The 288,358-nt window shown below is 37.4% G+C and overlaps 1 long non-coding RNA gene across 2 annotated transcripts; it reads right to left on the reverse strand.

Annotated features, from left to right (window-relative positions):
* Window positions 1–95,302: 95,302 nt before the first annotated feature.
* Window positions 95,303–223,671, reverse strand: LOC129051550 (uncharacterized). 2 transcript variants are annotated; one of them, XR_008515911.2, is made up of 7 exons: window positions 223,491–223,671; window positions 218,796–218,949; window positions 112,500–112,690; window positions 109,444–109,629; window positions 107,121–107,164; window positions 98,317–98,366; window positions 95,303–95,477 (listed from the first exon to the last, which is right to left on the reverse strand). It is a non-coding gene; the product is annotated as an uncharacterized LOC129051550 (long non-coding RNA). The 2 variants fall into 2 exon arrangements; XR_010137578.1 differs by lacking the exons at window positions 95,303–95,477; window positions 98,317–98,366; window positions 107,121–107,164; window positions 218,796–218,949 and adding an exon at window positions 108,670–108,977.
* Window positions 223,672–288,358: the final 64,687 nt, after the last annotated feature.

Raw genomic sequence — 288,358 nt, forward strand, 5'->3', positions numbered from 1 at the left:
ATTTGTGATAAGACCTGGTTCTTGCAGCTCTGGGGTGGAAATGCCCCATGGGTGTGAGAGTGAAGATTGAGAGGGACCACTTCACAAATGCACTCCCACAGCTACACTCTGAAGCACCCTTAAGAGCCCGGTGTCCGAGATCTTACAGCACAATGTGCAAGTCCTTCTTACAACCCCCAACTTTCCCTTTTTCACTTTAAAGCATTTCACCTGAATAAACTCAACAGTCTCTCATCCTCCATTTCCCATATACCTCATGGTTTCATTTTTCATTTCCTTGCCTGCTGAGCCCAGAACTAATGATGAGTAACTTTAACCAATTTATTGCCAGAGCCTCAAGCATTTCCTCTTTCTTCTGCAAATTCCAAATCTTGGATCAATCCACCATCTGCCTACACCCTGGCTATTGTGGGATGCTGGAAGAAAGCACATTATTGTACAAAAATTACAAGATTGCATAAAATGAGCATTTAGAAGAGTGGGAGAGGACCATAAGTAAGTTAAGTACAGGTTACTTAAAGCATTTTCTATGTCAAGGATCCAAGTTATTCTTTCTGTAAATAATTACAGTGGAATCTGGAAGGCAGGAGGCAGGACCTGGAGAGTGGGAGGGGAGAGTTAAGAGTCAACAATCAACCACTCTGAGTCATAAAATCAGAAAGGCATTGAACATTTAGAAAGAGAACTGGCCCCATAAAGAAAACAATGCCTCTTAGTAAGCAAATTATCTGCAACAAAGCAAAACAAATTTGCAAGCATCTTATTGAAACTGCTGGGGAGGGAAATCATGAATAGTTTCTGTGGAGCAAGGGATACAGAATGAAAATTAATAATACAGTGCCTGTTATTACTAATTTAAGATGTGTAAAATGCCATTTATATGACCTTTATTTATTGCATTGTTGCATTTTTCTTGGTTTTGGTCAACATATCCTGATTGAGAAGGAGAAGAACATGGCAGTTGAAGGCCTGGGCTTTGCAGCAAGATAGCCAGGGTTTAATTCTCAGCTCTGTCACTCATTATCTGCCTGGGCTCTGGCAAGATTCTGGATCACCGTTTACCTCAATTTTCTCATTTCAGAGTAAAGACTTCTATTATTATCTCTCAGAGCTTTATATAGAGCTTACTATATGGTTCATGTATGTTCTAAGGCTTTTACAAATTTTAACACATTTCATCTTCACAGCAGTCCTAGGAGATGGGTACTATTTCCCAGAAAATTGAGGCACAAGAGGTGAATAACTTACACAAGGTCACCCAGCTAGAGGATGGCAGTGTCAGGTTTCCAACCCTGGCAGTGTGACTCCACTGCTTTTATACAGGATGCCCTCCCTCCACCTCTTTTCCTACAGAGTATTGGAGGTAAGGGATGATAGATGAGCTCACAATATTGGCTCATTGCAATCAGGTGTCACCACCCCACACCACACCTCCCCCTCCCCACTGCCCCTTGTCATTTTAAGGTCTTCAGGGAAGCTAGGCAGTGACAGTGAGGTCAGCAGCCTTGTCTTGTAATGCTCTTTTTAGAAGTGTATTGGGGAATGAAGGGGATGAAAAGAGGCAGGTGTGGTGTAAGTCATGGTATTATTTCTTATGCAGTAAATCATAAACATAGTTTTCATAGAGAATAAGGAGCAAGAGGAAATTAAAGGACTTCACAGCCAAAAGACTAAGAGAGTAATTAATGGAGAAAGGTCCCAGAGGAAGCAAACAAAAAAAAAAACTCAACAACATAGATTTAAGAATATACAAAATATAAGATTCACCCTGCAAAGGTCTGAGAACACCAGGGATGTGAAAAAATATACATAAGTTTGGAGAACAATGGAAGGTAAATTGAATTATTTCAGTCTTATTGACCTTTCATTACTCAGTAAATATTTGTTGAGCCAATGAATAATGTGTGTATGATCCTGTATGGAAAAACTATGCCTTTTTAACTTCTGAAGTATCCTTAACATAGTTCTCTAGAATTTGACACTTAATTAGTACCTTTGGATAAGTCTGCTACTGCTTCTATAAATGATCTCAGCCTAAACAATTAATTCAGTTGATTCCCTTCAAAAACATACTGATCTACAATCTTTAAATACAAAATGATAGAACCAGAAGGATCCTTGGAGACCTTCTAATAAAATAGGCACAAATAAGCAGTCCACAAGAGGCGTTTTGTCTGCAGACTGCTTTGTTCTATAGCCACTAGTTTTACAAGGCTTTTAAATAGTTTCTGTATTTAAAAGATAGAAGATTCCTTATGAAAATCTGTACTTGGAGCCTCTGTTGAGAAATTTGCATTTTCTGGGAAGGCTGGGTAGCAAGGAGCTGGAGCTGTGGGACCACCACCCTTCCATACAGAGTCATTTGCCAGTTGCCAGGACCTCTCCCAAATCCTATCCCTCTGTTACTTGATCATTTCCATGATCTTTCCCAACCCTGTAGGCATTTCAGCTTGCGGTACCCACTGGAGCTTTTACATACACGGAAACTGAGCCACAGTGTACTGCTACTCTGTGAAATGGAGCTGGGGTTCACATTTTTCTGTTTCTCATTGTTGTCACTCTCCTGTAGTCACCCCATTCCCTGATTTCCTTTTGAGAAAATACACTAGCATGGCTATTCCAGTGGGCCTGACTGTGATATGAGACAAGCTAGGGAATGTAAACGAATCATCATCTAAAAGAAAATCTTTGATTATACAATGCATTAGTCAGATCCACACTTAGATTACCACGATCAGTTCTGGTCATCATATTATAAAATAAAATATTGAAACACTTGACAATGCAAAGAGAAAAAGATGAGCTTGATCTTCTGCTGTGATTATATTGTATTAATGACTTCCTATCATATTACTGGTTTCTGCAGCCTATTAGAGGAAACAAAATGTACTAATATAATGGGAAAGGAGCTAAGAGAAGAGCCATGTTACTTTTCCAAAGATATTGAAAGGCAATAGAAGGCTCATTTTTTTTCCTTGAAAGTAGATACTGCTTTCCTAATCAGGGTAAAATGATTTATTAATCAATAAGATTATAAATTTGGGAACTATTTATTCAACAGACCAGAGAAAATTACATCAATCAAAAATTAAGATGAAGAGGGAAACGAAAAAGGATTAAAACAGGACCTTGCATGCTTTTCCAATTGTGCAATGTGCCCAGGATATAATTTCACATGATGACATAGTAAAGGGAGAAACATAGTTAACAAAGACACTAATTCTCTTCAGAAAGAAGTAAATTACTAAAGTATTACAAGCATTCTTGGTAGCACTCAAGATTTGCTGCTATTCCCAGCTCTCTGACTGTCAATTGGGATGGTGAAGTTAAAGTGGGATTTAGTTCTTAAATCTTAGGTCTTTTGGCACAAAATGAAGGAGTTTAAGCACTGGCTACAGCTATAATTTGAATATGTCCGGTTTATATGTTACTTCAAGCAACATATTTGAATTCAGGCCTTCCAGAGACACCAACTATAAATACTATTAATGCCTCCCAAAGGAAAATGGATTTCATTTACTTGTGTGTTTCATACCTGTCCCATCTCCTCTCTAGATGTAAGGATTATATCATTTTTGTCCTTACATTAAGTGGTAGGTTCATAAATGTTTATATTTAATACTTAACTCATACAAAATTTGCATATATATTTTTATATACCTAATAATAATATATAATGAAACTTGGGCACTTCAGTTTCAGGTTAGAGATGTAGAGAATGGGAAAGAACATCACTCCCAAATACAGAAAAAGTAGAGAGGTGGACAAATCACAAATGAATGGCTTTTCCTAAAACTGTCAAATGTGAGTTCACAGGTCACCCAACTGTCCCAAATCATGGGGATAGACAGGAACCTGCATGAAGAAATAGGACACAAGTATTTGCTTACTTGGAATGGAAGTCACCAAATGCCTAATATAAACTGGAAAAAAGATTCAACTAGAAAATGTTAAAGACTTGTTAAAGGTTGCGTATAGGTGAGCTAAGAGAGTAAAATTCCTGGGAATGAACACATAGTAGGGTTTTCACTCTCCTCTAGGAATCCCACCTGTCATTTATAGGGAGCATGGGGAGAATCCAGAAAGAGCTTCCCTTTTGGCACATGATGGTGGAGGGGAACAGCAACTACCAAAACACCACCTCGTCCAATTCCTCTGACTACCCAAGTGCCTTAATCGTCAGTGGAAGGATCAAAAAAACTGCTTGAGAGTGTAGGTGAAAGTAGGAAAAGCAACTACGTTGAAAATACAATGAGAATCATCTTCCCCAGTGGGAGGGAGCCTTAAACAGAAGGGGTGGGAAAGAGCAACAAAAACTGAAGCCTGAGGAAAACCCACAGTAATTGGGAAGGCAGAATAAGAAAAAGAGATCTACCTCAGGGAAGAGACAAATGCATGCTAGGCACAGCATTAAAATATAGTGAAGAAAACAAAGAAAAACAAACACACACAAAACTAGGAACTCAGAATTCTCCATTCAGTGCAACAATTCTTCAAAAGAGAAAGAAGGCCAGGAATAATGGCTCACTCCTGTAACCTCAGCACTGTGGGAGGCCGAGGCAGGAGGATATCATAAGCCCATGACTTCAAGACTAGCCTGGGCAACATAGTGAGATCCTATAGCTACAAAGAAATAAAAAGCCATGTGTGGCGATGTGTGCTTCTGGTCCCAGCTACTTGAGAGGCCGAGGTGGGAGGATTGCTCGAGCCTGGGAGGTTGAGGATGCAATAAGCCATGATAAGCATTCAATACTTTGTTGGTAATTTTTGCCTTAATTTGTCCTTTATCTTTGGAGTAATAAAAATAAGGAAAAACTGATTTTATTTTACCTTCATTTAATTCATTTCTGATACTTCTTATCTCTTTACAGAGATCCAATTTCTGACCTATATTATTTCCTTTTGCCTATCAGACACTCCCTTTAACATTTCTTATAGATTAAGTCTGCTAACAATTCATTCCCTACATTTTTGTTCATTAAAATATCCTCTTGGCCAGGTGTGGTGGCTTACGCCTATAATCTCAGCAATTTGGGAGGCCAAGGCAGGCAGATCACGAGGTCAAGAGATCGAGATCATCCTGGCCAACATGGTGAAACCCCATCTCTACTAAAAATACAAAAATTAGCTGGGTGTGGTGGTGCGTGTCTGTAGTCCAAGCTACTTGGGAGGCTGAGGTAGAACTGCTTGAACCCGGGAGGCAGAGGTTGCAGTGAGCAGAGATCGCGCCACTGCACTACAGCCTGGCAATAGAGCGAGACTCCCTCTAAAAAAATAAATAAATAAATAAATATCTCTCTCTCTCAACAAGGTTTCACTTTGTGACCCAGGCTGGAGTGCAGTGGCATGAAGTATTGAATGTCTATAGCATATGTAATAGTAAAATATGTGATAGTAATAACAGGAGGATGGAGGAAGAATTAGAAATAGTTTTAAGATCCTTTTACTAGAAGTGAAGCCATATTATATTATTTGAAATAGATTCAGTTTATTTTAAAATCTATACTGCTAACTCTTGGACAACTAAAAAAAATTTTCTAAAAATAATTATGTCAATTGAGAATCTTTAAAAAGCTCAGTTAATCTCAGAGAAAACAAAAAAAGAAAAAAGGAAACAAAGAAGAAAAGAAGAAACACCTATACCTAGCAAGATGGTATATTTTAATATAGCAATATCAATAACTACTTAAAATGTAAATGGTCTAACCCCCAGTTAAAAAACATATTGACAGATTAAATTTAAAAGGACAACTTAGCTATATGCTTCTACAAGAAAACCGCTTAAAATAAAGACATATATAGGATAAAAATAAAGGATGGAAATAGATATATAATGAAAACATTAGTGAAAAGAGAGACATTACATACTGATAAAGGGTAAATTCCCCACTAAGACATGGATATTTTAAATGTGTATCCACATTTAGCTTTAAAATGCATGAAGCAAAAATTGTTAAATCTGTAAGGAGAAAATTTGCAATTAAGGTTGGAGCCTTCAATACTCATCTCTCAGTAACTGACGGAACAAGTATGCAGAAAATCAGTCAGGTTACAGATGACATAAACAACACTAGCTACCAACTTGATCTAATTAATATTTGTAGTATACTTCACACAAGCAGAATCCACATTCTTTTCAAGTGCACATGGAACATTTAACAAGATAGAGCATACTCTGGATCATAAAACATACCATAAGAAATTTGAAAGGATAGAAATGATACAAGGCACATGTTTAAACCATAATAAAAATAATCTAGAAGTCAACATCAGAAGGAAATTTGTAAAACCTCCAAAAATTTGGAAAACAAACAACACCCGTCTAAATAACTTGTAGATGAAGAGAAAGTCTCAAGAGAAAATTTTTAAAAAATATTTTGAATTAAATGAAATTTTAACTGCAACATCAAAATTTGTGGGATTCAGCTAAAGCAGTACTTAGGGAAAAAGTATAGCATGAATTGCTTGTATTAGAAAAGAAGAAAGATCTAAAATCAGTAACCTAAACTTCCACTTGAAGAGATTAGCGAAAGTAGAGCAAATTAAACACACAACAATCAGAAGCTTGGAAATAATAACGTCAGAGCAAAAATCAATAACATTTAAACAGAAAAAACAATAAAATCAATAAAACCAAAAGCAATTTATTAGAAAATGTCTAGAATTGATGAACCTCTGTTCAGGCTGAAAAGGGAGGAAAAAAGACAAAAAGACACAAATTATCAGTACAGGCATCACTGCTCTCCAGAGATATTAACCAAGATATTAATAAGATATTAAATAACTACTATGAGCAAATCTAACCTGGCAATTAGATGGAAAAAAAACTTTTTTTTTTTTTTTGAGACGGAGTCTCGCTTTGTCACCCAGACTGGAGTGCAGTGGCGCGATCTCGGCTCACTGCAAGCTCTGCCTCCTGGGTTCACGCCATTCTCCTGCCTCAGTCTCCTGAGTAGCTGGGACTACAGGCGCTCGCCACCACGCCTGGCTAATTTTTTTGTATTTTCAGTAGAGACGGGGTTTCACCGTGTTAGCCAGCATGTTCTCGATCTCCTGACCTCATGATCCGCCTGCCTCGGCCTCCCAAAGTGCTGGGATTACAGGCGTGAGCCACGGCGCCTGGCCAAAAACCTTTTTAAAAGAGATTATCCACAACAACTCACTCAAGAGGAATTAGATAACATAATAGTCTTAAAATTCTATTTTATAAATCGAATTAGTAGTTACAAACCTTCCAAAAAATAAAACTGCCGATCCAGATGACTTTCCTAGTGAATTCCAACAAACATGTCAGGAAGAAATAATGACAATTCTACAGTCTCTTCCTGAAAAAGAAAAAGGAGTACTCTCCAACTCATTTTATGAGGTCAACATTACACTGCAAGATAAATATGTTACAAGAAAAGAAAATTACAGGCCAATAGTCTTCATGTACATGTACATTAAAATCTTTGACATTAGCACACAAAATCCAGCAATACAAAAAGATGATGAATCATGACCAAGTACAGTTTGTCCCTGTCATGCAAGGTTGGTTTAACGTGTAAAAACCAGTGTATCACAATTCACTCATATTAACATACTAAAAGAGAAAAAAATATGATTATCTTAGTTTATACAGAAAAAAATTGTCAAAAGCCCATGTTCATTTCTATTAGATAATCTTGACAGATAAAGTATATAAAGTACTCTTGACCAATAATTTATATAAAAAACTGGCATCTAACATTATACTTAATGTGGCAACTGTATACTTTTAAGATGAGAAATAACGCAAGTATATCTGTCTTCTAGTCACCTAATTTTTTTTTTTTTTTTTGCTGAGGTCCTTACCAATTGACATAAAGCAACACAAAGAAAACATATCCAAATTGGAAAGGAAGAAGTAAATAGATATTATCTATACAAATTACATTGCATATAAAATAAAGCTAATAGAACTAATATGTGAGTTTAGCAAAGTAAGAGAATACAAGGATGGCATTCATAGGTGAGTTATAATTTTACATAGTAGCAATAAACAATCAGAAATTAAAATGTATAGCATTATTTACAATAGCATCAAAGAATACAGAATACTTAGGGATAAATCTTACAAGATATGTGAGATCTTTATATTAAAAATTAAACATGTATGTATATATTTGTTGAAATAAATTGAAGAAGAAATTGCTGAAGAAATTAAAGTAAGCCTAAATAAATGGAGATATACACCATCTTTTTAGTCAGAAGACTCAATAATATTAAGGTATCAATTATCTCTAAACTGCTCTATTGATTCAATGCAATCCCAGTAAAACTATCAGTGGGATTGTCAATTGAAGTTAACAAGCTGATTCAGAAGCTCATATGGAAGTGCAAAGACCTAGAAAATTAGGCAAAAAATATTTTTGAAAAGGAAGAGTGCTTGAGAATTAACACTACCTGACTTCAAAATTTATTCAAAACTCTGGTAATCAAGGGAGCATGGTATTTTTGTAATGATAGAAAAATAGATCAATGGAGTAGAATATGGAGTTCAGAAATAGTCCAGCATATGTGTGTATATATATATATGTGTGTGTGTGTGTGTGTGTATACTATATATGTGCATATATGTATATATAACTGATTTTCAGTAAAAATGCAAGGGACATTCATAGAGAAAAAAATCCTTTTATAAGACAATCTGGAACAATTGGATATCCATATGCAAAGCAAAATGAAGTTTGATTCATACCCCCAAGGAGATAAAAAATTTTAACTAAAAATAGATCATTGATCTCAATGTAGAACTTAAAACTGCAATGTCTAGAAGCAAACTTAGGACAAAATCTTTATGACCTTTACTTAAGCAAAGATTTCTTTGTTATCCCACCTAAAGCATGATTCATTGGGGGAAAAAAGGATAAACAGCGGTTTGTAATTTTAAAAAATATTTTCTTTGAAAGACACTGGGAAGAAAAGAGATAAGCCCCAGACTGGAAGAAAATATTAATTTATATAATAAATGATTGATATCTAAGATATGTAAATACAAAAGTTCCAATGAAATATATAAAAGTCCTCAAAGGATTTGAACAGACATTTTTCCATAGAAGACATATAGATGGATGATATTTGACATCACTGAAAATTAAAACTACCAGATGATACCCCTATGTACCTCTTAGAATAACTAACATTAAAAAGACTGACCATTCCAAATGTTGCAAGAATATGGAGAAATTAGAATTCACATACACTGCTCATGGGAATGAAAATTGGTACAACCACTTTGGAAAGGAAGTATGGTAATTTCTTAAAATTATCATACACTTACCATATCATCCAGCCATTCTAGTCCTAGGTATTTAGTAAAGGTAAATGAATGTTTATGGTCATACAAAAACTTAGACAAGAATGTTCAAAATGCTGTATTTGTAATAGCCTCCAACTAGAAAGAAACACTAACACTTGAATGTAAAAACAAAATGTTACTCAACAATAAAAAAAGTGAACTGTTATGTGCAGCAACACTGATGATTTTAAAAAGAATGATGCAGAGTGAAAGAGACCAAACCAAAAAAGAGAATACACTGTATCATTCAATTTATATAAATTATGTAAAATTCAAAGTTATCTATAGCAATAAAAAGCAGATCAGTGTTTGCCTGAGGATGGAGGTTGGGAGCAGGGAGGAGAGGGAGAGACAGACTATAAACGGGCATGAGAGAATTGGGGGATAATGGATATGCTCATTATCTTGATTGTGACAATGGTTTCATAAGTGCATACATATCTCAATTCTTATTAAATACTATACTTTTATATATGCAATTACTTCCATATCAATTATAACTTTAATGATTTCTTTTAAAGATCTCTTTATAAGCTCCTGGTAGGCACCACCTCTGTGCCTCTCCTGGGCTATGGTTGGAGAAAGAAAATATACAAAAGACAGTGTGCTCCCCTGTTAGCTCAGAGATAGTTTTCAACATACTCAGTGAGTTGGAGAGGATAGTTATGAGGTCCATAAAGGCAGTTTATGTAAGATCATTCGAAGGTTTTTTTTTTTCTTGTTTTTATCTCAGTTCCACCCTAATGGACCATAGCTTGTATACTCATTTTCTTGGACAGAATAGACTCAGATTATTCTGCTTTAGTTAGCATTTTGTTTTTACATTCAAGTGTTGATATTTCTTTCCAGTTTTTTTCCATTGGACAGTAGATGATACTGAAAGTTCTTTAAAATATCAGAACTTTTTTGAAAAAAAAAAACACCTTCAAAAGGTTAACAATAAATACATGCTGGATTCTGAGCAGAAATATAGAGAAAATTAAACATTAGGCTGTACTTTGGCTTACTTCTTTGTAACCAAAAGTCAAGTAGCACTAGATAATGACCATTTGCACCTCCACTGTTCCTATACATAGGATCACTGTTGTTAGAATCATTAAGCTTTTTTAAAAGAATTGCTTAAGATGTTCCTCACATCCTGAATTCTAGCAGAATAATTGATGCCGACTAGTTGGAAGACCCCCACAGAGAAATGGAATCAGCATGAAAATGCAATTTCTTCTTGTCCCAGTCCCAGACTTCCCCTGCACTCTTCCACTAATCAATGGTCCCCACATTTTGGCCCTCTCCAAACTCCTTAAAATTTCTATCCTCAAACTCCTCAAGGAGGCAAATTTGAGGTTTCCTCTAGTTTCCTCATCTGGCTGCCCTGTGATTATTAAATTCATTCTCTGCTATAATCCTTGGTGTCTCAGTATATTGACTTACTGCACATTGGTAAAATTAACCTCTTACAAAAATGCCTGGTAACAATGTCAATCTAGAGGATTATTTTTCTCAGAAATGCTAATGAAAAATTCTAACCAATAACACTAATCACTGATAATAAAGCTGATGATAACATTAATTATGGTAATAAGGAGAATAATAATAGTAATTTATCAGAAAGCCAGATAATATTTGTAAGCACTTCTGATTTTTTATCCTCAATACAGGTTTATGAGGTAATTAATATCCCCATATTCGGGTAAGAAACCGTGGTATCGTGAGCTTAACGTCTTTTTGAGGGGTACATGGAGAGTTTTTTGTCTTCTTGATATCTGGTAGGTAATAATTGTCAGCCAGCATAGTGACGGGAAAGAAATAACATATCCAATACATTCTATTGTGGAGGAACTATTTATATAGCATTGTGGTAAGGGTTAAAGAAATCAGCTAAGGATGGTGAAATGCCCAGAGACTACAAAGTATGGGAAACTCTAAGCCATCACAAACCCTGAATGGTCAAGGGGAGAAATCGTCTTATCAAAATATAGAGAAAGTTTGGTGTCAGCAGAGATAAAATAACCACTAGGAGATAACATAGATAGCAGTTGTAGTTAGAACCACAGTGAGGCAGGTAAAGAGGGAGCCCAGGAGGAGGTGGTGAAATCAGTATTCAGATCATTTTTTCTCTTTGCTTATGATCTCTTATTATGTTCCTATTGTCAAAATCAACTAGACACCAGAGAATAAAGTATCCCAGGGGATAAAGTTCTTAGATATCTCAGGCATAAGACAGGATAAAGAAGAATGCATCTGGCAGTGTCTTCTTCACTTGGAAGAAGAAACTTGCCTCCTTATACAGGTGAAACGGTATTGTCACCATTGTGTCAATAAAGTTATTCTCACATATGAAACCCAAATTATAATGTATACTTCATGAAATGTCACACGCATTGGGGGTGGGCATTAATTGACCTAAAATATAGCTGCTCCAGTCACCTTTTCTGCATATGGTCAAAGGCCAAGGCGGATAATTACAGCTTTTTTCATCCTTTCCATGTCCCTTTACTCTCAAACAACACTTAAGCTTCTTGAAAACTTTTACCTGGTAGAGTAACCCAAAAGTGTCCACATGATCCTTAGTGTTCCTGTTGTTATGGATTTGCTAGTGCTTCCTCTAACTCAGAAATGCTCTCAGAGTACTATGAGATATCCTGGATACAAATAGTAAATATCCTGGATTCTGGTAGTAGTTCTCCTTGCCCAAATTGTGCAATATCAAAATAATAAACAGGATCAGCCATGCTCACCACTAAAATGACCCCATATCTACTTGTTTAATAGTATAAAAATCCAAAAATGTCATTCGTTCCCTTAGCTTCCAATTTAACAGAAACATGAAGGGTTTCGTTTCCTGGGGAAAGGGGTCTTTCCTTGGCAAGAGGACTTCCAAACACACAAGACATAAGTACTTGCAGATGGGGAAGCAACAAAATACCATAGACTGGTTGGCTTATAAACAATAGAAATTTATTTCTCAGAATTCTGAAGGCTGGAAGTCCAAGATCAAGGCACTAATAGATTCAATATTGGTGAAGACCACTTTCTGTTCATAGGTGGTGTCTTCTTCCTGTGTTTTCAAATGGTGGAAGGGACTAGCTAGCTTTCTGCAGTTTCTTTTATATAATGGATATAACAAGTGAGCCACTTCCCTGCCAAACCTGTATTCGCAGAGATGCATAATATAGTTATAGAGGAAAACACATTATATATTTCCTTTTAAGTCATCCATTGGATTCTTTGGACAGCCCTTCAACCTTACAAAGTGTTCTGCCCCAGACGGTGTAATAAGGGAGGCTTCAGAAGTTCATTTCACCATTCTGTTAAGCCAGATACGTCTGGCAAATGGAGCACTGTGGTAAGAAAAATGAATTTCATGGAATGAGTCAACTGCCACATTTTCTTCACCATACAATTAGTTCTTTGGTCTGATGTGATGTTATATGAGATAGCATGCTAAAGAATAAGATAAAGTCCAAAAATAGTCTTTCCCACATAAGCATTGCAGGCAAGAAAGGCAAATCCATATCCAGAAAATGAATCTATTCTCAAGATGATAAATTGCTACTTGCTCCATGATTAACAGAGGTCCAGTGTAATCTATCTGCCACTGAGTGGTTGGCTCACCCTTCAGGGGAAATGGTACTATGTCAGGAACTCAGTGTCAGTTATTATCATTGGGTAGTTAACAGTCAGCAGTGGTGGCATTCAGATCACTCTAGATGACAGAATATGCATATTTTTGAGCCCATGCATAGTCTCCATCTGTGGCAATGAGCTCTTTCCACTTTGACTTATTGAACAAATGAGATAGTTGTGGAAATCAACTGATTGACATCCACAGGATGAATCATTATATTCATAACTATTGAGACATCCGTGTGTAATTGATGCTCTAAGGAAGGCATTTACTTACATGAGATAGAAGTATCTTTATCTTTTCTTTCAAGTTTGCTGCATATGTCCACACATCTCTGATGAACTTTCTCATCACTAATCTTTCCATCTTATTCTTTCCAAATCTCTAAGGAGCTGGCCAGCTGCCTAATCACTGCCCATTAATGAATGAGTAATGAATGTAGATTATACCTCTAACCACCTCTCCTTTCATAAAAAGTGGACAATCTGATGCACTGTCTAAAGATCTACCTGGAGAGAGAATTTTTCTCATCACTCTCTTTCTGAGCCACTCCTTGATTGGACCTGAAATGCAGTAGTCACTCACTTCTGCTGTTGATGTTGTACCATCTGTATACTCAAGATGCATCTTTAAACTAGGCCTGTGGTTTTTCCTTCTCTGTTAAATGGTCCTAAGGGAACTCTCCCAAGTGGCCATAGGTGTGGTTAAATAAGAGTAAGTAAAGCAAGAGGAGCTCTTGTTGTCTGTCTTTCATGATAATAGCTCTGACCTTTTATTATGAGGTTGTTTGGTGACTAAAAGAATTGGAACTCATAGGAAACTATAGGAGACATTTTAATATTAAAGAGAACTTATCTATGAAAATCTTTACAAATGTGTTTTCATGCTTCAGAAGGGCAAAAAGGCTTGAAATAAATAGTAAGCCTCTAGAAACATAACACAGACAATATATTTGAATGTTCCAATATTTTATTTTTACCAAAATATGAAAAGATAAAACAGCAAAGGATGACTGCACTGAGAGGATAGTAAGTACAATGTGGTATTTTCTTTTTCCCCCAATTAGGAGATTGGAGGAAATACAATATTCTTAAAACAGAGTTTATGCTTCCATTGGAGGTGTGGGCTAAGTAAACCTAATACTGGTTAGATTGTCATTGTCCTGGAATTCTGACGATTCCTTAGAAATGTTTACGATATTTCAATGGAGACTGAACAGGTCATTTTTATAACTGATAATTAAAATTTTTTGTGATCTCTAATAAAGCACTTAATTTAAATAAGGTTATTTTAACATAGATTTCAAGACCTGAACACAGAATCAGGCTTCTTCTATGTATTGCAAAATGTAGATGAGATATAGGCAATTCATTGCATCTTTAGGGAATTTTCAAAAACCTGTTTAAATGCCTGTGTGAAAAATGTAATGTCAAGAGTATACTACAACCACTTTCCTCTCAGACTTTTTCTCGACTAGCTGGAAATGTAGTAATTAAAACTTTACCCATCATGGAAATAATATAACTATACGTGAAAATAACACTAAGTTATTGTAATACCATAGGGAATATTTTTTCAACTGTAAAATATTTTTAGTAAGCTTCATGTCTACTTGGCTAAAATACCTAAATTTCATTTATGGCAATATTTCCATCAGCAGTGATGAGTTTCCAGAGACCCAAGATTATATTGTTTCTCAAAATATACACTGCTTTTCTGGGCATAGACAACCAGACTGCAGCTTGGATCGTAGTAATTGTCCTTCATAACCTTACTCCATCAGTGAGGCCAAACTGCTAATGAGACCCAGTTCAGGGTTTTACAATCATCACATCTGCCCTCTGGCCTTTGGTCAAGAGTTCAGCCAAAGAGAACTCTTAGTAACAAGGAAGGCAAAGTGTGACTATGTGTGTACTATTCATCAAATAATTTGTTCCACAAGCATTTTCTGAGTGCCTCCTAATTTCAAGAAGATTTATGACACATTATGTTCACAATGGTGACCATGACATTTCATTTTGGAGGAAATTAGGGGTACAATATGGTTGGGGCAATGTTGCACACCTTTGTGTAGGCTGATTTCTTATGGGGAAAATACAAATTATCTTAATCTCTGACATAACCATGTCCTATTTATAATGAGCAACACAGCAGTTAAAAGTAACAATACACTGTAGCATTGTCAGTTATGTGGTCTGTATTTTAGACAGTCCACACTTCCCTGAAAGTTCAGCTATGTAAATCATCAATTTAAGCAGTACTTGAACATTCTGTAAAATGTACTGTAGGATTACAGTTACCTTTAAATATCCCCTCTGTGAAAAATTCCTCAGCATATGAATTCAGTTTATAGTGTGATATACAAGACAAAACTTTTCTTCATGCAAATTTTGTTTACAATCTTTCTTGATTCAATTGTATATTGAAACAAAATTAACCATGTCTGGGTACCTCAGAGTCATCATCACGAACATCAGTTATCCTACTGCACTCCAATAGAATAATGCTCCCAGTAACTATGTGCTTCCCAAGAAAAAGCTCTAGGGTTAGGAATCTCCTGCTTTCTGTTGTGCTCCATTACCATTATTTATACTTTTTTTGATATTTCTTTATGTTCATTCTGCTTGCAAACTGTAGCTCCTAATACACTCAGAGTTTTTGTTATAGTAGCAAAACCATTAGTTTTGATATTGTGCAGCATTGAGGATGGCCTTGAACCATTTGCGCAGGTTCCTTAAACCTCATTTTTCTCATTTTCTTTCAGATTTCTTAACCTCTTTTACAATCAGGTTTTTTATCTGTTAAATGGGGAACATAATAAAACAAAAACTTATATCATAGGAAACCCACAAGGATAAAATGAAGTAATAAATATAAAGTATTTTGGAGACCCCTGTACATGGTGAACACTCTTACCATTAGCTAATATTGATATTATCATCATTAAGTGAGACAATGGATACAGATATAAACTTCCCAGTATGTAGTAAGTGCTCAATGACTATTATTTTATTTGCTTTTAGGCAAAGAATAGATTAAGAATGATTTACCTCAGAGTGGTTCCACATCTGTGTATGTGGAATAAAGTACATGGGGTTTGTGATTCTCTTTTCCTACTACCGTGGTGCCATCCTCACTTATTTCTGGATTCAGTGTTACACTTCTCCAGTTTAGATGGCTATAAGTCTTTCTGTAAGGAAATGTTGGTACTACATTTTATACCTAGGGAAACCAAAGAGTATAATTATCTGCCTCACTTTCCACTGCAGGTCAAGATTTAGTTAATTGACTCCAGTTCATTTTGCCCAGGGCATCTCCTCTGAGACAGATACCATGGTGGCTAGCATTAGATGATAGGAGCTGTGGTCCTGTAGAGAGAAAAGAGGGATGAGGCTCTCCCAGTCATAGAATTCCCAGTGACCAGGAAACAGCCACTGGCTGGTAATAACTTCCTCTCCCTTCTGACTTGGAATGGATTGCAGGCACTGACCTAGAGGGGAAAGGCTTCATCTCCCAACATCAGCCAATCTCATCTCATTGCAAGGGAAAGGCCCCTGGAGACATGGTCCTATCCATCATGTGGACAGCTTTGGCCAAAGTGCCCACTACATCACTGGCTTTAATAAAAAGTTGCTGGAGGCTGCAGTACTAGTGACAGATGCAAACTGCCGCATGGCCAGAGCCTACGAATTCTCCCAAGGTGGAAGTACACTTGAGGAGAAAGAGGAAGAAAAGGAAAGAGAAGACAAAAAGAGAAGTGAAAAATGATAAGGTAACCACTTCAGAATTTCCATTAAAAGTGAATTTAATAAACTGAAATATACTCCAAAGGGAAAGACATTTGTCTGAAAAGATCAAATCCGAGAATAGAAATGACAAGAGTACTAAAAACACAATAAAGGAAGTAAACCAAGATACTACGAAACTTTTCTATTAAATCCAAGAATGCCAGAATTAAGAAAGCAATTGGGTACCCTACAGATTTGAACAAAAATAAACCAGAAAATAAATAATAACCTGATGCCAATTGTTATTACACAATTTGGTAAATTTAAAAATTTAAGTATTCCTTAATGCATTTGCAGAATTTCAGTGTTATGAACATAGTAGGTTTTAAATAAAGTTTTGTTAAGTGAAGGAGCCACCAATTAATCTAGTGTCCATAAAAATGACATAATTATGATTTAAATAATTGGTCATGTCTCAAGGGATCAGTTTATGTCCTATACCTGAATAATTTTCTAATTTGTCTTCTAATTGATTTAATGTCACTATTTTCAGTAGCTTTTGTAACCCAGCAGTTTTCTCAAAAAGTATACAAACTTGAAAACTAAGAATTCCTAAGACAAACTAGGCACGTGCATTTAGATATATCACATAATTTTGATATATTCTATACATGCATTTAGATATACCCAATATATCAGATAATTATGATATATCCAAACTAAATACAAGTGATCATTGGATGTTATTATACATGGGTCAGAGTAGGACCCAGGTTGCCAGATGCTAAAAATTCTTTCTTTCCTGGCACATCCTACAGTGGGGTGGATCAGCATAGGTGTCAGAGAAAACATGGAAGACCTTAGACTCTGGAACCATGGAGGACCTATATAAATTGTTCTTGTTGACTGATGGTGGAGGGACCCCAAAATACTTTGTTGCCTTCTACAAAAACTGGTATAGTCAGTAGGGCAAAAATCATTACCTCTGCTGTTTATTTTTTTCCAAATATGGAGTGTGTATCATGTGTTAAGTAAAAGAGATACAAATATGGAATTGTCTACTGCTGTATCTTCTGCGTGAGAATAATGCTTGGCCCATCATAGATACTTTAGAACTCTGTATAATAAATAGTTAAATAAATGAATAAAACAATCCTGTTTCCTTCAAATAACTATACAATATGAACTCTGGTATAATTATAGTGGATAAAACGCTGCAACAAAAAGTGCAAAAATACATGGTTTATTTTCTCTAACCCATCTAAATTTCCTGCCAAAACTCTACCTGCCACATAGCCCAAGGAATAACTAACACATACCAATCATCTTAGTCATTTCTGGCCTAATCAGTGTCTCTCAGATTAGGAAGGTTCATGAGAGGGTGGATTTTTCTTGTTCTCTAGTGCCTAGAATGATGTCTATTATGCTGTAGCCACTTGATAACATCTTTCTTGAATGAATAAATGCAACAATGAAAGAATCAATAAATGAATATATAGAATTCAGTTTCCTTGGAAACTATGCTCAGTTTTTATATATTTTCAAACCTTTTCTCCCGGTTCTCCCCTAGATGACATCCAGGTGTATGAAATATGGGCCCAAACTTGTATCACAAGCTGTGAAGTCTGTGGCCCAAACCTGAGATCTATTCTTTCAGATACAGCCTCCTGTTCTTATCTCATTGCCTTGTGGCAGCCTCAGCTTTGTCGTTAGTTGAAAGTCACTCTGATTCTTGAAAAGAACCCTCATTCATATCCTAGTGCTGACTACCTTCCTATCAATTCTATGGTGGGTCCACCTTGCTTCTTGCCATACTGGTATCATCACCCTCCTTTCATGTCTTCTATAAGATATGCCAGAAATTGTGGATCCCTTCTATATTACACAGAAGCAAAGAGAATCGCAAGATATTAGGTACTCCTTTCTCAACCATATTCTTCAGCTAGTTTTTGCTTCTTGGAGCAGTCCTGTACTGGCAAGAATTATGGAACCAGATTTTCTATCCTGAATTCCAAATGAGGAGTGAGGAACAACTCATTCACCTTCTCCTTTCAGCTTTTCCTGTAGATGCAAAATAACTGACAAAAAACAACAACCCTAAAAGCCTAGCCAATTAAAGCCAAATTACCAAAAAATAAATTTGCCAAATATACCAGATGGAAAAATTATTTTACAATTATTACACACACAGTTAATTTTCTTTCACAAAGTTTTTGAATGACACAGTATTTTTTCAATCTTTAACATTCTGTCATTAATCCATAAAAGTTTTAATTGAGTTATGTTCAATTCTGAATTTTGATTAGATTAGGTTTAAGTTAAATTAGATATTTGGTTTAAATATGATTTCATATTAACATTTAAATTCAAAGTAATAAAAATTATTCAGAATGTTAAAATTAAATCAAATTTAAAGTGACTTTTTATTCTAATTAAAAATGGAGGTTTGAATATATTTTTTGTTATCAAGAAAAATGAAAAGCTGGGCATGGTAGCTCACACCTGTAATTCCAGCACTTTGGGAGGCCAAGACAAGAAGATAGCTTGAGCTCAGGAGTTGCAGATCCACTGGGCAACATAGCAAGACCTTGACTGTACAAGAAGTAAAAAATAAACTAGCTGGGCATGATATGTGCCTGTAGTCCTAGCTACTTGGGAGGCTAAGGCAGGAGGATCACTTGAGCCCAGGAGATCCAGGCTGTAGTGACCTATGATTGTGTCATTGCACTCAAATCTGGGTGACAGAGTGAGACCTGGTCTCAGGAAAAAAAAAAAAAAAAAGGAAGAGAAACAAGAGAAATTAAAAATGATATAAACTCATATAAGAAAAGATGACATGAGAGGAGATAACAAATGAGAGATGTCAGTATGAATTAGAATCTGGAATTTGGAGGTTGGGTTGCTAACCAAGCAAGGGGCATTAAGTGAAAATCTGTTTTTTAAATGGTTTAATCTCCTTGTTTTATTCTTTCACTTGGGTCTCAGAACACTGGCAACCATCAATAATTTCTTACCCAACTGCAGGTAACTGAAGATTTCTTCAATGGACGAATATATATAGATACTACCTTTTGTGGATTCTCCAATGAAATGGACAAATCCATTGCCAAAAGCCTTAGGGTAAGGCTCTTAGTAAAGGAATCCTGCCATCAACCTCTAGTCAGGGCTTCCAAACAATTTTTTGTTATCTTGCTCTTATATATAAATATTCATTTAAAGATAACTAGATATTTGAAAAAAACTCTCCAATAGAAAAGGAACCAAAAAATAGTAAAATAAAGAGCGGTCAAGAAAAATCAGAGTAGAAAAGAAAAAAACAACCAAAATTTATAAAATGAAAAACAGTCAAAAGTAATTAGAGTGGAAGATAACTTTAAAATATAAAATAATGTCCTCTGTATCCAAGTAGATATCAAACATGTATGACAAAAGAAAAGATAATTTTTGGTGAACCTGCAAGTTTTTAAAAAAATAGTTTCTAGAAAAAGGCTACTGGAGGATTCCCTCTGTCATAATGAATGAGTAAAGGAAGAAAGAGACTGAAATGTAATCCATGGAAAAGTGTACCTTAGAAAAAGGTAAAAAAAAAAAAAAAAAGTTTTTATGGAGCAGAACACTCCAGGAGATATGCCTGCCAAAAAACTAAAAACTTAAAAATGAGATATTTAAAATTAAGCTAATTTAACTATTTGTGTTAGCAGAGCAGTTTACATTTGGCTCAAACTTCTGAAGGCACAGAAGAGAGAGCAGAAAACAAGCAGAAACTATAGTGGTGTCAAGTCTTGAAAGCCATAAATTGTCTCAGCTGAGATCTATAAGATATGAAGTTTCAACTGAGGGCACTCTCCAGTCCGTGGAATATGAGGATGCTTGAAGAGACAAAGGATAAAGTTTAAAACAAAAAGTTCATCTGGAAAATGAGAGGAAAATAGAAAAGTGAGTCATAGAGAGGAGCATTATATCCTTAGACAACTCCTTAACTGCTTGTAAAGTGGAGGGTTCCAGGAAGCCCAGCCAAAACCGATACCTGGAAGTCTGAAAGATAAAGACTAAACTTTGGCTGTTGAGTGCCACAGGGAACATAACTGTTTAGAGTTTGAGTCTAGCTGAATTAATTCTCTGAGAGCACAAGAAACAACCCTCTTAAAAGGAGGATTTCAGAATCCAAAGTCACTAGATGTAGCATGTACAATGTCCAGTATTTAAAAAAAATAAACTGAATATTCAAAGAAAAGTCAAGAAATAAAAAGAAAAGGAAAGCAAAAAAAATGTAACCCAGAGTCAGGGAAAAAAGTAATTGACAGTAATTAACCCCAATATAGTTCAAAAAATGACTTTATAACACCTGAAAATGGGGTCTTAGAGAATAAACATAAAAACTATGAAAACTGTAGGTTTAAAAGAATAAGTGAAATAAAAAATCCAATTGAGGAATGTAACAACAGATTATGGCGACAAAAGATATGGTCAGTGAAATTACAGTTGGAAAAAAGAAACTATCCAAACAAAAGAACATAAAGAATAATTTTTAAAAACATACAAAATGAGAACAAGAATGGAAGTTCATGTCACCATTCCTATTTAACATAGTACTAGAAAGTTCTAGTTAGTGCAATGAGGCAGAGAGAGGGAAAAAATGAGTGAGAGAGTACATACAATTTAAAAAGGAGGAAAATTCCTAATTGCAGGATGAATGATTATCCACAGACAATCCTGAGAAATCTACCAAAAATAAAACCTTATAGAACCATTAAGTGAGCACATCAAGGTTACAGGATACAAGAAAATTACAGTATACAAAAATCAATTGTATTTCTATATATAGCAATGAACATTTGAACATCAGAACTAACAATATAATAACATTTACAGTCTCAAAAAATAAAATACTTAGATATAAATTTACAAAAAAAACCAGAGCCTGAATACTTAAAATTACAAAATGTTTATTAAGAACCCCAAAAATCAAGGTCTAAATATAGAGACATACCATGTTCATGAATTGGAAGATTCAGCATAGTAAAAATGTCAATTATTCTCAAATTGATGTACAAATTTAATGCAATTTATATCAAAATCCAAGCAAGACTTTTATAGATATATACCAGATAATTCTAAAATGTATATGGGAAAACTAAGGAACTAGAAAAGTTGAATCAATTTTGTGGAAAAAAAAGATAGAAGCAATCTGTCTACTCATTTTCAATACTTATTATATGGCTATGTTAATCAAGATTGTGTAGTATTGATGGATGAGTTGACACAATTAATGGAACAGAGACCCCAGATCAATGGAGCAGAATAGAGAACCCAAAAATAAATGCTCAAAATGTGCCTAACTGAATTTTGACAAAGTTGTGCACTCAATTCCATGGAATACAGAGCCTTTTAAGCAAATGTTGCTTGGAGCAATTAGATCTAATACTGAAAAAAAAAAGAAGAAGAAGAAGAAAAATACCAAACAATAACATAAAACTGTGACATAAGTATTATGTTATATACAAAACTTAACTCAAAATAAGTCACAGAAAATGTAAAGCATAAAACAAAAATATATATTTAGGAAATATATAGGAGAAAATTTTCAGAATTTAAGGTTAAGTTAAAGACTTATTTAACTTGATACCAAAAGCACCTATCAGGAAAATATCATAAATTTGATCTAATTAAGATATTTTGTGCTACACATACCCTGTTAAAAGGATAAAAAAGGGATCTGGCAAGATGGCCAAATACAAAGAGCTCTGGTCTGCAGCACCCAGCGAGACAAATGCAGAAGGCAGGTGATTTCTGCATTTCCAACTGAAGTACCCAGTTCATCTCATTGGGACTAGGTATGCAGTGGGAGCAGCCAATGGAGGGCAAGCAGAAGCTGGGTGGTGCATCCCCTCACCCAGGAAGTGCAAGGAGTCCTGAGGGCCTCCCTCCCCCGGACAAGGGAAGCCATGAGGGACTGCACTACCCCCCTGGATACTACACTTTTCCCATGGTTTTTGCAATCTGCAGATCAGGAGATTCCCTCATGCGCCTATACCACCAGGGCCGTGAGTTTCAAGCATAAAACTAGGCTGCTGTTTGGGCAGACACCGAGCTAGCTGCAGGAACATTTTTCATACTCCAGTTGCGCCTGGAACCCCAGCGAGACAGAATCATTCATTCCCCTGGAAAGGGGGTTTAAGCCAGGGAGCCAAGTGGTCTCGCTCAGCAGGTCCCACTCCCACGGAGCCCAGCAAGCTAAGAACCACTGGCTTGAAATTCTCACTGCCAGCACAGCAATCTGAAGTCGACCTGGGATGATCGAGCTTGGTGAGGGGAGGGGCGTCCACCATTACTGAGGTTTAGTGGCCAGTTTTCCCGTGACAGTGCTAAGAAGGCTGGAAGGTTTGGACTGGGTGGAATTCACCACAGCATGGCAAAGTGGCAGTGGTCAGACTATCTTGCTAGATTCCTCCTCACTGACCAAGGCATCTCTGAAAGAAAGTCAGCAGCTCCAGTCAGAGGCTTACAGATAAAACTCCCATCTCCCTGGGACAGAGCACCTGGGGGAAGGGGCAGCTGTGGGCACAGATTCAGCAGACTTTAATTGTCCTGTCTGCTGGCTCTGAAGAGAGCAGTTGATCCTGACAAGGAGGATTCTCCTAGCACAGTGCGCTCAAGCTCTGCTAAGGGACAGACTGCCTCAAGTGGATCCCTGACACCCATGCTTCTTGACTGGGAGAGACCTCCCAGCAGGGGTCGACAGACACCTTTTACAGGAGAGCTATGAATGGCATCAGGCCAGTGCCCCTCTGGGATGAAGTTTCCAGAGGTAGGAGCAGACAGCAATCTTTGCTATTCTGCAGCCTCCCCTGGTGATACCCAGGCAAACAGGGTCTGGAGTGGACCTCCAGCAAACTCCAGCAGACCTGCAGCAGAGGGGCCTGATTGTAAGTAGAAAAACTAACAAACGGAAAGCAACAACATCAACATCAGCAAAAAGAATTCCACCCAAAAACCTCACGCATAGATCATCAGCCTCAAAGATCAAAAGTAGATAAATTCATGACAATGAAGAAAAACCAGTGCAAAAATGCTGAAAATTCCGAAAACCAGAATGCCTCTTCTTCTGCAAATGATCACAACTCCTCTCCAGCAAGGACACAAAACTGGATGGAGAATGAGATTGACGAATTGAGAGAAGTAGGCTTCAGAAAGTGAGTAATAACAAACTCCTCTAAACTAAGGGAGCATGTTCTAACCCAGTACAAGGAAGGTGAAAACCTAGATAAAAGGTTATAGGAACTGCTAACTAGAATAACCACTTTAGATAGGAACATAAATGACCTGATGGAGCTGAAAAACACAGCATGAGAACTTCTTGAAGTATACACAAGTATCAATAGCTGAATTGATCAAGTGGAAGAAAGGATATCAGAGATTGAATATCAACTTACTGAAATAAGGCGTGAAGACAAGATTAGAGAAAAAAGAGTGAAAAGGAATGAACAAAACCTCCAAGAAATATGGGACTATATGAAAAGACCAAACCTACTATTGATTGGTGTACGTGAAAGTGATGGGGAGAATGGAACCAAGTTGGAAAACACATTTCAGGATATTATCCAGGAGAATTTCCCCAACCTAGCAAGACAGGCCAACATTCAAATTCAGGAAGTACAGAGAACACCATTAAGGTACTCCTTGAGAAGAGCAACCCCAAGAGACATAATCATCAGATTCTCCAAGGTTGAAACAAAGGAAAAAATGTTAATGGCAGCCAGACAGAAAGGTCAGGTTACCTGCAAAAGGAAGCCCATCAGACTAACAGTGGATCTCTCTGCAGAAACCCTACAAGCCAGAAGCGAGTGGGGGCCAATATTCAACATTCTTAAAGAAAAGAATTTTCAAGCCAGCGTTTCATATCCAACCAAACTAAGCTTCATTAGTGAAGGAGAAACAAAATCCTTTCCAGACAAGCAAATGCTGAAGGATTTTGTCACCACCAGGCCTGCCTTACAAGAGCTCCTAAAGGAAGCACTAAATATGGAAAGGCAAAACCAGTACCAGCCACTGCAAAACTACACCAGAATATAAAGACCAATGACACTATCAAGAAACTGCATCAACTAATGTGCAAAATAACCAGCTAGCATCATGATGACAGGATCAAATTCACACATATCAATATTAACCTTAAATGTAAATGGGCTAAATGTCACAATTAAAAGACACAGACTGGCAAATATGATAAAGAGTCAGGCCCCATTGGTGTGCTGTGTTCAGGAGACCCATCTCACGTGCAAAGACACACATAGGCTCAAAATAAAGGGGTGGATTAAAGACTTAAGTGTAAAACCTAAAACCATAAAAACCCTAGAAGAAAACCTAGGCAATACCATTCAGGACATAGGCATGGGCAAAGACTTCATGACTCAAACACCAAAAGCAACTGCAACAGAAGCCAAAATTGGCAAATGGGATCTAATTAAACTAAAGAGTTTCTGCACAGCAAAAGAAATGATCATCGGAGTGAACAGGCAACCTATAGAATGGGAGAAAATTTTTGCAATCTATCCATCTGACAAAGGTCTAGTATCCAGAATCTACAGGAACTTAAATAAATTTACAAGAAAAAAAAAAAACCTCATCAAAAAAGTGGGCAAAGGATATGAGCAGACACTTCTCAAAAGAAGACATTTATGTGGCCAACAAACATGAAAAAAAGTTCGTCACTGGTCATTAGAGAAATGCAAATCAAAACCACAGTGAGATACCATCTCATGCCAGTTAAAATGGCAATCATTAAAAAGTCAGGAAACAACAGATGCTGGAGAGGCTGTGGAGAAATAGGAATGCTTTCACACTGTTGGTGGGAGTGTAAATTAGCTCAACCATTGTAGAAGACAGTTTGGTAATTCCTCAAGGACCTACAACTAGAAATACCATTTGACCTAGCTATTCCATTATTGGATATATACCCAAAGGATTATAAATAATTCTGGTATAAAGACATATGCACACGTATGTTTATTGCACTAATACTTACAATAGCAAAGACTTGAAACCAACCCAAATGCCCATCAATGATAGACTGGATAAAGAAAATATGGCACGGATACACCATGGAATATTATGCAGCCATAAAAAAGAATGAGTTCATGTTCTTTGCAGGGACATGGATGAAGCTGGAAACCATCATTCTCAGAAAACTAACAGAGGAACAGAATACCAAATACCATATATTCTCACTCATAAGTGGGAGTTGAACAATGAGAACACTTGGACACTTGGAGGGGAACATCACACACCAAGGCCTGTTGGAGGGTGGGGGGAAAGCGGAGGGAAAGCATTAGGACAAATACCTAACGCATGCAAGGCTTAAAACCTAGATGAGTTGGTAGGTGCAGCAAACCACCATGGCACATGTATACCTATGTAACAAACCTGCACATTCTGCACATGTGTCCCAGAACTTAAAGTAAAATTTTTTAAAAAAGGATTTAAAAAAATCAAGCTAGAAAATGGGAGAAAATATTTGCTAACCACACATTTGACAGAGGACTAGTACCCAGAATACATAAAGAACTGTCAAAATGTAACTGTTAAAAAAGTTCAATTATAAAAATAGCCAAATAGCATGAAGAGACATTTTACTAAATATAGTATAAAGATAACAAACAGGCCAGGTGCAGTGGCTCAGGCCTGTAAACCCAGCAGTTTGGGAAGATGAGGCAAGAGAATTGCTTGAGCCCAGGAGTTCAAGACCAGACTGGGTGACATAGTGACACTCTGTCTCTACAAAAAAATTTAAAAAATTATGCCCAGTAGTTTCATGTGCCTGTGGTCCATGCTTCTCAGGAGGCTGACTTTGAAGAATTGCTTGTGCCTGGGACGTTGAAGCTGTGGTGAGCCATGATTGCACCACTGCACTCCAGCCTGGGTGACAGAGCAAGACTCTGCTTCAACAACAACAACAACAAAAACAACAACAACAACAAACAGAAAGATGTGCAAGATCATTAACCATTAGGAAAGTGTAAATTAAAACTACAATGAGATACCACCAGAGACCTTTCCTAATGGTTAAATAAAAAATAATGAGAATACCAAATGCTGGTAAAGGTATGGAGGAATTGTCTTACTAATGTTTTGGTAATGTAAAACTATATAGACACTCTGGAAGAGTTGGCATTTCTTAAAATATTAACATGCAATAACTATACAAAACCCAACAATTGCACTCCTAAATATTTATCTAGAGAAATAAAACTTTCTGTTCACACAAACACACCCATAAATATAAAATGTACATGAATTTCTAAAGTTGCTGTATTTTTAATTGCCAAGAAGTATAAACAATCCATAAGTCTTTCAACAGGTGAATGTTTAAACAAACTGTATTACCTCCCTACCACAGAAAATTACTCAGCAATGAAAAAGAATGAACTCTTACTACACTCAATAACCTAGATGAATCTCCAAAAAAATTATACAAACTGAAAAAAGTCAATCTCAAAATGAGAAATATTGTGTAATTTCATTTATATAAAATTCCTAAAATTACATAAAGAAATGAGAATAGATTAATGGTTGTCACAGGTAAAAGTAGGAGGGGTAGTGGATGTGGCTATGAAAAGCCATCATGAAGGTTCCTAGTGGTAATGAAAACATTCTGTATCTTGGCTATATCAATGTTACTTTCCTGGTTGTGACTTTGTGTTATAGTTTTACAAGACATTACCACTGGGGGGACCTGGATAAAACGTAAATAGGATTTCTCTGTAATGTTTCTTAAAAATACATGTAGATCTATAATTATGCCAAAATAAACTTCTTAATTAAAAAAATAAACTGAATCATATCTTATTGTCAATATTGCAATCTAAATTATATGATGAGAGCCCCAGTAAAAGAAGAGAAAAAATTGGCAGAAATTGTTTAATAAAAAATTTGATAAAGCAGACTCACAGAACCAACAGTTTCATCAAACCCCAAGCAGATTTAATACAAAACATGTATTCCCCAACATCCCTGACTCACACACTTAGGCACATCAGTTAAACTGATTTAAGCCAAACATGAGGATATATTCTTGAAAGTAGCCAGAGAAAAATGGCATATTACATACAGGAGAATACTAGTAGATATGACTTGTACATACACACCAGTACATATGACTAGAATACTGATACATATGAGGATTTCTCAAAAAATGATGGAAGATAGAGGACAACACAATGACATATTTAAGGTACTGAAATGGGGGAGAAAATCTGTCAATTCAGAATTATATGCAGGAAAAAATTGTTTAAAAATAAAAGAAAAATTAGAAGTTTTTATATAAATGAAAATAGCATGTATTGCCAACAGACTAAGTAAAACAAACAGTAAAATAAAGTTGATCAGGCTGAAGAGAATACCATCAGATGGAAACTCATATCTGGAGAAATGAATGAGGAATAGTAAATAAGCATATGATTCAAAAAAATATATTTTATTCTCTTAATTTCCTTCATAAACATATAAGTATATGAACAATGTCACACAATACTTAGTAAGCATATTTTGCATATTTGCTTATTTAAATATGGGACAAAATATGCTTACAAAATATGCTTATTAAGTGTTGCGTGACATTGTTTATATACTTATATGTTTATTAAGGAAATTAAGAGAATAAAAATATATTATTTTGAATCATATGCTTATTTACTATCCCTCATTTATGTATATGAGTACACAAATATGGGACAAAATAACTATAGGCCAACAAAAATGATGAGTGATATGACATCAAGATTATAAAGGGCTATATATAAAGAAGGAGCAGGTAATTGGAAACTTAGTAGAACATTATTACATTTGTAAAATCAGGTGTGCTGAATAAAAAGCGTGAAGTAAAAAATGTTAAGAATAAAGTAGTACAATATTGACTATAAACAGGTTTCATAAATTAAAGATGCTTATTTTTATCACATGAGTTTAAGTCAACAAATTATTGCTTGTGGGCCAAATCTGGCCTCCTACTAGCTTTTGTATGGCCCATGAACTAAGAATGATGTTTTAAAATTTTTAAATGGATGAAATATAAGTATGCAAACAAAAAGAATATGCAAAGAAACCATATGCAGCCCCCCCAACCTAAAATATATTGAAAGAAAAGTCAATTAACCCAGAACAAGGTCAGTAGATGAGTAACATAAACAAATGAAAAAGTGAGAAGGGGCAAGTCGACATAAAATCAAACATATTAGTAAGCATATTAAATGTAAATGAATTAAACACTCTAAAACTAAAAGGAAGAGATTGTTGTATTGACTAAAAATGCAAGATCCAACTATGCAGTATATGTAAAGATCGAAAGAAGGTAAAGTAAGGCACATATACGTGAAAAGAGAAAGGATGAAAAAAATACCATACAAATAGTGATCATAATAAAATTGACATGGTTAAATTAATACCAGACTAAGTAGATTACAGGAAAGACAGGAGAGACTATTTACTAGAGATCAAGAGGGGTGTTTCATAAAGATAAGTAGGACAATTCATGATAAAGAGATAGCAATCATGAAGGTATGTGTACCTATTAAAACAGGGCTTCAAATGCAAGAAATAAACACAGAACTAATAGGAGACAGAGACAAAATAATTAAAGACTTCAACACTCTTTTGCAGAAATTGGTAAAGAAAAATAGACAAAATATCAGGAAGGATGCAGAAAATCTTAACACTATCAAACAAATTGAACTAATTGACATTTACAAAATATCACCATAACAACTGCAACATATACATTATTTTCAAATATACAGGGAATACTCCCCAAGATAAGCCATAGATTTGGCTATAAAGTTAGTATAATTTCATAAAATTGAAACCTTACAGTGTATGTTCTCTGACCATAAAATAATTAAATTTTAAAAAGAAGATTTAATAACCATAAACTAGAAAATTTAAAATATTTTGAAATCAAACACTTCCAAATAACATAATAATTCTAAAAAATCACAAGAGAAATTAGAAGAATGAAATCAAGACACAAAAGATCTTATAATGTTTTATTTTATTTTATTATTATTTTTTAAGACAGAGTCTGTCTTCCTGTGTCACCCAGGCGAGAGTGCAGTGGTGCAATCTTGGCTCACTGCAACCTCTGCCTCCCAGGTATTATTTTATTTACACAAATTTTTCAAAAAGGTAAAAACTAATTTATAATATAAAAATGAGATTAGAATTTACCTGGGTCATAGGATGGAATGAGGATTAAGTGCAAATTGGAACAGGAGAGTTTATGGAATGATGGAAATGTTCTCTCTCTTGACTGGGGAGGTGGTCATAAGGAATTAATATGTATTTGTCAAATCTCACTGAACTGTACATTAAAGTTTGTAAATTTTATTGTATATATTTGGACTTTTTAATAGGCTAAATGTGGAGTTATACTGACATTATCGTGGTTTCTCCAAGTGACAATTTACATTACAGTTTAGGCCCTTTTGCAGTTTTTGAATGAGGCTTCCCACTTTGTTCATTTGATTTCTACTCACTCTTCAAATTCCAGACAATTGTCTAACTCCTCTCTCAGCCTTCTCTTGTTAAAGCAGACCCAAAAGATCATCACTTTCTGAATTACTAGAAATCTTATTGTCTGTTTATTTTTTAGTTTGAAATACATTTTGGCAATGTAGTTGTAACTGGTCTTTTTTTTCTTTATACCTCTCTGAAAAGCTAGGTTTTGTTGTTGTTGTTGTTGTTTGTATCTTTCTGGAGTAGCTAAAGTATCATTTGCATTAAGCTGGTGTGGTGCCAGTAAACATTTTCAAGATGTCATAGGGAATAAATGATTCAGGTATGTGATTTTTTTTGTTAAATATTTTTGAGTTGTATACACACACATATGTGTATATTATAATGACATACACTTCCTAACACTCTGCCAATAAATACTTCAGAAACCATCTCAAAAAAATAGATATGCTTTCTAACTAATAACAATGGCACAATCGCCTAAGGAAATATCCTTCTATCTACAGTCAAATAGTTCATATTTAATTTCTCTTATTATCTCAAAAATGTCTTTTTACAACTGTCTTTTTTCCCAAGCCTGAGCCCATCAAGGACCACTTGATCAACTGGAGTTTTATAATAGATCACAACTTACGTTCATTTAAACCATCTAACACAACCATTTCATGTGATTTATCACAATATAAAATAGAGTCAAAAATGTTTGGGGACATTTATAATTTTGAGATTAACATCAGAAACCAAAATGATGGTATATATATATGTATATATATATATAGAATGATATATATATCATCATTTTGATGGTATATATATAGAGAATAATATATATGTGTTTGTGTGTGTATATATATATATACACACACACACACACACCATTTTGGTTGTTGAAATATATATATTTCATTAGTTCTGTCCCTCTAGAGAACCCTAATACAGATTTTGGTATCAGAAGTGGTTCTAGAGGAACAGAATATTAAGAATGGAGTTCTTCCACTGGCTTGGGGTTTCCAGAGTTGGCTGCTTAATATGATTAGACCCAAAAATTGTGAAGAGTTTACTTCTAATAGTATGGAACACTGATAGTCCTTGGTGTGAACAATTTAGAGAGTTATACAAAATAAATGCATTTAACACTCTTGATTCACTGCTCATCAGAGGCAAGTTGTTTAGTCTATACATAATACCTTTGCCCCTGTGTGGAGAACCAAGGAACATAATGAAGCTGGTTGGTTGCTCCTAAGTTCAGTGAAAAAAGTGATAAAAGAAAATTTTAACTCAGGGATTCTATCTCCCGGCTTCAGAAGCAGATACTGAGCCTCAAATCTGGTAAGATTGGCCTGAGTGAGAGTCTTACTGGCTTTAGAGAAAGAGCTGAAATTGTGGAATAAGAGACAGAAGCTCTTATAATGTGAGTGGCTGACCTGCAACAAAAGCTGCATGCCCAGCCTCACCAGGTGTCTACTGTTAAAGTGAGGGTATTGATCGGAAAAGAATGAGACCCAGCAACTTGGAATGGAGACATGTGGGAGGACCCTGATGAAGCTGGGGACACAGAGTTTGTAAACGCTGATGAACCTTTTTTGCCAGAAGAAACAGCTTTTCCATCCCTGGTAGTGGTAACATCCCCTCCCTGGACCCATACTGCCATCAGCCTTTTCACCTTTCTCTAAGGAGATGAACCCTACACTACCTGAGGCAACAATGATGGCCTCCCCTGAGTTCAGCTGCCAGGAAAGATATTGTTGATTCTCCTCAGGAGCTAACCCCAATACCCCTGTTTGCTTCTAGAACTATAACTAGACTAAAGTCCTGGCAGGTCCCTAGAGGTGAGGTTGAAAGTGTGACCCATGAGAAGGTGCACTACACTCGAAAAAAACTGTTTGAGTTTTCTAATTTATATAAGCAGAAATCTGGAGAACAGGCATGGGAATGGATATTAAGGGTGTGGAATAATGATGGAAGGAACACAGAGTTAGATTTATTTATTTAGACTGAATTTATTGATTTGGGCCCAACAAGTAGGGACTCTGCATTTAATGTTGCAGCTTGGGGAGTTAAAAAAGCTTCTAATAGTTTATTTGCTTGTTTAGCTGAAATATGGATTAAATGATGGCGCACTGTGAGTGAGCTGGAAATGCCTGATCTTCCTTGGTTTAGTGTAGAGGAAGGGATACAAAGGCTTAGGGAGATTGGGATGGTGGAGTGGATTAGTCACTTTAAACCTACTCATCTCAGCTGGGAGAGTCCAGAAGATATATACCCTTGACCAATGCCTTGTTAAATAGATTTGTGAGGGCAGCACCTGCATCTATGTAATTTCTCTTCTCCGTATGTCAGATCTAACAGTGGGAACCACAGTCACTCAACTAAAAAATTTAAACACAGTGGGGATAATTGGATTCTGAGGTGGCAGAGGCCAAGTGGTAGCACTCAACCATCAAAGCCAAGATGGGTGTAGCTACTGTAATGGACAGCAGAGGCAAAGTGGCAATCAGAATAGGCTGACTCATGTAGAGCTCTGGTGTTGGCTAATCACTGTGTTCCTAGAAGTGAAATTGATAGGAAGCCTACCACATTCCTACTTAATTTATAAAGCAGAAAACTTCTAGGTCAAAAGGACAAAAGACTAATTTGAATTATAAAAATGAAGAATCACATACTTCAATGAATTTCCAGACTTGAGCCAGTTTACAGACCCAGAACCCCTTGACCAAAGGGAGGCCAAGTCCCCTTGAGGAAGGACCCCCGCTACATTACCGATAATTTATGCAGTGAATCTTTCCCCCATCCTTCCCCAAGTAGACCTCTGGCCTTTTACCAGGGTAATTGTGCACTGGGGAAAGGGAAATGATTAGATATTTTGGGGACTACTGAACACTGACTCTGAGCTGACATTGATTCCAGGGGACCTAAAATGTATTGCAGTCTTTCAGTTAAAGTAGGGGCTTATGGAGGTCAGGTAATTAATGGAGTTTTAGCTCAGGTCTGATTTACAGTGGGTCCAGTGTGTCCCTGGAATCATCCTGTGGTCATTTCCCCAGTGCCAAAATGCATAATTGACATAGACGTACTTAGCAGCTGGCAGAACCTCCACATTGGCTCCCTGACTGGTAAGGTGAGGGCTATTATGGTGGGAAAGGCCAAATGTAAGTGATTAGAGCTGCCTCTACCTAGAAAAATAGTAAATCAAAAACAATATTGCATCCCTGGAGGGATTACAGAGATTAGTGCCACCATCAAGGACTTGAAAGACACAGGAGTGGTGATTCCCACCACATCTTCATTTAACTCTCCCATTTAGCCAGTGAAAAAGACAGATCTTGGAGAATGACAGTGGATTATTGTTAGCTTAACCAAGTGGTGACTCCAGTTGCAGCTACTCTACCAGATGTGGTTTTATTGCTTTAGCAAATTAACGTATCTCCTGGTACCTGGTATGCAGCCATTGACTTAGCAAATGACTTTTTCTCCATTCCTGTCAATAAGGGCCACCAGAAGCAATTTGCCTTCAGCTGGCAAGGCTAGCAATATACCTTTACTGTCCTATCTCATGGGTATATCAACACTCAGGCTTTGTGTCATAATCTTATTAAGAGAGAACTTGATTGCTTTTCACTTCTGCACGATATTACACTGGTCCACAACATTGATGATATTATGCTGATTGGATCCACTGAGCAAGAAATAGCAAACACACTAGACTTATTGGTGAGATGTGTGTGTTCCTGAGGATAGGAAATAAATCTGATTGAAATTCAGGGAACTTCTGCCTCAGTAAAATTTCTAGGGGTCCAGTGGTATGGGGTCTGTTGAGATATTCCTTCTAAGGTAAAAGACAGGTTGCTGCATTTGGCCCCACCTACAACCAAGAAAGAGGCACAATGCCTAGTGGGCCTATTTGGATTTTGGAGACAACACATTCCTTATTTGGGTGTGTTACTCTGGCCCATTTATCAAGTGACCTGAAAGGCTGCCAGTTTTGAGTACAGTCCCGAACAGGAGAAGGCTTTGCAACAGGTCCAGGCAGCTGTGCAAGTTGCTCTGCCACTTGGGCCATTTGACCCAGCAGATCAACTGGTGCTTGAGGTGTCAGTGGCAGATAGAGATGCTGTTTGGAGCCTTTGGCAGGCCTTCATAGGTGAATCACAGTGGAGGCCTCTAGGATTTTGGAGAAAGGCCCTGCCATCTTCTGCAGATAACTACTCTCTTTTTGAGAGACAGTTCTTAGCCTATTACTGGGCTTTGGTGGAAACTGAACGTTTGACTATGGGTCATCATGCCACCATGCTACCTGAACTGCCTATCATGAACTGGGTGATTTTGGACCCATCTAGCCATAAAGTGGGTTGTGCACAGCAGCATTTCATCATCAAATGGAAGCGGTATATATGTGATTGGGCTCGAGCAGTTCCTGAAGGCACAAGCACATTACATGAAGAAGTGGCTCAAATGCCCACTGTCTCCATTCCTGCCACCCTACCTTTTCTCCCCCAGCCTGCACTGATGGCCTCATGGAACGTTCCTTATGATCAGTTGACAGAGAAAGAGAAGACTAGGGCCTGGTTTACAGAGGCTTCTGCATGATATGCAGGCACTACTGGAAAGTAACAGCTGCAGCACTGCAGCCCCTTTCTAGGATATCCCTGAAGGACAGAGGTGAATGGAAATCTTCCTAGTGGGCAGGGGTGAAGGGAAATCTTCCCAGTGTTGGCTGGGGTGATTGACCCAGACTGTCAAGATAAAATCAGTCTACTACTCCACAAAGGAGGTAAGGAAGAGTATACATGGAATACAGGAGACCCATTAGGGCATCTCTTAGTATTACCATGCCCTGTGATTAAGGTCAGTGGGAAACTACAACAGACCAATCCAGGCAGGAGTACAAATGGCCCAGGCCCTTCAGGAATGAAGGTTTGGGTCACTCCACCAGGAAAATAAATATGACCTGCTGAGGTGCTTGCTGAAGGCAAAGGGGGTACAAAATGGGTAGTAGAAGAAGGTAGTCATTAATAGCAGCTATGACCACATGACCAGCTGCAGAAATGAGGACTGTAATTGTCATGAGTATTTCCTCCTTCTGTTAAAAACATGTTTGTTCATGTATAAACTTGTACTGAGAAAATATCTTCATTTTATTTCCTTTTTCCTTTATCATGTGACATAAGATTTATTGACTTCACATGGGCATTTAAGTATTGTTAACTTTATGTAATAGTATTTGGGTTGGGGATTGCTGCTTTTACGGTTGTATGAAGGATAGTTGCATTATGTTAGGCATAATTGTGACCTTACGTTGTCTTTATTTGAAGATTATGTCTGATCTCAGGAGATGTGTATGGGTCCAAGTTGACAAGGGGTAGACTTGTGATGGTTAATACTGAGTGTCACCTTGATTGGATTGAAGGATACAAAGTATTGATCCTGGGTGTGTCTATGAGAGTGGTGCCAAAGGAGATTCACATTTGAGTCAGTGGGCTGGGAAAGGCAGACCCACTTTTAATGTGGGTGGACACAATCTAAATAGCTGCCAGTACGGCTAGAATATAAGCAGGCAGAAAAATGTAAAAAGAGAGCATGGCCTAGCCTCCCAGCTTACGTCTTTCTCCCATGCTGGATGCTTCCTGCTCTTGAACATCGGACTGAAGTTCTTCAGTTTTGGAACTCAGACTGGCTCTCCTTCCTCCTCAGCCTACAAACAACCTATTGTGGGACCTTGTGATCATTTGAGTTAATACTTAATAAACTCCCCTCTCTATATATGTTTCTATTTAATTACTTCTGTCCCTCTAGAGAACCTTAATATAATGTCTCACCTTCATGGCCACTGCTGTCTATATGGTGTGATACACATATTCTCTTTTCTCTTTCCTCCAGGAAGAGAAAAAGTTATCTGACTGAAGAAATAGAGTAATAATATGTGTAATTGAGGTTATACTTAAGTAAGGCCTTGAAAAATAAACTTTTTAGTAGACAAGGGTAAGGTTTAAAAGGCGGGAATCATTTTAGGTATAAAATATAACAGTATGAGTAAAAAAGGTAAAGTATAAATATTAATTGATAACTGTTAAGCTGATGAACTTAGATAGTTTTGCGTTCATGTAGTGGTGACCCTAGCTAGAGAAGGAAGTTGAAAATTAAAATAAGCACTTTGGACTTTATTCAAAGAGTCCTGATTAGCTGTTGAAGGCTTATGAGCAAAATTTGAAAGCTTGGTCAGTCCCTCTGGTAGCTGTATGCAAATGCACAATAGTAACAAGAGGCACATTCAGGGAGAGACTCCAGTGTGGACAATTAGGAAAGAAGATGGCAGCATGGAATCTCAATATGGTTTGGAAAGGATGACTAGTTTCTTCCTCTTCTGTGACATTCTTTGCCTCCTTCACTTTCTCTTTTCTTTTTTTTTTAAATCTAATTATTATATGTTATTGAAATGGGAGCCAAAGAACTTGTGTTGCAGCCTGCGACTCTATTTCTAATCACTGGAATTTCCCGCATATCCTCCTGTGACTGAGGTTTTTGTCTCCGACCACTTCTTAAAATAACTTGAACCAAAGAGAAATTAGGATGGAGATAGATGGAAGGAAAGATAGGACCTAAAAAGAGCTAAGAAAATATCAGTGCCTACAGGAAGATGTGGCTACCAGAGTCCAAGAGTTCACGATTGAAAATAATACAACCACAAAACTGGGCTACAATAGAATCTTTGATGAATCAATATTCCATGAAAGTGGAACCAAGGTTACATGTGTAGCCATTTCTCACAGTACTGTCAGGTATTTGAATCTTTCCAAGTGAGGACAGACATTTTTATAGCACTTTCTGTTTAGCACTGGACATCTGAAGTAGCACATAATACAGAAAAGGAGATTTTTGGCTATAAATTTTGTTTGCAAAGTGAAAGCTGCATAATAGTCAAGGGTTTTTAATTTTTCTATTTTCATTTTTCTTCTTTGCTCAAGGAAAAAAGAAAAACCCAAATCATTCTGGGAATGCATTAGAAGTCAATGACAAAGTAATAGAAAATGCTGACATGTAAAAATGCCTTCACAGCAAATGAATCTAATTTATAGTATTCAGAACTAGGTCTAACATCAACCCAGGTCTAGACAGGAAAGCCTTGTAAGTGCCATTCCACCTTCAAAAATTTGGTAGGTGAACAAGGTACGTGGTTGTGAAATAAGTTACCATACCAATAGTTTCCTTATTTGGAAATCTTGTTTCAGAATGGTAAAATAGCAAGGTCACATCAGCACTTGGGACAGTATAAACTGAATAAAAATAACTCACAGACTTTTCATGCAGGGGAGTTTTTGGTCTCCTTTCCCAAAAACAAGAATTGGACTCCAGGGTTGCAGAAACTAGTTGGTAAGGCAAGTTCAAACCCAGAGCCATTTACATAAATAAACCCCCCAAACAAAGAACAAATAAAAACAAACTAGCAAGCCGACAACACAAACAGTACCAATCTACATTGTAAAACCATTATACACAATGTCACCTTGGCACTAGAAAGTGAAGAAATCAATACAAAACAAAAGAAAGAAAATGTTTTAATCTTCTCTGTAACCACAGAGACAGCAACGCAAACACCTCTTTAAGAGGTGTTTGCTTCTTAGGTGCAAATAGAACTGCTTAAGTTCCTAAGAAAGAAAATAACAACTGTTCAGTTATATCTGATGGGAACTTCAGGATGAAGCATAACAATTTCCCCTACTGAATTCAGGAGAATTGGAAATTGAGTCACAAACATTATTGATTTGAAAGAGATTAGAAAAATTGTTGAAATTATCAAACAGATTAGAAACCAAATCTTTCAGTCCAGCAGATGTTTTCAAACGATTTTAGACACATGATATTCAGCCTTCTTTTGCTTTTTTTTTTGTTTGTTTTTGTTAAACAAAACATATTTCATATGGGCATATTGGGAAAGGTATAGCAACTCACTTCTTTGTTAGGTAACCAGGTAACCATATGCCCTGGATCACAATAAAGTATCTACATATTAGCAAGTGAGAACTGTAATTTACTGAATACATACCAAAAAATATTTATTTACTAACATCTACTAATAACATAACTACTAATTTTACCTATGATACACATTTAGAGACTGACTCTCATTTACCTACATTTCCATACTTAGTCTCCTGTTACCCACTCCATCATAGACAAAGGATAACAAATTAAAATACATGGCAGTGCATTAATATCAACAAAAAGTTGTAAGTGTGAGCACATAGCATCATAAACCTGGGTAACTCCTATGTGCTCACGTTAACATGCATAATACATAATTCATGTTTTTTAAAATAATATTTTTATTGAGGTAAAATTTTAACTATATTGCCAGGCACTCACTGACTTTAAGTGTGTAATTCAATAAGTTTGGACTAATGTTTAAAATCATGCAACCACCTCCAAAATAAAAATAATAAAACATTTCCATTATGGGCAACCATTGTTTTGATTTTGATTTTGATTCATGATACCATTAATTAGTAAACTTGTTTTTAAGCTCATATGAATAAAATGGCACATAGCTATTCTGTTTTTATCTAGTTTCTCTTATTCAACATAATTTTTCTAAGATTCATCCATGCTGTTTCTAATATCAGTAGTTTATTTTATTTCAGTCTGAGCCGTAGTCCATTGCGTTACTATACCAGGATATGCTTATTCAATGTCCTATTTGTGAGCATTTGCATTGTTTCCAGTTTTTGTTGGTTACTATGAGTAAAGCCTTAAATCTGCACACAGAAAGACAAAAAATATTATATCTTAGTGAACTAAGAATCCATTTCAGGAAGTTAGAGAACAGCAAAGTAATCTAAGTGAATTAAAAAAAAAACCTGAGAGCAGATTTAAATAGAAAGCCATCATAATAAGACTGATTTTACAAAAGTTGATTCTTTGAAAAGACATAATTGATAAGCCTTAAGGGAACAAAAAGAAGGAGTAAAAATCAATATAGGAATGAAGAGTCACCACAGATTAATGCTATTAAACAGATAATTAGGAGATATCAAGAATAAATATTTATGCAAACATTTTTAAAAATCCAGTTAAATGGACATATTTCTAGAAAAATAAGTAGAATATCTGAACAAAGAATAGTTGTATGAGTAGTCCTATGATCATTAAAAAAATTGACTGTAATTAAAAACATTATCACGAAGAAAACTGTATAAATGGCTTCACAAGTGGCTTCTAATGAACATTTAAGAGAGAAGTAATTCCAATCTTACACACATTCTTCAGAATATAGAAAAAGATGGGATATTTCCCACCCAATTATATAAGTCTAACATAAGCTTGATAACAAAACCGGAAAAGGGCAGTACAAAGGAGGAAAATTAGGGGAAAATGATGTGAACATGCATGTAAAAATTCTAGGTACATTCCTTGAACCCAGGAGGTGGATGCTGCAGTGAGTCGAGATTGTGCCACTGCACTCCAGCCTGGGCAACAGAGCGAGACTCTGTCTCAAAAAATAAATAAATAAATAAATAAATAAAATAATAATTATTATTATAGGTGCATTCAGCACACTAAGTGTGGCAAGACAAAAATATATAATTACCAAAATGACCATAGTTTAACGTTAGATAAATAACCAGTGTTATTCACTACATTGATAGATTATGGGAGAAAAATAAAACAGCTACCTCGAAAGATGAAGAAGTTTTTGATAAAATTTACCATCCAGTCGGCTGGTTGCGGTGGCTCACGCCTGTAATCCCAGCACTTTGGGAGGCCGAGGCAGGTGGATCATGAGGTCAGGAGATAGAGACCATCTTGGCTAACACGGTGAAACCCCATCTCTATTAAAAATACAAAAAATTAGCCTGGCGTGGTGGTGGGCACCTGTAGTCCCAGCTACTCCAGAGGCTGAGGCAGGAGAATGTTGTAAACCTGGGAGGAGGAGCTTGCAGTTAGCCAAGATCGTGCCATTGCACTCCAGTCTGTGCAACACAGTGAGACTCCGTCTCAAAAAAAAAAAAAAAAAAAAAAAAAAATTTACCATCCAGTCAAGCTAAAGAGGCTTAGAAATCCAGGAACAGAAGGAAAAGATGGAAGCTACCTACTAATCCTAATAAGGAATACCTAAAGAGGAAAAGTCAGCCCTGTAGTTCCTGGTGAAATGTAGCTTTATCCTTGTGATCAAGGTTAATAAAAGTAAGCATATTTCTATGACTTTTATTCAACACATGCCTAAGGAGACCCTAGCCAGTGCGTCAGGCAGCAAAAGATAGACAGACTGATAGACAGATGGGTGGATAGATGTATAGATAGATAGATAATAGGTAGATGTTATAAAATTTTGATTTTGGGGGAATGAAAAATTATTCACAAATGATATTCATAGCTCATATGGTATCATATATAGAAAATCCAAAAGAATCTAAACTAGTGGAATTAATATAATAACATGGTATGGTTGCTGATACAAACTCAAAATAGAAAAAATCAACTTTGTGTCTAAATATAAAAAATTAAAAATTAAATAAATATCATCTATTTACACATATATATGTCATTTTTATAGATCTAAACATTTTGAATATCTAGGAATAAGTAAAAAATATGCTCATTACTACTAAGGAAAATATTCAAGTGAGAGAAATTAAAAAATATAGAAATATGGTGTCATCATGAATTGGAAGCATAATGCTGTCTAGATGCTAGTTTTTTTCAAAACAAATGAAATCTCCAAAGTTCCAATATGACATTTTATTTTCAGAACTTAAGAGATTGATTTTAAAATTTATATGACAAATGAAAAACGCCAAGATATGCCAGGAAAAGAGTATGAAAAGACGTGGTGTATGGTAATAAAGACAGTGTGGTATTAGTGTAGGAACAGGCCATACAATATGCCCAGAAAGAAAAGACCCATGAGCATGCAAAGTTTTGTTTTTTGACAGAGTAACATGATAGAGCAAGATGAAAAATAGTAATTTCAATAAACATCACTAGAAAAATTACGTATCCACACATAAAAAAACCCTCAAAAATTAAAATAAATACCATTAACATAAATCACTTCCTTGTGGGCTGTAGGTCTAAATATGCAAGATGGAACAATGATGCTTTTGGAAAACATCATAAGAAATATCATAAGACATAACATAAGAAAATCTGTTCAAAGATATTTTAGAAAAAAAAATAAGAGCTCTGCATGACCTCAGGATGCCAAATTTCTGAACAAGATACAAAAAGCTCTAAACATACAGAAAATTATTAATAAAGTCACCTACATTAAAGCTAAGAACTTTACCTTACCAAGATACCCTTAAGAAGTGGAAATGTCAAGCTACATAATGTGAATAAATATTTGCAATACATATAACTTACAAAGGGCTCACCCAAAATATAATAATGTACATAGATAAAAAAGAGATAGTTAAACCAATAGAAAAATAGGCAAAAGACTTGAACAGACACTCAACAAAAGATACAAATGATGAATAAATATATTAAAGGTTATTCCAACTTAATAGTAATCTGGGCAGTGTAATTTAAATCACAATGACACTCCTATTTATCCTTCTGGTTGGCTAAAATTAGGAAATGTGAAAATACCAAATGTTGACTAAAATATGTTGCAGTCAGAAACTAATACACTGCTATAACCTCTTTGGAAAACCATTTGTCAGTAGCTAGCCTGTAAGCCAATTTCACGAACAGGAATATATACTAGAATAACATGTATACATGCACATCAAGGAACACAAACAAAAATGTTCATAAGAGTAGTGTTTGTAATAGAATTTGAAAACAATAAAAATGCTTATCAATGATATTACAAATAAATTGTATATATTTGAATAATGAAGTTTTACAGCAATGAAAAAATGTAGTACAATTATATAAAAATGAGAATGAATTCTAAAATCATATTTACTGAAAAAACTTAGACACAGAGAAATATGTAATCTTTGATTACTTTAACAAAATATCAAGGAAATTGATAAACTTAACATGTTATTTTTCTTTTTTTCCTTTTGAAATGCATAATTAGGTTGAAAAATGCACACACAAAGGGTAAAAAACAGAAGTGATTACTTTCAAAGTCAGAGTAGTGATTATTTTCACGAGCTTTGCTGGCATTGTTCTATGTCTTGACATTGCAGGGAAGGGAGCTTGTTAGATGAGAATATGCTTATAATATTTTATTGAATTGTGCATTCATATTTTATACATTTTATATGTGTTATTTTACAATAACAATAAATAAAGATACAGGAAACATATAGTATGTTATAATATGAGATATTCTCATTCAAATAATTAACTGAAAAAAACGGCTTCCTTTTGCTAACCATTTATCTTATCACATTATCTTTCCTAATGACAGGAGATAAATGAGGCTCTTCTTTATTCCATTTTCAGATATGCCATATAGTCTTATAGATGTTGGGGAAGGAGAGGAATTTTCATTATTTCTTGGGTTTTATTTGCAAGTTAACTTGTACACAAAACAGCCAAGAGACATTTGCAAACTGATCTCAAAAGGTAGGTCATGATTCAGACCCTTGCTGCCTTGATGGCGTCTCTTTAATTAACAAAGCAGAGGCTCTAATGGAGAGGCCTCTCAGTGCCACAGCAGTTAATGGTCTGTTAGCATTTCACTTTAAAGGCCTGGGGATAGAGGGCTTAACCCAGGAAAGGGGCCTTGAAAAACAAATTAGAAACCACCAAATGAGTAGGCTCCTTAAAAATAGTTCCATGTAAAGCAAAAAATACAAGAAAAGCTAAAGGTCTTAATTTACTTTGTTTGCACTTAGAAATACAGCATTGTCTGTAATATTATACTTTCACTTTCTCTAATATGGTCGGTTCTTAAAAAGAAAATGTTTAAAACAAATCGGTTTTGGTAGCATATAGCCATTTCAATACCTGATAATAACTCTTTCATGTGAATGATATTTAATTTCTTTTAGAGTCTTGTAATCTTTTTGATCAAATAACATTTTATTATATCTGTGCTACAGTTTGCCCTTCCCTTGCAATTTTATTTTATTTTTCAACTTTTATTTTAGATTCAGTGGGTGTATGCTCAGGTTTGTTACCCATGTTAAGTGCATGATACTGCAGTTTGGGGTATGAATGATCCTGACGTCCAGTTACTGAGCTTAGTACCCAACAGTTAGTTTTTCAACCCTTGCCTCTCTCCCTCCCCATTCGAGTAGTCCTCAGTGTCTGTTGTTCCCATCTTTATGTCCATGAGTTCCCAATGTTTAGCTCCCACTTATAAGTGAGAACATGAAGTATTTGGTTTTCGGTTATTGCATTATTTCACTTAGGATAATGGCTTCTAGCTGCATCCACGCTGCTGGAAAAGACAGAATTTCATTCTTTTTTATGGCTACATGATATTCCTTGGTGTATTTGTGCCACATTTTCTTCATCCAATCCATGGTTGATGAGCACCTAGGTTGATTCTTGCCTTTGCTATTGTGACTAGTGCTGTGATTAAGATATAAGTGCTTATGCTTTTGGTAGAATGATTTTTTCTTTTGGATATATACCCAGTAATGGGATTGCTGGATCAAATGTAGCTGTGTTTAAGTTATCTGACAAATCTCTAAACAATGTGCAGTACTTTCCACAGTGGCTGAACTAATTTACATTCCCACCAGCAGTGTATGAGTGTTTCCTTTTCTCTGCAGCCTCACTGACATCTGTTGTTTTTTGACTTCTTAATAGCCATTCTGACTGGTGTGAGATGATATCTTGTTGTGGTCTTGATTTGCATTTCTCTGATGATTAGTGATGCAGGAGCATTTTTTCATATGTTTCTTGGCCATTGTATGTCTTCTTTTGAGAAGTGTCTGTTCATGTCTTTTGCCCATTTTTAAATGGGGTTATTTCCCTTTTGTGTGTTCAGCTGTCTAAGTTCCCTTGCAATTTTGGAGAATTATTTTAGTGGGGACAAAAAATTAAAGACCAAGACAACATGATTCTATTATGGAAAAGCCAACACCTAAGCAACTTTCTCCAGTGAAATGTTATCAATCAAGGAAGAAGAAAGTCTGCCCCCCTGCCCCCCAAAACATACATTATTAAAAAAGATTATTTTGTTTCCCAAATAGTGCTGACCTAAATAAACACATATGTATTTGTCTTAAGAAGAAGTAAAAACTCCACCAATAAGCCATTTCTTTACTTAAGAGAGAAGTGGGAGGGTAGTTTCCTAGGGGAAAAAAAATTTGCCTATTAATCTCTTAGCTAGCAAAAGAGATACCCTGTAGCTACTACATACACTGGAATGTTTCTTTAAAGACAATAACATAAATGCCTTGGACCTATTTCACCTCTTATCACTTGAGATCTAGCCCAGCTTTCAACCCTGAAAAGACTCCCTGGCAAGTCATCTTGACTCCAGTGGTAGTGCAAACACTTAGGCAGTGTGTGTAATGGGTAGGGCCTGCAACTGTTGGGAGTAACCCCTCTATGAGAAGGTCTGAATTCCTGCCTCAAATCTCTTGGTTTAGGCCATTGAACGTCCCAAGATTATATCCTTTATGGTGTTCTTTAGTAGTTGGTATAGTCTTTTTTGTGTGGTATATGCCTCATTAGGCAAGGATGATTCAAGATAAATTTTGCTTTTTAACTATCCCTTCCATAGTTTGGACTGATAATCACAGTGAAAATGTAGGATGATACTCAGTGTGAACACCGCTTTATCTTGTTGCCTTTCTTGCATGAACATTTTCTCTGGAGCACAAACAACAGGTTTTATGTTTGGTCTGATAAGAGAAAATCCTTTTTATTTTATTGTAATTTTTTTTTTAGAGATGGAGTCTTATACTGTCACTGAGGCTAGCATGCAGCCTGTACAGCTGGAATAAAGTGATCCTCCCACCTCAGCCTCTCAGGTAGCTGGGAGTATGGGCCCGCACCACCATGCCTGGATAATTTATATATATATATATATATATATATATATATATATATATATATATACAAATTTGTGTTATTAAATAGTGTTCCCAAGTAGTTCTGACCTAAATAAACACATATGTATTTGTCTTAAGAGGAAGTAAAAACACCACCAATAATATATATATTTGGTAGAGACGGGCTTGCTGTGTTGCCCAGTCTGGTCTTGACCTCAAGCAATCCTTCTGTCTCAGCCTCCCAAAGTGCCAGGATTGTAAATATAAGCCACCACATTCAGTCGAGAAAAAAATTTCTTTAAAGGGACTTCTTCTAGTTTTATGTTTCATGCCTCAGAACTGCATGCACAGTGCTTTGCACATAGAAGACATCTAATGTCTATTAGTTTTGTTGCATTCGATCCTTTATTTTTTATTTTTTAAAATCCAATCTTATTTAATGACATAAAATGCAAACTGTGTTTTGTTTTCTCTCCCTCCTCCCACCCCCAGCTCTCCACTGGGTTGCTTCTTTGGATTTCCTTGAATTTAATGCCTTATCAATAACATCACAAGCAAAACCGGGGCCTCAAAACTAAAGACTGCAGGAGACAGAGGCAGGAAGCAGCAGCAAATCCTTAACCTTTGAGGGTGCTCTGAAATATGACTGTGGGTGGCTGAGGCAGGGGAGGCTGTGTTGTGGGAAATAAGTTCTCTCTCAGGCTGAGGAATAAAGGAGGATCTAGGCTGAGATTTGAAGCCTGTGGTGGAACCCTTTATCATGAATCATCATCACAACAGTGGGTGAGAAAACAACACTGAGAAATTTTTTTAAAAAGCCAGCAAAGGATGCATATTTACATATTTTAATGAAAACAAATTATCTCTCCTGAAAGTAATTAATTGTGAAATTATTTAATTATGTTGCAGTAGTAAGGAGGAAACAGTGTTTGAGGTTTTTCAGTAAATTCCAGTATTAAGTAAACAATTATTTGAGTCTAGATTCTTTATTATGTAATTCTTTGCTGAAATCTCAGGATGTCAAACCATTTTTCCCCAATAGTGTTAAGCCAAAACGCAGCAATTATGCAATTAGAAAGAAATTGCTCTTGTGGATTTCTTTCAATTTTGAAATAAGCATTTGGAAAGTGGTGGAGAAAGGAGATACAATAGAATTCCTGAGTAACATGGGCTTGACTTTAAAATATTTATTCAAGCAAAAACTCTCATTGATTGCCATGTCAATTTCTCAGCATGCCTGCAGAAAAATAAACATAGAAATATAGAATATAATATTTGGAAGAAAACCTACAAATAATCTAATCCAGCTTCCTACGCAATGCAGAAAAATTTCCCACCACAGTGCCATCAGAAGGTCACCAGTTTTTACTAACGCAAAATATGTGGCTCAGAATTCACTGCCTTGTAGTAGTTGTGGGAAAGCTTTACTGGTCATATTGTTTCGAATATTTTGACCATCAGTTAATCCATGCTTTCTCACAGTGCAGGGTATGTCTAATCACTTTACACCCTTAGTCCGTCAAATATTGGCACATATTGATTATTTTTACCTTCACATATCTTCTCTGACTCAGACTCAACATTCCTGTTACCCTCAAGCACCCTGGATATAGCATGATTTACCTATCAGCTGCTGTTCAGGCTGCTCTTATTTGAGAAAGCTTCAGTATATAAATGTCTCCCCTGATGTTTCCTTTCACAAACTTGACACCATGTTCCAGAGTGGAAGTGGCATTATCATCAGCACAGATCTGTTCATCAGGTGCTATAAAGCCAAGTCTTCTCTTTCCTGTGCTCCTAAAATAGTTGAAGAGTCAGTAAAGGATACTCTGTAACCACAAGGACACCACAGCCAGACTACTGAAGTCATTGTATCGTAGTGCGATCATAGACAAAGGACCTTTTGCGTCTGTTCTCTCATCAATACAATGAGAATAATAACACCTACCTTGTAGGATTGCCATGAATATTTTAAAAGTTTCTATTTGTAAAGTGCTTAGAAAAATGCCTGGCACATAGTGAGGGTTTTCTAAGTGTTCATTAAATAAAATGGCTGGATCAAGGACTTTGTAATTAATATTATATACCATAAGTTTGCCTTGGTTGTTCTAGGCATATTTGTTTAGAAGAGCTAGCCTTTTTGATAGAAGAAATACCATGCAGGACTCAATATAGGAAATAAGGAAAGTGCTGCTTTGTGTCTGTCAAGGAAGAAGGATCTACCTGTAGCAGGGGCAAACCTCACCCTATACAAACCACAGCAGCCCAAGAAGCAGCTCCAGAGATGTTGGGTCCTGAAAAATCCAATAGAGATATACTCTTCTAGCCTATTAATATATTTTCCTCCTAAAATGTTTTCTAGTATGTATGGTAAGAGTTTTCATTCTTCATAAAGTTCATAAACTGAAAAAACAATCTTTAATTTCCAAAATATGGTTGAAAGGAAAAGTATAGATTGGTGGCATCTTTGAAGTTTTTCTGCTTGTCATTGATCCATCAATTAACATTTTCATTTTTTTGTGAGTCGCATAATGCTGCTATCATCCAGTTCTCATTCCTGCATTTTTGCCCACATGATATTGTGACTTTGCCAAATACCTGGCTAAAATCAAGTTATATCCTGTCAATACCATATCCCTAACCTGAATGCCTTGTCACCCTCTCAAGAAAATTTGTTATTTGCACTTATGCTGCTTCTTAAGAATCCTTTCTTTTCTTTGTGTTGAGACTCTTTCTAGTCTTTCACCTTTTTAAGAAATTTATCAATGATCTATATTCAGAATAAAGATTAATAAATTTGACATTACCAGGTAATAGTTCTATATTCCAAATATTAGGACCTTTTTTCGTCCCTTGGTTTAAAATTATACATGGCTTGATCATTACAACTTCTCAGAGAAAATCAAAAGTCATTATGTAATAATGTCTTCTAGTTATTTATATCCCCTAAGTTTTAGATAATAAAGCCCGTATAGGGTTTCTAGTGCTGCTGTAACAAATGATCACAAATCTGATGGCATAAAATGACAGATATTTGTTTTCTCACAGTTCTGAAGCCCAGAAGTCCACAGTCTCTAGTGAAGCATTTGTTACTTGACTTTTTGAGCTTCTGATGGCTCCAGGTCACCCTTGGCTTGCTGCTACCTCACTCTAATCTCCGCCCTCACCTTTACAAGAACTTCTCCTCTTCTGCATCTCTTATCATGACACATGTCATTGGATTTAGGACCCACCTAGATAATCCAGGATGATCTTCTCATCTCAAGATCCCTAACTAAATTACATCTACAAAGATCCTTTTTCCAAATAAGGTAACATTGACAGGTTCCAGGGACTAAGATATGGGCTTATCTTGTTGGGGGCTGATATGGTTTGGCTGTGTCCCCACCCAAATCTAATCTATAATTCACACCTGTTGTGGGAGGGACCTGAAGGGAGGTAGTTGAATCATAGGGGCAGACCTTTCCTGTTCTGTTCTCATGATAGTGAGTAAATTTCATGAGATCTGATGGTTATTATAAAGGGGGGTTTTCCTGTACAATCTCTTTTTGCTTGCTGCCATCCATGTAAAATGTTACTTGCTCCTCCTTACTTTCTGCCATGATTGTGAGGCCTCCCCAGCCACATGGAACTGTAAGTCCGTTAAATTATTTGTCCTGTATAAATTACCCAGTCTTGGGTATGTTTTTATCAGCAGCATGAAAACAGACTAACACAGTAAATTTGTACCAGAAGTGGGGTGCTGATGAAAAGATACCTGAAAATGTGGAAGGGACTTTGGAACTGGATAACAGGCAGAAGCTGGAACAGTTTGGAGGGATCAGAAGAAGACAGGAAAGCGTGGGAAAGTTTAGAGCCTCCTAGAGACTTGTTGAACGGCTTTGACGAAAAGCCTGATAGTGATATGAATGATAAAGTCCAGGCTGAGGTGGCCTCAGATGGAGATGAGGAATTTGTTTGGAATTGTAGCAAAGCTGACCCTTTATGTTTTAGAAAAGAGACTGGAGACATTTTGCCCCTCCCCTAGAGATCTGTGGAACTTTGAACTTGATAGAGATGATTTAGGGTACCTGGTAGAAGAAATTTCTAAGCAGCAAAAAATTCAAGAGGTGACTTGGGTGCTGTTAAAGTCATTCAGTTTTATAAGGGAAGCAGAGCATAAAAGTTTGGAAAATTTGCAGACTGACAATGTGACAGAAAAGGAAAAATTCATTTGCTGAGGAGAAATTCAAGCTGGCTGCAGAAATTTGCATAAGTAACCAGGAGCCAAATGTTAAGTCCCGAGACATGGGGAAAATGTCTCCAGGGCATATCAGAGGTCTTCACTGCAGCCCCTCCCATCACAGGCCCACAGGCCTAGGAAAAAATGGTTTCATAGGCTGGACCTAGTGTCCCTGTGCTGTGTGCAGTCTAGGGACTTGGTGTCCTATATCTCAGCCACTCCAGCTGTAACTAAAAGTGGTCAAGATACAGCTTGGGCTGTTGCTTCAGAGGGTGGAAGCCCCAAGTCTTGGCAGCTTCCAAGTGGTGTTGAACCTGCGGGTGCACAGAAGTCAAGAATTGAGGTTTGGGAACCTCTACCTAGACTTCAGAACATCTGGCTGCCCAGGCAAAAGATTGCTTCAGGGGCATGGCCCTCATGGAGAACCTCTGCTAGGGCAGTGCAGAAGGGAAAGGTGAAGTTGGAGCCCCCACACAGAGTCCCTACTGGGGCACCACCTAGTGGAACTGTAAGAAGAGGGCCACCATCCTCCAGATCCCAGAATGGTAGATCCACTGACACCTTGCACTGTACACCTGGAAAAGCCGCAGACACTCAAAGCCAGCCCATGAAAGCAGCCAGGAGGGGGACTATACCCTACAAAGCCACAGAGGTGGAGGTGCCCAAGACCATGGGAACTCACCTCTTGCATCAGTGTGACCTGGATGTGAGACATGGAGTCACAGGAGATCATTTTGGAGCTTTAAGATTTGACTGCTGGATTTTGGACTGGCATGAGGCCTATAGCCTCTTTGTTTTGGCCATGTCTCCCATTTGCAATGGCTGTATTTATCCAACGCCTATACCCCCATTGTATCTAGGAAGTAACTAACTTGCTTTTGATTTTACAGGCTCATAGGCAGAAGGGACTTGCCTTGGATGGGACCTTAGACTGTGGGCTTTTGAGTTAATGCTGAAATGAGTTAAGACTTTGGGGGACTGTTGGGAAGGCATGATTGGTTTTGAAATGTGAGGACATGAGGTTTGGGAGGCGCCAGGGAAAAATGATATGGCTTGGTTGTGTCCCCACCCAAATCTCATCTTGAATTTCCATGTGTTGTGGGAAGGACCCAGTGGGAGGTAATTGAATCATGGGTGCAGGTCTTCCCCAGGCTGTTTTCATGATAGTAAGTCTTAACAGGTCTGATGGTTATAATGAGGAGGAGTTTTCCTGCACAAGCTCTCTTTGCCTGATGCCATCCATGTAAGATGTGACTTGCTCCTCCTTACCTTCTGCTACAATCTGTGAGGCCTCCCTAGTCACATGGAACTGTAAATCCATGAAACCTTTTTTTCCTGTAAAAATTACCCATTCTTGGGTATGTCTTTATATCAGCAGCATGAAAACAAACTAATACAGAAGCACCGTTCAATTCACTGTAAGACAAAGATTTAAATGTATGTATAAGTGCTAGCCTCTTTTATTATTTTTCTCTACTATCTAATAAGGGTTACTGATGTGGAAAAGGCATCAGAAGTTTTCTTGACACAGAGAAGAGTGACAGGGAGAATACTTAAAACCATAATGTAAATGATGAAGAAAATGAGTTTGTTCACCTTGGAGAGAAAAAAAAAAAATCAAGGCGGGTGGGTGGTTACAACAGACCTCTTTATATATTTTAAAGGATGGCCTCTGAAAGGCAAAACTAATTTCTATGTAATTCCTGAGGGGTAGATTTAAAATTGATGATCAGAAGTTACCACAAGATAGCTTGTAGGTTCAATTAAAGACAAATTTTCCTAAAATAACTGTCCATAGCTAGAGAGGATTATCTCAAAAGGCAGTAACTTGCCTGTTACTGAAGGTATCCATACATAGTTAGGTATAGACATTGTGAAGCTAATTAGAACCTCTAAATAATTTGTAAACTGATTCATCAAGGATTTTAAAATCTGAGTGCAATTTAGAGTCACTTGGAAATATTTTTAAACTGCTACATGTTTTCTAGGTACAGGTCTGAGCATGCGTAGTTAATAAGCTCCCCCTGGTGATTCCCTTTAGTATCTATTTGTTTTGATTGGTGGATTCCAAAGTGTGATTACAAACCAGCAGTATCAGCATTACCTGACAACTTGCTAGAAATGTACATTCTTCATTCCCACCTCAGACCTACTGAATCAGAATCTCAGGGGTGGTGGTCCACTGAAGCTTTGTTTCAATCACCCCTTCCAGCAACTGTGACGCACACTAAGGTTTGAGGATCACTGGTTTAGATCACTATTCGAGTTCCTTTCAACCCTAAGATTTTGATTCTAAGAGATGGAAGAAAAGGACAAAGTATTCAATCAACAAGAAATCTAAAATACAATCGAAAATGTGAACGGAGTTGTGGCAGGATTGCCAGCAAATTCCGCAGAGGCCATATTGTTCTGTGCATTGTTCCTCTAAGCCTGGATAATCATGCTCAATGATGTATATTTGCTTTAAGAGGATTCTTCATGTGGAAAAGTTTCCTGAAAGGTTTAAAGACCGTGAATGATTCCAAACTTATCATTGTGTCATGGGAGCAGGGGCCACTAAGAATGCAACTAAAGAAGGAAAATAAGAAGCAAATCTTTGGCAATTTGATGTAGATAAGATGTGGTTGTTCAAGTCAAAACTAACTACCCAGTTTTAAGGAAAGAATATTTAGTTATAGGCCAATGTATGTTATTATCACTGGAGCAATGAATTCTTAAAATTGAACTTAAGTATATTGATAAAGAAGAGAAAAGCAAGAACACAGATTTAGGAACTCAGATCCCAGAAAAACAGCAGGTGCAATCATAGTTCTCTCTTAAGAAAATATTCTGAGATAGATGCAGTATGTATATCATGTAGAAGAATATGCTTGCTATTATTGTAATATAGCAATATTTTTTGTAGAATATATAGAATAATATATGTGCTTTGAATGTAGGAAGTGTTGCAACTGGTAAACCAGCTCATATTTATTAAATAGATTTCAGTTGGGCCACATATTTCTTAAAGATATTTTGTTTGCAAGGGATGAGAACATCAAAATCTCAAACCAATTTTTTTCAAAAAGAAAACAAAACTATTCATTGAGTGGCACATTGAGCAATACAGAGTTCTTTGAATTTCAAGAAAAGCTTAATCTAGCAGCTAATTGATGATATATCCTAAAAACAATTTTCCTTTTGTTTTCTCCGCTGTGATATTCAAGGTCCTGACTTCAGGTCAGAGCTGGCTCTCCTTGTGGTTTCATCAGAGCTCTTTTTAGCAAACCTAGCTACATTTTTCTCTTGTTTGTGTTAAGGAAAAAAGGACTTTTCTTTTCCTTACCCATCTTGGACTTCTTTCCAATTGGATCGTCTTAGGTCAAGTGTCCATCCTTGAACTGATTACTATGGCAAGGAGCTTAGGATTGGCTTAGGTCAGTTAAGGCCAATGCTTGGAGCAGGGAACTACTCCAACCAGAGTCAAATACCTCTTTGGAAGGAGAAGGAAGGTGTGGATGCTGGGGATGCCCTGAGTAATGGAAAAAAAATAGGTCAGGTGAGAACTTGATAAATGTTTGTTTGGAATTTTCCCTGGAGATATACTAATAAAAAGTATTTAATTCATATAAATGCAAAGTTGTACATGATACTTCTACCTATAACATCTTTTGTTATTCATTCTTATTTTTATTTTTTATCTTCAAAATAAAAATTCAAGAAACAAGCAGAGAAATGCATAGGTAAAAGAAAAGAATAGGAAAGCCATATTATAATTTATCAAAAAGTATATTCTCAGGACGTATCTTTTAAACACAGACATCACAGTGTATGTATATGTGTAAATGGTCCCAAGATAATATAGTTTCTTTACATTAAAAAAAAGGATGGCAAGTTCAGAGAATGCTGAGTAAAAGGGCAGGGGATGAACCAGCATGTTCAGACTCCATGCCTGTGCAAACCTGAGCCAAACACACAATCTTTCTGAGTCCTTAATTCACCTGTTTATTTAAAATAAGAATTTATGAAAGTACAACCATCCTCTCTTCTTCCTCACCAACTGAGCTTGTATGTTCCTTGTTTCAAGTGTACCTAAAGAAAACTTGTTAGGCCACTTTAGGAACTGAAACCTACTGGTCAGCACTTGACAACCAGAAAGCATATGTTGAGGGCCAGAGAGTTTTGAATAACAAAGGATAATTATTGGATCAGCCTCAGGGTAATGACATTCAGTACAAGAAATTTTTTAGGAATCCACTTTTTTAGCCCTGGTAGATAGGTTCTCCAGAAAGACTATCACCCATCATGTATTACCAACCATGTAATTAGCCAGGCAAGCAAATAAATTGAACTTCTTTAGAGAGGTAGTCTTTACATATGTGTTTACCTTTTATTTGTAGCAGAAGTTGACTGGTGCACAAGACAGGGCAGAACAGGGGACTCCCAGCACGGGCCTGAACTCTGGCCTCCATCAGCCGAATGAGCTCCTGCAGTTAGCTACAGCCACACACTTTGGAAGGCAGTCTAGCCACCTGTTAAGTTTGGGCACATACTCCGCAAGGGCTTCCCTTTTGTCCGTACACTCTTAGGATGCCTATCAAAATATCTTTTGAAATCCCATTCAGTCTTCTTCTTGGTAAATATAATTTTCCCCTTTGGTTACATTTATAGTGGTGATTTAGGGCCCTGTAGATAGACCCCTGGGGCAAATAGCCCAAAGACTGACTCCATCATCTTCTGCAGTTGGCAGTTTACACTGTGCCTGCCTTGGCTTCTTGCCTTGGCTCTGAAGCATAATCCTACTAACATAAGCATGATTTATAGGGGATCTCTCCTTAATAGGAGGGAGAATGCAATGTAATTGAGAGGACCCTGGACTGAGGGTCAGAGGATGTCAATTTGCTCCCAACCCTGCGGCAAATTAGCTTTGTGGCTGTTAAATCAGCTATGGCAACTACTCTTAGCCTCAGTTTCCTTATTTTTAAGGCGGGGGCTGGATGAGGGTTTAAGTCATCCATGAGCTCTAGTTTACATCTTCCCATTGATGCAGCCTTTGCATATGCACCATGACTCCCACTGCACCTCTTGGTTACTACTTACCTATCCAAAGAAATAGAGAAGGAGAGGCTATGAATGCTTCTCACTCCCTAACTCACAGATAGTTTAGAAAAATAAATGGTATACTGTTAAAAGCATATATGCTGTGAGTTAAGAGAATGTGTGTTTAGTGTGTATGTGTATATATAGTACATTATATATGTTTATATATAAATGTATATATTTTTATAACATATATATCTGTTATATTATATATTTATATATGTATATGTTATATAATATGTAATTCTCATGTATAAATCTTCCTGATTATCTTTGTGATTTCTATTTGTGGATATAAGCCTAAAACAGCACTTTCATATTTGCAGCTGTGGTAAGTCCTTTGGCAGCAGAGGCCGAATATTTTGGGTTCAGTATCTAGAGCAAGAACACTGATAGGATAGCAACAACTACCAGTCAATCTTGGTTTCTAAGGGAAAGCGTTTATATACAAATGATTTTTAAACCATCCATTGTTTCTAGAGAGAATTTTGAGGCGTTATGAATTTACCTTTATATGCGCTATAATGAATACTCCATAAAGGCAGGAATTGTTATCTGTTCTATTGCCTATTCTGTCCTCATCCCCTAAAACAGTGCTTGGCACTTAGAAGAAGTTCCATGAATATTGCTGAATGAAGAATATAATTCAGATTAGAGAAGAGGGAAGTAAGTAGTGTAGGCATATGAATAAACCTCAACCCCACACTCCCCGTTTAGCTCAAGAGTAACCAGGTTGAAGCTTCCCTAACATGCCAGTTTCTACCATCTTCAATCATGGGAACTCTGTTCTCCAGGGTCTGACATTTGTCTCCTGATCATCCACTTCCTCCCTAATGGGCTGCTGTGTGCTGTCCTCCCCTTCTGCTGAATGATGTCCTTTCTCTTAATGCGGATGTAGCAGAGATTTTCTCCATCACAAGGTGTCTACTTAGCTGAGTGAGGTATTGCAAGCTCAATCTGATGATCAAAATTTGAGAGCTCCATCCTCTTCGTACTGCACAGATACTGTTGAAAGGAGAAATTAGAATACTGGCCAAGTTCTTCATTCTTTACAAAATCAATCCAGTTTTTTGTTTGGGTATTTTAATTTTTGGTATAGTTTTTCAGAACCATAATGAATTCTATTAAAGATATTTAGGGATACTTTAACTGTATGTTTTCCTCCTAAGTTGAATTTCAAGTTTCTAATTATGAACATGGCTTATAATAACCTGCATCTACATCATATACATTTTTTTCAGCACCTGATTGTGTGCCAGCCCTTATAGTGTATGCCTCCCTCTGTTTTGTCTGTTTGGGTAATGCTGATGGGCTATGTCTATCTTAGAGGGATAGGAAAGAGGATAGAAACTTCTGATCGACTTTTGGATATGAAAAGTCAGACAATCTCCACAGCCCCAGCAGCTTGGGGTGTACCCAGGTATGTGGGGCTCCTACATGATTTCTATCCCCGAGACCCCTTCACAGGCAGGCAGCTCCAGGACCTCCTGTGACTCCTACCCCAAGTCACATGTGCTGCCCACCAGGCTCTGCTGGTGGGTCTTAGGAGCAGTGGGATTCATCAGGACTGGATTCTGGTGGAATTTCAGCTCTGTGGTTTCTCTACCTAATGTCCCAGGCTTCCTGTGATATTAGAGTCCTCTTCTGAATCATAGCCGAAGGCTGGATTCTTCAGAATGTCTCCCTGTGCCATCCAGCACTTCTTCCTTCAAGTGGGTTCTGGAGTCAGGTGCTGTAGTATGAGTCAGAGCCTTGAAGCCACATCCACAGGGACTGAACCCTGCTTAGCTGTTTTCTCCTGAGGGATTTGGTGAGTTACTCAGGGTCTCTGTGCCTTAGTTTCTTCTTTTGTAAAATGGTGTGCTCATAGTACCTCCCTCATGAGTGTGTTATGAGGGCAAAATAAAAATATAAGGCACATGTAGGTCGTTTATAAATGTTATTAATAAACTAGTTCAAAAAGAAAGAAAGGCCACCTTGCCCAATGCTTACAGTAGAAGGAATGTACACCTGATCCTTGAGGAACGTGAGCTTGTTAAAGGATAATAAATGGTATACTATTTGCTGGAGAGAAAGGCCCCCAAACTGCACCTGCTCATCTACTATTTACTGAGATTGGAATTAACATTCTGCTTAATAGAGAATCTCTGGAAGTTCATGGGAGAACAATTTTTTAAATGAAATATAATAAAATAAATTTGAACAATTAAAAACTCCTGAACATGATTTAAATCTCTGATGGCTCTGCAGTCACTAGATGATGCCCAAGTTACTTCAGGGTCATTATTATGAACATTCTTACCACACACTTTTTTACATGACATATGCTCAATAAGTGTTTGTTGGTAGGATGGATAGATGTGAATGGACATCAATAATCGTTGTATTATTGGAGATGGATAAAGTGCTAGTAAAGAGAATGTCAGATATTTCACTGTTTGGAATATTATCATGAAAAGTTCTTTGATTTCAAAGAACATCTTTTCTTTAGATATGGCGAAGTTGTTTGCTTGGCATCACACAGCTAAGGCATAGCAGGGCAAGGATATGTGCCTAACATGTGAAGCTGCAAAGTAGGGCTATCAGATAAAATACAGATGCCCAGTTAAATTTAGATTTCAGGTGAAAGTGAGTATTTCTTAGGACATGTATCAAATATTAAATATTTTTAGAATAAGTATGTCCAAAATAATGAGTATTTTTATTTTTTATTTAAAAAAAATTTCTTGAGATGGAGTCTCACTCTGTCACCCAGGCTGGAGTGCACTGGTGCAATCTCCTCTCACTGCAACCTCTGCCTCCTGAGTTTGAGAGAGTCTTCTTCCTCAGCCTCCCAAGTAGCTGAGACTAAAGGCGCCTGCCACCATGCTGGGATAATTTTTGTATTTTTAATAGAGACAGGTTTTCCCCATGTTGGCCAAGCTAGTCTTGAACTCCTGACCTCAGGTGATCTGTCCACCTCAGCTTTCCAAAGTGCTGGAATTACAGGTGTGAGCCACTGCACCCGGCCTATGAGTCTTTCTAATATAAATGTGTTCCACATATTGAATGGGACATACTTATCCTAAAATATTGATTATTTTAAATTCAAATTTAATCGAACATCCTGTATTTTTACTTGTCAAATCCAGAGACTTTACTGCAAAGCCCATTTGCCCTCCCACACACCATGTCTGTTCAGCCTCCCTCAGTGACCCAATATGGTCTAAGATGTTTTCAGGTAAAATGAACAGCTAATTCTCTGGTATTCCATGCGTCCTTCACTCCCCATGACTGGGCAAAATACAATCTTTGCTGCATTCTTCTCTTGTCTCACTCTTCTTATACAACTCTTCAATATTCTTAAAATTATTTGATCCTTCTCTCAATTTCTAGTCCTACATGTTTAATTGTCATCAGAATAACTCACTGTCACCTCAAACTCATCTCATTTGTAAACCAAATTCATCTTTTCTACAACTCTTGTACCTTCCTGCTCTGAATTCCCTATTTTTAAAATGCAATAACCTATTTCCCAAACATCAGACTTGCCAAACCACAAAATGACTGCAATCTTTCCCCACTCCCTCTCACTACAGCCACATCCAATCAATTGCTTGGTGGTGGTGGTTTGTTTTTCAGAACGTTTCCAAGCCCTTCCTTTAAATTGCCTAGGATCCAAGTCTTGAGGCTCACATCACCTCATTTTCAGACCAATGTGATTGTTTCCTGTTGGTTCCAACTCTTCCTCCTCCAGGCAATTCCGTCAAGCACATGCCCAGGTTAATGTCTATAAAATACAACATTTTCTAACAAGATAAAGACAAATAGCCCAACAGAAAATGAAAACATTTATGAACAAGTAATTGGCATTAGAGAAATTACAAATGACTGAAAAACACATGAAAACTGCTCAAATTCACTAATGGCTTAGGGAAATGCAAATTAATAATGAAATATCACTTTATGATCAGAACATTGAAAAAGAAATGAACAATAATAGCTAATGCTGAGAAGGATGGAGGAAAAAGAGTACTGTCACATTTCTATATCACACAGAAATGTGAATTGATAGTCTTTGAAAACAATGTAGCATAAGCTATCAAAATTAAAAATGCACACATTTTGACACATAGGAACAATACCACTCCTAGGCATCTATGTCATAAAAAGAAATCCACTAACACTTAAACACATACACACACAGTCATTTGCTGAAGAGGGCTTTAAATAGAAAACAAAACAAAACAAAAAAATCCTTGAGGAAAGAATAAGTTCTAAGAAATAAGAAAATGATTGAATAATCACCATAGAATATTACAGAGTCATTGGAAGAATACATTAGTGCTTTAGCAGTATAGGAGTTAATTAAGAGAAGAGGGATTTCTATGAGTGAGAAAAGATGCAGGAATATTTGTATACATGATTCCATTTTATAATAGTGACCCAACTCATTTATTAGAAATGAGGAGGTTTGTTGCCATACAGTGTATAAATATCTATGTGACACACACACACACACACACACACACACTTTCATGAAAATGAAAAACACAGAAGGGTGCATCTTATGAAGTGGTTAACATGAATCTCCTTGGGGGTAAGTGATGAGAGGTCCCATAAGAATTAATATGGGCAAGAGCAGTGGCAAAACACTAGTTTTATATCTTCTGCTGTGACTTTTAACAGTCACCCTCTGCCTATAAAATAATAATACATATTTAACTCCCACTTGCTGGCCTCGGTCTATTTTCCTGGGCTTGTATAGCACTGTATCTTATTACAACTTTCCATCCCAATAAAAATGATCTTTCTACCAATCTCTGTCTTGGATTCCCTTCTGCTTACCCCCTGCACCTAACCCTCATACTCACTCAGATAATTGATCCCCCTCTTTTTAGCTATTCCTTTAAGGAATCTCTCACATTTTATTTGCCTTATGATGAGTTTCCTGTTCGCTCTGGCCTTCCTTTTTATATTTTCTCTGTAATAGTGGTAAATCAGTTTTCACAGTGACCATTCATTCAATGTCTGCCTAATCATTCCACCAGCTCACCTGTGCAGAGTATTCCTTTGACCATTGAGACTAATGGACTGGCCCCAGATACATCAGAGTGTGGTGGGTGAAATAGTTTGCTCTGTTGTTCCTACTCAGATTTAAATCCAGTTTTCTGAGCCCTAATTCTGTGTTATTTTCATTAAACAATGCTTGCTGCATCTTATTCTTTTGTATGTGAAATACCTGAAAGAATGCCCTATGCTGCCTGTCTGAGACTAGTATCACCTTTTCTCAAGACCTCACTTCCAATCTGGTTTCCTGGACTCCTAGCCTTTCTTTTCCTCATCTGTGTAATTGGGAGTGTTACTATAGCTCCTTTGAATTATGATATAGAAGGGGTTAGATATGCATTAATGTATAACTTAACAACCAAGATATACTTTGAGAAATGCATCAATAGGTGACTTCATAGTTGTGTGAACATCATAGAGTGTACTGACACAAACCTAGATGGTATAGCTTATTATACACCTAGGCTATATGATATTGCTCCGAGGCTACAAATCTACACTGTATGTCACTGTACTGAATACTGTATACAGTGGTAAATAGTTGTGTATCTAAACATTTTAAACATAGAGAAGGTATGGTAAAAAATGGTATTATAATCTAATGGGGCCAATTTGCAGTGTATGACTGTATGTCATCATCATAAGTGACAGCCTGCTGCCTGCTAGGTACCATGCTCAGCACATTATACACAAAAACCATGCAAGCAGTGTTTTATGATTATCTCTTTACAGATGGTGTTGACAAGTTAGGCAAATTTCTCTGAGTCAGGAGGAGGTTAGTGGCTGCAATGGAGTGACACTTGTATTCCCCAAAATTCATATGTTGAAACCTCATCCCAGTGTGATGGTATTTAGAAGTGCGACTGGTGGGAGGTAATTATGAGGGTTGTGAGGGTGGAGCCCCCATGAATAGTTTAGTGTCCTTCTAAGAATAGGCCATAAAGCTAGCTAGCTTTCCTTATGCATCATGTAAGGATGCAAGAAGTTGGTAGTCTGCAATCCAGAAGAGGACTCTTGCCAGAACTCAATCATGCTAGCTTCAGACTGTTCCTGCTCATGAACTTCCAGCCTCCAGCACTGTGAGAAATACATTTCTGTTGTTTATAAAAGAAGCCCAAACCAACTAAGACAGTGGCAAAGCCAGGACTCTCAGCTTCCAAAACCTCCATTTCTTTTTATGACCCTCTGCAGGGCAAAGCTAGCTTCAGCCTTAAAGTTAGGGTCTAGAATAGGGTACCACAGCAGGCTACCATGTGAGGAAGAGCCAAATCCAAGCAGAAGGAGCACAGGACTCTTGGCAAACATAGTCAAGGTTGGCAGGAGTCCATGCAAGGGCAAGGATGAGAACCAGGAGCCAGAGAATTATTATAAGAGGTCTCCCTTTTGACCTACAGGTAGTGTCTCCTGCAGTCAGCTCAAGGCTCTTTTGAAAATCCTTGTGTGTATTTACCTTGTATGTATTTACCCCCTGTCTCTAACCTGCCTTTATGCCCGAGTCTTGACACAATCAAATCTCCAATGCCTTTCTGGATGTTCCTTATCCGGTCGCTCCCCAAGTCTAGTTGCTGCTCAGAGTTAGAGCAAATGCATCCTGGAGACTATTTATCAGTTCATGTCTCTGGTGCTTCCAGCATATGCATACTGTTTGCTCATTTTTCAGGCAAATACGCATAAAATAAGGCCCCCATTCAAAAGGGGTACATTTTAACCTATCTGGAGTGCATGCCTGATGTTGACTTTCCTGGGAATTTCCGAGAGAAAAACCTGCAGCTGATTGGCCCCAGTTTTGTTTCAGTTTCCCAGTAGGTACAGTCTCTCTGAGCTGTGGTATTCACACATGCCCAGCGTGTTGCCAGCAGGGATCAAAGACAGAGTCAAAAGAGGCAGAAATAGCAAAAATCCTGTTCCGATGCCTTTACAGCTTGCAGACATTTAGCATTTCATCTCCATGAATTTCCCAGAGTGCATTCAGGAGTTGTGTGCATTTAAGTTTTGACCCCTAGCTGCCCATCATCTCATTCCCTTTTGGAGTATTTAGAAATTCACACTATTAGCCAAAGGGGACACATGGGGTAAAAGGAAGGAAGACAACCAACTCTCTAACCTGGCCAAATTGTTTTAAATAATTTCTGACTCAAAATTTCCTTATCTTTGCCCTTTTGCTCTTCCCCATCTTCCCCAATCCCTTTAGCAATTCCTGCTTCCATTCTGGCCTGATGGGGTCAAAATATCACAAAATCAATGATTCTAACTTGAGTCTTATTTATTTTTTTCTTGATATATTAAAGAAGTTGGCATATCAGGAAAGCAGATTGTGTGGTCCTCATTTGAACTTCCCGAGGTCCCTGCAACCCTAACTTAAGGTTCTCCCAACTGGATGTTAATACTTTGAGTTTGTTGTTTAAGGCACTATACAATAAATATCAATACAATTCTGGCTCTTGTTTCATTTGAACTATTTAGCCTTCTAGGGCAGACTCTAGCAAATATAAAAATCTGAGCATCACCGATTACTGAACTTTAAAGAAGAAATGAAGTTATGGATTAAGGGAGTCTGAGTTTCAAAAACTGCTTCTAACTTAAACAGTAAGGCTTCTCATCAGCATTTCCTGAGCTATCCTGGTTAGAAGTTGGCCCCATTGGAAGTCAGTCTACAGCCTGTCTCTATTCTTCCAGAATTACAGGTTGCCATGGTTACAGTGGCTTCTGGAAATGAACTTCATAATTGCTGCATATTGCATATAAACAGCTGGATTCCCTCTTTCAATTTCACTCTGAAACAATGAAGGCCCAAGAAAATGGCCTTGTATTTGAATCATTGACATGCTAAAGACCATTATCCTAGGAGTGAAGCATCACGGCATAGGGAAACTTGAAGAAATGATAAAGTCAGATTCCCGAGGCTCTCTATATGTAGATGAATGTAAAATGCATGTGTGATTCCACATACACAGAATCAGAATATTTGAACAGCAGAAAGAGTCCTTCCTTTCAGAGACTCATTAATCTCACTACTGTTTTACAGGACATGAAACAGAAACCCAGAGATTGAGAGTTTTCTGTGCAAGGCCACACAGCAAAGCAGGTGCAGAATTGGATCTACAGAACATTTTGGTGCTGTAGCTACTCCTCCAGTCTGAAATTCAGAACCTAGGCTTGAGTTCTGGCTCTGCTATAAATCACCTGTGTTGCCTCTAAGTGTCATTTAATCTGGGGATGTCTACCATCTATAAATTAAGGAAGTTGACCAGAAAAGTTATTGGAGCATATACTCACCACTATTGTTTTTCTGTATTAATAGTGGCCGCTCAGAAACCATGATTAGTGGTTGTCTCTACCTCAAATATCTGCCAAACTGGCCTTCTGTGGGCTTCTAAGATCCCGCACTGTATTCCCCTGTAAGGAAACACATTGAATGTGATTGTTAAAATAAAATCGCTATGAGGAAGATGAGATATAAATGGCTGTTAATGCCCTAGTACAGAGTAGTTGATCAAGTTAGTTGTATAGTTCAGTGTTGACGCACCTATGGGTAGGAATGAAAAAATATGTTCCTCTTAGAGAAGATTGTTTGAAGGGGCAAATGTTGGGGGTTTGTGGGGAACCCAGCTTAACAGTAGGACTTCACCTGCTTGATAGAATAGAAGGAGAAGGGTATGGAGGGAGAAGCAAAATGAGATGAGGAAACCCATTTCACAGAATGAGGTTTTTTCTGTGTCTTTCCATTCACTTATGTAGCTACCTCTCTTTGTGAGAAAGCCTCAAAATACTCCCAATGAAATTTATACAGAGAGTAACAATGCTGCTAAAATAATAATTAAACAACAATCAGAGCAATTGACCACACACGGCTCTTAATAGAGAACTATTTCTCTGTCCTCCCTCGGCTGACACTGGTGACATTTCCGTTCTGCATGTAAAATCTCAGAGGCCAGCCTGGGTGCTCTTCTGAGCTGAACAGCCTTCCCTATCCCTCTGTTGTGTTTAGGTTTGGTCTTCCACAAAACGAGCCTGCTATAAAATATAATATGTAACAAGGACAGGGTTTCATCCTCTTCCTTGGAACTATACTTTCTTTCCAGGAAGAAACTGCTTTCTAAAAGTTCGTGTTTGTTTGTTTGTTTGTTTGTTTGTTTAAAAGAGAGATGTTCTTGCTCTGTCACCTAGGCTGCTGAAGTGCAATGGTGTGATCATGAATCACTGCAGCCTTGAACTCCTGGGCTCAAGCAATCCTCCCAGCTCAGCCTACTGAGTAGGTGGGATTATAGGCATGTACCACCATGCCCAGCTGATTTTTTGGACAAGGTCTCACTATGTTCCCCAGGTTGGTCTTAAACTCATGGCCTTAATCCATCCTTCCATCTTGGCTTCCCAAAGTGCTAGAAATATAGGCATGAGCCACCACACCTAATCTAGAAGTCTTGAAGAGAGGAATATGCAATGCAGCATATCGACCCCTCTGGGGGTCTCCGCCCCCCATTATGGAGCACAGAGTATGCTTATTTTAAGAAACAACAATAAAATACAATAAGAAAAACAAACCTACAAATGAACAAAAAACTCTTTAACTCTAAGGGCCACAATTGGGGCTATGAAAGCCTGTCATGGACTCTTCTCTCTCTCTTCAGCTGGCAGCAAACCTCTGGTAATCTGTAGACACTTAGGTGTAGCCTGGTCCATCTTTGCTCCCCTTACAAATTTTACCCAGTTGCTTGTACACAGAGAGGCCCTTTTTACATCTTTACTTGCTGTAGGTCTTGTCTCCTACTTTTTTTCATGACTTCTTATCTATTTCCTTCTGTCCCTGTCACTGATATATTTTTACCATCCAACTCTCTCCTAAAAAACAAAACAAAACAAAACAAACACAGCTCTCATTTTGTGTGAATGCTCACTTATGCTTCCAGATTCCACCCTTCTCCATCTCTTTCTTGAATCTTGTCTTCCCCCAAACACATTCTTCTCTGAAGAGAGCAACTGGGTCCTTCACATGTTGAGTTTCTTTCAAAGGGCCCCGCAATCAATAGCTATTTGTTGATTTTTTAATATTTTGATATGCCTTAGAATTTTGATATGCAAGCTTTATACTAATCACTCAATTTTTTAAATTTATTTAATTTTTTTTTTTTTTTTAATTTTTGAGACGGAGTCTCACTCTGTCGCCCAGGCTGCAAGCTCCACCTCCCGGGTTCATACCTTTCTCCTGCCTCGGCCTCCCAAGTAGCTGGGACTATAGGCACCCACCACCACGCCCAGCTAACTTTTTGTATTTTTAGTAGAGATGGGGTTTCACCGTGTTAGCAAGGATGGTCTCAATCTCTTTGACCTTGTGATCTGCCTACCTCGGCCTCCAAAGTGCTGGGATTACAGGTGTGAGCCACCGTACCTGGCCCATTAATCAATTTTTAATTGAGTATCTATGTGTTAAACATTTTCATAAACAATACATAATTTCCTCAAAAGTCATTGATTCAGGAATAAACATAAATTAAACTAAAAACTAAACATATAAATAAGATGGAATATTTTGCTAACAATGGGAGTTTGAATTTTTACCACTGTAATCTGAGACCCCAGGATTTTTATCTCTGTTCACATGTGGAAAAAGCTAGAGGAACATTTCTGGTTTGTCGTGAGAGAAAAGAAGGAGTTTTGGAGATGTTAAAATAAGTTTCTCCAGCCTCTACTTCCAAGGGTATGCTAAGGAACAGTAAGATCTATGGGTGTAGAGCCTCTGGCTAAAACTGTTTCGTACAGTTCATTTTAGGAAAATAAACTTGCCTCTGTCCAGAGACAACTGAGAAGATGCTGGATGGGGATAATGATGGAGAGAAGTAGTATTGCAGGACAGAACTTTTCATGACAGAACTCTCTATTTCCATGTCTTATGTAATCCTTATTCACTCACCCGGGGCTGTCATTCCTGCCTCTGTGCCCTCAAGAGCAAAGGCAGCCAGCACAGTGATATTTTAATAATAATACTTTGTACTTATACAGCACCTGTCAGCCAATGATCTCAAAGTACTTTCCCTGAGATTAACTCATTAATCCTCACAAGGATAAGTGACTTCCCCAAGGTCACAGAAAAGTGAATGTCAGGGGCAGGCGAGAGCTGTGAGTTTCCTGGCTCTCATCAAACTCTCAAGGTTGTCTACCTGCCTGCCTACCACAAGGCTACTTCTGACATAACCCAGACTCACAAAGCCACCATGAGTTTGTAAATCCACACTTCTGTGTTCCATGTAAGTCCTTTTGCTTCATCAGTCTAGTGGTCAGACATCTCTGTTTAGAAAGTACCCAGTCCACAGCTGGAAACATAAGTTTCTGGGAGGGGCAGGGATGGCTGAAATATATCACCTTATAGAATGTACAACCTTGCTCACTTTGCACAAACCAGCCTGAATGCGTGATGCTGGGTTTTCCTGTTGAGGATATCTGAGAAGTTAGACCCCCTGCCTTCCTCAGTTGTCCTCCCCTGACCCAATCCCCACTTCTGGTCAGGGATATCTGGCTTTTTCCAACAATAAGCTTTACCTACTTTTATTTATGCATTTTTCCCTCTAGTTAAATGTTGGTTAGTTGGGGAGCTTTAACGTTTTTGTTTTTTTTTTTTTTGATACGGAGTCTCGTTCTGTTGCCCAGGCTGGAGTGCAGTGGCATGATCTTGGCTCACTGCAAGCTCCGCCTTCCAGGCTCACACCATTCTCCTGCCTCAGCCTCCCAAGTAGCTGGGACTACAGGTGCCCGCCACCATGACCGGCTATTTTTTTTGTATTTTTAGTAGAGACAGGGTTTCACCGTGTGTTAGCCAGGATGGTCTGGATCTCCTGACCTTGTGATCCACCCACCTCGGCCTCCCAAAGTGTTGGGATTACAGGCGTGAGCCACCGCGCCCTGCCTAACATCATATTAAATAGTGATTTGTCATCCAGCAGTCAGTGACTTCTCAGAAAGAGGCTCTAAGACTACATGGCCTCAAGGAATCTGCATGTGTTGGGGGAAGATGGATTCAGGTCTGAACTGACCATGGGAGTGAAGGCAGATTGTAAACGGAACTTGGGGTAGGACATGGCTATTTGCTATTTTATCAAAAGAAGGCCTGCAGATCAATTATACTAATTTTATCTGGAGTTCACAGCTCGCTCCCTTTTCATGAGCTGCTAATCTGCTTATTTCTCTCCATTCCCTCTCTGAACAGAAAATGAGGGTAATATCTTAAGGAAAGGAACTGGATGTTGCACACACCTCTGCTCTATTTTCTCTGGGTTCTTACATTAGAGAAGCAACAAGAAGTGAAATGCCTAGGCTGCCTATGTGCTGGGCTCAGTTCACCCCTATCTACACACTCCTCTGTCACAAGTTTAAACAAAGAAGCAGTTGACCACCATTTGCCAGGATGGTAGCTATGGCTACCCCAGGATAAGGAAGGCTTGAATGAAGGATCAAAGACAGCATTTAGATGTGGTGGCAGTGAAGGGCCTTGGTGTTGATGGAAGGGTCCTACCTGATTCCATGGTGAAGGCAGAGTTCATGTTTCTGTCGCTGCAGGGGTTTGAAAGGAACCTGAAATCCTATCTGGTTGTTGAAGGCTTGGGGTCTTCAAAGAATGCCAGCAAGCAATGCGTTATAGTATTGTATAGAAGAAGTGTCTCATGGCCACAAGGAAGAACCCTACTTTTCATTTCCTATAACCCCTGTCCTCACATCTTCTCATATAGGATTGGCAGGTAGGTGGAGCACTGTAAATGTCTAATTAACTGCCCTGTTTACTTTAAAGGAGAAGGTCTAGAAACAATGCACCCCGCAACAAAAACTGTCTAACTCATTATGGACACAAAACATGAACTTCAGGCAGTCCTTAGGCCGGTGGAAGAGAGATTGAAGAGGCTAGTGAAACCAGGAAGCCCATATCAGATCTCAGGATGCACCATGCAGACATTTTCTCTCCTGTTCTCCCACTAAGACTGCAGCTTCCATTGAGGCCACGAAGCTGTCACCAAAGTGTACAATTGCCTCATTACCAGAGAGAGGAGCTGCACACTGGGAAACTCTTTGGCCCCCTGGGGCATAGAGACCCAGGATCACAGTGTGGCAATGCACACCCTGCTGGCTTTTATTGTATGCTAATGTAATGGGCCATCAGTCTGAAGGCTGTCTGTGCATAGAAACAGGATTTCTTTTTGTCTAGTTGGAACAGTCATTTGAAATTCTAGCGAGCAGAAATGAGTGTGAGTGTTACAGGAGGGAAGGAAGGAAGGAGGAAGACATAAAGTAGAAAGGGAAGATGAATGAAAATGGGTGAAATAAAAGATTTTATGAGGGAAAATGAGAGAAATTCAGAGAGCTGTCTGCTTTAATGAAGTGTAACTTAAACAAAAATGCGGGGTAACAGACCAGCGTATGCTTCTCATTGCAGAACACCAAAAAATAGCCATGAGGCCAAGGCTGCACACAGCAGGGAAGCCCAAGGTCATCCAGCTTCTAAAGAATGAGAAATCCAGCACCGGCACATCTCTTGAGTGTGTTTCCTTGGGGAAGAGTTGCCACTTACTGTGCTCTTTTCCTTCTTTACAGAAATGACATAATTCTCCTAATATAATGCAAAAGGTTTCCATGCTGCCTTTGAAATGCCTTTCTCTCACACAGGCATCTATTTCCTGGAGTGACTTTGCAGACACTATTATCAAGTAGGTGGAAAGAAAGGAAATAGAAAGTGAGGGAAAAGGAGAAGGAGGAAGCAAAGAAGGTTAGAAAAAAGGGAAGAGAAGAAGGGAAAAAAGTGAGGAAGAAAGTGTCCACGAAAAGAGTCAAACTCTAAAATATTTGAAGAGTTTTATTCTGAGCCAAATATGAGTGACCATGGCCCGTGACACAGCACTCAGGAAGCCCTGAGAACATGTGCCCAAGATGGTCAGGGTACAGTTTGGTTTTATATATTTTACAGAGGCATGAGACATGCCTCCTAAATACATTTAATAAATAACATTGGTTTTTTTCAGGAAGGTGGGACAAATCAAAGGAGGTAGGGGGAGCTTCCAGGCTATAGGTAAATTTAAACATTTTCTGATTGACAATTGGTCAAGTTTGTCTAAAGACCTGGGATGGAGAGAAAGGAAATGTTCAGGCTAAGATAAAAGACTGTGGAGACCAAGGTTCTTTTGAAGTCTTATAGTGGCTGCTCTTAGAGATAATAGATAACAAGTGTTTCTGATTCAGACCTTTAAAAGGTGCTAGACTCTTACTTAATCTCTTCAGGATTGGGAGGGCCTGGAAGAAAAAACTAGCTATGTTAAGAGATTCTTTACAGATGTACGTGTCCCCCCCAATAAAGGACAGCTTTGCAGGACCATTTCAAAATATGGCAAAGAAACATGCTTTTGGGGTAAAATAATTTGACTTTCTTCTTTGTCACGTAATGTTATGCCAGAGTCAGACTGGAAAGTAAGTGATGATATATAGGGTTAAACAAAACCCATCTGATGAGAATTTATGGTTTGTAGGGTATGACTCTAAAGACCCCTTACATAGGAATTTGGGCAAGATTTAAAAAAAAAATCAGAGCTTAGTCCTCAAAAGGGAGGAGGAAAGCGTTCAGCCTAACTAATCGTGAACCACATGCTAGATGTGGTGCCCATTTTACTTGTGGCAATTTTACTTAGACTTCTACCTCATGCTCAGATTGTTCCCAAGCAGGGGCCTACAGAGAGAGTTACATAAACTCACCCAGGGAAGAAGCTCTACAGCCTCAGTTCATCATTTCTTTCTCTCTGGTCTTCCCCAAGCTTCCAGTCTGTGAGGTGCACAGCCGGGTGCACCTGCACCCCAATCATTAGGATCCTTTTCCTCTTTCAGCTGAGTATGGGACCATTAAAATAGAAAGCAAGGCTGCATGACCTCCTGCTTTTGCATATTTCATATGCGACATGCTGCAGACTTGAGCACATATCAGCTTTTCAATACACATCTGGATTAGTCATTTCCTTTGATAATACAGATTTTTTTAACAAATAAAATTATTCCATAGAATATGTAAGTTTTAGACGTATCAAAAAGTGTCCCATGGCATCCTCTTTGTTGTGATAGAAAAGTATACATCACCACTGGGTCTTTTTCCATGCTGACACTCCCCTCTGTGATGTATTGAAGCCATTTGGTATTAAACTAAATTGAAAAACTAGTGAGTCTGCCTTTCCGGGCCCAATCCAGCATGCTGTCCATGTGAGGCTTAGATGGAACAATACTGTAAAAAGACTTATTTGAATTTGGTATCAGGAACAGAGCCAAAAGATGGCCTGGCACAGCACAGCAGGCAGGAGGACCTATCATCAGGACCCCCTCTCTCTTGATCAAAAACTCCAGCACATTCTTTGACTTTACATTGTCATTTGCTGTATTAAAGATTCAACTCTTTTTAAGCACTCACCGGGACCATCCTCCATGGGGCGTGGTTACAGGAAGGCAGTATTTAAAGGAGTTAGTGAGGCTGATTGAGAACAGCTCTGGGGCCTAAGTTCTGCCACCAGTTTGGCTATATGATAGTGGACGAATATCAGACTGTCACCCCTTATCTGTGCCTTGGTTTCTATCTGTGAAGCAAGGAGTTGAACTAGGTGAAATCTAGTAACTTCCAGCCTTCACCTCCCTGCTTAATCTACTAGCTCCACACCAAAAATTCAGCAGAAACTTCAAACCCTGAAAACTTCTATGGGCTTTCTGCATTAGCACCCATGGTTCCTCTGACTTTCTTAAAGATACCTGGTCTTACACAAGATTTTAATCCTAATGTCCAACAAGGTCAAAAAGAGTTAGCTTCTGAAATGAAAAGATTAATGTTTCCATGGATGGGAGAGAAACCAGAGGGAGATTGTTGCTGGAACATGAGAATTCTATCTTGTAGGGTTTTTTTTTTTTTTTTTTTCCCACAGCAAATAAGGTTTATGGATTGCAATGAAGAGTCTCTCGCATTAAAATAAGTCTTTTTACAGTATTTTCCCATTTAAGCCTCACATGGACAGCATGCTGGATTGGGACTGGAAAGGCAGACTCACTAGTTTTTCAATTTAGTTTGTTAATAGCCTGCCTTTCATAAAAGCATCAGGCACAATCACACCAATCCCTAAATCAATAGGATGATGCAGCAATGCCTCACAGAAATGATATTTTTGAAATAAATTTATACCATTCAGCCAGGCCCGTTTGACATCAAATTTATATACTCAATAAGAAAGCACAATTAATGGTCCCGAACTGTATTTTCTTTCACCTATTTCACATTTCAAGAAGCACAGGATTTCTTAAGAAAAAATAATAATAAAAGAAGGGAAGAAAAAGAGCAAAAAATCATTCCATTCATAAATGGGATGAAGGTATTAAAAAGCAATGCTAGCTTGTTGGTGCCTCCCCAGAACCTGTTTATCTTGCCTCCAATCTCATTTCTCTCTTCATCCTGGTCTTTGCTCTGATGTTACTCTTTACAGAGGAATTCCCTGACATTCCATGCAAAACAGCACCCCATTTCCTCCATGTCCATTTGCCCTGATCCTCATAGCACTGCATTATATTATCTTTGTTTATGTCACCCCCTTCTGAACAAATGTAAGCTCCATGGGAACAAGGTCTGTGCTATTGTGTTCAACACTATATCCCCAGCACCCAGAAAAGTGTCTAATTTCTGAGAAGTGTCCAAAATAATTTCTTGAAAGGATGAGTGAATTGATAAATGAATATCTACTCCACTTCCTCTGCAAGATATATTGATCATGAAGCTGTGTGATCATGTTCATATAATAAAACAGTAATAGAGGACATACATGTCTTCTACTCACTCACTAAATCAATCATTCAATCAATCAATAAATACTTAGTTTTAAAAATGGGTCCCCCTACTGTGTGTGTGTGTGTGAGAGAGAGAGAGAGACAGAGACAGAGACAGACAGAAAGAGCGTGAGCTAGGGTATATTGGAAGAGTACTCTATGTTACTATAAATAATGTAAGATAAAAATAAAACTATGGTAATTGGGGAATATTACCAGGCTAACCTCTACCCTTCCTGTGTCTCCACCTGCTAGGGCAAATTTATTGTTGCCTTTATAGGTTTTCTATTTTTCTGCCTTCTAACTGAGTCATCCATCTATGCCAGTCTAGTGTATAGTGAAAGTGAAGAAAATTTTTTTTAATGATCCTATGAGTTATTAGTGGAAAACCCTATTACAGTCTTTGATAAATATATCTAAACACAGGAATTACATGTTAATTACTCTTGTTTGCTGAGTTGTGTTTCACTGAATCCAACACATGCTAAGGCTGGAACTTGTGGGACCACAGGTTATAGTTGGGCTTTGTTTGGTGACCTCCATATGTAGACTTTTCAAGGTGCAAACTCCAAACTTTCCTTAGGTAGGATCCTCTCCCTAGACTAACACCTAGAGTGCATTTTTGCCATGAGCGCCTGGGGCCATTGCGCCTGCATCATCAAGATGTTTGAGTTGATCCAACAAAAGCCATCATTGTTGTTGAACAGCAACAACTAGGACACATTGCAAAAAAATTCTGACTGTAATGATGACAGAATTCCAAGTTTGGGGAAAAATAAAACATGGTACAGGAATAAAAAGAATCAGACTTAAGTGATTCAACCACCTGAGGAAGTAAAAAAGTTCCCTTAGCAGTATTTAATCTGGATATTAGATATTTTGTTCTAACTTCTGCAGACATCAATTTTTTCAAGAAATTTGTCATTTGAGAGAAGGGAGGAGAGACCACCGTCAAGACTGATCAGATCCATGAGGAGTTTGTTGGTGCAAGCACAGACTCTGGGGACGAAGCTCTGTCCTGAGACTAATGCCAACTTTGGAACTTTGAGTTCAGGCTATTTGATAGAAAATAAAATTCTTGAAGTATCTGATACTTCAAGCATTTTTGTTTTTATTAAGTTCTGGGCTGAAGGAGCCCATATGCCTTTTCCATGTACAACCAAGAAGTTACTGTGCTCGTAACTAAAAGAAAAGGACGGTTTATCATGTTTAGATCATGCCACTGAAACAGTAGCAGAATAAACAGCTCTGGAGGAAGAAAACTGATGGCATCTAGGAGAGAATTTAAAGGGCCAGTATCTATCTACTTTGTTGATAGGGCATTCTGCCAAACTGTGGAGTGGAAAGGATGTATATGTGATGGTACCTTCATTCCAGAGAAGATAAACTATATGCAAACAAGTGCACTATAGGTCAACGTGAAACATTTGCAACCCAGGCTGGGGTTGTTTGGTCAAGCAGGCTACAGAAAAGGATGCAACTGAGCTAGACTTTTAAATGTGCCATTGTCACAGGTCTTTATGGACAGAAACCACATAGGTGGAATAATGCCGATTCTCCTAGACACTGGGTTCACCATGGAGCATCAGTCTAATTATTTAATAATTAGTAGAGGCACTGTACTAAACAATATAGAGTAATTATTTAATTTTCCCAATTTCCCTATAGCATTATTACTGCTTTTTTACAGATAAGGAAACTGAAGTATAAGAAGGTTAATATCTTGCTTAGGGTCCCATAGGTGAAGGAGTCAAGGCCTAAACCTTAGTGTATGTGATGCCAAAACCAATGAACCCAAATTTCATTAATAATAAAAGCTACATCTAACTGAATATTTATAATGAGCCAGGTGATTGAGCACGGTGTAAGTACAGCTTATTAAATAGTTACAACGACACTGTCAGGAGAGTGCAGCCATTTCCATTTTACATATAAAGAAATAGTAGCAAAGAGAGATCAAGCAACTTGCCCAAGGTCACACAGCTAGCAAGTAGCAGGGCTGAGACTACCACCCTGGTAGTGGATTCCACAGCCAGGCCCCTAAGCCCGCCACTCTAATGCCTTTCAAATGTCATATTCTGCAAAATGTTCTCCACACATCTACTGTCCATTCTACCCCATGCTGTAGTTTTAAGGTGAAAACATGATGTGGACATTTAAACCCTGATTGTTTTTCACTTATCTGACTAGCTATTTTCACTTATGGCCAGAACCATGCAGAGAATGATCAAAGAGCTAAAAAAGGTCCCATGCATTGAAAAACTTCTTTACAGAACCCAGTCAAGGTGGCAAAATTCTAGTCTTTGAATTCAGATCTTTCTAAAGGAGAGAATGAAAGAAATGAGTTGATGGTGAGAAGACAGACCTCTATCAGGGATAAAACCCGGAGTTGTAGTTAGCATGAATGATTGTCCTTGAAGAAATGGGCCAGAGGACGGATTAGTTAGGATGGGTGAGGAGAAAGGAGGTGCCTGAAGGGGCAAACATGAAGATGGCCATGTAGGCTCTCTGCAGGCAGCCACCTGGGCACTGAGGAGGAAAAGGGAATCTGCTCAAAGAGGAGAGAGAATTCCAGATGGGGGATAGATGAACACCAACAAAAATTCTCCTTGGCCTCTACATCATTTTCCCTGGCCTGAACTTGTTCTCAGGAATCATAGCCCAGTAGGGTGCAGCTGTTCCACAGGGCAATGGGAAAACATCAGCCTCCATGCAGCCACACCCTCATATCTGCAGTGGGTACAGAGACATAGAGAGAAACTAGCATTGTGCAAAACATGAGGGCTATAAAAGTCAATGACGTTGGCCAGGATCAACCACTTCCATTTCAGTGTGAAGACAAATCCCTGCCCTCCCTCTGCGTAGGGTTTATCTGTTGCAACCACCTCTCCTCCTCATGCCCTGGCCTGGTCAGGAGATCTGGTTTGAAGACTTCACTTTGTAAACGATAAGTTGAGAGGTTACGACAAGGCGCTTCACCTCCTGGGTCATCATATCTTCAGGCATGTGCTGTTGTTGTAGCTTCCATTTGTTCAACATGTAAATTAAGTGTGCTGCATACGCAAAGTGCTTTCCCTACTCTGGCTCGGATAACATCTTAAATTACACTGTGAGGTCAATGTTTTCAACTCCATTCCACAGGTGAGGAAGTCGACATTTAGGCACTGTAAAAGTTTGTGGGGGTGCCAAGCCAAGATTTGAACCCATTTCTGTTTAATTCCCAGAGTGATGTTTTTAACCACTGCTTTCATCCTGTTTTCTATTATGCCTCATCTTTAGTAGCAGAATAAAAAAGCAAAATAAATAAACAAACATTGTTCCTTTTCAAAGGTATGTTTCAGGCATCAGTATGCTGGGGACTGGAGGCTTTGATGCAAATGGGGTTAAAGCTATGTCCCTGGCATTGTATCTAGCTAGCCAGCTAGATCACTTTTCAGACCATGGTCCCATAAGCCTGACTTTTCCATGCCTGAAGTTTTCATTATGTCTCTGATTTTATTTGCTGCTATTTCAAGTGTGACTGCTTGCTAGCCTACAGATGTGAGTGCTGAGATGGTGGGGTGGGAATGGGGAGGAATGTAATTTAATTTAAATTGCATTTTTGAGCAACACAGACACTTGGATATCATTCTTTATGTACTGAAATATGCCACTCAGCATATTCTTCTGGGCATAGTTAAACCTAAAATCCCCCACGTCCCAAGGCTGCACTTGCAGTAAATAGCATTAGAATTTGGATGGAGGATGCAAATCTGAGATTTGTAAGTCCTGGGTGCTTTACTGGAAAGCAACAGAGGCCACAGATCAACCTAGTATGGATGGCCTGTCCTCCATCCTGGTGATGCTTGTGAGATAGGGAAATCAAGAAACAGGTCAGTGCATCCTCTGACCATGCAAGTTTCCCTGCCAACCTATTGCAGCAGATCCTGTCACAAGGAAATGGAGAAAAGTCTAAACAAAAAGATATAAAGTGGTGCTAGCTTTAATTCTAAAAACGAGTTCAAAAAGCATGAGTTAATATTGTACATCATGTAATTATACAAGAGATTGGTTGCAAGTCCATTTTGTGGACAAGATACTGTAAGCTAGGATCATAAAGAGCTGCTTTTCAGCTCAATCCCTTTCTTCTGTGGACACAGACTCCAGTGTGTCACAGGTCTTCACTTAAAATCAGCATATAAAATAGATAGGCTAGATCTCTCTACCTTTTCACCTAATCAAGTCAAATTAACCCTTCAGTTTTAGTGGAAGAGTCTTCTCAGGTGACCCACGCTTCTCTGACCATTTTCTCCATGTCATTTATTCCAAAGAGCAGTTCTTTTAAGCTGAGGTTCAATGCAGTCACATCAGTGACTAAGGTTGTTTTTCTAAAAAAAACAAAAAACACCAAGCACACAGGCCATGGAGGCTGCAGTGCCTCTAGATGTTGAAGCTCATGCTTCCATGAACCTGTGCAGATTTTCTGCATGCCACTGACCTGTGATTTGTGTTAGTTTACACTAGTATGGAAAAGTTAATCTACAGACTATCCAGCATCAGATTTCTCAGTGTTACCAGTTTAGGAAGCTGCTACTTGCCTCATTAAGACTAAGACTTTGTAAAGTCTCTCAACTTTGCCAGAATCTGGGACCTTTTGCTTGTCCTCACTATGCAACAATTCTTACCAACAACTGTTTAGTATTTTACACTCTTAAAATTCCCAAACACACTATCTGATTTTAATCATACAATTATTTCCCCGTGAAAGTTATTATCTTTCTTCCCCACTTTAGATGTGAGAAAACAGATTCAGAGATTCAGAAAGTGGCCCAGACAGAGGATATAGAAGAGCTGGGACTTAAACCGAGGCTTCAGCAGTTGGCTCTGTGTCTGTCCTTCCTTACACCTGCAGCTGCCCCTGACATAGGCCTGACTTCCCAGAACTTTCTTCATTCCCATCACTTCTCACCTTGCCACCACTTCCAGAATTCGGCCTTTAAGCCACTGCAGTCCTGTAAGCTGGTCCTCTGTGGCTCTGTTTAAAGATCCTGATCAACCACTTTTATTTGTTTTCTACTCCTCAGTGGAGAAGTCTTTTTAACTAATTTTCAGAACTGATCAACAATACGCTTATTCACACCACAGTGGAACTGATAATATCTAATGAGTATGTGACCTTCAAAAATATTTGGATTTTGAGATAAAATTAATAGGGAAGTCCAAGAAATTAATTTCTAATAATGGAATTTGAGACACTATGATAACGGAATTGGGATGGTTTGACTCTGTGCATTTCGTGCCTTTACAAGAATTTTTATTGACCAAACCTCCTCGTCAGATCTGCCTTTGCTTTAGGGTCACTTTAGCTAAAATTGGGGTCGGGAAACCAACTATAGCATGATTTGGTAGAAGGTGGAAAAATGAACAATCTTTAAGAGCATTTTTGACCCATAAAGTTTCCTTGCACTGCCTGTTACAAAGCCTAACATTTAATAATTAGTAATTTTTCTCTTTTAGGTTATTCATTTCTTTCCCCATGTCTCTTAAAGTGAAAAAGGTTCTTACAGCAAGGCTTCATTAAGTTATTTTCAATATCTAGTCTTGATGGTGGATGAAATGATCATGGTTTTCTCAATCAGAAGAAAAGCTATAGCTCATACCTGACAGATAATCAGCACTCAGTGAACAGAACTATTGTCATTTTACTAAATGAGGACCAAGTAAAGCACCTGCAGTTTGGGCCATTATCACTGCAGAGGTATCTGTGTGTGTCTCCTTAATGATTTGTGCTTTATTTTTGACTGTGTGATCAATAACAAAAATATTTAATAACTCCGAACCTCAATTTCCCTTATTTAAAAGTGGTATTAATACTCTATCTCAGTGGTGATTTTGAAGGTTAAATAAAATAAAAATTAATGGATGTAATGAGATGTACACTGATCTAAATTATAAGGTATTCATTAAAAATAAAGGCATTCTCTGTGGGTCCAGCTGTTTTGTATACTCAGGTGCCAGGAATACTACCAATCCAACTGCTAGGCTGTGGCTGCTCCCTGGGCCCCTGATTAGTAGAGGTAAGAGGCTTCTAGCTGTGGCTCAGGCCAGGAGCTCACAGCATGAGCATCTTGCCTTTCCACTTGGCCTGGAAGGAGACACTCACCAAACTATCCCCTGGGTTCTGTCAGGAACTGCTACCTTATAACCTTATAGGGTTCTAGCCCTTTGATAACCAAGGTTGAAAAAACACAGCTCTTTGGAAATCACTGTAGAACAGTCTCTGAAAATTCTATAGGTTGAAGTGGCTGAGACCTTGGAGTTTTACAGAATTTGTACATCATGCCCCACATCTTGGATGGTTCATCTCAGCGTGGTTCTGTCATCAGGCTAGTTGTTCCAAGAAAATATGCCTCATGAGCTGTGTTGTCCATAGACTGGATGAATGAATAGCTATGACCCCCAAAGCCATCTGTGTGAGACTGCTACATAGACCAGTGCCTGGATCTCAATTAACTCCGCCTGGAATTTCTGGATAAGCCTTCCACAAACATGCAAACCCCACCAGGCGGAGGGAGCCCTCAGAACCTCTCTCTTCCCCTGTGACACTTCATAGCAGGGTACAGACCCTTACATGCCAAAGCTTCAGCATGTTCAGTACTGTCACTATTAGAGACCTACCTGTTTCTGGCTATTTCTACTCTCCCCAACTTAATGAACTAAATCTGTGGGACATCCATGGAATTAGATCATAAAACACCAAGAATCCCATCTCTCTCTGTGGTGGCAAAGAGTGATAAGCAGCCTCCCAGGCATCCTTGGGCATTATAAATAGCCAGTGATACAATCATTTAGCACTTCTTTGACTGGTGATCTGATCTGGGCTTGGCATCTCCAGGTTATCCCATGACCTGACTTCCCAAAATCTCCTGAGCCAGAATATTTTAAACTATTTACTTGCTACCACATTAGCATCTCTTCAGCAATTATGGAAAACACATGTTTAAGAGGACTGGGGTGAAGTTTCTGACTCACGTATTTTCCAACAATGGGGTCCACATCATGTTGAATGTGATGTCAGTTGTCCTATAGTGGGAAACCCCTTATGTATCAAATTATTCTATAATTTGGGGGTTGATTCCTAGTTACTCTGGGCATTATCAAATCATGATTTCATTCTTACTTTCCTAATAACATGTCTTCTGAACAGTACAACACAACAACAACAACAATAAATAAAAATTGGAGTGCATTTGTTTGCACCTCAGAGACCTATGTAGTGTTCCCCAAACCATATTCTTTAGGTACAATCTTAGCCCTGTGTGTCCAAACTGAGGCCTCAGTTACTATTCTGGGAGATATGTCTGGAAAAAGACCAACTGCAGAGACTTTTCAAAATTGGTCCCAGTGAAAGCCTACTGTTTCATTCCTCATTTAGACTGTTTTTGAGGCTTACAAGTATACAAGCAAGAGTGAGAGTATCTGGCAGTAATGTGTCCAAACCTACGTCCCTCTTGAGAATGTGCTCAGATGCTTTGGCAAATGTGGGGAACCCTGGCCTCTCTACTCCATGCATAGATCCCACAGGGCAGCGTTCAGGATGTTCTTGCTTCTAATGATGGCTTCCCCATTGGCAAGATCAGAGGTGTCCGAGACAAGTGCTTGAGGCTACATTCTTTGTGCTCAAGCCCTCTTTCGTTTCTCAGAGTTCCAAACTCTCTTGCTCTCATATGACATCCCCAATCTCCATTCATGTTTTTCATACCTTGATTCTGCCTCTTTCTGTCACCTTTTGAATTGACATTCCTTCTAGACTCCTTGGTAGGCTTTAGCAGTCATTGTCACCCCTGCCTGCCATCGCATGGATTGTTCTCAGTACCACATTCTCTGGACAGAGGCCCAACATCCAGCCATCCTACCAGAATCTCAACCTGGACCAGCTCCCAAGCCGTGGTGTTTGTATAATTTAAGGTAATTGCATAACTCCATCTCAAAATAGCCAGCTCTTCTGACCAACCATTTTCTTACGTTTCTGCTTTTATATGCCCATGTCTTTGACTGAAGTTTCCAGTTGCTTTTAAAATACACACATCTCTGGAGAAAGGTGAATTACATATATTATCAAACATGTACACCTGTATATAAATATGAGTTTTACATAATTTTAAATGTATGATAGGAACATAGGGGTAGGGTAAAATAACAATGATTCTAAACTCCAGGCAACAGTTGAGGTAGAAAAAAGCTCCTCTGAAAAGGCAATGAAGCCTTAGTTCCTGAAGATGAAACTCGACACTTCCCAATGTTGAGGAGAGCTAGTCCTTAGGTAGCTCTTTTCTCCATGAACTATAACTGCCTGTCACAAAATATTTTGATAGGCACTCACCCCTGTTTGGATCTTGGCTATAAATATTTGCCCAGACCCTAAAACTGATGTCCTAACTTTACAATGCACATATTGCCTAAATATATGTTGATAAATAAACTTGCTAGCTGGTGTATGCATTGCATGTAAAGTCTCTTTTTTTAAGCAAAGATTTGAATTTTATAGACTGTAAAATATGGATATTGCTCTATTTATCTTGATGTACCTCTATGAAAAGGTGACTGCTGTGATTGGAAAGTCATACCATATAACTAAAATAAGGTACTTTATTTAGAATTTTTAGGATATCCCCTGCCCAATATGTATAACCATAACTATCTTGAAAAATTAGTTGTTTATTGCATAAATATTTTCAAGAGCTCTGGCTGAAATCCTGAAGAGGTTTATAAACATTGTGAGAGAGGAGGAGCTGGTCGCTGCTATAAACACAGAGTTCAAGGTTTCTAGTTGGCTCATGCAGGGAAAGAAGGCTAGTGGTAAGAGACATGTATCATTCTAGGTGGCATGAAGGAGCAATGCCATCAAATAGCAACAACAATCTCTGTCTAGGATATTAGGGAAAAAAGTCTTTATTATAAAAGTACTTACACTGGGAAAACATTCTTAAAAGACCAGATTATAAATAGTGTAGGCTTCCTGAGCCAGGTCTTGCCTTTGTTGTATAACTCTAACTTCTTTTTGTTTTTAAACAACTCTTTAAAAAGGTAAATGTCCTTAGGTATTGGCCGTGGATTGCTTACCCCATCTCTAGAGCAAATGTTTCAAGACATTTGAAAGCAGTAGAAAGCTTCTATTCAGGAGCGATCTTATGCTAAACTGCAGTTATCAAGATCACTCTAAGTGGGCTGGCTGGGCAGATGCTGGAGGTCCCACAACCCTGCCTATTCTTTCTTTCTGTGGTCCCAGGTAGCCCTGAGGCAACTGCACTGAGCATGAGAACTCATATGAACACAGCTTACTTATCTGAATATCTGTGCCTCGGAGAATGCAAAAACTTTCAGCAAAGTAACAAAAATGTGCAATTATTAAAAAAAAAAAAAAAACAAAAAAAAAACCTCAGACCTTGTATCAACAAGGAGGCACCTAACAGGTTGACAGTTTCTGTCCACATATTTGGTCTATGGTACCAACATGTTCAGTCTCCCAAGCAAAAACCGTCATTTTTATCTCCTGCATGCACCATGTCTTGGATAGAAATGTCTTTCCAATTTGCTTGCTCCCTTCCTGTCTCAGTTCTACCAGACAGAGTGTGCTTTTATCTCCTTATACCAGGATAACTGTGCAAGTCCCTTAACTGGTTCCCCTGCAGGCTCGTTTTAGACTTTCCACATTCTGCCCCTGCCAGCCTACCCCAGATAGGCTAAGTTTTGTAATTACATTGCTTTGATTGGTCTCCCTCTTCTCTCAATGACTTGAATTCAATTCAGTTCATTTAGCCATTGATCAGATATTTATAATGCTCAGCATTCAATATGCTGGAAACTGCAGGATCCCAGATGTACATTAGAATCTCTGCTTTCTATTAGGAGAGATAAGACAGTGACAAAATACCTGTGATAGAAGGTGGGATGTGACAAGAGCCATTTGAATAGAGTAAACAAAGTTCAATAAAGTAGCTAGAGAATATTTCTGGTGAGATTGAGAAAGACTTGAAAAAACATTAAAGGATTAGAAGAAAGTCACTACATGAGGATGGTACTGGTCAGTCGCTGTGTTTGAGAGCAAGGCATGGGCAGGGGCATGGAAGGAGAAAAGCACAGAGATTATTCTGGAAATGATGGCCATATAGTTTTACCAGGTGGGTGACAGAATAAACTTGAATGTGCTTCATTTTAAGTTTGTGGAAGGCCTGAAAGGTCAGGCCAAGGCGTTTGAACTTTATCCAGTAGACTTTGTGGAAAAGCCAGTATTTTGTGATTTTTTGTTTGTTTGTTTTGTTTTGTTTTTTTGGCGTTTGGATTCACACAGACATGACGTAATGAAATAACTTTTTGATGACAGTTAGGGAATTCATATATTAAAATTTCTGTTAAACCTCTGCTTCATCTTTCTGAATTACCAATATAACAAAAGAAGATGAATAAAATTATCATTTAGCATTTATATTTCTAAATGTGTATATATATATAGAGAGAGAGAGAGAGAGAGAGACTGAAATGCTGATCTAATGTGATAAATGCTATATGCAAAGTAAGGAAAAGGTTTTGGAAAATGGCAAGAAAGATTGGCTGTAGAATTTCCATGAATAAATGAGATACAGTGGATTTGTGTTTGGTAAAATTGGGAAATAAGAAAATCTATGTCTTTAACTTTTTCAACCTAATATCGCACATCAAAGCTCCCTGACACCCTCACATTATACCATACAATCCTTCTGGAAAGAAGGGTATTTGCTTCTTTTTTTTCCTAATACATAGCAGAGAACCTGTTTTTATTTTCTAATACATAGCAGAGAGCCTAGCTTATAACAACCACTCAGTAAAAGTTGTTTGAATGAATGATCTCTTGAACTCCATCAATGCTTATGCTCTAGAGAAAAATGTGTAACTAAACGCATGCTAAAGAATAAATGGTTACCCATTTGCCAATGGGAATTTTCCTATAAGTAATGGATATGGGATAGTCCATTGGCAAATAAGTACAAATTTAATGGTAGCGTACATAGGAGAGGGAGAGTATTTGGAAGAGTAACAGTGGTCCATGCAGGTAGGTTCCCAATTGACTTTCTCCCTCTTTTCTGCCTCTGGGACCCCTTGACTCACATCTGAAGGCTAAGCCTATAGGGATTAGCTTTATCAAGTACTCCCCTTAACTGAGCTTATTCTGTTTTACCCTGGCATATGACAAGAACAGGGATTATGGGAAGCCCCTGAATCAGACCCTGTAGATAATCCCAAATTCTCCTGGTTTCTGACATATCAACCTCCTGTGCATGTTGCCAGGATCTGCATCCAGAGTACTGATTGCCTTGCCTCCCTGTCTAAAATAAAATAAAGCCACAGTCACTTACCCTTTCATATGGAAGTCCTCCTACAGTTGAACACCTTCACTCTGCCATATTAGACTGTATGTGTGTTAAATCTCCTTGTTTCAACACTTCGTAGAGTTGCTGTGTTCATGGTTTTCAACTTGTCTTTTCCAATTACAAGACTACTACATGCAGCTGAGACAGATGGATGTCATTGAAGGAGGTGGCCACATAGCTACTAAGAGGAGGCAGATGCTATAATGGTGCAATTTCAGGCATCTGAAGTGTTTATACCCCAATATATATTTATCCATTGATGTTAAATTGTCATGATTACATTCATTTGAGCATGGTATACAATCTCCATCCTACATTCTGAAATAGAGCCATTTTGGAAAGAAGACTGCAAGAATACAAAAACTGCAAAAAATGCAAATACCACTTGGCAATTTAATACAACAGTATCAAACTGTATATGACAACAAAATTTTACCATAACATTATAAACTGATCTACTGAAAAATCCCTGTTTATCTTGCATATTTTGCTACTATTATAATATTAAGGGAGTATACTAACCAGAATACTTTCCAGTGACAAATGTATAATTAAAACTAGTATAAACCAAAGATTTTATAAAGGATGTACTGCCTCATAGAACTGAGAAGAACAGTCAGGTACGGTTTTAGGCCAAGCTGACCAAGAGATTCAAATAGCATCATCAAGGATCCCTGCCTATTTCTGCAGTTCTTTAATAGCTTCTTTCCATGCAACAGACATGATGGTTTTCAGATCATCAAGCTGTCAGCTGAGCAATAACATCTTCCCCCACAAATATGTAAGTTTTCTATTGGTGCTGTACAAATTACAGTGAATATAGTGACTTAAAGTAGCACACATTCATTATCTTACAATTCTGGTGGTCAGAAGTCTGAAAAGGGTCTTAGGGGCTGAAATCAAATGTCAGCAGGGCTGCCTTCATTTCTGCAGACTCTAGGGAAATATTTACTTCCTTGCCTTTTCCTGCTTGCAGAGGCTGCCTGCATTTGTTGACTTGTTGCCTCTTCCTCTGTCTTCAAAGCAATTGCATCACTCTGACCATGCTTTTACTGTCATATCTCTTTCTCTAACTCTCTTGATTCTCTCATTCACTTATAAGGACTCTTATGATTAGATGAGAGTCCTTATAAGTGAATATAATCCAAGATAATCTCCCATTTCAAGATTTTCATCTGAATCACATCCACAAAGTACCTTTTGCTTCGTAAGGTAACATATCCACAGGTTCTAGGGATTAGGATATAGACATATTTCAGGAGCAGGTGGGGGCACTATTCTGTTTACCATGACAGGCTTGGCAAAAATGTCCTAGGGAGGACCTTGAGTGGTCTAGTTTCTGCAAGGTGCTTGCCTCAACCAGTCTCTGTGCCTAGGAAGGCTGTGTACTCTGACTGGCTGGCCGGAGTCACATGAGGTCAGGGCCTGTGGTGAGAGGGCAAAGGATGACAGTTTTTGCTTCAATTGTATCACATGGAATAGTTTCTGTGTAGTCAAAAGGGGAGTTTCTTACCAGAGTGGGGCAAAGGGATGCTATTAAAGAAAAACAACCACCAATATCCATTGCATGAGAGAAGCAGATAAATGGGCATATTTGTCTAGCTAGCTTTTAACTCTTGTAAAAAGAGCACCATGAGTTAAGCATTGCTCACTTGAGAATCTTTTTTTGAAATATAAGTATTAAAGATTCATGTTCAGTTTTATATCAGTGTGAAAGTGTTTATCAAGATCTTATTCTTTATCTGGGACTGGCTGCAGCAATAGGTTGATTTGGGGGAGAAGGCAAGAGGAACTTCAAATGATAGGTCCCAAAGAGGGCATAAAGGGATGGTCACCAATAGGAGTGCACCTGCTCCCTCACAACCTGATCCTGGGCTGGCTCTGACTCTTCTCATGCCATCATATCAGTGGGCCCTCAGTGAATGGACATGTCTCAAAAATGAGGTTCTTCCATTCCCCATTCAGCTACTTCCCTTTCCCTTTCCCAGCACCTTCCCATCCTAGGAACTATTCATGACTTTTTCCTCAAAACTCCTATCCCTTAGGCCTGCAACATGGCCAGATCTACACTTTCCCTAGGGCCCAAAGGATAGGCAATTGTTCATGAGCAGAGCGATCCCTCCAAGGGCAGCAGCTCTTCTACATTTGGGCATTAATTCATAATCAAACATTGATGAATCATGCTATTTTACTGAAAAGCACAGTCCTTAAGTCAACCACCTAATCTAAGGGAAGAAATTAAACTCTAAACCAACATAAACACATTACAAGTCATTAGTGTAATTAAAAAGGAATGTATAATTAAAACATTTGTGTATTTTAGCTCAAATTCATCTGCGGTCGGAAATTTTAATGAACTGTTCATCAAAGAAGTCTCGGGAGTCTGGGGATAAGTTTAGCATAACAAGAAACTGAATGTTTTCTTCCCCTCTGCTTCAGGAACCCCATTCCCTCTGGTTTCTAAAAAGCAACCTGTCATTGGTTCCACCAAACTAATAATGATTCCAAGTGGTTATGATTGCTTCCGTGTTTTAAACTGATGTTATCTTTTTATCCCTTAAGAATCATGTTTTCATAATTACTTCTCTTTTGTCCTTTCCTTAAGACAAATGATTTTGTAATTAGCGATGAAGGAAGGAGTCGTCACTCTAAGACATCTGTCAAGTTGTCAGGAAGTATGTCTCCCTGTAGCTATATTTAAACTTTCTGTTTAATAGCCTCTTGCTTTATTTCACAAGAACATCTCTGCGGAATCATGCCCAGGATCCCCTAATGATCGGGTTCTATAAAACACAGAGCAATTAGACTGTAAGAAATATTGCTCCCCAGAACGTCCTTCCTATTCATAATGTGCACCTCTTCCTCCTAGCATTCCCTTCACTCAGGCTTCCCACCCACATGGATGTGCCTGCTCCAGAGGCTTTGGTTTTTAGTCTCTAGCCCATGAGATGGCTGAGTGTGTCAACAATTAGGCTGACATTTTCCCTAACTTCAGCATTCAGTTGTAACAATGCTCTCTTTCTGCAAATGAATGGCAAGCTACAGTGATAAACAGAATATTTCTCCCTTGGAGGGAGCAAACCATCACTAAGGGTGTGTATTTTCTGTGCACCCTACAGAGAAATGACATGCTTGCTCACATGTCTGCTGTTCAGTGTCATCTGCCGCATGAAACAGCCTCCCAGTGACTCCTACACCCTCATTCTTTAGGCACTGAATCCAAACTGACAGAAACATTCTGTGAAGGGTGGAGGGAATATGGACAGCTCAGCTTAGGAGAGTATTCCAGATTATTGCTGATCTCCAATTCTGCTGCCATTCTGTCAGTAGCCAAAATCCTGAATCATAGAAATCTCAAACTGCTCTGATCACTCACTCTCTTTATTCTTCCATAGCCTGTCCAACCCATGACTCTTGTTCTTCATGAGAGAAAGGTAGGTATACAAAATTCTGTGGTTTCCAAGCGTCACATAACAGGTATCAGACAAGCCCAGGAAAAGAGAAACTTGCTGAACTGAAGTCTGATTCTGCCCTTCCACTTGGCTATGGAGGAGACAGAGATGGGACTGGCCACGTTGAATGAATGAACACATTAAATTCCCTCCATACCTTTGAAAAAGTTGGCATTTGGTACATCTTCCCCTTCCAGCTTACTCATCCTTCAAAACACCCATATTACTGGCCTGCGTCTCAGAGACCTGCTGTGCCTTGAAATTCACCTGAAAATTATCAGGATAAAATGGGAAAACTATTGCTTAACATATTTTTCCCTCACAGGTGTATTTGCATTTAAGAGCAGACTCTTAAAAATCAAAAAGCCTCTAGGAGACCAAAACAAAAATTATTATAAGATAAAATTCAGGCTTCAGATAACTGAAAGAATCAAGACTTCTGTTTTCTGATGGGGCTGGCAGACTAGTCCTGGGTCTCCTTTCATTGCATCATGTGGTGGCTGCTAATTCATTCTTCCCGCCTGAGCGCAGTTCATGAGCACGTAACAAGATAGGGGAAGAGATGCAACAAATCTGGTGGCTAAAATGATAAGGAAAATAATTAAATCATTTTGCTTACTTTCCTAGTTTCCCAGCTTATCCCTTCATGGAGCTCATGGATAATGATTATATTTAAAATTAAATGAAATCACAAATGTCTTTAAGCTGCACTTATCTTTGTCTATTCCAAATGCCACTACTCCCTTGTGGCTATTTCCATGTTCCTTAAATTATTTTTACTGCAATTTCATCTTTTTTTTAAAAAAGCCATTCTTCACGTCAGTGTCAGACGGATCATTTTAAGACACTAGTTACATCACTACCTTGTCTTTCTGCTGTCAGTATGCTGAAAAGCCTTCCTGACACCTGTGGGTTACAGCACGGCTTCATGTCACCTTCCCTCAGTGCATCCATCCCCATTGCTTACCATTATTCAGCAATGGACTGCCTGAGCTCATTAAAGTGGGCACCATCCTTTGTTCCCACCATTCCATTCTAACTCGTATTGGCTCAAGCTTATTGGCATAATTACAGGAAGTGAAAATATTGAGAAGGTCTAAGATGCTGAAAATCCTACTTAGCTGCCATGCTGACCTTGATTTCTCCACCTCTTAACTTCTTTCCAATATGAAAAATAAACCTTAATCTTGTTTAAGCCACTGTTGTGTCCATTGTTGATTACTAGCAACTAAATGCAATTCGTAACTGACTGCAAACGGATGGAAAAAACTATTTCCACCTGTTTTACCTATATTACCTGTTGCTCATATTTAAAGATAGGTGACTTTCCCTTCCACTCCCTTTATGTTTTCTGTTCTTTGGATTGTTTCCTTATGCTTTTGTTTGTTTGAAATATTGTGTAGGCCTTTACCTATGTAACGAAACTGCACATCCCGCACACATACCCTGGAACTTAAAAGTTGAAAAAAAAAGAAATATTGTATAGTATGATTTGGAGTTCAAAAAATATTTAATTCAAAGCTGAAACCACCCCTCAAGTCCTCACTTGAAAGATGCTACCCAAACGGCACTTCCAATATTCATCCCTGGGCTCTCCTTCCTCTTCTCCAGCAATGCCCTGCCTGACAAGAACTCAAAGGAGAAAAAATAGTATAAACAAAGGTATTTTTCTCATAATTCCACTTCCCTTGGTCAAAAATTAATATGGTCTTCGTGGTTTTCAACCCTCTATATGAACTTATAACTATATAGAAGCACATCTTGAGTGCAGAGAGGTAACCCAAATTTTATAAATCATTTTAGACTATAGAAATTTAATAGTTGTGTGTTGAACAAATGGATAAATAATGGCATCACAAACAGGGAAGAGTGTATACTTTAAAAAAGAATAAGGCACTATAATAGTATGAGTAATTGAAAAGGTTTGACGTGAGGAAATTCCAAAGCTTCACATACACTTACATCATGGGAACTGAGTAAAAATTTTTTATTCTTATACAACTTTTTGGAAGGTGATCTACTGTCACCTTTGATCCTTGCCACCTCCACACCTTTCTGCCATATTTATTTGGATATGGGGGAGTTAGAGTATTTTAAAAATTGATGTTTTTAGGGAAAATGAGGAGACACAAAGCATAGAAGGAATTTTGGGGGAAATACCACAAAATAGAACAATAATGTTAGTCTTCAAGGGACAAAGGAAAATGGTGATAACAGACATTGTAGTTACAGGGGTAGGAACATGGAAGCTGCACCCTAGGTGGATAGCTGGAAAGTCAGAAAAATGCCAGATAAGTTTGTGAAATGTAAGGAATCCATGCTTCATTTCCCTGGTAGACACTCAGGCTGTGTTTAAATAAGAAAATCCTGGAGAGGAATAGCTATAGTTAGCCTCGCTGTGACAAAGAAACCAAGGAAAATTTTTCATGACCCAGAGCTGTGAAATGGATGTTGTCAATGTGTAGTGTGTATATAACAGAATCATGAACTAAAGGGAGAGAAAGGCCAGTGGAGGGAAAGGTCATCTCAATGGTAACCTATATTCACCACTGACCAAGTTCTAGATATACTCTTACTCCTAACACCTCGGAACTGCCTAAACACTTTTGAACTGAGACCAAACCCTTTGGAGAAAAGTGTAAGGAAAACTGATTAAACTAAGATTATAATTCTGAAGACTGAGAACTTTAAATTGAAATTAAGTTTAATTATAGAAGCAGGAACTGATGTGCCTTGCACATCTGAGTTTGTACCCTGAAATCTCTAACCACTTCACATCCTCTCCAAGTAATAAAGGCTTTGACATCTTGGTAGTTAGCTCCAAACATCTGTAAGTTGGGAAAGATTGCCACAAGATCATCCTCATCTCTATCTATCGTTATCATTCTCATCATCATCATTATTGTCTAAAAAAGAAAGAGGTTCAACTAAGTGGCTAAATAGGGCCAACCTTACATGCAGAAAAATAAAGCCCACCAAGCACAGGAGTATGGAGGTGTCCTTTAATAGGTGTTCCAGGACAGAATGGTCCTCATAATGCTTCTCTCCTAAATATGAACTCCTATGAGAGAAATGATATGTTGTGTTCAGGATTTCACTGTGAAGACATGTAAGAGGCTGCTACTTGGAGAGGCTGGGAGAATTTTAGAACAATAACATTTTGAGGCGGTCAAGAAAAGCTAAATAAGGAAAGAGGCTTGCTTGCTGTAAGATGATGTTGGAGTCAGTTCCAAATAATGCTTTTCATTTACAAGTCCAGAAACAATGTTAGAGCTGCTTTTGAACATAGTTTGCTAACATCCTTCTCCAGGAGTTCTATTTATACTTTGACTTTCCCTAATTTGTCCCATGTATTCTCTCTCACACACATATTCATGCACACACACACACACACATATTCACACATACACATGTATGCACACACCAAACTTGCGGTCTTTAGTGAAACAATTGAATGTTGAAGGAAGCATCAGTAAAACAAGAATCCTAGAATTTAGATGTTAGATCCATAGGCATTTCTTGATAAATCTGTCAGATTTCACTGAAAATGCCATTGTGGCTTTACCTGTGATGTTTGTTTTTGTTCATGGCCAGATTAGAGGCTTTATTTAATGTTACCACTAAGAGGGAAAAGAAGGAAAAGAAAGAAGAAATAAAAGGAATCCAAAAGTAATCAATGAGATAGATGTTAAACACAAGGAAGACCTCTCTAACCATTTCAGCTGTTTAATAGAGGAAGGTTTACCTCTCATATGGATAAAAGTCTGATCTCTTTACAAACATTGGTGACATCAGGAATGCTATAAAAAGAAATTGTCTTCAATATCTTCAGTTGGATTCAAGAACTATGAATTTCTTGGACTTCTTTCTAACTCCATCATTCTAATCTTCTATCATGCCATATTAAGAACATATCCTGATGAAAAGCTCTTGCACGTATCACTAGCTCTGCAGCCTCCAGGAAAATTCATGTCTTTCCTGGACATGCACGTTTCCAAGCACATTTTTACTGATACTTTCAAAAACAGCTGATGTTAACATTGTGGGTATTTATGGTAATCTAGATCTGTCAGAGTAAATATTGAAGATTTCTCTAGTGGCAATGCTGTTCATCATAATTTCTAGTTGTACCTGGTATAATTAATCCTAAGGTTGTAGTTTTACTCAAAACAATGAAATATCAGAAGATGCTAAGAAATAAATCCCTTTGCTATCAAGATTCCACGCCAGAGACCAGGAAGCAAACATCATAGCTGCTATTGTCTTTCCAATGACTCTCAAAAATATGTTAATAAATACTGTACTGGGTTTCACAGTCCCCAGATAAATAATTGTAATAATGCGTATTTATTTTAAAACCTTGGGCTCAATCTCATGTATTTTTACTTGAAAAATTACACGTATCATGTTTTACCTCTAAATAGTTCAGACAATGCATTGTCTTAAGGCCTGGAATGCAACTATTAAAATTCTATCTTGATTTTTAGGAAAGGTCTCTCAATCCCTCTTGAAACCCAACTGTAATAGGGCATCAAAAGAGCTAACAAAATAGTCACAAAGAGATACAAGAACTTATGGAAGAGGTCAAGAAAACTTGAGGAACTGTAATGAGACAAATAGAGGGTCACCAGCAGAGCATATCAAAGAAAGCTGAAATCAAAGTGCTTACAAGAAGATAGCCAAATATTGCTAAGATGATTGAAGACAGAGATGGAGAGTTTTTAAGCTTGAGAGACACCAGAACCTTGGAGGATGGAAGTGTCAATTAGGACTTAAAACTGTAGGATAGATTGAAAGTCTATTTAGGAGTAATTAAACACCCAGGTGCCATTCCTTACTTTGTGCATCCAGGGGACTTAACCTGCCAATGGTTTCAGAAGACTGGAGGTTTGTGTACTGCAGCAGTGGGACTACAAAAGCTTGGTTTTATAAACAACAACTATGGCTGATGGTGGAGGTGAAAGTGCTGCATCTAAAACAGATTATTACTGAACGTTTACATAACAAAATTACCAGGTCCTGGCCTGTTCCTCCTTATCATCTTCCAGAATGCTGGAAGTCAGGCTTTCACCTCTCAAGTCTGTGTCTGAATGACTCAGGAAATACCGTGGCTTAAATGAAAAAGCTGTTACTCCCTGATTAACCTTAGAGTAACAGCCACCCACTGACAGCTTTGCTCATGAATACAGAAATCCAGATAAGTTTTTGATACCTCACTCTTAATTATAAATGGATCACAAGTAATCACCTGATGTTTGTAGAAGGCTTGCAAAATAAGAATGAGAAATCAAAGCAAATGGATCAAAAGAGACCAGAAGAAACAGAATTTCAAAAGTCTAAAATGGCTTTTCCAAAAGAGAAAAATAAAGATAATACATCTGTAAAGTGAGAATTGGTTGTTTCACAAAAGAAACCTTTAGTAAAATAGAGAAGGATTTTAGAAATTTGAAAATTTAGAGTAGAAATTTAAAAGTTCAACTCAATGAATAGAAGATAAATCTAAAAGCAGAACAGGAAAACAAATAGAAAATAAAAGAACAGAGACAGGAAAACTAGAATATCTGTTCAGGATTACAGTACAAGAGTGATAGGAGTTTGAGAAAAGGAGAGCATATAAAACTGAAATGATGCTATATTCAAAGAACTAATGTAAGAAAACTTCCCAGATTTAAGGGGTAAGTTTCCAGGTTTTTTTTTTTTTAAAAAAAGAAAAAAAAATAAAAGAATTCACCTAATACCATGTACAATGAGTAAAAACAGACTTCTCCAAAGGATAACATCATAGAATTCCAGAATTGTGGGGCTAAAGAGGTAATCCAAAATATCCATAGACCAATGAAACAAAACAAAAACAAACAAGAGATGATGAGAAGGTTGGCTTGGATCAGAATCACATTTTATTTCTAAAAAGGAGATACTTGAAGCAAAAAGAGAATGGAGAAAAGCCTTCAAATTTATTGAGAAGACAATCTTTGACTTAGAATGTAATACCTAGCCCAAACTCAATCACCTATGATGGGAAAATAAAGTCATGTTCAGACACACTGAGTTTCAAAAAATGTATTCCTTCTGCATTCTTTCTGAGAAAGCTACTATAAAAGATTGTCTACTGAAACAGGAAAGATGGAGACATGTGATCAAGGATGTAGGACTTTAACAGAAAGAGAAGCAACTGAAAAGTTATAGGCCGAGTGTGGTGGCTCACGCCTGTAATCCCAGCATTTTGGGAGGCTGAGGCAGGTGGATCACCTGAGGTCAGGAGTTCAAGACCAGCCTGGGCAACCTGTTGAAACCCCCATCTCTAATAAAATACAAAAATTAGCCGGATGTGGTGGCCTGCGGCTATAATCCCAGCTACTCCAGAGTCTGAGGCAGGAGAATCGCTTGAGCCTGGGAGATGGAAGTTGCAGTGAGCCAAGATAGCACCACTGATAGCATAGGTGACAGAGCTAGACTCCCTCTCAAAAAATAAAAAATAAAATAAAATAAATTAAAATAAGTCTTGATGATAGTGAAGCGAAATCCCAGCATTATAAATGTGTCTGGAGTGTAACCATCCTAGACTGAAGCAGAATGAAACAGGGCTTTAGCAGAGACGCCTCAAAAAAAAAAAAAAAAAAAAGAAAATGTGCAATGATGATTGCTATATGACCTTGTACTATATTTAGAGATTATCTGCGTTATCAGAAAATTTTGGGGTGAATTTGAAAACTAAACCAAAGAGAGGAAGAGCGAGAGAGAATGACAATTATTACTTCAGAGTAAAGAAAAAGTTGGGCAAGAATTACATTTTAATTGTAGTTCATTACATGGCTCAACTGTGAACAATATTTACATAGTCCATTATAATGTTAATAGCAAATGTCAATTTAACTCCCAAATTGACAGAATGATAGGAAGGGAAATCTGTGAACGGCATTATAGAAAAAGATTGTGCGTGCGTGTGTGTGTTTGTGTGTGTGTGTGTGTGTATCATTGTATATTAGCAACAAATGCAATGAAAAGTGACCCTATATAGAATGACAGTATTTTTAGAGAGGAAAGAGAAGTTGCATGCCCTCTGGTATAATTGCCTTCTTTAATAGAAATTGAAAACCCTGTAAGGTTACCTGGTTTGCTTCTGGAAGTGGCAGAGCAGAAATAAGGACCACAATTTTGTGTTTGCTTCTTTTATTTCCCTGTCTAGTACTCTTCCCCAATAGCTTTAACCTGGTCAAGTATTTCAGATGCACACTGGAGATTTGGAACGGGATTTAAGGAAGGTCACTCTTGGTATGCATGCCAATGATGTTCCCTCATTATCACTTTCAAGTTGCTGATAACCACTGCAACTGCCTAGTCCCAAAGACCCTCATTTTCTCTAAATATTAGGAGCAGATAGTAGGGCTATTAGGGTTTCTATCATTGTGCCATATGGGATTGAAACCACTCTATCCATTGTGTGTATATTGTGTTCTGTCATTACAATTTGTGTGTGTGTGTATCTGTGTGTGTGTGTGCGCATGTGTGTGTATCTTGTCTTTCCGCCCAAAACTGGAGGTCCTTGGGAAAGAAGAAGCATATTTTGCTTTTCTATATCCCCACAACAGTGGCCAAAGTCCCAGTAAGAAAGCAAAGCTGTGAGGAAACTTTTTACGTAACTAAGCCTAGGTCTGAGGGGAAACAAAAGAAAACAAAACACATGGCCCGAGGAGAGTCAGCATATAAGGGGACCAAATTACAATCCTAACAAATAAGATACTTGCAATGAGCATGTGAAGTAGGATAACCGGTTGTTTCCAACTAACTTGGTGCTAAAAATGTGCCCGGTGCTGTTCTGAGGGCTTTATGTGCCTTAACTCATTAAAACAGCAAAAGAAAACCACAAATTGAGTACCATTATGATTTTCATTTGCCAGGTGAGAAAACTGAGGTGCAATGAGATTCAGCATGACAGAGACAATGAGACAGGACGTCTGCTCCTCTTTCTCTATGAGACCATGTGTCTGGAACCTCACTGGGGACTCTGTCCAGAATATTCTTCATTTGCATGTCTGATCCCCTTCCAGAATCTATACCTGAATAGAGGCACATTATCTCACACATCTCTTTAACTCTTGCAATTATAAGTAGAGTACCTCACATGCAGTGAGCACTCAGCACTTATGTGTGAGCTGAACAAACAAGGAAGCTGTGATGGATGAGGAATCCTGCTGTGCAATTGCCAACACAACACAGACTGATGGAGTCATGAAAGACTGGGTAGATGTGGTGCCAGTATACCACTGACCATTAAATGATCCTAAATAACTTCAAAAATGTAAGCGCTATTCAAAAACATTTTATGTGATGTAGGTAAAAAACTATTTTGTATAATTTAAAAACTTTTTAAAACAATCAAATCACAACAGTATTTATAGTTTTTTGTGTTAATTTGTGTTACTGATGGTTTATCTTTTGAGGTTTTGAAGTGTAACTCTGGAGAGTTTTTCATAACAGGTACAACAAATAAAATGGCTTTGGCTGAGTTTCAAAAAAGAGAAAGAAAATATTGAATTAAAAAATGGTTTTACTCAAACATTTTATGTAATTTTGTTAATTTCCCACTTTGTCACATATATAAAAAGTTAAGAAAAGAGATTTTCTTAAAGAGATAGATCAGATATTGGATTTCTTTACTCAAAGCAACAAAACAATGCTGCATAGCTAAAAGCTTTGGTTTGTTAAATTCTGATTAAATGGAATTTGTTTTTGTTTTGTTTTTCTGTATAAGGCATACAATCAATACATGCTTTTGTTTTTGTCTTTACCAAGCTGAGGGACTTTCAAATTATTGTCTGACTTTTAGTCCCTCAGGTGTGAGGCATTTCAGTCTGAAAGGACTTCTGAGTCCTTTGCTCTGTGTGTGTTAATTAGAGTTGGTTTCATGATATTTGCTGTCAGTTTCCTCTGCTCCACAATTTGAGAGACAGTGATGCTAAACCAATCCCCAAAGGTCTCTGGAGACCATTTCCAGTTGCATTACTGATTTATTTTTGTCTTGACCAGATGGCTCCAGGTTCCTGTGACTGTATGGGAGTCCTTTTGATTACCATGTTTATCTCTCCCAGTGCTCAATTTAAGGGTCAAATCTCATGTAACACATTTGCCAGCAAGATAAACCATTCAAGCCCACTTCTGTTTGGACACCACACTTCTGACATATGCTCTGTGCCTCATTACACACCAAAGTTATTAGATTTAATATATGTTTTTATAAACTCCATAACAAAAGCAGGCAGGGTTTTTGTTGGTTTGTCTGCAGATTCTTCAGAACTTGCAGCCAATGGAAGGGCAGCATTCAGGAGGACTCAGATGAGAGGAGAGGACTCTGCAGGTCCCTCAAGGCTCCCTGACTGAGGCTTTCCTTGCCTTTATGGAGGTGGCCATGAAAAAGATGAGCAGAACATTTTTAATGAAACCAATAAAAATGCAAAGGAAGATTTAATGTTTAAAGAAACAATAAATCAAAAGTGACAACTGAAATGCAATATTTCACCATGAGATTGAGGAAATCAATTCATCCAAAGGGCACACTTGGCTTCTGTTAAAAAAAAAAAATTCCCCACACATACTCACACAATAAAAGCTATCATATCAGCTGAAGCTAAATAAGCTCTAGTTAATGGATTTTGAAACCTTGAAAAACACGCATGAAACCAGACAATACAGAATCTCATAGCATTTGGATACACATACACACACACAAACATACACACACCCCACAATGTCTGCAATCCAAGAAGCATAAATTGCTATGATTAGGAAACTCTCTAAGTAAGGGTTAGGTAATAACAAAAAATAAATCCATTGTTAAAGATGCTCTCTGAACTCAGGACTAATTATCAGATTATTTATTTTAATTCCTAAATCATTTCCTCCTAAGAATTCTCATGCAACAAAAAATATTAATTGAATTCTAAAAGTAGAAGGAGTAACTTGGGTTCCATCTTCAGGAAACACATACACACACACACACACACACACACACACACACACACACACACGAGAATCAGACGCTTTGGGCCTATCTCATCAAGTGCATGTAAAGTAACCCTAAAGAAAATTAAATTTAACAATTATTCTTGCCTTATAAGGGCTCACAAGTCAATGAGACCTTGTCACCTGCTTTAAAAATTATAATATAATTCAGCTTATGGCAAGGGCTACAACAAGGTTAAAAAGTGCAATAAAAATGGGCCTAGGAGTCTTGGAATGGATTGCAAAAGTGGTATGATTTGATATAGATCTTGAGGGATGAGATAGAAGATAGCAACTTGATAGATATAATCTGGAGAACAGAAGGAATAGAAGTTAAGGGTAGAGAACAATTTTTATGCTGCAATTAGATAAAGGTTAGAGGTGAGGTAGTTCAAAGAATACGTGAGAGACAAGGAACATGTATGCAGGCGGCAATGTGACAGAGTAGACAATAGAAGGGTGATGTCAACAATAGATAATAATGGAACTAATAAAAATGGCTAGAGATGGGATGCTCAGTCTTGGCACTGTGCCAGGTGATCATCATGCATTTTCACATGTCATTCTTTTTACAACTCTTCAAGGTAGGTATTAACTTCAGTTTACAGCTGAGGAAACCTAGGCCCTGTGGTGTTATTTCAGTTGCCCCTTGCCCCAGAGCTTGGAAGTGGCAGCAGTGAGATTCTAAACCCTCTGTGTGACTCTAGTGTGGGGTTGCTACAGAAATAGCCACTGAGATGGAGGCTTCTGACTGTCCAGTCAGCCCATCCATTGCTGACCCTGCTCCTTACCACACTCATGCCTTTTTCATTCATCACCCCTGCCAAGCCCCTCCCCCACCTTTGCCCTTTCTTCAACTGTCCAGTCCCAGTATCACCACAAAACTTCTCAGGACATGTCCAATCCACATCAACTCAATTTTGTTAACTATAGCAATTAATCTTCCAGGCAATACTCAGTCATCTCCTTGGATTACTCTGGAAGTGTTGGTTCATCTGTGTATCTTTATCTTCTATGGGCTGAATATTTGTGTTCTTCCAAAATTCACATCCTGTAATTGAATCCTCAGTGCAATAGCTTTAAGAGCTAAGACCTTTGGGAGGTAATTAGGTTATGAAGGCAGAGTTCTTATGAACGGAATTAGTGTCCACACAAAAGAGAACCCAGAGATCTCACTTGCCCCTCTGCCACATGAGGACACAAGTAAAAGATGTCTATCTACAAGCCAGGACAACAAATCTGTTGGTGTCTTGATCTTGTACTCTCCAGCCTCTAGAACTATAAGAAATACCTTTCAAGTATAAGTCACACAGTCCATGATATTTTGTTATAATAGCCCAGATGGACTAAGGCATCTTCTTAAATAAACTTACATTTCTTTAAGGGAACAAATATTTTTTCAGCCCTTCTTTTGTATTTTCCTCACGGAAGAGTTAAGTTCTTAAGAACTTAAGCCACCTATGATGATTTATTGATTCTTGTTTTCCTAAAGATTATACTCAGCCCCACCTCATACATATGCTTGTGAAATGCCTTATTGAATGGCTCCCTCAACAACCAAGTCCTTCAATGCAGGTTTTCTACATATGAGCCTGCTATAGGCCTGCTATAGACTCTGAAACATACACAGTCTCACTTAGTTCTCACTAGGTGTTGCCAAGTAGAATTCAGAGATATTGGGGAATATGACCAGAACCACCTAATGCCAATGCAGAGAGTAAAGGGCTAAGATTTGAACGTGGATTCATCCTTTTCTGGAGCCAAGATCTCTTCCTGAACAGCCCTGTTTCCTCTTAGTTTATACTTTCACTGGTCACTACACTAGTAGGTTTTTCTTGTGACTAGTGAACGTTTCTTAATATCACTAGGATTGTATAGTTAAACAAGAATTTTCATGGTCTTCAAATAAGGGCATAAACAAGAACTGATTCATGATCATATAAAGTAAACATTTATGTGGATGACACACAATTTTATCTGAAATACTTAAAATAGGAAGCACATATAAAAATGTTTTAAACACCTGATATTCTCTCCTTCTTAAAAAAATTTCAGCCATTTTTGTAGCACATCTTTTAAGAATATGTGCATTTTGTATTTTAACGGCAGTTATTGAATGCACTTCAAAATCTGTTTCTGTAGACATCAAATTTTGTACCAAGAAGCAATATGGTTGTTCATTGTTTACATTTTTGTTTTTTCCACTAATTACATGTCAGCTGTCACTTACCCTGCTGTCATCAGGGTAAGAATCCACTTCTAGGTCACTGCTTTTAATTCCTGTGGGAAGACAATAGTTAATAAAATCACAACGCCTGAATTAGAGCCCAGGGGAGTAAAGAGTGTAGGTTTAGTGCATGTTGTCACAGCTGTTTTAGGAACTTAAAGGCCTTCTGTGACATCTTCCTTGTCTATATTGAGGTTGTGGTGACTGAAGTCTGCAGATACCTTGGACAGATGCTATGAAAAATATATATTGTGCAGAGTCTTGAACAACGTCTTTGTTTTCAGATAGCAAAACAAAGGAACAATTCTTGGATTCTTAAAATCATAATCTAATTTTGGAGAAAACACCATATCATAGATACATTACCCATGGAGAAGGTAAGCATCAAAGCACTTTATGACTAGGGAAGTGTGGAGCCAATGTTCCTTTGAAGAGGTGAAAAAAACAGTCTGGAAGAGGCACTCAAGGTTGGGAAATGGAGGGGCTACACCATGGAGTGGAAATAAGGAGGTCACACACAGGGTCTTAATAACTTGGGTGGACTTGATGTCTAACCAGCAGGAGATTACAATGATTTTTTTTTTCTTCAGAAAAAGAGAGAAGGTTAGATTTAAGATTCACTACATCTTTAATGCACAGAGTTCCTTTGCCTTCATGTGTACTCAGAATGACTTTGGGATTCTTATCAGCTGCTTCTAATTTAGACCTGTGACTGTCGGCTTTTTCACAGAGCCAGTGCCTCTCTGAAGTCGCTCCTTATGAGGCTTTGTGAAAAATCTGGACAGCTTAGGACACACACATCCATATAGGGGAGAAAAAAAAAGAGAGATGAGAAAGTGGGTACATTTTATTTTTCTGCAGTTGGCCTTTATTTTTTAAATAACCTTGTACTCCTTTTCAATTTCCCCTCAAACCATTTTTCCTCTGCCTGCTCCCTTTCTCTTCATTATTTTAATGGCTACATCTTTGCTCTGATGTGTCAATGGAAGTGGAAAATCCTATGAAGCCAGGGCTTAATGAAACACCAGCTGGAACAGAGGGATAAAGTTTCTTTGGAGCGGCTTCAAAGGGATGCGGGCTGGGTGAGCTCAGGGACAATGATGCCCAGGCCTGAGGACATGGACAGCCTGGCCAGCTGGCCCAGCCTGGCCCTAACGAGGCGTGAAGGGATGGGGACCCACGTCACTGTTCAGTCGAGGGTGTGGAATGGGGGATTTACAAACACACACACACAGGCTGAATTCTTCTATTTCACAACAAATGGTTTTCTCATGAAATGAGGGGCCAAAATGTGACTTCTGCCAGAAGCAGCATGAGCTAATTTTACTCAAAAGCCCTGGCTTCCAGAATTCAGGCAAGCATCTCCCTCCCCACCCCCGTTTGGAATAAATTTTACATTTCTTTTTATAGGAAAATTACCACGGAAACCTTAGTTTTGATAGGACTTGAGAGAGATTTATGAACACTCATTGGTCATTTTTGGTCAGGTGGCATTTCTCTTTTCTTTTTTGTGAATAGAGTAGGAAAAGCGACTTGGAAATAGGCTATAAATCTAGAAGGCTCAAATGCCACGTCTGGTTGTCAGCCCCATTTAAGCCTTGGCTTCGGAGGCTCTTGTACTTTGAATGACATCAAACATAATCAGATGCGGTTTGTGGCCAGAAGGGATTTTTAGAAAACTACAATGTATCTTGCCTGTACCTGGTCGATTCATATATATTAATGTGCTTTGTATAATATTTACTGTCTCATTCCTTTTGTTTTGCTAATGAGGGCATTTGATTAATTGCATTGACTAGCTCATTTTATTAAGTTACCTTTCAGAATTGCTACAACTGTTTTACTTCTTGTTTTTGTTTTTTATGCTTTTTCAAACTGAGTCTTCTGAAAACTAAGATACTTCAAATCCAAAACAAGCACAGAAAAAATTTTCCCCCCTTTCCCTTGCTTGTGAGAACTGACAAACAAGAGGTTAAGATATGTTTTATGTTCCAAGCAACAAATATTTACTGAGAAATCAAGATTAATAAGTTCTCTTCTCCTCATGATCTAAAAAAATAAAATATGGACTTTTATTCAATTCAGTTCCATAAGCAGGTATAAATCACCTACCATTTGCAGGTATTGTTCTACCTGCTAAGAAATAAACCCAAAGAAGACACTTTCCCACCTTCAGGAGACTTCCCTGTGGGAAAGACAGACAGGATTCTACATAAGAAATTCCATTTTCATTGGTCAAAAGCATCAGAACATGATACATCTTATACAATTCAGTCTAATTTAGGGGCAAGTTTTTTTTTTTTTAATATTTATAGGATTATGTAACTTTCAGCCAAGGCTTCCTACAGGAGGTGGTATTTGAGTTCCATTGGTTGAAAGAGGGAAGGATATGCCAGAGGAAATTCCTTAAACAAATGCCTAAAAGAAAGGAGTGATGTGGTATATGGAGGAAATTACTAAAACTCCAATATAATTCTTTAAAATAATTACACGAGGCAGAGGGTCTGGGGATAATGCCAGAAGCATCAGTAGGACAAAGACATGGAAGACTTTGTATGTCAGGCATGGGCTTTCTTCTGTAGATTACAGGGAGGCCAGGGAAAATTTTAAATTACTGGAGTGACTGGGTCAAGCGTCCCATGTTGGATGAATCATTCTGGCTCTGCTGTCACACACATACACTGTCCTCTGCCAGGGAACCCCTTCAGTCTGTACTTTCCAGGCCTCTTGCCATCTTCACCTGTGGCTGGGTCTTGACAATGGAAGGCATTGATAAGAGGTTGAGTTATTCAGATGAAGGAATAGTTAGTGAATTTAGCCCTTAGTCTCTCCATGCTTGCCCACACATTATCAATGATTGTTCCTCTGTGGTCATAGCATCTATTGCACTTTCTCCAGCACCTGCTATCACCAGAATCCTTTAGGGCTGGTACTGGCTTCCTGAAGTTCCTAATTTGGCTCCATCATAATGCATTTTTTATTTTCTTAGCTCTCCGCTCACCTCTGAGAATGATCTTTTTATTAAACTCTCTTCAGCGAAACCCTTTGAGCCTAGAATCTTGTTTATTGCCAGAACTTTGACAGAGAGTCAGAGATGAAGACAGTTTAATTGTAAGAATTCCATGATATTTCAAGTACGATAGGCGACTGGAGTGTAACAGATGTATTCTAGAAGAATGTAAAAGTTAGTGACTAATTAGACTAAGTAATATGAGACCAATCAATAAGAGGCCAATGTTAGAGAAGAACAATCAGAACACCAGGAAAGAGGTCCCAAAGGGCAGAAGTCAGCATTCAGAGGGTCACAGTGTAGGAAGAGATATGGAGATGAGTACAGATCCTAAAACAGGGATAGTTTGAGTCCTGCTGACTTCATCGTCTTAGGATGTTCTCAGTATGATAAAGCACTATATCCCCAAGAAAGTATAATATAAAATTGTAATGATTATTGTCTTTCCTTTACGTGGTTTTATTCCTAGATTAATATGTCTTTATCATACACAGAAGGAACTTCAAGGTCTGCAAATGGCCAAAAGATGGTATATTTCCTAACTCTTTAAAGCTATTATTGCATTTAAGATCTTACCACTTCTGAGAATACTCAGCCTTGTGTCTCTTTCTATGCATTATTGGCACTTATGGTTATTTGCACTTAAAGAAGGGCAAATAACATTAACTATGCACACTATCATGGCACTGTCTCTAAAGCAGCTTTGGCTTTTAATGGCACTCTATGGGGTGGATGTTTCTTCTGAGTAATGATAAGGCCATTTGGAAATATACTCAGGAGGAGGCACACGGTGGTCCAAGATAAAAAAATCAAACCAAGATAAAATAGTCCAGTATAGATCTCCCCCAGCCTAACCTAGCACATAACAATTTACACAGCAAATAATTAATATTTGAACAATTAGCCAAGCATTGAGTTGGCTTCACTACTCTTAGTGAAGCTACCAGCACCCTGGTGAAGCAACATATGCAAATTAATAAGATGCCTAAAATACCTTTATTTATAAAGGTTATTTCTTCCTTGTAATAAAATTCTTCCTTTAGCTATGGGTGTCGTGTGGGAGTCTCTGACCCAATGATGTGTGCTGAGGCCCTCCCCTGCCTTCTTCCAGGCCCAGATGCCTCTGCTTAAGGACAGAGCAGCCCGAGAGAAGTTCGGGTCAAGTTGCTGTCCTGTACAGCCCTGCCCCTAGAGTAACAGCCATTCATCCATGGTGAAAGATGCCTACGTTGTAGTCTCCTGCCAAGATCAAAATACCTCCTGGCCCACAAAAAGCCTTACACTATGACCAAAGTAGTTAAAAGCCAATTTCACAATTCAAAATCCCACCTGGCCTGTCATAAGCCCTTTCAAACCAAGATCAAAATGCCCCGCCCACCCATTCACAGTTGAGGCCCAAAGCTATACTCCTGGCCTCCCCAGAAGTCTCAGCCACTACATGGTTATTTTGCTCTTCCAGATTCCAGTCTTTTATTTCTTAAGATCCTCAGATAATGCACAAAGATATTGAGATCCTTAACTTACTTCATCCAAAGTACAGCTTTCCGTGTGCCATTGCTGCCTTAACTAATAAGTACAAAATGTCAGAAATTTTGTGCTTTCTTTTGTGGATATTCCCGCCACTGTTATTTGTACCATTGATTCGATTGTGTTGCTATAGAGAGTTTCATTCCTGCAACAAAACATGTTGACCACAGCTACAATGTTGGAAAGACCTAAGTTTATGGGTGTGAAGAAAAGGCCTGTGTGGAATTCCATTCATTGGGACACCAGTTAGAAAACTTGGCTGGTAAAATTATTGGGGACAGGATAAGCTCCATTTCTCAGAGGAGTGAAAGGTTCATCAGAAATCTCTAATATTGCTGCTTGCATCTTGCTGAGAGGTATTTATCTAAAGGCATTTTTATAATTGCTAGAATTAAAACTGATTACATTTCAGAACCAGTTTTCAGCCTTTATTTCTGGGTTAACTTTTATAGACAGCGGTGTTTGTGACCATGTTCTCACCATGCTTGATGGCCTTTCATTCCTTCCTCACTGGGGTGACTGCCACCTAAAGTTCTCAGAGGACATTGCCAAACTATAATCCCACTGCTTCCTTTAATTTTAATGGTAAGCATGGCTTCTTACCTGAAAAATTCATACTGAATATTTTATTTTTAGAACTTCTGGTTGTAGGGAAGGGACACCCAATTCAAGTGTTCAAGCTAGGAGCCTTATATTTCTGCCTAGATGAAAAAGCAGGTATGAAGATATTTCCTAAGATTGTCATCTTAGTAGCATTGACAATTTTGGGACATCCTTAAGAAGGGCTTATTGAAACTGAATTCAGCACAGACAACATCTCAAAGGCATTTGAAGATGTATTTGAATACCAAAGATATTTAGCCACATAGCAGAAGAAAATATCTTTATGAAATAATAAGCATTGTGCTTTCATGAGTTGGGGGAAAAAACTATATCATTTGGGTATATTATTTGTTGGATTCAGATATATTTATATTCTCAAAGTTGCTCAAGCATTTACAACCTGGCTCAGACTAGCCCACACAGGCAAGAAAGAGCCACCGTCCATATTCTCACATTCTCACAATATGGGAAACACACACTCACACAGAAAGAGAGAAAGAGAGAGAGAGACTTAAAATAAATACATTGTAATTAGATATATTTAATCATGAAGGTTCCTCAAAATGCAATCATATGTGATAAAATGATTCCTGGTATAACAAATCAGCTACATATTACATATAAAGGCCTTTTATAACCTCAGTCAGAAATACTTAGACCATTTTATGGCATATACCATTTTAAGCAACTGACAGAAAGCTAAGCTCAACCATGAGAAATGCACACACATACACAATTGTGCAAAACCATTTTAGGCAAGAGTCTAATGAATTCCCCAGAAGACATCTACAAACCACCTGTCTAGGAGTCTGTAACACCCAGTTCAAGAAATTTCAGTTTGTTAGAACTCTTCATGGCTGCGATCTAGAAGGCTTTGGGTCTTCCATTCAGTATCACTTTCAGTTTGACTGAAACTGATTGTTCATACTTATCTTTCACTAAGCCCCATCATGAGACTTCTCTTGTCAGGAAGACAGCTAAGTTTGTCCTGGCACACTGGCTCATTTTCACATGTATACCTTGTTCACACTGTCCCTCACTGATGGAATCCCATGTATTTATGGTGACTCAAGGTAGCTAGCCTTGGGATACATCAATGAATGAGATAGAATGAAAGCCCTGTCCTCATAGAGATTACACTCTTCTCTACAGGAATAATCTCTTCTTCTTACCCTCCCTTGTCCTACCAATTTATCAGACCAAAGTAGTGTCCCACACCTCCTTTGTGAGACCGAAATTTCTTTCCTCTGAAAGGTTGCATTTTAAAAGATGCAGATTACCTGTTTAATCCTAAGAAGAAATGCTTCCGTTGTGTGTGAGCTTACCTGTCTATAGTCATCACACCCACTTAGCATGATACACACCTTTAAATTGTTATGATGTGGCCAGGTTTCTTTGCTCTCTCTACAATACCTATTTGGTATTCAGGACATTTTGATTGACTGATTATCATATACACTATCCTTTCTTATAGCCATCAGAGAAATAGTCTTAAAGAGATATCTTGCATTTATGTGATATTTTAACCTTTGTATTAACATATATTATCATAGTACATTCTCAGGATAATCTCTTCATTTAAGAGGTAAGTAGGAAAAGGGGTACTATTCCAATCTTAAGTACAAGAGAGCTGAAGAAAATTCAGTGACTTGCTCAAAGTCAGAGAAAATTAGTCCCCAAACTAAGAGTAGATTTGAGATCTTTTGGGTCCTATCTTGTGTTTAGTCCTTCCACTTTTCACAGAGCTCCAATGTTATGAAACAACCCTCAAGGAAGTGCAATCAATACTTTAGGTAGCAAAGAACTTGCCATGTAAGAACTTTCAATTACTTGTGAGGGAGTAGGAGACATACAACTGCAAATAAAATCTGCAGGTCATGCTAAGGCTCCCATTGAGTTCAGCATCCTCCTCCACCAAATGGATGCAATGGCTTATTATGACACACTCCTTTCTTCTCTCTCATTTCATACATTAGTATCTCTAGAGGTCAATTCCATTCCTACTGCTTATGGTTACAGATCCTATCCTTATGGAGAAGTTTGCTACATCGTCTTGAATAAGAAAATAACCTTAACTGTGACTTCAAATTACCTAAAGGTAAAATGTGGCTAATAACACCCTTTCCCTAATAGGCTTATGAAATAATGGGGTTATAATGAGAATCTCCAGTGTAATATTTGTTATCACAAAGTTAAAATGAAAGTGATACCCTAAGACTCAGCCCCAACAAGGAGTATTTTCCAATTACTAATGCAGACATGGATTTTTTCCTTCTCTAGACTCAGAGTACATAACATTGACTCTATTGCGGTAGCTCTTATGGATAGCCTGGCATATTTTGTACATTTTCCTATTTTCCTCTTTTATGGTAATTCATGTAGTCATTCACTCTTTTCAAAGTTGTTTCTTCTAGATTATCTCACTATGTACTAAAATAATACTTACGAATGTTCGTCCAGCTGGCTACTTTAATTTCCATCCCTTAGAGTCAGTGGTGACCTGGCTGTCAACTGGTACAGGTTTGTCCAGTTCCTGTCCTGGATATGCCCAGTTAGTTGGTAAAGATTCAGGACAGGAGCCCTAGATGTTCACATCTTAGGTATTGATCTCTTCCCAGGGCAGCACCTCATTCTTATGGGATGGGCACACCAATGGGAGCCTTTGTCTTTCCACCACACAGAGCCTTGCTCACAGGAGAACCATCACGAACGCTTGATTGAATGAATTTTCTACTCCCAATTGTATTATTTATCACTTGATAAGGAAGATAAGGGCTTTAATGCCCTTTGTTTATTTTCCAACCACTTATTTTCTGCTTTACCTAAGTACAAAGTGTAAGTTTAATATAGGAGAAAATGTGACATTTAGGTAATGGACATAATAAAAATTTTCACATGGACTACCTCATTATTATACCAGCTTCAAACTAAAATTTTCTACACCCAAAAGGGAAAAAATATGTGATTGTAAAGGTTACTATTTCTATTTAAAGTGTGGATGTGTTTAAGCAGCTATAACAGTTTTCTTTCATGTGTTGAGAAGAGGGGTAGCTTGGAGACCTGGAGGCTGTCTCTCAGTTTTATAACTGAGAAGCTGTGTGACATTTGTCAAATCAATTAACCTCTCTGCATTTGAGAGTTTCTATGTTTTGAAGAGGCTAAAATAATACTTGTTTTATATAGCTGTCTATACCCACAAATTGAAAGACATGTCTTAGGGGAGGGAAGGCAATTATGTAGATGATTCAGGCCAAAATCAATCCTGCCATGAAAGAGAAGAAAAAAAATGTGCATTTGGGCCTCAGCTGTCCAGATTGCCTGTCGACATCAATCAAATTCACAGAATAAATGGTTCAACCCTTGGCTTCCTTTTGCTTGTGTTACAGGAGGACCTTTGGGGGCATATTAGCTTGTTAAGACCAATAAGTAAATCACTAATGGCTTCCGGCCACTTTGCATACATCCAAGAATAGTTGAAACTCAAGGAAGCTCTGGATTTCTAGAATGTCAGGGTTTCAAAGGATGTTCATCTCCCAATGTCACCTTCAAAATTAGCATCAAAAGAGAAGAGGAGAGAAAAAGTAATCCAGATTTGGTTTTGTGTCCAGTGTCTGCTGGACATTACGCTGGGCACTTCATTCATCTTCTTACTTCAGTTGATACTCACAAACAACAGTATGAGGTTGGGAGTGACAGAAGAGGAAATTGAGGCTGAAAAAGAGTAAGGATCACACAATCAATAGCTGGCAATCTGGAGCATGGAACCTGATTCCAAGTCCATGAGCTAACCATTGTATTATTCTTGCTCCCAGCTCACGCCTGGTGTGATTCAATAAAATTCAACAATAATCACTGGGCCCGTGCAATGCACCAGATATGACACCAGGAGCTGAGCACAGTAAGATCAATAAGCATGGTCCTACTATCATGGGCTCTGTCCTGCATAATGTGAGAGTGGCACATAAACCCGACAGTAACAATGTGTGAGCCACCTGCATGGGTGTGCAAAGGAGGAGCAGAGCCACAGGACCCTAGAAGTCCCTTTAAAAGACATTTTGGGAAGTTTTAAGTTAAAAAAAAAATCTCCCCTGGGCCCAGAATCTATTCTTCTCTGTATTTGAGCAAAGGCCAAGGGGAGAGACAAGTCTAGGTTGGTTCATGGTGCAGAGCAGGGTGAACCTGGCATGTAACCATGGATGCTGGGATTTGAATCCCAGCTGCATCTTTTACCATGTGTTTCATAAGGCACAAGCTGCTTAACTTCTCTGAGCCTCAGAGCCTGTCTTGGTAAAAGGGCTATGAAAATGGCTGCTTCATAAGACTACTGTGACACAGAAATAATGGAAGGAGAACACCTAGTATAGTGCCAGGAACAGTCAATGATTTTTAAAAATGCTACCATTATTAGTCTAATGTTTTGTCTTAAAAAGAAATGTATTTGATTGGAAGCTTAAAAATAGGCCATAAGGTCTATTTGTGGAATAGATATTGAAGAATAGATTCTTTCTGTTAGCATTGTTTTTGAACTAAATCATTCATGAATGAATCAACCAAAAATGTATATATTTTAATTAATTATTACAGGTGAGCTACTGTACTTGACACATTGATTATGCATTACCATATCAGAATTATGCCAACAAGATTCTGGCATTCTAAACCATTTCTGGTTTAGCCCTGGTCACTCCTGCCAAAGGTGAACTTATGGTGTTGCCATGTCACCTCAATTGCCTCCTAAACTCTTCCAGACCAAGGGCGCTCCTTTTTGTTATTCCATATTTTCTATGCCTGTAAGTCCCACTCCACATCCCTGGAACATAAAGCAGCCTTAAGAAATAGTGCTAATTGTCTTTTATGAACCACTGATGTCTGTGATTTTCATCTAAACAAGGCTGCTCAGAGTGCCAAGGAAAAGCATAGCCTTTTCTTCATAGACCAGTGTCTTCAGGGTGGGAACTGGACCATTTAAAACTCCAGCCAATGACCAAAATCCAGTAAGTGCTTCATGTATTATTAATGGAATGGAACTAATTTTGAAGAAAAGAGGAATAGAATCAGCTCAAACAATCAAGAGTGTATTTGAATGCTCCACAAAAGCATTGTATAAACTCTATGAAGATCTACAGAAATAGCCTGAATAGACAAGAGTAGGGATGGTTCTGTTCTACACCTTTGCTTTAATGTTCATGCTGGTGATAGAGTGTAGAGGTTGAGAAGATGTACACATTTATCAGATTCTCCTAAGTATTATTAACTGCTACCAGTAGGTTCAGAGGCAGCGTGTAATTATACCAGCTAACCCAAGTATAGACTGTTGATATGCCCAAAACACTTGGTTTAAGTAGCAAAGTGACCATTTGGATAACCTGACCCTGAAAGAATCCAGTCAACCGGAAGCAAGGTTAGAGATGTCCTGGAAGCTTAGATTAAATGAGTCCCCTGGCACAGAAAATGGACTGGTTGAGCATCATAAAGTAAACCGGCACCTAGTCTCAGCCAGGATAAATATAATATTCTGAATGACCTGTTAAGAGAATGCAAACACGAAGAATTTTACCAAACAATGATAAAACTTGGATGTAAGTGAAGAAATATTGATTGGTGATATAGAGCTAGTCAGGGAGGCAAAGGGGTTTGAAAAGGTCTCCTCTGCAGTCACATTAAAAACTAGGGTGGTGACAAGGCCCTTAGATTAGAGACATACTCCCCAAACACCCCAGGATGAGGACTGTAATCAAAGGAGACAGATACTTAACATGCAATATTGCAACCACAAAGAGGCTAATGAGATTCCAGGCTGCTTGTCCACAGGGCTAGCCATCAGTGTCACCAGGCAGGGAGGCTGCTGTCCCTCTTATAACCACTCTTCCAAAACTGCATGTGTGACAGGGCATCTGATTCTAAGTGGCTTAATAATGACACTGTCTACTTAGTCTATCCAGGCTGCAGCAGGGGGACACGGTACTGATAAACTGGCTGGAGGGAGATACCTGTTGGAAGGCTGCAGAGAGTTTGTGCATGGGACAGAAAGCCATGGTCACCAGAGGCATGGTGAGGAGGAAGAGCTGCCCATGCATGGCTCTGTAGCATAAATCTGGGTTCTTGGGTTTGAACTGATGAGGGTGAGGTTGATATCCAAATTGTACCATGAAGATACTGTTCAAGTTTCAGGAAACCTAAAATAAGAGCAAAATAGGAGATCTTATCCTCCTTCCTTACTGGCAAAGTAAATTTGTTTAGCATTTGGTTTAATATTTTACCAAAAATCAAAAAAGAAGAAATTAACAAAACAACAGATGAATATCCACCTGTTTCTATCTAGATGATGATTGGAGTTCAAGGCTTGGCAGGACTAAGAGATAGTGTTGATGAGAGGAAAATCAGATTAGGACAGAGACAATGTGGGGCATCACTGTAGCTCTGGGATTATTCGCTACGGAACAGAGCCAAGGCTCCTAATCCTCTGGATTCTCAGTCCCATCATCTGTCCTGTAAGCAACACTCATCTTTATGGGAAGATCAAATGAAATAGATGTTGAAATTGATTTGAAGCATGGCAAATATTATATACAAATAAGACATCTGTGATTAAAGCATTTTATCCATTGCTTTGCTAATAAGTGTTCAAGGGAAGAAATTAATCAAGAACATTGTTGGGGAGGGGTGTCAGTGATAATAAGTACCCTGTCTTCATAGACATCATGCCAACTCTGTTCTTGAAAGGCTGATTTTGAAACTTCAGTAGCTATTAACAATGTGATTAAAATCCTGAAACTTTGGAAAGAGCTTGTCGATATGGTCCATATTCACTGGTTATTTACCAAACCTACTTATCTAACCATCTCCATGGTTAAAGTTTTCTCCTTTAAAACTACAAAGTTGTGTAGGTGACCATTTGTCATGCCCGGGGAGCTCTGAATGAGGCTGCCATATACAGCTGCAGATATTGTGCATTATATAATTCTGCTGAGGCATTCACATAGACTTCTAGAGTTGTTTAATAAGATACCCTAATTTGGGGAGTAATGCTAGAAGAAATTTTTTAAAGAATTTCTAAAGAATTTTTTAGCCTGTATTTTAGAATTTTTTTTAGCCTGTATTTAACCCAGGTTATGTTAAAATCAGCTTCTTATAGGTCACCATGTTTGGTTTCCTCTACATGCAACAAATGTGCAAAACAAATCTACAAATCTTTTTTAGGGTGTTTTGGAAGAGAGCCGCTATTATCTTCCCGTGGAAGTACTTTCTTTCTGTGCTTCTGTCTCTGACATAGGGTTGAAAAAAGTAACTCTGATGTGTAGAAGTTCAAGCATGTGGCAAACAGGCAAGGAGTGACTTTGAGGGGGTGGCTCACATCTATACAAAGACACCTAATTCTCCTTTCTAGAGTTTTAAAATTCCATTTTAAATTTCCAGCCAAAAGAAAAGCTTTCAAGGAAATGGGAGTACTTCATTTTCCTTGATTTGCCTGATTTCTCTTAGCAACTAACAAGTTGCCAAGAACTGATGACACTTTTACTATGATGATGTCAAATTGGAGACTGATGATGTGCATTTTGGCATTACATAAATTATTCTTAATGAATTAGGTGCTTCCGAAAAGTACATTATGAAATGTACTTTTTTTTTTTTTTTTTGAGACCGAGTCTCACTCTGTCACGCAGGCTGGCGTGCAGTGGCTCGATCTCGATCTCAGCTCACTGCAAACTCCGCCTCCCAGGTTCACGCCGTTCTCCTACCTCAGCCTCTCCAGTAGCTGGGACTACAGGTGCCCGCCAATACGCCTGGCTAATTTTTTGTATTTTTAGTAGAGGCAGGGTTTCACCGTGGTAGCCAGGATGGTCTGTATCTCCTGACCTCGGGATCTGCCTGCCTCAGCCTTCCAAAGTGCTGGGATTACAGGCGTGAGCCACCACGCCCAGCCTAAATGTACTTTTTGCCTTTCAGTATATATACTTAATTGAGTCTTTATTGGAAATTGTTTCTTAGGCTGGAGTTTTCTACCATCTCTGTGACACCCCCCTACTCTCAGTGTCTTCTATTCTTCAGTAAGAAAGGAGATGGCTAAATGCTATCTGATAGTTTCTGTCTGTGCTACCCAAACTTCATGTCTCTGATCATTGCCAGTCATTTATTTGCAGGGAGAAGGCTTAGCCATGTTGTTTTTTAAGCTGAATTGTAGCTTTGAGAAACAATGATGTAAGATTTTATTTTTCTCTACAAAGTGGCATCTCCAGAGACTAGCATTCCCCAGATAGCTTCCAAAAAACCTGAGTGTGTTTGATTAGTGTTACTTGAAGTACGAACAACATATTCAGAATTTCTTGATCATGTATTTTAGCAAATAAGTTTAGTCCCCAAGCATTTCATTTATTTTGCATGTTACTTGTATTATTTAATTATTGTTATATTTCCTTACCTGTTCCTTTCTCTGTATTTGAAATCATTATTTCCTCCCTGATTTTCAGATCTCATCTGTTCCTCAGCTCTCAAATTACCCTGCTAATTTGTAAAATATCTTCGTTTCCACACAGAACTATGAAGTAGCCTATAAAGAAACATTAAGAGTATATTCTCTTTCTCTGTGGGCTACTGAGAATTGGAAATTCTAGAAGCCATGGGATTTTAAAGAGTGTTCTGTTAACTTGAGTTATTTTTATTTTATTCTCTACAGACATTATTGTGTAAAATGGGAAAAAACAACTAGCTTAAATGAATCTTTTGAGACTTTGATTGATTATTGGTAATAATAGCTTATAAAAAGATTACTTTCCATCAGATGCCATTTTGAACAGATTTGTACTTTTTTCTGTGACTGTAATAGCTTGGTGAAAGACAAGGTCAAACTTAAGAAATATAGAAGCAGCAGCTTAGTCATAACACGGAATACAATATGGTAGTAAACAAATGTACTTTGCAAACAATTTTTAGAAAACTGATAATTCTGTCTAGAAAGATCAATATTTCACCTTTATTTCCTTTCTGCTTTCATCTTTGAGGTGATTTCCCTTATATTTTGTTCTTTGTTTATTGTCTGTACACTTACATTCAGGCTTATTTGAGGACATTGCAGCTGGAACTTAGGAATCTTCTTCAGTGTCCATTTTTGTAATCAAGGAAGCAGTCATTCCTCAGTGGGAGCCAATGTGGCAGGGGTAATAGTTATTTCACTCTGTGTGAATATCATGGACTGTTCTTTCCTGCCCAGTGTACTCACAAATCATGTGACTGTGGTCCCTGTGGGTATAAGCCAACCAAGGACAGATGTGTCAGTATATATACCTTACTTCTACAAGTAAGTTTGATAGAACTGTGGCATCAAAACCAGCCAATTTTACTGTGATAAATTATAGTTTAAATTGTTAAAAGTATGTATGTTTATCTTCCTAACAAATGTTATTAGATCTACTATTTGCCAAGATCAGGGTTGAACTACCAGGGGAGGAGTTACCAGCTTTGCTTTTCTGCTTTTACAGTGTATTCCTAACAGCTAGGATTCTCTGAAAATAGCTGTTGATACAGTGATAGAAATAATATTACTTTCAAATATTCACCAGCTTTAACTTAGAACCACAGTGTCCTAGGTCTAGCTTAAATCTCACCTCTACCAATAAGCCTTTCCTGAATGATATGGTTTGGCTGTGTCCCCATCAAAATCTCGTTTTGAATTCCCACATGTTGTGGGAGGTAATTGAATCACAGAGGCAAGTCTTTTCTATGCTGTTCTCGTGATAATGAATAAGTCTCATGAGATCTGATGGTTATAAAAAGGGGAGTTTCCCTGCACAAGTTCTCTCTTTTGCCTGCTGCCATCCACGTAAGATGTGACTCACTCCTCCTTGCCTTCCGCCATGATTGTGAGGCCTCCCCAGCCATGTGGAACTGTAAGTCCATTAAACCTCTTTTTTTTGTAAATTGCCCAGTCTTAGGTATGTCTTTATCAGTAGTGTGAAAACAGACTAATACACTGACCAAACCTTTTAAGCAATTTTTCAAAGAGGATGAGATGGTTTTTATTTGGGCAGCATCTCCTGGCTAGAAGGAGAATTTTTCACATGTTATCATAAGTGCTTATTGTCAATTTATTATCTCTACTTTTCAAATACAAAAAGAAAGTCAGGCTCCAAAAGGCTAAGTAGCTTATTCTTCTACACACAGCTAGTTAGTTAACCAAAGTTAGAAAACCAATCCCTGAGCTGCAAACTCCATGCCCTTTCTACCATATCACATCACCTCTCAAGGCCCTCCCCTTAACCTGACCTAATCTGAGGGACTTGAGGGCAGTGATGTGTTTTTTCCTCTCACAAGAGGACTCCCATGTTTGGAGAACCTTAGAGTAGCTGTTACCTTCCCACTTCTAGTGCAGTCTGAATATAAAATGATACCACGAGGCCCAAGGAAGAGCAGAAGGACAGTGAATGTGGGTGTCTCTGCACAATAGATGTATGAAAACAAGTGTCTCCATAGACTTAACCTGCATTTTCACTTAGCTCTTGGTCAATTTCTTCAAATCTAGCTTTCTCTCTGGATATCCTTTACAGAGAATGAAATATGATGAATAGATATGTGTGTATATACACACACATACGTATTCTTAGAATATGAATATATATGTGGGTGTGTATATATATGTGATATACATACATCCATCTTCCGGAGTTCTTCTGGTTTACTCAAATACTCATAACCCTCATTAACTAAAATCCCTCCTCTGAGAAATTACTTCTCAGAAATGTGACATATCTCTGTTCCTTTCTCAGACTTCCATTTATCTTTTAAGCATTCATTTTCGCTATTTATTTAATACACAGATTGTGCCGTCTTTAATATCAGGGATTATGTATATTACTTCTATATTTATATAATTATAATTTGCATTCAAGTATTTTTGATACTTTGATTATATCTCACATAAATTTCCCTTTTGTATAATTCTGTGAAGCCTAACGCTGAATATTTGTTTTTAAAGAAATTTCTGTTCAACCTATAAAAACTATGTTCTGAATATGTGTTTTCTTGTTTGTGAAGCCTACTGAGTCCCACTGGGTGGGTCATAAAGACTGTGCACACAGATTTGTTTGCCAACATGTCTAGAGTCAGATATTAATCCATTGATTCCACAGATTCATGTGGAGCTCCAAGTTTGTCAAGACCCCTGTGCTGGGCCCTGCTGTTACGAAAGATTCAATCCTGACCAAAGATAAAAACTCACTTATAAATACTTGGGACAAGCTTTGCCCAAATGATATACAATTTTTCTCACAGAAATTTCCACCTCCACATGAAATCTTTGTATACACAAAGACTAGCAGATGTAGTATTTAAATGGCCATATCCATTTCTATTTCTTTTCTTTTCTTAAATGTATACTTTAAAAGTAACTTAAAGTGTGCTGAAATAATGATGAAATCAAGGGCAAAAACATATAATGTTTTTTTTTTCCATTTTAAAAGCACCGGGTGTCCTCTGCTCTCCTCTATCAACCCACTTTCATTCCAAACAACATAGTCGGATTGTCTTTAAATATAAATGCTCTCATCCCTAAGGAACAGAGAGCCAGAGAAAGGCAGCAGAAGGGAACCTGTGCCGAGAAAGGCATTGGTGCCCTAAGGGACAATTTTTATCTCAGGAGAACTGACCTTTCAGAGAAAGCAAATTAAATTATCTTTCTCATCCTTTACTTTTGCTGTGACATCATTAAAATGCACGTTACATACCAACACTCATTGTTTTGTATTCATAACCTTAAACTAAAATTAATCAGTTGTCACAGGGACTTAACACATTTGTTAATGGTGCCTAGCCAAAAATCTGTATTGTCACAAGAAAAGCAGCTTTATGTGTACACCCTTGAGAAAAACAACAGAGGAGAATTAACTGGTGGACACTGAACATCCCTGTCTCTTGTTCAGAAAATAAGAGTCCTCATTCTCTTCTCCGGTTATTGAATTAGTGCTCCTGCTTTGATGTTTGACATGAAGTTTAGTACCTTGAGAGCAAGAAATGCTTTTGTCTAAGACTGATTAATGTAGATTAGGTCCTACAAAGTTTAATAAATAGATGAATTTAGCTAGTAAGTATTTATTAAGCTCCAATATGGAGCCCAGAGCCTTATCATGGATTCATTCTTCATCATGTATTTATTGAGAATTTAAACTGGTGAAGATGTATTTATGAGTAACCCCAAGTCATTGTTTTTGAAAAGCTCATAGCCTTGACTGGCAAAATATGAGTAAATAGTTAACCTATGGCACAATGTTTTAAGTGTTCTAAAAGAAAAGAAAAGCACGCTCTCATAGGAGGCGGCCTTGGAAACAAAGGAAGGACCTCTCAAGGGGGTTATCTGAGTTAGATCCTACATAGCATGAGTGGGAGCTGGCCTGAGGAAGATGATGTGCTATGCCATGCTGGGCAGAGGAGATAGCACGAGGAGGACCAGAGAGGTGTGCTGTGGTCAGATAGCATTCTGGGGACAATTTAAACTACTAGAGAGTGCTAGGGAAGAGTGTGACCTGATCTGATTTGCATTTTAGAATGCTGTCTGGCATCAATGAGAAATTTATTAAAGGAGAGCAACATCAAAGGAAGAAAGACTAAAATAGTTCACTTTTCTTAGTGTGTCAAATCAAAGACAGTAGCAATGTGGCCTGTATGGAGGTAGAGAACATGAAGGTAGGAAGAAGGTGTTGAACTTAGTATACCTCAGTATATACAGTATATTAAGGAGGAAGAAGATTCAAAGTGGTTGGTTGAATGATGAGACAGGAAAGGAGGTCAGGTATGAGAAAGATGTACCACCTACCCTCTAGTACTTTATATTCTGTTCAAAAAAATACAAGTTGGAAATGTACACCTTAGTATTTTTAAGCAATTTAATGTTGTAGAAGTAGCTGAACTTTGTAATTTGCTAAATATTGTGCAATGTCACTTATTAGCCATGTGGCTGGCAATAGTTATTTTCCATATTATGACCACTAATGTATAGAAAATACATGGCACTGAGAGATGATCTAAAAATACTAGTAAATATTGCTGTAAAATGAATAGTACAAAATGAGAAACATAATACTAATTATATGTTAAACAGTTAAAACAAAATGGTTAATGTATTTAAAGGCAATTTTTTCTCTTATATGCCTCTGAGAAAAAGAATGATTCTGTTGGTGTAATTAGGAAAATGAGAAGACATGTATATGCTTCAGAATATCTCTGGGAAATAGATTACTCACCTCCATAGGTCAATATTTGATCCCTATTAGTCAATAAGTTCTTTTTTTTTTAATGTCAACAAGAAAAATATTTTACTAACTCGAAATGTTCATGATAGGATGTTAATTTTAAAAAGCAATACCGTTTTGTATTTTTAGCTTCTGGCAACAGGCATAAAGAATACCCTGTATTTAGCTACATCTGTAATCATGTGTCAATAGAGAATACTATATACTTTTTTCTAAAGATAGATATGAAGAGACAAATAAAAAGATGAAAAAAGTATCAAAATGTTAACTGTGGTTAACAGTAGGTGAAACTGCAAGTGAGTTTTAATTTTTTATACATATGGTGTATTTTTTATTTTTAAATATTTAACAAAGATTGTGTATATTCAAGGTGTACAATATAATTTTATATAAGTATACATTGTGTAATGATTACCATAATCAAGTTAATTAGCATACCTTTTACTTCAGAGTTGCCGTGTGTGTGTGTGTGTGTGTGTGTGTGTGTTGAGGGAATTTAAAATCACCTTATGTAGAAAATTTCATGTATATAATACATTTCTATCAACTATAGTCACCATGCTGTACATTAGAACCCCAGAACTTATTCATAACATAACCTGAAGGTTTAACCCTTTGACCAACATCTCCCTATATCTCCCACCGCCAGCCCCTGATAACCTCCGTTCTATTCTCTGCTATCAGTTTGACATTTTTCAGACTACACATATGATCATACAGTGTTTGTTTTTCTGTGGCTGGCTTATTTAATTTAGTATACCGTCCCCCCTAGTATATCCATATTGTCACAAATGGCAAGATTTCCTTCTTCTATAATATTTCATTGTTTTATACACACACGTATATACTTATATATGTCACATTTTCTTTATTCATCTGTCAATGAACATGTAGATTGTTTCCATATCTTGGCTATTGTGAGTAATACTACAGTGAACATGGGGACATAGATATCTCTTCAAGATACTGGTTTCATTTCCTTTGGATATATACCCAGGAGTGGGATTGCTAGATTGTATGGTGGTAGATTTTTTTTTTTGAGGACCCCCACGCTGTTTTTAATAATAGCTGTACCAATTTCTATTTCCTCCAACAATAGACGAGGGTTCTCTTTTCTCCACACTTTTGCCAACTTAACAGGCATCTTGTCTTTTGATAATAGCTATCCTAACATGTATTAATATACTCTGGTTTCTCTTCAGATCGCATAAGTCTTTTACCTTTTACTAAGAGGTGTAGATGGTGGTTCATTGTGGTGTTGATTTGCATTTCTCTGATGATTAGTGATGTTGAACAACTTTTCGTATACCTGTTGCCAGTTATATGTCTTTTATGAAAAAATGTTTATTTGGGTCTTTTGCCCCATTTTTAAATCAGGTTGTTTTTTGCTAAGTAGTGTGAGTTCCTTTTGTATTTTGGATATTAACCTCGTACCAGATTTATGATTTGCAAATATTTTCTCAAATTCTTTAGGTTGCCTTTTTACTCTTCTGATTATTTCCTATGCTATGCAGAAGCTTTTTGGTTTCAGGTAATTGTTCTTGTTGGTTTTATGCTTTTGGTGTCACATCCAAAAAGTAATTGCCAACACCAGTGTAAAAAACCTTTTTCCCTGTTTTCTTCCAGGAGTTTTAGATCTTACATAGCTTTTAATTCATATAAGTTAATTTTTGTATATGGTACAGGGTAAGAGCCCAGTTTCTTTTTGCAAGTGTCTGGATATCCAGTTTTTCCAACAACATTTATTAAAGACACTTTCCTTTCTCCCTCATATATTCTTGGTACCCTTGTTAAAGATTAGTTGACCATACATGCATGGGTTTATTGCTAGGCTCTCTATTCTGTTCCGTTGGTTTATGTTTCCATTTTTATGCTAGTACCATACTGCTTTATTATAGCTTCATATTATAGTTTGAAATCATGGTGTGTGATGCCTCCAGCTTTACTCTTCTCAAATTGCTTTGGATATTTGTTTTCTATGTGAATCTTATATTTTTTTTTCTATTTTAGTTAAAAATGTCATTGGAATTTTGATAGCAATTGCCGCAAATCTGTAGATCATTTTGGATAGCGTGGGCATTTTGAAAGTATTAGTTATTTCAATCCATGAACATGACACATCTTTCAATTTATTTGTATCTTCTACAGTTTATTTCATCAGTGTCTTGTGCTTTACAGATCCTTCACCTCCTTGGCTAAATCTATTCCTAAATATTTTATTATTATTGATGCTATTATAAATGAAATTTTGATTTTTATTCCAATAGTTCATTGTTAGTGTACAAAGGCCGATGAAAAGCTGAAATGTTTCTTCTAAGATCAGAAATAAGACATGGATGTCTACTCTTGCCATTTCTGTTTAACACAGTACTGAAAGTTTTAGCCTAAGCAATTAGGTAAGAAAAAGAAATAAAGAGCCTCCAAAAATTAGAAAGGAAGAAGTTAAAATGTCTCTTTTTCCAGATGACATTTTATATATTAAATTCCTAAAGACTCCACCAAAAAATTATTACAACTAACAAATGGATTTAGTAAAGTTACAGTATACAAAATGATCCTTACAAAAATTAGTTGTTTTTCCATTTACTAACAGTAAATTATTTCTTATATCTGACCATAGTCCCTCCAGCTTATGTGAACCCTTTTGCTTTTACTATATCTGCTCAGATTTCTTCCTGTTCTGCTAAATGTAGTTACTCTCTTTGTAGGGAGCTTTATCAGTACAATTTTATATAGTATTGTGTTGAGAATATGGTTATTTTCTTTGTTTTTCATAACTCTGAAGAACATGCTAGCATATTTCATTTTTACTTGCATATGTTTTCTAAATATACCTCAGCTAGTCACTGCTATATACTTGGGAGAGGGGAAAGCAACTTATCTTTACTATTTTTTTCTGAAGTTTTAATTTTTATTTTTTTCTCAGAGAAATAGGTATGAATTTTATTTCATGCAACATATTACTCAAGTCAATGTGAGCATCTCTAGTGAAGTCACTGCATATCCTTGGTACACAGAAATCCTTGACACCATGTTCTAGATGAAAACCTGGGGAAAAAGGAAGAACCTGAACTGCCTATATCACATAGCTCTTAGATACCCATATTTACTTGATCAAATAATCAGAACATACCTGACCTAGGCAAATTGTTAACCTGTGTGGTTTTTTTTTTTAATTCTTATGCTTCCAGCCTTTTCTTTCAAGGGTGACCTTCAGCCAGTCCATGTTTTCCTATATTTTCCTATTCTCTCATGAAACTTACTCCCAGAAGGGGAGCTTGTCTAACTTAGGTATGTATTTCAGATTATGTAGTACAACTGCCTGGGGGATTTTATTTTAAACCTGTTTCATGTTTGTAAAATGGAAGATGTTGTTCCCTATAAAGAAAGCAGGCACCAGCTAACAGGCAGTGGGGGAATAGTAGAGACCTTTAAATCCGTCCAAAACGGCACAGTCTATTCTGCCTCTATCTAAGGCAACTATACATCTAAATAATGACTCAGTTCTTCCCTCCAGCTGTTAATGTTGGTGACCCACAGAGTCAGAATTTAGAATCCAGTGCAAACTCTGAGGCCACATCCCTCATGGTAGACAATGAGAACATAATGTCTGAGCTATGTGACAAAGCCTGGACTCAGAACCCAGATTTTGGCCCACTGATTGCAGAGGTACCTTTGGTGATCTACCCTGGGCCTCCGTTTCTTCCTCTTTCTTCAGTAACACTCCTCAGTGTAAGGAGTGTAGTTCCTGTTTCACAGGTTTCCTGTAAGGATCAAATGAGCATATGCGGGCTCCCAGCCTGCCATAATGCCCAGATTGTAGAGGATTATTAAGTATCCTTTCTGTTCTGCTTCTTTCTAAGTCAAAACTTCTAAGCTTTGTCTTTGTTTTCATTTAGCTCATGTCCAGAGTCTCAGTCTCTGAAGCATGAAACAAGACTCCAGGAGGGTGGGATGTTAAAAACAAAACAAAACAAGCTATCATGGGGTGCTGAAATTTATAATGACTACAATACGTTATAGCCTTTCTAGTTATCTGTAATTTATACAGCTGTGATCAGCTCCTGGCTTGCCCAAAGGAAACACACTGATTCAGATACAGATACCTTTATTTTTGAAGTATCCCGCATATGTATTTCCTATTCACATCAGTGTCTTTCCAAATCTATGACCTTCAATTTCATCTGGTCTACCAGCATGGCTCTAGCCAGAGCAGCACGTGCACAGACCAATCTTCAGTCTAGATTGCACATGATGGAGTGATGAACTGTGATGTATCCCATCAATGAATCTGTCTACCTTTTCACACACAAGTATATATAATATTAACATGGCTCTACAAATATCATCCCAGAAACGCTAGCACAAAATCAAAATTGGGGGTCTAGTAATTGCACTCACTCAGAAATAAGAACCACCAGTTATCATAATGCTAAGTAACAGATAAGGACTTTCTTTTTAGGCCAGAAGACTCCTTGAGATGGCTTATGATAAAATAACATCAACACTAACTTCTGTTCCATGCATTATAACTATAAAATGAAATGGAAAGAAGAAAGCCATCATGAGGCTTTCATTTCAGTTATATACATGTGGGGATATTTTTGGTCCAGGATTCACAGATAGAAAGGATTTACAAGTTAATAAAATGCCTGAATTATCAAATGCAAAGTGCACATGTTTCAAAGGTGAAAAACAACAAAAAGTCCTTCTCACCCATTAGTTCTTGGTCTGTGGGGCTCAGTGTATGTGTATGCTGCATGCACAAGCATGTGCTTTGGGAACCCAGAGTGGCCAGCTTTTTGCAATCACCATCCTGTAAACATTTGCTTTTCTAAGTCTACCCCACCTCATTGCAATATAATCATTTAAATTATTCAGCATCTAAAAGCACTATAATGCACGTGGGCCCAGTTGGCAGTTATTTTATGCCTATTAGGCCCTGCAGCCCACAATAAAGAAGGAGGGAGCTGGGCTTCTTCCAGTATCACAATGACACATTGTTCACACATCAAAAGCCATACAACAGAGACAGTTGATATTTAACGGGTTCCTGTTTGCATGATGCCACTTTGGTGGTTCATCTCTGAGGTTTCCTTTGAAGGAAGAGGGAATCAAATGTGTGGAAATGTTGATAGTGAATTTTACTCTTCCTTCTCAGGAGAGCTAAAGGGTATGATTTCCAAAATGAGCCCATCTGAAATTTAGATAATGTTTGACTCTTCCTACCTTTCTTGGAGCAGTTTAGCAATGAGACCTCTGTTCAGAGATAGGGGAATATTCACAAAGCCCCCTGCTTTATTTCTTGGAAAGGACTCTGAGTACTACTCAGTCTGAGCATGCTTATGTTTAATACCTTTTTATGGAAGCAAATTTGCATTGGGTAATAACAGAATATAGTTCTGTTATGTGGTTTGCTAACTTTCCCTCAACCAAGGACAGATTTTCAAAATCTCACTGAGAAAAATAAAGCTTGTAAGGAGTTAGGGGAGGAATGTGTAATCGAGGTTTCTCTGAATTTCTCCTTGGGTAAAACCAGGCATACTTGAATGCCATTAGAATGTATAACCTTGGGTATGAGAAACATTAAGGTCCAGTGTGCACGTGTGTGTCCATAGTACGGATACAGTGAACGTTCGAGTATTTACTATCAAGTAGTCATTGACGCACTGCAGTTTATAGAGTAAAATTCATCATTCATACAAGTAATATATTTGTCCAAATTGGACAAAGTACAGAGAAGAGTCACAAAAATGATTGAGGAGATGGAGGCCTTAACATACGAGGTGAGATTAAAAGAATGTAGTGTGTGGAGCTTCATGAAGCTGCTGTTAAGGAGATATGGTATCACTGCCTATGCCTCAGGACATAGCAGTAGACCCCCAAAGAGGAATTTGCGGGGAAGTAAAAGGGGCATTACAGAGAAGAAATGAGCAGAGAGGAGTTGTCTGCCTATCAGGGAAAAAAGTTTGTTGGAGTGGAAGCTATTAGGCAGCAGAATTACATCCCCAGGGAGACAGCAATGTCTGTGACCCCATTACAGAGGACATAAAGGCTGGCCAGGTGATCCAACTCCCCAGTATACTATAAGGAGGGCCTTCTGGGCTCCTTGGAGACCTGGAATGGATGGAGGGTGAAGTGAGACTCTTTCACATCTTACCATGTATGATTCCAGTTTGGTGCTGAGATGAATGCTGAAGGCACGATTCCCCAGCTACCTGGATCTGTTGCCAAAGTTAGATTTTATAATTCTCAGATACATACTTAGGGATTATCATCAGACTCTCTTTTCCCAAACCTTTGATATATTTAAATCAAATAAAACCCCTAGGTTGCTTTGAAAACAGCATCTTTGGCGCATGCTTTTATCTGGAGACATTTCCCCAAATATTTTTTAAAATGTGCATGCATGTACTATGGGGAGACGGGGAGAAAATGAACCTCATTGAACTGCAATTCATCGCAAAGTTAACTGTTTTTATACAGCCTATGTTCTGTGTGTGCATGCCAAATCTGCAGCCATGTTAATGGAATATTAATATATTCTTACTAGGAGGACAGATCGAGGTTTAAAAGGAAACAAAAATAAAATATAATACAACATAAAGAGAAGAATAAATGAAAGAAACAGGAGCCAGTTGGATTTCGGGGTCTCAGCCACAACCCCCTGGGGGAAGGACTGGGGAAAGAGAGGCAGTGCTTTCTCTTTATCTTGCAAGCAATTACTGGCAATTTGTTCTGGCCAGTAAAACTTCTGATATTATCATGGTTGCTGAGTAATTTATCATCAAAGTTTAATGTGAAAACAGGTGACTGTGTAATCACCAATCTAGGAACAGAAATAGAATCATTATTTCTGCCTGAAGAGAGAGATTTTTTTTTTCTGTCAATTGACTTAACGGCCAAAAGGCTGTTCATCACATCACCATGAATTATAAAACCTCTATTAAATATTCATAAAAGTTTTGAAATGAATGTGTGATAGAGATGAAAGCTGGGCTAATTTAAATACCTACCAGACCTGTCTTAATTACAGAGGTAAAATGAGATATAAAAATTATAGCAGCAAGGAAAAAAAAAACTTGAAACAGTTCATTCCATACATTACAGAAAACGCCTTTGCGAGCCACCATACACAAAGCCAGAGCTCTGATTTCCATCTGCCTTAAAGCAGTGCTGAAATGGAGTTGGCGATGTCTTTCTTCTACAGGAAGTAAAAGGGAGGCATCCGTGGGACTTCAGGCCAAATAATTTTTCTGTCTCTCCAAAATGTAAAAAAAAAGAATCTGAACTGTAGAAGCACATCCATATGCACCTTCTCAAATTCAAATCCTCAGAAAAAAAATCAAGTGGGGCTGAATGGAATTCAGGATGTGATCAAAAGGGATTCAATGAAAATTTCTTCTAATTTTTCATACTATGATTCGTGTGGATTTCATGGGCTTATAAAAATGGCACATGGACATTTTGTTCAATTTTAAGCTTGAACTATCATAACCTCTTCTGCCATCTTAAGAGAAACATTCTCTAGAGGTAATAGAATAATCCTAGGATAATTTATCTGAAGCCAAGGTATACTTATGTTCCCAACCTCAAATATGATTTGCTAAGCAAAAGCCTTTCCTGTTCCTCCCCAAGTCAGGCTAATAGGAATGCAGCTAGAACACTGACCTTCTATCTTCAGGCAAATATCAAATCTGACATTAAAGGCAATAGTATTTTTAAATTGATCATTTGGACGTAATTGGCATGTGTCTCAAGGTGATCCTGTGTTCTTAAATATGTGTTTTAACTGACCACAGATGTGTTGATGGGCATAAAGAGGAAAAAAGAAAAGAATACTTTAGGGACTCAGGTCTGTGTGATGTCATGATAGATTCTCCAGCTAGAAGTCAGGTGCCCACTAGCTTGACCTTGAGCAAGTTTCTTCACCTTGCCGAGTCCCAGTGCCAACATCTGGAAAATGAGGGGATTAATTTGGTGGTGGCTAAAGATCCATCCAACTCTAAAATTCTACAATTATAAATAGGATGATAAGATGCTCTCTGGCTCTTAGGCCACCACCCAGGAGAATGAATTCTAGCTCTAATTTCCTTTTTGGTGATAGAAAATCTGAAGACAGGCAAGGTTAAATGACCCACCCGAAGGCCCAGAGCAATCAGCGATGGAATCACAGGCTCAGCTCACAGCCCTGGCTCTTTGCTTCCAGTTTTATCAAGTTATTGAGGCCAAGTCTTTCAGGCTGTTTGTTAACATCTTATTGGCTTATTCCTATTGACACCCTGAATGATATCACTGATTCAGTGGAAATGTTCTTATTTTTCACAATATTTCATATGTAGGTATTGCCTCCTCAATAAAATTTTAGGCTCTTTAGTGTACATGTAAGATACATATGTAGCATTGTGCTTGTTTAATGTTATTTAATGCCATCCTACTGCAACAAGTAATTTGGAAAAATTTATATTAAAAAATAGAAATAATAACAGTAAAATTCAAGGAGGAAAATTTGGGCTGGGAAGTCACTGAGAAGCATATCAAAAATCAATAGAAAGTGAGAATATACATTTCTCTTTTCCTTAATCTCCTATTCCTTCCTTTCTCTTTTCTTTACTTCTATATATTCATTTAGTTTAATCTTTTTTTTTTTCAATCCTTTTTTTTTCTCATTGGTCTCGCAGTAGCCTTACTGAGCACTGTTTAAGCACCTCTAATTATTTCTTTTAACCAATTCAGATGGTGGGCACTTCTCAGAGCCCTCCAGTGACACACGCTATCTCTGGTAGTGCTCCAGTATGCTAAGGGCTAGCATCCTATCGCAGAGCTACGAAAAAGTCACATAATAGTGACTGCCAACTCATAATAGCTAATATCTAAGACCATGATACTCTTACCGAGGTTAGTCCTGAGCGAGAGCCACATTATTTTGTAGAAAATGACCAGCTGCAGATTGAGACTTGTGTCCTAGGCTAGAGTGCTGTGAGGAGATGGGAAAGAATAGCCAATGGGTAGAAACAGGAAAAGGAGATCAAGTATGTCACAAAGACACAGTCAGATGAATTGTGTGATGACAATGACTACAAATATGTATGGTGGATGTAGAACATGAATGCAGCAGTACCATTCAATTTTCCAGTCTTGCATGTGGTTGTTCTACATGCAGTCTCATAGTTGTTGGAAGTTTTGATTAAATTTTTGTTTGAGAGGAATCTTTATTTTACATATACTGAAGTAGGTTAGGTTCCAGAACCTAGCCCAATAGCTTTAGTATAGATGTCGCTTGATATATGTCCTTTGATAGGTATCTTGTAGGTTACTTATTGCTGTATAAGGAACTAAAATTTAGCAGCCTAAAACAACCACCATTTCTTTATTTCTTATTATGTTGTTGGTTGCCTGGACTCACCTAAACAGCTCCTCTGCTTCCCACAGTATCACTGGATTTGCAGTCATCAGGGGCTCAACTGTACTTGGTCTTCCAAGACAGTTGACTAGATTATGCATGATGAATGACTGGATCTTGCTGTCAGCTATCAGCAAATGGTGCTGGTGGTCTGGTCAAACAGAAAACCGTGCTTCTTCTCCATGTAAACTTTCCATGGAGTTTTGGCATCTCACAGCATGGCAGTGGGTTATCAAGAGCATTAAAGAGAAAGCTCCTATTCTTTCTTAGGCTTCAGCCTAAAACTGGCAAATACAACTTCTACCACACTCCTTTGGTTAAATCAAGTTAAAAACTCAGCCCAGATTCAAGTAGGGGGGACCAAAAGCGTGTGAGGCATAATTCATTTGGGTACACCAACATAATAACCAACTAAGGTAGGTAATATGAAAGAAAAGCATAAGAATATAGTCACAGTAGGAAGCATTTAAGTGAAATTGTAGAACTACACACACTGATATCTCTATGAAGGGATCCTGCAAATAGCCCAGACTGACAGACAGTACAGAGGATACTTCTCTTCTGCTTAATAGCACATTGGCTAAAAGTATAATTTTCCTAAAAGCAGATCAACCTGGCACATTCTCAACTGGCCTTGCTGACAAATAACTGATGTTAAAGGCAAAAGAAGTATCTGAGTGTACTATTTTTTTGTGAATATATTTCAAATCAGTGAGAACCCCTTATGAAAAATGTTGGAATCCAAGTAATTTTTGCATGTAAAGATCTTCAATTAAACTAGTTAAAACTAATATTGATGTTTTAAAATAACCAAAGGTTTTTAAATTAATGAAACAAAGGATGAAATTAGTAGGGAGAAAGAGCTGAACTTAATTTCAGAGAATGCTTTCTAAAAATTAGATTGGTCTCCAATGGAATGTGTGGTTGGTTTTGGTAGTGTGCCTACCAGCACTGGAATATTTAAATCTCATTAGGCTAGTAATCATTTCCGAGATATTGTCAAATTTATTTGTTTTCTAAGTAAAATTAGCAAGGGTTTGGATCGCCTGAGCTCAGATATAAAATTGTTGAGGGAATTTTAATCAGAAGCCAAACCAAAATACTACCATATTTATTTTTTCTGATTATGGATAAAAAGGGATAAGAATTACCAATGGTATATAACAAACATTTAGTACTCTTGTGATTAAAAAAAAAACAAAAAACTGGAAAATTGGAAGAGAATAGAAGGGACCAAAAAAAAAAAAAAAGCTCTGGAAACATTTTGACTCTGTGCATATTATACACGTTCTTCCAAATAAAAGTACTATCTACATAACAAAAACATAACAATGCAAAGAATCCACATTCCTGTCAAGTAGCTTGATATGTTGGCTGTAAGAAACCAGCATGAGTGAGCTATCACCTAAATTTCCCTAACAAATTGGCAAGTCCTTTCTCTTTTAAACTTTTCTCTGAAGTGGGCTCCCTGACAGGTGTGGGGAGATGTCGTGGGCTCCACCATCCCAGGCATAGGACAGGAACTGGAGAACTCACCATTCAGCCATGCACTTGCAGGCAGGAAGCCCGCCAGAGCGCATGTCCCTTTCTACATCACACCAGGACAAGTAAGAAACCACCCTCCAGGACATTTTGTATTTATCTCAAATAGCTTCTAATTGGTGGCCCATTTGTACTGTTTTTTTGTTTGTTTTTGTTTGTGGAGATGGAAAAGTCCAGTTAATGCTCTTTTTGTAATAGTTCTTCCTGCACTTAAAGACACAGGCTATGTCTACACATATAATTTGGTTTAGAAAATTATAGTTGAGTTGAGAAATATATTAGCAACAGGTTACTATTTTTTTAATTGACGACTTTGTCTTTTTGCAAAATTTAACTCTTGAGAAAGCAATTTTTGTTCATATAACTTGTTATTTAAATGACATCCTCTGAATGTCTATATAAAATTATTCAGTGTTAGTCTGTCATGTCTGACTCAAACCTTTATTTTATCCACAAATTTCTGTAACATGTACAAGCAGCAGGTTGCCCTTTCTCTGTAAAAAGCAATTCTAGTTATCTACTTTCAAACACTAGCTGGGGTCATTTTCTTGTAGAAATGATGAGCTGAAGCCTCAAAACTGCAGGGTGTCAGAATTGATGACCACTCATTTGAGCTACCTACTCCCTCTTTGGAGATCTTTTATCAGCACCTGAGGGTAGGCAGCCCAGCCTCTGCTCAGACAGTACCCACCATTCCCACAGAGGGAGAGACAGATGTTGAGGGAACTCGATGTGAACCCACACTATGCTATGTGCTTGGATACAACCATGTTTAAGCTGTACAACCACCATATTCATATGCCATGTACAAGGTGAGATAACTGAGAAGAGACTTGAGAACTTCACTGACTTGTCCAAGATCACACAGGCCCTAAAGAAGATCATCTTTCTTGGACCCTTTTGACTATAAGGTTTGTTCTAATACTGAGCCCAAATTACTCTCATGAATTTTTTTCTATTCTTCCTAATTCTACCACTTAGGGACATAACATTTCATTTTCTCATCCTTATGCCTCCAATTCATCATCTATCTTTATCTTATAATTTTGCCTCTTATTTCATAAAGAAATTAGAAAAATGACAGAGAAGAACTTCTTCAGCTACCAAAGGCCAAAGCTCCCACCTAGGTGCAATTGAACCCACACTGAGAGGTGATCCCTCGAGTCCATGGCCTAAATCTACATATTGCCTCACTTTTCTGCTCCCCTTCAAGTACAACTATTCAGCTTTGTCTGTATTCATTGTACCAGATTCCTCATTTCTCAATCTGTCTTTAATCTATTCCAATTGAACTCATCTTTTACTTTATTCTGTCAACTAGTCAATGTCAACAACATACTCTATTTTGCCAAATTCAATAACCACATTTCTGTCCTTATTCAAAACATTAGTGTACTTTTACATGGTTAAGCACGCCTTCCTTCTTGAAATATTTTCTTTCTCTTGACCTTAGTAACATCATAGTCTCCTGGACATTTTCCTACCTCACTGGCAACCACTGCTGCTCTCATTCACTGGTTCTTCCTGTATTGCCTGACCTGTAAATATTGGAGTGCTTCAGGAATCAATCCCAGGCCAAGTTCTGTTTTGAAAACTTTTTTTCTAATAAAGCATGAAGCTAGTTTTTAAAAACTCCTTCTGGTTGCGCTATAAAATGTATCTAAAACTAACATTTATTCTCTCTTGCCTCTTCAACTCCCTACTTTGCTAGAGGCAACTAGTTTCAACTCCTAACAGTTTATTCTGGTAATTTCTTCCATATTTTGTTAACACTCACTTTAAAACTTTTTGATTTACCAATTTTATATAGTATTTTTCTCCATGGAAGATAAGTATTTCACCTTCTTACTCAATGTCCCTATTCACCTTTTCCTATCCTTCTCAAAAGATATATATCAAAAATTTTAGTTGACTTTATTTTTGTCCTTTAATCAATTATTATTAAATAGGGTTGCACCAAGTTGCATATCAGTATTCTGTTTTGTTTTTGTACTGTGTCAGTCCTCTGAGCCCAAGCCTGCACATATACATCCAGATGGCCTGAAGTAACTGAAGAATCACAAAAAAAGTGAAAATGGCCGGTTCTACCTTAACTGATGACATTACCTTGTGAAATTCCTTCTTGTGGCTCAGGAGCTCCTCCACTGAGTGCCTTGTGACCCTAACCCCTGCCTGCCCTGTGACTGTAATTTTCCACTACCTACCCAAATCCTATAAAACGGCCCCACCCCTATCTCCCTCCGCTGACTCTCTTTTCGGACTCAGCCAGCCTGCACCCAGGTAATTTAAAAACTTTATTGCTCACATAAAGCCTGTTTGGTGGTCTCTTCACACGGACGCAGGTGACATACTATTGTTTGTTATGGTGCCATTCACTCCTCATTTTTCTTTTTCATTGTTAGTTTTCCATGTTCCTGTCATTAGTATTTTCTTCCAAAGTCTTCAACATGATTATTAAATACATCTTTATATTTTTCTCTTGGAGAAATTGTAGTTACACTCGCAGCCTTTCTCTTCACAGATGCTGGTAGCTGCACCAGTAGGATCAGTTCATTATGATACCATAGTATCAGTTCATTATGATACTATGTACCCTTCACAATGGCAGTCATTTTCTGGAGCCCACTAATGAGAATTTAGATGAGACAAATACATCTGTTATAAATAAATCTTAACTGAAAAGGTGTATACAGAATGGATTGCTGGGTCTATATATCATAACAGTCTAAGACACACTATCAATATTTTCCTTCTAGGTAACACAAGAAAGTGACACTACCCCTGTTTGGATAACTACATTTTTGCAGTTTATTTTGTAACAAGCTCAAGTTTTCAAAAGTGACTTTTGTGTTGTAGTGATGATGTAATGTTGTTGGACAAGGTGAGGAACACTGGCAATGTGAGGTTACTGCAAGGGTAGGGGAAGGGTGCATGGCTTCGACTGTCTCAATATTCACTTTAATTGTATATAATCAGGCTGTTTGAATAAAGAAAGAGAAACAAATACATAGATAGTTGTCTAAGTAGAAGGTTAAGAATTTGTCTAAGTTGAACCATGGTGTCTCCCTGGGGAAGTAACAATGACATCACTGTATAGAGAAGAAGCAGGTTTATTCTTGCTTATTTTGTTGGAGAAAAAAAACAATAACGGGATGGACTACCACCGCCCTTCCTCCTGCCCCTGTTCCACCAGCACCATCCTTGCCACTGACCCAGAGTGAACTACTAGCTTTGTTTAGTTGTGTTATAAAGAGGACAAGGAAAGTTAGATGGTATTTCACAGAAGCTCACTGATGTCTTTATAATGTGTTAATTTCTTGTGAATGTTTTTAATGTGTACATATAAACCTAGCCTTTCTGGCTTCTCACAAAAGAAACTGTAAGAACACCAACTGATGTTATCTGTTACATGTTTATTTATACTATAAGTTAAATTATGAAGACCAATGAACAAATATTATAAAATATAAAAGTATATAAGCAAGGTCCATTTTATATAGTCCCCCAAATGTTTTTGTGATCTCACTTTGGCAGGCCCAGGGCACAACTGCTGAAATGCATAATATTTTTCTTATTAGGTGCTGGAATCTCTTCAGAGCCACTGGAATGTATGACCTTGGTCCTCTTAAAAGGCTGCAGAAAGGATGGACTATTCAAGTACAGATTACATAACTCTCCATACCTACCCTCCCTGCCACCCAACATTATTGCTTGCTTGTTACAGAGAGATCACTACTTTTCTGTATATTGCAGATATGTGGATGGAGAATTTGAGGAACATGATCGTTCATTTCCAATGTCTTCCTATGTACTCCCTAAACTTAAGTTTTTCTCTGTTTAGATACTTTCTTAGGGGCAAAAATGATAAGACCTGGCGATGCCCAGAATCCACTCAGTGAAAATGCTTCCTGTTGTGCATTTGTTATTGTGTTGTTTCCCTTTTATCTTTTAATACATAGTGAAAGGTAAAATGCTTCCCTTTCCAGAGTCCACTTGGCCATCTATAGCAATCAAGTAACTCTCGCTCATTAGCTGCCCAGATACTTATAAAGATGTACAAAAACTCTGTCTGCTCGCAGGCACGTTACTATTTCTTGAGAAACTGAGACCATGAATTTAGATAATTATTTTTGTAATACTATTTGAAAAGTGTGTACACGAGGGAGAGGCACTAATGGAGTTCAGAGGGAAAAAAAGAGATCTTTTCCATTTAGGGAGGTCAGAAAAAAATCATTATACAAATAAATGTTTTGGCATATGGTTGATAAATACTGTGTGATGGGACAAGCTTAGGAAGGGTGGAACTCCAGACAGCAGGTGCACCAGGTTCAAGGAGAAGCTGTGCAGATGGGAAGTGAGAATGCTGCCCTTGGTAGAGTGAATGGGTATATTAATTAGAGATGGGAAATAACTACATTGCAGGAGCTTTCATGTTTTAAGCACTTACTATGTACCAAGCCATATGACATATGCTTTTAATATATTGTCAATATAATATTCACAATAAATATATTTATAAAACGTAATAATGTCTAGCACTCATCACACCTTTAGACCCTCCAGGCCCAGTCTTAAGTAGGTCTTCATTTGTAGTGGGCATGTACATTCCTGTCCTAGATGATTAGCCTAAATCAATGATAATACTCCCTTTACACTCTAGCTGACAATTTGTGGATGCAAAAGGCCTAGGCTAATTTGGACCAAGAAGAAGAAGGAGAGCTCATTTGGAAGCTTCCAGCCACAAAATATTTTGCTATTAGGGGAGAGCAAGGGAAACTTGCCTCTCTTTCCTAGAGGACATTAATGAGAACACAGACTTCCCAGGTGATGCTAATAATGTCTTGAGATGAGAACGGAAGCCAGTAGGGGATCAAACCCCACACACATTGGAGATGTAAAATAACAAGGAGAAAAGGAACTGAGCCCTCATTAAAGCAGGAGTGCACCACATATTTGACTGTCAGAACCAAACCATGTTATTCATAATTTAGGACCATCAGAGTCAGATTCCTGAAACCTGAATCAGCTACAAGCATTCTAATGCATAATTTAATTCTCATAGTAACCCCATGACATACATTAACATAATTCCCCATTTTACAGATAAAAAATTGAGGCATAAAGGAATTTAACAACTTTTCTAAAGGCATACAACTATAAACATTACAGAGTTTCAACCAGGAATGTGTGAATCAAGAAAGACACACTTTTATTCCCTTGTTCTGTTGCCTTGGGAGGTATATATGTAATTCCCTCCCAGAGATGTGAAAGCAGAGGTACAAGACTACTGACCAGTTATAAACCCAGCTGTGTCTGACTTAAAACTCATAATCTTAATCTGAACTTCTGTACTCTGCCACCTCTTACAAAGATGATGATCTCCATAATGGTATCAATAATGATGATACTAGCTGACATTATAGAGATTTTTTGATGTGTCGGGTATTGATCGAAGCTCCAATTTAGTCTTCCCCTAAACTCTATGAAATATGTTTGATTTTTATCTTCCTTTTGGAAAGATAGTGAAGCACAACAAAACCCATGCCTATATACATCAATATCCAGAGCAACCAAGTCCCGAGCATTCTACTCCAGAGTTTGGCAGGCATTATTTTAAATTTTCTTCATAGTCCAATGGCAATGAAAAAATATTATCAGCATTTTATAGATGAGGAAAGTGAAGTACAGAGTTTAGTAGCTTGCAAAACGCACAGCTCCTAAAACAGAAGAGTTACAACGAACCTAGTTTGTCTCCAAATCGCCTCCATCATTACGTCAAATTTCTATGAAAATAGAGCCCTCAGTGGTGACATCTTGGAAGCCTATGCCTTGGTTTTTTTGGACTCTGTGCCTTGGAGAAAAGCCCATCTCCTAACCTCTTGGACAACAAATATTCTGAGCTGCAGGAATCAGCTGATTCTTTCTTGTCCAAATTATCTGGAGGTCTGGCTCACAGAGGGAGAACCCCAGAGATGTGCCTTTCTTTTCATCAAGTTGGACATGTGGGATGGGAAGATTTTTCTGTGGTATCTCTATATTTCTTTGTCTGGCCTCAGCTTACACACAGAATGATGGAGCAGGGCAAGATTTCTACAAAGAGAAAAAGAGGTTAGCAGAATTTCTTCCTGCATTTTCAAAGGTCTGTGGCTTGGGCAAGATTTCATTCTGGTGCTCATCCGATCCGTGTCAGCTCGCCTTGTCTGTGGATGTGCACCAGCAGGTTGGCGGCTGATATTTACTTTGACAAGACTCGGTTTCCCAGTGAGCATAGTAGCTTAGTGCAGAAAAAAAAAATGTGTGCAGCCAACCCCATGCTGACACTGTTTCTCATCCATAAGGCTTTCCAGCCTGGCAAACCTGGGGGATAAACCTCAAAAATTATCTGCTGTGACTGATAAAGCAGAAATGTCCATTATTCTATGATCTTAATTATTATTTGATGGTTTTGGAGGATTTCACTTAAAAGGGAAGATCATATCTCAAAAAGTAGAATGCTAGAATATTAGTGGTGGAAGGCACCTTACAGATGATTCAACCTTTCACCCTAGAGACAGACAAATTGAATCTCAGAGATGTGAAGTGCCTTCTTTGAAATCACACAGGCTATTTTAATCAGATTCAAGCTAAGACTCAAGGTCTAGCTAGCCATTGGTCATCTACCTTTTACCTACATTATGCTGTACTTTCTTTTGTTTCATAATTATGTATACAATCTGTATACCCACTTCACTACATAACATGAGGGTCTCAGGTAGCACTGGAGAGAGAATGTATTGCACAAGCCAACTGGGACAGAGAAAGGACAAGTAGAGGAGTGATAGGGCATCCACAATAAAAATGAGGTCAATCACATTTTTTCCTCTTTTCAAAGAAGCATATCAATTTTCAATGAAGTACTTATTTTGAGTTTTAACCATAAAACACATTCAAATACCTAGAAAAAAATCAATAATCATAGCTTGCTATATCAAAAATCAAACTTTAACATATAACCTATTTAAATTTGTTAGAACAATAAGGTAGCTGTTTTGGGTATCCAATTGTCTATCAAAGCCCATTAGGTGTCTTTGTTTAACCAGAAGCCTGAGGAAGTGCAGGATGGTATTAGCTGTTAAGAAGATGAACAGCAGTTTGAAGTGGGCAGGCTGACACTTGGAAATGGCAAAGGAGCCCAAAAAGGACCAAATCACCCCAAAACACAATTGCTCATCTCATGAGGTATGTGGAGATAGACAGTCCTTTCCTCGGCAATACATTCTGAGGGTATTTTATCTTTAGACAAAAACTCATAATGTCAAGCATGTATCACCAACAGTTAAACTGTTATATCTGGGTTATATTTAAGAAGATAGAAAAGTAGATTATTTCCTTCCCCCTGCCCACTAAAAGAATGAGAACAATTCAAGGGGTAAATGTCAATTTTCTAGGAAATGCTCATTTTATTTTTTGAAATCGCTGAACTTTTTGTAATTGCTGTAACTAGAGTAACACAAAATACAATTGAGTCCTTAAAGAAATCAGAGACCTGGAAAAGAAGGTGTCCAATGGAAATATTTGTCTTTGATATTGAAGACAGCATATCTTAAGGCCCTTTTTGTGGATACATTTAAGGAAAAAAAAAAAAAACGCAAAGTTAATTTCCTTTTTTTCCCCTACCTCCGTTTTCAGTGTCCTTTTGTCCCAATTGGATCACCATCCCCAATCACCTTTTTCCCCATTATCTGTCGGCAGATCTTGACTTGCCCAACCCCAGGGGTTTGGGAACATAGCACTAGAAAGGTACCTCTTTTATAAAAACAAAATATCTGATTTTGGGGAGAGATTTTAATTCCCCTGCTTAAAGATCCCAAAGAAACATTACATTTCTCATTTTGTAAAGGTATGGGCACATAGCCATTCTCATATGTAAATGTAAATTAAGTATTCATTATTGCATTACTTAATATGTAATATACAATGGTACCATATTAGTAACATTAAAGTTTTAATGTTTATGTTGGATTCTGTTGGAGTTTCTTGAGTTTGCCTCCTCAACTGAGTTATGTACTTTTTCTTATCCTCAATCTTTTTTTTTTCCTTTATTATTATTATTATTATTATACTTTAGACTCTATGGTACATGTGCGCAACGTGCAAGTAAGTTACATATATATACATGTGCCATGCTGGTGCGCTGCACCCACCAACTCGTTATCTAGCATTAGGTATATCTCCCAATGCTATCCCTCCCTCCTCCCCCCACCCCACAACAGTCCCCGAAGTGTGATGTTCCCCTTCCTGTGTCCATGTGTTCCCATTGTTCAATTCCCACCTATGAGTGAGAATATGCGGTGTTTGGTTTTTTGTTCTTGCGATAGTTTACTGAGAATGATGATTTCCAATTTCATCCATGTCCCTACAAAGGACATGAACTCATCATTTTTTATGGCTGCATAGTATTCCATGGTGTATATGTGCCACATTTTCTTAATCCAGTCTATCATTGTTGGACATTTGGGTTGGTTCCAAGTCTTTGCTATTGTGAATAGTGCTGCAATAAACATACATGTGCATGTGTCTTTATAGCAGCATATGTAATGAGTGAAGAGGCAACAGCCTTTAGTTGTGTGGAGTTTCCAGAAAGGACAGGAGCTCAGCAGACATTCAGTTGCTCCAATTCATTCCAATGTCTGAAGTTTAACATTTCCTTTAATAAAAGCTTGATGTTTTCAGAGGATTTAGGGAAGATGGCAGAGTAGTAAGCACTAAAAATCTGTCTCATCACCTAGACAAAATTTGTACTAGCATAATCTGTCTGATAAAAGTAATTTGGGACTCAGGAGTCTATTGAAGCTTCTAACGGCTAGAGGACAGAGTGAGATGTCCAGAGGAAGACTTGGATTGTAAATTGTGGCCAGTTATGGCCATTTCTGAGTTTTAGCACAGTAGCAGTTGTTCATTTCCCATCTCTGTGGAAGGTAGCTGTGCATGTTACTGGAAAAGCTTGCACGCAGCTGGAAGAAGCCACAGTGGGCAATAAGAACCCTGTTCTCCAAACACTGGGGATTTGAAGGAACAAGAAGTTAGAATGTATGGCTTATTCAAATAAAAAAAATAAATTAACAGAATCTATCCATATGAAAGACCAGATGGTGAACTTACCAGACAAAAACTTTAAAACAACAGTCTTAAAGATATTCAAGTTTTTGGAGGATTTAGGAAAGATGGCAGAGTAGTGAGCATGAGAAATTTGTGAAGATGAAAATTTGTAAAAGCACTAGAAGTTTGTTAAAGTGAAAGGACACTAGGCAATAACAAAACCATATCACAAAATTAAGAAAAAAACACAAAAAGCAATCCAAAATGATATTAAACAATTAAATTTACAATAGCATCATAAAAGTAAAATAGAAATTAAAAAGGCAAATACCTTGTACAATGAAAACTACAAAACATTGCTGAATAAATTAAAGAATCAATAAATAGAAAGATATCTAATTTTCATTGATTGGAAAACTTAATTTGGTTAAAAGAGCAACACTACCCAAAGCAAACCACAAATTCCAGGCAATTCCTATGAAAACCCCATGACGTTTTTGCAGAAATAGAAAAATCTATCCTAAAATTTATATGGAATTTCAAAGGACTCTGAATAGACAAAATAATCTTGAAAAAGAAAAATAAATTTGGAGGACTCACACTTCCTGATTTCAAAAGTTACTACAAAGCAACTGTAATCAAAATAGTATGTTACTGACATAAAGACAGACTTACAGGCCAACTGAATAGAAAATCCAGAAATAAACCCTTACAAATATGGTAAAATGATTTTAAATAAGGTTTTCAAATCCATTCAAGAGGGAGAAGACTGTCTTTTTGACAAATGGCATTGGAAAACTGGATAGCCACATGCAAAAGAATGAAGGTATAACCATAATTAACAGCATATATAAAAATTAGCTCAAAATAGATTAAAGATCTAAACGTAAGAGCTAACCTATAAGACTCTTAAAAGAAAACAGAGAAAAAGCTTCACAACATTGGGTTTGGTAATGATTTTGTGGAAATGACAATAAAGTCACAGGCAACAAAATAAAAAAATAGATAAATTGGACTTCCTGACAAATAAAAACTTTTGTGCTTTAAGGATCCTAACAACAAAGTGAAAATACAACCTATGTGCACATGTACCCTAGAACTTAAAGTATAATAATAATAAAAAAAAGAAAATACAACCTATGGAATAAAAGAAAATGTTTGCAACTCATATTTAATATCCAGAATATACAGAGAATTCCTGAAACTGTGGAGGCCGAAGGGCAGTAAACTGAACTCTTAAAACTCTAACACACACAAAAAAAACAAGGAACCTGATTAAAAAAATTGGTGAAGGACTTAGATATATCTCTAAGGAGGATATATGAATGTACAATAAGCACATGTAAAGATGCTCACAATCACTAATAATAAGGGAATGCACGTCAAAACTACAGTGATATACCAGCTCACACTCATTAGGGTAACTACTCTCAAAAAACAAAAATATTGCTGGTGAGGATGTGGGAGGATGGAAACCTTGTGCACGGTTGGTGGGAATGTAAATCATATAGCCACTGTGAAATAAATGTACTGATTTCTCAGAAAACTAAAATAGAATTACCATATGATCCAGCAATTTCACTTCTGGGTATATACCCAAAAGAATTGAATGCAGGTTCTCAAACAGATATTTATCTGCACACCCATGTTCATAGCAGCATTATTCACAATAGCTAAAATATATAAGCAATCCAAGTGTGCATTGACATAAATAAACAAAATGCAGTATATACAAATAGAATAATTTTCAGCCCTAAAAGGAAAGTTGGATATATGTTACAACATGAATGAACCTTGAGGATGTCATGCTAAGTAAAATAAGCCAGTCATAAAAAAGACAAATTCTATATGATTTCACTTATATAAAGTCCCTAGAATAGTCAAAATCAGAGGCAGATAATAGAATGTTGGTTTTCAGGAGCTGGGAGGAGGTGCTAGGAGTTTATTGTTTAATGGACATAAAGTTTCAATTTTGCAAGACTAAACAGATTCTGGAGATGGATGTTGGTGATGATTTTACAGGAATATAAATGTACTTAATACCACTGAATTATACACTTAAAGATGCTTAAGATGGCAAATACAATGTTATACATATTTTGTGACAATTTAAAAAATTAAAGTGAAGGAAAACCATTACAACTTTTAATAAAGTAAAATTTTGAAAAAGCTTAAAGCTTTATAATATAGCTACATCAAATGCCAGAGGCAGAAGAAAACTTAATTCAAATATGTCATTTTATAGATGAGATCACTGAGGCCAGTGAGAGAAAAACAACCAACTACTCAACTAATGATATCTGTATTAACCGTAACCTATATGCTTAGTGCTAGGCTAGTTGATATATGGGCTATCATAGGTTTGTCTTACTATTATAAAGCTTAAAATCTGAGTTGGAAAGTAACTGCTACTCCATGTAACTCAATAAATAACAGAATATCATGATATTCCTAGTAAATGTCATAACACCATAGAATTTATGTCAAGTATTATAACATCATTTTGTAAATAAAGTTTTATTGGAACCCAGTCACACCCATTTGTTTATATGTTATTTATGGTTGCCTTTATGCTATAACCAGAGAGTTGAGTAGTTTTCACAAAGATGCTATAGCTCCCAAAGCCTAAAATATTTACTATGTGGCCTTCTATGGGAAAAAAAAAAAAGCCAACTCTGATTTAGAAAGTAAGTTTAGTAAAGGTTTGAAATGCCTTAGAGAAAAAGTGAAAACAGACAGATATTTACAGATTGGCAGCTTCTGGAGTTAAAAAGGAGAAAGAGAGCATGCTTGCAGAAGGAAGCAATGGGAATGAAGCCATGCATTGAAAAACAGCTATGAAACAGAGATTTCTGGATGAAAGGAAGCAGATTTCTCATGGACAGGAGAGGTAAGGGGTAACTAGGTGGCATGAAGCCAAACCATAGACAGCCCTGAGCCAGGCGGAAAATTACCAACTGTTCAAGCAAGAAATAGAAATTGGTGGAAAAATTTGGGGTACGTAACATGTAGAAAGCAATGTTTAAAGAAGTTTAATCTGACTGAGACAGGAAGTAGAATATGCAGCTAGATGCCACTCTGATGACTCAAAATAGTAATTGCTACAGATTAGAAAGTCTTTTCCAGGTAAGTTTCACATCTGTTTTGGGCCTCCCAGATGCAGCACCAAAGCACTGTGGACTATTGAGGAGAAAAGTAGGTCAGGCAAAAAGGGAAATCTCTGCTTCCCTGGGCTAGAGGAAGACACTATTCAGGCTATAGATAAGAGGGAATCCCTGGTTGCCTTTTATCTTTTCATTTTTAAAATAATATTAGTTAATACTACTTCAGTACTTGCAATGAACTGGTATTAGCTCATATAATTTTTTTCTTTCAGATGAGAAAAGATGATGCTTAGAAACTAAATAACTTCCTAAAGTTATCTAAGGTGACAGGCCAGTAAGATGGACACTTCCGACTCGACGGAAGTTGGGAAGACCCCAAAACCACCATGCTGCCCTGGCATCCAATTAATGGCCGTGGATTCTCTTCCTACTAAAGGTGCAGGACTTATGATTTCAACTCTAAACTCTCACTTTGAATTATAAAAAGTTGCTGGTTCAGAGAAAAGAATTAAGCTAACGTGCAATCATTTGCTCTTCTGCAATTTCTTGGCAACTATTACTCTAGCAGTTCTGGTGTCCCATAGCCTGGGTTTGGGGTAGTTGGTGCTGAACAAAGAGGCCATTTCTGTGACCTTGTGGGACCTCATCTTATAATTTTGAGTTAACTGTCTGCAGGAAAGGACAATTTGAATGAGATGAAATCATCAGCATTTGACCATGTCTGCTGTGAAATTTCTTTTAGAACACATTAGTAGAAGGGGAGGAAGAGGAAAGGAAAAAAGCAGCAGTTTGTAGCTTTAGCAAGAGAGATGCTTTCTCTCACAGGATGGTGCTGACCTCAAGCCAGCACTTCAGGGAACGGAGAGAATAAATTACTGAGATATGATTTTAGAAGTGATATCCCAGTTGAGCCAGGAGGTCTTTGCAATTAGAATGTCATTTTCGTGGTTAACAATATTGCCACAGACCCAATACTGCTTTCTCTCAAGCCACGATAGAGAAAATCATCCAAATAAGCATGGGTTATAATTTTTTTAAAAAGGAAAGCTGAAGAGCATTTATTTAGTCCTTAGTGGTATAGCAGGCAATGTGAAATATCTTTCATCTAAATGAAAAATTGAAAACATAACTTTTATGCCTGGATACTATCAGGGAAATCAAGATATTAATACATAGTCTGAGAGAAAATGAAGCTGAAATGAATTCTCTTTTTATTTAATGGCTAAAGTCAAGAATTTTTTTTGTGGAATGATAGTGGAAAGTAAACTATCATTTCTTTGGGCTAATTTTAAGTTCTTTGTGGACGGGACTATTTGTATGCTTCTATTGCATTGAGAGCACTTAACATAGTGCTAGAATGTAAAGAGTGTTTTGAGATACAAGTACTTTGCTAGGTGGTTTATACACCTGACTTTTAAAAACTGTTGGTCAAACAAAACGACAGTCATGGAGGGCCTTTTATGGAACATGTCTCCCTCAGGCATTATTTATTGAGGAGGCCCAAATACATTTTAAAAAATGTGAGCTGTGCTGAGACAGAAAGATGTTGGGCCAGATTCCCAAACCTCTGAATCTTTCACTGGCCATCTGATGCCAGTATGGATTTCAGAATATGAGACACTGAGCACAGATGTTGGGCAAATGTAAGCCATGTTTACTTCTCTAAGATTCTGCGACAACAGACCATCCTGATTTTTTCAGCTCATTCTCTTCTTGGCTCCTCCACGTTAGAAACTTCTGGTATAGAGGAAGACAAAGAAGGATGGACACAAGAACCACTGCAAGAACTAGAACTAAAGTACAGTTGGCAAAGCACAATGACCATGGAGGTGATAGCTTCGGAATTTGACTACTCTAGGTTCATGAGAACATCAAGAGAGACAACCCTGGAGGAAAGTGCTTACTGAAATGAAGGAAATCTTTTCAATATTTTACTGTGTGACACTGAAAACACAGCACTAACATCTTGTTATAATGTCTCTCCTCCTCAGTAAATGAGGGGAAATGGTCATTGTTGAGAGTTAGGATGCCTGTATTACTGCCTTTACAGCATGACTTGCAGAAAATATTTAATGTGAATGGATGATACACCTGTTTGCCAAACTCAGTGGACTTCCACATATCAAAATCAGAGTCGAAGTCTTCACACTAAAAGCCAGTTTTGAGCATTGGTGGAGCATTATCCTAAATGACTCAGACTTTCTTGCTTAGTGATGAGTTTGACCAACGGAATAAGCTAGTGTTCCATAAGGTTGTGACTAAATAGTGTGTATGAGTAGAAACAAAGAGAAAACCTCAGTGTCCTTGAAGAGTACACAGGTAAGTAATTCAGAAAATGAGAATAGTGAAACTACACATGGCTAGGCAGGAAAGGAAAAAGGAAAGGAATATACACTACTCATTTATACAATGGTATGAATGTAGAGCTCATTAAATTCAGGGTCACCACAAAACTAAGTGGCTCCTTTATCTCTATTTTCTAGGTCATGACTGGAGATCCAGTTGAGGAATAATTAGGAGAAAGGATTTTTATGGGAAAAGGACTTGGTTACATATGACTGAACACCCCTACACCTGGAACTGGGACATAAAAGGCAGCAGTGAGAATGGATGTGAATAGATTCTATCCCACCATATTTTGACTCAAATGATTCATGGTCTGCCAAGTGTCCCCTAGAGCATCTTATAGTGTGGCCATATATGCATTATTATTTCTATGATGAATAAGCTTGGAATTAGAGCTTTCTTTTAGGGAAATCTGAAATTAACCAAGTTTTGCTGCTTCCATGCTGTACAACTTGGGACCAGTTGTTTATCCTTTCTGAGCTTAAATATTTCCACATGGAAAGAGTAGATTTTAATAATTTGGGGGCTGTGGGTATAAAGATGAAATAGTATTAGATAAGTATATCAAGGAGGCACTTAGTGAATGTAGATCCTTTTAATATCTTTGTAGGATAAGAAACAGCTGGTAGAGTGGCAAGATCACTTGATTTAATGTCAGAAGACCTTGATGTTACATGCAGTAGCTAACTTGGGTGTGGTCTTAGATAAAACAGGGGAGGCTTTCTGTGCCAGTCTCTTGGCTGGAAAATGAGATGATTCATTCTAAAAAGAACATATGAATATCATCAGGCAGGCACATGCAACAGAAAGCTGTGCGGTGGGGGAAGTGACACAAAAAAGAAAAGGGTTACTGGCAAGAAGAAGGTGTCTTTCAGTATCTACCAAAAATTTTGCCAAGATCAGGCTTTTAGCTCAGGAATTTTGATATATATTTATTCGTAGAGAACACAGCCTAGTAGCAATGTGACTAGAAACTATAAATATTTTTAAGTGTACTCTGATATTAAAGATCTATCACTTATGAGTGCACATCATGACCAAAACTAAGCTAGTACTTTATACACAGCAATTTCCTCTTTAATGAGCCTATTTTAGAGTGAAGAAAATTAGTCTCAGATAGGTTAAGTCCATATTTTAAGGTCCCACAACTTGGAAATGGTGGAAATGGAATTTCAACCCAGGTTTCTTTGAGTTTCTTTGTAGTCTTCCCTAAGCCAAAACATTTCTTGGATCCAAACTAATGTTAGCCTTTTAGCTTGATACCATCAAGAGAGAACAACATTCAGCTCTTACAGTCAGAACCTAAATCTTTTTTGAAATTCCTCAAGACTGTATTTTCTAGAGCACATAAAGAAATCACCCTTATTCCTTTTCAACCACATACTGTTCACAGCCCAAATGATTCCACACTTATTAACCAAGCTTGATTCCAATTATCATTTTTATTGTGAAAAGTAGAAACCACATTCAAAATACATATCTTTGCCATGATTGAGAATAGTTGAAATAATGTGCTTTGAGTTTTGAAAACAATTCTAAAAAAGACGTTCTAGAAATGGCTCACATCTCTGAAATTAGTATATGGGTTCTAAAGTTGACTGCTTTGACTATGAAATGATTTTTAAGGTTTAAACACTGACAAGAATTTTAAAAATTAAGCTTCATTGCCTCATTAAATTCCTCTCTACCCTCACTCCTAACAAAATCCTGTAACTGGAAAGTGTGGGCGCTCCAAATTGGCGGATGGATACATAAGAGTAGAATGAAAAATGAACACGTAGGGTCTGTCTCATCTTTTATATTACTTTTCTAAGTAATTTATTTGGGAACAATGGTTTTAATAAGCAGAGATTTTGTTTTTGTCCTAAATAATATAATCCAGAGCCCCTCATGTTAAAACCAGAAAAATCTATTGCTACATGTGTTGATGTGTAATGGGAGAACCCCGATTGACCCATTAGTCTCCTTCTAGTTGTGAGAGGCAGACCAAAGACAGTACTCAAGGGAACTGGAAGGCTTTATGGGGTATAATTTTAAAACATTGCTGATTTTCTTAATTATTTTAATGATGATCTCTTTATATACCAGATCCTAAACTGTTCGACTTGGAGTTTCCTCATTCAAAATGAAGAGGCTGGGGTACATGGCTTATCTCTAACATCTCTTCCAATTCTAATGATTTGTGATCCCAGGTTGCTTTGATGACCCCAACCAGAAAGTAAAGTGATGAGCAAATGTTTAGTGATGGGCTTTCTCATAAAAGGGTTGTCACATTAGAAGTTTGCTGATGGGCATATTATATGGAAGTTGTGATTCAGGTACTTTTCTTCCTCATTCCCTCTATACTAGGTCCTTCTAATGATAGGAGTCTTCAGAAAAATATCATTGTGTTTTATTGGTATTAAACTGCTCAACATCTATACATGTTTCCTATATTGGCTCATTCTATTCATTTACATTCAAACATTGTATTAAGCATGCAGTTTCTACCAGGTCACACAATGTATCGAAAACACAAGGCAAATAATGCAGGGAATTCAACAAACATTTTTTGAGAAAATTACAGTACATCATTAGAAGTTAAATGAAAAGTTTCTGTTAACCTTTAAGGTTCTGTATGATCTAAAATACTCCTACTACCAGTAGTTTATTTAAAATGACCTGGTTTAATGAGATGAACCTTAAGGTCTTTTCTGTCTCTAAAATTCTATCAATCTTTTTGTGAAGTATAGAATTACATACAGAGTAACCTAAAACAGTAATCAGATGGAAAAAGCTAATTGGGGATCCCTTGTAGAAAGCCCTGTATGCTCGTTAGACCGTTTTGTCTATGTCTTGTTGTGAATAGAGTTTCTGAAGGCTTTTGAACAGGAAAATACTGCTTGTAAACGTATCAAATGGAATAAAAAAGAAATCCACAAGGAAACACAGTAATGGAACGCAGATATTTTGTCACTAACCAGGGAACTCCTCGTGGTAGGGAGGAGAGTTGGTCAGATTTGTGAAGAGATGATGGAATAATCTGTTGCATTTCACCTTTTCATTGTTTCAACAAATTAATTGCATCATGTTTTTTGAATATTCGTAAATTTTTAGTCAAAACTCAAAAATACTGAGAAAGCATAATTTTATTTCTTCATTATGTTTTTAAAATATAAATATCTCTCAAATATCTGCCAAGAGAAAGAGTCATTAGTATACCCACACCTGCTTTTACTTCATGGAAATTTCAGGGTCAAAATTTGCAAAGCTCCTATGGGAATCAAATTTTGTAGAATATAATTAAAGAATCTGGTTATAATTTTTATAAACATGATTTTTAATAGAGAACATTTTATTTTTTAATTTTTGAGACAGGGTCTCTGTTGCCCAGGCTGGAGTGGAGTGACACAATCACGACTCACTACAGCCTTAACCTCCTGGGCTCAAGCAATCCTCCCACCTCAGCCTCCCCAGTAGCTGGGACTACAGGTACATGCCACCATGCCTGACTAATTTTTTAAGATTTTTGTAGAGATGGGATCCCAGTATATTGCCCAGGCTTGTCTTGAACTCCTGGTCTCAAGTGATCCTCCCGTCTCAGCCTCCCAAAGTGCTAGGTGTGAGCCACTGTGCCTGGCCGAGGACTTCTAAATATACATTACAACCTCACCCTCTACAACTTATTCTCTTGCTGTGTCTTTGCCTCCTTTTCTCATGTACAAAGTTGTGAAGCTGATTGTACTAACTAACATCATAGATTCATGAAGATTAAATATAGCAACCTCTAAAGTGAGAGTTTTTTGTGATTGCTCAGATTCAAGTTAGGGTTCCACCATTGAAATGATTACTTAATCTTCAACACCAGGTTTCCTTGTCCATAAAAATGGAATACTGATAGCAACTCCTTCTTGGATAGTTGTGGGGAGTAATAAGATCACATGCATACAGAAGAAACAACTCCTGACACATGGTCAGTCTTCTATAAATAACAGTTATATCCATAACTTATAAATATTAACATGTATGAAAAATACATAGAAAGAAGTAGCAGTCAGGCTTTGATTCATTTTAGATTGTTAGGTTGTAGGAAACAAATACTATACTGGCAACAATACAATCTTAGTACTGGATCCCTTAAGAAATACAAAGGAAACTGGCTTTAAAAAAGACAAGAATCTCATCAGTTGTTTTTAAGAAAGTAACATGTATATAAAAAGATACAATGTACAATGACATACTACTCCAAATCATTTTACAAAACTTTTTGGCATATTTTGTCTTTTGTTCTCAGGATTTCAATAATTCCATTCTCTAATTATCAGAGTAGCACATTTTAAGAAACATAATTTGAAAAGCAGAATAAAGTATAAAAAATACGTTTAAAAACTGCCTGGGTGGAGGTTGCAGTGAGCCAAGATCGCGCCACTGCACTCCAGCCGGGTCGACAAGAGCAAAACTCTGTCAAAAAAAACCAAAAAAACACTGCCTGGGAACTCCCTACCAAGAGGTAAAAGGCGGTTATTATATTTGAACATTCCCTTCCAGTCTTTTTTATACTTGCATTTACAGTTGACTCTTGAACAACACAGATCTGAGGTGTTTGGGTCCACTTATGCACAGATTTTTTTTCAGCCATAGTCAGATAGATTCTTAGGACTGGAAACCTGCATATAAAGAGGGCTGACCTTGTGTGTATCTGGGTTCCGCACTGCTGAACATGGGACTTGAGTGTGCATAGATTTGGGCGTCAGGGAAGATCCAATCCCCATGTATACTGAGAGATAATTGTAACTTAATTCTCCCTATAAAATGTAGTATCTCTAACTATACTTAATTATACTATGAACATATTCTAATCTGTGAACTTTTAAAGCATGTTATTTTATATGATCGAACATTTTCAAAAATCTAGGTAATAGATGGCCTTTTTCCCACATGATTCCTATTCTCAAAGAGGATAAGGAATTAGTGAGTTAACTGAATAAGTATTTATTGAGCAGCTAATGAGGGTCTTTGGATTGCACTAGTCCTATGGGATGGAGAGATATAGATTTGAAGAAAAATACAAATCCAGCTAAATACAGGAAATCAACATTTGGGATTGAAAGCAGAGATGCTTAAAGGAAGTGAAAAAGGAGGAAGGTACTTGCAAGGGATGAGAGGGAAGGATGGGAGGAAGAGAAGCCAAGAACCCTGAAGGTGTTCGTCAAGCTGTAGGTTCTGACCCATAAACAGACATGTTCAGCATTTATTAAAAAATAAAAATGAGACTGGGTGCGGTGACTCATGCCTGTAATCCCAGCACTTTGAGAGGCCGAGTTGGGTGGATCTCGAGGTCAGGAGATCTAGACCATCCTGGCCAACATGGTGAAACCCTGTCTTTAATAAAAATACAAAAATTAGCTGGGCATGGTGATATGTGCCTGTAATCCCAGCTACTCGGGAGGCTGAGGCAGGAGAATCGCTGGAACCAGGGAGGCAGAAGTTGCATTGAGCCTAGATCGCGCCACTGTGCTCCAGCCTGGCAACAGAGTGAGACTCTGTCTCAAAAAAAATAAATAAATAAATAAAATAAATAAAAAATAAGAAATAAAAATGAATAGAACAGAAAAGATTAGAGATCATTGAACATACTGGTAAACATATTTATGAATTTTAGTTTGATTATACAGTGTCATGATAGAAAATTTGACTGTAGATCTTGAGGGGAAAAAGTTTAAAAATACTTAGACAACTGAATCTAAAGCTTAGAGCTTGCATGGTTACTGCCGTCCATTGAACCTATTCCTTAATGACTTTGAGATCTGGAGAAGAAAAGTGACTTACTCAAGGTTGTAAGACACATGGAGTCGGAGCCGGATTCCATTTTATTGCCTTCTGCACAGTTCACCAAATATGAAGCTGTGAATTGGTTTTGCTTCTGTCAAACTCACAATTTGTTCCATCTCCAGTACTTGCTCAGTTCCCTCCTTTCAGATTATTTTTAGTTCTAGTGCAAGTCTGATGACTAATTAGAGCCATATATGTCTTGTTTGTCATACTGAATGGAGGACTTGCACAAAGCCATGGTATGGAGACAGAACTAAAATTACAGTTCCTCATTCAATGACATTTGCATCTCTAGCCCTACAGTATTTTTATAATCTTGCTGTAAATATAGTCAATGTCAAATTGTATGGTGATTATACAAAGAAACATTCTATGTGTCAACAGAAAATTCTCAAGTCTTACGCCTTTAAGTTAAAATTTATCAAAATAAAATGGGAAGTATAGAAGTGTATTGCAGTTTGTACTCTTCAGAAGCCTTGCTCAATAAGTACTGAGTTTTGATCGATTGATACAGTGTCATATTTGACTAAAGAGGTGGGGAAGTTGCCACTGTCGCTTTGTGCTGGATGGTAGCAGAATGCACTATTGATTTTATATGTTGGATGGGTTGTCAGTGTATAGTGCATTGTTGATTTTGACTTTTATAGCCAACATGTTTCCTTTAATTGGATCATTTGTAAAAGAGAGGAGGGGACCTGTTCTCTTTTGACAGTGACTGATTACAATCATTTCATGTTTGTCAATATTTGATAAACACACTGTTACCCAAAAACATGGCTGCCTTTATGCATTGGTTCATTCTGCATCCACTGCTCTATTTTACCCCAATATCAACTGGTCTACCCCAGGTTTCACTTAGAATTCAGTCTTAAATTTACTCTTTCAGCAACAGTCCAGTTTTTAAATTTTGCCAATCAGATCTCTTCTGACAATAACAACCAATCTACTCCCTAACAATTTTTTGCTCACCAACCCTTCCTGATCCCCTTCCCATTGGCGTCTGCTACAAACTATCCAGTTATGCAGGGTATTACAAATATGAGCCTATAGTTTTCGTGCTTTGAGCTATCAGATCCTAAGAGTTCCCAGAAGAAATAATCGTCCATTCCAACTGGTCATCTTTGTTCTTTCATATTGAGATTATCCCATACCTGTGGATCATAGCCTGAGTGGAGACCATGGTTCTTAGAAACTTTCAGTTGTTCCCAGAAAGTGACATTATATATAATTAGGAGGATTCGTGGACTGATATTTTAACTGTGTCCTAGATGCCCATTCTTTGACACTTGCTAATTTTATCTATCATGCCCAACAGTCCTCTGGTTTCTTCCCAGAAGGAGAGAAGGATTACTGATTTAGTCACTGTCTGCTCTTGTTCTCTTTCACAATGAAAGAAAATCTTCCTGGTTCCCATTTTCAACTAAGTTCTTTACACTGAGACTTGAAAATGTGACTTGGGTAAACAGATGTTTTTAAGAACTGGAATCTCAGTGGAAAAAGACCAGACTGCAAAGAGAAGACCTAAATTATGATCCTCTAAACCTTGGACAAATCATTCCACTTATCTGTACCTGAATTCATTCGCCAATGAATTATGAAGTTTACACTAAATAGCTTTGAAGCTCACTGTTACCATTCCCTTAATTTCATGGTTTTCACATACCAGGCTTCAATCTGCCAGAAGCTTGCAGGGTAATCTATATATTTTCAGAAAGAGGGTACCTAAAATAGTTAACTAATTCAGGAAAGTCAAGGCACCCTACTGTTCACTCAGTGGACAAATATTGTACACTGCCTCTAGATGTTCCCTAGGTAATGATGGATGATGATAACATTACTCTTTTTTTTAATTTTCCTGTATCCTACAAATCATATGCTTTGTTGACAGATTTTCCTATCTGTGCCAAGGATGAGTGTTCCAGAGACCAATTCATTTTAATTAGAGAATTCTGACAGCACATAGTCCAATATAGCATATTGGTTATTTGCAGGTACAAACAATCATTGTAACATCATTGACATGAAAACAAAAACATTAGTACAACTGGAATTAGCGAGATTCAGAAAAGACATTATTATTGGTCACATGGAAGACAATAAATATCAAAATGCTGCTTTGTAGACATTTCTCACCTAGCATTGTATGCAAGAAGACATTTTTATGTATTAGAAAAAAAGGCGAATGATCTCATCTTCTGAGATATATTGTCTATTTTAATAGTTAAGAGTCAAACTAAGTTTACTAAAGATAGATTGGAGTCTAAAGAGGGTGGGGCAACAAATTTGAAATAGGTATTTATTTTTTTCTGATCATTTTCTTCAACTGTGCTCTGTCAAATTTTTCTATCTCTTAATGATACAGAAGTAGCTCCAAGGATTAACAAAGTCTCTTTTTGGTAGTTAAAACACAATCTGCTCCCTTATGGAGCATTTTTAGAGAATAGGATCTGCCCTTCTACCTCCCCTCTCCTTTTGTTTCTTCTTTCTCCTCTGGTGGGTGGATTCCTGGGAAATCGGTGGAAAAGATCAAGTATCCCTTACATAATAACCCTGTAGAGAATCTCTATGTGGTGGGCATTCAATCGCGGTTCAGAGGGGCATATGTTAAGTCCTAAAAGAGATAAATTTCTTGATGTAGAGGATGTCCTCTATGGCTTAGCTTCTCATTACTCTCACTTCTAATCCTGGGTAATACAAAGAGACTTCAAAAAGTTTGTGAAAAACTGGAATTAAAAGATAAGAATTAAAAAATAAATGTATAAACTTTATTTCTCAATATAAGTTCCATCAAGTTTAAGACACAGTTGTAAGTGATCATCTCAACCATTTAGTCCATCCTCAAAGAACAGAGTCCTGAGAATTTAACCATGTCAATGAAGTTGTATTTACATTACTAAGTGAAGAAAAATGGGTGCCCTTTAAAGATATTTTTAATACTGGGGGAAAATGTCAGAAGATGCCAAATCAGGAATATAAAGTAGATGCCTAATAAATTCCCATTGAAATTCTTGCAAAATTGCCCTTGTTTGATGAGAGGAACGAACAGGAGCATTGTCATGGTGGAGGAGAACTCTCTGGTGAAGTCTTCCCAGGCAGTTTTCTGCCAAGCTGTGGCTTTTTCAGAACACTCTCCTACTAAGCAGATGTTATCATTCTTTCACCTCCTAGGAAGTCAATAAGCAAAATTCCTTGAACATCCCAAAAAACTATTGCCATGATCTCTGCTCTTGAATGGTCTGCTTTTACTTTGATTAGACCACTTCCACCTCTTCATAGCCATTGTTTTGTGTTGTGTCTTCAAGATCAAGCCATGTTTCATCTCCTGTTATAATTCTTTGAATAAACGTTTCAAGCTTGATTCACTTATTTAAAATTTCCAGCGAGGGCTCTGCTCTTGTATGAAGTTGACCTGGGTTCAATGGTCTTGGTACCCATTGGGTGGAAAGTTTGCTCAATTTTAATTTTTCAGTCAGGATTGCGTAAGCTGAACCAACTGACATGTCTATGGTGTTGGGTATTGTTTCTGCTGTTGATCATTAGTTCTCTTCAAGTAAGGTAGAATAAGATTAATTTTCTCATTGCAAATTGATATGCACGTTCTGTGGCTGTGGGCTTCATTTTTCAATATTGTCTTTTCCTAAAATGAATTATTCATATAGAAACTGATTTCTTTGGGGCATCGTTCCCATAAGCTTTTCATAAAGTATCAGTGATTTCACCGTTTTTCCACCCAAGTTTCCCCATAAATTTGATGTTTGTTCTTGCTTCCATTTTAGCAGAATTCATGTTTCTGATAGGAGCTCTTTTCAAAGTGATGTCTTATCCTTCTTAGTGACTCAAACTAGTACAAGTTTATTTTGGAGCAAAAAATTTAAAATCTATGCATTTTTTTCAGAATACACATTTTCCATTATATTTTCAAAGACCCTTTCTATATACGAAGACCCTTTGCCATTGGGGCATCTTCCAGTGCAAGAGATGTCTTTTGGATGGAATATATACAAGTCATATTAAGCCTGCTTAAGCTTGCTGTATTAAGTTGGTCCAAGGGAAATTCACTATGTACGCCTTTGTTACATCACTAATATGAGTGTATGGGTGCTTTCTCTTTGTCCTACAGATTATCTCCAATTCCTTTTTTTCCTGCCCAAACTAGCCAATAATCAGATCAGCTAGAACTATGCCTCAGCAAATGTTTAACTGGGGAATGAGATGCAGTTTTTTTGGTAGGCACCATCAATCTCTACAGAGTTGGACATGGAAACATATCTTCCTAAAAGAGGGAGAAAATAAAATTTTGTAACACTCTCTCCCATGACTGAAATCACACAGTTAAGAAAATTTTCTCTAAATTCCTCATCTTCTCTATAGAGAAGTTGAAGGATGATGACATGCATGACACTTGACTTCTTTTAGAATGGCGTGTACCTGGGACTTGTTTTCAGAGTTGTGGTTTTGGTTTTAATCTGAGTTATTTCCATACAATATCATTCTATCTAATCTGGATGTGTGCTATATTAATAGTCTTACTGTACTGAAAACTACTTTGTTCTTCAACTGGCCAAATAGATTAATGAATAATTTGAAATTTCAACTGATATTAAATAACATAAATACAAAAATGTTTATTTGCTTTAAGTATGAGCAGTTTTACCCACCATTGCTTTGCTACTGCTTGTGAAAATATCAAGACAACAAAAAAGGTAAATGTTATCTTAGTATTATAATAAAAGTAGGGATCTGTTATCTACACTTAGGACTGGTACCTTATACATTATTATAATTACACTTGGCCAGATCAAACAAACCTAAGGATTAACAACCAGAGCATCTAATTATTTAGGGTTGTATTTAGCATTTCACTTATGGTTAGGGTATTAGAGAAAACAAGATCAGAAGTCACATCAATGTCGAATAGTCAATGGTCCCCATGTTGTACTGCACACTTTTAGGGAAAAACAGTAAACAGCCTCTAAAAGAGTACAAAAATAGTTCCAACCTTTCAGAGAACATAGGTCCATCAAAAATTTCCTAATACCATATATGACAAAGTTCATGAAGAAATGTTACAGAAAGTATGTATCATCCTTATTTAGGTCAAGAAGATAGAATGTGGAAAGAGATAAGTCATTTAAATCCACTGGGTGGGTAAAATAATGCCAAACAAAAAGAGGAAATTATTCCCAGGCATGTCAGTTTCCCCACCTGGGATATGCTGTACTTATTGCTTTTAGATTTGTAAAGGACACATCCGTCGAATCCTAGTATTCAAAACTCAAAGCAGGCAGGGAATTCTCTCCAACCTTATTGTTAACTTTATTTTTTCCCTTTCTCTTTCTTCTGCTTTTATGGATTTCAGTCATTTTTATTCATTTCAACAGCAGGTGTGAAATAGTAGGCTGTCATCTGCCTTTTTGTAGTGCTGCAGGCCAAAATTATAAATGGGTTGACATTAATGGCAGTCCAGAATTTAGTGCTGTATTGGTAGATGGTATTGAAAATGTTTTGATATGACAAATGAAATGCCTGCAAGTGAAACTTCAGTTTGACTTTAGCTGGCTACATCTGGCAGAGTTTTTTTTTTTTTTTATGTTTTGTTGTTGGTATCTAGTTTTTATGGCATTTCTTCATCTTTATATTCCATTATTCTTTCTCTCTTTTCTCTGATGTTGAATCCTCTTTGTCTCTTTTCTTTGCCTTCAAATTTCAGCATAAGAGCCAATAGCATATGAGGATGGTCTCACTCAGCTTGAAAGAGTAGGGCTTGAGTAAGAACTCAACTCCTTATTCCTTGTCAACCCTTTCAAGAAGGAAATGTCCAAGGCATTCAGAGATCTTCTCTGGTCCTAGCGTGGATCTTATTCCTCACACTCACAGACACATAGGATCTGGTTAAAGTAAATATCAGGGAAGCCTTGGCAGGTAGAATTCCCTAAACCCAGCTGTGTAGATTGCTTTGTTGAAAAATAACAATGTTCCAAGTTTAAATAAGTTTGCAAAATGCTGGTTAAAGATGAATGAATTTCTTTTCTGAAGAACTCCTCAGAGCCTTTGAAAAGTGATTTTCATTGCATGTTTTCTTTCAGTCACTTTGGCCCCTAGATTGTTACTTCTTGGGGTCTCTTATTTTACTTCTCAATGGAAAGACTTGCTCTCTTAGACCAGATAAATGTTGACCTTAACCACTTTATATAAAAAGTTAACTTCCCCATATTACTTTTCTCAATAGGCTCACACATAAAAAATATTTCTGTTTTTTAATTTATTTTTTTAACTTTCTTGTGAACTCTGTCTTTCTCATACATGGCTAGTCATGAAATGGCTCCTCCCTAATTTCTTAGTTTCTACCACTCTTTGCTTAGTTGTCCCATAGTCATCATACACCTTCTCACTGTGTCTTCATGCAGCTTTTCCCCTGTGTTTGCACACTGCTGACATCTCTTTTAAGGGCATCAAGTCCTGTAGGATTAGGGACCCATTCATATGACCTCATTTAATCTTAATTACCTCTTTAAAGGAACTGTTTCCAAATACAGTCACATTGGGGGTTACAATATATATGAGTTTTTAGAGAACATAATTGCCTGACAGGTTGATCTTGCCTACTACACGGAAAAGCCAATGCACTGAAAACAGCAGGTTTTTGCAATAAAGAGTTTACTAATTGCAGGGCTGACCAAGCAGGAGGATGGGGGGTGGGGGTGGTTATTACTACTCATATCAGCCAAGATTGAGAGACTATTTTTTTTTTAAGGATTATTTTGTAGACAGGGGACTAGGGAATGAGGAATGCTGATTGGTTGGGTCAAGGGTGAAAGCACAGGTGGTTGAAGCTCTCTTCTTGCTGTTTTCATTTCCTGGGTGGGATCACAAAACTAGTTAAACCAGTTTACTGGTCTAGCTGGGCCACTAGAATGCAGGGTCTGAAAAATGTCTCAAACACCAATGTTAGGTTTTACAATAGTAATGTTACCTATAGGAGCAATTGAGGAGGTTAGGAATCTTTTGGCCTCTGGGTACATAATTCCTGGGCCATAATTTTGAAACTCGTGGCTAATCTGTTAGTTTTACAAAGGTGCTTTAGGTTTCTAAGCAAGAAGAGGGTTTGTTTTTGGGAGGGGCTATCATCTTTGTTTCAAAGTTAAACTATAAATTCTTCTGCAAGTTAGCTTGGCTTACTCCAAGAATAAACAAGGACAGCTTGGAGGTTAGAAGCACAATGGAATCAGTTGGGTAGGATTTTTTCCACTGTCATAATTTTCCTATGCCAGATATTTTCACTGTCATAATTTTTGCAAAGGTGCTTTCAGTAACACAAGTCACTTCACAACAAAAGCAATCAGAATTATTTGCATTTTTTATATTCCATTTCTTTAAAGTCTAGCTAAGTAACTGGACAGCTAAGTTGATGAACTAATTCAGGCAAAAGTGTTAATGACTAACAAAAATATATTGCCTAACTTCTCCTGGCAATATTTTCTAAATAATGAGGTTCTTTGGAAACTGATATCTAATGTGAGAGTTCTTAGCTTTAGGATAAACTGAGGCAGGAGATAGATTAGGGCAGTGGATGGTATCCCAAATCATACCTGCCATGTGAGCAATCACTTCTGAAGGAGTTCAAGAAACACCACCCCCAAATATGCCATTTAGGTATGCTGCTTACTTTAAACAGAAGGTTCGTGGGGAGCAGCAACTTCCCTTGTCTGCCTAACAATGGATCCTCCAAAAGGAACTCAATTTTTATGAATCTTCTCCCCAGGAATCTTAACAGCAAAGATTAACTGACACCATGCCCATACTATCATCTATTCTACTGAGGGCTGCTGACTTTTTAATCTGTATAACAAGCCAGTCTTTAGTTCATATACTTCTTCCTCTTAGCCTCCCACAATTTGTGTCACCATCCCAAGGTGACACAACCTCAAGGTAATTGGGTATGTCTTTATTAGCAGCATGAGAACAGACACAATTCCTGAGGATCTCTGTTTAGAACCTGAGGATTGAGAATGTGTTAATCTTTATTCAAATGAAATCATAGCCAGAAATCCAGCTGGTTAATCCATAGAAACAAGCCACTGTGACTGAGACAGAGGAGGATCCTGATATGGTTTGGCTGTGCCCCCACCCAAATCTTACTTTGAATTGTAATAATCCCCACGTGTGAAGGTAGGGTGGGGCAATTGGAGATAATTGAATCATGCGGGTGGTTTCCCCGTACTGTTCTTGTGGTAGTAAACAGAGATCCCCAGGAATTATGGATTAACCAAGGGAAGTGAATCTGCAGATGATGAAGATTTGTTTATAGAAGTAGTTATGGAGACAAGCAGGAAGATAAGTGATCTTTTCTGTGGATTTCCCCTCCTCCTCTGGCGATTGAAAACCTGTTCATCAACCCAGGAGCAACTTAGTACTCACCTCCATTAACATCACTTTATGTCCGCAGCCTGAGTCTGCGATAGAGCTTTTAAGCCCAGATCACACACAGATTGCTTAGTTTCTAACAGGAATCTTCTCTCCCCAGTTAGACATAGTTTTCTGTGGGCAGCAGTCATATGTTTCCTTCATTAGCATTCCACTAGGCATAATATTGTGCCTGATCAGTGGCCATCCATTCATTCATCCAGACATTTAACATGCATTTATTAGGCACTTACTATTTGGCAGGCATTTTTTTAGACTCTGGGTTTTTAGGGTTGAACAAAATGTACAAGTTTCCTGCTCTCATGGAATGTAATCAAAATTCCCAACTAATTGACACAGAAATTGCTGTAATAATGTCAGAGGTGCATCCCATAAGATTTAATGTTGTCAAGTTAGAGTTAAGAAAGTAAACAAAGAATAGCAACACACTCCCTTGCTGATGTTTGTACAAATCCAATTCCTGATTTCTTTCCTTTAGCACATGAGAAAACTACAGGCCCTCCCAGGGGCAGAAAAAAAAAAAATCCATCACAAGGGACCTAGAGGTATGTTGGAAAGAATTCCAACCAAAGAGATTTATGAGGCAGTATAGTCACTGCTCAGAGAAGGGGAGGGGACTGCTATAGCTTAAGATGTTTAAAACCTGGCTGCAAGAGAAGCAGGAAAATGCACCATGGGGAACAATTCCCTGCCAGGTTCCGAGGGATGAAAAAATGACTTAATGGCACATTCACTGTCTTGACTTAAGTGATTTTTTCCTAGCAAGCAGACATCTTCTATAATTCCCTTTGTAAAGAGAGTCATAAGATATAGATGTGCCTTTCTGTTATGTGACTTACACAAACCACTATTGTTGTTGTTGTTGTTGTTGGCTAACAAAGAGTTGGAAATTCATAACTGAGGAGAGAAGTGGACTAGACAGAATAAACTAAAAATCACTTCATTTTCCAAGTCCTAGGTCAAATTGTGCCCAACTCCAGAGGCCAGGGGACACAATAGAGCTACAGAAACTCAGAAGTTCATAGGGTCAAAAAAATTGGAAGGGAGTTTGCAGGTTATCTGTTTGAACCTTTGACATCAGATGTCAGTGAGCTGGAGTTTTTCATTAGAGCAACTATGGACAGAAATATTTAAGTTGTTGGAGATGGAAGAGTTGCACTGTATTACAGGTTCCCCAGGCATCTGACACCAATCTTTCTTGCTAACATTACATCCCTAATGTGCCTTCTCTGTTCCTGCCAGAATGCCCTTTAGTGCCCCCAGTACACATGTTGATATCCCAAATAGTAGTACATATTTACAAACTAAAGTGCTCTCAGCACTTCAGCTGAGGCTATCCCGAGATTCAATTCAAATCCCTTCTCATTCAGAGAAAAACAAAAGAAAACACACAACAGCAGCAACAATCAACTTTCCAAGCCAAGGAGGCCAAGACTATTTGCTCATTCTTTTGAATTCCAACGAAATGCCTTGTGTGCTCCACCCACTTGGACTTGGAATGCATTGCTTTGTATTGTGGGACCATCTTTATGTGGACAAACTGTGACCATTTGCTGTGTCTCTCTGCTGGCTTCAGCATGGTAGGGGCTTGATAAAAACTTAAAGGATAATAGAGAGAAAGCAGTTTTTATTAATGCTGGAGAAACTGACTGGAAATACAAAGCAGTGTGAGAGTATTATGGGTTGCTCTATCAAATCTTCAGAGGACAGCCACATTTCTCTGCAGTCTACATTGTTCCATATCATAGAAAAATACAAAGCTTTTTGGCTCAATTTTTATAGCTGGCATAAAAAGCTGATACCAAACTTGATAAACGCACATGTGTTTATACACACATGCATGCACACATACATTACAGAGTAATCACATCTATAAACAGAGGCAAAAACGCTAAGCAAAATACTAGCAAATAAAATCTTATGCCATATCAAAAGATTGATACATCATTGATATGGTTTGGCTCTGAGGCCTCACCCAAATATCATCTTGAATTGTATCTCCATAATTCCCATGTGTTGTGGGGAGGGACCCAGTGGAATAAAAGATAATTGAATTATGGGAGTGGTTTTCCCCATACTGTTCTCATGGTAGTGAATAAGTCTCACGAGAGCTGATGGTTTTATCAGGGGTTTTTGCTTTTGCATCTTCCTCATTCTCTCTTTGCCTGCTGTCATCCGTGTAAGATGGGACTTGCTCCTCCTTGCCTTCCGCCATGATTGTGAGGCTTCCCCAGCCACACGGAACTTAAGTCCAATTAAACCTCCTTCTTTTGTAAATTGCCCAGTCTCGGGTATGTCTTATCAGTAGTGTGAAAATGGACTAATACAATAATGGCCAAGGGAAGTTTTCTCCAGGTGGACAAGATGGACTTACCATTAGAAAAATAATAAATATAATTTATCCCATCCGTAGGTCAAAGGAGAGAAATAGTATGACTTAATAGATGTGAATGAATTTCATCAAGTTGAAATCCATTTCTTATTAAAACCAACAGATTAAAGTGAAAAGAATTTCAGAATAAACTATGAATAAAAGATAAATATTTTCTGAACTAACTATGTACACCTTGTTTGATTACACCACTCTAGAGGCATTCTCAATAAATTCTGGAACAAAACAGTTACCTGCCATCACTGCTATCATTCAAGAAGTTTCTAAAGTTCTAACTGATGAAACAGGGTAATAAAAACAGATATAAATATTACAAAGAAAGTGACAAAATATCATTACTTACAAATTATAACACTGTCTACTCCAAAAACTTAGTGAATTGAAAAAAATTATTTAGAGTTTACAATGAAATTCAGTAATATTTACAGTTACAAAGTTAGTATAGAACTCTAAAGCTTTCCACAGATTAGCAAAAACCACAAAAAGAAAAATTCTATTTGCTATAGCAATCATAATTTAAAACATTATGAAATAAGAAAATGTGTTAGTCAAAGCAATGTATTAGTCAAAGAAGTCTATAAAACTTATATATACATGTATTTGCAAATGTGTATTTTTACAGATCTTTACAAAACTTTAGATAAATATATTTACAGGTCTACATGTCTATTGTTTATCTAAATAAACAAAAAGAATAAAGCTCTATGATTCTGGAAGGAAAGATACAATACTGTAAAAATATTATTTTGAATTAAGCTTCAACTTCAGTACAATTTTGATAGATATTCCAAATATTTAATTTTAAGTAAACTATATTTCTTTCAAAAAATAATTATAGCGTAACTACTTTTTGGAAATAACAAAGGCCTAATCAGAGGTTGTCTTATTAGATGACAAAATGTTTTTTGTAGCTTCAAAGATTAAAAAAGTATGATGTTGGTACAGATATAGACAAATAGATAAAAGAAAAATAAGAAAGTCTGAAACCAGCCACATTTCACAGCAGAATTTAGTAACAGAAACAAAAGTAGGAATATAATTTTTAATAAACAGATAAAAAAATGTTAGGATCATACTTTATGTATTATATGAATCACAAACAATTTTTAAACTTCAAAATAATTGAATATTAAGATGTGAAAGTGCTTTTTATATGTTACTATCACCAAACAAGGAAATCAGTAAGTATGGATAGGTTTTTACAAACACAAATTAAAACAATTGTAAAAAAAGAAAAACTTCAAAAAGAAACTAGCACAAGTATTTTCAGTATGTACAATCATGGATTAACTTTTTATATAAATATGTTTTCTAATCAAGAAAAAGTAATAAAAATGAGATCTAGATAGTTCATTAAAGATATAAAGAGTCACTTATCTGAAGTATATAACAATTTAATTCAGAACTTGTCTTCTATGAATTTGTTCTTAGGAAATGCAGACATGCAAAAGCTGTGCTCACAGGCTACAAAAGTTTAGGACAGAGCTCATTGTATTAGCAAACAGTTAAGGAAAAGCTGAATGTGTATAGGCAAAGTGTTCATTCAACAAATGGTTGTTTTACCATGAATTAAGAATAGTATCTTAACTAAAGAATTAGTGATATGAAAATTTTCTATGATATATTATCCAATAAAATTGCAAGTAGCAGAACAACTTGTATAAATAACAGGCCATTATTTTTTGTTAGAATTTTTCTACATTTATATATTCATATATGCATAAGTTTCTTAAAGATTATAGTTAACATACAAACAGCTAGACCTCTGTGAAATTATTGGAATTATGAATGTCTTTTTATTTACTTTATATTGTTGTTAAAAACATTACTTGTAGAATATAGATATGTATATATGTATGTATTTTCTTTTTTCTTCAGAAAAGTGATTCTGGACAAAATTTTTAAAACAAAACACATTATCTTTGTCAAACTTTATAAAACCCTTCTCCAAACCACCTCTTTCCTCCTTATGATGATTTATATTGAGTGTCAATTTGATTGGATTGAAGGATGCAAAGTATTGTTCCTAGGTGTTTCTGTGCAGGTGTTACCAAAGGAGATGAACATTTGAGTCAGTGGACTGGGAGAGGTAGACCTACCTTCAATCTGGGTGGGGACCATCTAATCAGCTGCCATTGCAGCTAGAATAAAATCAGATAGAGGAATGGGGAACGACCAGACTTGCTCAGTCTTCTGGCCTCCATCTTTCTCCAGTGCTGGATGCTTCCTGCCGTGAAATATTGGACTCCAAGTTTTTCAGCTTTTGGACTCTTGGAATTACACCAGTGGTTTGCCAGGGGCTCTTGGGCCTTTGGCCACAGACTGAAGGCTATACTGTTGGCTTCCCTATGGATTTGGGACTCAGATTGGCTTCCTTCCTCCTCAGCTTGCAGACAGCCTATTGTGGGACTTCACCTTGTGATTGTGGGAGTCAATACTCCTTAATAAACTCTGTTTCAAATATATATCTATCCTATTAGTCTTGTCCCTTTAGAGAACTCTGACTAATACACTTCTCCAGTATTTTTGTGGGGTTTCAAAGGCTTAGCCCTGACCCTAGGCACAGGGATCTGCAACCCAAGTCCCAGACAGTTATGCTACCACAGCCGCTAAAAGTAACCTACTACAAATTTATGCTATTAACTAAAAGAAGTGGATGTACCCACACAAGCTCATCTTCATTATTCTAGAAATTAGTTAGAACATGGTTTCTACTCATAGGATAAATGGGTCATTTGCTTCATCTTTGAATCACAAAGTACAGTTTGCACTATAAGAGACTCTAGGCCAACCATCCATCCAGACAACAGGAACCGTGGCTAGGCACTGCCATACATTCCGAGTTCCTAAAAATGTGTCAATGTTTATTTTAAAATCAAAAGGAAAAATCAAATATAATAACACTAATAATATTCAATTATATATCAGCCTGAGTTATATCTATCTTTATACCAACACTGTTATGAAAAAAACTAAAATTTTTTTTAATCGAGGGAGGATACTTAAGCAGGAAGAGTGTTTTGAGTCCTTAAAGTCATAATACAGTCCTGATGGCTCATAATGTGAGTCCAATGCTGAGCTTCCAGAGGGCTTCAAAGCTGTGTGACAAAGGATGCTGTATTAGTCTGTTTTCACACTACTGATAAAGACATACCCAAGTCTGGGCAATTTACAAAAAAATATATATATATTTCACAGACTTACAGTTCCACGTGACTGGGGAAGCCTTACAATTATGGTAGAAGGCAAGGAGGAGTAAGTCACTTCTTAAATGGATGGAAGCAGGCAAAGAGGGAATTTGTGCAGGGGAACTCCTCTTTATAAAACCATCAGATCTCATGAGACTTATTCACTATCAGGAGAACAGCATAGGAAAGACTTGCCCCCGTGATTCAATTACCTCCCACTGGGTCCCTTCCACAACATGTGAGAATTCAAGATGAGATTTGTGTGGGGACACAGCCAAACCATATCAGATGCCATTCCTTCTGGAAAGTCCAAAAGTTACTTCCTTAGCAGATCTGTCAACTCCCATATTCTTTTCACTGGAGCCTGAGGACAGCCTTGGAATCTTTCTCAGAACTTATTGTTGGAAGCCACTAACAACCTCTACTTGTATACCACAAAATAAAGTTTTAGTTTGCCTATTTTTAGGGACAAGAAACAGGCTAATAGGGATCTAATAAGGCCAAGATTTGTTTGGTTTTGTTGTTGTTTTTGTTTGTCTTGGTGCTGGCTGCTTAGGATTTTGAGAAATTAGAGGTAAAAATGCTGTGTTTTGGGCTGAGAAAAAAGAGTTAAAAAAAGTCAAGAAAAGCGAATTCTTTAATAAATTATATGTACAGTGTGGTTCCACGTAAAAATTAGGTCCAACTGCTAGAGACCAAATAACATAAGATAGTTTCAAAGTTATATTTGGAAGTGGGAGATGTCTAAAGAAAATTTTATATATATATATATATATATATATATATATATATATATATATACACACACACACACATTAACTGTCCGATAGGGGTACAAAAATGAGTGTGTGTATGTGTTTCCCTGTGTTTACACTGACACCTAGAATGTAAACAATGTAAAGTATATTTCATACTGTGGGCCATGATCAAACAAAGTTCTAAAGCCATTGCCAAAAGCATTATCAGGAGAAGACTCCATTCAATCTCAGGCCTTTGTTCTGCCCAGAGGAAGAAAAGGCAGACAAGGAGAGTAGGGGAGGAGAGGGGAGAGGAGGAGATAAATGGAAAATGTCAGACTCTTCTGAGCAAAACATCTGTTTACAAAAAAAAAATATTAATCCAATGCCATTTTTCTTAAGAATAACACCAAAGCAGACCCTGAAACGACACTGACATCGGTGGCCCAAATGTCCCCTACTGCTTTCTGTTAAGTCTGAAAGAAGAGGAATAAAAGCTCCACAAGAGACTTCAGTTTCATTATGTTCCCTGCAGCCTAAAAAGCAATGGTGAGTGGCATCAAGGCCTCTAAAGAAATCTGAACAATTGCAAAGGCTTCCAGAATGTTTACTTTGAAGCAAGGAACATGTATTTTTCTCCACGTGAAAACAATAACAACAATGAAAAGTCATCATTCCCAAATCTGAGCACACAGATCAGGAAAAGCCTTCACTAATTGTGCAGTTCTCCTAGGGAAGATGGTGTGGTGTGATGAGGACAAACCCTCACCTTCTCTGAAAACACCTGCTTTGCTTCACACCAAGTCCCATGTTGCATATAAAAAGCTTAGGGTCTCTCTCTGTGTGTGTGTGTGTGTGTGTGTGTGTGATTCTCCTATTCAAAATACATCTGTGATAATCTCCTTGGAATTCCCGTTTAGGCTTAATAGTTTGTTTTATACGATAATGTAGTTCCTGTATCTGGATTGTAAACTTCCAGAGAGAAGTGGCTATTTATGTCGTCTCTCTCTAGTGAATGGCACTGTAATGTCGAGGCTCAAGGAAACAATATTGAATCAGTGAAGGAATGAATGAGAATTCTTTTAAAAACCACCTTAAGAATTATTTTTGGCCTTCATTTGTTATGTTAAATCCAATTAAATTCTCTGATGGTCTCATTTTTCTGAAAATGGAGAGTAATATTTGACAATTTCTAGTCTCTCTGTACTGCAGAATATTAGGAGCCTCATTCCACACAATGTGGAAACTTCTGTGGTTCCCATATGATTGGGGTAGAGTATACTCTAAAAACATTTGAAACTGACTGAAAAATAGCATTATTTTGCAAAGTGTAGCCTGTGGATAGGTTTCATTCACATCACCTGGGACGTTTGTTACAATGGTGCCAGGACTCTGCATTTGTAACAGGCAGCCTAGAGGATTGTTAAAAAAATTAATTAATGTATGATAATAGAACACAATCTAGGGACAGGCTAGACAGCACTGAGTCTGAAAAAGCAATGGCAGAATGAGAGGGGGCAGTGGATTGGGTTTAAACTAAACATGCATGGTCCTCTAAGGTGCAGTTAATTTATTTTAACACAAAGGGTGGGGGAAGGGCCCATAGTGAGCCCGGGAGTGTTGTCCCTGTGTCCAGTTTGACAAAGTTCCCTTAGTATTTGGGACAGCCCAAAGAATAAATTCCTGAGTGTTTGAGAAAAAGCACAGGCTTTGGAGTCAGACTGGTTACTTGTGTATAGCCTGTTGAGCCTTGTCTACACAGTCAAGATTCTAATACTTGTCTTAGAAGGTGATAGTGAGAATTCTATTAGTCTATGAAAAGTGTCTGGCAGATACTTGGAGCTCCTGCTTTCATGTCTACTTACGCGTACATTCACTTATTTATCTGGATATTTTATCAATAAAAATTGGAATACAAATTATAGTTAATACTTCAAACTATACACTGTTTTACAAACATTATCTTCTTTACTTTTCATGATGCTCCAAGAGGATATATAATCGTCTTTATTTATGGATAAGGGAAGTGGAAGATTGGTAGGTGATATATGTTACCTGGATTGGTATGTCAGTCCTCCTAATGTGCTAGTTTTGTGTAGGGCACGAAGATGTATAAAACAAACCTTTAAAGATTTTAGTTCAGATGCAGCATATACATATATAACTAATACAAAGCAGTATTAATGGGTTCCAAGGGATACAAATAGAATGCTATAAAAGTAATAGGGAGAAAAAGGCCATTCATAAGCATGGTAATAAGGGAAGATTTCAAGAAAGGGGCACCTTTTAAATATAGCCTTGAGAAATATGTGGTCTGATAGGTAGAGATGTTGAGAGGTCCTTTCAAGGAAAGGGCAGAGCTAGAATAAGTTTGCAGAAATGGAAAAGCACAGAGCATGTTAGGAGAGAAATAAATGAGGCAAAAGTAGGAATTTTATGGGCAAGAAGGTGAAGAAAAGGTAAAATGACTGACATTGAGTAACTACCCAGGAAATATTTATGGAATGAATACAAAGTGAGTTTGAGGCCACTTGAGAAAGTCTTGAGTGACAGGCTACGGTGTGGGCTTTTCTGATAGGCACTGGGTAGCCATTTCAGATTTTTGAGTTGTAAATAACATGCTTAGAACACACAACTTTGGAAGCAATTTCAGAATAACCAGAGAGGGGAGAGACAGGAACGGTGATAAGTCAGAATGCAATTGTAAAATTGCAGGCAAAGGTATAGTTCAGGAACACAATGGTGCTGGGGATCATGGGGAATGAAGAATGAAAGGCAATAAAATTTTTCTCACAGTTAGCATAAAACCTTATTTATATACAGAGACAAACACGCACACACACTATAGCTTCCTAACACAGGACCATATATGTTCATCCAAGACAGCAAATATATTTTCCCCTCAGGAAAGGGGACCAATGCACACCACTTATTTTTCATTTCCCATTAATTTTAATTACAGAAATGGAATGTATTATGCAACCTTTAAAATTTCATATCATGGATGCATGCTGAGAGCCCTTTCAAACTGAATTTCAAACAATTCAATTTCTAAGGTCTGTGTTAAAGGAGATAGGAAGGAACTGACACTATCGTTTACATATCTGCATTTTAATATGAGTTTCCTTAATGCCCTCCCGCTTGACAAATGACAGCTTTTGAAATTTTTAAATAAATACTTTTGGGGTTTGTGTCCTCAGGGAGGACCCTGTTTAGCTGGAAAGACAATAGACTAAAAGCACCAGGCCTTACGGTCAGCGTTCTAACCTTCCCCAGTGTTTGCAAAGTGTTAGGTTTATTTCTGAACCAGTATTTTGGTAGGTTCCAGCTTTCATGATCCGGGAAGTGTGTTGTTCACCTTCCTTTCCCTGTTACTCAACACCTTGTCCTGCAGCACAGATTTCTCCAGCATAGACAGAAAATACAAAATGCGTAAGTCCTGGTAACGATACAGAGGAAGGCCTCCATTTGCATACCCTTCATAATTCAATTTAATTTTTTTTTGTCAAGAGTTCTGAATGCTTTGTGTTTGCTTTAATCAGAATGTTGACATTTACACTGAAGCCAATTTCTCTTTTTCTCCTCCGTGTTTTGTTTAACTACGACAAGTGACAGCAAACTGGAAAGAACAGACTTTTTAAATTGGCTCCTTGCCCGGAATGCATCATTTCTCTTGTAGCTTTTCCCCCCTTCCTATGCATTGCAAGAGGAAATGTGAAAACATACTTTGCGAACACAAGAGTGAGGTGTTACTGCTTTTAGATAAAGATTTGTGTTGTATTTTAAAACTAGATGGCTGTACAGTTTCGAGCTATTAGCAGGAGCTTATTACGCAGTGGCTCCAGGTCCTTGGAGAAATATGCTTAGTATATTTCAGTAATTCAAGGCAAATAGAAAACTGTATGTGAAAATACTTAAAGGCAAAAAGCATCAACTCCTGAAGGCTGCAGAAAGCAATAAACAAGCATGGCACCTGCCATTAACTCTTTTCAAAAACAATTTATCTAATTGCTCCCTGTCATGCCCCAAATTGTGGAGAGAAGAACCAATGTGAAAATGAACCTGTGATATTAGCCATTCAGAAAAACAACAAGCAATAGTGCAGCAAGCACGCTGACCTCTTTAGCAGAACATGCTATTGTTGGGTTTCACGCTTGATCTCTAACAGTTCTATGAGAATGTAGCTTATAATTGAATTAGAATTTGCCCATCTATCAGATTCAATGGTTTAAATCAGAAATAAGTTTGTGAATGGCTTTATCAAACACAAAGGAAAAATACAGCACCAAAGACCTACCTGGTTAGGTAGGTCTTTGTGTCCCTTCATGGAATTTAATTCTGACTCAACAAAGAGACAGGAAACAAAACGATTGGGTTTCAAACAAAGCAGATGTTGAAGTCATAGATTACTCTGCTAGAATATCATCTTTAGAGTGACTGAGGTACCACCCTGACTTCAGGCAGAAATCTCTTCTAAAACCCTTGCAAATACATCTTTTTCCCATGTATTCAGAAATCAGAAGGAAATAGATACTATAAATATCAAAGATTTACCCGAAGAGAATCAGAAGATCAAATGAGAGAGTGATATACTCTTCCCGTTTTTTTGTATTTTGTTTTTGAGATAGGGTCTCTCTCTGTCACCCAGGCTGGAGTGCAGTGGTGTGATCACTGCGCACTGAAGCCTTGACTTCCTGGGGTCAGCTGATGCTCCTACCTTAGCCTCTGGAGTAGTTGGGAGCACAGGCACATGCCACCATGCCTGGCTAATTTTTTGTATTTTTTTTTTTTTTTGTAGAGACGAGGTTTCGCCATATTGTCCAGACTGATCTTGAATTCATGGACTCAAGCAATCTGCCCCCAAAGTGCTGAGATTACAGGCATGAGCTGTCACACCCATACTCTGATCTTTCTATTGCTTAGCTACCATAGTGTTTCACTAACCGGGGGCTTCACTAACATGGAGGATTCACTAACATGGGATCTCACACAATGGTCATCACAAAGTACATAGAGAAAACAACAGTGACTTTCAAATTCTTAATTCTAATTTATTACTGTGAACTCAATATAATTGCTCTCAAACTGAATTTTGTTAACTGAAAAATTATAGAAAGTAGATTTGTACCTTATAATGTAAGCATTATTGCATTAAAATATATTTTCAATTCTATTTGTGCATATATGTATTCATATGTGAATTCAGTTATGACATAAAATGCATTTCCTACTATGGGTCAGCAGTCAAATTTTCAAAACGCTAAACATGTAAACATACCCAAATATACCTTATCTATCCACTGTGCTTCAAATTCTACCTTTCACCACTTTGGGGGCATGCAAATACCTCAGAGAGGAAGTCTATTCCTGACAGATAAATGTAAGTTTATCTGATGCTTCTTTTGCCCTGAGAGGTCTCTCTAGGGGAACACAAGGGAACGTGGTACCATAGCAAAAAGATAAACAATCCCTGGTATATACAAAATAAAAAATGTACATTTATTTTTAAAAAATGAGTGAAGAGTGTTAACATGGAAGATAGACAAGAAAAGCAAGGTAACAGAAAAAAAATCACCACAAATTTTACCAGCTGCTGTCAGGGAATCTATTCATGTCTATGAAAGGGATATGATAGAATGGGTGGAAAGAGAGAAGCCATATTTATCAACCTAGGACTTTGGGAGATTATTTGGGGCAAGAACTGGAGTGTGCTAATTTCTTAAGTCTGCCATAACAAAGTTCAACAAACTGGGTGGCTCAAAACAGAAATTTATTCTGTCACTGTTTTAGAAGCCAGAAGTCTGAAATCAAGGTGTCAGCAGGACCATGCTCTCACTGAAGGCTCTAGAGAAAATCAGTTGCATGCCTTTCTCTTAGCTTCTGGTGTTCCTGGCAGTCCTTGGAGTTCCTTAGCATTCACTGGCTTGTAGACTCATCAATCCAAACTGCTTTCATTGTCAAATGGCATTCTCCTTGTGTATCCCTGTGTCTGTGTCTTTTTTTCTCTTTTAATAAGAACACTAATTATACTGAATGGGAGCCCACCTGAATGATTTTATCTTAATTTGATTGCATCTGATAAGACCCTATTTCCAAAAAAAGTCATGTTCACAGGTACTAAGGGTAAAGATTTCAACATCTCTCTTGGGGGGAAATGGTAGAACCCGCAATAGGAAAGTGGATTGAGATTTCATATGAAACCACTTTTTTTCCTGACATGAGGGAGAGTAAGAGTAGAGAAAGTTGTATATTTATAATGAAAATTATCTGTTAACACGAAAGCCATGTTCAAGACTGTGAAAACAAAATATTCTGGGAGTTAATGTTTAGGTAATGCAAACCAAAACAAGTAAGGCTGGACAAAAATCTTTGTAATAAATTGTTTGAAATCATATGACAACTTACAGGAAAGTAAAGAATGATGGGACGAAATCTAAAAGGAGAAAGGAACCCAGAGATGTGAGACTGATCTTTAAGGCTAATTTTCCCCTTAGGGCATCTCTTAGTTCTAGAAAAAGAGCTGGTACTCTGAGAGGCCAAGAAGTTGAAAATTGTTTACAACAACCTCACTGAACTAAGGAACATTGGAATTCAAGGTCAGCCAATGGAAGTCCTGGTAACTTATACTCCTGAAGATATTCAGCTGGGATCCCTAGGACTACAACCTAGGACTAGAAATAAAATAAGTTAGCAATTGTGGTTATTAGAGCCCAGCTTCAAATAATCTTAACGTCTGATTAGACTAAGGTGCTTCGAGAGTTTTACTACGGCCTGCTCAAAGCAAACATAACACTTTATGGAAGAAAACATAACATATGGCTTAAATTGTCTCTGAATTTTATATGCACGGCATCTAGCAGTCAATAGAAAATAGGTATAAAAATGCAAAAATGTAATTGAAAAATAAGAGAAACAATATACAGTAGAAAAAGAACCATAAGTATTCCATACAATGGAGTTATTAGGCATATACCTTAAAGGGTTAGTCATAGTAGGTCCAAAGAGATAAAAGGACAGTTGAAGAATTTAACCAGACAGCAAGAAACCATAAAAAAGAAATAGACTTTCTAATAAAAATACAACTGAAATTAAGTATTCCAAGGATACATAAGAAAATACTTAGAGATAAAACAATGTAAAATATTTCTATAAGAGAATGAAAGACATTAGAGGCATATAAAATACAGCAAAAAATTCTAACAAAAGTGTAATTTGAGACCCATAGAGGAAGAGATGTTTGAAGCAATAAAGATTGGAAATTTTCCAGATTGAGGAAAAACATCAGTCTACTTATTTTAGAAGTGCAACAAACATCAACCTGGATTAATAAACTCCTACTTAGATATATCATACTAAAATGGCTGAGAGCCAGACACAAAAAAGAATATTAAAAGCAGTAGAGATGGGAAGAGAGGCCAGATTCCCTTCAGAAGAACAGCAATAAGACCAAATAAACAAGACCAAAAGACATCTACAGAATAATGGAAACCAGGAAGAAAAATGGAATCATCTTCAAAGCATTCAAAGAAAAATAATTGTTAAGAGTTATTCAGCCAACCAAAGCACCCCTAAAGAATTGTTTAAATATAAGTAGAACAAATGCCCCATGTGAGATAAAGATTTTCAGACTTAAAGCTCATCAAACTTCGCTGTTTTACAAAAGACATGTTTAAAATATAAACACAAAATATTAATAGTAGAAGTAGAAAAACTATAGTGTACAAATATTTAAAAAGAGAACGGTTGTAACTACAGTATTGTAGATAATTTTTCAAAAGCATTACTAAAAATCTGAGAGATTTTCAGTTTTAAGGAGCTTAGAAATCAGTACTCCATCCTAACAGCAAGTAGAGATCTTAACTGAGTAGGCAGACTGTTCTTAAACCCTTCAGATAAGTGAGGTCACAGGTGAAACCACTGAACCCAAATTGGAGAGAGAGACAGGTGGATACGGAGAACCACAGCTTACCTGAGCAGAAACCCACAAGCGGAAACCTCTGTGGGAATCAGTGCTGAAGTAGGAAAACCTGAATTATAATTAATGAATTGCTAGAGGCTCAGTGTGGACAAGCCTGAGAGGTAAAAACTTCACGAGGATCCAGTCCTAGAGGGATCGAATTCTGGGGGGTAGGATCCAGTCCTAGATCCTGCATGCTTTTGTGAGATTTCCCTCCAGGAGCCTTACCAGGTTCTCAGTGAATATCAGAGGAAAATCTCCTCAGGCTTCCGGCAAGGCGGGGGGAAAAGTAACGATTTTAAAATACACCAGAACATTCTGTTCTTTCTAACAAGTTCTGTCCTCAGGAGAACTTATTTTACCAAAGCCTAATCTGCTGGGGCTTTATCAGAACCTAACCTTCCTGGGTGAAGGAAAAGACCCAACTCTAATCAGCTCCAGCTTTTCATATGGGGAAAGGAAATTTACTCAACCCCAGTTCCCTCTAGCCTTCCATTTGAGGAATTCTAACCATCCTGTCCTCCCTAAGGAGTAGGGGTTGGGAGGTACTGAGAAGCCCTGGTGAATTTCACAGTGCAGGGGCCACAGGCTCATCAAAAGACAGAGACCTGATCTTAAGGCTATAAAATGATTCTCCCCCCTTCCCCCCAACATTTCACCACCACATCACTGCGGGCTTATTTACAGCTGTTCCTATTACCCAGTACATAATGTCTGGCCATCAGGAAAAAATATATATAAAATACACTAAAAGGCAAAACACAGTTTGAAGGGACTGAATGAGAAGCAGAATAACAGATATGGCAGGAAGGTTGGAATTATACCACTTTTTAAAAACTGATTAATGTGCTAAGGTCTTTAATGGAAAAAAAAAGACGTGCAAGAACATATTAATTATGTAAACACAGAAACGGAGAGAAAGAATCAAAAAGAAATGCTAAAGGTAAAAAACACTGTGGAATGGTCTGAATGTTTGTGTCTTTCCAATATTCACAGGTTCAAATCTAATACCCAATGTAATACTATTAAGAGGTGGACCTTTAGAAAATGATTAGGGCATGGGTGGAATAGCGCCAGTATAAAAGAAGCCCAAGAGAGCTTGTTTGCCCCTCTCATCATGTGCAAACACAACGAGAAGGCTCCATCTATGAAGAAGAGAATGAGCCCTCACCATACAATGAATATGCTAGTGCTTTCACCTTGAGTTTCCAAGCCCCCAGAACTGTGAGTAATAAATTACTGTTGTTTATACACTTTCCAATCTATGGTTTTAATTCTCCAGTCTTTGTTATAGAAGCTGGAATGAATCAAGACACACTGCAACAAAAAATGAAGAATATTTCTGGTGGGCTTATAAGTAGCCTGGACACAATCGAGGAAAGAATCTCTGCACTTGAAACTATGAAAAAAGATACTTCCAAAATTGAAAAGCGAAAAGAAAAAAGGTACACACATACTGGGAATGCCAGAGAATAGTCATAGGAGAAGAGAGGAACAGAAGCAATATTCGAAGCAATAATGCCAGATAATTTCCTCCAAATTCATGTGAGATACCAAACCACAGATCCAAGAAGTTTGGAGAACATCGAGCAGGATGATTTTCAGAAAGACTACACCTAGGTATATTATTTTCAAGATTAGAAAATTAAATATACAGAAAAAATATATTGAAAGAAGCCAGAGGAGAAAGAAACAAAAACTTACCTATAGAGGAGCAAAAATAGAAATGACATTCAACTTCTCAAACACCACGCAGATTTACAGACAAAGAATAGAAGTCTTAATAGCTCAATGTGTTTGAACACAGCCTCACATCAATAATTGGCTGCCCACTAATCTGTGCCGACTCATGCATTACACCTAGCAATCCAGCTTAAAAGTGAAAATGAAAAAAAAAAATAGATGCACTGTTGGCTGTAGGCTCTGGGATAAGTAGACTTCACAGAATTAATCCAGGCAAGCCATTAAACAAAAAAGCAGAAATAATAATAATCCTGAAGAAATGAAACAGAATCTGAAACTGTTATACAAAATGTGCACTTTTCATTGAAAATGTTCTAAGATATGCAAAGAAACTGAAAAGGGTGATGCATACAAGAAAAAGTCAATAGAAAATGATTCTAAAGGACTCAGATATTGAACTTAAAGACAAAAATCTCAAAGCAACTATTATAAATATGACCAAAGAATTATTGGGAACCACATTTAAATAAAGAGAAGTGTGATGACAATGACTTGCCAAACAGAAAACACTAATAAAAGAATAGAAGCCCAAAAATAACTGAATATGAAATCTCTAATTGAAAAATATAATTACTAAAATTAAAAATCACTACAGGATAACATCAGATTCAATATGCAAAAAAATACTCAACATAGTTGAAGATAAATCAGTATAATTTATCCACTCTGAAGAACATAGAGAAAAATTATTAAAGAAAAATAGAGACTTGAGTACCTGTGTGATACTATCAAATGTACTAACATAAGCATAATGGGAGTTCCAGAACAAAAAGAAGATAGAGGCAAATAATTAGAATCAATATTTGGAGAAATAATAGCTGAAAACTTCCCAGACCTGATGAAAACATTAATCTACATAGCCAGGAAGCTCAACAAATTCTCAGTATGAAAAATACAAAGATAGTCACACCTAGCTACATATAGGATAAACTGCTGAAAACTAAAGACAAACAGAAATAAAACTTTGAAAATAGCCAAATAATATAATTAATCATAAAAGTGTAACCACAATTATATTGACAGCTGACTTCTCATCAGAAACAATAGTGGACAGAGGGCTGTATGATGGCACAAAGTGTTTAAAGAAAAAGAAAAACACAAAAACTCTCAACCATGATTTTTACATTTAGCAAAATTATTCTTCAAAACTGAAAGTGAAGAAATTATCATACAAACAAGCATGGGAAGAATTTATCGTTGGTAAACTTGCTCATAGAAATACTAAAAGGTGTACCAGAGAAAAAAGTAAAATGAAACTAGATGGTAATGAAAATCCACACAACGAAATAAAGACCTAGTAAAGGTAACTATGTAGACAAATGTAGAAAACTGTAAAAATATATTTTTCACTTTTTTACACTTAAAATTTAAAAGAAATGCAAAAAACAATAAGTATAAATTTGAATTTTAGCACCTATAAAGATGAAATATATATAATAATGATACACATAGACAGTTATATTTAAAAAGTTTCTACATTTTTCTGGTATTAAGAAAGTATTCATTTGTGATAGATTATGGTAAAATAAAATGTATATTTAATCTTTAGAGCAAGCAATATGAAAATTACTCAAAAAGTAGTTTTAAAAAACCCAAAGAAGGCTGGGCATGGTAGCTCATGCCTGTAACACCAGCACTTTGGGATGCTGAGGCAGGAGGGTCGCTTGACCCCAGGAGTTCAAGACCAGCTTGGGTAAAGGGAAGGAGAACCTGTGTCTACAATAAATAAAAAAAATCAGCCGGAGTAGTCTCAGGCACCTGTGGTCCCAGCTACTCAGCAGGCTGAGGTGACAGACTCACTTGAGCTCAGGAGATCAAGGCTGAAGTGAGCTGTGGTTATGCCACTTCATTTCAGCCTGCAAAACAGAATAGAAAATGTCTTTTAGCGTAAAAAGACAATAACATTGGAGCAGAGAAATTAAATGATATAAAATGTATAGAAAAAATAGCTAAATGGCAGATGGATATTCAGTCACAAATATGATTACAATAAAAGTAAATGGATTATACATGCAATAATACAGAGATTTTCATTATATATATGTATATATACACATATACGTATTCATACACACACACAGAACCAATAATGTGCTATAAACAAGTGACATTCTAAATTTAAATAAATAGCTTGTCTCTCATGTATCTGGTGGTTACATGTCTGTATTTTTTTTCCTTGTGATAATCTATTGAAGGGTATAATTGTGTTCGTCATATTTTTCTATATGATATTGTAAACTTCTCTATATATGTTATACTTTGAGAAAAAGAAGCAAAGTAAAATTTTAAAACATGAAAATGTCCATTATAGTTTGGAAGTTTTTCTTTCTATGTACACTTATCTCCAACTTGTCTTCCCTGCTCACTGATGCTTCAGTAGAGACAGCCAAGTCTGCACATTTTATCACCATTCCTCATCCCTGCAGAAGGAATAGTCAATTCTGAGAGTTGAAGGAAGAAGATACTGACATGATTAAGAAACCAGGTATGGCTGAAACAAGCTCATGAATTAATCAATGTTTCTTTTGTCTCTGTCCTAAATATTACATTTTTTAAAACTCTCTTGCCGTTAACTGGCTCCAGATAATTTGAGTTCTGGCTACTGGAATATGAGTAAATGTGATATAAGGCTTTTTCAAGCAAACCCTCTGAAACCGCCCATACTCCCTTGGTGCTATTTTCCCCAGCCCGTATGTACGTGGCTGGAAATATGTCAGTGCTTTAGAACTGTACAATTATATGTGGTAGTCACTAATTACGTCCAGCTATTGGGCACTGAACTGTGCTAATCTGAGTTAAAACATGATGTCACGAGTAAAATATACAATAGATATTGAAGACATATAACCAAATAATACAAAATACTAAATATTGTCATATTGATGACTTGCTAATATAATACTACACATATATTGGGCTAATTAAGAAATTATTAAAACTGATTTACCTGCTTTTTACTTTTTTAATGTGGCTATTAGAAAATTTAAAATTACACACATGGGTCACATTATATTTCTATTCTACAGTGTTTATTTGGGAGGTGGTAGAGATACAAAATGGAAGGTCATGGTGGAAAGCTTTGTAAGAGAATGAGCCACCATAGATACCCCATTTAATAGTTTACAAGTAAAAAAATATGCTAATGTGTTAAGCCATTGAATTTATTGATTGTTACAGAACCATCCTCATCATCCTGCTAAGGTTTTTTTTTTTTTTTTTTTTTTTTTTTTTTTTCTGACCAGGGAGGTGCAGTGGGAGACAGAGTCTCACTCCATCACCCAGGCTGTAGTTCAGTGGTGCAATCATATCTCACTGTAACCCCAAACTCCTGGGCAAAATTTATCTTGCTGCCTCAGCCTCTCGAGTGGCTAGGACTACAGGCCTGTACCACCATGCCTGGCTATTTTTAAAAAACATTTTTTTTTAGAGATGGGGTCTTACTATATTGTCCAGGCTGGTTCAAACTCCTGACTTCAAGCATTCTTCCCACCTCAGCCTCCCAGAATGTTGGGATTACACATGTAAGCCAGAGGACCTGGCCTCTGTTATTTTAGAGCTAATTTGATTATTGATCAGAAACAGATGAGAAAGTATACAAATCTAATTTTGCATATATAATGTATGGGTGTATTTTCACTCTACTAAGTCCTTTATATTTTTTACAACTTTCTAAACATTTCCTATTACACTTACAATACAATTCTGAATTTGTTTTATACAAAATGTGTGTCTGATCTGCACTCTGCCTACCTCCAAGATCTTATTTAGATTCTTTCTAATACTTGTGAATACCCATGGCAATCCTGCTGTTTTTTAGCTCTGAAGTCTATTTTATATGACATTAATATAGTCATTTATACATTATTTGATTAGTGTTTGCACAAACTATCACTTTCATTATTTTAGTTTCAACCTGCCTGTATCTTTATATTTGAAGTGAGTTTCTTTTAGACAGAGTGTAGGTTGACCATTTTTTAATCCTATTTTACTTTGGCAACATCTATTTTTAATTAACGTATTTTACTACTAACATTTAATATAATCACCAACATGTGGGCTTAAGTCTATCATTTATTTTTGTTTTCTGTTTGTTCATTCTGTTTTTCATTTCTATGTTTTTCCTTCTATAGGTTATTCGAACATATTTTAGGATTTTGTTTTGATTTATCTATGGCATTTTTGAATGTATAGTTTTATAGATTTTAAAAATTATTAATAGACTTTATATTGAATACAGTTTTACATTAACAGAATAATTTAACAGCGTGTATATAGGGTTTTACATATCCTGCTCACCTCCCACAAATACTTTCCTCTATTATCACCATCTTAGTTTAGTGTGATATATTGATTATTATTAGTGAAACCAATGTTGACATATTATTATTAACTATACTCTGGAGTTCACATTAAGATTCACTCTTTGCTCTATGTAGTTGTATGAATTTTCACAAATGCATAATGACATATATCTGCCATTACAATTTCATAAAGAATAGCTTTATCACCCAAAAAAATCACTTGAGTTTTGTCTACTTATTCCTTCCTTCTCTCCTTGTGACCCTTGGCAACTACTAAGTTTTTAAATTGTCTTCTCCAAAATGCCACAAAGTTGTAATTGTAGAGTATGTGGCCTTTTTAGATTGGCTGCTTTTGACTGACAATATGTACTTAAGGTTTCTCTGTGTATCCTTGAGGCTCAATATATCATTTCTTTTTAATTTCTAAATGATATTTCATGGTGTCAATGTACCAAAGTTTGTTTATCCATTTATCCACTGAAGAATGTCTTGGTTGCTTCCAGTTTTTGATGATCATGTACAAAACTTCTGTGAGCATTCATGTGCAGATTTTTGTGTGAATATGTTTTCAACTAAACTGGGTAAATGACTTGGAGTGTGATTGTTGATCTATATGTTAAGATTAAATTTTGGTTTGTAAGAAACCACCTTCAAAACCGTCTTCCTAAAAAAGTAGTATGATTTTGCATACTCACCAGAAGTGTATTAGCATTCCAGTTTTTTTCCATTGAATTATCTATGTTACTTTGCCAAATACATGCTGACTATATTAATGCTTTCTAGATTACTGTAGCTAACAAGTCTTAAAATGGTATGGGGCCAGTCTTTCAAATCTATTTTTCTTCTTTAGTTTTGTATTGCTTTTACTAGGTCTTATTTCTTTTCCATATAAATTTTAGAATTTTTTGTCCATATATAAAAAATACCTTGTGGGGTTTTGATTGGGATTGTAGTGAATTTATATCAAGTTAGAGGGAATTGGCATTTAAAAAATATTGAGTATTCCTATCTGTGAATATAAAATATCACTCCATTTATTTAGAACTGCTCTGATTTTTTAAATCAGAATTGTGTAGTTTTTCTTCATATAGGTCCTGTACCTATTTTCCATTTTTGCCTATTTATTTTAGGGGATGCTAATGTAAATATTTTTGTTTCTTAATTTCAAATTCTAATTCTTCTCTGCTAGTATATGAGACAACAATTGACTTTTTTTATATTATGACCTTGCTATATATCCTAGGACCTTGCTATAATTGTTTATTAGTTCCAGACATTTTTTTTGGTCAATCTTTGGAATTCTCTACATAGACAATTACATTACCTATTAAAAAACATCTTAGAGACAGAGAATGATGCCAGCAAGGAGAGTTTCCAGTGCTCATCTCCTCACAGAAACACTGATGTTAACCACCATCCATACATTAAAATACCTTAATGGGAGATTTAGATCCAGGTAAGTGATGAAGCACAGAAATGGAAAAAAAAAATGCATTGAAGTGGGTAGAAAGAACATTTCACATTACCTACATTACCTTTCCCTAAGGCCACCTAGCACCGCACCAAGGGAAATATCCTCTGTGTGGAGAAAGCAAAGTAAAGTGAGCATCCAAATTTGTCACAGACCCCAGTACCAGGCCTACCCACATTGAACCCCAGGACTTGACCAGCCTGATCAGACCCAGGCTCCAGGCCTGCCCCTGTAGACTCTGGTGCCCACATGGCCCTTATGGATTCAGGCCGCAAGCTGTCACCTATTAACCCAGGCTCCAGATTGGCCCCTGGGTACTCAGTTGCAGGCCCACCCCAGTGATCCCTGGAACCAGGCCGGTACTTGTGTACCCTGATTCCCGACAGGCCCTCATAGACCCAGACTACAAAACCACTTCAGAAAGCCTGGTGCCAGACCAGCACCCAGAAATACAGATTCCAAGTCGACTCAAGTGGATGCATGCCCCAGACCCACTCCAATGTCAGAAAGGCCCTCGTGGTCATAGATTCCACAGAAGCTGTCACACATTCAGGCTCTAGGCCTCTTCTCACGTACCCAGGCACCAGGACAGTTTTCCCACAAACTTAGGTAGAAAGTGTACTCAATGATGTTACCACATTTCCCACCCAGAATTTCTGGCTAGGATGATGATAAATGTCTTTCTCTGCTTAAGCCAGTCTGTAAAGACAAGAAAGGTGTCTATTCCTACAAATGTGTGGACACAAGCACAAGGCTTAAAGAATCAGAAAGACAAGAAAACCAAATGGTGTTTAGATCAAAATAAAGCATGTATAACTGAACCTAAATAAATGAATATCTGTAAACTGTATGACAAATAAAATAATCACCTTAAAAAATCTCAATGAGCTACAGTAGAACATAGACAACTAAACTGAATTGGAAAAATACTACATAAAATTGATAAATTTTTCAAATATATAGAAACCATAAAAAATAACTAAGTAGTAAGTCTGGAGCTGAAAAACAGAATGGCTAAACTGAAAAATTCAACAAAGAGTTTCAACAGCAGACTTGATCAAACAGAAGAAAGAATAAGTAAGCTCAAAGACAGGTCATTTGAAATTACCCAGTCAGAGGGTAATTTCAAAGGAAGAAAAGAGTGAAAAAGACTGAAGAAAACCTATGAGACTTATGGTGCACCATCAAAGGAACCAATATATGTATTATGGATGTCCCAGAAGGAGCACAGAAAGAGAACAAGGCAGAAAGCTTGTTTAAATATATGACAGAAAACTTTTTAAGTATGAGGAGGAAAATGAACAATCAGATTCATGATGTTCAAATAATTTTAAGTAGACTAAACACAAAGAGATAGTTACTGAGACACATTTTAATCAAAATATTAAAAATAAAAGCAAAGAATTTTGAAACCATCACCAAAAAATAAAAATGACTTATTATATACAAAACTACTCCCAAAAGACTATAAATGGATTTTTATTTACCAGCCAGGAAAGTGGAATGATACATTTAAAGTATTGAAAGAAAACAAATAAAAAACAACAATTGCCAATCAAGAACACTGTGCCAGAAATATTTATCCTTCAGAAATGAAGGAGAGATTAAAAACCTTCCCAAACAAACAAAAGCTGAGAGAATTCATTACCAGTAGAAATGCTACAGGGAATTCTTCAAATTGAAAGGAAAGAACCCTAATTAGACATATAAAAATATATGAAAGTATAAATCTCACCATATGGTCAATCAGAATGCTCTAGTACTGTAATGATAATGTCTAATCACCTTTAACTCTAGTATAAAAGTTAAAAAGACAAAAATATTAAAATAATTATAGCTACTATAAATTGACAATGGACATACAATATTTTAAAAAGTAAATTATGACATCAATAACATACAATGTGGAATAAGAGGAGAAATAAACGTAGAATTTGTGTATGCAATCCAAGTTATTATTTTATCATAGACAGCTATAACTATAAAAGGTTTTATGTAAGCTTAAGTAATCACAAAGAAAAAAATACCTGTGTAATTGTACAAAAGACAAAGAAAAATGAATCAAAGCCTACTATTACGAAAGGTCAATATACACCAAAATAAAACCTCCTTAAAGCATAAATCTCACAGAGCATATAAAACAATAACACAATGAAGAAAAAACAAAGCATATAGGTAACAACTAAATGATGAATAAAACAGTACCTCATATCTCAATATTAACATTGAATGTAAATGACCTAAATGCTTCACTTAAAAGGTACAGGATGACAGAATGGATTAAAAAATCACAAACCAAATATCTGCTGTCTTTAAGCGACTCACCTAACGCACAGGACTCACATAAACTTAATGTAATGGTGTGGAAAAAGATATTCCACATAATGGAAACCAAAAGTGAGCAGGAGTAGCTTTTTTATATCAGACAAAAGAGACTTCAAAGCAACAACAGTAAGAAAAAAGACAAAGAATGACTTTATATAATGATAAAAGTTTATCTTGTTTAATGTAGCTATATGTGTCAGAGACTTCAATTTCCCCTGGTGTCCTTGTTTTTGTCTTCCCTGTAGTTTTTGGGTTTCCCTAGAAATTTCTTCTTAAATAAAGTCTGAGACTGTCAGTTTGTTGGAGGCCAGAAAGAGTGAGGGTCATGATCAACTTAGTATACCACTGGAGGCTATAAGAGTAAGCAGCAAAACTGTTTCTCATAAATGCAGAATGTTGGCAAACTGACGAACTGCATATGCCACCCAGATGAAATGCTGAGGGTAGTCACAACCCAGGCACAAGTGTTTCTTGTGATTAGGTACATCTGAAGCCTGTTAATAACAATATGAACCTGTGATCAATTAAGCAGCTGACCAATCATTACCTCAGATCAATCACCTCCTCCTCCCTGCTCTTGTTACTCAATAAATATGAAGGGCTGTGGAAACTCAGTGGCTGCCTTCGCTCACTAGAAGCAGGGAGCTCTCTTCTTCCCCGGTTCCCCTTCCCTTAAAACAGTTTTTTTTTTGTCTTAAGTTATCATTTCTACCTTCCTCCCTTCTTTCAGTCCCATAATGATGGTCTCAAGCAGTAATAGTAGTAAGTGCTATAATGATGGCCTCAAGAAGTAACAGTAGTAACTGCCATAATGACAGTCTCAAGTAGTAACCATGGCAGTCTGTAACATCAGTTCTTTTACTTTGATCCACTGTTAAACAGATGTCCTATTAATGCAGTAATAACATGTGAGGGGAGAGGAGCCATTCTATAATGCTATAGTTAGTTCTTAGTGTTTTGATGGGCCTGTACCTTTGGTCTGTGACCTTCACAAGTGCTTCTCAACTTTTTGTTCTCCCTTAAGAAAGGAAGGCTGGGAATGGCTGGGGTTTTCCAATTTCCCATCCTTCATCCTAGATAAGTTTTCAGGGAACTGCTTTTCTTTGCTCAGTTTGTTGAAGTTATTGGCTATGTCGAGTTTTCTGAATTTATTTCAAAATGTTTATTTTTCTTGGGTGTATTTCAAAATGATTACTTATTCCCTTCCACCGACCAAACATGAGAGGACTTTTCTGTAATCCTTACTCTTGAGAACCTGGTGGGACTCCTGGAGGTAAAACTCATGAAAGTGTGTGGGGACTTCTCCCTTGGATCAGGTCCACTGAAGTTTTTAACCCTCAAGCTATTCCACTTTCATCCTCTAGGAATTTGTCAAAGTTGCCATTTAACTATTACTGGCTATTGGCATTTTCTGCTTCAGGTGGGCTGATCTGTATCTTCTGTATTCACCTACTTCTCTACTTTTCAGGGTGACTGCTTATCCTGTGATCTCAATTCTCTGCAAGATCTAAAAAGTCATTGCAAGGTTTTAGAATGTTTGTGCAGAAACCAGAAGCCTATAGCTTTTTAATGATGGTTCCAAATACTATGCCATATATACATAACTTAGTTTTCTTGTGTCATTATTTTACAAATTTGGGTGAAGTATATACATCTTAACTCCCTTTATGCTTCTTTATACTCTCTCATTTATAATTGTCTTAAATATTTTCCCTACATAAATTTATAGCCATGTTGGATAGTGTTTTATTTCTAATTTAACCACTTACGAAAAACTTAGAAAACCCAAGAGAAGAAAGCCTATTGTATTTATCCATAGTTGTGCTTACAATTCTTTCTTCGTTCCTAATGCTCCTAGTTTCATTTATTTTTATTATTTCCTTTCTTTCAGAGAATATTCTTCAGCTAATCCTTCAGGGTAGGTCACTTTGTGACCAATTCTCTTAATTTTTTTTTTTTCATGTAAGAATGTCTTGACTTTTTCTTAATTTCTGAAGGAGATTTCAACTGGTGTAGAATTCTGGATTAACAGTTCTTTTCTTTGGAACCTGAAAAATGTCCTATTTCTTTTTGGTCTTCTCGTTTCTCATGAGAAATTCACTGTCATGTGACCTACTATTCCTCTATAGATAAGGGACAAGTTTTTCTGGCTGGCATTATATTTTCTTCTTTAATTTTCAAAACTTGTGACATGTCTTATGTACTGGCATGGATTTCTTTGAAATTATGCTGCTTGGGGTTCACTCAGCTTTTTGTTTCTTGCCTAATTTGTAAAAACTTCACACATAAAATATTCTCATAATTTTCCAGCCCTGTTATATTTCTTCTCTTTGTTTAGGACTCCAATGTTATGGAAGTTAAATCTTTTGTTGTAATCCTGCAGGTCTTGGAGTGCTTGTTCATTTTCTCCCCGATCTATTTCCTATTTTTCTAATTAACTTCTATTGCTTTATCTTTCATTTAACTGATTATTCTGCCCATCTTCTGTATTCTGCTGTTAGTCAACCCACTGAGCTTATTTATTTTTGTATTTTTCGGCTCTAACTTTCCTACTTGGTTCTTTGTATCTCTTGTTTCTGTACTGACAATTTCTAATTTTTCTATCGAGACACTATTTTTCATTTGTTTCAAAGACGTTTGTAAATTGCTTGTTGAAACCATTGATAATGGCTGCTTTAAAATTGTCCAATCGTCATAGTACTTTTATCTCAGGGTGTTTTTTTTAAGTTATTTTTCTGTGTGTGTGTGTGTGTGTGTGTGTGTGCGCGTGTGTATGTGTGTGAAACTTTCCTGGTTTTGGAATGAGTAGGTTTATTTTATTAAAACCTATAATTTTTTGTGATATGTTATGAGACAATTTAACCTTTTTTATTTCACCATTCTACTTCTGGTTGTTTTTTTTTTGTTTTGTTTTGTTTTTTGCAATACTACTCAAGTAGGGGAATGGTAGTGCTACCTTGTTAATCCCAGATGGAGGTAAAGGCTAAATTCCCCACTCAGCCTGCATTGACATTTGAGGTAGCGGCCCTCATTACTGACTGCTGGGCAGGGGTGGGAATTCCAGCCCCATGTGGTCTCTATTAATAATTCATGTGGAGAAAGGGGTGGACCTATCATAGCTCAGTGATGGTGGATGACCTGACTCTGCTAGCCCTCGTTCTGACACATCTTATCATGGAGGGAGAGGGGCATATTATTAATGTTGAGTGGAGGTAAAATCCAGACTCCTCATGTAGTATCCACTGATTTTTGTGGATAGTAATGGCAGAGGTGCTCGTTACTATCCAGTGAGGATAAAAGTCCGGGCTCCACCATTGGCCTTCTCTGACATGATCCAGTAGAAATGTTGGAGCATCTCATTACAGTCTCATGAGTTTGGAGGACATGTAGGCTTCTCATTCAGACCTGGCTGATCAGGGAAGAGGTTCAGCAACATTTTATTTTTTTTCCTGTGGTATTTGGCTAAAGTATAGAAGTTACTATCCCAAAATGGTCTCTCTTTTTAGGATTCGCTTTTGCTACAATTTTACCTAGTGAGGACAGGCTTTTCTTGGGACATTTTTTTGTCTGCACATGTTGGTGTTTCTGAGTTATCAGTGTCTTCGGCTCCAAGTCTGGGATACATGAGGCAAAAATTTAAATAATTAAACCAATAAAACAAAATGAAAACCCAGGGAACCAACTCTTTTTTTGTTAATGTTGTTATTCAAGTCCTGAGATGTTTACCCATCTGCCTTATTATCTCCATATTTCAGAGTCATCTTATGTTTACTGTAGAAAAAACATTCCAGAGTTTTTAGTTACCTCACATGAGTAAAATTGAAAAGTGTGTCTAGTCTCTTCTCCCAGAAGTGGAAATTCTTCTGATTTTTAAAAATTCCTCAAACCAAACTTGTTTTCATCTCATGGATTTCTCTATGTTATGCTTTCTGTCTGAAATTTCCTTTTCTACATCATGATGGGGATGGCCTTGGATCTCAGTTTAAATGCTGCCTTCTTGGATGACTGTCCCAGATCAAGAATCTAATTTCTCTTTTACAATGTCATTCTCTACTACATTGCACTCTTTAATTTTATTCATAGTGATAAACCAGATATATTCTTTTTAGGTTTATTTTTCTATTTTGGTACTTATTTCCTGTCACTAGAGTATAACATTTATGGAAGCAAAAACCTGGTTCATCTCTATAACTTCTGCTTTTTCATATTTTTAGAATAGTCTCTGGCACAGAGTAAGTATTCAATAAAGATTTGTTGAATTTGAACGAATAATACAATTGGTTTTCACCTTACATTTTTGTGGTTTACCTCCTCACTACGCTGAAGAAGAAATGTATCTCATCCTATTGATGACCGGGGCTCCTCTTTGCCTCTCTTGATAATCCAAAGTTACCGGCAAGCAAGAGCAAAGGCCTGACTGACAGGCTCATGGCTTTGTGGTTACATCCTGAGGATAATTAACTCTTCTAGGCCAGCTGTGACCCCTACTGGGAGTCAGCCTGTGCCCAACATGTTGACAGAATTGGTCCCAAATGAGGCCACTCCACTTGAGTCCCTGGAGTGACTCCTGAGATTTGAATGAACCTAAGCCCCTGCCAAATATAAGAACCAAGGCAGAACTTAGGAACCAACTGATTCCTCAGAGAGCTTTGCAAATGATTTGAGAATGTTAGAAAGCAGATATAGTGGCCCATCCTGCCAGTTCCTTATGTGAAATGATTCCAACGGTAATAATACAACCCTTTTCTATTTCCTTGCATTTTTGTCTTATTTCACTGCCTATTTCCCCATGTCTGGATTTCAACAAATAGAAACTTTGTCTCTGTTTTAGGCTTTTTCTCACCTTTTAAAATGCAAATACTTCAGGGAAGGGGAACAGCTGGTCAGTCGTTTTGATCTTACTATCATGAGTTTATTAGAGCCAGCCTGGAGAGGGAATTCTGACACTGAGCATACTATCCCACAAACGTGGCTCTCTTTTGATGCTTGCCAGTACTGGAAAATCTCCCCACAGAAGAATTTCTCAGGCATGCAGCAATGCAGTGTCAGTAACACATGCAGATGGAAGGCATGGCCTGAAGACTGAGTGACTGGATCTCAGAGACTGCCACTGTGGATTGAGTTATTTTGAGGGGGTGGGTGGTGTAAGATCCCCGGATCCTAAGATATCTGTGTTTCACATAACAAGAGGACAATATGTCTAGTGAAAATCCTGCTTAAAGTTCTGATATCACTTTATATAGCAGAATTTTAGTAACTAAATATCAAGTAATTCCATAAATAAAATATAACTGGGTAATGTAGTTAAGAATAACACAGTGAGAGAAAATTAGATTGCTTAGTCTGGAATGTCCATCTAAGGAGGTCACGTTTGAGCTGAGATCCAAGGCCATTCCTATAAGATGAGGAAAGGAGAGTTCTAGGCAGAGAAAGTAGCAAATAGAAATCCATGAAATAGAAAGTTTAATTTGTTTGAGGAATCAAAAAAGGCCAGAATATTAAGGATACGGAGGGTAGCATTTTTCAGAGTTATATGATCTTTTAACTATCTAAAAATAATAACTGCAAATGAATATTTGAAGGGGTATCAGAATAGAAGATAATGTAGGAGTAAAACCTTGTTTATGAGAATTTCCAATTTGGAGTTTGTGACTGTCATGTCTGATATGAACATTACAAATTTTTGTGTTTAAAAATAGCTAATTATGTATTTAAACAACTCCTGAACAGAAAATTCAGAATGATAGTCGAGGTTGGGAGCCACATATGTGACTGACAGGTTCTAGAAACTTAAAAACAAGTATAGATCTCTGCTTGAATCAATGAAAATGGGCAAATTTGGTTTTTATGGTGAAGAAATTATCAATAAACGTAACTTCAGTTTTAAACTCCCTTCTCCTTAAAGTCTTATTTCTTTGATAGGGTATCTGATAAATGTTCCTAATCATCCTTCTAACCTCAGACTCTGCCACAGGTAGAAACCATAGATGGATTCCCAAATCACAGCAGCATAGATAGACTTGCCTCCCAGCCTTTCAATGGGGTGCTATCTTGGAACTACCTGAGCCACTTGAGTTTATGGGGAAGGAGGTAAAATAACAATGTGAAAACTCCTGTGTAATTGGCCTAATCAATTGATGTATAGCTGCTGAAGGTTTTAAGTATCACTTTCCATCTTCCTAGTATAGAACAGGAAGTAAACAGATAAAAGCTTAAATGCCATTTGTCTAACTGTATGAAGGAGCTCTTCCATCTCAATAAAATATTGAGGTTTAAAAAATGGCAGTTTTTTACATAGAGACATATCAAATGTTATCAGAAAATCTATGTTAGGACCTGGAAAGTGATATGAGGATAAGGCCCATGTTCCTCCTCCATCTTCCTCTCCACCATGGAGGCTGGACAGGAAGGATTCGTCCAACCTGAGCCTCACAAGACCCATGCATCTTGTAAGTGCTACTATGACAGTGTAACAACATGGGTACCTGAGAGGTTGCCGGAATCAGGGCAGCTGGTCCTTCCCATCTACTTGTCACATCCCGGTGCCTATGGCAGGCACTGAGAGCCATAGAGTAGAGCCCAGAGATTGAGTGGTTCAAAAGTGATGGCCCAGAAAAGAGTAGTGAAGCCAGTTCTGGGCAGTTGTTCTTTCTATGGTGAGTTGCCATGATGTTCTAGATACACTAATACTGTATGATGCAGGAGACAGATTTTGTACCCTTTCTCCTCTCACCCCTGCATTTCTCCAACCCTTCAATCAGACATAATGCCTTCTGAGAGGTTGCCAGAGTTGGCAGGAATGAAATAATTACTTCCAAGGAAGACACTTAGCCAGCACCAAGTCTTAATATAGCTAGTCTTTCTCTTCATCCAGTAGGACTTTCATAAAATATTCAGGTTCCTAAAGAGAGAGTAGAGGAATATAAAGTGTATAAGGTTAGGTTGGGGGCATACAAGACATGAGCTTGGTGCTGGTGTGAACAAAATCTGGGATAATGTCAGTAAATGTCAAAAGTCAAGAGAAGCCGTGTTTAGTAGGATGGAAGTCATGACAGCATCTACCCTACCATGGATTTCTGTGGATCAACAGGAATCATTGCACCCAGAGCCGTAAGACACATTTCAGTGGATCTCTCTGCACAGGGGAAGCCTTCAGTCAGGCAGACTGCTATATCGGGCAGACTATATCTACTCAGTAAGGGTTTGATCCCTATGCCAAGGCATTTTGCCCCTGCAATGAATCAGGTCCCCCTCAGTTTTCCTTATTCCAACTTGCTTTGGTCTCAAATGAAGAGGGAAAATTAGAGGTGCTTTGGTTCATGTTTCTATAGGATAGCCTACAGTTCTATAGGATAGCCTACAGTTTTTTGTCAGAAAATATTTTTTGGCAAAATGGTCTGTCCAGCCTTGAGCCATCAGCAGGAATGAGGGGGGAAATAGCCTGCTATGTAGATTATGTCTCCCATGTTTCTGTCTTCCATTCCCTATCAAAGGCCGAGGAAAACCAGCTCATGTGACCACAGACCCTCACATTAACTTGCACACAGCCATCATGAGTTTGGAGGACTTAAGTCTCCATCCTTTCTAGTTATATCAAATGCCTTTTCCCTGGAGACTCCTTAGAATAGCTCCCACAGACCTCCCTCATTCTGCTTCATGTGCTCAGATGTAGGTCAAATGGTGTTTTAGCCATCAGGCATCCTTTTCTTTCACAGCCACCCTGGCTCTGCCAGATTGACGTAATAGCTGTCTTACATGGGCCTGGCAAGCTGACATGTTTTCTGACGTAAGAAAGAACCCACAATATCCCCACAGTGAGTTTCTGGAATCAAAAAGAAATTTAGTGGCTGTGATTTCCTCTCTGAAAGTCAAAAAAAAAAAAAAAAAAAAGATAAGAAACTTGAGTATATCCAGAAATGAAAGCATATCACAACAACAAATAGAATAAAGCTGGGTGTTCATTGGTGGTCTCTATCAGTCTCTTGGGTGGTAGCAGAGGTGCTATGGTGTGGCTTTAGACCATGGGGTTGGGTCATGTGGCTGGCTGTGCTAACCTTAGTGCACACCCTCTGAAGCATATCTAAAATATGGAGCATAATGCCAATCCATTATGCCCACATAGGTGATGGGCAGAGATCCTAGTTAACAAAGATCTCTGGCTTCAATATCAGATTCCTCTTCCATGGCATTGGGGTCAGAAGGACCTGGCTGGTGGCTGCTACTTGTGCCTTGATGTCAGTTCAAAGTGACATAAGCGTCACTTTCTCACAGTCGGGGGCATATAGAGCCAATAAGTAAGCCCAAACTCATACCATGGGAAGAGTCAAGGGTCAGATCCCAAGAGACTATTTATATACAGGGTCCTCAAAATAAGGAAACCATTATTATCTATAACAAATATTTTATGTATGTGTATTAGCCCTTTCAGCTTGCCATAACTAAATACCAAAGACTGGGTGACTTAAACAACAAATTCTACTTTCTTACAGTTCTGGAGGCTGGAAAGTCCAAGATAAAGGTTTTAGCTGATACTTTTTTACAACTTATTTTTATTTATTTATTTATGTATATTGAGACAAGATCTCACTTTGTTGCCCAGGCTGGAGTGCCGTGGTACAATCTTGGCTCCCTGCAACCTCCACCTTCCAGGCTCAAGAGATCCTTCTACATCAGCTGGGACTACAGGCGTAAGCCACCATGCCCAGCAAATTAATTTTTTTTTTTAAATAGAAGCAAGATCTCTCTATATTGCCCAGGCTGATCTCAAACTCCTGGGCTCAAGCGATCCTCCCACTTTAGCCTCCCAAAAGTGCTGGGATTACAGGTATGAGCCACTGCACCTAGCATAGCTGATTCTATTTCTGATGAGGGCTCTCTCACTGACTTGCTGATGGCCACCTTTTCGCTTTGTCCTCACGTTGCCTTTACTCGGTGCATTGAGGAGAGAGAGAGGGAGGGAGACTGTGAAATCTCTGGTTGGTGTCTTTTCTTATAAGAACACTAATCCTATTGGATCAAGGCCCCACTCTTATGACCCCATGTAACATTCATTACTTCCTTAGAGGCTACATATCCAAGTATAGCCACATCGGGGGTTAAGGCTTCAATATATGAATTTTAGGGCTACACAAATACTTAGCTCATAACAATATGCTTGGCAATGTGCTGTCAGATATGATGAATCCATTTTTAAAAACATGGAGGAGGGTAGACATTTCATTTACCCAAGTGGGAAGTCACTCAGTGTTAGGCCTTCCTCCCTTTCTCTCTCCTCTTTCTTTCTCTCTCTCATCTCCTTTCCCCTTCCCACTCTTTCCTTTTCTTCTTCTTTTTATTCCTTTCTTAAATGGAAGATTTTTTCTTTTTTTTTTTTTTTTTTTTTTAGAAAGAGTCTCACCCTGTTGCCCAGGTTGGAGTGCAATGGCATGATGGCATGACCTTGGCTCACTGCAACATCTGCCTCCTGGGTTCAAGTGATTCTCCTGCCCTCCCAAGTAGCTGGGACTGTAGATGCATACCACCATGCCTGGCTAATATTTGTATTTTTAGTAGAGACAAGGTTTCACCATGTTGGCCAGGCTGGTCTGCAACTCCTAACCTCAAGTGATCCACCCGCCTTGGCCTCCCAAAGTGCTGGGATTACAGATGTGAGCTACCATGCCTGGCCCAAAGCATCTCCTTTAAACATTATTTGTGAATCAGCATAATCTGGTGATGTGGTAATAGTCATTTCTGACCCACTGTCTACCATTGCATAGCACTTCACTCCTCTGTCCCTTAGGAGGTTAACTTAATATGGATTATTAATGGATGAATACATAAAATTAACTGGAAATTTGAGGTAAATACCAAAATTTTACCAATAAATACATGCTGAAGTATAAATGTAAAGTAGGAGGAATTATTGGCTTGAATGATGCAGATAAAAAAGGAGTTTCACTCCACTTTGGCTGAGAGGTCATCATGTCAGAGATTATTTAGATTTCAGATAAGTCATGGTCATAGTGGCGTAAATGCTATCCTGAGAGAGTATATGGTACTGACAGATGCAATATCTTTTCTGTTCCAAAAGAATGTATTCCTAAGAGTGGAGAACTGGCTGTTCCTTGACACCCAGTCTCTCTCTCCCATTAGGGGAGCTACTGAGCTGCATTGATGCTGTTCTCTTCCTCCCTCACTTCCAGATCATGCCTTGAGGCAAAGGCCTAGGTATGTAATGTAAGAGGAAGTTTTGTGTGTGTGGGACTTCCAAGGAGACTGCTTAAAATGAGCTGAGAGACTTGGGAAACTGGCCGTGTTCTCCTTTCTTTCTTATTCTTGCTGCATGAAATGTGACCTTGGTGACCAGAGTTCTAGCTGCTGCATAGGATCATGGATTGAAGCACTGATGATGACATAGGACCAAAACAAACCAACAATTTAAGCTCTGGGTCCATGACGATGCCTGGGGCCACTACACATCCTCTGAATGGCCTAACTTTTTGCATGATTTCCATGAAAGAGCCATTTGTGTTGTATTTTGTTAGGTTTTTCATTAAATGTTACCAGATATAAACGTATCTGATACCCAGGGCTAGCTAAATAAGGTGGTCAATTTGATGAGTTCTGGGAAGGACTCCTAGATATGTTGTTGTTTCTTAATATTTTTTTGAGACAGAATTCCACTCTTATTGCCCAGGCCAGAGTGCAATGGCATGATCTCAGCTCACCGCAACCTCCGGTTCCCAGACTCAAAGTCATTCCCCTGCCTCAGCCTCCTGAGTAACTGGGATTACAGGCATGCGCCACCACGCCTGGCTAATTTTGTATTTTTAGTAGAGATGGGGTTTCTCCATATTGGTCAGGCAGGTCTTGAACTCCCGACCTCAGGTGATCCACCTGCCTTGGCCTCCCAAAGTGCTGAGATTACAGGCGTGAGCCACTGCGCCCGGCCTAGATATGTTATTTGAGCCACTATTTGGACTAAGAAGTAGTGAGCTATGATAGAAAGACCATTGGTTACTGGGATTAGATGATGTGACAGATTAGAAAGAATTTAAATCTGTCTCAGCATTTACTAGCTATTTGATTTACAAAAATAAATCTTCATCTCAGTTAATGATCTGTAAATTGGAAATAAATTCCTACCTCATGCTTTCATAAGAACTAAAATAGATGCCATATGTAAACCACTATCTAGGAGGTCTTGAAACTCAGATACTTCTTAAAATAATGTAATAAGCATCTGACCTTGGTAACTGAAGTTTAGAATCCTCATAGCACTCTCACATCCACATATAATTGTTCCTAGGAAATATTTCCTTGTGGTAGTTAGAACAAATAATATAACTTTAAAAACAGTTCCAGAGTGACAAGGCGACTTGATCACTCAGCGTGGAAGTTCATTAGTGCAGGGATTTGAACCCAGGTGCTCAGGCTCCTGGCTCAGGGCTTTTCCTCCTATATCATAATGCATTTTTGAAGTCTGAGAGATACAATGCATTGTTATAATCAGTGTCAAATACCATCTTAGTTAAATTAGGCCGACCTAGGACAGAACAGAAGGCAGACTTAAAAGTAGCTAATGTAATTTGGAATTGGTGGGAGTCAGGGAAACGCCGTCATCCTGGGATTGTTTGTTCCAGGGAAGCACTGTTGCATAGGATTCAGCACAGCTGGCCAGAAGCAGAGGGCATGAGAGACAAATTGTGTTCTGACACCAACTGTTGTGCTATAATACAACTGTGACACTAACCACACAGAGTTAGCACCACACTCCACAGGTTTAAGGACACAGTCCCTAAGAAACACTGTCCTCCCTTCAGACACCAGCTACAAGCAGGATTTCCAGACCAGACTTCCCACACTTCTGATGAACTGGCTACAAATCCAGGGATTCCCACAACCCTGAGAATTCACTAGCATGACACAAAACTCAGGAGATTGCCACACTTATGAGTATAGTATTGTTCTAAAGAATACAAATGAGGACCAGGTAAATAAAGATATTTTGATGTGTTCACCAACCAGAAGAGCTCTAGGAATGTTCTTTGTGGTTTCTTTGTAGAGGCATGATTGAATCATTGGCCACATGAAGAACTCAACCTTCAGCCCACCTTCCCTTCCCAGAATTAGGAACAGCTCAAAGTCCTAATTTTCTAGTTATGTCTTTGATCTCTGTGATGACCAGCCCCTTGTCTTGAATCATCTTATCTATTAGCATGAACTTAGGAGTGATCAAAAGGTCTCGTTAACAGACATTTCTACTACTCTAGAAATTCTGAGGATATAAAGTCTCCCTCCCAGGAACCAAGCAACAAAGGTGAAATTCTTCATTATACGTTAAGTTGAAAAAATTGAGAGAGAAGGAAACAGATCCCCAAATCTGCTGATCCCAGGCTCACTTTTGGATCAGGCAATAGGAGTGGTTTTAAAGCAACCTTGGCCTACTTTACAGCTTTACCAAGAAGTTACAGATAAAACCAGGAAAGTGTTAGTTGGAGGATTCAGTTTGGTGCATTTTTTTCTGTTAGATCCCATGGGCTTGAATTTGAAAACATAAGCCACCATTCTCATTGCATTGAGCTTATTTGAATAACCTCTTATTATTTGTGCTGATTTATTTTTCTTTTTAGTTCTTATTATGTTCTCACATTTAATACACATTTTGTTAGATTTTCACAATCACTCTAAAGTCAGTACAATGTAGTAAGAATAGAACGGAACAATGCTCTGTGGTGTTATGTTACTTGTCTAAAGTCACATGGGTTGTTAATTGCAAATTTGGACCATACAAAGATGAAAATCCCACGATTTGTTTTCTGAAAGGCTTGAGTTTATCTCTGTTACATGATTTCAGGTCAAGTTTGCCTAACCTTTTGCAGTGTCAGTCTCTTATCTTTGAATGGGATGCAATCAATTTATTGATTGCTGTGAAGACGCTGTGATGGGGTGTGAAGTATAGGGAATATTTTGCATGGAGCTTGACATATAATAAGCCCTCAATAAACATTGGGTATTAGTTATTAACTACACAGTTAATAAAACCCACATCAACTAAGTTCTAATGCTTTTCCTACTGCCATTAAAAAGACAGAAAACCTTCACTTCTGAGGAATTAGGGGGCTGATAAGTTCTGGTTCTTTTACCTCTTTTAAGTAGGTAAGGAGATACTATTTTCTTCCTTGTTTGATCCCATAGTTACTTCACCTTGGGTGCATTATGTCAATGAAGGGCATTAGAAAAGGCCTGTTTTGTTTTATTTTGTTTTCTCAGACATGAGATTTGCTGAATGAGAAAACTCAAAGACAGATCAGCTATACATGAATTTTTCATTTTTGAAACATTTTGAATCTCCTGATTTTCAGTTTATGCCACCTCTTCACAGAGACTAATTCCAAATTCCTACCAGCCATAGTAAAATCAGACAGCCTTGTGTTTTTCTTTCTGCTTCAGGTTTAGCAGTGCTTTCTCCACTTGGGATGTTTTGGGAATTGGCCACCCAACCAGGGGTTTTCCCTTTTGTTTAAGGATCTTATAAACTTTTGTTCTACACCTTGCCAGCCATATAACATTTCATCGTAAAATCACTTAACCTTTTATCTCTGTAAATGTGTTTTCATTCGGCGTAAAAAACATCTTTGAGGAGGTGTTTGGTCTAAATCCAGTACATGCAGATTCTTTGAAACAATTAGCAAATGGATGAGAATACTTATGAATGTGATGGTTCTTTCAGAAAGGCACTAACAACTATTTTAAGTAAAGGACATGAGAAGAAAGCATGAATGAATTCTTTTAAATTACAGAGTGAGAATTTTTTAAGTTGACATAAAATCAAAAATCCCATAATGCCAATAAATTTGAATATATGAAAATTAGGGGGAAAACAGATGCTATGACAAAAGGCACCTGAAGGAAAACCATAGACTAAAAATATATTTGTAACTCCCACTACTAAAACCAGAAAAGGCAAATTCCACTAATATTTAAAAAATCCTCAATCAATAAGTAACAGACCAATAGAAAAATGGACAACATATATATTATCCAAAAATAAATATAAGGTGCTTCTGATGTATAAAATAATAAGCAGGATTCAAAATAGAAAAATGCAAACTAAAACAGCTTTGAGCTACCATGTACAATCTATTAGACTAGCAATGATATAATAGATAAAAATTTAATTAAACACTACAAACATATATTTTTGTTGGAGTGTTGATTGTTATAATTTATATGGAGGGAGATTCGACAATGGCTATCAAAATTAAAAATATATTTCCTCATTGATGCAGGAATTCCTTTGCCAGGATAATATTCTACAGATGTTTGTCAAATGTGATTAATGGCATGTTACTTCTAATAGCAGAAGTTTGTGACAATCTTAATATGTATCAATAGGAAACAGTCAAAAAAATTATGGTAGATTTATACAAAGAAGTACAATGCAGCAATAAAAAATGATATATTTCTATATTGATGGAAATTATCTCTAAAACACCTTAATTAAAGGAAGTTACAAAAACACGTGTAAAATATAGTCAGTAACTTCTGTGTAACATGGTAGGAAAAAAATATTTTTATATATTTTTATAGAACTTGCCTGAATTTACTTGGTATATCTCTGGAGGGATGCCCAAGAACCTGAGACTACAGGTTTTTGTGGAGACAGAAACTGGTTGGCATATGAGTTCATGTGGAGACTATTCACCATACTTCTCTTTGTATTTTTGAGTTTTGAGCTATTTTAATCCCTTGCATATACAAAATCTAAATGTTAATGGAAGTTAGAAATAAGCAACAAAGATATGTCAGTTATTTTTAATATTTTTTAGTTAAAATTAAGACTTAATGTAAAATCCCATAGTGTCAATACATTCGGATATATGAAAATTAAGAGGGAAAATATTTTCTCCCCTAATTTCATCTACCATATTTTTCTAATGGCTGTTCTGATGAATGAACAAAATACTTAACACAGAGAGAGGTATGGGGAGCAAAAGAGAACCATAGATCCGTGTTATAAGACACTTCTTAAAAGTTAGTGGAAAAAATATTTATCAAATTGTTGTCTAAGTTAAATCTAGGATTCCATTTTCCTATTTCCTGAGAAACATAGGTCTCCTGCACATGGAAATGTCCAGATTTTCTATTGCAGAGGCTAGGGAAGAGGAAGGCCAGGCATGCTTAGGAATTGGTCTCTCAATATTTCTCAGTTTGCTGGGGATCTTGAACAAGCTATTGGTGTGTCCCAGTTTTTTACTTTGGATTCCTAATGAGAATCTTTCATATGGGAAAACTTAAGAGAAAAAGATATTATACCATTTGAGGAAAGGCAACCTCTTTTCCATTTTCTTTTTCTTTAAGGGAGGATTTCATTCATTAGGATTAATAGGCCAGAACTCTCTGTAACACTTTCTTCCACCCTCCCTTTATTCACTTACTAGTCTATTTGTCCATTCCAGCCACCTCTCTCCTTCCTTAGACCTCTGAGGTCTGGGGAATCAATACACATAAGTCCTGGCACAGGCAAGCAAAGAAATAGAGGTTCTCTCTTTAATCTCCATATGAATGACACATCAATGGCCATAACATTATCCTTGTCCCACAACAGGTTTCATTTCCTAGGTACCGCATGAGGATGAATCAGGTTCAGTCTTCTAGGGCCACACTTACCACATCTAAATAATCGTTAAATATTTGCCATTCTTACTGTCATTATTCATGATATCTACTGGTGGGGGTACAAAGAAGATACAATCCAGAGCGATGCTTTATGAGCTTCTTGGAGGAAAGTGCCACATAAAAACGAAGGAGTTGGTGATGGTACAGAAAGACAGGATGGTAGAGTTACAAGGGAGTTGCTTTTACTCAGAGAAGTGAGGAGTGTTGGTGTTTTTATAGTGAATGAGCTGGGTAAGGAGCCCTTATGAAGTTATAAACAATCAGCCCTCTCAGCCTCTGAAGATGGTGATCAGTTTCCAATGAAACAATGGACAGGAAAGTGTTTTGCATATATTATGCCCAGTATGTCTTAGCATTGTAGGAGTGTTTTGAAATGATGGGTGTCACTGGTCAGGTTCCTTTGGAAACCCACTCTGAGACAGAGATTGACACACATATGGTTCGGTGGTGAATATTCTTGGGGATAGTACCTGTTGGAGGGGGATGAAGAATGTAGGATCAGACAGAAAGAGTAGTTGTACTAAAATGCAGTAGTAGCAGAGGCCCAAGCCGATTCTACTGGGATCTGGGATTTGCCCTAAAGAAATAACCCAAATTAGGATGAAGGGGCCAGGCTTTTATATCCCTTAGTATTTTGCCATTGCTGCAGACAGTTAAAAAAAAAAAAAAAAAAAAAAAAAAGAAGGCATTCCCTAGGGAGAGGGTGTGATCTTGGACACAGCAACTCTCTTTAGCCAGCCAAAGGCAGGTTTTGGAAAAGGGACAAGCTACCTACATTAATATTCCTACCTAATATTACCTACACTAATATCAGCTACCTACACTAATTTTCCCAACACCTGGGGAAATGAATGCTTCAGTCGTGATGGTGGGCTTCTGGTCAACTTCCACAGCACCCAGTACAAATGGGGCTGAACAGGTTAAAGATGGGATTGTAATCACAAACGCCTGCGCATATGGAAAATTCAGTTCAGACTAGTCACCTTTCCCTAATAATAGTATGGATCCAATGCATCTCTTCTCAGAAAAAGAACACCATGTGACTGATCTGTGTTATTCTAACAGTCACTTCCAGAATTTCTCAGGAATCTGATAGAGGCGGATTTGTGTTTGGCACTGACATTTACCTGCGTTCTTGGCACAGGTCTTCGTCTCCTCAAAAACACACCTGAGAACTCAAATAGCTCACAGTTGGAACTGCCAGCAATCTTACGTGTGATGACAAAATGGAAAGGTTCAAGCCAAGAAAAATGTAAAAAGACATACGGCGTGACGGATGATGCCTCATTCCAAGAAAGCCACGGGAAAGTTAATCCACCCTTACCCGAGGGCATTCAAGTACGAAGAAAACACACATCGCAGCCAAGCCCTTCTCTGTCAGCAGGACCAGAAGCAGGCCTGGTCATGTGCGGGGGTGGAGGAAGTGACTGCTACTCCCTGTGACTTAGAGGGGCCATCGAAGCCCTAGGTTCCCAAGGTAGTTCCTCCAGATTTAATTTATTTCCTGAAATTCCACCATGCCCTATTTATGGCTCTGATCCTTATTTAAAAATGTAATTCCTTTCACAATTATCTGTCCTAAAAAGGCAGGGATAGGGATTCATGAGAAGTCGGTTTATGCTAATTATGCCAGGAACTAACCATGTGACCTTGAATAAGCCTCTTCTCTGGGACTCGGATTCTGTAGTCTGGTACAGTGTCTGTGATTCTGATGGCTTTGGCTTTTTGTAGAGTATGTGTAGCCTCTCACTACTGCGGACTCCAAACCATCTTTATGTGCTACCACCACTAATTTTAAAAATTCTGATTTGGTTTTATTGCTGATATCGGGTATCCGACAACTTCTGTTTCTAAAATGTGACAAAATGTTTGGATCGTTGAGCCAGCATGCCCAACTCAGGAAAACTTTTGTGCCTTTTCCAGGAAGAGTTCTCCTATTAGAGTTAGTGTGTGTGTGTATGTGTGTGTATATATATATATATATGTATGTATGTATATGTATGTGTCTCAGGGGAAGGGAGAATATGCAGAACCTGCTTCCAAGTGTGAGCTTTAGTCACATTCTCTGAAATCTTTCTGTATGTTGCCTTAAGCTCCACCAAGACAACTGATCAAGAAGCCCCTGCAAACAGGAGGGGTGGGAGTCTCCATGGAAACTCCACAGTTCCCAGAGTAAGGTACAGGCTTGCCCTCATCACATCTTTTCAACTCACCTTTCTCATTTGCACTTCAGTGTCCCATAGTGACTGGTATGTTTTATTTTGAATACATGGTTAAATAAATGGATGAATGGCTAAAAAGAATGAATGAGAATGAAAGACAATCAATTTCCCAGCAGAAACTAAGGGAGATGGGATTCTAAAGAAAATTACTTGCTGAACAGGGTTAAGGAAATCAACAAAGGATATTGAGGCTTCTAGGGACTAATCACAGCAAGAAGCCATTGCCATGCCCCCAGCTGAAGAGCCATCTAGAAGGCAGAGAGAGAGAGAGGCATAGCTGCTGCCAGACCGTGATGACAAAGCAAAGTGGGGAGAGGGCAGAGGAAGACATGCCTGGAGTCTTTCTTCTTTCCTTTCATCTTTTACTGGTTTATCCCACTGGCCAAACCCAGCTAGAAGCCAGAAAGCAAAGGGGGTACCCAGCATTCAGCCTTTAGAAATCAGCACCCAGCACCCAGCATTCTCCAGGACAGAGCAGGGATTTATAAATGGGGATATAAATGGAGAATAGCAGCACAGAGAATACAAAAGCAATTTTTCATGGAGGAAAAACTTCATGCAGGCATAAGATCCTAGAAGAAAGAAGATTCATCAGGAGAAAGAAAAAAAAAAGTCACATGGAGATGGTAGAGAGAGTGTCAACTAATTCTAGTTATGTGGGCTTTGGAAATAACTGGTCAGGACTGATACTGCATTTAAAGAATCTTAATTGATTTTCCTTTGATCCAAGATTTTCTCAAGGAGTATTCTTGAGTGCCTAGTGTATTCTCCAAAGGGACAAGCTTAGACAGTATCACTTTTTAGAATAAAATAATTTAAAGAATAGTCATTTCCTAATGATTTTATTTGTACCAGGCACCATGCTAGAAGACTTATGTGAATGATCTAATTTCATTCTCACAAAATCTGTGAGAGATAGATTCTAATCTCTGCTTCACAGTTGAAGGAACTGAGATTAACAATGGTAGGGTGAGTTGCTCAAAGTCATACAGCTAGGAAGTGAGAGAGACAGGTTGGTTTGACTACAAAGTCATTTTTTCCTCCCAGTTATGAGTTAATTACTCCACTGTGGTGGTTTGGGTTTGAATCTTCTGTGACCTTTTCCTAAAATTACCCTTAAGCAACTGGATTCAACTAGATTTGTTCTTACTGACTACTACAGGTAACTACTGAGTGAGTTTTGATAACTCCACTAGAGGACTAAGGAGGAAATGCATGTAACTTAAGAAGATCACATACAGTCAATCAATCCAGAAAGCCCAACATTTTGTTTACCATCCAAGACTATGTAGAGACATTGGTGTATCAAGGGAATACACCTGGTATGTTAGGGTCCTATGTTGCATGTCAAGTTAATTAGAACCTACATCTTACTATAGCTTCAAAACAGGACACTATGATAACATATTCAGATTGTGGTAAGAGAAAGAAGCTAATGATGGGGTGTAGAAAATGCTACCCAAAAACATTACACTTTGAAAATTGAGAAAATAGCAGAAGCAGGAAGGGTACTTTCACCTTCCTCTCATCCTTCTTCCCTGAAGCAGGCCATATAACATAGTCTGACCATTTTCCTCCCTTCTCCCTAGTAGATCCTTATGTGACAGGTGTCCTGCCCTACACTCAGAGGGAATAAAAGTAACACAGGGATGCCAAAAAGAATCTGAACAAACAAGCCTTGCTAAGTTCACCCCACTTTATTACCTTTAGATCATACCCTTTATGATTCTTCAATCCTGCTGCTGCATGATTGTCCATAAAAATACACAAATTTCCCTTTTCCTTTGGGTCTTCATTTCTGAAAACTCCTATGTCATATAAAACTTATATATTGGCTGGGCGTGGTGGCTCACACCTGTAATCCCAGCACTCTGGGAGGCCTAAGCAGGCAGATCATAAGCTCAGAAGATCGAGACCATCCTAGCTAACGTGGTGAAACCCCGTCTCTACTAAAAATACAAAAAATTAGCCAGGTGTGGTGGCGGGCGCCTGTAGTCCCAGCTACTCAGGAGGTGGAGGCAGGAGAATGGCTTGAACCTGGGAGGCGGAGCTTGCAGTGAGCTGAGATCACACCACTGTGCTCCAGCACAGGTGACAGAGTGAGACTCCATCTCAAAAAAAAAAAAAAAAAAAAGTACATTTGTATGTTTTTTCCTTGTTAATATGTTTTGTTATAGATATGTCAGCCATGAACCTGGCAGTGAGGGAGAAGACAGTACTTTTTCTCCTCTGCAGTTTCCAGCATTCTGGGTGAGCTTTCCATTGCTCCCAGTATCAGCATTGAGGAGAGTAGATTTCCACATGTGCTTGTGTTGTCTAGAGGGCTCTCTTTCTTTCCATCCATCTTTCTCTCCCTGCCCACACATAACCTCCATCGTGCTCCCTAGGTATTGCTCTATGCCTTTAGGATAAGACGTATCACACTGTGTTCTAAATATTTACCTAGCTCTCTCTGCAATTAGAACATAAGCTTCTTGAAAGCACAGCCTGTGTCTTTTATTATCTTTGAATCATTTGCCCTAGCACCCTATGTTATCTTTAGAAGGCAATTATCCCTGTAATTGGATTGTGGTGATTGATTACAACACTATGAAAAATAAAAATCACTATTCATATGTGGGTTATTATCTTTGTGACATTTAAAAGCATAGTTGAACTCCTTCAACTTTCTGGACTGAATTTTTGTATGTCATATTATCATTTAAATGCGGAGGAGGAACTAGCTATTTCTTAGGAACATTTTGGTGAATACTCTTGTAAAAGAGAAAATCACCTTGGAGTTTAAGAGATTCTGATTTACATACATCAGGTTTGATTCAAGCAGTGAGGATCTGTATGTGGCAGGATGGGGAAAGCTGGGAAGCACAGCTTTTGAGACTGGAATGGAATTTACTATGTATTTTTAAAGTACAAATTGCATCTTTACGTGGTGAAGTCCACGTTGTAATGATGGAAAGCCAATCTGTATCTTTGTAACCAGGTTTTCATCACAATGATCTTAAAACCACTAAAAAATAGAAATGCCATGTGAAAAACATAGGAAGAAAAATCACACATAACTTCTCATTGTATGAATAATAACTTTCTTATTTTTCTGAATTTATTCAACATCAACTTGCCTTGTATAATAATAAATATGAATGTTCCAGGGGTGAAGCTTTTTTCCTTCTTTTTCTCTCACTATGCCTCTTCAGACAATAGAAGTGAAGTGGTAGAAGGGAGTGAGATAGTGGGAAAAGTGAATTAGAAATTGTGGGGCAGTTAAAAAGGAGGCCAAAAATAACAATATTCAAGTCTAATGGAACAGATACGTAACACTGGTAGAAGACAATGTTTGCATTATTTTTTTCAACAAAGACTGATACATAAGGTAATTATTCTGACTCATTCATTCAACACATAATTAGTTATTGAATAATCACTTGTTTGGCGCATTAGGCATAAAGAAGTAAACAGCATTTGGCATGGTCTTGTGGAGTTTATTATTAACGTGTTAAGAGGGACACCTCCATTCTGGTGGGTGCTGGAGGTAATTCTACAACGTTGTCTGATTAATTTATTCAGCTACTTTGTGTCCTCCTACCCATCTCATGAAGGATGATGTGGGACAAGAGCTAAGCTGTCACTGGGATTCATCCTGGAATAGAGGGTCCGTGAACCTAGTCAGATGCCATAGCAGCAGTTCTCTGAATCCAAGACATGGCCTGGGGACTTCTGGGGACACACACACACATCCCGACTGATGTTGTTTCAGTTTAGCCTGCCTAGTCCTTCTCACATTTGAGGGGTAGGGAAACAGAGTCACTATCTTCTTAAAAAGTCATTTATATTTGTTGAAATTTAATATTAATGATTGTTATAAAACTTCTACTTGATTACAAAAATTACAGAATCATACACCTTTAGGTATACACAGTCCCATACACCTTTCTAAAGATATAAGAGAAGCACAGTCTTTTACCCTCAATATTTTCTCTTATGACTGGACCTGCAGTCTCAATCAAAAGAAAATTTTCTGAAAGGGCATACGCCTCTGAGCTTTGAGAATACCTGATGTGCTCACGCTGACATGCTTTAGTTTGCTATTGTACCTTTTTATACTTAGCTAAGCCCACTGCCCTCTTTTCCAGTGTTTGCCCCTGGTAGCATCCTGCTGAGTCCTTCCCCTTCTCCCCACTCACAGCAGCAACAGACTTCCTTCTTAAGCTTACTGACAAGCAGCTCAGACACTGGAGCTGATCCAACCCTTTCCTGCCCCTTCCAGGATCTGTTTCCAAGTTTTCCATAGTAGTTGCTGTGAGCACATACTGAGCTGGTGCCACACCTGCAAACATTTCTTTCACAGCTAACAGAGGCTCCAGCCCTGCTTTCTCTCCAGCTGGTGACAAATGTTATAATGATAAGACCGTTCTGTTCACTACGTTTGACTTCACCCTGACTCTTAAAATATCCATCAAGAATTGCATTTTTTAAAAAATGAGAGTGACTTGATGCCTCATTGTTCTTAAAGGTGAGTGGTTCTAAGCCAATGAAAATTGACTAATGGCAAGGAGGAGGGGGTGCAGTCAGAGCTCATTAAAACAGTGATACATTTGAAACTTGTTTCTAAGAACAATTGGTTATCTCCATTGACAAGGAGTCAGTGCAGGGTTAATTTTCTCATTGTCTTTGTTCTGGCTGTTCCTAGTCTCTTGATACTTCTCCAATAGGATGTAATTCCAAAGCTGTTATGCCTGATCATGTTTGTTCCTATATCCAATTCTTAAATTCCCCCAGAGAGGTTGATCTGAATTTAAAGTGAAATATGGATAACTCCATCCTTTAGCCATATTCCCTATTGCTCTCAAATTAATGCTGCTAGTTGCCAAACAACACAGACCTTGTCTGGTGGTATTATAGAGTCATAGATTGTATTCTATGGGAGACCATGAGAGTCACTGCTTCCAAAAGCAGCACTTTTATATAATGAGAAAACAAAGGCCTAGAGATGCTGAAGTATCCAACCAAGGTGACGCAGCTACTTAGTGATACCCGCAAGGAGGCAAGTCCTCTGACCCTTAGACCAGGTCTTGTCCTATCTTACAGACTGCTCTTTCTTTCTAGGCATCTTATTTCATATCACTTTAAACTCAGTCATTTTCTCCCATAATGATGGCAGAGGGAAGGGCAAATGTCCACTTAGGACTTAATTGAGAAGCATTCACTTATGCCTCACCTGACTCACATATAGAAAGACTATTTTATTATATGCCTAGTGCAATGCAATTAAGAGCACAGTCTACAGGACCACAGCCTGAGATTATAGACCAGTTTCATCGTTTACTAAGTATGTAGAGCAAAATGCTCAACTTTCCTATTTCCTCTGTAAAATGGGGGTAACAATAATACTTCTTCATGGTATTGTCAGGATTAAGAGAGTTAATCCATGAAAAGAGCTAAAGCAATGCTTGGCAGATGGTAAGAGCTATATAAGAATTTATTAGGATTACTATCCAATGAAGACTTTTGCATTGAGAAGGCTAAGTGGGAAAGGCAGAAGGAACTGGAAATATCTAAAACTTCATAATTTTTGTCTCTACTCTTGCATTTATCTGCTTTGTGCTCTTCAAGTGTTATTCCTTTTCAACTAGATTGGAATCCTGGAATGCATATTTATTTTATTTTTGTCTTTATATACACCAGGACAAGCGCTGTTCTACCCTAATGTACATGCTTAGGAGATGTGTGGTGAATCAGAGACTATGGCTGGGGGAAGCCAGAAATACTTAAGTGACTTAGTCAATACAACAAAGCACTAGATAGAAAAGACTGTACTGATTTGGGGAGTACATTTCATTTTTGTTATAATTATAAAAATTCATTTCTTCAGCAAACATTTATTATGTATTTAGAATGTGCTAGACACTCTTCCACATTGATGAATAATGGAGACCACAGTCTGCCCTCATAGTATATATAGTCTATTAAGGAAAGACATACAACAAAATATATAAGTAAATTAGAGATGCGTTACAAGGTGAAAGCGTGATGGAAGTAAAGAAGGAATTGTGGAGTATATGGGGAAGGGTTGGCTTAACCAAGATAGGGAGGGAAGCAGGACCTCACTGCAGAGGGGCATTTGAACAAAGTCTTGAAAGAAGCTTACAGAGTAGATTATGCAGGTTAAGGTAAGACCCGGTGGGGAAGCCTGGGTGAAAAGCAGCTTGGTGTGGTGAAGGGACAGCAAGCAATCAGAGTGGTGGGGACTCAGTGAGTGAGGGCAAGGGTGATCAGAGTGAGGTCCAAGGGATAATGGGGGCCCAGGTCATATCAGGACCCAAAGATCATTGCTAGGCAAGTGGAATATTTGGAGCAGGCAACAATATGACATACATCTAACAAAATCACTCCAGCAGCTACTTTGAGAATATACTGTGCTGAGGACTTTGCCCGCAACTTCCCATTAAATGACCATAATAAGCCTACAAGGTGGATCACGTTTTCTAAGAGAAAAACTGAGTTATGCTGAAAGCTTGTAGTGGCAGTTCAGGAACTCAAAACCAGATACACTTGTCTCCAAATTTGATATTCTTGACCGTAAATTCTTTTCTTTTAAACCTTAGCTGTATTATGGCTCTAGAAGAGCTTTTACTCTTTCTATATTTTACAGCAATATCCTTCTCTTTTGTTTTCTTAGTATTTGCAAATTAGAGAAGATCTGTATGTTTACTCCATGCACATGCTAACTATATATGGAAGCCAGGCGTCTGCTCTCCAGAAAAGCAGACTTGAATCACTTGAGTTGATCTGGGCTATGCTGAGATTGTCCCAATGATAATATGGGTCAATATCACAAGGACTGGCTGAGACAAAGTGAGGGCTTAGGGATATATGACACCCATCTTTTCTGGAGAGGTCAGTGCCATTTTAGAAACAGGTTGTACTCCAAAATAAGTTATTTCCTTGGAACTCAGAGGACAATGTTCCATTGACGCAACATTAGCTGCTTAGACTGGCACACAAAGCCTATTCAAATAACAAAGTGCCTGTGTTATAACCTGGGCCTTCATCGTTGTTTCTTGAGACACAAATTCTCCCTTATCCCTGCAATCCATTGTAAATTGTTTTTTTCTTCAAATATATTTTCTATTTTTCCCTATATCTAAGATGCTATAGGTGTTGTTATTCTTACCTTTATTCTTCAAAAATTCCTCAATTTTTCTTCCAGTATCCTCCAACTTTAATTCTTCCTAAAATTTATCTCAAAACAGATGATTATCTGTTGATTACAGGATTCAGTACAAATCCAGTATTAACATTCTAACTTTCTTCTGTCCTATCTACTCCTCATTATATTCCAGTCAACATTAATTATTCACTTTGTCCCCAATAAAAACCACACTTTCCACTTTTATGTTTTTTTAATACAATTTATCTTTTAAAAATGATCCTACTTCTATCAACTATCAAAATCCTTTCGTAAACTATACTTCACAACATCTCTTTCCTTATTTTAGTCAGGGTAGTCTTATCCTTCAGACAAAAAGTTCAGTGCGTAAATACCACAAAAGTTTATTTTTCAACCCATGAGAAGTGTGCTGTGTTCTGGGCCACTCTGCAGGGCAGTGTCCTTCTCCTGCTGGCACTGTGATATCAACAAGTCCTTCTATAATTGCTTTGGCGAAAAGGGTCTGACAGGGGCAACTACACAATCTGGCTGGGAAGTGACACATGTCAATTCTACCTACAACCCACTGGCCAGAGCTAGCCACATGGTTCCACCCAAATAATATGTGGGGTGGTCTCAGACATGAGTCCTCTAGTGTTTTTGGATGAAGAGAATGCCAAATAGAGATTAGCACTAAAAGTTTCTATTCCATGGAGGCCTTCCACGTCTCCTTAAATGATAATAATGAAGCCATTTGTGAATATGTTTCCTACTAATAGCAAGGCAATACCTTTTAACTACATTTAAATTAATCTCAAGGAGGCATATTCAGGATCATTAGAAAAGCTTCACTTTTTCTCAGACCTGACCAGATATGCGGTAACAGCCTGAGAGATGGGAGTCCTTGTTTCCAAACTCTCTTTTAACACCTATTACCTGGAGATGCTTATGGCCTTAGAAACTGATAAGGGAAATCTGATCAAGACGGGGTATTCCAGGAACTCTCAAAAATATTCTGTTAATAAGGAGACACAGTTTCTTGCATGAGAACAAGAATATGGTTTTCCCAATTTTTGCCTTGATTATAGATTATAAAAAAAGCCTAGCTCTCTACTATATGAGGGAAAGACAGCCTTTTTTAAAGTAGAATTCCAAATATTCCCTGAAATGTCATAGAAAATGGGAAAGATACCAGAAATAACACTCCCGAGAACAGCATCTTTAATTAGAGGCCTGCCCTGTATGGAGGACACTAAGGAGAGGCATATTTTCTTTGTCTGTTCTAGAAGTTATACAACCAGCTAGGTTATTTTTGGAATCTAGCTGAAGAAATTTTGGGGAAGGTTTTTTTTTTTTTTTTTTTTTTTTTTAATATGAAAGAACAATGAGGACAATATGAGCACAGATATTCCAAACAGAATTTCGAATGGAAGCTTCTTTGTCCTTCTAGCACCTTGAACAGAATTCCAGATAGGGCATTCTGGTTCCCAGGGCATAAAATAATTGAGATTTGTATTGAGTTTGGGACATTAGGCCTATGTTATAACCACCTGCCTTAGCCCTCTTCCCAATTAGCTGAACTGTGAATCCTGAAGTCAATTTCCATTTGGAGAGAAACAATTAGATGTAGTATCAATTCAGTACATATAGCAAATATTCTCTTGATAAGAATTTGCTATGTGCTCTAGAAACAGTAAAGCTGGTGTTGGAGTCTACCCTGCTTCCACAGTGCTCTGACATGTTAAAGAAAAGCATAATGGCCATGGAAATAAAAGATGTGATCACAGACTATTTAATACTAACACATTTATCTTTGCTTTCACTTTAACTGTGTTGTGTCTCATAAGGAAAAGTGGGTATGACCTCTGGCAACCCATGAGACATTTTATGTCTACTCCAGTGAATTTCAAACATTTTGCGACCATAGACTTCCTTAAAGAGCTGATAAACTGGGCATGGTGGCTCACTCCTGTAATCCCAGCACTTTGGAAGGCTGAGGTGGGCAAATCACTTGCAGTCAGAAGTTCGAGACCAGCTTAGCCAACATGGTGAAACACCATCTCTACTAAAAATACAAAAAAATTAGCCAGACTTGGTGGTGTATGCTTGTAATCCCAGCTATTCAGGAGGCTGAGACATGAGAATCACTTGAACCAAGGAAGTGGAGGTTGCAGTGAGCCAAGATTGTGCCTGGGCAACAGAGCAAGATTCTGTCTCAAAAACAAGCAAACAAACAGAAAACCGACAAGATATTGGATCTTGTGGATCTTCTGATAAAATCTTAGCAATCTTCTACCTAAAAAGATGAAAGAATGCAAATGATTTGAATACATCTTTAAGAGGTTCACAACCATCTAAATTGCCAACTGAGGTTTATGGATCTGAAATTAAAGACCTTAAAATCTACCATTGCCGGTTGCTGCAATCACTCTCATGATAACATCTCAAGAAATAAAATCTAATACTGCAAATAGTTAAGGTTAGAAAAACAAGGTCTTTATTTCTAAGACTCCTGTAAAACTCACAGAAGAATGGAAAAGTTCATCCCCAAATGTATACCTTCCCCAGCTTCTCACAACTAACACCTACCACCTGTGAACTGAGATATTTCGAATCACTGATCCAAACTAAACTGTCTCAGGAAATCCTCTAATGAGACTTGGTTAAGACCCCTCACTTTAGTTATAACTACTGGTCTCCTAGTTCTCTTTTCAAATCTGCTTCCTTGCCAGTCAGGTCAGGGGCTTGTCCTCAGTGGACTTCAAATTCTAACTCTCACACCCCTTGTAAGCCATTGTTTCATTTTTGGTTCAGTTCATAAGGTTAGCCTTTTGCATTGGTCTTGACATCTTTTATCATGCATCCTAAATTGAGCTTCAATTATTCTCCAGACCTGCAGTCCAGAAATAAGATCCAGCTGACCTGCCTTACATCCAGGATATGCCAGCCAAAGCCGAATAGTAACAAGCTTCTTGTTGTGCCTAAACACCACCTAGCCTTTGCCTAGAACTCTATCTGGAACGTCCTTCTCAGGATGTTTGGCTTCTTTCTCACTTTAATCACATTTGGGGGTAGTTGGAGGATTAAGTCCAAGAAAATTCCTGAGTTTGCTTCATCCAATCCAGGTAGAGTCTAATTGTCTTTTCTTCTATAATCTCCGTACACCCTGTCACAGCACTTGCTATGTCATCTAAATGACCTGGTATGAGTCTCTCATTTACCTCATGGTGACTTCTTGTGTGCAAGAATCAACTTGTTCTTCCTTCTGTTGCCTGAACTTACCATAATACTTGGCACTTCTAGGCACTGACAGGCATCTGAACACTTCCAGGCATGTTTCCTGTAGCCCCAGCTTTTGTACTACATCCACTCATATATGCTCCCTGATGGTAATATCTTAATGGGTGATGGAGATGCAAGCCTTTATATACTGTGCCTTTTGTGGTCACCTCATCCTTTAGAGAACAGCTCTACAACTTAAGAAGCTGCCATAATGATGAATAATTGAAAGTGGCTGCCTTGAGTGTATGATGGAAAAGTCTCAGAAGAAAGAGGAGCTCTGATTGGTCAACAATGTCACCTGGCATCTCTAAAGTATGAAATGGCAAGCCACATGCCACCATTTATCTTCCCACAAAAATGAAAAAGTTTTATGATAATCTCAGCACAGTTTTTCTGTTCATCTACCTTTTGCTTCTATGAGTCATCCAAACTATCTTGTGCAAGAACTATCTTGAGTCAGGACATAAGTGAAACAGCATCCCTGCTGGCAGAATCAAAGGCAGAACTTGGTTATGCCACATAGGTGTAAAGAAATCACTAGATCCCTACTATTCTGTTATCCTCTTACAAACAATAGGCTTGTCTCCATAAACTACTTTTGATCATCATCAGGGAGTGCTATGGTTTGAATATGTTCCCCAAAGTTTATGTGCTTAATACCAATGCAACATTGTTGAGAGGTGGGACCTGAAAAGGGATTAGGCCACACCCTCCTGAATAAATTAATGCCTTTATCGGGAGTGGTTTTCTGACAAAAATAAAGATGAGTTTGGCCCCCTTCCTCTCTCTCTCTCCTCTCTTGCTTTTTCTCCTGCATAAACACTCTGGCTCCATCTTCTATCATGAGATGACAGCATGAAGGTCGTCACCAGATACGGACCTCTTGATTGTGAACTTCCTGACTTCCAGAATTATATGAAATGAGTTTATTTTCTTTATAAGTTATTCAGTCTCATGTATTCTGTTACAGCAGCACAAAATTGACTAAGAAAGGGAGGAATGGGTGTTGACAGGGCCATCCCTGCGCTGTAGAGTTCAGGGGTGAAGTTTGTGAATCCCTGACTCACAGTGAATCCCTAGAACTGCACAGTGTAGTTTCAGGAGGTATCATTTACAAATGGGATAGTTAAAAAGATTTTCCTGATTAGCTGCTTTAATATACAGCCTTTAAGGAAGACGAATATCAAATATCAGTTAGGGACTTCACAGATACCCCAAATAAGAAGCCTGTCATAGGAACTATTTCTCATTTTTCTCATTTTCCTCCACACTCTTTGGGAAATTAACCTCATCCCATTATGTCTAACTAACTATCAGAAGGTCAATAGGATTTATAAAATATTTTCCACGCACAGGTCACTAGCTCAGGTGCTCTGAGTATATTTTCAAAGGCAAGTTATGTGGTTCTTAGAAATAACTTATAGTCTTGTTAGAAAGTTGCTAGATCCAAATAAAACCATTACTATGACATATGGCAACATACAGTAAAATTGTAATTTTTGTGGCACAGACTTAGTGCTATGGAAACTCCAAGTAAGAAAGAGACAATGTGATGGAAAATTCCAGAAAACAAAACAGTGCATTATCTGCAAGTGGAATACAAGGGAGCATTTCCTTGAAACGGAGTCTTGCGCTCCATGGTGAGTTTTCAAAGGCATATGGCCCTGCATAACTGGTTCAAATTCTGGCTCTTGTCTGAATCTTTAAATGAAGAACAATACTTTCTAAGTTCCATTTTTATCATCTAAAAAATGGTTCCAATAATAATATATTATAGATTTGCTGTGAAAATAAATGGTTTAGCAAATGCAGTTGTCCCTTGGTATCCATGGGGATTTGGTTGCAGATCCTCACAGACACCAAAATCTGCAGATGCTCAAGTGCCTGATAAGAAATGGCAGAGTATGTGCAGATAACCTGTGCACATCCTCCCATATACTTTAATCCCTAGACTACTTATAATACCTAATACAATGTAAATGCTGTGTAAATGGTTGTTACACTGTATTATTTAGGGAATGATGACCAGAAAGAGTCTATAAGCTCAGTATACACATAATTTTTTGAGTCTTTTTTATCTACAGTTGGTTGAATCCATGAATGCAGAGCTCACAAATAGGGAAAGTTGACTGTATGAGGTTTTTAGCATAGTTTCTGATGAACAGTTGATGTTTAATCAAAGTAGTACAGTTTCCCCTGCTTGCTTGCTCTTTCTTTGTTTGTTTGTTTGTTTGTTTCTTTCTTTCTTTCTTTCTCTCTCTTTCTCTCTTTCTCTTTCTTTCTCTCTCTTTCTTTTTCTTTCTTTCTCTGTCTTTCTCTTTCTCTCTCTCTTTCTTTCCTTCTCTCTCTTTCTTTTTCTTTCTTTCTCTGTCTTTCTCTTTCTCTCTCTCTTTCTTTCCTTCTCTCTCCCTCTTTCTTTCCTTCTCTCCCTCTTTCTTTCCTTCTCTTCCTCTTTCTTTCCTTCTCTTCCTCTTTCTTTCCTTCTCTTCCTCTTTCTTTCCTTCTCTTCCTCTTTCTTTCCTTCTCTTCCTCTTTCTTTCCTTCTCTGTCCCTCTTTCTTTCCTTCTCTCTCCCTCTTTCTTTCCTTCTCTCTCCCTCTTTCTTTCCTTCTCTCTCCCTCTTTCTTTCCTTCTCTCTCCCTCTCCCCCCTCTCTTTTTCTCCCTCTCTTTTTCTCCCTCTCTTTTTCTCCCTCTCTCTTTCTCCCTCTCTCTTTCTCCCTCTCTCTCTCCCTCTCTCTTTCTCCCTCTCTCTTTCTCCCTCTCTCTTTCTCCCTCTCTCTTTCTCCCTCTCTCTTTCTCCCTCTCTCTTTCTCCCTCTCTTTCTCTCTCTCCCTCATCCTCTCTCTCTCCCTCTCTCCCTTTCTTTCTATCTCCCTTTCCTTCCCTCTCCCCCCCTCCCCCCTCCGCCTTCTCCCCCCTCCGCCTTCTCCCCCTCCCCCCTCTCTCCCCCCTCCCCCCTCTGTCTCTCTTCCCCTCTGTCTCTCTTCCCCTCTGTCTCTCTTCCCCTCTGTCTCTCTCCCCCCTCTGTCTCTCTCCCCCCTCTGTCTCTCTCCCCCCTCTGTCTCTCTCTCTCTCTCTCTCTCTTTCTCTCTCTCTCACCTGTGGAAAACAGTTCATTAGTCTGGGGACACACAAGGCTGTAGAAAAACATTAACTTACATTGACAAGGAAGTGCAATTGTTGGTAGTATCTCTTTTCTTCATAGCAGAAGACATGGTAAGAGGGAAGAGAACACTGCACTGAACACCCAAAGGGTGCAACACCACAGGGACTCAAAATGATGTGAACAGGGGAGAATACTGACTTTCAAGTCTTGCCTGTGGCCAACATTTCTTAGAGAATGGATGGTGGTTGGGTAGAAACAAAGAAGTTGGAATCATTTCCACCAAAGCTTACAAGTAGACAGTTAGAAGACTAGAGTTTCTGTTAAAAATCACACTGAGCCAAAATATATAAACAATGGAAAGACAACTAAAAGCCCTAACTCTGGACAGCACATCTAAGTTCCTAAAGTGAATGCTCACCCATTAGACATGAGAGGATGGGTTGTGGGGCAGGTTAGTGTATTAACAAAATTTAAAATTTCACTGTCAGGTTGGGTAGCCTGCCCAATATATTTACCAAGACAGCTCATGAATAATTCATTTAAAATGGAAGCCAAAAACACTAGAAATCTCATCTTAGGAAAAATTTTTAAAAGTATAACAGTCCTTAAAGAGATAGAAAAGAAGGAATGAAGGAAGGAAGAAGGGAGAGAGGGAGGGCCAAAGGGAGGGACGGAGGGACAGATGGATGGACGGACAGAGGGATGGAGGAAGGGAGAGAGAAATGTTATTCTTGGGAATAGAAATTCCAATATAACTGTAAATTTTCCTCTCAAGAAAGTCAACATAGTAAATCTAGAGAACTTTGTTTCCCTCTTCCAGTATCTAAGGATTGCGTGCAAGCCAATAAACATCTTCGACCACAGAAGGAATTCCTGTCCTCCCTCCAGCAAATCAGATTAATTTTACATACAATCAAACACAAGCAAGAAGCGAGCATCTCCATCGGCCTATGACAGTCTTTATATACTACAGTCAGTGAAACAGTTGCCATAGTGGATGCCTCTGTTTTCGCCAATACTTGGGAAACTCCCTCCCAAGTATTGAAGAAAACAATGATGTATAGACACATAAAAGAGGAACCACTCATGTTGGAAGATTTCGCCTGGCCTAAACCAATAAGAAACTGTTAGAACGTGCCATCTCCCTCTCCTACTTTGACAATAGTGATATTTCTCAATCAGAAGTTAAAAATTCATGGCATTTGTGCAGCGGTTACTTGGGAGTTGATTTTGAGTGGCACACTCATTGATAATACAAATAATGTCTCAAGAGAGGGGAGGAACATCCATCTGGGTTAGCCTGGATCTACAAATATGATAGAGGCTGAGAGGGCTGGAATGGGACAGGGACCTTCTTGTCCTTACATAAAGTCAAGATGATGAGGAAGAGAGAAGAGGAGATTGGTCTTCTTGATATGCTCTTTTTGATTGTCTGTCTTTAGCTACTCTTTATAACTTATCCATCAACAGACTATCTACTCTATGATGAGCATGATGCCACACTTTGGGATACAAAGTCTATTTCAAGTAATCTGTTCTCTGACCTCCTTAAATATATAGGTATAGATTAGATAGATTCACCTGTTCCAGTGTATGGCTGAGAAAATGTGGAAATGGTAATCGTATCACATTGCAAGAGTGCCTTCCTACTGCAGATGGTATTGTCCTTTCTGTACAAAAACTGACCAACTGACTCCTACAGAAGTATCTCCAAAACATATCTTTGGAAACAGGAGGGCAGTTATAACAAACATGACAAGTGATTGAAGGGAGATCTGACATGTAATATCTGATTAGTTAGGAACTGACTACTACACTGGAGTAACTATAACTTTAGTTACCATAACTTTCAATTTTATGAATGGAGACAATGAAGCACTTGAGAGGCATAGTTATTAAATCAGTTATTAAAATTCTATTTTTTTCCTGTAACATCAAAAGGTGACTGCACTTCCTTTAAACAAGTCCAAATTACAGAGAACTGAAAACATGGCCATAGAACAAAACTGATTACTACTATGGTCTTGATCCAAATCACATCAAAATAAATTTAATTCTAGTCTCCAACAATTTAATTTGGCATGTAAGTGGTTTTGTCACTTTTGTGATTTTTAACAAACACTAATTACAATTTTGTAGATAGGGAATGATAATGGAAAGTTATAATGTTTTATCATTTTATTAAATATATTATGAAATTCTCTATTTTTAAACTTCCAATTCTATTTCTGCAATCCTGGAAAATGGTTCAAATTTTGTACTTCTACTTCCCATCCCACAAAAATAATACAACACATCTTGGGACCAATATATCCTCAGAAAAATGTGAAATATAACTCAGATCTAGGTTGTAATTCACTATCATCCAGCCCACTTTATACATGAGACTTTTCTAATGTATTTAATACCCAAGATCATTCAGCTATGTAAAAAAATATTAACAGCTTAGACTTATATTGAGATTATGTGCCAGATAATAGTCTTAGAATTTTACCATGTAATTATCATAACACTGTTATGAAATAGATACTGACATTATTGGTATTTTTATGTATGAGGAAAGAGACACAGAAGAGTTAAGTAAAATTCCCAAGGTCACACAGCTTCTAATTGCCAGCGCTCAGAGGGAAACCTGGACCATCTGGCTCTAGAGTCTCTGTTTTACAATGGCTTCACTACTTCTCAAAATGAAAATTAATGTCATAATTAGCTACAATATCATACTCATTTTCAGTACAGTTTTCTTTAGGAAAGAATTTGTAAAAGCTAAATTAAGTCAGCTTTCAAATAACCTGTAAATTGAACTCCTTGGTTGCTAAGCTAACCTTTCCAGAGCAATTGAGATAAATTCAGTTTATTACCCCTTATTGCATTTTCTCATCCTCAAATCATCTGTTTTATTTTGTAAAATATTGCCTTAATTTTTTTTGTAAAATTTTCTTAGGCTTCTTGCCTTCATCAATGTCTCCTGGTATATATTCTAGAGGTGGAGATTAATTTCTACATTAGCCTACACAAATCATAACCTACGTGATAAACAAATAAAAGGGTGCATGTGATTAAATTTCAAAATGATCAGCACAATAAGAGACTTTCCTCTTCAGAAACAGAAGAGGTGACATAATCTGGTGTTCCTTAAGGGTGCTTCCTGGTGAAATCCAGACTTACACAGAATCCTGAAAGATAGGTAGTATCTAGAATTGAGAAGAGAGAACATGCTGGATTTAGAGAACTGATCCAAGGTGTGCAGATCCTTCTTCCTGGATATTCATGTGACACCGGGGCTGCAGAAGCTGAGATTGGCTGCTGAAAAGCAGTGGATGACTGTAATCTATACTCTCTGCCTCCTTCTCTGAACACCTATTTCTCTCCACAATACAATCTAGAGTTGTATCATGCATGTTCTTCTTACCTACAGTTGGCTTGCATTTTAACCCCAACAATGCTGTTAACCTACCCCTAGGCCTAGTTGTCAAAATTAACATAAATAAATAAAAGAGTCTTGGGCCACAGGAATTAGAGCTCCTTGGCACACTGAACAAAGCAAGCTAGTGATTCTTTTGAATTTGTTCTGGGCATAGGCAGTAGGAATGGTGAATCCATCCTTCTTGGATTGCTCATATAGACAATCAAAGCCCACATCTCTAAATGCTGAGACAATTGGATAACTGCAGTAGGTGGAAGCTGAAGAAGTATAGAACGCCTATGGGGAAATGCTGTGTTTTCTGTATTACCAAGAGGCCTTGAACCATCTTGAAGAGGGATCCACATATCAGATTATTTTTCTGAAACATTTCCATGATGTGTTGGTGTTTCTGGTGGTCCATTGTTTTTCATATTATCCCTTGATTTCAACCAAGGTCTTTTTAGATACTCTGGGTGCTGGGAGTAATAAATTTGGCAGCTTAATTTATTATAATAATTTATGTGTTTAATCTTTCTTTTTAAATGAGCCCTGTGGCTTTACAACTGGTGCATACAGTATTTATAAATACGATTAATATAGGGTCCACTTTCTGGAGCGGGATCAAACAAAACAAGAAAAATAATACTAAGTCAACTAAAAGCAGCTGGCTGGACTCTGCATTCAGCTATTTATGAGCAACTGGGGCTTTGTTGCCCTTATTCAGTGGATGTGTGGAGTAGGTCTGTGAAGCTGAAGGGACCTTTGAGTTTCAGTTGGCCCAGGTCTGCATTTTTAGATAGGTGTGTCTATCCAAGAGGAATGCTCTAGAGTTTCAGCCATGCAGATAAGGTAAACACTTTAGCTAGAACTGACATTTCTTTAGCTGCCAAAGCTATATTTTGTACTTCATACCTTTATGGGAATGAGTGAGCACCGTGGTGGGTCAATGGAATTACTTATGTATTACTGTCCTTACTTTTGAGATGCTTGAAATTTAGAATGTAAAATGTGGTAGGAACAGAATGTCTACTCCCCTGTATGGCCAAAACCCAACAGGATAAAATAGCGATATTGGTGTGTCCAGAAGGACTGGTAAAGTCATTTTACGTGCTGAAAGGACTGTAGGCGCTATCCTGCAGAAGAAGGCAAACAGCAGGTGAGGAAGAGCTCTTATCAACTGTCTGTTTTGGTGCGGTGTAAATAAAGCTCAAGACCCTGTTCAACCAGCCTCCCAAGTATGGATAGGCTCTTTTTTTTTTGGCTTGAACCGGAAACATCTATTTCAAAATTACCTGGGTCAAAACAAGCTAAAAATGACCTGGGTTAATAACCCCATAAAGAGTACAGGGACCATTCTGTGACAGGTCAGGGGAAATATGGAAAGAACAGAAGAAGGAGGGAGAAAGGGTAGCGTGAGAGCCAGGGAAATAACACTCTTTATCTTCATCAATCTGATTTCCTATAACATCTGGTCATCTTCAAGGGAGAAAACTTCACAGAAAGCCTTGAAGTGTGTATAATCAAATGTCAACATGAAGCTAATGCTTCACGAGTGTATTTAGTAGATAAAAAGAACACTTATAATGCCATCGTGGAGACCATGAAAAGCATATTAGTAGCCTTGCAGAAATACAAATAAAAATACACAAATTACAAACAACATTTTATGAACAGCTAACACTGACATTTGTTAAGCAGATCAACCTACTTCAAAAATAAAGAAATGTCTATACCTAACAGTTGGATTCTTTAGAAAGAGGATACATAGTTTCCACCTATAGATATAAATATTGAGAGTTGTAATAAATTACTAACACTGACTAGTTTAAAAAGCAGGTAGCACTTACTTTTCTTGACCAATGAGCTTTCCACTACATCACAATGATGAGCTAATAAGACCTGCAGGGGTAATTTAATGAAACAAGAATAATTTGACCTGGCAAATGAAAGAGTGGCATAGACTCATAAGGGATACTGACTCATTTCCTATAAAATTATAAAGAAATGACCCTCCATTACAGTAAGAAAATTTTGACCAGATAGAAGGAAGTAGTTTCTGGAAGTGAGAATATACCATTAGCTTATGCCACAGAAACATATTTTATACAATGGAAATGGTTCTGCAATCGTCTATGTGGGGTAGTTAAATCTAATCTTGTCTAAAAACACGGTAAAGAACTGGTTGATCTTGCAAGGTACTAACCAGCTCTGTGAGCTGGATTAAGTGGAAACATGTGACCTTCATGAAAATCCCTGTTTCTTTTCCTGCGTCTCATTGGCAATGGGACCCTGGGAGACTGGGGCACATGTTGTTCCAGCAGAGGTCATGCTGATGACATTTCTATGGATTTTTCTCTCTTTCTCAAAGAATCAAAGATACAAGTGTTGGAAAAGACCTATTGCTCCCTTCTTCTGTTCCCCAGGGGCTTTGTGGAATTGCTTCCAAAGTTCTTTCCTGCAATGTCCAGTCAGGTTTTAAATAAACCAAGACATGGAATATCCTTCTGGGCCTCTGGAGAGATTTTTGTAATGTAAGCCATCTTCTATTTAGGATTTTTTTTCTCAAAAAAAGTTTATTACAAAAGACAAACCATCCCATTCCTCTAATCGCCCCTGAATTGGTCACTAAATTCTTAATGCCACTAAAAGAACCTAATCATGTTGAAGGCTTTGTCAACTATCCAGGTGGCAAATAGAGTTTTGTCCACTTTGAATTTTCAACTAGTGGATTCAGATGGCTTATTTGTCACCATTTCTCTTAGACATTTGGATTCCTACAACATAATAAATGCCAAATAGTCACTCTTGAGCTGCAACCTGGATGAAGTGTCTGAGGTAAGAGGGGAGATATGCTACACTTAGCGCCAACTCCATTCTCAGTTTTCAGGTAAATGCCATACTGAAGATTCCACCTTTTTCCTGCCCATAGTAACTGCAGTTGTTGATGAAAACCTGTGTCTCTTGAAATAAATATTTTTTTATAAGTAAAAGGAACAAAATCAGTCCTTTAACTTCTTTGTGCTCAAATAAACCTACCTGATCAGCATGGCCCGTTTGGATGTCTGTGTGTGTGCCTGTGTACTTATAGTCATACATAGTTATATATTTTGTTTCTTACTGAAGGAACGGTTGAATAGAAATATCTGGTTTAAAGGATGAGCTTGACTGATTACTGTAATTCATAGGGCCTTAATTAGCTGCACAAACCATTAGCTACAATTAGACTATTATAAAACACTTGATGCGCTATGTCAACCATGGGGCCTCATTTATTCTTGTGGCAGGGATCAGGAAGGGGGAGGGCAGGCACACTATACCACCAAGCATGCTAATAAAGAATGATTTTTGATTTAAGATGTTGCCGATAGTGCCTCAAAATTAATCTCAATAGCTGTCTAATTTGTGTCAGTGGATGGTATATTTATTGTAAAATGACACCAAAGCTAAATGAGTTACCTGAAGCAGGAGTGTTAATGTCAGTGCCTGGAGATTGGACTCCATATGCTGGGTTACAGCGAGATGCTGGTGCTGAGTGCTCCCAGTGGACAGCTTGGCCTCATCTGTCTCAGAAAGCTCAACAACTTGACTTCCACTTTATGCTTCTTAAATACTAATAATAAAAGAGAAAGAAAGTGGAAAAAGAGACACTATCTGGAACACAAAGAGACAAAGAGAAGAGAGGTGAGAAAAGGAGAAGGAAGGAGAAAAGACTGAGAGGCATTGTCACAATATGAGCTTCCTAGGACCAAGCTTAGCTGTAACTAATTATGGAAATGAAGATAGCTGAGTCCAAGTTATCTTTCTGTAGGTTTTTTATTAAATAAGAAATAAAAGGGACATACTAGTGGGTAACAGTCTTCTAAGGAGTAAAAGTAAAGAAGAAAATATTGTCTTTCATTCTAAGATGTCTTGGTAGCAATACTTCACATTTACATAGAACTCTGAAGCTTCAAACCTCATTCAAGTTCATTGGAACTTCCCTGGAAGTGTGGGAGTCAGCAGTGGCTGATATAGAAGCTTTGATTCAAGGGAGGCAGGAGGAGAAGTGCCCGGTCCAAGGTCTCTTGGTCAGTTACCTACAGTGGCAGGACTGAAATTCAGATTTCCTCAATTGCAACTCTTTTCAAAATATATATTTTCAACATGGTTCCCATAACTGTCAAATCTTCAGAATTCTTGAGGAAGGAGAAGCAGGGGGAGGAGAAGAATGGCATTTCCTGACCTTCTCCACATTTTCTGTATCAGAAACTGGAACTGATGGTGAAGATGAGGAGTCCCTATTTTCAAAATTCTCCCCAGATAACTGTGACGAGCAACCATATTTGGAAATCACTGCCTATACCAGTGGTTCTTTTCTTAAATATGGGTACGTATCAGATTCCATCCATTGCTAAGCTCCACCCTAAGCATTTCTGATTCAGCAGTTCTGGAGTCAGAGACTTTGCATTTGTAATCAGTTTCCAGGTAATGCTCAAGATCCTGATGGCAGAATCACATTTTGAGAACTGCTGGCCTAAACCAATGTTTCTGAACACTGGTTGCACATTCAGATCACTTAGGAATATTTTTAAAATTCAATGTCTAGACTGTGTCTTCATCCACTTACGTCAACAACTCTGGCATGGGACTTCAGGTATCTGTGGCTTCTAAAGCTCCTCAAATTATTCTAGTGTGCAGCCAGGGTTAAGGATGTCTTTGTTCAAACCAGCTTTAGTGAATTCAATTCAATTTTCATCTGTTATGGGCAAGACATGTATTGATATACTCTATGTAGTGACTCATATTACAAATTAATACTTAAGCTTAATTACAGGATTTTTTAAATGTTATTTTTGCTGATTAACTATACTTTCTTTTGACAAAAAAAAGAAATAATAGAACTCAAAATGCCAGCTCTAGTTCCTGAATTGGGCTTTTTGGTCAAAATAGTTTTGTTTTTTTTTCTCTTATACTTTGATCAATTAGATACTTGTATTCAGATATCCCATGGCAATTTTTAAAATGTAGATTCACATCTCAAACCATCTGAATCAGGATCTGTAGGATTTGGCTCAAAAGTCTATATTTTAAAAAGTTCCCTTAATCACAATATTGGTGTATATACCAATCCTGCAATTTGATGAACTCGAGTTCTGAAAACGTCTATTCTTTTTGTATATTAGGGATGCCTTTCATCTTTAATACCCCTTCACTATTTCCAGGCAAAGTTATCCCAAAATATGCTCTTTTTTGTGTGTGGACCTTATGAATAATAATAATAATAATCTGTGTAGACCTTATGAATAATGTAAACTGAAATTATCTGTTGGCCATATATTCCAGAATATTTGTTGGGATTTGGTTAGCTGCAACATACATAATAACTCACTCTAAAATATATAATAATTTAAAGATTATGTCTTGTAATTTTTTTTTTTTTTTTTTTTTTTTTTTTAAGACAGAGTCCTGCTCTGTCGCCCAGGCTGGAGTGCAGTGGTGTGATCTTGGCTCACTGCAAACTCCACCTCCTGGGTTCAAGCAATTCTCCTGTCTCAGCCTCCTGAGTAGCTGGGACTACAGGCATCTGCCACCACACCAGGCTAATTTTTTGTGTTTTTAGTAGAGACAAGGTTTTACCTTGTTGGTCAGGCTGGTCTTGAACTCCTGATGTCAGGTGATCCACTCGCCTCGGCCTCCCAACATGCTGGGATTATAGGCATGAGCCACCATGCCCGGCCTCCTGCTGTCTTAATAGTTCAAGCAGGCGTTGCTAGTCAGCTTGAAGTTTTCCTCCATTGATGACTGAGTAACTGAGTTTCTTGATGGCTTGTGGTATCACCATCCCTCAGGGCTTCTCTATTAGCTTCACCCAGGCAGAGGGAGGGGCAAGAGAGCAAGGAGTGTGATGGGACCACATCCAATACACACCTTGGCCCAGAAATAGCACCAACACCTCTGTGGCCGCAGTCAGCCACTTGTAGGATATCATATGCAGTTATAAAGAATGAGTCAAACACACTAAAAAAGATTGAGACTAAAGAAATGAAGAGAAGAAACTTGGACATTATCTTTTTGACCTCTAGACAAAATCATGCCTGATGCTAGATTTACCTTCAAACTTCAAAATCTTGTGAACCATTTTTTTTTTTTTAACACAAGCCAAGATGGGTAACTTTTCCATCACTAAAAGAATAATAAAATAAGAAATACTTAGTTTACCAGGAAGATGACATAGAATAACAGTCAAAAATATAAAATAATAAATTATTTAACATTTCCTTTTTTTCTTATTTTGCTGCTAATAATGGTCTGTGCACATTATGGCAAACCTGTTGACTAAACACAGTCAAGTTTCTCTGAAGTCTGTGTCAATGTAAAGTCAACATTTCCTCTGCCTTTGGTGAGGTGCTGAAAAGAGAAACCACAAAGCTAAGATGAAGATGTGCTGAATCTCCTTGGATCTCACCTTCAGTTCTAGTCACAGTACTCAAAATAAACATGGTGTAACTAGAGAGGTTTCAAGAAAAGGGCATTGAGATGACTAAGGGGAGGTTGGGGCAGTCATTGCTTGATAATGACTGAGATGTGTAAGCCATGCTTAGACAGGACAGAGAAAGACATGTGAAACAGGCAGTATGTCTGGAGGCCATGCTTAACTGAAAGTGCTATATGCCCGACATCAAGCCAGGCACTCAAAGAAACACTGACTCTACCATGGCCCCTGGCCTTAAAAGCCCCACATTTCCTACAGAAGATGACTCTATGATGTGTCAGATTGCAGAGTTTGGGGACATTTGGACCTGCATTTGAAATTTAGCTTTACTCTCTTTTGGTTACCAAACTTAAGCAAGTCATTTCACTGCCATGAGAAGAGATTTTTTTTAATCTGTAAAATGGGAATAACAATAAACTTGTCATATGGGCAATCTTATTAGTATTATAGATATTGATCCTTAAAATAGGATCAACTTCTATTAATAGGAATAGCAGTAATCCTCAAAACTTGACATCCAAGTTTATATAAAGTAGACACATTAAGAAATGTCGTGATGAACTGATGAAATGTGATATTCAAAATGAGGGATGTATTAGCCCATTTACACACTGCTATAAAGGACTGCCTGAGAGTTGGTAACTTATGAAGAAAAGAAGTTTAATTGACAGTTCTGCAAGCTGTACGAGAAGCATGACTGGGAGGCTCAGGAAACTTACAATCATGGCAGAAGGTGAAGGGAAAACAAGCATGTCTTACCATGGTGAAGCAGGAGAGAGAAAGCAAGCAGAGAACTGTCACACACTTTTAAACCATCAGATCTGATGAGAACTGAGTTACTATCATGAGAACAGCAAGGGGGAAATCCACCCCCATGATCCAATCACCTCCCACCAGGCCCCTCCCTTGGCACGTGGGGATTACAATTCAACATGAGATTTGGATGGGGACACACAGCCAAACCATATCAAGGGACGAGAGGACAGGCAGAATATCGACATCAGTTTTAGCATTATACAAATGGATGGGTTCTTCAGAAAAGCAATTTTTTTCTTAACACTTTAATGATGCTTCTGATAAAAGACACGATTCTGAGAATAATGGGCAATAGGGCTCATAAAAAGGAATTAAGATTTTTAATAATGTGTGGGTAAAACTTTGACATTTATGAAGTTTATTAAACTATATCCAGACCGCTTTTTCTCCAAGTTGTTTAAAAAAAAAAAGTCTTTGCGGTAAGATTCGACTGGTTTCTCTGATGTCTGTTAACCTCAGTGTGTTCAGTGAACAGTCACACGACCCTTAAACAGGAAGCTGTTTCTACTAACCCAATTCACTTCACAGATATAGAGGGCCCGATCTGCTTCTTTTCTTTCTCTTCCCTCTGAATGTATTTTGGTACATCACATAAGTAGCATATGTTTATATAAGATATTATACACATGAAATATGTAATATGCATATTTTAACCTTCGTTTAATCTATATATCGAACAGTAGGAAAAATCACTGGAGTGCCACTCTGGTATTGGCAAACTGGCCTAGTTTTGGAGGATTTCTATGCCGAAGAATAGCAGGAGAGCTCCTTGCTTACACATCCTCTAAAGGTATTTTTTATAAGGGTCTATAACAGTGGGTCAAAGAAATAAAGTAAATTGTTAGAAATCTATATTTGATTACCTTGGTGATGATAAAGAAGAATGAATATCAGCCTGAGACACAGCACTGCTGCTTGAAGTGATTGGAAAGTATCCTTGAGAAGCTAATCCAAAGAAATCAAAACTAGAAAGGATTTTAGAGGTTATTAGTTTGCTACTCAGTCGTAAAACTGAGTAAAGTAAGGCTTAGAATACTGACAGGATGTAAGCCTCAGTTTCCTCAGTGGTAAAACAATAACACCATTATGAAGTCAGTGATGATCTGTAATGGCAAAGTGATGACACCTTAGTTTCTATACAGTATACTGGAAGAAATTTCCAGATCTCCTTTTTCTTCTTTCTCTTTCTCTTTTTTCTCTTTCTCTTTCTCTTTTTCTCTTTCTCTGTCTCTCTCTCTCTTTTTTTTTTTTTTTTTTTTTTTTTTTTTTTTTGACAGAGTGTCACTCTGTCGCCCAGGCTGGCGTGCAGCGGTGCGATCTCAACTCACTACAACCTCTGCTTCCTGGGTTCAAGCAATTCTTATGCCTCAGCCTCCCAAATAGCTGGGACTGCAGATGTCCGCCACCACGCCTGACTAATTTTTCCATTTTTTTTTGTAGAAATGGGGTTTCACCATGTTGGCCAGGCTGGTCTCAAACTCCTGATCTCAAGCAATCTGCCTGCCTCGGCCTCCTAAAGTGCTGGAATTACAGGCGTGAGCCACTGTACCCAGCCCACTGATCTCCCATTCTTCCTATTGACCAATTTTAATATATAGCCAAGAAGCTTGGTGATTCTTATGTTAATCAAATCTAATATATGTAAATCGTAATTTTTGTTTCTTTACAAAAGGATACATGACATGATTTCTTTAAATTGTAAACTCATTTCATGTATGCAAAAAATTTAGCTACACAAAATCTTTTAGGAATATAGAGATCCTGTAAAATGCAGGTAGTCTTGGAAATGTAGGAAGCAATTTATATTCTGTGAGACACAGAAGAAACTCAGGATAGGAAATCATCACTCTTGGTAATCTTTTAAATATGAAAGTCACCATAAAGAAATCCAAATTCCAAACATTTATTTTCTCCTCTTACCTCCCCAAAGGACGGAAAAAAAACACACACACACAAAACAAGATAGTGGAACGTGTCAAATCAGCATTAATTTTTGGCCTCTGCTCAGGAAGAATGACACCACTGTATAATTACATCTAAGAACATAATCCCAACTTCAAGAGATAACATTTAGAAATAATACTCCACTGGATGAGGACGTCTCAGCTGTCAATCCAGGGTTTATTGAAGGCCACCCCACAACCATTACACAACATGGGAGCCTCTGTCGATGAACTACAGAGATAGTGCCAAAGATGGGAATTATCGGGTTGCTTCTGTGCAGAGCCAGTGGATCTGCCACTTTTTAAGTGCTAATACGTGCAGTCGCTGAGAAAGGAAAGGGCAGGTAAAAAGGCTGGGTGAAGAAAATACTGGTGTTCTTTGTTTGTAAGACTGGGCTCAGTCCTGCTAAGTTCCTTTAATGCAATATTTTTGCTTCTCCTTGTTCTGAAAGAAAAAAGATCCCTTGGATCCAAATTTATCACAATCGAAATAAAAAATATAAAAGATCAGTATAAAACATTTAACAGCAACAGTTAATAATGTATATGATAACATATTGCACTAATATATTGACAAATGTGGCAATAAAGTATTAATGTGATTGTGTATCATCAAATATACCAGCCATTCATCCTTTATTCTGCTCCAGTTTAAAAACAAAGCAAATCCTAAGACCATAAAGTGGAGATAGAATCTCCAAGTGTGATTTCAATTAAGCACATCTCTGAGAAACTCTACCCACAAGCTCCTAAGGAGGCAGGTTGTCAGTTTGATTGTGAGAAAGTGCCTTTAGGAGTGGTGACAAAAGCCGCAAGAAAATGACTTCTACATTTCAATCTAAATCTAGAAATCAGATCTGGCCAGCCTTGGACAAAACTGATATCTCAGTAAAGTTTGTTTTTTCACAGCCCCATTTTTCCTATTTGGGGCTTATTTTCTCCATCCATTTGTTATGGTAAGTTTTATGTATTAACTTAGCTGGGCTACAGACCCCCTTATACAACTGAACACTAGGTGTTGCTGAAAAGGTATTTTGAAGATATGATTAAAATTCCTAATTAGTTGACTTTAAGTAGAAGAGATAATCTGGGTGACCAGATTCCATCAATGGTAAAACCTTAAGAGCAGAACTGAAGCTTCCCAGGAGAACAGAAGGAGGTGGGGGGCTTAGGAGGTGGAAGAGAAAAGGAAAGGGGAAGGGGAGAAGGAGAAAAAAGAGGAAGATGAGGAGGAAGAGAAAGACAAGGAGGAGAAAGGAGAAGGAGGAGGTAGAAGGAAGAGGAAGAAGTAGGAGGAGAAGAAATTTTGCCTGTGGTCTGCAGCTTCAGCTCATTTTTGAGTTCCAGCCTACCCTTCCTGACAGCCTGCTCTACAGATCTGAGCCTTGCCTAGCCAGCCCCCACAATTATATAAGCCAATTCCTTGTAACAAACCTCTTAATGCCCAGCTCCTACTGGTTCTGGTTCTCTGTTTGAAACTTGCTGACACACTGTTTCAAACACCCATTGTTACCCTTAATTGCCTACAAAACTTCAATTACCAGGGAATAATTTGTTCCCAGTTACCTTGACATTGGTACACTTATGAAATCAAACTTTGTCCTGTGCAAAACACAATCGTAAGCAGCCGTGAATAGGCAATGGGTGAAGGAAAGTAAAAGCAAGCATTACACCACCCTACTTCCAATTTATATCATAGAGGAAGACCCTAAAGTTGTTTATAAGTTAGGCTAGTCCTGAAATAATTTTAAGAAAGTTGCAAATATGCATTTATTTTTCCTTTTCCTTTTGTTCCTGGGATTTCTTCTTATAGAGGTACATTATTGAGGATTATAAAATGTATAATATAACACCCTGGGAAGTTATTTTACTCACATATTTCTTTAGATTTTAGCCTGGATAGCAAGGCATTAGTGGTAAGGAACTTGACCTCCAAAAAGTTTGTTAAATCATAATAAACTACATGAATAAAGCAATAAATAACATGTAGTCCAGACATATGTTTAAACTCATCCCACATTGACTATTTATGCTAGATTAGTTTATTATTCCCAATTTTTAAATCTTTTCCTGTTAAAGATTTAAGCATCTGCATTCTTTGCCATGTGACCTGGACTAACTCCTACCACGTAGGCTGTGCCTTGTATGAACAATTGGCGTGTTTTTCCACCTATTGGTGATGAGTTGGCTTTGACGATGTGACTTATGTTGGCCTATGAGATGTTAGCAGATATGACAGGAACAGAGATGCTAAATGAGCTTTTATGATTTCCTGTGTTGTTTTGTGCTTCTGCAGTCCACTGTGAGAACACGTCTCAGCTTGCTATTGGTGCAAGGAAACGGAGGCGACACCTATAGGGGTTCCACATCTCCTCTGCAGCTTGCAGCAAAGCCTTTGTGAGTCTGAGTCTAGCCAAGCCTAGTTAGGGTCAGCTACCCATGAGCAAGAAGAACAAATAGTGTCATTCTAAACCAATGAGACTATAGGGTTATTTGTTGTTTAGCTTTTCAGCAGCAATCCTGACTAATGGATTATACATAACCTGCTTTTCTTCATACCATCAATTAGAAAAAAATTTAGTTTAGTTATGGGTTTATTATTTTTGGAGACTTGAATCAAGATTCAGCCCCTAAGACAATTTTAAAATGTTTTCAGAAAAATAGTAGATAAAACAATATAAATAACTATATTAATGTATATGTATGGATAGTGCATCAACTATTCCAAAGAATTCAGAGGATTCTCATCGTGGCAGTCATTGGAGAGAACAGTGCTTTCCTTTCATTTTTTGTATTTCTGTACTCATCGTACTTCTTTTCTTTCTCCTAATTTTCCGCTTCTTGCCTCGCTTTCTCCCCTCTCCCTCCCGCTTTTCCTCTTTTTTTCTAGCCTGCTTGCTTGCTTTTTTCTCTCTCTTTCTCTCTCTCTTTCTCTTTCTCTTTCCTTCACTCTTTCTTTTTCCTCTCTTTCTCTCTTCTCTTTCTTTCTCTTTCTCTCTTCTCTTTCTTTCTCTCTTTCTTTCTTTCTTTGTCTCTTTCTTTCTTTCTCTCTCTCTCTCTCTCTCTCTTTCTCTCTCTCTCTTTCTCTCTTTGTTGTTCAGCAGAATGGAATACTGATTCTGTTGTTCTTGTGTCTCCTTACATCCTTCTGGATTACAAAAATATGAATAAACAAAATAAACAAAAGTTCATCTTATCTAGAATACTTGTTTCAATCCACGTCTTCTGCGCAGAAACTCACCTAACAGTCAAAAGCACATAGTTTTCTTCTTGTCTTTACCATTAGTGTTTGCCAGCAATTACCACTGTGTCCCTATTCTTATATGGTAGATGAGGCATACTGGGGTTAATAGAACACCACTTGGAGGGCTTAAAAATCTTTGGGAATTGGTTCTAAATTAGCTAAAAACTGACTATTTAACCTGGAAAATGTTATTTACCTCTATAAGCCTTAATATTGTCACCTAAGAAAATAAAAATTATAGCAATGTTAAGCAGAGTTTTAACACCATTATACAAAACCCTGGAATGTAGGATTTACGGAATATCTACTATATATCACCATATAGCAGATACTTCTACATGTATTAACTTGTGCTATTAATAAACTGTCATCTACTATTTGTAGATAAGCAAATTTAGGCTTAGTAACTGTCAATAGTCAATCAGCAAGCAAGAGCCTGGACAAAGGTTCAACCATACATCTGTTTGAATCTCATGTCCATGCTTTTCTATGATATCCACTACCTTTTTAATAATAATTCCACAAGCTTTGCCCCAGCTTAATGTGATTTAAGACATAAGTGGTTCTGGTAAAATTTGAGGATAAGAATAGAAACCCCTGAAGCCCCTGGACATTAGAATATTATAGTAGCAGACTCCTTTGGACATGTACCTTTAATATTCACTGAGGGCAATAGTAATTTCTAGCCATTATCCTCAATGCACCTACAACTTTGAAGTATAATAGGTGGCACAGGTATGGCATCTGGCTAATTCACCATCATTAAAATAAGACTTGCTTGCTAACAGATCCACATAATGGGCATTCCTTTCCATTCACATTTTAAAATACTCTGTATGAACAACTGGATGGTTAAATGGCCTTCTAACATAAGGCAAAACATCTCAAGCTGCTCTGTAAGTTTAGCCATTAAAACTACTTAGATTAGAAGAGGTAAGTAACTTAGAGTTTCACCATCTAAAAAAGTCCTATGCTGACCTGGACTTAGTGGTACATGCTTGTAGTCTCAGCTATTTAGAAGAATGACTTAAGCCCAAGACTTCAGGTCCAGCTTGGGCGACATAGTGAGACCCCCATCTCTAATATTAAAAAAAGAAAGAAAACAAAAAAGTCCTATGCTTATTCCAGCAATTTTTACCTTAACTTGAAATTTTCAAGGGTCTGGTGAGAAATATTCCCATACCTCTGCAGCTACCTTTTTTTTTTCCTGGAAGATCTGAAATTTCAACAGATTACAAATTTTCATTGAACCTAGGAAGCAAGAAAGTCTAAGTCCCAAAAAGAGTTGGGAGAGCTAAAAAAATACTCAATAATAAAAATTTCTTTCTGCTTATAGTTCTCTTATCTTTTGAAAATGCTGGTGCAAATTATGGAGAAGGCAGTCAGAATATGGGAAAAAGAAAACTGGGCTTAGTGTCAGAAATAAAAAAATGTTGTCAAGGCAACATCACCTTTCTTTCTTTCTTTCTTTTTTTTTTTTTTTTTGAGACGCAGTCTTGCACTGTCACCCAGGCTGGAGTACAATGGTGCGAGCTCAGCTCACTGCAACCGGGGCCTCCCGGGTTCAAGCAATTCTCCTGCCTCAGCCTCCCTAGTAGCTGGGATTACAGGCACCAGCCACCAGGCTTAGCTAATTTTTGTGTATTTTTAGTAGAGACTGGATTTCAATATGTTGGCCAGGCTGGTCTTGAACTCCTGACCTCGTGATCAACCCGCCTTGGCCTCCCAAAGTGCTGGGATTACAGGCATGAGCCACTGCGCCTGGCCTTTTTTTTCTATTTGATATTGGGTAAATAATCTCGCCATCCTCAATCTGTGTCAATGATGGCTTCTCATTCTTCTAAAAATTGCTTAGAGAATAAATCATATTTATCTGATTGCCTTTGCAAAGTGTTATTATAAATACTGTTCCCACAGCAGCTCAACTTCTTTTTTACAGCAGGAGAGCTATGACTCATAGAGATCCAAGGTTTTGTCCAAATTTTAATCCAGTATTAGTAATTAGTGCTATAGGCAGAACTAAACTCAAGTCTCATGGTTGCTGAGACCACACAGCCTATACTTTTACTCGCCCAACGGATCCTTTATTTTGAATATGCCCTTAGTAGATTCATGTTTCTGAGTTCTTCAGTCAAAAGTGAATGAAGGAAGATTTCAATCCAAGAGTTCCGTAGCATTAGTTCTGTAGCATTAGTTTGTGCGTATATATTTTTATCAGTTTGTTTGCTCTTTGTCAGAATATCAAAATCATTAAGCGTGATGCAACTCATACACTGTGAAGCAAGGTGCCCCACAATTAATCCTGCTGTAATCCTGGTTATTGCTCTTGTCCTTATGACATGGATGCTTCCCTGAAAAGATATTAAAGCAATAGTTTATAGCTTTGAAGACATTTGTCCAGTTCCCTATTTTATTCCTGAGATGACCTGGAGATCATTGCTTAATTGCAAGGATCCAATAAGAGATCTCCAACCAAGATAATTTGGAAAATGTATAGTCTCTTGACTCTGTGTTTGAAAGACAAATAGGGCATGCCGTTAGTTAAAAGAGAAAGAGCAACTAATTTAGCTTGGTAGATGGAGGAGATAGAAATAACTTAAATATATATTTTAAATATGTAAGCACATTATCTAAGTGAAAGAAGTACATTTACCAAATTTATTAAAACTCATCCACCTTTATTTCAACTTTCTATTTAACAGGACCAAAATTATCATAAGCTTTTATTAGTAATAGGAAAATTATAATATAATACACTAATGTTACTTACATAAAATACAAAGATGCAGAAGTCTCACACAAGAGAGATGCCCCCAACACATCCCATACCCTCTGTTTTACCTGGAAATGGTATCTAGAAATTCTCTGGTGTCATACTTTTATCATATGAGAAAATAGAAGTCCAGAGAGGTTAGCTGATTTACCCAAGATACTAGTAGATAATTTTGTGACCAGTGCACCCTAGCCTCATTCCTCCAGGTAGCCTGACATTGGAGTTAGACAGATATAAATTTTGATTTTGTCTTCCCCTTCATGGGCTCTTGATCAAGTTATTTTATATCTCTTTGCCTGGATTCTCTATATCTGTAAAATTAGCATAATATTATGCCCTACCTCATAGGCAATAATGGAGCTTAAAGAAAGAATACTGTGTTACAAATGCTTTTTATACACTATGGCAACTCATAAAAGTTTGTTACATGGTAGCTCTTAGGATTTTTCTTTGTTTCTCTTACTCTACTAGGCCATCTCAGATACTTCTAGACTCTCACGGTATCAAGAAGAGACAAATATTTGATTGGCCATCTTTTCACATTGTCAGTGTCTGTGTCCTTGGTACCCGCTAGGTAGTCACTTATAGGCAGGTTCATCCTTTCTATTCTTTGCATGGTAAAATGAGTGATAGAGTTCTTGAGTTGGATGTATGAATCTAACAATGATGGAATGAATGACTTTCAGTTTCAAATACATAATAGGAGCTCAATAAATATTTTTGTATATAAATCAATAAATAGAAAGTGGTATATTTGCCTCTTATTCCATACCTTAATATAATTTTACATTATGTCTTTTTACCTCACAAGCTTAGCACATAGTAGGACTTTAATTAATGTAGATGGCATGATGGAATGAGTTAGTAGGTTAATTAAGGCATGACATCTGTAGTCCTTTTTCTCCTATAGCTATTTTTAGAATAACACTGACAATAAATATTCTTAAACAGAAAAAATCAGAAGGCAAGTCAATGCATACTATCAACTTAGTCAATTTCTAAGCTGACTTTAGAGAACTTCAGCAAATGGGTAGCATATGAAGGCTGAGACAAAATAAACAGGGAGCCCTTTGTTTTAAAACATTCAGTTTAATTTAGTATTATTATATCAATAGTTCTTAATCAGTATATGTTAACTGGAGATCTTCAAGTGGTCCAAATACTACTATGGGGAATACATATGAAAGGTTTGACAGATTTCAGAAAGCCCTAGGTTATCATCATCTATAGAATATTTCATGCTAATGAGTGGATATGTTAGAAATATTTAAAATTTTTAATCCTGTTCTACTTCATTATTGATGACATTGCCACACAGAGCCACTAAGACCCTTATCTGAGAACAGAATATACACATGGGCATGGAAATTGAAGACATCTTTTCATTTTTATTTATGGTTCTTAATACACTCTTTGTTCTCTTCTACGAAATTTTTGCCAGTATAATTAGCAATTGATTGAAACAATGGCATGATCTCGTCACAGTGATGAGTTGAACCAAAATACTTTGTATTTTAATTGATTTTTTAAATGTAATACCAATATCACTCATATTCAGAATAAACAGAAGACTAGTGATAGAATTTAAATGAATTGAAAGGACTTTCTGCTCAAATATCTCCCTATTGCCAGGCACACTGACATTACAAAAAGTTAGAAAAAGTCCCTTCATTTTTAAAGGCTTCCCAGGCAGGAAGATACCCCTGTTGAGAGGTGGCTGCTTTGAGGAGGGTTAACACCTCAAGCCATTATCAAGCATTAACAGCCCAGCCAAAATTATTTCAGCCTGCGCTTTCCACTGTGGTAACTGCCAGAGAAGAGCAAGACCCTGTAGGAGAGCAAGGCAGAATAAATATCACTGATAGGGATACTAGGGAGGGCAAAGAGTGGGTTGAATGCTGGCTGGGTGGAGGCATTCTGAAGCCTCTGTCTCCCTTGCAATTATGTTTGAAGCCCCTGTCTCCCTTGCAATTATGCTGGGATCTGGCCACACTATCAAGATTGTCCTTGGCCTCTCAGAGGAGAGTGTATGAGTCACATCTTAAACGTAAGTTTTAAAAACACAAAATCTCGTTTCCTAGGCTTATGCTTTCCAGGTTTCTAAATAAGAACTTGGATTTCGTCTGCATAGCAAAATGAGAAAAAGGTCAGGGAAGTGACTAAAGGATACCAGGTCTATATTGTCCGAATGAAGAGGAGAATGAAATAAACTAAACCGAGTAATTCTGGCCAAAGAACATTCGTTTCTTCTTAGAACAAATAATTGATGTGAAATATTAGCCTGAATTATCTGGATAATTAATTCCCTCTGTTTTCCACTTAATTTGTCAATGCATACAAGGCCTGAGCGTGGGTATACTTAGCATTTCCATGATCCAGTTTAGACGTCTTCCTTGATCAAAATCTCTGAATAGTTACTCAACTCCCCAACTCCTTCCGTCCTGCATGCATGGCTCATGCGATCCTCTGGGGAATAATTATTACATTGAAGACCATTTCCATAGTTTCTGTTCTTATCAAGGGGCAGTGCAAGATTAAATATATATACCAGTTTAAGGAAACTTTTTTCAGAGAATTTTAGGCCAAATGCTACTTATTCCCAGAAGCTTGTCTCAATTCCCCAAATCAACGTCAATCCTTCCATCTTGGACAGCGAGGCTCTGTGTTCCAAAATGGAAACTACTGAGGTCTGTCTTGAAAAACAGAACCGTCAGGCTCTTATTCTGTTAAGTGAGATATAAAACCTAAGGGCAGGAATTGGTAAGAGGATATCTTCCCTACAACAATAACAACAAAAATTAACGTAATGAAGATAATTTTTAAGACAAAGTGAAGTTGTTAGAGTTATTGAGTAATTTTGAGAACAGGTATATTGAAAAGAGGTTTTATAAAATATCTGTTGTTGCCCCACTAGACTTTATACGAAACATGCATTTCCCCTCAATGTGCCTTGGCCTTGGCACTATTCTAGTATTGAAACATTCAGCTCTGCTGCAAGAGCATTGTGTAACACACAGACTGTGGATGTAGGAGGTGGTGACAACTGGGTGGCATATAGCATCTATTTAGTTCTGCTCTGGGTCACTCTCACATCCTCCTCATGACCCATGAATGGTCCATATTTTATACGTATTTATAGCCCCATTATGGTTTGTATATTTATTTCTAAACTGTGAAGGTATAGTAGATTTTTGGCAAATTAATTTCTTAATGGACAAAGACTATATACATGAGCTTCAGTTATAAGGAAGCGATGGATTTGTGCTTTCTGAACTGTGTTCTGCATGCAGTACGTGTTCAGGAACAACGACTTAACAAAGCTTATCCTATTTAGTGGGTCTCCATTGCCTGGAAGACTCTTCAACTCCTGTATCATTTTCCAGTGCCACTGTGTAAACAAACCATGAAGATAACTCACTGCACAATTCCGGGTGGTGCTATTCTCGTAAAATATTGGGTAAGTGGTGCTCCCTGGAGCTAGCACTCACAACACACAGCATCACTGAAATAGGTGGCTCTGCTGGAATCTGTTCTCTTTATTAAGAATGTGTGCACTTTGGGAGGCTGAGGCAAGTGGATCATGAGATCAGGAGTTCAAGATCAGCCTGGCCAAGATGGTGAAACCCCATCTCTACTAAAAATCCAAAAAATCAGCCGGACATGGTGGTGGGTGCCAGTAATCCAGCTACTCGGGAGGCTGAGGCAGAGAATTGCTTGAACCCGGGAGGCAGAGGTTGCAGTGAGCCAAGATCATGCCACTGCACTCCAGCCTGGGCAACAGAGCAAAACTCCATCTCAAAAAAATTAAAATAAAAAAAGAATGTGTGAGTACTGTTGCAAGGAGAGGCAGGGAATTAAGAGATTCATCAGAAATACACTTTTCTCTCTTTCTATTCATGCCTGTATTTGATTTACCAGTACTAGTACATCTACTACCTGCTCGCTGCTGTGAAAGACACTACGAGAGTGTAAATGAATTATAATGTGCTAGTCCTCTACTCCAGGAATTAAATGACACTGAGGCAGTTCTTAAAAAGTAAGAGCTTCAACCTCCTGGTTTCTTAATCTAAGGCATCCCTGGAATTCCCTTGAAGCTTCATTAATATACAGGATTTTCTGTTCCTTTTCAAGATGTCCAAACATATGCAGGATCCTAAAACAGTGGTCTCCAAAATAAGACACATGCATGGCAGCAGGTACCCATCTCTATTCAGAGGGATGCAGAAAATAGAACCTCTCTACGTGAGCATTTCAGTTGATAAAAAGAGAGTAAACTTCACAAATATTCACTATACAAATTGCCACTTGTTCCCTCAGTCTATCCATACACTCTTCACATTCAGTAGGTAATGTTTTCTAAGAGAAAAATTGAACTTTTGCAATTCAGAAGGGGTGATGGAGACCTCAGTGCTTCACTACTTTTCCCATACTGCAATGACTTATAATTTGTATCTATCTGGTTATGTGTATTTAGAGAATTTACTTTTAATATTAATTAGATTGAATCTTAAAAATGGACATGAGGCTTAAAGTAAATTCAGAAAAATTGCTGCAGTTTGAAGATGGTATCACTGATGTGTGTACAAACAGAACTCCCCTTGCCTGGTGCATGGTCTTTCTCAGATGTGTAAAAAAAACAGGAAGAGACTAGTTAAATATAATAAGAAATTGACCCAAACTTTCAAGTAATCAATAACTCTTTAAAATATGGCTTTATTTCTAGTAATATTAGCAAGAACCTCACTGTAAGCATAGATTGTCCCTTGAGAGACTAACTGATCATAAATATATAAAAGCAAATTATCTATAACATAAAATCAAACCTCTATATTTTTTCAGCAACAATTTAAATAAAGCCTCTTACCCATTTTTTAGAAGAACTTGCAAATAGTGAATATATAAATAAACATATAAACATTAATAAAATAAATCTGCATATATTGGAACTGTATGCTCACAATTAAAAAAATACTCTATTTTGTTTTCAAACCAGTCTAAGCTCTCTCTCCCTTCTGTGTGATAGGGCGTATTTAACAAACAACATTACTGAGAACACTTCTAATCCTGGTTGCCCCCTCTACAATAATGTTCTGTTATGACTTTTTAATCTTGCACTAATGTGCAATATCTAAAGACTTTCATTAAAGTGAGCTCAGGTTAGCCTTTTTTAACCTGCTCTAAAAATGTTAACATAAGCCACAGTGGGCTACCAGCTCAATAATCTTCCAATTGTCCCAAGCTCCAAATGGCCCATTGAGGCTCTATTTGTTCCAGTCTATTGGTTAAATATGTATTTGCATATTTTTAAAAAACATTTAATTATTTACCTAAGAGGCTTGAACAGCTGGTCTACTAGGTGAAGGCAATGGGAGACAGTTAAATGTTAGAACCATTTAATTTAAATACATTTAAAAAAAGAAAACAAATTAAAAGGCAAAATCTTTTACCTTTAATTCTGTTCTCCATTGTGTAGACGGATTGAAGGCACATGCTCTGCATATTAAAGTCTGTTATAAGAAGTACCTGTAGAAAATCATATTTACTCATGCTGTGGGTCAGTGACCATATCCATGTTCATTTTTTCTTCTCTTTTTTAATATCAAAAGTAGTTAGATCATATTAAGAAGTCATTCTAACATACAGAAATTACTTTTGGAGTTCAGTATGTTTAATTTTTATATATACTGAAAAAACTAGGAAAATCTAATAACAAATCTGAGCTCTTACATATTTAAATGTGTTTAGCCAAGATATTCACTGTAGATATCTGTCCCTCCAGCCATCACTTTTCAAACTCCTGAAAGAATTTAGATTTTTATGTTAATACATATACACACCCACACACAAACGTAACACTGCATATGCTAAAGATATCATGTTGAAATAATCCTGGAATAGCCTCAAAAGCAAATCAGGAAGTACCAGTCACCCGAACAAAGTATTCCTAAGGGACCTAAGCCCAGCTAAGAATGCTATACCTATGTTCAAAGAATTAAAACAAATGGGTTAATAGGCTAGGTTTAAATAACTCTTTTTAATGTTCTTTAAGAATCACAATGAACATTTTTTGTTCATTTTATCATTTGCTTTATTTCATCTCTTTAAATGTAAAATTCTTGTACAAACGATAATTCCTTCGGCGTGTCCTAAACATTTGATGTATTCAAGGCAAGGGGGCCACATATCCTGCATCTACTATAAATTTAAAAGTTATAAATCCGGCTAAAAAAAAGTTATGTTTCCTTATCTTGACAAGTGTACCTTCATAACAACCGGGAAGGAAAGGTTGAATTTAAAATTCTCAGGTTCTTGGAGTTATATGTCTAAACATGGAGGCTAAGGAAAGTGGCTCTTGGCTGTCCTCTCATCCCACTTGCCTTTTCTCCCCATACCCAGTTAGTCTCATACTGCAAGAAAACTCTCCAGCCTACATGCCTAACCCTTTGGAAATATCTCCCTTAAGTGCCCCATGGCCACCCTTCAGGTCTAGGGGTTTGCACATCCAAGATACTCTCCAGCCTTGGAAGACCTGGCAAAGGTTCTTCCAGTTCCTAGAAGTGGACTCAGGGCCATTTAGAAAGGGAATTCCAGGGTCCTTAAAATCCAGGACAGGGTCTGGAAGGGAGATTAGATGTCATGTTCGTATGTCACTTTAGTCTTGCAGCTTCACTATCTTTGCCCAGGCTTAAGGTCTTTATCGCTTATTTGTATCCCTCATGGTGCTTAGCACAGAGACTTGCATAGCACTGCTTGGTAAATATTGATTGATTGATGATTATTTGATTAATGTTAAGTGAACTTTATAATTTATTTATTCACCAAAACCACCTCTCTGGAAAATGAAACCCGTAAGATAAAAATTGTATGGATTAACCTCTTCGCAATCATCTAATAAAATGAATAATTCATTTTATTTTATTGTTACATGTTAGTTTTATCTTTAACACAGAATTGAAAGTTTCACGTAGAAAATGTAGGAAGTAACTCAAAATCTACCAGGTTTCAAGTTTATATCAAGCTTAATTTTTTGGGAACTTTGGGATATCGGTAAGATGGTGTGGTCACTTAAATGACCAGAAGAAGTAGAAGTGTCTCCGCAACTCAGGGACTAATGGCTTCTCTGAAGTAGCTGTTAACATGTTGATTGCAATGCTACTGCTTTTACATCTCTTTATAGAAAGACTCCTAAAAGAATGAAAATATTCATTAAACCACGAAATCACCATTGAAAAAGTTACTGTATTTCATCATATGTTTCTCTGAAAAAAAAATAAAGAAAAAACTTAAAACTTGATCATCTTTTTTCTGTTTGGTCTAGCATCTACCTTGGACATTTTGCAAAAACATTTTTTTAAATGTGATTTTCAATTTTGGACATTGGATACTTCCTATAAGAAATCACAAACTTTTTTTAGTCCAATTCTCTGTGCTCCTGCTTTTACTCAATCTTGGTCAAAGCCCAAAATGAGAGAGATGTGAGAAAATCTAAAACTCAGACTCCTTTACTGAGAAGTTAAAATGGATTATTCAAACAGCAAAAAATGTGTGGATTTGGATTTCAAGTCTTTAAATCAATGGTTGAATTTTAATGCTTCATATCATCAACACATAGATATATCATGGATAAATAATTAAAATATATGAATATCCCATTTCCAGAAATCTCAAACAATTAGTAACATGCTGAATGATGAATTATAATTCTGTTTACATTTATATTTCTAAGCCTGGTGCTAAGACACAGGACAAATCAATAAGCCACTAGCACACATTTGTGGAGCACCTATATGATGCCATATAGTAAACCACGCTATCACCATAAGGGATTTAAACAGAATAGGAACTTATACATTAGATAGAAATAAAATATACATAAAAATACCATATTTAATTGTTGCTGTGAGCCAACTAGGTTATATTAGTCTTTCACTATAGTAAGTTTTATGTTTCAAGTTGATCTGTGGCATACTTGTATTTCAATTTATCTAACAAAGAGTCCTACTATAACAGCATTTAAGTAAAAACTTACCTTGAGTAGATATGTTAGTGTATCAGTATTCTGCTTGAGCCTCGTTCCTGTGTGAAATGGAATACTTATATAAATTAAAAATTACTTGAATTTTCTAATGGCTCTAATACTGCTATAATCTTTCTTCAACACTTTTTAAAAAGTTTTTGAAGTAGAATTATGCATAAGTGTGATGCATTTGTTGTCTGTTTTTCTCCACTAAAGAAGACTGGCAACATTCGTGTCACACATAATATTGTTTAAGAGTCTCTAATGATATACAAGGTAAGATTTCCTAAGGTTGAAAAAAAATACTTCCAGGCTTTTAAAACAATGCACAAATACTGTTGGTTTTAGATTTCTTATTGTATTGGCCCAGGTCAGTTCTTCCCTCTTTATGTGGCTTTGAGTGCATCTCACTTCCTCCACCACCTTTTGCAACATAATAATAGTTAAAGGATTTCATACAATCCCTGGCATCTGTAAGAAACATTTCTTTCTTTCTTTCTCTCATCAGCTCTAAAAGCTCAAACATTTGCCCATTTTCACACATCTCCCCCAGGGATGCTGTAAGAAACAGGAGGCTAAGTGTGGCAAAACCCTTTCTGGCAAAGAAAATGGGAGGAAAGATAAATGAAATGCCAGGAAACCTTGCTGCTTAGCTCAGCTCATCTGTTGAGAGAGACAGAGACAACATATACATTCACATGCTCTGGGCCTTTGCTGAGGTTTACATAAAACTTTATACAGCTATTCCATTGCTTAGTGAAGGCTATTAGTGATATGCATTTCCTGCATATGAATGGAAGGAATTTATATAATACCTTATTTGGCTTCAATAAGGCAATGTTTTTTAGAGTTTTCCAAGTCATACAGAGTTTACTTGATAGTGCTGAAAGTGGTCCTCTCTTGGCCTGGAATCAAGAATGACTTTTTCTCTTCCTCTTGACATACCTACAAATAAGGTGGTGGTCCATCATTTAGATGGCATCATGTGGCTTCAAAAGAGGGCAGGTGTGCAACACTGTACTCCAGCCCATTCTCACCCTCATCTCATTATTGCAATTACCTTCTTCGGAACCAAAAGAACTCAACTTAAATAATCCTCTGCTGAGGTGTTTTCCAAAGCATCTTTTTGTAAAAACTAGCTCCAGGAAACACAAATCTACCACAGGCTCTTAATAATTTAGTCATTCTCTGGATAAAGTTTTCCTTTTATGTATATGACTTTATAGTACTGACATTAAGCAAATTCAGAACCTGGTTCCATTTGCCATACATAAAATGGCAGAAAATAATGTTCCATTTGTGACCCTGTGCATAAATTATGTGGAGACCATGAGGTGGGATTTCTGGGCTATCAAAGTTCTTATTTCCAAAAACATCTCCACCAGCTGAAGTACAAAGTACATACTATTAAACTTTTGAGTTGTGTCATTATCTAGAGAAGACCGGTCTTGTTAAAATGTAATCTTTTCTTTAGCAATTAACTTATTACTGCCTTTAGCACACTTGGGTAAATTAACACAACTATATTACAAATATGAATATTTATCTAGGATGACCAATAAAATGAGGAGAGTTGGTCTGCCTACCTCGCACTGGTCATGTTGGGAGCTCCAGAAATTGCCAACCAGGGTATGGGGGAAATCTTGAGGTGGACAGAAATGGTGAAACGTAGAAGAAGGGATGGCATCTCACAGTGGAGGGGAACAATCTTGCTCTCTCTAGGAGAGTAAAGGTGATTCAGCTTCACAGGGGTTCTGACCTAGGATCCAGTGTAGGTCTCCATAAATGTGGTGAGTTAATAATGATGCTTTCTGGGATCTTCTTGTTTTCAATGATGGGCATTATGGAGGCACCAACTGTAGCAGAGGACATGCCAATAGACCAGAGGCAATAGCATCATCATGCAAAGGTCAGGAGACGAGCCCCTCAATAATATGTATACAGAGATCAAAAAATATTGGAAAATGTAGTCAAAAAAATATTAAGTGTTCTTCTACCCTCAGCACTCTGTTGGAGAACAAATGAAATCTTGAATGGGCAGAGCTAAGACTTTAGCAATTGTGTCAAGGTGGATTTCTCTATACTGAAAGTAACTTCAAAAGGGCACTAGTATGTACCAGTATTTCATGGAAATTCAGACATAATTCCTTTCTGCTTCAAGCTTGTATTCTAATGAATGATACAGACCAAAAAAACAAATGCCTGCAAATTAAATCCCATATAATTAAAAAGAACTACAATTGTTAAAAAAAGGAGATGATAGAGAATAATGGAAAATTTATTTTAGGTGTGATAATCTAGAAAAATTTTATGGATAAGGTAACATTTAAGTTAAGAACCAAACAATTGTAAATATCAGGAGAAGACCTCTGAAACCCTGAGACAGGTGACACCTTGACATAATAGAAGGATGGAAAGAGCAAATTATAAGAGGGTAGCAAGAAAAAGGAAGAGTGCTGCAAGACAAAGTTGGAGTGAGATGTAAGACCCTATCACTGGGTAAGAGGGCTGGAGTCACAGAACATATGCAGTCACTCTGGGTGTTTGAGAGGCATGGCCCAATCAAATTTACATCTATAAATAAATACTTATGAGAAGTCAAGGCAGGCAGAAAAGCAGAGGGTTACAGTTAGAGCTTTTGCTGTCATCCAAGGAAGCTGAGGTGTCTGGACTAATGTAGTGGAAGTGAGGACATTCAAAAAGATGGCAGATTTGTGATGGGTTTAGGAGAAATGACAGGGTTGGGCGATGTGTTAGTTAGGGAGGGTGAAGAAAAGGGAGGAGCATTTAAGAATAACGTTGCATCTCTGGTGAAAAACTAGGAAAAGAGTTTTGGGGAGAAAGCAGGAGCTTTAATTTACATATGTTTAGACAGATGTGTAAGGGAGGCAGTTGAATGTAAAATTCTGTAGAAGGGCAGTAATAAAGATAGTCTTTGTTTGTTTAAATCTCCTTGGATTTTCTTCATACTCATGGTTATAAAGAGACAGTTTTTGCTGGTGGTGTTATTTATTTAAACATTCATTCATTCAATCAAGATGATATATTCTTCAAGGCCTTGAGTAAGGTGCTGCGAGGGTATGAAGATGAGAAATATACCCTTACAGGTTAGACTATACCAGGATATGCCTGCTTCCAGCCCTGCTTATGGGCTCCAGAGTAACATGGTCCTGGCTTTAGTGTTACTTCAGCCAGTAACTGAGTTTTGGCCTTTTGCTTAACTTCATGTCCCTCATCTCCAAAAATAAGGACCCAAATACCTTCATTTATGGCATTTTGGGAAATGTTAACGTGGTAAACACGGGGAAACAAGGACCAGCACTTAGGCAGTTTTCACTAAAATACGATTAGTGTTGTTTGTAGGAACATTTGTTTAAATTTATTTTGGGGTGTGTCAAATATGGACACTGGCAAACTGGAAGTTATCCAGAAAAAAAATAATCAGGGTTTCAAAGGATCTCAATCATAGCATGGCAAAAAAAAAAAAACAAAAAACAAACAAACAAACAAACAAAAACAACAACAAAAAAACTGCACATTCTGCTTTGGAAAAAAAAAGTTTTAGGGATATTTTGTGGCTGCATTAAAGTGAAATTCTATAATAAACAGGAAGATGAGATCTTCTCATTCTGAAAGCAAAGTTTAGGCACTTGGATGGTTTGCTTTATTGGCTAGTGAATTCCACAATGGGGCAGTGTTCAGGCAGAGCCTAAGAGATATTGAAGTGAAGGTAGAGGGCCAAAAATCCATATAAAGGGAGGCTGCAAAGAATGACCTCACAGTTTCTTTACTTTAATCCTAGTGCTATTTCTATCAAGGAGTTTACAAACAAGTAGAGCTGTTGAAATTTAGAATAAATTAAGTGGAATACAAGGCAGTAAGAGATACAGTGTTTTCAAGAATTTTCCTTCAAATAGAGTAAAAGTCTTTTTTTCCAGGAATTCTTAGAAAAACCCGATGTGTTAAATTTGAACTCCTTTGATAAAGCCTGGTCCATGCATCCTTTTTCTTTCCCCTGCAATTTTCTTTTTCCTTCAGTTAGATCTTTAAAGTACTCTGGTGGAACAAAGACTTCTCCAATTGAAATTTACAAACATGATTTAAGACTGTATTTTTATTTCCAGAAAAGAATAAATCACTTAAATTTAGGGTAATCTTGGGAAAAGTACAATTATAATAATGCTCATCAAGCACCTAGATGACTACTTAACATTTAGTAGGCCTCTGAGTGGCAGTTTCCATCTTCCTTTCCTCCTTTTGCGCTCACCATCCGTGAAAGCACATGCTAATGTTTCCCTCCTTGAAGTCCTTCAGTCTTACCTAACTCATTAGATCAGTTAGTAATACTTAATTGTCTTTTAGCTTTCAATGTTTTAGGATTGTCTCCCTAACTAGACTTTTATATTTAAAAAGCCTTACATGATGCCAATAATTCAGTTAGCCGTGCTCTCTACATTTGATATTTGGACATATGATCTGATAAATGATTTTGTGCCCCTTCCCATTGCTAAAGGCCACTCTTCAAAGTGCATCATCCCAATTAAATTTATAGGACATATCATGGCTTATAGAATTCATAGAAAATAATACTGACATTAAGATAATTCAGGATGTATGGCCCACACTTCATATCCATTACAGACAGAGTGTATAAATGAATCCAGTTGGGGTGTATTTTGAACATGGTTTCAAGCTATGAACTAAACTCACTGTCAATTTTGTGGAAGGTTTTCCCAATTCCATGCTGCAGCAACTTACAGGAGGACCAACTTATAATGAAGTCCTGGTGCTACTGCCTCTTGTCCTCCAGGAATTCAGATCCTGGGCAGAGGCCATTATCTTCCTGAACTATCACCCAATATTCTGAATAGAAGGTTCAGGGCACATGAATAATGCCACACTAGGAGAGGAGTGTCTGTGTTCCCAAGCTTATCAATTCCCATATGCCTCCCTGTCTACCTGTTGTGGCAGAGCTGCAGCAAGAAGCCAATTATTTCAGAAGGCTTTTGTTTTGCAGTAAGGCAAGTTCACTGACTGCTGCACGTTAATTCTTGGCTGTAGATATAATGGCCACCTGGTTAGTTTCGCCTACAAATGTCAGCCCACAGGAAAACAACACTAATCCCCAAACTCTAACACTATTAAGCAGAAAAGATATTAAGGCTTATGTTGGACCTGATTGGAGAGTAATTATGATTCAATCTAATAGAAGTCTTCATAGTGAGACTATCTGACTTCCTTCCATGGTGCAGTAGCATCTTGTATTGTGAGAACTCTAGCAATGAACAGTGTGCAATGGAGAAGACCCATATGTGATCTCCATGATGGAAGAGAAAGGGCCTTTGCTCAAATATCATCCTATAGAAAGAATTCCCATTGAAAAGAAGACAGTCTCAGAATCCAGAAGAAGATAGGTCATTTGAAAATATTTTTAAGATTATACATGTTTCAACTTGTTTTTCGCTACTGACTCTATCAAGCTCCAGTTAGGAAAACAGAAAGCACACCAGTTATTTTAACTAATAGAATGTAATAGTGCAAGTTAATTTAAACAGTACTGAAGGGGCGGGGCGTGGTGGCTCATGCCTGTAATCCCAGCACTTGGAAGGCTGAGGTGGGGGGATCACTTGAGGTCAGGAGTTTGAGACCAGCCTGTTTGCCGTGGTGAAACCCCACCTCTACTAAAAATACAAAAAAAAGTAGCCAGGTGTGGTGGTGCATGCCTGTAATCCCAGCTACTTGGGAGGCTGAGGCAGGAGAATTGCTTGAACCTGGGAGGCAGAGGTTGCAGTGAGCCTAGATCACACCACTGCACTCCAGCCTGGGCAACAGAGCAAGACTCCATCTAAAAACATAAAGTACTGAAGGAATGAAAAGACAAAAAGGGAACACTGACATAACAAGAAGTAGACACTAGAGACAGTTTTTGCTGGCAACCTTATTTATTTAAACATTCATTCATTAATTCATACAATCAAGATGATATATTGATTGGAGCAGCTTCCACTCTTAGGCTTTAGGGAAAAAAAAAAAGTTAGAGGTTGTTAGAATCCAGAAAATGGGAGGAACTCACAGAACTGGAACCAGGCTTCTGAGGAAGAGACACTGCGTAGCTGCTGCCTCAGAAGTTGTGAGAATGCCCCTGGCAGGGCTGGGACACAGACCTCCAAGGAGCATGCTGGAATCTCTAAAGAGTCACAGGGGGGCTAGCCCAGGAGTGGAGATAAAAAAATATGAATTTAAAATAAACTGCTATTGCAACCAAATATGCATATCAGAGTATGCTCCTAGAAACAAACAACAGCAACAACAAAAAAGCAGCAAGAGCTTCTTCTCCTCCAGCCTTTGTCTTTCTCTTGGTCTTTCTTTTCCTAGGAGAGTAGGAAGCTGGGTATAGAGATGAAAGACAATAGCTTAAGAGCCAGCATAGGAACCATGTTAAATTTACTCTGGAACTTCACGTGACAGAGCCTCAAATATTCTTCGATACGGGCATTGCACTTTACCCATATGGAAAACAAAGCAGAAATATGTAACCTGACTGGTTCAAGTATTCAAAACCACAGGCTCATTCTGCTGTCATGGAGCCTATGGCTCTTTCCTCTTATCCAGGCTTCTGAGCAGAACCCTTTTGTTTGGTGAGAATTCATGTGATAAGACTGAGGAAGAAACAGTTCACTTTGCATTTTGCAAGCAAGATGCCAAATCCCCAAAGACATCTGCCTCTTTTGCAGGTCCTCTACACTTGTAAATAGACTCTCTTACATACCGCAGTCAGTAAAATCTTGCTTTCTCTTTTGAGATATAAAAAAGAATTCTGAAATAGTCATCAATGTACTTTTATACCTATTACCATTTGGAGTGTTGAGGCAGAAGGGCTGAGAACTTCCTGCCCATTCAATTTGATAAGTGGGGAACTTGAGTCTCTAACATTCCGGCCACTTACATGAATCACTTAACAAGTACATGAGAGGGAGATGGAGAGTAAATGGTCTATCAGAGGATCAATCCATACATTTAGCTCTCATGCCATTGTACTAAAATTATTCTTTTGTTTTTGACATTCTATTTAAAAAGTCCATTAAATCATAATGCCCAAAGTAGAGAAAAATATCCCTCTGTGCTCTTGTGTAAAGTATAGACAAGTATAAAGCATGTTTAGGAAGTTTGACTGGAGTTTTTTCTTCCTTTTTTAGTAGTTAATTATATCAAAAAGTTTAGAGTTATTTAAGAAGAATATCCCTTTCTCCTCCCAAAAAACATGACATATTGGAAAAGAAGCAAGTGAATCCAATAACAAGGACAGGGTTTTTTCTGTTTGTCCTTTCCTTCAAGTTAATACTATTTACATATTCCCTAATTTTATGATGGAGATTTTTTAAACATATCAATAGGTCAATAAATCCATGCTGTTAATGGGGTGGTACTTAACTCAGTCTTTATGGGAAGGTTTACTTGGATGGTGTATTATTGCTATAAATGCTGCTACTGAAAAGATTTGTATCCATCGATTGGTACTTTTAGCATGTTGATCTGTCAAACAAATAAGGGATTTTTAGACTTTTCTATTCAAATTAAGAATTAGGTGGGATGAACTTTCTGATTTCCTGAGATTCAAGCCATCTTTCTTGCTATTTTCAGTCCCTCCCCATCTTTTCTGAGGTGTTGGTTTTCATACCTGGGCCTTGTCATTTACTTTATCTTTTCCCTGGAATGTCTCCACCAATATTCTCTACTTGGCAACAAATCCACCTTATAGCCCAGTTCCTTTATGATGTCCTTCCACATAATCCACTTTAGTTTCCATAATCCATTGTCCTCTCCCTTTTTAGAAGTTCTCAAGAATGATACACCTTGTCATTAATTGTTGCTATGACCTCATGGCTGTTTAATGTGGCTTGCTGCAGGGGCTCTGAATGCCTCAAGAATCAAAGGCAACATTTTCTTTCCATCTCAATCTTCCATCTCCCATTGTGCAGCCTGATCAGGTTGTGAGAACCAGGTATATTCTGAATGCTTCCTTGCTTGAATTGCCAGTGTACATACAACATAACATGAACAATTTCCTGCTTTTGTACAGCAATTTACAAATTCCAAAGCAGTTCTAGAAACATTATTTTCTTGAATAGTATGGGAACTATGGACAGTAAATACTCTTATTTTCCTATAATTAGAGATACTGGGGCTCTGATTGATTAGGGAAATATCCTATAGTTACAGTCAGCAAATGAAAAGCTAGAAATAGATATTAGAGGAGTCTCTAAAATTAAGTCCAAAAGTCTTTTGGTTATACATTTTAAGATGTATTTCTCTATCCCTTATCTTAGGAGAAAATTACTGGATTAATTCTAAATGAAAGAAGGAAAATAAGAAACAAGGCTGTAATTATTTTCAAAGCATGTTTCTACAGATCACCTTCATCAGAACATTCTACATTTTTTAATTTAAAATTTAGGTCTCCAAGCCTCCACAGCAACCTGATGAATTAGATCTGTTGGAACAGAGCCTAAGAATCAATATTCTATATCAAAATTTACTGGTATGGGAAACCTCAGCGATTGAGACAAAATGTCTGGGTGGTTATAATTTGCTACCTTATGAGTCCAAAAAGTGAAGGAATATTTTCCTTTGCAACTCTATCTAGAACAAGCATTCTGAATTTCTATTTTCTCAACATTCCATCTCCTCTATCACTTACAAGCATCATTTTCATGAACTGAGTATAAAATAGATATAAAATGCCTCCTAAAACTTATCAATACATTTAATTGTAGCCATCAAACCCTGGGGTATGTTTAAAGATCATAAGTTAGAGGGCAGAGGGTAGAGCAGAAAGCCATAGGTGACAGAATATTATATTTTGCCAATGCAAGGGGCATGTTATTTTAAGAGCACACACTATTAATGAAAACTTTTCTACTTTCTTCTTGTATACATATATGCAAAGGCAAGCTGGACTAAAACTAGCAATGTTGCTAGAAATGCACCTCCTGAGACATGGGTAGTCCTCATTTTGTGAACAAATTCAGAGAAGGCAGTGCTACCATCATGGATGTATGGAAATGCCCATTTTATGGGAAATAGCTTGGTTGTACATGGAATGGGTTACATATAGAATGCAGTGTGTCCAGGGTAGCTAACTGTAAAGCAAAGAAAAGACACCACCAGGAGAGGAAAAAGACCAAGACTACAACAAAGATCCAAGGGCATCCTGAATAGCTCAGTATGAGACAATCCATCAATCACACCAACACTCGTGAGTACATTTATAATATCACTAATATGCCATCTTTCTAGGCATCTGTATGTGTATACACACAGATACACATATACATGTATTTTTTCTTATTTCCAAAGTTGTAATTCATTCTACTACTATTTATCAAGTGCCTATAATGCCCAAATATTCTGTTTTCTCCATGTTTAGCCCATCATTTTTCATTTTTTTCTTCTTTCCTGTCATGTTTCTGGAATGTGTAACATGCTGTATGAACTAAAGCAGGTTGTATTGGACTACATAACTCACTATAGTTTCAATCATATGTACAATGCTTATTTGGGGGTTCTACCCAGTAACAATTCTGGCTTCAGAATATATTGTTTTCAGAGTCTTCTGACATTACTCAGACATGCTGGTTGTACATAAAATATGTCTGGGCTTGATAAGGCTAAATTGCATATAAGCTCAAGTTCCTCTTTGCCTTTATGTTTAAACAAAAATAACCATCTTATTTCCAGATCCAGTCAGACCACAAGAAAATCTACCACTTCTTGCCAAGTAGCAAAGGAGAGATTGGTAAGAACAGAGTGGGGGAAAAAAGACAAAACTTATTTTCCCTCTTAGAACAAACAAAGCAAGGAATCCAGTTGGAAGGCAAGAGGCATTGCTTTATAGACTGGGACAAGGCTGAAGCCAGCTTCCCCATGGCTTGATCCTGTCTAATCAGAAAACAACACTTACAAATACCAGACAATACTGACTGTATTAGTTAGGATTCTCCAGAGGCAAAGAATAAATAAGGGGTGTGTGTGTGTGTGTGTGTGTGTGTTAGAGAAAGAGAGACAGAAACAGACAGAGACAGAGATCTAACAAAATGAAGTGACTCACACAATTATCAAGGCTGAAAAGTCCCAAGATCTGTAGTTGACAAACTGGAGACCCCTGAGAGCCTATGTTTAGCTCTGGTTTGAGCTTGTAGGTCTGAGAACCAAGGGAACCAATGATGTAGTAAAGTCTACTCTAAAAGCTGGCAGGCTTGAGGCCCAAGAAGAGCTGATGTTTTAGTTCTAGTTTGAAGGCTGGAAAAGAATAATGTCTTGGCTAATGTAGTCAGGCAGGAGAAGTAACTTCTTACTCAGTCTTTTTATTCCATTCAGGTCTTCATTTGATTGGATGAGGCCCACCTACTTTAGGGAGAGCAATCTGCTTTAGATTAGATAGATTCTAATCTATCTGTAGATTCAAATGTAATCTCAGAAACACCATTGTAGACATACCCAGAATAATGTTTGGCTAAACATTTCGGTACCTTATGGTCCAGTCAAGTTGGCACAAAAACTTAACCATCATACTGACCTGGAAGTCAAGGTTTCCAGCAAATTGGAGACTTGAAGGTAATTTGGTCTAAATCCCCACTCAGGACAGATTTATTTATTTATTTATTTATTTATTTTTATTATTTACTTTTTTTGCCTCTGCAAGTGAATGTCATGTAGATTTTCCATGCGCATCTCACATTATACTTTCTCAGGTGGCCCACTCCTTTTTTGGAAATTTAGACTGAAATACTTATTAATGTCTGATCTAGTCATTTTCATATTTCAACACCCTTGTTCAAATACTTCTTCAGCATGAAGTGCTTTCCCAACTAAGTCTTTTCTTTTGAGTCCTCTGTCATCAGGCAGTTACCAAAGCCTCTGCCTTCAGGGAGCTCACTCTAGTAAGAAATGCCAGCAATAGCTGCACAAAGGAAGAGCCATTAAATAAAAATCTGCAAATAGGTAACTAAAGAGGGCAGGAATCATTCTGATCAGAGTTCCTACATCCCATTCTTGCTGTAAGCAGACTGACTCGATCTAATCAGGCACTCTGTGAACCAGCACCCTGTGTGCATTTTATATTGCATTAGACAATGGCTAGAAACTTGAATTCTGAACTTGGATGACTATAACACAGGTGGAGAGACAGAGAAAGATGACATTGCAAATGCAGCAGAAGCTGCCTAGGGTATATGAGAAGCAGCCAGTGGGTGGTCAGGCTGAAGAATCTGGGGAAGAGGAAGTCATCAGTGAATGCAAGTAGTTGAGAAGGGCTTTGTGCCTTAATCCTTAAAGAATGGGTATTGTTTAACTTCTTTTGAAGGCGAGGTACACATTTCTAGGAAAGAGTGTCCATGTAAAGGGATGAGGGTGGGAATGAGCAGTACTCTTCAAGATCTTTGAATGGCCACACTCACTAGGATGCAGGCTTCTGAGCATTAGAAGGTAAATTACTCACAATTAAGAAAATGCCTCAGTCCAGGTAAAATCAGCTTCCAAAGGATTAGAAGAAAATTCTGAAGAAGTTTCTTGAGTCTAGGGATTTAAAGTATTTATTTACCCAGAGTGTAGGAGTTGTTCAGACAGATATGAAACTTGCCTCCACACTGCTGTCCGTCTAATGGGCTGCATCAAGTCCCCAGTGGCTACCTCTTGGGATGAACAAAGATTTCAGTCTCTTTCTCCACACCAATTTTCACACTGCCACTGCCAAGAAGGGGGGCAATTAATGTTGCTGCTGACAGTTATTCTACTTTGGGGCCAGGCCCTTGGGACGAAAACTCTCACTGGGATACCTAAGAGTTGGATCTGAATTTGGGGGAATGAGCTTCTGGAAAGAAAAAAAAAAATAGCTGTTGGCATCTTAGAAAATCTCTAGAATTAAAAAAAAATCTTTTTACCGTTTAAATTATTTAAAAGTAATTATTGAGTGTACAGCAACTGCCATTGTCCATGCTGGATGCTACAGTGTGGAAATAAGAGAGAAGCAAAAATGTAAAAAGAAGATATGCAGCCTGCTTCCAGGAAACTAGAATTCCAGTTTGAAGAACAAGTCACTGATTATGGTGCAATGCCTCAAACAGGGTAGGTGCCTTAAAAGCCTTCGTTGAATAAGTCATTGGGTAGAATCCAAAACAAGCACGTGAGAGTAGAACTATATAAAAGATTAAAAAGATCCACAACAGCTTACTTAATACCAAATTGTTAACACTGTCCCCACTTTTTCTCTTATGTATTTCCTGGTGCTGGTTCTCTCTTGTTATATGAACCTTTAAGTGATCAAAATATCGGGCACACTCTTTCTCCCTCCCATCGCAGAGGCTGCCTGCATGAGCTTTCGCTATAAGAAGTAGATAAGGACAATTAGTTTGTGCCTCACGTCTAGTTATCACTCAGCTGAGCTGGCTGCTGAAGCTTCACGTTTTCACGTAACACTCCTGTACATATCTCCTTTTTTAATTATTTCTACAGGTTTTAATTTGTAAACTGTCATGTGAGATTTGGGGTTGCATTTTGCAGGAATAACTGATATGATGGCAAAAGCAAATTACAGCTATACCTGAAGCTTTTTTCAGACAAAAAATTATTACATATTTTCTAGTGTTGAGGGGAGAAAACTCTCTAGAACAAGCTTCTAAGCAAACACAACAATTCTGGTGTCCTGAAAATTGATATATTCAATTAAATGCTCACAATCTGGTTAGCTTTCAATAAACACCATTGAAATCTGAGACCCTCACTGTTATAAGCATGACGCCAGGTAATGAAGCTTGTATCGTTGTTGCTCTCAAGATTTTCATCCAGTAATATGCAACTTTCAAAACTCTTATCTTTGAGCTCAGAAAGCAATTTGACTAATATTAGAAGGCTCTTGCAATAAATATAATCATTATTTTAACTTGATACTTCTTGTAGTCAAACCTTTTAATTTATATTCTACTGAATTGAGAAGAGGTGGAACTAACATTTTATAAAAAGTTTTTAAAATCCCTTTTCTTTATAGAGAGATTGAGAAATGTGACATATTTATAGCAGATATGCTTAAAAGCACAAGAGAACAAACTACTTTTAGAAATGTTGATTGTTAATAAACACTGAAATTTCAGACCGTCACAAACACAAATATAATTGGTTACTTTTAGTAATAATTATATAGATCTGCTATACACTCAAACATATATATATAGGTATTATATATGTGTTTATATGTGTGTATATATATATACACATATACGCTAGTTACAAATTTTAAGCTGAAGAATATCATATGTGCTAAATAATACTAATGATTTCTATGTCAGAAAGATTAAGGTCCAGTTATCATAAGTACTTGAAAGTAATGGAATTGAATCAAACTGCCCACAAGTCTGACTTCATTAATTCACAATGTCTTGCCCTCTAACTAGAGTGAATTGATGTTTTTGTTCTAGTGTGTTTAATCAAATGCTGAAGAAGCAAGACAGAAGATAGGATGGAGAAGGAAAAAAGAATGCAGACAACTTTTACTTAATATTTTAAGTGTGAAGTCACAGCTGTCAATTCTCATTGACATTTTCCATACTCTGCTTAATTAGTGTCTTTATTGCCATAAATTGAGTCTGTTTCTGCTTGCTAAATAAAAACCGGGAGAGAAAGCTATTTAATCTGAAATTTTTTCTCCCTCAAAAAAGATGTTAACCAGTAAGTTTAGCTAGCTCTCTTTTCTCATTGTGATCTGCTAAGCATTTTGGCATACACATGTTTATTCTGAGTAAGGCATCATGAACAACCTTGAGATTCACACCATGGAATTGTTACCAAAGAAGCACCATTAGAAGTTTCAAGCAAGGCCATGGATCCATTTCACTGTCATTCTAACAAGGCATCCCTGACTACATGACGGCAAGGAGAACAGATTAAAGTATGGGAGCACCTGGCATAGGTAACTTCTTTTAATGCTTCAGAAAAATCTTACAGACTGAACCAAGAGAAAGTATTGGGAATGATGGTGAAGAAATGTCTTTAATATAGGTTTAAGATACATAACTAACAAGATTGTGACTCAGTGTATACAGGGCATGAGATTTGAGAACTTATTTGTGAAGTTTCTGGGTCTTCTAGCTTGAGACACTAAGTAGACATCAATGCTTTACTCATATGAGGAATAAAGAAAGTCCTTGTGTAAACTTACCAACAAGACTGAAAAAGTTTCCACTTAATCTCTGTGCCCTACCAAGATTACAGAGGAGCCCAAAGGCAAGTTCAAGTACAGATTTCAATCAGTGAGTACTTATTGTGTGCTAGGGACTACATTATGGAATTACTTATAAAGCAATAGCAAAAACAAACATAGATGGTTAAGCACTTTTAATTTTTCTCATGGAAAAAATCAAAACAACTGTAGAAATGTGTTCAAGTGGTACCAGCATCAGGAGGAGCTTCATACAAGAGCTGAAGCTTTGAAGTAACTTTCAATACACTAAGAGGAGCAGCCTCCTAAGTAAGCATGGGCCCACAAGCAAAGGCTGTGTGGTACTCCAGGACAGCAGAACTTTAAATCAGGGTACACTTGGACATGGATTCTGGCCCTTTCTCTCTAAGTGCCCCTGTTCTGGTGTCTGTTACAAACAGAAGCTTTGTAAATTAAAGCAGGACAACAGTGTCCTTCATGTGGTTGCTGGATAGAACACCCCACCAAACAGAAGCAAAGATGGGTTAGTCCATTCAAAAGATAGATCAATAAGTCCATGAATACAGAGGAGTAAAAGGCATGAGGTTGTATAATTATGATATATGCACTTTTCAGTATGTATATTACATTTCAATAGAAAGATGTAAAAAGTATTCCAGTGTGGATGATGAATTACGTGGTCTCTAGGAAGGCAAGGACTGACACTTACAGATCACCATATAGTTTAGTACTTAATGGAATAGGCTAATTTTTCTAATGAATTAGCCCATTTCCTCATCATTTCTTCTCTTCTATCCACTACAGTTCAAATCATATTCTATGACTAGAGCTTAGTAAATGCCTATTGAATTGAATTTTACTACTGTAGACATTAAAAAAAACTTTGGAAAATAAGAAATACAGTAGGATAGAAACACACCAAAAACAAATTAATTCAAACATTAATATAGGGGGCCACTTTTCTTACCATGCTGAATTCTAGAATTTTAGGAAAGTGTCCATGAGGCAATGATTGGTTTCTTATTCCATCCATGTTCCACTGCTTAGATCAACAATACTAGAAATGTCAAAAAAGTGCATTTTGTGAGTTTCCAATGACTTACTTGCCCACTCATCTCATTATCTGGCAGGCTGTTTGTCTTTCTTTTTTTCTCTCATCTAACAAATGTAAAACCTCCAGTGTTTTCTATACATATCCTTTTTGAAAATGTTTGTTTCTATTAGTATGTGAGTGCATGTTTCTCTAAAATATAGCCAGAACCCATTAGAATATGCTGTCAGAGTCAGTGATAGGATTTTGTGTCATTTCCCTTTTGACTTGAAAAATAGCATTTTGAAAAAAATATTTTTCATACACGACATTTTTCTCCCTATTCATAGCACCACCTGCTTCGGGAAATATATATTTTCCACAAACCACTCAAATGAACTAATCCATTTTCACTATGTGTCCTTTTTGGCAAAATATCTACAGAATTTGCTTTCATAAAGATAAATTCTGTTGCTTTGCTTCTGTCTTTTCTCTCTCTCTCTCTCTCTATGAAAGCAAAATATTTTTTTTTCTTGTGGGGAAATACATACAAAAATGAAATAGTAAAAATTAAAACCAATGAGTGAAATTCTAATTTTGGACAAATTTTCTCTCTCTCTCTCTCTCTCATTTTTTTAAATTTGTAAATGAAAAGTTGAAGGCAACTGACCCTCAAGTTTTATTTTCTTAAGATTAGGTGATTTTTTGCTCATTTTATTTGACCTGGAATCAGAGGTAGAGGTAATATGGGCCTTTTGATGTTCTAATGCTTGTATGGTCTGGTATTATGTAATATGTGCAACTAGTAGTACCATCAAACTTGTAGGTAATTTTCCCATGTCGAAAAGAAGAGGTTGGGATCCTCTCTTTGGAATTTTAGGTGTCCTAATGAAGGAGCAGGAATCGAGAGAAGGGAGGCCGGGCAGGCCTCAAGTAGACTGTATTTCTTACAGGCCATTCAAAGGGGTTAGTCATTCACAAAGTCCTCTTCACCGAGGATGTGCAGATGGGCTCCCTGGGAGCCTGCACCCAGGCTGGGTTCCAAGAATTAAAAATTCGCCTGAAAGTTTCCTAGTCAGAGTGGCAAAATATTAAAGGAAAAGAAGCCTACACCTCAATGTGTAATGTATTTAAGAAAAAGGAACATCTCCATTTACCTTGAGATTTGAGAGGATTAATTTTAATGAAACTACCATACACGATATATATGTGTGTGTGTGTAGTTTGTGTGTATATGTATATAGATGCACATATGTATATACATATATACATACATACACACACATATACATACTTATATATACATATCACATATATATATACATACCACATATATATATATACACACACACACATACATTTTAACGGATTTTATCTGTTAATAAAGATGGCTACAAGACATACCTTCTTTGGGTATAGAGCAGAAATTATAAGTTCTAGATGGATACAGACTGTGCACATAATATTACATGTGTCAGGTCCATTTGTAGAATCATCTTGTGGTGCAGAGCCTACCATCTCATAGGCATTTGGACAATTTTAATTCTGGAATACCAACCAATGCTTTGAAAATAGCGTAGAGGCCTATCTTTAAATCTAACATTGCTCAGGCATTTCCTGTTGTGGTGACATGAGCAGCGTCACTTCTGATAGTGTCCCAGCTCCCTGGTAAGGGCAGTGGAGAAGGAAAGAATGAGGGGGAAAACGTCCATTGAGCACTTAACTGTGAACATGCTAAGCCTTTTATATGCACTGCCATTTTAAAATATCACTACCTCAGAAGGTAGGTGTTATTATTAACCCCACTTCAGGAAGGAAGAGCTATTAATGCTAAATGATAGTCTCAAGGTCACATGCTACTAAATATCACACCCGGAATTAAACACACACATCTTGACCACAGAAGTTGAGGTTATAGACACTTCTCTAAACAGCTTTTCTTTTCCCTATTTCCTAAGCCAAATTCAGTGTAAGGGAGATTGACTTCCAATCAGGATTTTAGAGCTAATTTCAACCTGGGTACCATTAATCCCTCGATTGGACAACTTCATGCCCACTTGTTCACTCAGTGCTATTGGCAGCCCGTGAAGTAGGGCCCCAGCTGTGGTACAACACAACTGTTCAGTGGCACGCTTCTGTTTGAACTGTGATCATTGGTGTATTTAAAAATGCACTGAACCAAGCATTGGAAGTCCTGGGCCCTAATTCTATTGCTGCCATGAACTACTTTCATGACATTAGGTAAGGCATCTAATTTCTCAGGTTTAGTTTTCTCATTCATAGAATATAGAAATATTATTACACCTACTTTCAGATGAGATGCTTTAAACCAATGACAGAGAATGCATATCATCAAATATAGCAATTTCTATCAGTTATGATCCCTATTTTACCAATGAGATAACAGACCAGAGAGATAACTGATAAGGTAACAAAGCAAACTAGCAGTATAAGTATACTGCTTATGACGGGTGGTGAGGGTTACAAAGAAAAAGTCTTCCGAGCTTTTATTTATTTTTTGAGACAGGATCCTTCTCTGTTACACAGGCTGGAGTGTAGTGGCACATCATGGCTCACTGCGGCCTCAAATTCCCAGGCTTCAAGCAATCCTCCCAGGCTAATTTTAAAGAATTTTTGTAAAGATGGTGTCTCCCTATGTTGCCCAGGCTGGTCTCGAACTCCTGGGCTCAAGCAGGCCTCCCACTTCTGCCTCCCAAAGTGCTGGGATTACAGGCATGAACCACAGTGCCCAGTCAAGTCCTTTGAACTTTTAGTCCGGTGCTTTGTCAACATATCATATTACTCCCTGAAGCCTGTGCTATTTCTGTGAGTTTAAATGAGAAAACTGGCAAATTTATATCCTAATCAACTATTATCAGTCCAGTCACTTTTCAAAATATTTAACAAATGTTAGAAAATGTAATCCTGTATGGCTACCCAAAAGCAGAATTATTTTAATTCCTTTATGTGGAAAGTTTGTGGCACTCCAACCAGAACTTCAGCTGAACCATTTCTCGCTGCTCATACCCCCCCACCTTTTTTTTTTTTTTTTTTTTTGGCATAGACCGAGGTTAGTTCGGTTCTGACATGAAGACACCACTGCCGCTTGCTGTTCTTGAACATGCCTCTAAGTGGGATTTTCCCAAGAGCTTTCCCTTAAAGAAAAGCAGAACAGAGGGCTGGTTTTAGAAGTGGCTGCTGCACTGCATGGAAGAATCACAGCCTCTGGGGACAGGTCTCACCACAGGCTATTATTACAACTGAGCTGTGAGTTTGCAAATGGAAAGTGAGACTCTGCTTGCATATACGTGCACACTGTGGATGCCCAGGTGCCAACGAGTGAAAGGACTTGCAGATGCCTCCTTGAACAGCATCTGTCTTCCTCTGTTCACTGGGAAGGTGTGCCACCACACTTCTGTCTGCTGAGCCTGAGCAAAAAAAATTGTTTCAGAGTAGGCAGTTGCTGTAGAGCTACAGTAAGACAGGAGCAGGGAGGCATCTCAGGGTGAATTTCCACTGAGGCAAAGCAGAAGACTGGGGAGGCGGAAAGAACATTAAACAGCCTGACATGACAACTGGCTTCTTGTGTGCGTGACTGTGGACAGATGACTACGCCTGTACATTCATCTGGAAAATGGACAAAGTAGACTAGGCCAATACAATTCTAAGTTCCTTCCTAGGGCTAAAATTATAAATTCATATATCCTCTTGCTATCTATCAGAGTCTTTACATCTATATCCAGACTTGTATCTACCAGTGGTGGCACAGACACCTCCTGATACAATCCTTAGTCACCCAATGTATCTCTTTATCTTACCATTTGTTACCGTTTTCATGACCGCAAAAGTCCCTACCAAATTCAGGATTTTCCAAACCTTTTGTCTACAATTTAGCAATAGTGCATATGCTGCATGTCAATAGAGATAGTTACTTTTTCCTTCTCCCATATTCCTTACTTCACAACCATTGGATCCCCTGGGTTCTTCCTGTTAGTAGCTCAAACCTGTCTCCCTGAGCTCCCTCATCCATATAAAAGCCCCCATTCTTACTCCCATTAATCACCTCCCTTGTATCAATTTAACTTACAAGGACAAATTATATTCTATAAAGGCTTCCTCCTGGTTTAAAAATGTGTATCACTATAATTCCAATAGCAACAATAATAGGCAAAATAATCTATATTTTAAAAATATTGCAAGAAGCTATTAAACTTCTTTTGGATCCAGTCTCTGTTACTTATTAGCTGTGTGACCATAGCTAAGTCGCCTAACCTCTCTGGACTTAAGTTTTCTATTACGTAAAATAAGGATCATGAAAGTATCTAGTCCATAGGGAATTTGGGGGTACACATGTGCATGTGTGGGCAGACACACACACACACACACACACACACACACAATCAGTGCATCTCTAGTTGAGAGAAAAAGAGCATATGCCTCTTTCTTTCCCCATTATTTCTATACTTGGGAATGTATGCACTTTCCTAGACACGTTTGAGAAATAGGAAACTATCATTATAACTGTGAAGCACTTAGTGAACCACAAGCTGTATCATCATCACTAATAATAGCTAATTACCATTAATAATGATAATACTGGTACAAATTATTGGCCTGAAAGTGAGAAGTAATATTTCCTAAGTAATATTAAAGGCCAAAGAAATTGGAAGAAAATGGAAAATAAACAAAACACTAATCAACATTTTTATGGACTGATTATGAAATCAATAAACAGACAAAGGATCTATGCACCAAGAACCAAGGAAACAAGAAAGGCCACACCGTGAGATCGTTCATGTAGACTAGAAAAAGGTCATTCACAGATTCCCAGCACTAGATGGGGCTTCTCAGAAGCCACCTGGTTCAGGGTCTACTCCTCAAGAGGGAGATGATTGGGAATGACAATGATCCCGGATTATTAATATTATTAGTGAGGTTACCTATTTTACCTTTATTAAACAAATTCTTGTTGATTTTCAACTTTTCAACAAGACCAACAGAAAAACCTGGTGGGAGAACAATACATTTAGTATTGTTATTAATTTAAATATCACTGTGGTTTCAGGACATACTTCTCATTTCAGTGCTTCTGTACAGAAACCACAGTGATATTCAATACTGACCAGTACAAGATATAAATATACAGTATTGTCACTGATTATTTTTAAAGATGTAGATCAAATTTGTATTTAGATGAGTGTTGTCCTTCAAAATAGTCACGTGGGAAAGACTTGTGTTTCATTCCAAAGATGCAGCCCTCTTCAAAATGTATTCAGTATCTCTATGAAAATGAAGTTGAAACTGTGTTATGATCCACAGAAGAAACAGCTATCTTATTACATCAAAGTCCCTCTTCCTCAAAAATTAGTTTTACCCAAGCTTTCCAGATTTGCCTCTAAAATGACTTCTGAGTGTTTCTCAAAGAGTAAATCCTTCCTACTGAATAATAATTGGTTAGCATAGAGAATATTCTAGCAAGCGTGTTACATTTTTTTTTCCCAGAGTAAATTTCTCCAAATATTTGTCACAGAAACAGCATTTTTGGAAATTCCATATAAATTTTCAGAGCAATTTTCTTGATATTTGCTTTGTTGAGAGAAAATATATGTAAGTACTGATGTAAGTGATGCATATCAGCCCTGCCTTCTACTGTAATTAAATAATTTGGTAGTTTTTGTCTCAACAAGTAGAACAGGACCTTTCCTATGAGGCAGATTGCACATTGTATATCTACTACAGTATAAGATGTAAATAGATATTAAGTACTTCTGAGTCGGCTGGTTGGTAACCCAGTTCCTCTAAATTAGTAGCTGTTATTCATGGCTCCACACTATTGGGGTCACCCAGATCCTGACTGAATTGGCCTTGCATGGGGCCCTGGAATAAATACTTTAAAAGCTTCTGAGTGATTTTAATATGCAATCAGAATGAAGAATCCCTGAGTTTCCATAGAAGTTTAATTTTCCATACTGTGGTCCCTCAAATGATGTCTTTCTAAATATCTCAAGGGCCTCAATTACTTTTTTAAAATGTAGAGATGAAAATGGTAGTAGACATTCATCATTATTTAAACATGAGAAGGTAAATAGATTGAACTATTCATTCAGTGGTTTTTGTGAAACAACATAAAAACAAATGACAACCCTCACCTTTGCCACTTCCAATAGATGAGCAAGTACTCTTGACTCTGCACTTCAAACATATTCTGAATCTGTCCACTTCCCTGAAACCTCACTCCCTACCCATCTCCAACCCCAGATTGAAGCTCTCATGGTCTCCCACCAGGCTATCAAATTAGTTTTCTAAATAGTCACCTTACATCTATTCTTGAACACATCAGTCTTCTTCATATAGCAACCAGGGGTAATATTTGGACATACATCCAATTAACATGACCAGCTCATTCCCAGTTTGAAACTCTTAACACTTGCTGTGGTCTCTTCCTGGGATACCCCACCTCCATGTGCTTTCAACGTTCCCTTTCTCTCTGCTTTAGGGTCACTCTTCAGATAACCATAGCTGATATGGTTCTCTAAGACCAGTAACTTTTCTGTGCTTTCACTCTATTTGTTTACTTAGCACTGATTATAATCCTTTATTGTTCTCTCCCCCACCTTCCCCACATTACTAAAGTCCTTGAGGTCAGAAGCTTGTCTGACTTGCTCTCCCAGAGCTCCCATTGCTTAGTACGGGGCCTGGAGCTTGGTAAGAACTAAAGAATATTTATTGAAGGAAATATAGAAGAAGGGATGAATGCATTTATATTTTGGAATTCAAGTAACTGAAGGCACGTGACTTCCCTGGATACAGGTCACCCCTAGAAGCCTCACAGACAAATATAAATGGAGGAATAAGAGATGCTCCAGGGATATGGCGCGGCCACTTGCCTGGTCTTTCCTGCCAGCTTGCTCATCTCTGAACCCATCTCTTTCTTGCTTCCACCTCTATAAAAAATTTCATTTTTACTCTGGCATTTGCATCAGTTATTTGGTCTCTCAGCGTTGGTTTTCAGTTTCTTCACATAGATTTAGCTAATTTACAATGAACTGCATGAGGTAGGATTACAAATCTCTATTATAGCTTAGGACAAAAACCAACAAGGCCTCCCTGGTTTCCCATTATGAGGGGATTTCAATATTAAGAAATTTTGGGAAAATTGAGCAAATTTCCTTAATGGAAACTGAATACTCATAATATTAACATATTCCTAGTGCATTCCAGGATCAGAGGCTACATGGAAGCTAGTTGGGTAATTCTAACAGCTCAGAGAATGGCCAGATCACCTCTCTGATATTGCCTTACATTTAGTATTTTCCTTCCATGTTCAATTTCCTTATTATAAAGGAATAGAAGGAAAATTTGTATTATAGAAACAGGAAGAGTTTAGTCTATTCCTAGACTACAAAGACAAAATAATATTAACTGCAGACTTGTGTAATCAATCACATTTTCCAGCACATTAAAAGTATTTACTTGTCTAAATTTATTTTGACAATATGTACATCTTGGACCTATATTAATCTATACATAGGCTCTCTTTTTATTTATAGGACACAGCCAGAGCTGATACTGAGCCAGAATGCCTATGTACAACTTTATTGAATGTTTTTGGCCAACATCCATTCCGAGTGGTTGAGCGGCCCTTATAATAGTTAAATGTTTTGAATATCACCCCTTGATACACCAATCAAGAGGTATTTATTAAACATCACTATGTGCAGCATACTGAGCCAGTCACAGAAGTTAATATAAAATAGTTTAAGGCCTGGCAGCTGACCTTGATGAGATTATAAATTAGAAGTGGACACAGGATATAAAGTGTGGTTTTGCACATATACATGCATGTGCATATACACAGTTCAGTGGAAGACTTCATGAAGTAGCACATGTATCAGCCAAGTGAATATGGGAACAGAGTCAATTCAATGCTATTCTATTCTAAAAATAATTTTGGAGCCCCTGTAAGGAGCAAGGCACTTGGGACAGTGTTCTAGAGACACCTGGATGGTGAGACACAGTCTTTCTCATCCTGGAGCTTTGGGTATAATAAGACAATAAGAGCACAGAGGCTTTGGAATGAGCACAGGCAGGCATGTCAAGGACAGCTGAGGGAATGGCTGGAGACTTTAGGTGGGTCCTAAAGAATGAGTGGGAATTTCATGAAAAGAAAATTGTGCCAAAAGACTTATAGACAAAGAACAACTTAATCAAAGGAGTCAAAATAAGGAAGTACGAAGTTTGGTTGGAGAAAGTGGTTATTTAGACAGGAGTAAGGGATCTTGGTCAGGATCAGGTAGGACATATTATACAGATTGCAGAAGGTCCTAGAAATTAGGCTGAATATAGACCTACAGAGGGAAACCTCTAGAAGATAGAAAAGTGAGAAACAGGGCCAGACTTGAGATAAAAGATCATTTCTAAAAGCTTATGCAAAAGTTAGTTTTAGCATCTTTTTCACTAGAATAGAGTCCCAGAACTCTTCACAGAATGATCACTGACGTCGGCATGATGAGCTCCAGATGGCAAAAGTGGAGAGATAGCAATAACTGCTGTGAGACTTTCAAGTCTGGTTTTAGGATATTTGGCACATCATGGAACGTGCTAATGTATAACTCAATGTTTAAATTGTCATTTGCTATCCTTAATTTTTAAGGACAAAATAGGGGTCTGAAGCAGGAGATTTTAGAAGTAATATGAGAGTTGACAGACAAAGAAAGAGAACATTAGCCTGGCATGGATAACTTATGTATCACAAGTTACATATTTTAAGTAAATGTTCACTGGATCATTTAACTTGGCATTTATAACGGGTCAAAAATAGAAACTTTGTTCAGTGTGTAAGGTACAAGTCTTATCATCTTCTACAGAGAGACAGAGAAAAACCTCATCCAGGCAAGAGCAAGAATCTGCCAAACTTATTTGACTTTGAGAAGGTTATAGACAAGGTTGACAGTGTCAATGCGTGCAGCCTGATTTATCGTGAGCTTTAGAAGGCCCTCAATAAAGTTCCACATGACAGCCATCCATTGAAGGCAAGAGCTAAGGAGATCTAGGGTAGAGCATGGAAGTGAATAAAGAACTAGTTAAAAAAAAAAAAGATTAAAAAAAAAAGCTAAGGACAGAGATGCCGCTGACATGGTGAGCTACATTGCCTTCCAGATAAGTTTGATAATGGCTAAGCTTTTTTATATAATTGTGTTAGTTTTTGGAGTTGAGAGCAGCATCTCAAAATGTTTATTGTGATAGAATTGCAGAAACTGGAGGAACTAGGTACTTAATAGCCTAAATAAGATTAATTTCAAGTTAAACTGCCCCTAGCCTGGTTATGTTTTTACAGATTGCGGCAGTATTTGATCAGAAAGGAGGCAGAAAATAAACACTCACAGGGAATGAGTAAGTTGGCTATTTAAACAGTAGAAACAATTTCAACAGCTAAGATGGGGCTAATGAACCTAAAGAAATAGGGAGACATATATTAGTCTAGGAAGCGGGATACCTGAGTTCCATCTACCTGTGAGTGTTTAAACAAGCAACTTAACCTTAATCTATAAATAAACAAGTTGGAGCAAATGATTTTGGAGGTCTCTTAATAATAATCCTATATAATACAGTGTTGATAATTGTGACATAAGAGGTTGAGTATTTACCTTGAATGAATGACCAGAAGACTTAGGGATATTTAGATAATTTAATTTCGCAGTTAGAGCAGAAAGAGACCCCCTTCCAGCCCCAAATCCACATAAATAGTACATAATAGAAATAATAATGAAATAAATGTCAAGCATTTTCTGTAAATTAAAGTTGTTTTTACTAAATTATGGGCCATACTTTTTGGATGTGTGCTCTGAAACAAATTAATACTGCTTGCAAGGAGAAAAAAAAGGAGATGCAAGTGTCTCAAATATATTGGATACATAAAAGCTGGAGTATGCATAATCGTCTTGCAAGAGTTCTTAAATCTCTGTATATAAACTGTTTAAAAGTAAATTAAAATTATTCCTTAATGAAATACAAATCTGAAGTCACTTGAATAACTAATCATTTTATGACCCATGCAGTGAATTTTTAATGCCTACTTCTACCTGATTATTTTAGATATGTCTGTGTTGTAAATTAAAAGCTACATAAATCATTAATGTGTTGATACAGATCAGTGAACTGCTTACACTATATGTGATTCCTTAGGACATACAATGTCTGATTCACCTCCCTCCCTTTCAATTATATGGCTGCCAGGCTCTTTTTCTCTATTCATTTTTTGCAAGGTCTAATTTGGTAGAACTGCGTTCCAGGGTCTTTATCACTTTCCCAAGAGGAACTGATGTTTCCAATCAAAAGAGGGCTCACACTGCAAAAATGAACAGGTCCTAAATCCAAGAGTGTGAACACAGAATCTATGAGGGAGAAGTTTGTTTTTGTTTTTGTTTTGGTAATCTATGCTCCCAAGAAACTGTAGCAACGAAACATAACCTCTGCACTTTTTCAGGTCATTGCAGCCTTTTTACCTTCCTTGAAAATGTCATGCCCTTTCTGTACCTTGAGTTATGAGGTTCCTTTTGCCTAATAGGAGGGCCTTCATTTTCATCCTCCATTAATCCAATGATTATACCTTTTTCATGCACTAGTTCCAGATTTACATCTTGTATGATGCTGATTAATCCCACCTATAATTTAAAAAACTGCAATTCATTCAGCACAAGTTTTGGATTAAGTTTATAAAGCCCCTGCTATGAGAAATAAATTTTTCTAGATGCCATAGAGACATAAAGATCAGCAAGGCATCCTCCCTAGAGCATAATGGCAAATAGACAAATACATAAAAGTAGTCAAAAAATGGCAAGTGCCATAAAGGAACATCAAACAAAGTGCTATAGATACTTAATTAAGGAAAAGTTAATGAAGAATTCAAAGGATGAGTAAGAAATTGCTATAGATACAGAAGGTTAAAAAAAAAAAGGTTAAAGCAGGTAGTTAAATGTGACTCCAGTACAGGGTATAAATTCAAAAATAGTGAGAGTTTAATTTATAAAAAGTCACATGGAAATATATTGAAATGTCTCAGATATTGGGGTTTATTAAAAGTAGAAAGAAAGTTTTTAAAAAAGTTCTTGCATAAATAAAGCTTACATTCAAGTAGATAGTGACAAGCAATATAAACAACTAATCTCACTAGATAATTTATCTAGTGTTGGTAAAAATAAAGGGTGAAGGGACCGTAACGCCCTGGGTTTTCTATTTTCGATATCTCATTTGAGCAGAGGCATAATTGAAGTGAGGAACCAAGTTATTAAGAAAGAAGTTTTTGGTGCTTAAGGGGTATATGAGTCATCTCTCTAGTATACTTTTACTTTTTGTTTAGATAGTATCATATGCCCTTCCTCCTTTCTTCCTCCCTCCCTTCCTTCCTCCCTCCCTTCCTTCCTCCCTCCCTTCCTTCCTCCCTCCCTTCCTCCCTCCCTTCCTTCCTCCCTTTCTCCCTGCCTCCCTTTCTCCCTGCCTCCATTTCTTCCTGCCTCCCTTCCTTCTTTCCTTCCTTCCTCTTTTCCCCTTCATCCTTCATTCCTTCATTCTTTCTTGCTTGTTGTTGGTCATGAAACAGGAAGCATGTTATTGTAGACAGACAACATATTCTACTATGAATTCCGAATGCTTGATGTGAAATCAGGGAGCACCATAAAGCTCCTTGCAGCCACTGTTTTAATTAGAATTGCATATGAAAATTTAGCTGTTGTGGTAAGCTGCCAGCTACCTTAAATAAAGGAATCCTATGATGAATTGATAAACTAAGAGATGAGAAATATCAGAAGAGAAATAAAAATGATAAAAACAATGTTAATATTATAGACATAAAACTTAAGTGTTTGAAATAAAAAATGCACTAATGGACTTGATACTATACTGAAGACAGCATAAGAAAGGATCATTGATTTTATACATATATATAGCAACATAAATTATATGGTCTCAGAATGGAGGAAAGCAAATTAAAAAATAACGTTAATACTGTTTCAATGGCCTGTGGGACAATAGCACACAGTTTAATATAGATGCATTTGAAGTCAGAAACAAATGAGAGATAATGGGCCAATGGTACTATTACTTTCCCATTTTCCGACTCAAAACTTTAAGCACTGCAGTTCCCTACCAAGTCTTGGAAGTGTCTCTCTCACTCACCCTTCCTCTCTACACTCTCTGCTCACCCCAGTCATATATTAACAAAAGATATTGATTCATATTATATTTAGAAACTCTTACGACTCAAAAATTAAGAGAAAAATAATCCCATAAAATGATGAAAGATGCAGACACTTCAGAAACAAAATATATACATGGTTAATAAATACATTTAAAACTTCTTAGTGTTATTACTTATTAGGAAAATAGAAAATAAAACTACAAGTAGACACCACAATAATCCCAATATAATGGCTAAGATTAAAAAAATAATATTTGACAACATCAAAACACGTCATGGTTATACAGCAAAACAAAGACCTATACTTTCCTGTTCGGAATTTAGAGTTGTACAAGAACTTTGCTAAAAGTTTTGGTGGCTTCAGTTATGTTCAACATGTATATATTCCATAAACAAGAAATTCTACTCTAAGGTATTTGCCCAAAAGAAATGAAACACGTGTCCATTAAATGACACATAGATGAATATTCACAGCAACTATATATATAGAAAAAAGAAAGAGGGAATTCAAATAGTACACTAGAATACATCTACCTAACACAAAAAGGAGTTATGAGAGAACAAATGTAACATAAGAAAAATAGAGTACGAACAGGAAATTGACAGACATACATCCTATCTTATTAGTAATTACATTTTACAAAAATGGACTAAACACACCAATTAAAAAGCAGTGATTGGCAGAATGGATAAATATATATGACTTAAATATATATTGACTACAACAGACACATTTTAGATTCAGAGACACAAATAAGTTGAAAGTAAAAAAATAAAAAAAATACCTTGCAAATAATAATCAAAAGAGAGCTTGGTTATATTAATACCAGACAAAATTTAGTTTAGGACAAATATTGTTAGTAGAAATAAAGAAGGACAATTTATAATGATAAAAGAATAATTCATCCGGAGGAGATAACAATTACAAATAAATCAATTATATGTAAGTCAGTGTAATATACCATGTCAATATAATTTTTAAGAAGAGACACACAGTCATCTCAAAGGAAACAATAAAGCATCTGACAAAATCCAACACCTTTTCTTGAAAAAAGTATCTAACAAACTAATAACATAAGGGAGCCTCCTAAATTTGATAAAGGCCACCAGTGAAAACCTCACACCTACCATCATGTTTATTGATAAAAGACTTAAATATTTCTTTTCAGATCAGGAACAGGAGGACCCAGATGCCCACCCTACTTACTTGTATTTAACACTGTATTGAAAGTTTTGCTCAGCGTAATTAAGCAAGAAAAAGAAATTGAAGGCATTCAGAATAGAAGGCAAGAAGCAAAATTAACTTTATTCTCAAATGACATAAACTTTTTCTTAGAAAATCTTAAGTACTTTATAAATGAACTACTGAAACTGGTAAACTAGTTTAGCAAGGTTAAAAGATAAAGGAGCAATATATGAAAATCAAGTGTTCTTTGTATTGTAGCAATGGCTCTCTAAATGAAAACAATTTTATTTAAAATGAATTAAATACTTAGGAATAAATTCAACAAAAGAGGCAAAAGACATATGTTGAAAACTACAAAACACTGTTGAAAGAAATTAAAGAAAAGCTAAATAAATCAAAGAACATATTTTTTCATGAACTGAAAGGCTTAAATTATTAATATGAAACTTTTTCCCAAATAAATCCCTATCAATATCTCAGCTGCCTTTTTAAAGAAATTGACAGGCTAATTCTAAAATTACTATGGAAATGCAAAGATCCCAGAATAGTCATAACAATCTTAAATGAAGAAAAAATTTCTTCTCAGTTTGAAAATATACTACAAAGCTACAACAAACAAGAGAGTACGATACTGGCCTAAGGACAGATATTTATATTAACAGGACAGAACTGAACTTTCAGAAATAAATTGTCACATTAATGTCAACTAATTTTCAATGAGTGTACCAAGATAATTTAATGGAGAAGAATATTCCTTTTTACAACTAGTGCTGGGAATCTGGATATCCAAATGCAAAATCTTAACTTGGATCTCACATCACATACAAAAAGTAACTCAAAATGGATCATAGACCTAAATGGAACAGCTAAAATGATAAAACTCTTGAATGAAAAAAATAGAAGTACATCATTGCTCCCCTGGATTTTTCAAGCCTTCTTAGATATAACACCAAAAGCACATGCAACAAAAGAAAAATAATGAAATTGTACTTCATTTAAATTTATTTATAATTCAAAGGATGCCATTAAAAAAGTGAAGAGACAATCTATAACCAGAGGAGTTTTGCATTATAAATTTAATTTATATGTAATTCTTAAACAAAATTAATAATAAAAACAAAATTAAAAACAAAATTAATAATAAAAAACATAATTAACATGATTAAAACGAATTAGAAAAGTGGTTTTCTCTTGGTGAGTGATTCAACAGAAATGGGCATGAAGGAAATTTCTAAGGTGATGGAGATGCTTTGTATTTTGTTAGGGGTATACTAGTGTATGTATTCATCAAAACATCAAATTGTACACTTAAGTTTGTGCTTTCCTCTGATTATAAGTTTTATATAAAATCAAAACTGTACACACGCATACACACACAATTATAGACAGTCTCCAATTTCCAATTCACAAGGGTTTTATTTAGGATTTTTTGACATTACAATGGTGCTAAAGCTTGATTTACAATAGGGTTACATCTTGATGAACTCATTATAAGTTAAGGATCTCACTGCAAAACATCTGTAACATCTGTATTGAGGTCTATTTTACGGGTTGGCTTTTTGCTGTGAGATTTTTAAAAAATTATCTACTTTCTGTGTTCTAGAATTGAGAAACAAAGTAAATATCTTGAAGTAATGGAAGAGAGGAACTAATGTGGGAAGAACAAGAGAATGTACTTTGTAATAATAGATTGGAATTAGAGATATCAGTATGAGATGTTTTAATGTATGTATGTAGAAATATAATTATGCAAATACAGAAATAAATGTGTATGTGTGCCTTCATGTATGTGCATCATACACATAGCTTTAGCTATGTCCATTGAAAAGGCCAGGGTCTAGAAGCAATGGCATTTCAGTAGTAAGGAGCACACTTAGCACCAGATTTGGGTTTCTAAATTCCATTCTTCATTAAATAGAAAAAGATCTAACAGGAGAAAAATTCTAATTCAAAGGCTGGGGCAGGAAAAATACAAGATAAAAGTTGAATATTGTATTGCATCAGAGAGTAAGGGCATACTCAAAACACAATGAAAACGTTTCAAAATGACATGATAGTGACTTGAAGTGGCTCACAACGGCCAGATCTGAGATAATATAAAAGTCAAAATGTAAATGAATCATGAATTTGATTAAAAGCATATATAAGTTCCTTGTGCTATTCTTGTAACATTTTTGCAAGTTTAAAAGTATACCAAAATAAAACTTTATTTAAAAAATAGACAAGTTTGAAGTTTGAGAGATGATGAGTGTAATCGTAGGTAAAGGATATTCAGAAGAGAGAAGTTATTAGTAGGAAAGGACAGCTGTGTATGAGATTTATAAAATTAATTGTTTATTATTCCACTCAGTCATTCCACATTTTCAACACTCATTACTGCTCCTAGTTTTTTTTGATAAGCATGCAAATATAAGGAAGATCTAAATGCATAGAATACCCATCTTTCACCCCTTCCAATTCCCTTTCATCCCTAACAAAACAAAGGGGATTGGCCTTCGATGAAAAGGAAAGCCAGTGGAGCAAAACCATTAACAGACAAAAGCCATTAGTCTAGTGGGAAAATATGTATAGAATTATTCAACAAAGATTTATTGAGCACTTACAATTAGCCAGACTCTGTGTTAAGTGCTGGTTGAAGAGCAGTAAACAAAGTCCCTGCTCAATGATACTGGGTCACACCTAAACTTGATCTTCTTTCATTCTGTCTCTCAAACCCTGGCAATATATCTTCATTCTCTCCTCCAAGGGCAGAGAAAAGCTGGGCTTGGAGAGGACTGGCTATGTGGCATTTCAGCTCTCTCACTCACCTGACTTTAGTGTGCCAGGCTAATTGGCAAGTCATTGTCTTCTGAAGGTCGATGCTAAAGACACACCAGGGTGTTTTGGGCAGACAGGAGCAGCAGCCAGGTTGCATTCTTTCGAAGGGTCTGACTTTGAGGACAGGTTTAATTAAAGTGAGAAATAATACAGCACTTTAGGGCAGGATGAAAGACTACTGTACAGAACAGAAAAGAGAATGGAGGGTGCAAGTCAGACTTCCTTTTTGAGATTCCCTGACTGACAGACATGTTTCTGGAGAGAGGACAAGATCAGCTACTTTCAAAGGATAGCAGTATTTTCTTTTATGGCTTCTTTCCCAGGAAGGAGCAGATGCAAACAACCACACTGACATCTTCCTCACCTTGCCTTTCACTATGGAGCACCTGCCCTTCACATTCTAACTTGTATTGAGAGGAAAATAGATGGCATTTGCTGGAAATATGGTTCTCATGGTTCCCCTTTAAGTTGTACACACACACACACACACACACACACACACACACATTCATACTCATATTCTATTTAGATAAGTTTTGCTTTTGGGTGAAGAAGCTCTAAGTCTTTATTTCAGAATAATGCCAGCCTCAATTTCATCAAAATTATAATATGTACAAAGTTTGGCCTAGATGGTTTTTCACCTCTGTTTATTTTTTTGTTTATTTGTTTTTGTTTTGTTTTATTTTTCTTCTCCTATCTTTTTAGATCCTAAAAATGCATTAGCAGTATGTTTTCTGTTGTTACCACAAAAGCAAAACCAAACTCACTAAGGCATTACTCAGAGCCAGCTCAATCTAAACATGAATTATTAACAAAGGATCCAAGTTTGCACTTCAAGAATTCCGTGATCCCTCTGAAATTGGGTCAACATGTTGTATTTATTTGTCTGATGGGCAAAACTCTAGCTTACAACTGTGATGGTAATTGAGTAGTTAAGAGATGGGTTTTGGAGGTGAATGCATAGTTTAAATTGCAGCCCCACACTTTACCAGCTGGGTGACCTTGGGCTGGTGACTTACCAGCTGCTTTGTTCAGTGTTCTCAACTGTAAAATGGGAATAGTAGATTTGCTGTGACGATTCATATGAGTTAATATGTGAAAAGTAATTTAAACAGTGCCTAGCAAATAGTAATCTATAAATAAATGTTAGTTTTAATTATATTTTCATTTTATAAATGTCTCATAGGGATGCAAAACTAATAAATAGTTAAGAGCCACTGATGTGAACAGAAAGATAATTTATTCATTGCCCAAATGTGCCTTCAGTCCCTAACAGATGCAAAGATTGAGACTGAAGAAAGAACTTGTACATTTCTTTTAAGGCACATTCCGGTCTATCATTTCATTTTATTCCAAAAACCTCTAGAGAGCTGGTGGCATTTAACCATTTAAAGGAGCGGTATCTAAAGGACAATGCATTAATTTCCTTCCCTTTTGGTAGCCCATTATTTAAGGCAAAGGCTTGGGGTTTGTTCTCCCTGCAAAAGATTTGAATAGTACTCCTCGGCTCCAAAGGCAACAAAATAAACCCCTTCTAACATAGTAATTTAAGAAGAGTTTGGAAAATTATTAATAAGAAAAATCGATCAGTTATCAAGTATTTTTCTGTATCTATTACAGGTTAACCTTTCTCAGGGGTGAAGAGAGGAATGCCCTGGAAATAAATCATCCTAGTTATGTCAACACAGTCACATTACACATGTGTGCACACACATACACATACACACACATATGTATACACACTTGTGCAAGTACACACACACATACACATACTCTCAAACACACACTCATGACAATTGGCAAAGAGAATTCAAAACAGTTGAATGTCAGCAAAGTTACAATTAGATTGTTGAGGACATTGTTTACAGAAAAAATAGCTTTTTATCTTTATTGTCTAAACTGGTGACGTCCTCTTTAAACTCACGTGGGCTCACAGGCATAGAATTTGTAAATGAGATGGAGAAATAAAAGGAACCATGAAAGATGTTACTTCATCTATTGTCCATTCCAGGTCACTCACATTATGAGATATCCAAGAACCAAGGGAAAGGAAGAAAACAAGGAAGAGGAAAATAGGAAGAAAAGGTGGAGATGAAGGAAGTTGGGAGAGGAGAAGGGAAAGGAAGACAGAGAGAGGGTGGAATAAATAAAGAGGGAAAGAATGGAGAGAAAAAATATAAATCCTAGTCAACTTCAACAAAACAAAACAAACAAACCTTTTCAGATTATTTTGTTTTGTTCTTGGTGCAAAATAAACAAATAATGAAGTATATTGGTTGCCCAGGTTTCTTGGGAATAAGCAAATGGGCTGGCTGCAGATGCAAGAAAGTCTACGCAAAGCTAGAAAATGCTTGAAAGTGAGCAAAAGGGTGCAGAGCTTTTGTTCATTTGAGGAAATAGTTGATTCTTTGTTTTGTTTCAGAATCATCATGGATTCTACTACCTCTTTTGTCTTGGCAGGTCCATAATATTTCTAGGGGGCTCTGGTCTGGCTCTGATCAACTGGAGCCAGTAGGTCAATTATATCCTCCTTTACTCTCCACTCCCTTCCCATCAGTTCCTCTCACCACGGGAACTGAACGCTCCCTATTAATCTGTCCCCCTTACTGTTCCTCCATTAATCTGTCCCCCTTACTGTTCCCCCATTAATCTGTCCCCCAACCTTATCTCCTTAACACTCAGACAGGCAGCCTGTCTGAGCTCACCTCAAGCAGATGGGGCAAGGCGCTCAGGATGGGCTGACCCCCTCCATATGCTTTCAGGGAGGAAGGGCCACAGCAGCACCCATCTGTGCTGAGACTAATCTGCCCTCCCAGAATGCTGCAGTGGTGACCTGGCTGCGTGGTCAGAGGTACGTTTCTGTCCCAACACGTAGTATTTACATTTTCCAAGGACTCAGTGTTTCTCCAATACATGGATGGCAGTGAGGCACAGGGGTATCTCACTCCTCACAGAGGGACGCTGAGCTTTTCCTCACACTGGGAAACAGAGGCCAGGTCACCTCACCTTTGATGTGCTAAAACCTAGGAAGGCCATGAGGGTTTCACGTGGGAAGGCAAATGGCCTGGCTAGAAGGAAGGGCCACTGTTCAGATTCTACCACTGAGAGGCATGGGCCCTGGTGAGGGTTGGACTCGCCCTTCTCTGTGTCTCAGCTTCATATTGCTACAATAGGAGCTCCCGTGGCCTCTCCCTACACAAGTTCTATAGGTAGCATGGACAGGTACGATTACCTGTTTAATGAAACCTTCACAAGAAACAGAAAAAAAAGAGTTAAATATGTCATAGAGACAATTCAATTACTGCCATTTTCTATCTTTCTTTGTTTCTCATTGTTCTCTTTACTGCTTGTTGTGGAATTAATTTTTTTCTGGCATCGGTTTTTACAAAGTAAGGACTAGGATAGATCATGTACTAGAAACTGAATATTGAAACTTGAAAGATACATGAGTTTCTCGAAGTCCAAAACATATAGAACCAGAAAATTTGTTCCATTAAGGAGGATATGAGCACATACAGAGGATGCCTGGGCAGCCTGAGGCATCTGGGGATAAGTGACCATAAAATATGACGTTATTCCATTTCTGTTCCATCTTTGCTTCAGTCTTCTGAGTTATCAGTCTACAAAATAATTCCTGTCTGTTATATAATGTCCCATTGCTAGGTACTGATCTTGTTCAATTTCTCTGAATTAAAAACACATATAAATCTTTAGAGACACACGTAGCATGGTGGAAGTTTATCCATGATAAGTATGAACATGTGGCTCTTCTGAGACAGAAGTCCTAATAGAATAGTCCCAGACAGATTTTTTTCTTACAAAGAGATGTGAATCTCATGTCTTTACAGATTATAGTGCTATACGAGCACTTGCTTTCACAGTGGATTTGGACCCATATCTTCTATATAACAGAATTTTCTTAAATGAGTTTAATGCCATGACAAACATAGCACAGTAGCCCTCAAAATGGTCAAAGCACTTTAGAACAGCACAAACTCAATAAAATGATTGTGTAGGGCTGGAGGTATTTTAGCCTCAGGCATCCTAAGTAAGGGAGTAGAATGTTTAATGGTTTTGATGGGATAGAAGTTTTCAGAGATGATGAAGGGAAATAAAATAATTTCTTAAATATGAGTATAGAAGGCAATTAGAATATCTAATAAAAGGGGGAAGTGTTGCTGTGCATTCCTTTGTGAGTACTTAGAGCAAGCGAGCCTGACCTTTTCTGCAGATATCTCTTATTGATTTGGGGGCTAAAGCTGAAGACACAGGGGCTGCCTACTGGGCCTGGCTGCTAGCCCAACTCCTCACTGGGAACGCTGCAGAACCACACCTGGGAATTACTGGAAAGCTCAAATTTATTATTAATACTTCTTAGTCTAATGATATAAAAATATGAAAGAAAGACTTCAATTTCAGAAAATACTCTGGACAATGTATATTATTTAAATGCGCATGAATACACTAATTCTTAAAGTCAACAGTGTAAGAAGACAGGCTAGGTTATTGTTTCCATTTTTCATCTGAGGAATATGGTAACCCTACATGGCCACAGAAGAACAAGTACTGTGGAGCCATGGGGATGTGGATGTAAACTTCAATGTTCCATTAAAGAACCATGTAAACTCAGTGAGTTGAGAATTTTCTAAGCTACAGTTTCCTGATCTGCAAAATGAGAATATTGTCTGCCTTTCTTGCAATGTGGTTTTGAGTTTTAAATACGAAGGCATGTGTTGAAGGCCTAACATTTCACCCAGCAAATAAAAAGTGCTCAATGAATGCTGGATTGCCCTCACTTTGAACTGCTCGCTAACCCAAAGAGTCCACGCTATATGTTCTCTATTCTCCAAATATCATCTTCATATGCTAGCGTCTCATAAAATGTTTCTGCATAAAGCAAATGGCCAGCAAAAGGAACCAAGTACTTCTGGCTTCTCAAAGTAAACCATATTTCCTACACAAGAAAGTGAAGCAGAAAAATGAAAGTAATTTTCTGATATTGTAAGCCCAAAGTTCTGTTTGAAGGACAGTAGGATTTTGATTTACTTTGATTCATGTACGTGTTTATGCAGCTCAAAATGACTAGTTAATAGCCTATTTGTGTACCTGTGTATACATAGGTATGCAAAATACCAGAAGCAAACTAGATGAAGGTAGATTGAAATTGGAAAAGTGTTCTAAGTTATTGGTATTACTGACAAAACATTGTAAGCTCTTCTTTATATATTTAAAATCTTCTCTAATTTTCTTACTTCCAGTCTTTCAAAATTCAAAATTGGATCATATTTTATGCTTGTAGGGTTGTTGGTTTTTTTTTTTTTTTTTTTTTTTATAGTACAGCTTTTCACATTGGTTTCTTTTTCTGTTCCTGCATATCTGGTTGGTTATGTCTTCAATTAAATTCCATTCCGTTTGTCTTATAATAGTAATAATCATAAAACTTTTGCAGATCAAATAAAGCCTCTCCAATGAGTTGTTTCTTTTACACCCACCCTGGCTAGAGTGCAGCACATTCTGAATAGTCAATAATAATTTGTAACTACTATGTTTTACTCACAAGTACTAAAGCTCTTTTTTTAAAGGAAAGGATAATACTGGCAAAATATATCATTCCAAGGTTGCATTTCTTTTTCTTTATTCATTTATGCATTTGTCCAGTGAACAAGCACTGAAACACCTACTCTATATCCAGTCCATTTTGTTCTATTTGAAATAGGAATTTGGATCATATGGTTATAATTTTTTTATTATAGTGAATTTCATTGTTGTTTGTTTTTAATAAATACACAAGAACTTCTTCACCCATGTGAATACTTTTCTTTCAAATCAGTCTTTACTTCGGAAATCATGTGTTCCAAATCCCTTATCTACTCCCCATCCTAATTTTTTTTAAAAATCTTAGAAGAAGTCAACTCTCAGGAATTACTTTGTGCCAAGGAGAGAGATACTGAGTTTTAGATCTGTAAGCAACCATGGAAACGATGTTAGTAAAATACTTGATCATGCTGTGGGTAAATAATACGTTTGGCCAGAAATAGATATAACTGGATAACTTGAACAACAATCTTTCAAAATAAGCTCCTAAAATAAGTTCAGAACATGATAGAAAATGGATCAGTAGAATATGTAACTAGCCTCTAAGAGAGGAATGACACTATATTAATTTGGATGTTTTAGTCGTTGTACGATCCTTTAAAAGGAGAGTAATTATGTTTCATAACCTTTATTTTTTAATTTATCAGAAGATACATGTAGCACATGGATTCCCATTAATAAGTTGCTTAAAACTGGCAACAGTGAGAAAGTACACATCTAAACATATACAACACCAAATGAAGTGACTTTTAAGGAAATGGTTGAGGTTTAGAGCCAATATCACACCTTAATGGCACTGTATTTATGCTATTTGCTCATTCACTCCATGAAGTAAGTGTTTATTGCTATTTTGGTTTATTTTTTTACGAGGTTCTTATATATCTCAGACATGAGAATTTCCTGATCCTTGAGCAAATTATGTTGTCATTTTAATAGTATCTTAAGAATAGTTTCTATTGACTAGATATGTCCTATAATATTTAGTGAATAAGAATCTGCCTTGCATTTTATACAGCTAGAACCTGATCATTTGATGCTATAAATTCTCGAAATGTGTATTAGAAGTAAAGATGGATAGCTATGATAAAATTATAAACTTAGCTTGTGTAACTCAGGGATAGAGTTTATTCAGAATGCTGCTATTAATTACAACCAGCTAAAGAGTTGCTAAGAGTTCTGGAGATAGGACTAGTCTCAATTTCTACCAGGTTAATCTTCAAACCATTGCTGGTTTTGCAAAATTGAGATACTCCAATATCTTTATGTGGAAAAGGGAGAAGTATACCACAATCTCACAGAGCAAAACCAACCTTAGAGTGTATCTCATACAATCTCCTCATTTTATAAATGAGGAAACTGAAACTCACTTGAAATGACATCTCCCCAAACAGCCAGCAAATCAGTGTAGCCATGAATTCAGCCATGAAGTAATGCAGGAGAAGGCAGTATACATTTCGAAAATCAGAAGCTGGAAGGAGAACTTGTGAGCAAAGAGAGGCACCCATAGTAGTTAATGAGTAAAGGGAGTTATTCAGGTACCATGTAGAGTTCCTAGGGAGTGACAAGGAAAAATATACTCCATGCTGCATAAGCTTTGTGTTCAAAGACTAGAGGATATTCGTGGGAAGACGCATTTAAATGCATTAAATAATAGTACGTTCCAATACAATGTCTGATAATGTCTAATCCAAAGTAAGCATGAGTGGTATGAGGAAAATAAAGGGATAGGGCCTAGAGGGTCATTTAAAAAGGGTGGACTTGAACTGGGCTTGAAATGTGACAAAGACTGTTGTGGGGTGGGGGGACGGGGGAGGGATAGCATTGGGAGATATACCTAATGCGAGATGACGAGTTGGTGGGTGCAGCGCACCAGCATGGCACATGTATACATATGTAACTTACCTGCACATTGCGCACATGTACCATAAAACCTAAAGTATAATAATAATAATAATAATAATAAAAGAAAAAAAAAAAAAAGAAAAAGACTAAGCGAGCAGGGCTTTGCAAGGTGGCAAGGGAGTAACAGACAGGCAGAAAGGACTAAAACTGGCAAGTATTAAAGAATGAAGAGTTTTGGCGGCCCTTCTTGCTGAATTATATTTCAACCACTACCATGGGCAGGAGGTATGCAACCCCCTGGGATGGAAGCTCCTGGGCAACGTGGATCTACCAATGATCTGTTGCAGAAATGTGCCTTCTATGGAGAATGTGGAGACTACAATTCTAGCTTCCTTCTATGGAGAATGTGGAGGTGCTCTTCTGCAAAGAGGGTTGGCAGATCCACATTGCACATCCACAGATAGTGAAATGTGATTCCCTAGAACTGCTAGGGAGAGGAGCGTTTCACATCTGAAGGCTCTAGTAGAGTTGCAGCAAGAGCCTTCCCAGGGCTGAAGGAAGCAGCGGACAGCAATGCTACCTGACAGCCATCCTACAGCATCCGGCTTTCTTTGGAGAGTTGCAGACTTTGAGCCTCTTACAGTTGGCCTGTCCCCCGCCAGCCCTCTCCTTGGAGTACAAGGCATGCCCTCATCCTTTATCCTTCAGTGAGGAGCGTCGTAGGCCTGATTGGAGGGCAGAGAATTAGCCCAGATCTCTGTGTCCTTCCCTGGCCCAGCTTTCCTTGAGAAGTGCCTCAGTCTATTATCTACCTTGGATACCCATTTTTTCTTTATTTGTGATTCCTCTCTAACCTTGTCCTCATTGAATTAAAAACCCATTTCCTTGTAAGCTATTGACTGGTTTCAGTTGTTAGATAGAAAAGTGCTGATAGGAAAATGGAAGAATTTTATTTAAGATAGCCAGGGTAAAGGGAGAGAAAGGGGTGCAAAGATATGGGGGAATCAGAGACAACATGAAGATACTTATGCAGAAAAAACTTCTCATCCAGAGGAACTAGTAGGGTTAATGTGATGACGGAGGCTACTGGCTGGAGAACTTTCTTCCTGTGCTAAACTGACCCACTTCAGTGTGAGTTAGCAAAGGGCTTCCTTACCCAGGATTTAGATGTCTGTGCCTTCAGGTCAGTGGGCTGGAGAATTGACTTGAATATTGCAAAGGAAAAGGAGAAGTTTGAGATGTTTTGTTTGATTATGTCTGAAGGGTAATAAAGGAAAATAAAGAGCTGAAAAGCTGGCTTTTGTTAACAGTAGTAGTAGTAGCCAAACTGTATAAAGCTTAGGATAAGAGAATGAACAAAAGATGCCCCAAGTAATGATCTGTATACTTCAGGTTCAGCATCAAACAAAGCAGCTGAGAGACACTCATAACTGGTCTGTTGGTTGTAGAATGACTTTGTTTATTTTTTTTTACATGCCACATTATGATTTGTCCTTAGTCACAAATTTATAGTGGAAATGTACTTATTAAGTGAATTCATTAGTTTATTTACTCAATAATGAGAAGCTACTATACAATATTGTTCATTTTAAAATTCTAAAATATGATATTTTCCAGTCTGCAGACATCATCCTGTACACTTTTCATGCTAATCAGAGTCAATATTGAGCACTCAAAACATCTTTAATGGGTATTTATATAATTGAGATCTCTGATTATATAACATTCATTCATTCATTCATTTATTCATTTACCTAGCAAACATTGAGTGAGTATTTGCTGCATGCCCCAAGCACTGTGTTAGATTCTGAGGATTAATGTCTGGCTGGGCACATGTCATTATGTGAGTATAAAAACTTTCCATAATGAACATGCTCTTGAAAATTGGTGTACAAATTGAGTCACGTTTAAATCAACTCACAGAGCTTGGTATTTAGGGGGATCTGTAAGGAAAATACTTTTGTTACATGACTATTTCTTAATGAAAATTATCATATTTAATTTGTGTCTTCTCTATTAACCTGAATTTCCATATGCTAGCTTTTTCTAAATAAAAATACCACCTGTATTTTTTTTCCAGTTTGTGGGGTACTAACATTTCAATTGGCTGCAGAGTCTTAAACTAATCATTTTCTTTCTCAACGTTACAAAATGTTGAATGGCCAAACACTCATCAAAAATGTCAAAAATGTTTTCATTTTTGAAAATCTACTCTAAATGCTGAAGTGGCTTGATTAGGTTAGAGAGGTTTTTATACCATTTTCTACAACCACTTAACTTAAGGGTAACTTTTAATGACATCCTACCAAGAGCTTATAGAATTTTAAAGCAATCAGGGTTTTTTACTTCCAATATAGTAGGAAGAAAATTAAACCAATTTATGCTACATATAAGGCTTTATACTATGTTCTATATGTTATTAAGAATATGTGATACAATATTTTTAACAATATGATGTTACCTTATATTTGTAAGTCACCTTATAGTTTTTCAGCATTTTAATAGGTATCTATTTTGAACCTTGTCTTTTAACAACTTGGCATAAAATTTAGTTCCCTGGGCTGAAAACTAAGCTATATAGTTGCCAAACCCATTAAACTAGAACTCATTTTGGTTTTTGTTTCATGTTTGAGACTTTGTTCTCCTCTTTGCTTCACAGGAAAAGTTGTCTTCTGGGACCAGAATGTAGGAGAGAAGTCTTGCTCCACTCTTTAATTATTTGATACTTTTTTCGGTTTAAGGAGAGATTTGGAGTGGTCACTCTTTCATGATATGCATGTAGCGAGTCCTATAGGACACCTTTCTTTTGAGGCAATGACTCCTAAATGAACCACTCTGAGTATCAGCGTAATGACATGATAATGTGTAAGAGTTCCTGTTTCCCCATATCCTCACTAATGATTTTTATTGTCTTTCGATTATAACTATTCTAGTAAGTGTAAGGTGGTTTCTCATTGTGGTTTTAATGTGCATTTCCCTAATGACTAGCAATGTTGAACAACTTTTCATGTGTTTATTGGCCATTTATATATCTTCTTTGATAACATAAATAAAGGGTTCTCTGAAATACTCAATGCATCATATTATTTTTCACAATAGAGAGCACACTACCTAATCTAAGTCTTTATTCTTGGGAAAGTGATGTAACCTCAGCTTTTTATCTACTTATTGAACCGTTAAAAAGAACTGGTAAAAGTAGTAATGGGCCGATTGGAGTAGAGACACAGAAGTCATCCTTTAAAAATACCTATAATTATCTCTAACTCCTTTTTTTTTTTTAAGGTAAGAAAGAAACTTTGTCCAACCCTGAAGAACTTCATAAAAACCTGTGAATTTCTATCAGTATGTATATGGAATCTACCTCTATTTTCCAGCCTTTTTCTGGCTTCTCAACCAGAAAGGACCACAGTGAATAAAATAACATTTACCTGGAGTTTCATTCATCAACATTCTGTCCCTAAGAACTTCTCTACATGTTGGGAAGAAGAGAATATTTTCCTCTTTAATTTTAAGATAACATTCATATTCATCTAAGAAAGGGTCTCATCTCAAGCAAAACCTAAACATAAGTTTCCCTGGAGTACTTTGTATAAAGAGAGAGACCAACATATCAGCTCTCTGATTATGCAGGACCTACTCTGGCCTGGCTGGTCAGTTTTGTTTAATGTTAAATAAGGCCACAGGCTCTGCAGAAAACTTCTCTGCAAGCTCATCTAGCAGTCAATGTCATTTCCTGTAATCTGGCAAATCTTGAGATAACCAGGACTTTCTGAATAAACTTTGCTTTAAAAATTGCATAGTCCACTTTATAAATCTAATTCCAAAAAAAAAAGCACTGCCTTCATCCTAACCAGCTTGTAGGCAAATAGTGTGATTGAAAACACATTCATAATTCAACATGGTTAAATGCCAAGGGCCAAAGAGATAGCACTTCGCTGGCCAGTGTGGAGTGGGATGACATTCATGGTTGATTCAGCTCCTTGAAACAAGCTGTGTAATTGGAAAAACCGAGAGAAGTGACCTCAGCTATGTGTCCTAGTGGTGTCAAAATGCATTCCCATCAGTCTGACAAGTGGCCAGTTTGGAGGGTTCTTTTGAATCAAAGCAAAAATGGTAAGTCACAATTTTCAAGATTTCTGGAAATGCTGGATATAAAATGAGAAGACTAGAAGAGAATCTTTCTCAATAATAATCATAAACATAACTAGTATTTCTTTATAGCTCACAAAATTCTTTCCTCTATATAATCTTATTTGAGTCACATACTATATGAGGTTGAGGTAATTATATACATTTTCTGATGAGGAAGCTAAGGCAGGAAGAATTTAAGTGAGAAGCAGTTTAGTTTGGTGATTTGAAACAGAGTATTTGGTGTCTGACCTATTAGGTATAAGTCTTATCTCTACTGCAACCTAGAAGGGAGAACTGGGACAAATTACCCAGAAGACTGAACGGTGACAAATCACCTAATATCTCTGTTTTCTAATCTGCAAAATGTTGATTAAAAATGGTCATTCTGCCATCAGGCTGTTGTGGGGATTAAATAAAACACCTCCTATAATTCACTTACCTCAGTGGATGGCAAGGTACATTTTAGCCTGCAAGTGCAAGGAACATTTTAACTGGTTCTACCGACTGTTAAGGTCATACAAGCCAAAGATAAAAACTTCAAATAGGACCCACATAAAGAACTCACACTTACTGATTTCATACCTTCGTCTCTTCTCTTCACATCATTCTTCATTTTAAGTTATATAATACTCTTTATTTAAATAATAAATATTCAACTAACACAAATGCAGTGATCCTCTGGCATGCCCACAAAATTATTATGAATGCTTAGAAAGATTTTAAATGTATAATATTTATTGCACAAAACCTTGCAAACTTGTATGCAGTTAAGTCATATGCATATGAGAGAAATTTAATCACAAGGCACATTGAAGCCTCAGGTGTCATACTCAGAATAGATGCCACTGAGGTCCAGGAAGAGAAGACGTATGCACTGCAATGGGGATGAAAGATTTTTCTCATAGCTATTTTTGTACTGTTTTTTGGATTGATTTGTAAGGATAGGGATAGACTAAGCCTTAAAGTTCCAACTTTGGTGATGAAAGACAGGAAAAGGAGCTAGCATAAAGGAAGGGACAAGTCAGAAAAGAACTTGGGAAGAAAGGTAAGAAAAGGAGAATTCACTGGAACTAGGGGTTAGTGACGTTCTGTTGGAAGGGATGTGAGACCAGACTGGCAAAGCTGGGATCAATAGGTTGGAGGCTTTGATGGTAGTGGCAGTGTACTATCCCCAAGTCTCCTTGGTGAGTTGCAATATATTTGTAAGTGGACTGGTTCAGGGTTAAGTGATTTCTGTGGGACTGGAAGAGGCTTTATTTCATTCGCTGTTTACTGATATATAGGACCATAAAATCCATGTCCATACCTAGCTCAGTACCAAACTCTAATTTGATCTTTGGCTCAAAATAAAACTTTGTGGGTGTGTGTGGGTGGGAGGAATGTATGTTTCTTTCCAGGAACAGTTTTAACTCTGATCCTCCCATTTCCTGCAATTCATTGCTCATGGAGCTGGCCCTAGTTTAGGGAACAGCTGGGAAGCTGGCTGCCTAGCCTTCAGGCCACTATTGACTACAAGTCTTCCAGCACAACCAGATTAATGGAATTCGGTACAACTATAGTAGGTTGCAGTAATTAATCAATTTTATTTTACTTTATATACTTGCAGTTGAGGCTTTTGCACTTAGTATGCAAATTTATGTAAATTAAATTCAAACACATGCAAACTGATATGCAAATATGTGTCCCTAGATTTGCTAGGGAAAAAAAATCTGGTGGCCCTACTGTAAGTTCCTAAAATGCAGTTGGGGGAAGGGAGAAAGAAAGAACTTGAACTACTCTTGCAGCTTGATCTGCCTTTCATTTGTTAATATATGCAAGTTGAAAATGAAAATAAAAACATGTTTTACTTCAGCTGCTCCCTATGTTATAAAATAGAAAGCTGAAAATCTGCAACAATAACAAGAACAAAATCTGTGAGTCTCCTCCTTGAGATAAGAATTCCAAAGTTTTATTTATTCCAGAATCATCTGCCTTTAGTCATCGTGTCTCATAAGTGTAGGTTTCTTACTTTTAATTGATCAGATTGAAGCTATAACTAAACCCAGAGGAAATGCTCTTAGAACCCTGAAACACAAGGCTGTGTAATGTGAGCTCTGAGTTGTAGATAAACTGCTCAGAATCTACAATAGAAGTTGAAGAGAGTGGGAAGAAAATTAAATAATGAAAAAATTACAATTTGATTCATTCATATTGAACAAATGTTTTCTTTGAAAGATTATTATTTCTAAGTGAGCTCAAGTTAAGGGACAGGAACATATTCTGCAAGCATCAAAATGGAAACTTTCTAAAGAAAAACACAGGCCAGAAACTTAATTTAGAATATATTACAGTAGAGGAGATAATATCTGGTACTTGCAATGTTGCATATGACAGATATTTGCAAGCAGGTCTAATCATTGAGAAAACAGTAAACGAATGAGCAATAAATACTAGAATAAGCACTGGCCCAGGCATTTGAAGAACTGGATTTACCACTGGCCCTGCTATGACATTTGGCCACATAAGGAAAGTGGGTCTTAATTTTCTCATTGGTAAAATAAGATAATAATAATTGCCTGACCTTCTCCAAAGATTGCTATGCCTTTCAAAAGAAAAATAGCAAAGTACTAAATAGATGTTAATTACTTTTACAGAAGTTTATCTGTGGTCATTGCCAAGTTTTCCTTTCTGAGAGGCCTTTAAGCAATAGGGATTTGGTTATGGATTCAATCTGATCAACTAAAGATTAAAAAAACCTGCATAAGAAAACTGATTTCTCAAGACAGATGATTTTGATGTAAGTACAACTTGGAATTATGTCAGTAAGGAGACTCACAGTGTAATGAAGTAGTAAAAGGAGATCATTTTCCAAATTTGTGATCATGTTCTCTTGTGTACAATGAGACTACCTGGGATGTGAATTAAATGGTCCTTCAGGCCTCAGATTCTGTGATTCTAGTGCTTACAGCCTCCTGTCTTGATACCCAAGAGTCCCCCTTTTGCATCTCAGGTCACCCTACACTGGGGGCCTTTTCATGCCTTTGCCATGTATTACTTTTTAGTCGCCACCAATTCTTGGCACAGTATTCTTCTTGTCAATTGTTGGATGAAGGCATTTGTGCCAAGGAATGCCAATTTATTAGTCATTTTAAAATTTTTATATTGATTAAGTATTGACTATGAATATAGTTGGATATTTCATGTAACTGAAATACAATCCTTGAACATCAAAACTTAAAATCTTTAAATTGTAAATTTAAAGTGTGGGAAAGGAGACATATTCATATCCACCAAATCTAAAGTTGCTGTCTGTTACTGGGTGACAGTAGAAATGTGCTCTGAGATCAGAAACAAAATATCTCCAATGGATGACTGGACATGGTGGCTCACACCTGTAATCTCAGCACTTTGAGAGGCCAAGGAAGGAGGATCACTTGAAGTCAGGAATTTTATATCAGCCTAGACAATATAGTGAGACTCCATCTCTACAAAAAATTAAGAACTTAGCCAGGTGTTGTGGCACAGGCGTCTGGTCACAGCTATCAGGAGGCTGAGATGAGAAGATCACTTGGGCCTGGGAGGTCAAAGCTGCAGTGAGCCATAACTGTGCCACTGCACTACAGCCCTATAGTCTGGAGCCTGGGCAACAGAGCAACACACTGTCTAAACCAAATAAAAAGAAAGAAAAAATAAAAAGAAAATATAACCAATCATCTCATACCGTCTCATACAAGTCAGAATGGCAATTATTAAATAGTCAAAAAATAACAGATGGTGGTGAGGCTGCAGAGAAAGGGGAACATTTATACACTTTGGTGGGAGCGCAAACCAGTTCAGACACTGTTGAAAGTAGTTTGGAGATTTCTTAAAGTACTTAAAAAAGAACTACCATTTGGCCCAGAAATCCTACTACTGGGTATATACCCAAAGGAAAACAACTCATTCTATTAAAAAGACAATTGCACTCATATGCCCCTTGCAGCACTATTCACAATGACAAAGCCATGGAATCAACCTAAGTGCCTCTCAACAGTGGATTGGATAAAGAAAATGTGGTACATATACACCGTGGAATACTACACCGACATAAAAAAGAAAGAAATCATGTCCTTTGAAGCAACATGGATGCAGCTGGAGGCTATTATCCTAAATGAATTGATGTGAGAACAGAAAATCAAATACCACATGGTCTCATTTATAAGTGGGAGCTAAATATTAAATACACGTAGACAAAAAATGGGAAAAATAGGCACTGGGGACTACTAGTCAAGGGAGGGGGATATGGGGAAGTGGGCTGAATAATCACCTATTGGGTTCCATGCTCACTTCCTGGGTGATGAGATCATTTGTACCCCAAACCTCAGTGTCACATAATATATCTATGTAACAAACATGCACATGTACCCGTTTATCTACAATAAAAGTTGAAATTATTTTTAAAAAAGAAAATGCAAATAAAACCATACCTAGGCAGAAGCACAACAACAACAAACAAAAGCAAAGAAGGACATAGGGAATTTTGTGATAGGAGGTACTGGGGCAGCAAAAATGAACCCAGTTTAGAATTTAGCTTCTTGCAGAGGTGAATTAGTAGACATGTTTCATAGAGTATAGGAAAAGTCAAGCTAGAACCTGGGGAGAGAAGGGATGGCTTTCCCAGCATAGCAGTGTTAGCCGAAATCCCAGATGTGAGTGAGTTTAAGAGTGTCAGGGAGAAAAGAGGCGGTTTACTGTCACCTCTAGGAATGCCTTACTGCAGGATTCCAGGAATGGGCAGACACTTAGCAACTGGAAAGCAGATAAGACTGAGTAGACTAAGGTGCTCAGGAATCAGAAAAGAGTTTCAAGAAGGATGGGCAGAGAGGGAGTGGGCAGTATTTTCATTATCATGTAATACAACAGGCATGTTAAGGATGACATATATTCAGCAGTTATCAGGGGGACCAGCCCCCAATATTTCAATGTAGGTCCTTTCTATTTTCCCTAAGTGTCGGCTGGTCTGAGAAGTAAAGAGAAGAGTACAAAGAGAAATTTTATAGCTGGGTCTCCAGGGGTGACATCACGTTTTGGTAGGACCGTGATGATGACCCTGAGCTGCAAAACCAGCAAGTTTTTATTAGGGATTTTAAAAGGGGAGGGGGTGTACGAACAGAGGTAAGTCACAAAGATCACATGCTTCAGAGGGCAATAAGATCACAAGGCGAAGGCAAAATTAGAATTACTGATGAGGGTCTATGTCCCGTGGTGCAAGCATTGTCTTGATAAACATCTTAACAGGAAACAGGGTTCAAGAGCAGAGAACCGGTCTGACTAGAATTTACCAGGCTGGAATTTCCCAATCCTAGTAAGCCTGAGGGTACTACAGGAGACCAGGGCATATTTCAGTCCTTATCTCAACTGCGTAAGACAGACATTCCCAGAGCGGCTGTCTATAGACCTCCCTCCAGGAATGCATTCCTTCCCCAGGGTTATTCCTTGCTGGGAAAAGAATTCAGTGATATCTCTCCTACTTGCACATCCGTTTATAGGCTTTCTGCAAGAAGAAAAATATGGCTGTCTTATGCCTGACCCCACAGACAGTCAGACCTTATGGTTATTTTCCTTTGTTCCCTGAAAATCGCTGTTACTCTGTTCTTTTTCAGGGTGCACTGATTTCATATTGTTCAAATACACGTTTTACAATTAGATTTCATATTGTTCAAACACACATGTTCTACAATCAATTTGTACAATAGTGGTCCTGAGGTGATGCACATTCTCAGCTTATGAAGATAACAGGATTAAGAGATTAAAATAAAGACAGGCATAAGAAATTATAAGAATATTAGGGAAGTGATAAATGTCCATGAAATCTTCACAATTTATGTTCAGAGATTGCAGTAAAGACAGGCATAAGAAATTATAAAAGTATTAATTTGGGGAACTAATAAATGTCCATGAAATCTTCACAATTTATGTTCTTCTGCCTCAGCTCCAGCTTGTCCCTCCGTTTGGGGTCCCTGACTTCCCACAATGAGCAGTGAGATCCAATGCTGATACCAGGGATAGGTCCTGGATCTGATATGATACAACCACTAAACATAATCCTATGGAAACTATGAAAAAAGCGAATTTTTTTAATAATGCTACATTAAGTGAAAAAAGTAGGTACACTTGTTTTAAAGGATGCCAATTTAAAGGTGGAGGTAGAGGGTAGAAAAGTATTTGAAAATCTTTAACAGTAATTATGTATGATTAGTAGAGATCTGAGTGATTTCAGCCCCCTCCTTTACATTTACATTTTTGATCACATTGGCTCTGCAATTGAGTAGTGTTGCTGTTATGTATTGGTACTTTGATTTTTGTTAATGAGAAGAGAACAGAGACTTTAAATGAGAAATTCATTTTAAGAAAAGGTTGAAGAACTTCTAGCATATTCCTAGGGAAGGAAGATTTGCAGTGGGACAAACCTAAACTTGCCATTTTATTTTGCACAGAGATGATTTAGTTTAAGCAAAATATCATCTATCATGTTGAATTAATGTTAATTTGCATTTTTCTTTGTATTTATGTAGCCTTCCTTTTATTTTATACTTGTATATGAGCTAGACATATGAAATGTGTACCTAGTTTGGTGATAGTGAGATTCTATGACATATATATGTATATATATGATATAATATTCATATTTATTAACATATGTGTATTATTTTTTCTTTAACACAAAGCCCTGACTTGCTTAAGTTTGATAAAACACTGCTATGTTCCTGAGCTACGAAGGATTTGAAAT

Source organism: Pongo abelii, chromosome 17, assembly GCF_028885655.2.
Source record: "Pongo abelii isolate AG06213 chromosome 17, NHGRI_mPonAbe1-v2.0_pri, whole genome shotgun sequence".
Lineage (NCBI taxonomy): Eukaryota > Metazoa > Chordata > Mammalia > Primates > Hominidae > Pongo > Pongo abelii.